Here is a 265,515-nt window from a genome sequence, read left to right as displayed (position 1 = left end):
AAATCCTCCACAGTAGCAGCAACCATTTTCTTTCAATCTTCCCACCCTAGTCTTGGTGGTGCCACAGAGAGGCAGAACCTGCTGATATGCCAGGATTAGTCAAGGCGAGGCAGAGACTGGGAAATGGGGGGGATCAGAGGGAAACAGATGGAGGGAGGAATTACAGAAGAGACAGATCATGAAAACGGGAATGGACTTAAGATAGAGGAGAAATTGGGATGCGGAGAGAATGCGATGGGCATGGTGATAACATTTTCTATAGAGCTGGGCAGAGCAGCAAAATGGTGAGCGGGAACCGGAAGAGGAGCAAGTGAAATTTGTGGCTGTACTTTGGGTAAAGATTGTTTCTATTCGTGGGAAAGTAGACTGAGGAATATAAAAGGACCGGGGGGGAGGGGGGGGGAAGTGGAGTTTCAGGAGAGGCACTGGGGGCTAAATGGTTTTCTGCTTTGTTGTAATTTCTATAAATTTACAAAAAATCTCCTTTTACTAAGTCTAGTTACAGGGAATGGCCTCGAATCTGGCTAGACTGTGCCCTTTGATTGGTGTCCCAACATTTGAGTCCTTTGTGCCATCTCTTGGCCCGTCTGTGACACTTTATTTTGACGAGTGAACTCTGACTACATTGTGACTTTGTGCACACACAAAATGAGCAGGAGCACAAACGGGTAGCTGTGCAGTGAAGAGGTTTCTGATTTTAGTTTCAGGATGAATGTCAATTGGTTACAGGATTATGACTATTTTGCATAGAATATGTGGCACAGAAACAATCCATTTGCCTCAACCAGTCAACTCTGGTTTACATTCCACCTAAACCTGGTCATCTAGAAATACGATCGTAAGAAGTCTTACAACACCAGGTTAAAGTCCAACAGGTTTGTTTCAAATCACTAGCATTCGAAGCACTGCTCCTTCCTCAGGTGAACTACACCTGAGGAAGGAGCAGTGCTCTGAAAGCTAGTGATTTGAAACAAACCTGTTGGACTTTAATCTGGTGTTGTAAGACTTCTTACTGTGCTCACCCCAGTCCAACGCCGGCATCTCTACATCATAAATATCATCTATTCCCTTCTCCCTCATGCATTTAAAGGCAAACTCTACAAACATCTACACTTTTCTTCAACCATTCCCTGTGGTAGCAAGTTTCACATTCTTACCATATTTGGGTGAATAAGTTTCTTCTGAATTCCCTATTTAATTTCTTAATAGCCTCTGCTTACGCTCTTCCTAGCGTATAATAACAGATAGGAGAAGTAGGCTATATGATCACTTGAACCTGTTCTACCATTCAATATAATCATGACAATCTGCTGCCTCAATAACCGCTTTCTTGCCTGTTCCCTATTTCCCTTGATTCCCCGGGAGATCAAAAAGCCATAGATCCCACAAAGGGAGCACCCATAAGCCCCGGCGTAGAGAATTCCAAAGATTCACATCCCTTTGGGTGAGAAAAATTCTCATCTCAGTCTTAAATGATCGACCCTTTGTCCTGTGGCTGTACCCTTGTGTTCTAGATTCCCTAACCAAGGGCAACATCCTCTCAGTGTCTACCCTGTCAAACCCCTTTATCTATTATATTTCAGTGAGATCACCTCTCATTCTTCTAAACTCCAGAGAGCCGTGATGTAAGTTACTCAACCTCTCATCACTCATCCAGAAACATCTCCAGTATTGGAATGTTGCATCTTAGAATTGTCATAAAACCTGTTGGCAACCAGGGGTATTTATATTGTCAATACTATTAGTTATTTTAGAGAATTACTGCTAATTACTGGTGGAATGAAAATATTCCCAAAAATATTCCCATCTTCAGTTTCCCCCCCTGCAAATCACTGTCCCATCATCAGTTCCCTCTGGTGACCTCGCCCTCGGTTACTCCTCTTCACCCACTCAGGTGAGCACTCCTGGTTAGTTTGACTTCACAGAAAACAGCTACTGGCCCAAAGCCACAATGATAGGGTTAGTACAGTGACATTTGCAGATGTCACATGATTGGACATTACCTGATCAAGTGATTCCAGATGGGAGCAGAAATCAGAGGGCAGGTGGCCATCAGCCAGCACCAAGGGAAGACTCATCATTGAGAAGGAGTGACAGGAGGAATGTGAAGGAGTCTGGGTCAGACCCAGGTTTAAACTCCTCTTGTGGGGTAAAGATGTGCTGTCATGTGCACCCTGGATCATAGAGGAAAGTTTTAAAACTGTCATGTTAAATAGCCACTTTCGGCCCCGATCCTCTTTTCAGCTTCTCCCCCTGGCAGAAAGGACAATAGCGTCTCAGGTCAGAATTACAATAGTAGAGGGCAGCACTGTGGCACAGTTGTTAGCACTGCTGCCTCACGGCACCGAGGACCCGGGTCCAATTCCGATTCTGGGTCACTGTCCGTGTGGAGTTTGCTCATTCTCGTGTCTGCGTGGGTCTCAACCCCACAACCCAGAATTGGGTACTCTAAATGTATTTTTAAATTTTAAAAAAGAATTACAATAGCCTGATGTCATATTGAAACTCTGATCTGCGTATTTAAATATACCTGTTGGTGTCAGATGTGCATCATTGCCACTGACTGAGTCATAAAAGCAGATGGGTAAATCACCTAGGGCATTTAAACTACCTACCTGCTCAATTTTCACCAGTCAGATTGGATTAAAATTACACCCTCCTCACTAGGAATTTTTAAATAAGTGTTCTGTTATTTTGGATAATCAAAATGTCAGGAAATAATGAATTTGACGAAGGTCCAGTGTGTTTTGATACAAACTGCAACTCCGAACCTACAGGTACTCTGAGGTATGATATGGAATATTTTAATCATTGGGTAATATTATTTAACAATCATACAAAAGCATCATGGGAACTCCGTATTCTCGATCTATCAGACAAACCAAGTGAAACCTGATTGATTTGGTAATCTAATTAAGAAAGAATCACCTTTGCTAAGGATCTGGTATTTGAACAAGTTGAATAAGAACTCTAATAATATATTCGTGCATACATTGGAATGTTTACTGAATTTGCATTGAATAGGTCAAAAAAATAGTTACTTTGAGATTTGAGGAGCGACATGATTTGGCTTGAAACTTGAGGAATTTTCATGTTTGTATGGAGAATGCATGTTATCAGAATGATACTGGTAGAGGTGAGAAATACAAAGCTGATCCCATTTAACACTTTCTAGTGTCAAACAATTTATGAAGCTGGGGTTGTCAAATGCCTTAATCATCATAGATTATACAGTGCAGAAGGAGGCCATTCGGCCCATCGAGTCTGCACCGGCTCTTGGAAAGAGCACCCTACCCAAGGTCAACACCTCCACCCTATCCCCATAACCCAGTAACCCCACCCAACACTAAGGGCAATTTTGGACACTAAGGGCAATTTATCATGGCCAATTCACCTAACCTGCACATCTTTGGACTGTGGGAGGAAACCGGAGCACCCGGAGGAAACCCATGCACACACGGGAAGGATGTGCAGACTCCGCACAGACAGTGACCCAATCCGGAATCAAACCTGGGACCCTGGAGCTGTGAAGCAATTGTGCTATCCACAATGCTACCGTGCTGCCTTGACTGTAATGTGAAATGACACTGAGCATCAAAATCTTTCCTTGGGGTTGGCTAGACAAGCAAACCGTTACCAGCTATACTCCACTTACTTTCCCTTGTGAACTCTCCATAGTGAGCACTTTATTATCCCAGAATTCTATTTGTTAAATTGCCATCTACTGTGACATGTTTTTGTGTTCCTGGCATTATTTGATTTGGTGAAGAAGTATTTTCACTGAAGGACAACATTCAGCTGTGCCTTTCCCTTAATAAAAATAGCAGCAATAGAGTGGATGTAAAACTAGTCATTTCAGCAGAACAGAAAATGGAAGCAACGTTTTTCAAGAGGAATTAGATCTCCAGTCCATTCAAAGTCAGCTTCAATTATTTTTTTTCTGTTCCTCTGTGGAAAACTGTTCATTCCCATCTTTAATAAGTAGCATCCAATGTTATGATTGAATGCAAGCTTAATTTTCCTCCAACTAGTACAATGGCACAGATGAATTTGCTTTTTGCATTTTAGTTGAATGGGTATTTTGAACCCATGGGCTTGGGAGGACCCCAAAGGCTGGGGGTGGGGAGGAGGGTTTGTAAAATAAAACAAGTGGCTTTTCCACTGCCCCTCACCTGTCTCCCATATTACAGTGGGCAGGGGAGGTGTTGGGCGGCCTTGGTCTTTGTGGCCTTTACGTGGCCAATGAACAGCCGCTTAAGGGCCTCATTCCACCTCTGCCACCAATCTACGTGCAGCAGGGCAAGATGGAGGCCACAAGGGCAGCTTTCACTACATGGGTTGCTGTTGGGCAGGAATAGGGGTACCTCTATTTGGGGTTCTTTGTGCTCTTTGGAGACAACTGCTTTCCTCCAGCCTCTAAAGCCCAACGCCCTCCACCCTCTCTGGAATCTCTCAGGCAGGCCCCTCCAAATTCCCAGACTTATGTGAAATCTGGACTCCATGACATTTCTTCCTTGGGGACTCCCTGCAGTGAGGGGTCATCTCACAATCCTGGGACGACAGTACTGCCAGCCAATCAGATATGCCAGCAACTTTCTTTGGCGCAACTTCCTTCCAGATGGGAACAGAAACACCACTCTGAATCTGAATCAATTAAGGTTGTTCCCATTCCAATATCATTGTAGGGCAACCAGATTCTGCATTGGAGAGCTCAATGTTGATTTTTCTGTGGTGGTGGGTGGGGACAGCTGGAAAGCATCACTGCGTAAAATCCAGTCCCACAACATTGGAAATCTTTAGTAGGAAATTGCAATTATGTTTTATTTTCATTTAATGACAAATGAACATTTGTCTGGGACCTGTGATGTTTTTGGATTGAATAAAGAGCTTCAATATTGAATCATAGAATCCCTACAGTGCAGGAGGTGGCCATTCGGCCCATCAAGTCTGCACCAACCCTCTGAAAGAGCAACCTACCAACAACCACTCCCCTGCCCTATCCCCGTCTAACCTGCACATCTTGGACACGAAGGGGCAATTTAGCATAGCCAATCCACCCAACTTGCACATGGGAGGAAACTGCAGCACCCAGAGGAAACCCTTGCAGACATGGGGAGAACATGTAAAATCCACCCAGTCACCCAAGGCCAGAATGAAACCTGGGTCCCTAGTGCTGTGATGCAGCAGTGCTAACCACTGTGCCACCCCTGTGCTATCCTGGTGACCAATTTCAGAAAGACCATTTGCTGTATAAGCAATTTCTTCTTGTAGCAATAGCTGTTCATGTATAAGAAATGAGAAAAAAAAATCTAACTAAAAGGTTTTCTCAGAATAGTTCTAACAATATAGAAAGAAAATTACAAGAGTCAAATATTTTGATGTAGGCTTCCCAATTCATTGTAGACCTTTAACCCAGTTCATAATTGTAAATTTCAGAAGTGTAAATTTTAATTGTATGTTCAAATCTATTTTTATTTGCTGCTTTCTTTGTACTGCTAATTAATACAGCTCTTTAAAATTACCATCAATATTCTGTTTGAAAGGCTAGAGGGAAAGAGCAGAGGAGTGAGCTTAATTGAGTAGCTCTTAGCAAAAGCCAGTATAAGTATTGGAGGCTGATTGGCCTCCTGCACTTTTTCTAAACTCAATACAAGCAAGTCCAGAAGCCAAATACAAATTGCTCGTTTGTTTCTGTTTCGTCCAGGAAACTACTTTAAATGATGTTTTAACTTCTGTGTTTCCTTACATACGGTTGTCAACTGTTGCACAGTGTAAAGATGTGAGATTGAGAAAGGGAGGCCTGGGCAGTTCCTGTCCTGGAGCCAAAGTGGCAATCAGCAAGAGTCTACATTGCCAAAATGAAACAGCAGGCACAATAAAACAGCAGTAAAAGCCCAGTGGGATGGAGGACCAGCAAAAAATCCACAGAAAGCAGGGAATGGCAGCATACTAAGAACAAAGAACAAAGAAATGTACAGCACAGGAACAGGCCCTTCGGCCCTCCAAGCCTGTGCCGACCATGCTGCCCGACTAAACTACAATCTTCTACACTTCCTGGGTCCGTATCCTTCTATTCCCATCCTATTCATATATTTGTCAAGATGCCCCTTAAATGTCCCTATCGTCCCTGCTTCCACTACCTCCTCCGGTAGCGAGTTCCAGGCACCCACTACCCTCTGCGTAAAAAACTTGCCTCGTACATCTACTCTAAACCTTGCCCCTCTCACCTTAAACCTATGCCCCCTAGTAATTGACCCCTCTACCCCGGGGAAAAGCCTCTGACTATCCACTCTGTCTATGCCCCTCATAATTTTGTATACCTCTATCAGGTCTCCCCTCAACCTCCTTCGTTCCAGTGAGAACAAACCGAGTTTATTCAATCGCTCCTCATAGCTAATGCCCTCCATACCAGGCAACATTTTGGTAAATCTCTTCTGCACCCTCTCTAAAGCCTCCACATCCTTCTGGTAGTGTGGCGACCAGAATTGAACACTATACTCCAAGTGTGGCCTAACTAAGGTTCTATACAGCTGCAACATGACTTGCCAATTCTTATACTCAATGCCCCGGCCAATGAAGGCAAGCATGCCGTATGCCTTCTTGACTACCTTCTCCACCTGTGTTGCCCCTTTCAATGACCTGTGGACCTGTACTCCTAGATCTCTTTGACTTTCAATACTCTTGAGGGTTCTACCATTCACTGTATATTCCCTACCTGCATTAGACCTTCCAAAATGCATTACCTCACATTTGTCCGGATTAAACTCCATCTGCCATCTCTCCGCCCAAGTCTCCAGACAATCTAAATCCTGCTGTATCCTCCGACAGTCCTCATCGCTATCCGCAATTCCACCAACCTTTGTGTCGTCTGCAAACTTACTAATCAGACCAGTTACATTTTCCTCCAAATCATTTATATATACTACAAAGAGCAAAGGTCCCAGCACTGATCCCTGTGGAACACCACTGGTCACAGCCCTCCAATTAGAAAAGCATCCTTCCATTGCTACTCTCTGCCTTCTATGGCCTAGCCAGTTCTGTATCCACCTTGCCAGCTCACCCCTGATCCCGTGTGACTTCACCTTTTGTACTAGTCTACCATGAGGGACCTTGTCAAAGGCCTTACTGAAGTCCATATAGACAACATCCACTGCCCTACCTGCATCAATCATCTTAGTGACCTCCTCGAAAAACTCTATCAAGTTAGTGAGACACGACCTCCCCTTCACAAAACAAAAAAGTATGACGCACATTGTCGGGATGGCCTCAGGACATTACCTCAGGCCCTCCCTGATGCTCCACCCCCGATGGGCCAAGTCCCGATGGCGTGGAACATTTATCCTATTTTGTTCAGGAACTGAGGGGGGGGGGTTTCTGTGGGCAGAGGGGGCTTTGGTGGGGGCTGGGGGTGCTGGGGGGGGGATGGAATGTGGGTAGTGCCCATGTGTGTTGGGGGGTGACATTGCCTGTGGGTGAGGGGGACCCTCAAGCTCATTTTGAGATCAGGGCACCCTTTCAAAATGGTGGCCCATTCTCAGTGGAGTCGGTCTGGCTAGCTAGTTCAGCTCCCCAATGATGAAAATAATTCGAAGTGTGGGCTACCCCGGAGAGAAACTCCCCAGGGCCCCCAAAAAATGACAAGTGTGGCAAGATGGCACACTTGATGGGAACCCATCGACAGCCGGGGAGAAACTCCCAGCCAAACACAACTGAAATGACACACACAACTTTTCCGATAAATCGCCCCATGGTCTTTCATAGGAGGCATTATGGCCACTGCTATTTCTTGATATATAATGTATTTCTAAGTCCTTGCACAACTTTACAAACATTGGATGTATACATGAAAGCAATCATATGAAAGTGTAATCCATTTTACTTTTAGTTCTGCTCGCGATACACACTTCACTTGAAAAGGCTGTTAAACACTGATTAAACACATGATGGCACAGTGGTTAGCACTGCTGCTTCACAGGGACCCAGGATCAATTATATATATTTTTTAATTGGAGTACCCAATTATTTTTTTTTCCAATTAAGGGGATATTTAGCATAGCCAATCCAGCTAACCATCTTTGTGTTGTGGGGGTGAAACCCACACAAACACAGGGAGAATGTGCAAACTCCACACGGACAGTGACCCAGAGCCGGGATCAAACCTGGGACCTCGGTGGCGTGCTAACCACTGCGCCACTGTGCTGCCCCTCTGGGTTCAATTCTGACCTTGGGTGACTGTGTTTTCACTTTCTCCCCATGTCTGAGTGGGTTTCGTCCAGGTGCTCCGGTTTCTTCCTAGCGTCCAAGGATGTGTTAGTTAGTTGGGGTCATGGGCCTCAGTAGAGCGCTCTTTCGAAGGGTTGGTGCAGACACTGGGCTGAATGGCCTCCTTCTCCACTGTCAGGATTCTGTGGATTCTTTAACAGGCCTCAGCTGGAGCAGTGCATCCCATTCTGGGCACTTCACTTTAGAAAAGAAGCCAAGGTCTTGCAGATGGAACAGGAGTGAGGGAGTAAAAGGGATTTACTAGAATGGTAGTAAGAATGAGGGACTTCAGTTTTGTGGAGAAGTTGGGGCTGTTTTACAGCAAAAAAGGTCAAGAGGAATATAAACTTTCAAAATCAGGAATGGTCTCAATGGATAGATTTTTTCCAGCAGCAGAAGGATCAGCAGCCAGAGAACACAGATTTAAGATTAACCAAAGAAACAATTTTATTTTTACATGGCCATTGGTGGAAGGGGATTCAATAGTAACATTCAGGAAAGAGAATTGGATAAATACCTGAAGAGAAAATACATTTGCAGGGCTAGGGAGAAAGCAGGGGACGTGGGATTGATTAGGTAGCTCGACCAAATATTCACGCTTAAGCACGGTGGGCTAGATGGCCCCCTGTGTACTGTTGTGTGTCTATGAATTCAGAAAAGGCTTCTCACAATTGAGGGGAGTGGATAACAACAAACAAACAAGCAAAATGGTGTCTCTCAAAAAGTCTTTATTTTTTTCTCCAATCAATTATTTTAAAAAAGGCTAATTTTATGTAATTTTATACATTTAGTTGAATTAAATTTGGTCACAATTCACATTTATAAATATAAGCAACAAATTCAAATTACATGGATATAAAATACCCAGTACAAAAATCCACATCATCATGAGCAGTGAAAACAGTATCAGCATAGTAATAGGTATATTAACCTAAAGTAATTGTTCAGATCAGATTTGCAAACACTTTCACATCCCTTGATTCACTGCATCAAATGAACAAGTGATCAGATGGGAATGACTGGCAAGAATATATAGAATATATATATTAATATAATAAATATATTTAGTATATATATTATATATATTTATCTACACAAACAATATGCACCAGATAAATATGTAAGGGCAATACAATACTGATACTTTCATATAATATAATGCACAAAACATACACACACATTTGTAACAGTATTAAGGCCACTTAGGCAGGTTTCCTGCTCAGAACAAAATATCTGGTTAAACTGACAGAACTATGATAAGAGTAAAATGGTATTCTTGAATTCAGATTTTATTGGCAACCGTATAAATTTTATTTATTTGAAAGTGTAAAGTTTATGCTGTAAATAGCTATAAGGATTGCTTGAATTCCACACATCTTATAGAATATGCTGCACCTGTGATGCAAATACTATGTGGTAATGCTGATGCACTGAAAGGAAGGATTGTCTCATCAAAGCCTTTATATAAAAAATTCAGTCAGTTGGTCAACCTCTTTGGTACCGTTGCTAGAAAGCTATTTTTTTAAAACATAAAAATATTTAAATTCTTTGACAAATGACAATATGAAATACCAAGTCCTTGCATACATACAATTATTACAAAAAGTGTATCTTCAGATTCTAAAAGTCAGGCAGATGAAACATTGGACATTATACAAATCCAATGTTGCTTCTTCAACTTCAGACACTGATCAGTTATACAGAAACTGCTGTAAAGAAACAAAAATAATTCACTTTAAATCTATCTTCATCAAGAGGCCTAGAAGCTGCACTATTCTTAAAGGAATAAACTTCAAGTTCTTCATTTTTGAGTATTCATAAATCAATACAGCCTAGTTAACTCACAGCCTATTTTTGGATCGTCATGAATGTTGCTCCTGAATGGGCTGCTTGGAGATGTACACATGGCCAATTGACTCTCCTTCCATTACGTTGGGGTGTCTTTTCTCATCATTCCCCCTGCACACCTACGACCCTGCAATCCCTCACCCCACAGAAAGTCAAATGGTTCTGTCTTTTCTAAAGTTCAGGTTGTTTCAAGTCTCCTCTGAAATAGCTGTAAATGAATGGACTTGAGAAAGGGAAGTATTGTTTGCCAAATCTGTTCATTTTCTGAGGTTGCAACCTCAGATTGGAGGGAGCCTGTGGGTGCACTTGGATTTTCAATAGAGATTACTGCACGGCATGTGGCATAGTGGTTAGCACTGTTGCCTCGCAGCACCAGAGACCCAGTTCATTTCAGACCATGGGTGACAGTGTGGAGTTTGCACTTTCTCCCAGTGTCTGCATGGTTTCCTCTGGGTGCTCCGGTTTCCTCCCACAGTCCAAAGTTGTGCAGGTTAGGTGGATGGCAGTGCTAAATTGCTCCTTAGTATCCAAAGGTTAGGTGGGGTTATAGGGATAGGGCGGGGCCTAGGTAGAGTGCTCTTTCGGAGGGTCGGTGTAGAATTGATGGGCCAAACAGCCTCTTTCAGCAATGTAGAGATTGTATGATCCTGTGAAAATTAGGGCTGATGGAAAAAGGATAGTATATTAACATGGATTGAGGATTGGTTAACAAACAAAAAACTGAGTAGGAATAAATGTACTGTTTTTGGGTTGGAGGCCTTAACCAGTTGGGTATCAGAAGGACCAGAGGTGGGCTTCAGCTATTTACAATTTATATCAATAACTTAGAACATAGAACATTACAGCGCAGTACAGGCCCTTCGGCCCTCAATGTTGCGCCGACCTGTGATAGATGATAAGACTTCCGGTGGTGACCATGGTCGCACACAGGGCAGCTCCGGCTTGAAGATGTTGTAGTTTGACATTTTTTATCCATTATCCTGGTAGTTTCCGCAGAAATGTGGAGTGGAAGATCCCCCCTGAATTGGCATGTCTACTGGCTATCAGACCAGGCAGAAGACAGTGAAAGACTTGGCCAAAGGAGTTGGAGATGAGCTGTGGCGCAGCACCAAATGTGAAATTGGCAGAGGATGAGGTGGAGAGGTGAGTTGTCATAGGTGGGGAAAGTCTCAGATGGAGCAATTAATGAGCTTCATCAAGGAGAAATTTCGACAGCAGAGGAAGGAGATGCACAGTAAATTGATCAACGGCGATTGAGGGAGCAGTGGCACCGCTTCACAGATCGCTGGACCGGATGGCAAAGTGCCTCAAAGCGCAAGGGGCGACAATCCAGGAGGTGGAAAGGGTGGTGTCTGACCAGAGTGGCCGGATTGGGACTTTGGAGGCAGAGGTCGGGTTCCTGGGGATCTGTGCAAAGTCACTGTGGTCAAAGATGGAGGAGCAGGGGAACAGATCCAGACAACAGAATTTGCAGGTTGTGGGTCTGCCGGAGGGTGTGGGGGGGAACGAGCACCACAAAGTACGTTTTGAGGATGTTGGCCAGGTTGGTGGTGCTGGATAAGGCCCCAGAGGTGGACCAAGTCCATTGGTCCTCGAGGCAGAAGCCGAGGGCAGGGGAGCCATTGTGTCGGTAATGGCACAGAAGCACATGTTTTTGGACGGGAAGATGCTGAGGTGGGCCAGAGCAAAGCGAGTCATGGGACGGTAATCAATCGGATTTAGCAGGACACTGGCGCGAAAATGGGGAAGCGGAGTGCATGTTTCAGTAAGGCCATGGTGTTGTACAGATTCGGTTAGGGCTGTTGAATCCAGCCAGACTTTGGGTAACGCATGATGGCCAGGACACTGGAGGAACTGTGTTACTTTACTTACAAGGGATCAAGAGTTGGGGGAGAACTGAGGGGTGTACGGGATGGAGGAGTTTTAAGTCCGCAAAAACTGGGAGTTACTGTTGTTTTGTGTTGCCGGGGTGGGGTGTGTCCAGTATCCGGGGGGGGTTATTTGTGAATTTTGGTGCTTTTTCATGTTGGGGTGAGTTTGATGGGGCCCTTTGGGTAGTGTAAATGGTTTGGTCATTATTCAAGGGTGTTGGGGACTGGTTCCACAGGCTATGATAGGGCTGGCTGGGGGAGGGGCAGGTGTGCAAGTGGGCCTTCGGGGAGGAGATGCCACGCTAGCAAGCAATGTTAGTGAACGGAAGTGTAGTGGAGGAGGATGTCCCAAGGGATGGCCAGGAGCGGGTCAGAGTGGGACGAGGCAGAATTGAAGGGGGACGATGGCAAATGGTAGAGGGGGGTGGAGGCACAAGCCACAAGAGTTGTAACATGGAATGTCCGTGGACCAAATGGACCGGTCAAGAGGTCCCGAGGTCAGATGAGTGTGAGTGGTGTGGGCAGGGGCCAGAGAATCACATGCACATGTTTTGGGGTTGTGAAAAATTGGGAAGATTCTAGGCGGGACTGTTTGCGGTCTTAGCCAAGATAGCGGAGTAGGAGGTGGACCCTTTGGTGGCGATATTTGGGGTTTCAAAGAAGCCGGAGCTCATGGGAGAGGAGGAAGGCCGAAGTCATGGCCTTTGCCTCTCTGATTGCACGGCGGCGAATTTTGCTGGAGTGGCGGCGGTCGGCATCACCATCGGGGGTAGCAGATTGGTTGGGTGACCTGTATGATTTTCGGCAGTTAGAGAAGATAAAGTATGAGTTAAGGGGCTCAGCAGGGAAGTTTGGGAAAAGGTGGGGGATGTTTGTGACCGTGTTTGAGGAGCTGCTCCACGCAGGTGTGTGTGTGTGTGTGTGGGGGGGCGGGGGGGTGAAAAAGCAGAAAATTTGTTGGGAAGTATGTTTCCCGGGGTGTTTATTTGCTGTAAACTACTTTGATACAAGCTTGTAATAAAATGCATTCAAAAAAAAAAGAGGTCCTGAGGTTTGGACACCTGAGGGGTTTCAGAGTGTAGGTGATTTTCTTGTAGGAGATGCATCTCGGGGTGAAGTATCAGGTGGGACAAGTATTTCCCTCAGAGTTTGATCCAAAGTCGAAGGGGGTGGCTATTTTGTTGAGCAAGAAACGGGATTTGTGGGGGCTAGAGAAGTGAGGGGGGGGGGCTTTGATTTTTTTGGGGGGGCAGACGTGTGACAGTCTCCATGTTGTAGCAACCTGCCAACACTTCAGAATGAGTGGGGGGAAATGAATGCAAGGACTATGACGTCAGGAGAGAAAAAGGGAAAGAATAGCTTTCAGTTTCCTAAATGCGAAAGTTCCTTACTTGCTGCTTCAGGGACACACCAAACTTTGTAGGACAGCCAGGCACCGATCCCATATAGAATTGTTGATGCAAAGCCGAAAAACTACAAAACAGAACAGTGAGGTTAGGGGATTTCTGCGGAAATAAAAAGTAGGCAATTATTCTATAATCATGCATCCTCCTTTCTCCCAGTTAATCAAGTGTGTGACGAGTTAACTGAACTCAAACAGCAGATTGCAAGAGATATGGGCCGGGATTCTCCAAAATCCCGGCCAAGTGTTGCATGCCGGCGTCAAGGGCCTCCTGGCCCAGCGATTCAGTGGGCCACACGGCGCCAGCAATGCGCCGGAGTGCTGCGTGCTACTGCCGCGCGAGTCCACGCATGCGCGTGGTGGCCATGTCCCCGCCGGCGCATGCGCAACATGGTGGAGCCACACAGCGGGCCTGCACGGAAGGAGGTAGGCCCCCTCCATATTACGCGCTCCCGCTGACCGGTAGCACCCGATCGCGGGCCCGGCCATCGTGCAGGGGCCCTCGCCCGGAGTCTGATCCCCCCCCTCCCACCCCTCCACCAGGACAGCCACCGCGGCGACAGGTCCGAGCTCCCGCCGGGTGATACCAGGTTGGAACCACGCTGACGGAACTCGGCGGGTCAACAGCGGAGAAATACCGCGGGGGCTGTCGACCGCGCGCACGCGAGACTGCCGCCGATTCTCCGGTCGCTGGAGAATCGCGTCCCGGCGTCGGAGCGGCGTGGCAGGAATTTCCGGCGACACCGCCGATTCTCCATCCCGGCGCGGGCTCGGAGAACCCCGGCCATGATAATTAGCCTCAACGGTCTTCGGTTTGTGGGGGAGGGTGGTGGAAAAAAGTAGCAGCTTCCTCCTCGTAATTACTATTCTTTTTTTTAAATAAACATTTTATTGAGGTATTTCTTTGGCATTGTAACAGCAGCAAAATCAACAATGTACATAACAAGGAAAATATTAACGTAGTGCAAATACCGCCTCCCTCTCCCACAGGTCCCACCATTACTTACCCCCCTAATGTACTCTAGCCAAACCCCCCCCCTTCTGACGATTAATTCTCTGCGAAGAAGTCGACGAATGGGTGCCACCTCCGGGCGAACCCTAGCAGAGACCCCCTCATGGTGAACTTAATTTTCTCCAGGCAGAGGAAGCCAGCCATGTCCGATAGCCAGGTCTCCGATTTTGGGGGCTTCGAGTCCCTCCATGCTAGTAATATCAGTCTCCGGGCTACCAGGGAAGCAATGGCCAGAACATCTGCCTCTTTCTCCTCCTGGATTCCCGGATCCTGCGACATCCCAAAAATCGCCACCTCTGGACTCATTGTCACCCTTGTATTTAATACCTTGGACATGGCGTTGGCAAACCCCTGGCAAAATCCCCTCAGTTTTGGGCATGCCCAGAACAAGTCGATATGATTCGCTGGCTCCCCCACATACTTCGCACACCTGTCCTCCATCCCAAAAAATCTGCTCATCTGGGCCACTGTCATGTGAGCCCGGTGAATGACCTTAAATTGGATCAGGCTGAGCCTGGCGCATGTTGCAGTCGTGTTGACCCTACCCAACACGTCCGCCCAGAGGCCAACTCTATCTCTCCCCCCAGCTCCTTGCCCACTTTTGCTTCAGCTCCTCGGTCTGCGTCTCCTCCGAACCCATAAGCTCTTTATATATGTCCGAGACTCTCCCCTCTCCTATCCATCCTCTAGAAACCACCCAATCCTGAATCCCCCTTAGCGCCAGGAGTGGGAAGGTTGGTACCTGCCTCCGCAGAAAGTCCCGTACCTGTAAATATCGGAATTCATTTTCCCCCGCCAATGCAAACCTCTCCAGTGCCCTCATACTCGGGAAGCTTCCTTCTATAAACAAGTCCCCCATCCTCTCAATCCCCGCTCTCCGCAAAATTCGGAACTCCCCGACCATCCTCCCCGGGGCAAACCGGTGATTATCGCAGATTGAGCACCATACCGATGCCGCCTCTACTCCCACGTCTCCTCCACTGCCCCCAGACTCTCAGGGCCGCTACCACCAGTGGACTGGTGGAGTATCGCTCCGGCGGGAACGGCAGAGGCGCTGTTACCAGCGTCCCCAGACTTGTGCCCTTACAAGAAGCCGCCTCGATGTGCACCCACGCCGGCTCCCCCCCCCCCCCCACCAGCCACCTCCTCACCATGGCTATATTAGCTGCCCAGTAATAATTGCTGAAATTCGGCAGCGCCAGCCCACCACACACCCCCACTCTGCTCGAGCATTGCCCTCTTCACTCGCAGGGACTTGCCCCCCACACAAAGTCCAAAATAATTTTATTGATCCGCTTAAAAAAGGAGCGCGGGATGAAGATGGGGAGGCATTGGAAAATGAATAGGAACCTCGGGAGAACTGTCATTTTTACCGATTGAACTCTGCCTGCCAGATACAACGGAGCGCGGAAATCCTTCGGCATCTGTTCCACCAGCCGGGCCAAGTTCAATTTATGTAACCTGTCACTTGGATACCCTGGTACCTAAAACTGTCCCCTACCACTCTGAACGGCAGTTCCCCCAGTCGCTTTCCTGTCCCGCTCACCTGGACCACAAACATCTCGCCCTTCCCCATATTGAGCTTATACCCCGAAAACCGGTCGAATTCCCATAATTTCATCCATCCCCTCCATTGGGTCTGAGACATACAACAGTAGGTCATCTGCATACAGCAAGACCCTGTGCTCTACCCCCGCCGATCAACCATCCCCTTGCTTGGGCCCACCTCGAGCCACTGCGCTGCACCTCCTCCGGCCCGCCCCACATCAGCCCCCACCCCCGACCTCCTCAGTGTCCCTCCACCAAAGTCCCTTCCCTGTCAGCAGAACCCATCCCCACCCCTAGCAACACTACTCTAAAACCTAACCCAACTAGCAAACTAAACGTATACCCCCCTCCCCCCTACTGTGCTTCCGTGAGCTAGCTCACCCAGGAGCTTGGTGGCCCCCGGCGCCAAGAAGTCTCCCACCTATTGTTCCCTTGCTCCCCTCCCCCGCTCATACAAACAAATGCCCTCATCTAACAATCCCCAAACAAACACCCAACAGCAACAAAACACAAAAACAAAAGCACCATCCACCGAAACTCAAACAGGCACGTCTCCACCTCACAAAAGTGCACATCCATAAAAACAAAAGGGACATTGCCAACATCTACCGAGAGAAAAAAAAAATTGTCTTTTATTCCCCCCCCCCCCACACACTTTTTCCCCTTAAACAGAGACCCACAAACAGACACGAAACACTAAGGGAAGGCATAACCAATTTTTTTTTTTAAATAGGAAAACAAAACCCAAAAAACCAAGGGGGGAAAAAAAGGAACAGAAAAAAGGGGCCCAATATAGGCCAACACTTTGTCTCAAAGTCCGAAAGTTCTCAGACCCCCACCAGTCCTTTTCTTTTAGCAAAGTCCAGCGCCTCACCTGGCGACTCAAAATAGTGGTGCTGGTCCTGGTGTGTGACCCAAAGACGCGCCGGATACAGCAGACCGAACTTCACCTACTTCTTAAAGAAAATAGACTTGACTTGGTTAAAGCCTGCCCTCTTCCTCGCCACCTGCACGCTCAGGTCCTGGTACACCCGCAGCATGCTGTTGTCCCACTTACAACTCCGCGTTCGCTTGGCCCACCGAAGAATGCATTCCTTGTCCAGGAACCTATGGAATCTCACCACCATTGCCCTCGGAGGGTCCTCCGCTCTCGGCTTCCTAGCAAGCGCTCGGTACGCCCTGTCCACCTCCAACGGTGGGGGGAATGCCCCCTCCCCCAGCAGCTTTTCGAACATACCCGCTACGTATGCCCCAGCGTCTGCTCCCTCAGCCCCCTCTGGGAGCCCAACAATTCTTAAGTTCTGCCAGCGGGACCTATTCTCAAGGTCCTCCACCTTCTCCTGGAGCCTTTTCTGCTGCTCTCAAAGCATCCCCACCTCTAGCTCCACCACTGTTTGATGCTCCTCCTGTTCAGACAGCGCCTTCTCAACCTTCTGAATCGCCCGATGCTGGGCATCCAATCTGCTCTCTAGCCGATCAATTGATTCTTTAATCGGGTCCGAACATTCCCGCTTCTGCTTGCCAAAACCATCCTGGATGGCCTGCATCACCGGGTCTGTTGGTCGCTGTGCTGCCAACCTAAGGGTCCGATCCTCGGCCATACTGTCTCCCGCTGTAGCTTCAACACAGCTTGTGGCTAACTTATTGTTTCTGCCCTTTCGTGCACTTCTGGTCCTTTTCTCCATACACCAATACGTGGAACCAGTGCCCAATTGCCTCAGCCTTCGAATTTGCCGTTTAAAACCAGAAAAAAGTCTGGGGGAAAGGTCCAAAAGCCCGACCAGAGCGAGAGCCACCAAATGTGCGACTTACTCCTTCATAGCTGCCACCGGAAGTCTTCATAATTACTATTCAACAACATCTCTGTAATGGAATCTGCACGGACAGTATCTGGTTTAGCTATGACGCCCCATTATCAAATCTCCTGCCAACACTCACTGTCAGGTTTCAAACAAGAACTATGGCTATTTGTGCAAGCTAGCAATAGTGCACAGTACCACTAAAGCAATGTCTCAGACAAGAAACAAAATTTCCCAGAGGGTGATGCCATTGCTAGTAGGAAATAATAAATACAACTGCAGTAAAATAAAACAATTTTGAAACTGAATAAAGTTGAAGTTCGCAAGGTATTTTGTATGAAATGTTGGACTTCAACCTGGTGACTATTCTTACAGTGCTAAGTGTGCAGATCAAGCTTCAGTGTAAAGAATTTACAGCACACCACTTCACAGCTTCTACTTCATTTGATAGAGCCCATCACAACCCCTAACTAACTCAACCAGGACATCCTCCAATAGTGACTCATAACGAAGTTTAGTCTGTGTAAATAAAACTTCAAATGTTTGCTAAACCTCTGCTAGCAGTCTTCTAATTTACACTACTTTCTGACAGAAGACAACATGTGCTTTACAAGTTCCAAGATACGGGGCTCGATTTAATATGCAAAGAAGAGTCCGCCTTGGACGCATATAGCAGGGTGTTTCTCGGCACCTGCATCGGGGGTGTCCAGGTACCCACCCTCCCCCAGCCCAACTATCCGGGGGCCTCCAATGGCCTGGGAGATTCTCTCTCCCTCCCCCCCCCCCCCCACCCCAAGGTGCCGTTACGTCTGTGGCATATTTATGTGGACCAGTGCTAAACAGGATCCTGATGAGGTCTCCCAGTCGAGGCCATTACTTCCCGGGCCTCGGGAGAATCAGGCGTAGACATATTTAAGTGAGCTGGACCTGCCCCGCAAGGGAGAGATCCAGATCGCGACATCGAGAAACTTCACGAGGTATTCCAAGCATTGCAAATCGCATACGGCCACTCGCGAGATTTAACGGCCTTGTCGCATCACCAAGTCAGACGCAATCAGGCCATTTGGTCGCGCCGAAGATCTAAAAGGAATTTTAAACAAAAGTAATTCTTACCACCCCGGCTGCCAATCCAGCATGACCATCAGTCTTAGTCGCTCCAACAATTGAAGCAATCAATAGCAGAATTGTAGCAACAACATAGTGAAGGAATTCCTGTATTAAAAGCACACAACATTGTGAATATAACATTAATCTAAACTGGTGACGTTACATTGAGTCTGCATTATTTTGTTATGTCAAACACTTTACACCAATGCAGTAATAATTGTTTATTAAATAAAAACACAACTTTAATGGAGGGGAGATTAAAATAATCCAAAAGTACTTCAGAATCCCAGTGCAGAAGAGGCCATTCGGCACAATCAAGTCTGCACTGACTCGTGAAAAAATGCAAAGTTACAATTCAACAATTTGGGTCTCAAGGATACTTTGTGAAGTAGGAAATGGCCCAAACTCTCCAATGCCAGAAATTTAAAATACGTACAGAATTACATAATTTTATCCTTACAGCACACTTTCAAAAAATTTGCAGGAGAGGCAAACTACCATTTCATTTTGATACCAATGATTTACAGCCAAATATTAAGTTGCAGTTTCGGAGTACTTCGCAAAAATCAGGGAGAATAGGGTTGGCCGACAGCGAGAAAATTATTGTAGCAAAATCTGACATATAATGGGTTATGTCACAAGACTTGTAATCCAGAGGCCTTTGCTAATGGCAAAGTTCAAATCCCTTCACAGTAACTGGGGAATTTAAATGTAGTTAATTAAATAAAAGTGGAATTAAAGAAGTTGATATCGGTGCCACTGACTATGAAACTTAGTAGATTGTCATGAAGATCCATGCGATTCACTAATTTACTGTATGGAAGGAAACCTGCTGTTCTTACCCAATTTCCAAATTGAGAGTGTCTAGCCACCTCCCCTTGGTTCACTGAACCCCCACCGTTAACATGGATTGGAAATGGAATTGGACCAGCCATACAAATACGACGACTGCAAAAGCAGGTCAAAGGCTGGGAATTCTGCAACAAGTAACTCACATCCTGACTATCCCAAACTACCCGCCATTTACAATGTACAATCAGAAATGTGATGGAATTTTAATCTATATATGTGGCACAGTAGCACAGTGGCTAGCACTGTTGCTTCACAGCGCCACGGTCCCAGGTTCGATTCCCGCTCAGGTCACTGTCTGTGTGTCCTCCCGGAGTCTGTGTGGGTTTCCTCCCACAAGTCCCGAAAGACGTGCTTGATAGGTGAATTGGACTTTACAAATTCTCTCTGTGCACCCGAACAGGCGCCGGAACTTCACAGTAACTTCTTTGCAGTGTTAATGTAAGCCTACTTGTGACAATAAGATTATTACTATTATTATGCTTTCTTTTCATTCAAGCATAGGAGTAGGATTTTAATTGTCAAACATGGGTGCAAATTTACTAAGAAATTAGTGCAATTTATGCACCAGGTTTTATGGATAGCTTCTCAGACATCATTTTCAAGCTGGGGTTTCCAGCGGTTACTGTAAATTGGTTGGATTGGCTGACGAATGACTGCTGAGACATTGGTATGTTTTTTTTTTTTAAATTTAGAGAGGGGGCTTAACGGGCCGATAAAGAGGGCACGAGTACTCGCACACCTTAAGAAACTTAAAGCAGATGTGGTCATGTTACAGGAAACGCACCTGAAACTGATAGATCAGGTTAGGTTGCGCAAAGGATGGGTAGGGCAGGTGTTCCATTCGGGGCTGGATGCGAAAAACAGGGGGGTGGCTATATTAGTGGGGAAGCGGGTAATGTTCGAGGCAAAGACTATAGTGGCGGATAACGGGGGCAGATACGTGATGGTGAGTGGCAAACTACAGGGGGAGACGGTGGTGTTGGTAAACGTGTATGCCCCGAATTGGGACGATGCCAATTTTATGAGGCGAATGCTAGGACGCATCCCAGACCTAGAGACCGGAAAGCTGATAATGGGGGGAGACTTTAACACGGTGTTGGAACCAAGGCTGGATAGGTCGAAGTCCAGGACTGGTAGGAGGCCGGCAGCAGCCAAGGTGCTTAAGGATTTTATGGAGCAGATGGGAGGGGTGGACCCGTGGAGATTCAGTAGACCTAGGAGTAAGGAGTTCTCGTTTTTCTCCTATGTCCATAAAGTCTATTCACGCATAGACTTTTTTGTGTTGGGTAGGGCATTGATCCCGAGGGTGAGGGGAACGGAATATACGGCTATAGCCATTTCGGATCATGCCCCACACTGGGTAGACTTGGAGATAGGGGAGGAAACAAGAGGGCGTCCACCCTGGAGAATGGATATGGGACTAATGGCGGATGAGGGGGTGTGCTTAAGGGTGAGGGGATGCATTGAAAAGTACTTGGAACTCAATGACAATGGGGAGGTTCAGGTGGGAGTGGTCTGGGAGGCGTTGAAGGCGGTGGTTAGGGGGGAGCTGATATCAATAAGGACACATAAAGGGAAGCAGGAGAGTAAGGAACGGGAGCGGTTGTTGCAAGAACTTTTGAGGGTGGACAGACAGTATGCGGAAGCACCGGAGGAGGGACTGTATAGGGAAAGGCAAAGGCTGCATGTGGAATTTGACTTGCTGACCACAGGCACTGCAGAGGCACAATGGAGGAAGGCGCAGGGTGTACAGTATGAATATGGAGAGAAGGCGAGCAGATTGCTGGCACACCAATTGAGGAAAAGGGGAGCAGCGAAGGAAATAGGGGGGGTGAGAGACGAAGATGGAGAGACGGAGCGGGGAGCGGAGAGAGTGAATGAAGTGTTTAAGACATTTTATAAAAAATTGTATGAAGCTCAACCCCCGGATGGGAGGGAGAGAATGATGGAGTTTTTGGATCGGCTGGAAATTCCCAAGGTGGAAGAGCAGGAAAGGATGGGATTGGGAGCACAGATCACGGTAGAAGAAGTGGTGAAAGGAATTAGGAACATGCAGACGGGAAAGGCCCCGGGACCGGACGGATTCCCAGTTGAATTTTACAGAAAATATTTGGACTTGCTCGCCCCGCTACTGACGAGGACCTTCAACGAGGCAAAGGAAAGGGGACAACTGCCCCCGACTATGTCAGAAGCAACGATATCGCTTCTTTTAAAGAAGGAAAAGGATCCGCTACAATGCGGGTCCTACAGACCAATCTCCCTCCTCAATGTAGATGCCAAGGTCTTGGCCAAGGTAATGGCAATGAGAATAGAGGAATGTGTCCCGGGGGTGGTTCATGAGGACCAAACTGGGTTTGTGAAGGGGAGACAGCTGAACACGAACATACGGAGGTTGTTAGGGGTAATGATGATGGCCCCACCAGAGGGTGAAACGGAGATAGTAGTGGCGATGGATGCCGAGAAAGCATTTGATAGAGTGGAGTGGGATTATCTGTGGGAGGTGTTGAGGAGATTTGGGTTCGGAGAGGGGTATGTTAGATGGGTGCAGCTGTTGTATAGGGCCCCAGTGGCGAGTGTGGTCACGAATGGACGGGGATCGGCATATTTTCGGCTCCATAGAGGGACAAGGCAGGGATGTCCTCTGTCCCCATTACTGTTTGCACTGGCGATTGAGCCCCTGGCGATAGCGCTGAGAGGTTCCAAGGGATGGAGGGGAATACTTAGGGGAGGAGAAGAACACCGGGTATCTTTATATGCAGATGATCTGTTACTATATGTGGCGGATCCAGCGGAGGGGATGCCAGAAATAATGCGGATACTTGGGGAGTTTGGGGATTTTTCAGGGTATAAATTGAACATGGGAAAGAGTGAGCTGTTTGTGGTGCATCCAGGGGAGCAGAGTAGAGAAATAGAAGACCTACCGTTGAGGAAGGTAACAAGAGACTTTCGTTACCTGGGGATCCAGATAGCTAAGAATTGGGGCACATTGCACAGGCTAAATTTGACGCGGTTGGTGGAACAGATGGAGGAAGATTTCAAGAGTTGGGACATGGTAGCATTGTCAATGGCAGGGAGGGTGCAGGCAGTTAAGATGGTGGTCCTCCCGAGATTCCTTTTTGTGTTTCAGTGTCTCCCGGTGGTGATCACGAAGGCTTTTTTCAAAAGGATAGAAAAGAGTATTATGGGTTTTGTTTGGGCCGGGAAGACTCCGAGAGTGAGGAAGGGATTCTTACAGCGTAGTAGGGATAGGGGGGGGCTGGCACTACCGAGCCTAAGTGAGTATTATTGGGCCGCTAATATTTCAATGGTGAGTAAGTGGATGGGAGAGGAGGAAGGAGCGGCGTGGAAGAGATTAGAGAGGGCGTCCTGTAGGGGGACCAAGCCTGCAGGCTATGGTGACAGCCCCATTGCCGTTCTCACCAAGGAACTATACCACGAGTCCGGTGGTGGTAGCTACACTGAAGATTTGGGGACAGTGGAGACGACATAGGGGAAAGACCGGAGCACTGGGGGGGTCCCCGATAAGAAACAACCATAGGTTTGCCCCGGGGGGAATGGATGGGGGATATGGAATGTGGCAAAGAGCAGGTATAACGCAATTGAAAGATCTATTTGTGGATGGGAAGTTTGCGAGTCTGGAGCGCTGACGAGAAATATGGGTTGCCCCAAGGGAATGCATTCAGGTACATGCAATTGAGGGCTTTTGCGAGGCAGCAGGTGAGGGAATTCCCGCAGCTCCCGACACAAGAGGTGCAGGACAGAGTCATCTCAAAGAAATGGGTGGGGGACGGTAAGGTGTCGGATATATATAGGGAAATGAGAGACGAAGGGGAGACTATGATGGACGAACTAAAAGGGAAATGGGAAGAAGAGCTAGGGGAGGAGATTGAGGAGAGGATGTGGGCAGATGCCCTAAACAGGGTAAACTCGTCGTCCTCGTGCGCCAGGCTAAGCCTGATTCAGTTTAAGGTATTACACAGGGCACATATGACTGGAACACGGCTCAGTAAATTTTTTGGGGTGGAGGATAGGTGTGCGAGGTGCTCGAGAAGCCCAGCGAATCATACCCATATGTTTTGGTCATGCCCGGCACTACAGGGGTTTTGGATGGGGGTGACAAAGGTGCTTTCGAAAGTAGTAGGAGTCCGGGTCGAACCAAGCTGGGGGGTTGGCTATATTTGGGGTTGCACAAGAGCGGGAGTGCAGGAGGCGAAAGAGGCCGATGTTTTGGCCTTTGCGTCCCTAGTAGCCCGGCACAGAATATTGCTAATGTGGAAAGAAGCCAAGCCCCCGGGGTGGAGACCTGGATAAATGATATGGCGGGGTTCATAAAGTTAGAGCGGATTAAGTTCGTCCTAAGGGGGTCGGCTCAAGGGTTTACTAGGCGGTGGCAACCGTTCGTCGAATATCTTGCGGAAAGATAGATAGGGGAGAACAAAGAAGGCAGCAGCAGCAGCCCAGGACTTGGGGGGTGGGGGGGGTGTGTGCCTGAGACAAGGCAGTTGCCAATTAGGGCTAGTTTTTATTTTTTTATTTTTTTTGTTATTTAATATTTATTTATTTGTTGTTGTTTCCTTTTGTTCTTGTTTAAATAAAAAAGGTCATTATTATCTGTATTGTTATAATGTTGTGTAAAGGATGCACAATGTACTGTGTTGGTTGACCAAAAATTTTCAATAAAATATTATTTAAAAAGAAAAAAAAAAATTTAGAGTACCCAATTATTTTTTCCAATTAAGGGGCAATTTAGCGTGGCCAATCCACCTACTCTGCACATCTTTTTTGGGTTGTGGGAGCAAAACCCACGCAGACACGGGGAGAATGTGCAAACTCCACAGCCGGGATTCGAACCCGGGTCCTCAGCGCCGTAAGCAACAATGCTGACCACTATGGCCCCCCCCCCCCCACACCCCCCCCCCCCCCCACCCCACCCCCCCCCCCCCCACCACCCCCCCCCCCCCCACCACCCCCCCCCACCCCCCCCACCCCCCCCCCCCCCCACCCCCACCCCCCACCCCACCCCCCCCACCCCACCCCCCCCCACCCCCCCCCCCCCACCACCCCCCCCCCCCCCCACCACCCCCCCCACCCCCCACCCACCCCCACCCCCCACCCCCCACCCAAATTGATATGTTTAATCAATATACACAGATATACATGACTAGGTGCAACTCTGCCTAAGCGAGAAGCATTCTCCTTCTTGACTTTTAAAAAAAATTTAGATTACACAATTATTATTTTTTTCCAATTAAGGGGCAATTTAGCATGGCCAATCCACCTAACCAGCACATCTTTGGGTTGTGGGGTGAAACCCACACAGACATGGGGAGACTGCAAACTCCACATGGACAGTGACCTAGAGCCGGGATTCGAACCCAGGTCTCGAAACTGGGTCCTCAGCGCCGCAGTCCCAGTGCTAACCACTGCGCCACATGCCACACTCCTTCTTGAATCTTATCCATGCATCTCTTACATCCTCATATAAGCAGTGCTGATCACAATCCCAGATTAATCCTTTCAACCAAACACGAGAGAAGTCCAGATCAACATTACTCAAAGTGTTATTGGGAACTCAATTGGAATGGGAAAACACATATAATTTGATTTTTTTTTACAAAGTTAAACACTTACAGTTAGTGGCCAGTGCAAGCAAGTGATTTTCAGATGAAGTCTTGTGAGGTAAATGATGTAAAATACCAATGCCATAACAAGAAACCAGATGGTGACAACTTCAAAGTAGCGGTAAGTTGAATAGTGCGTCCAGTTTGAACACCTTATGCACAAGAATGCTACAAACACCACAATCTGAAAGAGAGAAAACGTTCATGCATTAAATCTGAACACTCTTGATAACAAAGGCAGTGCATTTTGATATATTGTCGACTTCAGGAACTTAGTTCAGCACTTAGAACACCAGAATACTACTTTAGAAAAAAAGTGTATTCCTTAGTATAGAAATTAAAATGGTTACAATGCAGAAGACTTACTTTAATTAATAAAACACCTCACAGCACTTCTCAAAGCATTATATAGCAGGATTAGACATCAAGCCACACAAGGAAATATTAGGGCTAATTGGCCAAATATTTAGTCAGAGGGGTAAGGCTTTAAGGAGTATCTTAAATGTAGGAAAGAGAGATATCAAGGTGGACAGGTATAGGGTGGGAATTCCAGAGTTTGGGACCTAGACGATGAAGGCACAGACACCCATGGTGGAACAACTAAAACTGGGGATGCAGGTTAACAAAGTTAATAATCCAAATGGAATCTTGGGTTTTATAAATAGAACCATCGAATAAAAGGCCTTCTCTCCAATTCTGGACATCATTCTTTAGGAATAATCAGCTGAAGAAGGAGCTACGCTCCGAAAGCTAGGAGATTTGAAACAAACCTTTTGGACTTTAACCTGGTGTTGTAAGACTTCTTACTGTGCCCACCCCAGTCCAACGCTGGCAACTCACATTTAGGAATAATGTGCAGGCTTTGGAGAGTGTATGGTTGCAGGAGTTAGAGATTACAGTTACATGGATAGACTGAAGAAGCTGGTGTTATTCTGTTCAGAGCAGAGAAAGCCAAAAGGAGATATGTTTAGAGGCATTTAAAATCATGAAGTGTTTCGGTAGAGCAACTAAAGAGAAACTGTTGTTTCCAATGGCTGAAACATCAATAACCAGAAGAGACAGATTTAAGGTGATCGACAAAAGGACCAGGGACGACATTGGGGGGGGGGGGGGGGGGGGGGGGGGAATCTCAAGTGGTTAGGATTCGGAATACATAGGGCCTAAATCTTCCGATATGGGAAGAGGCCACCGCATGTTGCTGATATGGGCGGGACCCCGAAGAATTCCAAGGTATGCATCCTCTCCCAACTCGTCTTCCGGAATCCTTTGAATCCCCGACTCCTGTCCGGCAGATGCAAGTCAGGACTGGAATTTCACTCAACAGAAGGCTTCCTGACTGTTCATCGCTGTTGGAACCAGGACTGGAACATGCAACAGCTCCAGTTTACAATAATAAGTGGGCAGATAAATCACAGTCAGGTAGTCATGGGACGCATCCTTTCTGAAGCTGACCTGAAGATCTTGGCCATTATCATCGTCTTCAGAAGGGAATTGGATATTTTTTTCTTTGTTCTTTTGTGGATGTGGGCATCACTGGCAAGGCCAACATTTGTTGTCCATTCCTGATTGCCACAGAACCGAGAGCAGTTAAGAATCAACCACATTGCTGTGGATGGCAGATTTCCTTCCCCAGAAGGACATTGGTGAACCAGATGGGTTTTACTGCAATCGATAGTTACCATGGTCATCATTATGGAGACTAGCTTTTTTTAAATATAATTCCAGACTTCCAACAAAGTCTTCCAAAACCTTTGCAGCTTCGGGCAGGACCAAAACTTATGAACGTGGTTCACGGGGCCCCCTCTCACATCACTCAGACATCCTCCAACCCGTTGAATAGTGCACCTTCACCTGCATCACCCCAGCCTCGCACATGAAGTCAAGGCATTCACCCTCCACAGAACCTCACAACACAGTCCCTCTTCCAGCGCCACCCCCAACTCTTCTCCCCACTTCGCCTTAATCCCCTCCATGCATACCCTATACTCAAGAATCCTCCTGTAGACTGGCGAGACGGCCCCCCTCTCCAACACCCCCGCTGACAGCACCGCCTCCAGCAACGAGGAGACCGGCACTATCGGGAAAACTTTCCTCGCAAAGTCCCACACCTGCATATACTTAAACCCTTCCCCCTGCACCAACCATACTTCCCACCCAGCTCCTCTAAGCTCGTAAATCGCTCCCCATGGAACAAATCCTTCATTTCCTTAATCCCCCTCTCGTCCTATCCAGAAACCTCGCATCCTTCCTCCCTGGCTCAAATCCATGATTTCCCCCCAAATTGGCAACCCCCCTGACCAGGCCACCAGATTAAAGTTCTGTCTAAACAGCCTCCAAATCTTCAATAGGGCCACCACCACCGGACGTGCCGAGTACTTTCCTGGGGCCATTGAAACAGTGCTGTTGCCAGCAACCCCAACCTCCTACAAGAGTCTGCCTCCAATTTACCCCACCCAGAGCCCTCGCCTGCCTTGCATCAACCCGCACCTTCTCCACATTCGCTGGCCAATAGTAACACAGCAAGTTTGGGGGGCCTAGCCCCCCACCTGTCATGCTCTCTGCAGTACCACCCTTCTAATCTGGCCGCCTACCACATCCGCTCCCCCCACTCCCCCTGCAAAAAAAACAAAGAGATCAACCTGTCCACCCCACCGAAGGAATTCGGCAAAAAGACTGGAACAACAACAGGAATTGTGGCAAAACATTTGTTTTAACTGCCTGCACCCAGCCCACCAATGAGGGGGAGATTGCCCCACCTCAGCAAAAATCGGCCTTCACCCTTCCTACCAAACTAGTGAAATTAAACTTCCGAAGCCTTGCCCAATCCCGGGCCACCTGCACCCACAATACCGAAAGTGGGTTGCTGCCAAGCAGAATGGCAGCGGCACCTCCTCCTCCCCACATCGCGCGATGTCCGTTCAGTCAGGGAACAGAGTTTGCACGACAATCACCAGGCAGGAATGTTCCCTTCCATTCAGGGAACACTTAAGCAGTCAAGGGCATTCAGCCTCTGATCCTCGGGTAAGTGTTCTCCAAGGCGGCCTTGTTCGAGTTTTTTGAGTAGATAACAGAAGAGTTGATGAGGGTAATGCTGTTGATGGGGTGTGCATGGATGTTCGGAAGGCATTTGTTACAGTGCCACACAACAGACCTGTGAGAAAAGCTCATGGAATAAAGGGACAGTACCAACGTGGATACAAAATTAGCTTAATATGATGGAGCAGAGAGTAATATCAATGGCCATTTTTAGGACTGGAGGAATTTTTGTAGTGGTGTTCCTCAGGGATCGGTATTCGGATCCTTGCTTTTACTGATATATATTAATGACCTAGATCTTGGTATGCAGGAGACAATTACAAAGTTTGCGGATGACACAAAACTCAGAAGTATTGTAAACGATGAAGAGGACAGTATAGATTTCAGAAGCACGTGCACAAGTTGGTGGAATAGGCAGAAAGATGGCAGACGAAATTTAATGCCGAGAAGTGGGAGGTGATGCATTTTGGGTAGGAAGAACATGGAGAAACAATATAAAATAAGGGGCAAAATTCTAAAGGGGGTGAAGGAGCAGAGGGACCTGGGTATATATGTGCATAGATCATTGAAGGTGGAGAGAGCATATAATATTCTGGGCTTTATTAATAGGGGCACAGAGTACCAGAGCAAGGAGATTATGCTGAACTTATACAAGACACTAGTTAAACCTCAGATGTAATATGATGTACAGTTCTGGACGCCACACTATGAGAAGAATTTGAAAGCATTGGAGAGTGCAGAAGAGGTTTACAGGATTGGCGTATCGTATAGCCACCTAAACTCCCGATTTAAAATGGCGAATGGCAAAGGCTGATGGGAAAGTCAGCCAACAAGACAGAAACCAGCAGCTGCAGGTTTGCTGTGTATTTACCTCTGCAAAGGCCAGACAACATCGATACCAGCGACAATCAGCATAACAAAGTAGCAGCCATCTGCATACTGATGAGCAATCCCCGGGAACAATAAGTAACATTTTGGACACACAAAGCAAAGCCAGACTCCTCGGCGCCAGCAGGAGCCAACTCAAAGGAGGTGAACAAGCACCTCAAGACCGCCCATCGATCAGGGAACCGCTCCAGCATTGGAGAAATCAAACCAAGCGATTGGGACAAAGTCCAATCACTTGGACCAGGTACAGGATCCGCCCGAGAGGCGGGAAGCCCCTGGGGACTAAGAGTTAAGCCCAAAGTTCAAATCGCTCTCTATACCTCTGCGTCCTGCCCGGGTCACCCAGCAACTCGAACCAACATTGACCGTGACCAGTGCAGTGACCCCCGAACAGGTAAGTCTTAATTCAACGCTCACTACGAGACAGGCGCTCCGAGCTACAATCCGTACCAACTTCGAATCCCGCAGACTCAGAACCCAAACGAAAGGCCATTTGTTCCCCTGACCTGGTGAGCCAGTCCGAAGTTAAGTATAGGCCTGTTGGTCTTAGAAGTAGCTTAGACGTAGAATTTGTGCATGAGTAGCGATTACTGTGTATAATAAATGTGCTTTGATTTGAATCTTACGAATCGGTGTACTGGGTTATTGATCATTACTCGGACTTGTACCTCGTGGCGGTATCATAAAGATACCTGGCGACTCGAGCGCAAAGGTAATAAAACAGAGCAACTGAACCAAGGAGAAAGTTAGCAACATTATTTGGCGACATCTGACGGGACCCGATATAGAAGTGGCATAACCACTCCGGGAGAACTCAGAATTTGAATTAGAGATCCAATTGGAAACAGAAAACCACAAGCGTTCAAGCAGTTCTGATCAATACTCATAATTCGGAAGTGTGTGTATGCATGCAAAACGAACAGGGCGAAATGGTAAAACTGATAGATTTTTTGTTGCAACAAAACTGTTGGGAGTTTGTATATCGGAAAGTAGCGAAAGCCGTACCCGTATTTACAGCACCACCTTAATGCCCCTGTCCCAAATTTGAAGAGCAGCATTCGGATAGGAAAGGTGGCAATGCAACGCCTCATGAACCCAGAGGAATTTGCGATCGCAGCGACCAGCAGCAGTAGAGTGGGACAATGTCCCATTTGGGAGGAAGAGATCAGGAAATATCTCAAAGGGAAAGGATGGCCCCTTTGGAATGAATTCTGTGACAACGAGGAATCAGGCCCCGGGAGTATAGGACATACTTGGTGGGAGAACCCGAGCAAGATCCACAAAAAGAGCTTAGGGAAAGCTCGCAAGCCGATGGCAATTGTGTCCTGCTTGGCACAATTGCGAGGCACAGAGGAGGTCGTTAGGACGCTCCGGAAAGAAGTTGAGGGCATACATCGAATGAGCAAGGTCGATGTAAGCGAGGTAGAAAAGGAGAATTTGGAATTGAGAAGGAAGTTGGCAGCAAAAGACGTAGAGGTGGATGACGCCAAAAGGGCTCACCAGTCTTGTCTGGCGCACTTAAGCAGCTTCCAGTCTCAATATGAAAAGGCCTATCAGGACACGCAACGTGCAGTCCTGGTACGTGAAGAAACAGAAAAGCAGGTAGAAGCATTGCAGAGACAGTGCAGCGACCTTAGGGCAGCATTAAGAGCACTCCAGGCTGCCACCACAGAGCAAAGACAAAGCACATTAGATCACGCAAAGTGCCGGAAGCAGATTGTAGAGCTGCAATCGCTGCTTTCAATTCAGAAAGGATTCCAGGAAACCTTTGGAGCAAAGTTAGATGAGGAAGACGGCCCGGTTTTGGGAAGAATTGAATGAAACAGCGCAGAGATACGTTCAGGGAACATGTGTGCAGGGAAAGCCACAGAAGAGGAAAGCGCCCCAACCCCCCACAGACCAGATAGTTCAGGCTCCAATGAACCCAGTCACCACCCGCCGCACAGCCATAGTGGACGATACGGAATTTCTGTACTATACCCCTTAACAGTGACCCAATTACGGGACGCGTGCGATAAGATCACACCGTTCCGCCCCACCTCAGACCCCCACAATTTCTTGCCACAGTCGAGCATCAGGCGACCATATACGGCCTGGATGAGCGAGAGCATGTAAAGCTCACAGTTTTAAGTTTAGACCGTTCAGTAGCAGCAGCCCTTCCCGACCCACAGAATGTAGGAGGAAGCACCCTTGCAGAAATGCATACCGCGATCCTGGGTGCGATCGGGTATAACCGGGGTGAGCCCGTAGATGGCCTCAACAAATGCAGGCAAAAGAAATCCGAGCACCGCACAGCGTTTGCTGGACGCCTATGGATCCACTTTGCAGCAGTGTTTGGAGACTTAGACCGCGCCCATTTGTCCCCAGACAACATGGCCAAATGGACCCGCACCCTTATCTCGCATGCCACAGAAACAGGACAGATAGCCTGCGCGAGTTATGATCCCTCAGAGGAGGCCCATAACGAGAAGTGGGTAGTGAAAAGATTGTCCCGCGCTTGGGAGCAAACTATACAAAGCAAACCCGCAGTCAAGAATCCCGAGGAAAAGCAGGCCACCGCAGATATACAGACAGTTACAACACACCAGAACCCTACATGAGTGAATGAAGGAAAGAACAGCCCCCCACCCAAGTCACAGGAGTGTTACAGCTGTGGACAGTTGGGACACTTCGCAAGAAAGTGCAATGCCCCGAGAAAGCCACAGAGAGCCCAGCAGATGGGCACTCTGAGTAAGAAGAAGACAGAGCCCATTCATAGTGTTAGCGCCCATTCAGATCAGACGGGCCTGACCGGAACGGACTGACGGTGTTCGGGCTCTCTCCCAGTTGGCTCTGCGACACCCTTTGGGATAGGTCCGGATGACCGGGTAGTTGCAGCGAGGGTCCCGCACCACAATAAATTCCACCACCATGTTCCAAAAGGACACGTGGCCCACTACAGCCACTATCAGCGGCTTTACAGGCCACTCACAGCAGGGGACACATCACAGCCCCTGTACCCATTCAAATCGGCACCAACACCATCAAGCACCCCGTAGTTTTAGTTGACCTGCCCCACACAGCAGAAACACATTCTGGGAATCGATTTCATGAATTCCCACAATCTTTCATTTGATCTAGTCAACCAGTGTGTCTGGAAGATGGCAAAATCCGCAAGAGCCCCCGCAACGCTCAACATAGGTGAATACGCGAACAAAATTAGCGCCGTAGGCGACTTTTGGTTCAACACGACCACACTTAGTACAGACAAGCAGGTTAGGGCAGTTCTGCAAAAGAACAGGGCAGCATTCGCGACCCACAAACATGACTGTGGACGGCCCTAGACCCCAAAAACAATATGGATTTCCCCAAGAGGCAGAGGGCGAAATCTCAAATGGTAACAGAAAGCTTATTAGAGCAGGGCGTACTTAGATCAGTAGCCTCCACTAATAATGCCCCGGTTTGGCCAGTGAGAAAGCCCGATGGATCATGGCGACTGACCATCGATTACCGGGAACTCAACAAAATCACCCCCCGCAGCAGCCCCCACAGTAGCAACAAGTCCCGAGACCATGCTCAAGCAGGGACTCAATTCCCGATTCTTTACGGTTAAGGATGTCAGTTAAGTAATGGGATTCTGATCTATTCCATTGACAATGGCGTGCCAGTACAAATTTGCTTTCATTTTAAAAAATCAACAGTACACGTGGACATGCCTGCCCCAAGGGATTCCACAACTCCCCCTCCATTTTCACCGACAGCTGGCAAATGGTTTAGCCAAATTCTCTCGCCCCGAATGTCTGGTCCAGTACGTAGGCGACCTACTACTGCAGACAGACACCAAGGTAGAGCACATTGAGCTTCTGTCCGAACTCCTGGAACTCTTACACTCAATTGGTTGTAAAGTCAACCCCAAAAAGGCCCAGATTTTGGAAGAATAAGGGGATATATTTCAGAACAATTATCACACATGGTAAACGCAAGATCGAGCACAAAAGGATTGACTCGATTGCTAAATTGCCCCTTCCCCAGAAAGTTTCAGCCCTCCGGTCGTTTTTACGACTGGTTGGCTACTGCCGAAACCCACATTGACGGTTTCGCCAGCAAGGGCAGCACCCCTCTCAGACCACCTAAAGAAAGGAGCCCCCCTGGGAATGGCTTCCGCAGCATACGGATGCTGTGGATGTGTTGAAGCAATCATTCATAGCAGCCCCCGCACTACAAGTTCCAGACCCGCGTTCCCCTTACGCCATAGAGGGTAGCGACCACAGACCGCACCCTTTCGGCCGTGCTCCCCAGGAACAGCACGACCAGTTAAGGCCCGTAGCTAACGCCTCCAGAATTTTAGATGCTGTGGAGCAGGGATTCTCAGCCTGTGAGAGGCACCTGCTCGCAGTATTTTGGGGCAGTTCAGTAATTTTTCGTATATTACCGGACTGAACCCCATCACAATTCTCACCAAACACACCCCGACCCACCTTTTACTGGACTGACGACTCAAGGACGGTACAGTAAGCAGATTAGAGCAGCTAGATGGACCCTTCTCTTGCAGGGATGGGGCATCACTGTTAAAAGGACAAAGACGGACTTCCGGGTGCGGCGATGACCAGCTGAGTCGCACGTTTCGGCAGCTCCCGGTGGAACGGACTTTTGGGCTCTTAATAAGAGCCCCAACGGCAATTTTAACGGCTAAAAGTACTGTGCGGTGAACCAGAAGGGAATCCCCCCTGGATACGGATGAAAAAAGGAGAGGAAGGTGGCCGGATTGCGGTGGATCCTTTAGAGCAGCGGCAAGGAAGGCAAGCAAAAACCAAGATGGCGTCGGAAGGTGGCAGTTTAACATGGGGCCCTGAACAACACGAGTTTTTGAAACGCTGCGTGGAAGAACTCAAAAAGGAAATGAAGAAGGAGCTGTTGGCCCCGATATTACAGGCGATCGAAGGGCTAAAGGAGGAGCAAAAGACCCAGGAGCGAGAGCTTCGGGTCGTGAAGGCAAAGGCTGCCGAGAATGAGGATGACATACAGGGCCTGGTGGTGAAGACGGAGATGCACGAGGCACACCATAAGCGATGTGTGGAAATGCTGGAGGTGCTGGAGAACAACGCGAGGAGGAACAACCGAAGGATTCTTGGTCTTCCTGAAGGTGCGGAGGGAGCGGACGTCGGGGCATATGTGAGCACGATGCTGCCACTCATTAATGGGAGCGGAGGCCCCGGCGGGTCCGCTGGAGGTGGAGGGAGCATACCGAGTGATGGCGCGAGGACCGAGAGCAGGAGAAATTCCCCGAGCCATAGTGGTGAGATTCCTCCGTTTTAAGGACAAAGAGATGGTCCTTAGATGGGCAAAGAAAACTCGGAGCAGTAGGTGGGAGGACGCGGTGATCCGCGTATATCAAGATTGGAATGCGGAGGTGGCGAGAAGGAGGGCGAGCTTTAATCGGGCCAAGGCGGTGCTTCACAAAAGAAGATAAAATTCGGAATGCTGCAACCGGCAAGACTGTGGGTCACATATCAAGGGAGGCACCACTACTTTGAGACGGCGGATGAGGCGTGGACTTTTATCGTGGAAGAAAAATTGGAATGAGCGGGTTATTTTTTTTAAAAAAGAACGTTTGAAACAAAGTGGTGGGGCGAGTATGGGGGGCGAAGAGGGGGGTAAAAAGGGGGGAAAGAGGAGTTTTATGTTATTAATCCTGCGTGTGGTAACTTTTCTCTCTTCCACAGGAGGTGGTGGGGGGGAGGAAAGGAGGTGGAGGAGATGGTGCGTTGGCCATTGGGGGCGGGGCCAAGGGGGAAGCGCGGGCTCGGTTCCCGCGCTATGATAATCATGGCGGAATAGGGAAGGCAGGAAGGAGGGGGCGTCGCACGGTGCGACCCGAGGTCACGGAGGGAAGCCGAGGTCGGCCAGAGTTTGCTGACTTCTGGGAGCAACATGGGGGGTGTAACTACGCTAGTGGGGGATCTAGCGGGGGGGGGGGGGGGAACTATTGGGCTGCTGCTGCTGGGGAGAGGGGGGAGCTGGTTATGGGGGGTGGGATGGGCAGGGGGCACCGCCTGGGGGGGACACAGCTGGCGTGGGGGAACCGGGTGAGGAGCTGGAAAAAGGGGATGGCTAATCGACAGGGGGGGGGGGGGGGAGAAAGCCCCCCAACCCGGCTGATCACGTGGAACGTGAGAGGGCTGAACGGGCCGATAAACAGGTGAGACTACGCAAAGGTTGGGTGGGGCAGGATGCGAAAAACAGGGGGGTGGCTATATTAGGTGGGGAAGCGGGTAATGTTTGAGGCAAAGACTATAGTGGCGGATAGCGGGGGCAGATACGTGATGGTGAGTGGCAAACTACAGGGGGGAGATGGTGGTTTTGAGTAAACGTATATGCCCCGAACTGGGATGATGCCAGTTTTATGAGGCGTATGCTAGGACGCATCCCTAGAGGTGGGAAAGTTGGTAATGGGGGGGGGAGATTTCAATACGGTGTTGGAACCAGGGCTGGACAGGTCGAGGTCCAGGACTGGAAGGAGGCCGGCAGCAGCCAAGGTGCTTAAAGATTTTATGGAGCAGATGGGAGGAGTAGACCCGTGGAGATTTAGCAGACCTAGGAGTAAGGAGTTTTCGTTTTTCTCCTATGTCCACAAAGTCTATTCGCGAATAGACTTTTTTGTTTTGGGAGAGGGCGTTGATCCCGAAGGTGAGGGGAACGGAGTAATACGGCTATATCCATTTCGGATCACGCCTCCACATTGGGTGGACTTGGAGATAGGGGAGGAAACAGAAGGGCGCCCACCCTGGAGAATGGACATGGGACTAATGGCACATGAGGGGGGGGGTGTCTAAGGGTGAGGGGGAGCATTGAAAAGTACTTGGAACTCAATGATAATGGGGGAGGTCCAGGTGGGAGTGGTCTGGGAGGCGCTGAAGGCAGTGGTTAGAGGGGAGCTGATATCAATAAGGGCACATAAAGGAAAGCAGGAGAGTAGGGAACGGGAGCGGTTGCTGCAGAGAACTTCTGAGGGTGGACAGGCAATATGCGGAGGCACCGGGAGGAGGGACTGTACAGGGAAAGGCAAAGGGCTACACGTAAAATTTGACTTGCTGACAACGGGTACTGCAGAGGCACAGTGGAGGAAGGCACAGGGTGTACAGTACGAATATGGGGAGAAGGCGAGCAGGTTGCTGGCCCACCAATTGAGGAAAAGGGGAGCAGCGAGGGAAATAGGGGGAGTGAGGGATGAGGAAAGGAGAGATGGAGCGGAGAGAGTGAATGGAGTGTTCAAAGGCACTTATTAATAAAATTATACGAAGCTCAACCCCTGGATGGGAGGGAGAGAATGATGGGCTTTCTGGACCGGCTGGAATTTCCCAAGGTGGAGGAGCAAGAAAGGGTGGACTGGGAGCACAGATTGAAACAGAGGAAGTAGTGAAAGAATTAGGAACATGCAGGCGGGGAAGGCACCGGGACCGGATGGATTCCCAGTTGAATTTTACAGGAAATATGTGGACTTGCTCGCCCCGCTACTGATGAGGACCTTTAATGAGGCAAAGGAAAGGGGACAGCTGCCCCCGACTATGTCTGAGGCAACGATATCGCTTCTCCTGAAGAAGGAAAATGACCCGCTGCAATGCGGGTCCTATAGACCTATTTCCCTCCTAAATGTAGACGCTAAGATTCTGGCCAAGGTAATGGCAATGAGGATAGATGATTGTGTCCCGAGGGTGGTCCATGAGGACCAAACTGGGTTCGTGAAGGGGAGACAGCTGAATACGAATATACGGAGGCTGCTAGGGGTAATGATGATGCCCCACCAGAGGGGGAAGCGGAGATAGTGGTGGCGATGGATGCCGAGAAAGAATTTGATAGAGTGGAGTGGGACTATCTGTGGGAGGTGCTGAGGAGATTTGGTTTTGGAGATGAGTATGTTGGATGGGTGCAGCTGTTGTATAGGGCCCCAGTGGCGAGTGTGGTCACGAATGGACGGGGATCTGCATATTTTCGGCTCCATAGAGGGACAAGGCAGGGATGCCCTCTGTCCCCATTATTGTTTGCACTGGCGATTGAGCCCCTGGCAATAGCATTGAGGGGTTCCAAGAAGTGGGAGGGGGGTACTTAGAGGAGGAGAAGAACACCGGGTATCTCTGTATGCGGATGATTTGTTGTTATATGTAGCGGACCCGGCGGAGGGGATGCCAGAGATAATGCGGACACTCGGGAGTTTGGAGAATTCTCAGGATATAAACTGAACATGGGGAAAAGTGAGTTGTTTGTGGTGCATCCAGGGGAGCAGAGCAGAGAAATAGAGGACTTTCCGCTGAGGAAGGTAACAAGGAACTTTCGTTACTTGGGGATCCAGATAGCCAAGAATTGGGGTACATTGCATAGGTTAAATTTAATGCGATTGGTGGAACAAATGGAGGAGGACTTCAAGAGATGGGACATGGTATCCCTGTCACTGGCAGGGAGGGTGCAGGCGGTTAAAATGGTAGTCCTCCCGAGATTCCTCTTTGTGTTTCAGTGCCTCCCGGTGGTGATCACGAAGGCTTTTTTCAAAAGGATCGAAAAGAGCATCATGAGTTTTGTGTGGGCCGGGAAGACTCCGAGAGTGAGGAAGGGATTCTTACAGCGTAGTAAGGATAGGGGGGGGGCTGGCACTACCGAGCCTAAGTGAGTACTACTGGGCCGCCAATATCTCAATGGTGAGTAAGTGGATGGGAGAAGAGGAGGGAGCGGCGTGGAAGAGATTGGAGAGGGCGTCCTGTAGGGGGACTAGCCTACAAGCTATGGTGACGGCCCCATTGCCGTTCTCACCGAAGAAATACACCACAAGCCCGGTGGTGGTGGCGACTTTGAAAATTTGGGGACAGTGGAGACGGCATAGGGGAAAGACGGGAGCCTTGGTGGGGTCCCCGATAAGAAATAACCATAGGTTTGCCCCGGGAAGAATGGATGGGGGATTTGGAATATGGCAAAGAGCAGGAGTAATGCAACTGAAAGATCTGTTTGTGGATGGGAAGTTCGCAAGTCTGGGAGCGCTGACCGAGAAATATGGGTTGCCCCAAGGGAATGTATTCCGGTATATGCAACTGAGGGCTTTTGCGAGGCAACAGGTGAGGGAATTCCCGCAGCTCCCGACGCATGAGGTGCAGGACAGAGTGATCTCAAAGACATGGGTGGGGGACGGTAAGGTGTCAGATATATATAGGGAAATGAGGGACGAGGGGGAGATTATGGTAGATGAGCTGAAAGGGAAATGGGAAGAAGAGCTGGGGGAGGAGATTGAGGAGGGGCTGTGGGCGGATGCCCTAAGTAGGGTAAACTCATCGCACTCGTGTGCCAGGCTAAGCCTGATTCAATTTAAGGTGTTACACAGGGCGCATATGACTGGAGCACGGCTCAGTAAATTTTTTGGGGTAGAGGATAGGTGTGCGAGATGCTCGAGAAGCCCAGCGAATCACACCCACATGTTCTGGTCATGTCCGGCACTACAGGGGTTTTGGGTGGGGGTGACAAAGGTGCTTTCGAAAGTAGTGGGGGTCCAGGTCGAACCAAGCTGGGGGTTGGCTATATTTGGGGTTGCACAAGAGCCGGGAGTACAGGAGGCGAGAGAGGCCGATGTTTTGGCTTTTGCGTCCCTAGTAGCCCGGCGCAGGATACTGTTGATGTGGAAGGAAGCCAAGTCCCCGGGGGTGGAGACCTGGATAAATGACATGGCAGGGTTTATAAAGCTGGAACGGATTAAGTTCGTCCTAAGGGGATCGGCTCAAGGGTTCACCAGGCGGTGGCAACCGTTCATCGAATACCTCACAGAAAGATAGAGGGAATGGAAAAGAAGAAGGTAGCAGCAGCAGCCCGGGGGAGGGGGGGGGGGAACCAGAAGGACTCTCCGGGTTGTTAATATATATGTATAATATGTATAGGTCGTTGCTATAAATAATTGTATATTGGACTGTTCAATCATATTTTTGGAGAGTGTTTATCTGAGACAAGGCAGTTGCCATTTAGTTTTAGTTTTATATTATTTATTCTTTGTTTATAAAACAGGTCATTGTTATTTATACGGTTATATTATTGTGTAAAGGATACACAATATACTGTGATGGTTGACCAAAAATTTTCAATAAAATATTTTTTTTTAAAAAGGACAAAGACGCACACCTTTCTAGCCGACAACTTACAGTACCCTGGAATCCCCCCCATGAATGTGAAATTATCTCTCCACACCACAACACAGGCCCCTTTATTGCTAAAACACCCCCCAGAAAGATAGGTAGTTCAACCCAGAGCCCCCAGCACACAGACACGTGCGAGCCCATAAAGATATATGTGGATGGATCTTCCACAGTATTGGATGGGAAGCGCATAACAGGTTGCGGTATATATGTCGAGGATGGGCAGGGACACGCCCTCGAGGAAATATCAATAAAACTTCCAGGCCACTTAGGCGCGCAGGCAGCAGAGCTCGCGGCCATCGCATATATAGTGGAACACCCAGATTCCTTCCCCAGCCCAGCAGACATATACTCGGACAGCCTCTATGTCTGCAACAGCCTCACGGAATTCCTGCCCCCATGGAAAGTAAGAGGATTTGTTTCCGCAGACGGGAAACCCCTCCCCTCAGTCCCATTGCTCCGCCACATTTTAGAGAGAGCACAGAACAGGACTTTAGGGATAGTCAAAGTTCGAAGTCACCAACGTTCCTCCCCCCCCCTGGAAATGTGAAAGCCGATGCACTGGCTAAAGCAGGTTCCAGTCATGGATATTTTTGGACCCCCCCCCCCCCCCCCCCCCCCGCGAAAGTGCACCAGTGAATGCAGTTCAGGTCTCGCAGACAAAGATCGAGGATCTAGTGGAGGCCCAGAAGCAGGACAGCAATCTCAGGGAGATTGTAAAAGGAAACTATCCAGCACCCTATGAGAGGTTTAAAAATGCACTGACCACACATGACGGTGTGGTGTTAAAAGACACCCTCTATGTGGTTCCTGAACAGGACAGGAATCAACTGATTTGTTTATTCCATGATGGTCATGGACATCAGGGAATCGATCCCACTACAGCCCACCTCAAGCAGCTTTGTTGAATTTAAAGGACAATGTAAATCACTATATCGAGAATTGTCTTATCTGCACCCAGAATAATCCGGACAGATATGCCAAAAAGCCTGAGTTTAGCCACACCCGACCCGTTAATGGCTCCTGGACTAACCTCCAGATCGATTTTATAGGACCATTGCCCCCTTGCAGGAATGGTTATAAATATGTACTCGTGGTGATAGACACGTTTACGAAATGGGTAAACCACAGCCAAGATTTTGACCCACCACATCTTTACAAGATGGGGACTCCCCCGCAGCATTGAATCCAACCAAGGTTCCCATTTTACGGGACGTGTCATGCAGAACGTCCTCATGATATTTGGCATCACCCAAAAATTCCACATAGCATACCACCCACAGTCGAGTGGTATCGTGGAGCGCATGAATCGGACTCTAAAATCCACCCTCAGAAAAATGGTCCAGCAAAACAACAGCACTTGGGACTCAGTCCTCCCTCTTGCGCTGATGCTTTTGCGAAATACAATTTCAACTTCTACAGGTTACACCCCACATACCCTCATGACCGGACGCCCCATGAAAGGCACAAAATTTTTATTAGGTTTAGACTTGACCAGCCCCGAGGTGACGGCCCTCACACACGAGAAAGCAGTAGAGCAATTAGTGAATAATGTTAAAACGGCTCAGCTAGCAGCCGCAGTGAAATTGGGCACAAGAAAGAAACAGAGCAAGGCTTGTTTCGACAAGACAGTGCATGCGACTGAGTACAGTGTTGGACAGCAAGTCATGCTCTCCGTATACAACCTCAGCACATTCCTGTCACCAAAGTACTTGGGTCCGTACTCCATTGCGGACAAAGTAAGCCCTTCTGTATACAAGATAAAGTATCCCAACGGAAAGGCTGCGTCGTTCCATATCAACCAGCTGAAGGTATATGGAACACAGTCTAACCACTCACACCACATCATGCTCGACGCAGCACACCACACCCCGCCCACAGCCAACGTAACCCTACCATCCCCCCAACACGTCCAGCATAGCCACGGACTCAACCCCGACTCCACCCCCGAAATATACACTCCGCCGCGGCACTCCCACAGACTGCAGCAGCAGAGAAGGTGACTGTGACTCGGACGATAGCCACAGGACGCCTCCCTACTATCCCCATGCAACAGGACCCACACCCAGCGAATCCGACCACGATTCGAGTGATCCCTTCATGTTGGGGGCAGCATGGTAGCATTGTGGATAGCACAATTGCTTCACAGCTCCAGGGTCCCAGGTTCGATTCCGGCTTGGGTTACTGTCTGTGCGGAGTCTGCACATCCTCCCAGTGTGTGCGTGGATTTTCTCCGGGTGCTCCGGTTTCCTCCCACAGTCCAAAGATGTGCAGGTTAGGTGGATTGGCCATGATAAATTGCCCTTAGTGTTGGGTGGGGTTACTGGGTTATGGGGATAGGGTGGAGATGTGGACTTGGGTAGGGTGCTCTTTCCAAGGGCCGGTGCAGACTCGATGGGCCGAATGGCCTCCTTCTGCACTGTAAATTCTATGATATCTATGATCACTTTCCTTAACAAACCCCACCACCGACCAACCATGACGTCCCCGATTCAGTCCCCACACAACCATTGGCAGAGACAACTCATACAGACTCGTCCGAAACGACGAGAGCGACCCCAAATCACACCATGCAGCCCTATCTACCTTAATACATTCAAGATTTTGGCATCCGGGAAAAGATGACGACCTTGAGTCTGACTCCCAAAACGAGAACCCCTTTGCGACCCTGTTCGCAATCGATCACTGAGGTGTCCAGATGATGTTTTAAACGGAACCGCTTGGGAGAAAACGGTGTCCTTTCTGATGCAACCTGCAGCATGTTTTATGTTGTTTGTAAGTTTGTTAAATATTGTTTGTCAGACCGCAAAATTTTTTCACGGCCCCATGCCTTTTCGGCCAAAACCTCGGAGGACTTGCCCACAGAGACTTGCTATTGGCCAGACGCTAGTTCAGAGGAACTAGTTTGCCTGCAGAGACTTGTTAAGGTCCCAGACGCCAGTTCAGCGGAACTCGTCTGTCGACAGATACTACACGCCCGTTCATAACTGCCCTTCTGGTTCGAAGAAGGAACCAATACGGCAGCCCCCCACAATGACTACATTTCTTGCCCGTTCTTGTTGGTTGCTCAGGCAGTGGAGAAACGGTTTGGGACCCGCCCTGCCTGGGAACCCCCCCTCTGGTCAGCTACGCTCGGGTAGGAGAGACATGGCATTGGTCGCCGTTCTACCCGGGGACTCCATCCAACTCTTACCCGTCGCTCTGGTACACTCTGGTGCGGCCGGATTTGGAGTATTGCGTGCAATTCTGGTCGCCGCATTATAGGAAGGATGTGGAAGCATTGGAAAGGGTGCAGAGGAGATTTACCAGAATGTTGCCTGGTATGGAGGGAAGATCTTATGAGGAACGGCTGAGGGACTTGAGGCTGTTTTCGTTAGAGAGAAGAAGGTTAAGAGGTGACTTAATTGAGGCATACAAGATGATCACAGGATTGGATAGGGTGGACAGTGAGAGCCTTTTTCCTCAGATGGTGATGTCTAGCACGAGGGGACATACCTTTAAATTGAGGGGAGATAGATACAAGACAGAAGTCGGAGGTAGGTTCTTTACTCAGAGAGTAGTAAGGGCGTGGAATGCCCTGCCTGCAACAGTACTGGTTTAGCACAGGGCTAAATCGCTGGCTTTGAAAGCAGACCAAGGCGGGCCAGCAGCACGGTTCAATTCCCGTACCAGCCTCCCCGAACAGACGCCGGAATGTGGCGACTAGGGGCTTTTCACAGTAACTTCATTTGAGGCCTACTTGTGACAATAAGTGATTTTCATTTCATTTCATTTTTCATTTCATTTCATTATGCTCGTTTCCACAGAACTCCAGAAGCTCCAGGACCGGAGAAGAGAAGGGAAGAGACGTGAAAGAAGACGCACCATGAGGACATCCTCCGGATTGTGCATCATGATAATGGACATTTGGTTGCGAGTGAACGCAAACCCCATGACCTCAAGGCCCCTTGCCGTTAATGATTCACTTACCACAGTACCCAGAGCCCAGTCACCAGCAACACCACACCATCTTGGTGTGACAGGTTTATAACCTGGTACTCCCTGTCCTACGTAATAGAAACCTTATTGGTATTGGCGATACTCTGCTGCATCGTGCAGACTATGCATCTAAGAAAATTAAGGAGAGCCTACCGCGCTCGCACCCCGGTATATAGGATCAGATCCCCTATTTTCGGATACAACCAGACCCCCGCAATCTATAATAAAGAGCATTCATTTGCGGTTTTATTGTAAATAAAGATATGTTCATGAGCAATTGTACGATCCTGAGCTTGGCTGCCAAGCCAGGAAAAATGTTTATAAACTGCTATGATTTTGTTTGTATGGTTGAGGACGTTAGAGTGATGAAATGTTTAAGTGAGTGTAGTGTATTAAGAATAGTTCGAGGTTCCCATTTTCTTGTTTTGTAATGCATGTCCCTGTTTGACAGAGCGCCCCTTAGAATTGTCAGTTAAAAATGTTTTGCATAGGTATGGTCAGTGTAGAGGTCATGAAAGGAGTGCCCCCCAGGTCAGGGAATGGAAAACAACGTAGTTATGTGATCCTTCACGCTTCGTGTTAGGATCACAAGGAGGGAGTGTAGCCACCTAAATTGGCCAACTCCCGATTTAAAATGGCGAACGGCAAAGGCTGATGGGAAAGTCAGCCAACACAGACAGAAGCCAGCAGGTGCAGGTTTGCTGTGTATTTAACTCTGCAAAAGCCCAGACAGCATTGATACCAGCGACCATCAGCATAACAATGTAGCAGCCATCTACATACTGATGAGCAATCCCCGGGAACAATAAGTAACATTTGGGACACACAAAGCAAAGCCAGACTCCCCGGCGCCAACACAAAGGAGGTGAACGAACACCTCAAGACCGCCCATCGATCAGGGAACCGCTCCAGTATTGGATAAATCGAACCAAGCTATTGGAACGAAGTCCAATCACTTGGGACCAGGTACAGGATCTGCCCCGAAAGGCGGGAAGCCCCTGGGGACTATAAGAGTTAAGTCCCAAGTTCAAATCGCTCTCTTCGTCCTGCCCGGGCCACACAGCAACACAAACCAACCTTGACCGTGACCGGTGCACTGACCACCGAAAGAAGTAAGTCTTAATTCAATGTTCGCTACGAGATAGGCGCTCCTAGCTACCAATCCGTACCAACTTCGAATCTGGCAGACTCACAACCCGAACGAAAGGCCATTTGTTCCCCTGACCTGATGGGCCAGCCCGAAGTTAAGTATAGGCCTGTTAGTCGTAGAAGTAGCTTAGACGTAGAATTTGTGCATGAGTAGCGATTACTGTGTATAATAAATGTGCTTTGATTTGAATCTTACGAATCGGTGTATTGGGTTATTGATCATTACTAGGACTTGAACCTTGTGGCGGTATCATAAAGATACCTGGCGACTCGAGAGCAAAGGTAATAAAACAGAGCAATTGAACCAAGGAGAAAGTTAGCAACAGGCTGCAGAGGTGAAAAACCTCAGTTATGAGGATAGGGTGAAGGGGTTGGGACTGTTGTCCTCAGAGAGAAGAAGGCCAAGAGGAGATTTGATAGAGATGTCCAAAATCATGAGGGCTCAACAGAGTATCTAGCGAAACTGTTCCAGCTCATAAAAGGATCAAAAGCAAGAGGGCACAGATTTAAAGTGATTGGCAAAAGAAGCAAATGTGATGTGTGAAAAGGTTTCAAGTTGTTAAGAGTCTGGAATGCACTGCGTGGGGAAATGTGGAGGAGGCAGGTTCAATCGAGGCATTCAGGAGGGCATCAGATGCAATGTGCAGGGGCATGGGAAAAAGGGATGAAGCCACAATGCAAGTTTGGAGCGCTGGTGCAAATATGATGGGCCAAATAGCCTCCTGCACTGTAACTTCTCTACAGTACTTCACACTTGCCTACATTAAAGTTTAAGCAGACATTGTTCTACCTAAAATCACCTGTCCCATTTGATTGTGTAATCACAAAACAGTGACCTCATCTCATTCCACAGACCCAATTTGGCATCATCTGCAACTTTAACCAAAATCTACCTAGTTTTTAATCTCACCTGGAATCCCTTCAAGTCTCTACCACTGTAATTCCTTCAAGGTCCTCCATAGAACTTACCTCTGACCATGCCTTTGGTCACCTCTCCCACTGTGGCTCAACATCCTATTTTCCATCACAATTCGGAGAAGCATCTTGGAACATTTTTCTAAAGTAGCTGTACAATGCAACTTTTTGTTGCTGCTGAAATACCCTAGTCATGCAACCAACAGGAATAGATAAAGTAAATACAGTGAGTACTGCATAGATTGGTTTCTTGAATCGTTTGATAAGTCCCACACAAAAGACTCATTATCATAGATTATCATAGAATTTACAGTGCAGAAGGAGGCCATTCGGCCCATCGAGTCAGCACCGGCTCTTGGAAAGAGCACCCTACCCAAGGTCAACACCTCCACCCTATCCCCATAACCCAGTAACCCCACCCAACACTAAGGGCAATTTTGGACACTAAGGGCAATTTATCATGGCCAATCCACCTAACCTGCACATCTTTGGGCTGTGGGAGGAAACCGGAGCACCCGAAGGAAACCCACGCACACACGGGGAGGATGTGCAGACTCCGCACAGTCAGTGACCCAAGCCGGAATCGAACCTGGGACCCTGGAGCTGTGAAGCAATGGTGCTATCCACAATGCTACCGTGCTGCCCCATTATGAAAATTAAAGCATGCAGTATTAAAAAGGAACGTAGTCACGTGGATAGAGGAATAGCTTAGGGAGAGGAAGTAAAGAGTACGATGAATAAATATTTTTGGATTCACAAAACACATATGTTGAAACCCATTTACAGTTCTGAGCATCGCGCTATAAGGATAGTACTGCAATAATGATTCACTAAAAAGACCTGAATAAGAAGTTATTAAGGTCTGAAAAATATAATGTTGTCATTGGAATAGACATGTGAAATGAAAATCGCTTACTGTCACAAGTCGGCTTCAAATGAAGTTACTGCGAAAAGCCCCTAGTCGCCACATTCCGTCCGGCGCCTGTTCGGGGAGGCTGGTACGGTATGGGTACATGTGAAGAATGAACCTAATGTAGGTTTACAATATCATAAAAGGTTGGAAGGGTAGATAGTGAGGTTTTCTTTATATAATAGTTGTTGAGCGGTTAATAAAAGGGGAATAAGCCATAAGTTTTATGAATGGGGAAAAAATGTTTTTACTGCATGACAATGACATTAAAATTGAACTCGTTAGATTAGAGGGGAATATATGAAGAGGTGTGGAGGAAGAGTAGCAAAATGGGAGATGACAGTTGTTGAGTTAGCACCGGTGACACATGCCTCTTTCTACGCCCCAAGTACTCTGTAGGCCAGACTGCTTTGGCTTTACAGCGGATCATTCTCGCATCAGAGCTACCACACATGGGCAGTCGACAGCATTCACAGGAAGTAAAACTACCTTTGGACAGTTTTCAAAATATGCACTGGAACAGTTAGTGGATATGGGAACCCAGGCCTCATACACACTAAAAGTGAATCGTCATTTACACGTTTTTCCCCTCCCCGTGGATAAATTGTCGAACGCTTCACTCCTTTCGGAGTGGAAAGTTAGAACTTAGTTTCGAAAGTTATTGGGATCCGGTGTACACTAAACCGCGGATGGGGAATTTCGCAGATTGTGAAGCCTGCTATGGCTGAGTGAATTTTTACACATCACCAGCAACAGAGCAGAGACACACACACACACAGTGGGGACCAGATCCTGAGGAAGGAGCATTTTCCAGGCCGGTTCCGTTACTCACGACAAAGTTAAGGGAAGCAAAGCGGGAAAACTTCGAGCCCTTAAAAAAAGCTGGCATTTGAAATGAGGAGACAGCCCCGCTTTATCTCCCCGGAAAAGATCGCGATCCGGTTTAGTCAGAGCCCCCCATTTATTCCGGTAAGGGTCAATGCGACAAAGCAAAACTCGCTTGAGACGAGAAAATAACATTTGCCGAATGCGAAGAAAATACAATCCTGCTCCAATCAGAGAGCTTGACTGCAAACTCCTGCCACTGTAAAACACATTCTTCAAACCGTGTTTTCTGACTTCTCGTTTGATGAACTTGTCCCCCTGAAATGGTTTCTTTTTTGTTCTTTCAGGAACGAAACTTTACATAACAAGAGGAATAAATAACTTCAGGCTATTTCGCTCCATTCTGAATACTGGGAAGAGAAGGGAATCACTCACAAATAACATTTTTAAGCTTAAAAAAAAACATTGGAAGAGGACGCGGAGAGAGATAAGAACAGGCGGACCCTACCGCTTGTACAATCTTCAAATTGCCAGAAAAGGACTTGGCGTAATTTTGGTCTATGAAGCCGCTGCTCGTGGTGATGGCGGTCGTTCTTGTCTCCGCCATCCTCGTGCAATCAGGGCTACCCCTCGTCCCAGCACAGACTCACTCTGCCCGCTGAACAGCCAGCTCGGGCCCCCACGCTCAGCATGATTGGCAGCTGCGCCCAGCTACTGACTGGCTGCTAACAGACACACCCCTCCCCCCAACCGCCAAGAGGCTAAATATGCTCAGAATACGCTTCTTGTCCATGCTACATAAAACTTTTTAGTCATTGCCTCCGGCAGTGTCTCACTCTATTCACCGCCTGAACTCCCAGTAACTTTAAAAATATATATATTATTCAGCCTTAAAAAGTCACTTTCCATGGTCGAGTCAAATCTACTGTATGGGCACACAGACGGATGGTTGTGGCCCTGAGAGTAGACCGCGATGTCTTAACCCTTAACACACCTTGTGGCCGCAGGTTTAAACAACGCCCAAAAGGGAAGACTTGCATCAAAAAACGCTTTTCGCAAATACAGCAATGAAGTACTGTTCGATACACTGTTGTATTGCAGGGCACCCGGCCTTTTTGTTTTAAAGTACCCTTTTAACTGCGTGATCTTTGTCAATGATTGCCAAACTCTTTTTCTGGGAAAGTGCTGAGTCTCATTTCTTCAGGTTGTAAATTGTTGCTGGGAATATCATAAACGCCACATATTCAATATTTTATTGCTGGAGTGCTCGTGTAATTGTGTGAAAATGACTAAAAGCAGAGCACAGTCTGCACAAGTCCTTAAGTTCCACAAAACTACAATTCCAAATAAACCTAGACATTCTAGGGTTATCAGAAGGTTTCAATAAGAACAGTGCTTTGCTCAGTTGGGTCTAGATAATCCTTCTCTAAGTTATGAAATAGCGAAAGCAAAACAACATTTATATTGTTCCTTTTAATAACTGGTAACTGAATATTGAAGTTGCCCTGCTCCTCTGTTCCGCTTAAAATCTTGCCTTTTGCATCGTTAACATTACTGCCTTGCAGCGCTGAGGACCCGGGATCGATCCTGGACCCTGGTCACTGTCCGTGTGGAGTTTGTACATTCTCCCCACGTCTGTGTGGGTCTCACGCCCAACAACCCAAAATGATGTGCAGGCCAGGTGAATTTGCCATGCTAAATTGGAAAAAAAGAATTGGGTACTCTAAATTTAGGGAAAAAAAGTGTATTTCATATCCTTATTTCCCCACGATATATCACTTCACCTTTTTTACAATGATTTATTGCTGGCACCTGTTGTCCATCTGGATATCTTATCCATGTTCTCCTGCAGGCTTTCAAAATCTTTTGTCACAATTTGCCATCTCTAATAATTTAGTGTTAACAGAATTTTAATTGTTCCTTCAATTCCATAATTTATGTTCCTCTGGTATAAATCAATGCACAGAAGGCCACATCAGTCCATTACACATTTCCCAGTGCTAATTTTTCAACTGCGGTTAGCCACTATAATTTTAGTCTTTATTGAATCTATCCTGCTCTTTCACAATAAGGCTTGACTTGCTTCCGCTGGATTAATTTTTGCCAAGTTGTCAACTTGGCTCAGCCTTCCTTGCTTTTAGGTAAGAATGGGTTCTAGGCTTACTCAAAGATTTGAGTGAATAATCAAGGCTGACATTCCAGTACAGTGTCACAAACATTCCTCAACATCTACGGGATGATTGGCCAGTCAGTTTGTATTTATTGGACGAGAAAAACGTGTTGGCTGGGGCATTAGAAGGACTCTATGGGGGAAAAAGTATAATCCTCGAGGGACCAAGTGGCCTCCTGCTCGCATTTCTTAACATTCTTTTTAAAAATAAATTTAGAGTACCCAATTCATTTTTTCCAATTAAGGAACAATTTAGTGTGGTCAATCCACCTAGCTTGCACATATTTGGGTTGTGGGGGTGAAACCCATGCAAACACAGGGAGAATATGCAAACTCCACACGGACAGTGACCCAGGGCCAGGATCGAACATGGGACCTCGGCGTCCTGAGGCAGCAATGCTAACCACTGTGCCACCGTGCTGCCCCTTTCTTAACATTGTTATGGGCCAGGGTTTAGAAACTCCAAATTTAATTATGGCGTTCACCTGACCTCCAACCTTGAAGTTGAATTTGGCTAGGATGAGCACAAAAGCCTTCGCCTCAGGTGTGATTCATCAAGGTTTATTCTAAGAATATGGTTAACATATATATATATGAACACACAGCAAGACTTTTTATCAATTACAAACATAAAGACACCACAGAGTTACAGTAATCTATGTATAATTCTTAATGAATTCCCCCTTAACTGTTCCAATTCAATAACAAAATCCAATAAACCAAACCCCTATTCAAGGGTGTGCCCCAGCACACTGCAGTCTCACTTGAATGGAGCTGGTCCTTTCCCTAAGATTCTGAACCAGTCTCAACCAGCAGATTCAAACTCCTTCCAGAAAGTAAACTATATCTTTTAACTAACCAAGACAGGTAGCCACAACCTATGTTTTTCCTGGAACAGTTTTTAAAATGAAACTAGCGAGAAACAGGCAAAACACTTATTTTCTCTTTCTGAGTCCAAACTGAGACCAAAACACCTTACAGCCACAGCCCCGCTCCACCCACAAAATGACATCACGGAAGCCATGTGATAAGCCAAAACCCTTTCTTAAAGGGACACTCACATGACAACAAAAAGCTGGGAATGTATTGAATGACCCTCTATGGGGAAAACAAAGTATAAATTAGTTTTAAAAATAAAATAAAAAAGGAAAATACCTTAAAATAGAGCTATATTTATTTTTTTAAAGCCCAGGGATTTCCATATCTAAATTAGCTGTAAATGAAGCAGAAAATACTTTGGATGTATTTGTCCCACATTTGTGAAGGATGCTGGCGAATGGTTCCACAATAAGATCTGCTGAAGTGTGGGTTGTTAAAAGTGGAATTCCCATATATTTTGGGCCTGTTGAAATATGGCTGCTAACTAGTCATAGGCAGTCTGGGAGATCAGCAATGGTGACCAAGAAATTTGTCATTACTGACAATGACCTGATTATCATTAAATTCCATCAGGTTTGCTAATGAGGGCAGCATGGTGGCACAGTGGTTAGCACTGTTGCTTCACAGTGCCAGGTACCCTGGTTCGATTCCCGGCTTGGGTCACTGTCTGTGCGGAGTCGGCACGTTCTCCCCGTGTCTGTGTGGGTTTCCTCTGGGTGCTCCGGTTTCCTCCCACAAGTCCCGAAAGACACGCTTGTTAGGTGAATTGGACATTCTGAATTCTCCCTTTGTGTACCTGAATAGGCGCCAGAGTGTGGCAACAAGTGGATTTTCACAGTAAATTACAGTGTTAATGTAAGCCTACTTGTGACACTAATAAAGATTATTAATTATTATTATGTTCTAGTGTCACAGGACCTTTACTCTTCTCCTGAACCATGAAAGCAAGCAAATTAAAAATTCTTATGTTAAGGGGTAGAGTGTGTGTGTCTGTTCGAGATCCTCAGAAGGTTTGATTTTGGTCTTAAATTTATGGATCCGTCTTCAACACAGGGCCCCCACCGCGAGTGTTCATACGAATGCCCTGAGTTCGGGATATTTATTTCCAGTTGAATAGGGGTATCTTGCCGGAGCTGCAGACGGGGGTGAAGGAGGATGTTCTCACCTTTGCCTCATTGATAGCCCGGAAGTTCTGTTTGGGTGAAGGACACTGGTTCTGCCCAGCACTCTGTTCTGATTGAGTGACCTTGTGGAATTTTTGTACTTAGAGAAGGCCAAGTACATCATGAGGGGGTCGGCAAAAGGGTTCTACTCGAAATTACAGCCTTTCATTTCCTATTTCAGGGAGCTGGTTAGGGAGTTGCGGAGGGGCGGTTCTGGTTAGGTTTTATTTGTTTTTTGGGGAAGTGGGGTTGTGAGGGTGGTTAAGTTTGGAGTTGTATTTGTCAAGTGTTGCAGTTTTACTGTATTATAATGGAACATTTTCTCAATACAAATATTTTTAAAAACAGGATAACAATCAACAATGCAGAACTCTCAGTGCTGTATTCAAGTATCAACACGGTTTATCCACTTAAAATAGAACCTTCTGCCTCAGCGTCAAGAATGTTATGAACTGAACAGAGCGATCATACATTTGACTAAATACTTTGGAGCAATGTTGCTGTCAACCATTTGGAGTGGGCGGAAGAAGATAAGAGGCAGTAGCAGCTGCTAGCTGAAGAAATGCAAAGACACCATCTGTCAGCACTCAAACTGTTCTATTAAGATGGTAAACTGTATGAGATACCTTAACATGTTCAACTAGATGTGTTCATACTGCCAGCAGCTAATTAGGACCATTGCAATTGTTTCTGTCTCCTATTACCTGAAGGTCTACAGTCTTTGGCAGTCAAAATGTTATCCTTAATTTTTTTTACAAGTTCAGAGGTGGCATCAAATATAAAATAAGTATTAAGCAAGATTGTGACCTGAGTTTTATGTTCGGGGCACCTTTGAAGTCCAAGATGTGAAACCCGCTTCTGCCCAAGGTCACGTTGTCAGTGCAATATTAGGCTGGCTGGCCAATTAATGGCCATCCGGCATAATATCCGCTCTGTGAATGGCTGAGTGCTGCTGGGGAGTGTGGGAGAAGGAAGAGTGCGGGCTGGTGCTTCCAATGTGCCCCTCGCTGAACCTTAAAAAATATCAGAGGAAAAACTAAGCCACGAGTGTCTAGGCAGCACAATCATACGCAGACCTCAGTCCCAGACACATTTGTTAATTTTATTTGAGCCCTAACTTTCATCCAGCTCTGAATCGAGGTTGCTGCTAAAACATAAAGACCGCCTGGCCAATTGGCCTGCATGCCAATCATTAAAACAGTTGGGCAAAATAAAATCTAAGCCAATTACTGTTTAATTAATTAAAATTAGCTTCTTGATTGTTGGAGGGCGCACTTCCGACTTTCACGGGTGCCGTTTACCTGAAATATAGCGAGAGGGCATGCTGACATTGGGACGCATGCCAGATGTCACTTTGTGTAAGGCAGCATGGTGGTGCAGTGGTCAGCACTGCTGCCCCACAGCGCCAAGCTACCAGGTTCGATCCCGGCTCTGGGTCACTGTCCATGTGGAGTTTGCACATTCTCCCCGTGTTTGCATGGGTTTCGCCCCCACAACCCAAAGATGAGCAGGTTAGGTGGATTGGCCTAATTGCCCCTTAATTGGAAAAAATGAATTGGGTACTCAAAATTCTTTTTTAATGTTACCTTGTGCAATTGTACCTGCTTTCAGGTCAGGTGGCTGCCCACTTGAACGAAATTCTGGCCCTTATAATAATAATCTTTATTGTCACAAGTAGACTTACATTAACACTGCAATGAAGTTACTGTGAAAATCCCCGAGTCACAACATTCCAGAGCCTGTTCAGGTACACTGAGGAAGAATTCTTTACTGCCCACTGGTCTAACTAGCTACTCAGTTGGTCTCTCACCATTTCTCTGTGAAACTCAGGGTGGGATTTTCTGGCCCTTCCCATTGGTGGGGCCTATTTCCGGTCCCGACGATGTCAACCCCCACCACGGGACAGTTGAGCCATCCAAAACGCATAGACATCCTGCCGGCGGCCAATGGCGATGTTTTCATAAGTTGCTTTACATCAATACAGAAGTAGTGAAAGTGAGTATATTGCAGCAGTTAATTTAATAGCTGAAACTAAACAAAGAGAAAGGACAGCCAAGAGGTAAAGTACAAGTAGATGGAAATAGAGGGCAAAGAATAGTGATTACCAGGATTCACTGAAGACAACTCAACAAGTGAGGTCAGATGCAGAGAACACCACCAGCTTCAAATTTCCGTCTAAATCATCCACTATCCTGACTTGGAACTATATTGATATTCCTTCACTGTCACTGGATCAAAATCCTTGGAACTTCCTTCCTAACAGCACTGTGGCTGTACCCACAACATGTGAACTGCAGCGGTTCAAGGCAGATCACCGCTATCTTCTCGAGGGCAACTAGGGATGGGCAATAAATACTGGTCTAGCCAGCAAACAAATACATTTTCAAAAACCATCCAAATAGAAGTTAAAATTGCTAAATGACAGAGCTAACCTGTATTCCAAGGGAAGAAACGTGATGATTTTCTGCTCATGTCAGCCAAGGAGCAGCATTAACCCTGGAAGGCTACAGTGATTTGTCAAATATAGACGGTGCTTGCTTGTACATGGAACTTATTAGTTTAAACAAAACCCAGGTGTCTGAAATATTGTGATACAATTAAAATACTGTTGCACATGTGATGATTTACATTATGCTGATTGATATTAAGCATCAGTTAACTTTTTTTGAATACAAATTTAGAATACCCAATTATTTATTTATTTTCCAATTAAGGGGCAATTTAGCATGGCAAATCCACCTAACCTGCACATCTTTGGGCTGTGGTGGTGAAACCCACGCAGACATGAGGAGAATGTGCAAACTCCACACCGACAGTGACCCAGGGCCGGGATTCGAACCCAGATCCTCAACGCTGCAGTCCCAGTGCTAACCAATGCGCCACATGCCACCTCAGCATCAGTTAACTTTTACAGAACCAGCAACATTTAATCCTGTGATGATACTAAATGTTTTATCACAAATAATGTAACATTAGTGTATTAGCAATAGGCCATCTCACTCTCTTGCCATCGGCAAGTAAAACCTATGTGGTCCTGGTGTAAACATATCTGGTTTAGTGAAGAAAACAAGGACTTGCATTTATCCTGTTATCTCAGTCGCTAAGACATTCTAATACGCTTCGCTATAAATTAGTTACTTTTGATGTGCAATAACTGTTGTTACATTGGAATATTGTGACAGGCAATGTGTCCCTCAAAACCCCACAGATAACAAATGACATGTTTTTTTTTCTTTTTATAAATAAATTTAGAGTACACAATTTATTTTTTTCCAATTAATGGGCAATTTAGAGTGATCAATCCACCTACCCTGCACATCTTTAGGTTGTGGGGGAAAAACTCACGCAAACACGGTGAGAATGTGCAAACTCCACATAGACAGTGACCCAGAGCCGGGATCGAACCTTGGACCTCGGCGCCGTCAGGCAGCAGTGCTAACCACTGCGCCACTAATTAGAAGAATGGGGGATCTATTTATAGACGGGAGCTTTCCCAGCTTGAAAGCTTTGGAGGATAAATTTAAATTGCCAGCAGGGAATGGTTTTAGGTATTTGCTGGTGCGAGACTTCTTGAGAAAACAGGTGCCGGCCTTTCCGCTGCTGCCCCCATGGGGGATACAGGATAGAGTAGTTTCCAGTACCTGGGTGGGAGAGTGGAAAGTATCAGATATTTACCAGGAGCTTTCGGAGGCGGAGGAAACCTCGGTGGAAGAGTTTAAGGGCAAGTGGGAGGACGAGCTAGGAGGAAAGATAGAGGCGGGTCTATGGCGGATGCCCGAAGCAGGGTTAATACCTCCACATCATGTGCCAGGCTTAGCCTGATACAATTTAAGGTAGTCCACCGGACACACATGACAGGGGCTAGGATGAGCAAGTTCTTCGGAGTAGTGGATAGGTGTGCGAGGTGCGTGGGAAGCCCAGCAAATTATGTCCACATGTTTTGGGCAGGCCCGAAGCTTAGGAGGTATTGGCAGGATTTTGCTAAGGCAATGTTCAAGGTGCTAAAAACACGGGTGGTGCCAAGTCCAGAGGTAGCGATCTTTGGAGTGTCGGAAGATCCAGGAGTTCAGGGGGCGAAAGAGGCCGAGGTCTTGGCCTTTGCCTCCCTGGTAGCCCGGAGACCGCTCTTGTTAATGTGGAGGGACTCGAACCCCCCGAGTGTAGAGACCTGTGTTAGCGACATGTCTGGGTTTCTCAGTCTCGAGAAAATAAAATTTGCCTTAAAAGGATCAATGCTGGGGTTCACCCGGAGGTGGCAGCCGTTCGTCGACTTTCTCAGGGAAAATTAAAATGTCAGCAGATGCAGTATTCCAAGAGGGTGGGGGCGGATTGTTGTTGTATGGTTGAGGTGCGTGAAGATTGGGCTGGGGGGAAATGTTTATTTTACCATGTTGATGTCATTGTTTATGTTACTGTTAGAATTTATTTTTCAAATACCTCAATAAAATATTATTTTAAAAAAACACTGCGCCACTATGCTGCCCTGTAAATGACATGATTAACCAATTAATCACTTGTTGATACTTTTTGAGAATGGGATGTTATCCAGGACACTAGAAGAATTCCCTGCATCCAGCTAAATCATTAGAACAGGCTGTAGGTTCCAGGTATTATTTGAACTCACATTCTGATTGTGCTCTTTTGAGATTTTAACCATATAGGCAACAAGAGACAGTTTAGTGAAGTAATTCAGGAAGTTGACTGGGGAAGAAAAGAAAGGGGGGGAAGGGGACAGGAAGGGGGGAACCTCCCCCAAACTGACCAGGCGGGACACAAAGGGGTGGGGAGGGGCAGGCGGGGGGAGCGGTCAGGGAAGGGCAGGCTGGGTAGGGGCAGGGGGGACCACGCGCTGAGCCAGAAGTGGCAGAATGTAAATAGAGGAAATTAAGGGAAGGTGGCATAGGAATGTCCCTTTAAGAAATGTGTATTTATCAAATAGCTTCAGAGATGTCATTGTGTGGGTGGAGCTGGGCTGTTGTTCTGTCTTTTACTTTCGTCTTGAGCTGGGAGCTGTTTGTGTTTTACTTTTGGTTTTAGACAGTTGGGAGCTGCATTCAGCCAAAGAAGGTTTAATTTGGTCTCTCTCTCTATATGTTAAAAGGTGTCCAGATCACTTGATAATTTAAAAGGGATACCTGTTTTCTGTAAAGAATTCAAACCTACTGTTTTGTGGGGAAAAAAGGGTGTTTGTGGATGTTGTTACTAGAGTAAAAGCAGTAAAAGGAGGTTGTTGAGGGGTATATTCTTCTAGAGAACTGTAACTGTGTGGGGGAATGTATGTTTGTAGTTGATTAAAGTGCTTGTGTGTTTATAAAATGTTAACTGAATTTGTAGAATAAACTTTGTTTTTGATTTGAAGTGCTTAAGGCCTCTGTTGCATAACACCTGACGAGTAGGCTCTTATGCTCCTCATAACCAAAATCTATAAACAGTTGTAGGTCACGTGAACTCCATGATATACTTTGGTCTTCTCTAAACCCTGGCCCATAACCAAGGAAAAACAAACCTTTCTGTATAATGCAGCGAAAAAACACGGCCAGCAATGTACATAGCTGGGGCAGGATTCTGCGGGAATCGGCGGGGCGGGCATCTCCGGCACGAAAGAGTGGCGTGAACCACTCTGGCGACGGGCCGCCCCGAAGGTGCGGAATTCTCCGGAGTGGTTTGCTCCGCGCCAGCCAGCGCGGAAGGGGCTTGGCACCACGCCAACCGGCGGCGAAGGGCCTCCGCCAGCCGGCGCGAGTTGGCGCATGCGCGGGAGCGCCAGCGTGTGCTGGCGTCATCCCAGCACATGCGCAGGGGGAGGTTCATCTCCACGTGGGCCATCGCGGAGGCTGACAGCAGCCGACCCCCGGGGCCAGACCGCCCCCCCCCCCCCCCCCCCCCCGAGGACCCGGGAGGCTGCCTGCGAAGCCAGGTCCCACCAGTAAGTACCTACTCTCATTTCACCGGCAGGACTGGCCGAAAACGGGCGGCCACTACGCCCATCGCGGGCCGTAGAATCGCCAGGGGGGCCGCTGCCAGCGGCCGCCGACCAGCGCGGCGCAATACCTGCCTCTGCCAAATCCCCGGCGCCGGAGAATTCGGCAGCCAGCAGGGGCGGGATTCACACCGCCCCCCTGCGATTCTCTGACCCGGCGGGGGGTCGGAGAATCCCGCCCAAGGTTTGTAAATTTGAAAATGCCAATAAAAAAGATTTTTAAAAGAAGTGAAGTAACTCAGGAAATCTTTAATAAGTTGTACATTAATACTCAACGGTGTTAATTACCTGTGGGACAATCCTTCCTATTAAAGTTTGCTTTTTAGTGCAAGATAGGTGGATTGAACATGCTAAATTGCCCCTTAATTGGAAAAAAATGAATTGGGTATTCTAAATTTTTTTTTTTTTTTAAGTTTGCTTTTTATTCATATGACTGTTGCTAAGATGAAAGAATGTTTCATGATGGGGAACTTTCAGCTCACCGATGCCTGTCCTTCAAACTGGACTAATTAACTAGAATCTTTCAAATGGGCTAATTTAGACAGCAGTTGGTCAATTTAAAAAATATATTGCAACTTCAGGAAGGATAAAGACAGAAATTCAGATTTGAAGAGTATTAGTTGCGACTGATTTCCACTTAGAAATCATCTCGCTGGAATTCCGAGTCAGTGTTGGAGCTGGCAGCTAAGGTTTCTGTCAGAATTAGGCAAGAGTTTAAAGAAAGTTTGCAAAAGGAGACAGGGCCATCCTTCATATAATTTCCTGATGAGGTTGTCAAGTACAAATCGCATCCAGGAAACCACATATCCATAGTTGTTAAGGAATATGATGCAGATAGGAGTTAACTAATAGGGTAAAATGATGCACAATAAAGGTTTTGCTTTTGACTCGCTAGAATTTAAGACTCTCTTGAGACCATGAGACATTTTTAGGATTCCCTACCTCAGAAGGTTGGGGACGCTGTACCATGCAATTCTTTGCAACGGTCACTGAGAAACTTAAATATCTTTCTTAAAAATGATTAGTCTCTATGAGGATTGTAATAACAATGGAATAAAACATTCCAAAGCACTGGACAGGAGCATTAAAAAGAAAAGCATGGGTGTGGCATGGTGGCACAGTGGTTAGCACTCTTGCCTCATACCGCCGTGGACCCGGGTTCAATCCATGCCCTGGGTCATTGTCCGTGTGGAGTTTGCACACTCTCCCTTTGTTTGCATGGGTTTGTCCCCACAATCCAAAGATGTGCAGGGTAGGTGGATTGGCCACGCTAAATTGCCCCTTAAATTGGAATTTTTCAAAAAAAGCTAAGTATGAAACCAATCCACATAGGGGATATTAGGTCAGATGGACAAAGGCTTGGTCAAGGAGATAGGTTTTAAGAAGTATCTTAAGGGATGAAAATGAAATAGAGAGGCAGGGAGGGAGATCCAGAGCTTTGGAACTGGCAGCTGAATGCATGGCCACCATTGGTAAAGCAACTGTGATTTGGAATGCAGAAGAGGAGCTCAGATTTCTTAGATGGTTATGGGTTTGGAGGAGATTACAGAAATAGGGAGGAGCAAAGCCATGAAGGGATTTGAAAACAAGAATGAGAATTTTAAAACCAAGATGTTGCTCGACCGAGGCAGTGAAGTCAATAAATACCGGAGTGATAGGGAAAGGTATAGTTGAGAGTTAAAACACAGGCAGCACAATTTTGGATGACCTCCAGTTTATGGAGGGTAGAATATGGAGACCTTCCAGGGGTGTGTTAGAATAGTCAAGTCCAGAGCTAACAAAGACATAGATGAATGTCACCTCAGCAGGTGAGCTGGGATGGGGAAGTTGAGCGATGTTACAGAACATCCTGGGGGTTAACATTAGCCAGTAACTGAACTGGACTAGCTATATAAATACTGTGGCTACCAGAGCAGGTCAAATGACAGGAATCCTGCGGTGCGTAACTCACCTCCTGACCCCCTCAAAGCCTGTCCACTATCTACAAGGCACAAGTCAGGAGTGTAATGGAATACTCTCCACTTGCCTGGATGAGTGCAGCTCCAACAACCCTCAAGAAGCTCAACCCCATCCACGACAAAGCAGATTGCTCCCCCTCCCACAAACATTCAATCCCTCCACCAGCAATGAACAGTGGCAGCTGTGTTTACCATCAACAAGATGCACTGCAGTAACTCACCAAGGTTTCTTTGCTTAGGCAGCACCTTTCAAACTTGTGACCACTACCATCGAGAAAGACAGCAACAGCAGATACCTGGGAACCCCACCATCTGGATGTTCCCCTCCAAGTCACTCACCATTCTAACTTGAAAATATATCGCCGTTCCTTCACTGTTGCTGGGTCAAGATCCTGGAACTCCCGAACAGCACTGTGGATGTACCTACTCCTCAAGAACTGCAATGCTTCAAGAAGGCGGCTCACCACAACCTTCTGAAGGGCAGCTAAGGATGGGGAATAAATGCTGGCCTAGTCAGTGATGTCCACATTCTGTAAAAGTAAATGAATTTTTAAAAAGTGCTCCACAATGCCTCAGTGCTTTAAGTGCACAATGGGCTCCATTGAGAAAGTGCCAAACTTCATGCACAGCCATACGCGCATCACTCAGAAATAATGCAGGAACAGCACCAGACATGCATGTTATGCATGCCATAGTCTGTACATTGACCAATCAGTGACCCAAGGAAGCATTGAGTGGATGCCAGCCATGCCCCAGCAGGTGGCTCTCTCCCACAACCTAAGGTACAATTTGGGGGTGTTTAGCACAGGGCTAAATCGTTGGCTTTGAAAGCAGACCAAGGCAGGCCAGCAGCACGGTTCAATTCCCATACCAGGCGCCGGAATGTGGCAACTAGGAGCTTTTCACAGTAACTTCATTTGAAGCCTACTTGTGACAATAAGCGATTTTCATTCATTTTTTTTTCCAATGAAAAGTCTGAGAGGGCTCCAACATTGTTATCACAGATTCAAAAACAGCTGCTTTCCTTCTGTTACCAGGCTCCTAAACGACCCTCTTATGGACTGATCTGATCTCTTCACACATCTTCACTGAGTAGTGCTACACTCCTTATGCTTCACCTGATGCCTGGGTCTATGTATTTACATTGTGACTTTATGTATGTCTTATGATTTTTTTTCATGTATGGAACAATCTATATGGATTGTGCGCAGAACAATTCTTTTCACTGTACCTTGTTACACGTGACAATAAATCAAATCAATCAATCAATCTGATAATGGCAAGCAGTCTGCTTCCTGGGGAGGGTGTTTGAACATACAGGATGCTCTCTCCATCTCGTTAGGCCCTGGTGCTTTCTGCGTACACCTCCCTTTTCTGTAAGAGAGAGGGAAGTGTGTTGATGAGTACCATGTTTGGTGATGTGGCTGGTCACGGTCAAATAACCGGCAGTGTGTGTAAGTTGTGAGGTGTAGTTATGAGGCCTGCAGCAGTGCTGTGTACTTGAAGGTGAGGTGAAGCCTGTGCATGTTATGTATGACTCGTGAATGATAGGGTTGGCTGGTGCATTGGTCCCAATAAAGAAGGCTCTTGGAATGACGTTGACGGTGGTGCGGGAGCGAGGAGAGGTGTTGAAGGGGGTGGGGGAGGCACTGTCCCAGCACAATGACCAGCTGACCTCGATGGGAAAGGAGCTGCAGAGGGTGGAAGAGAGTAATGAAGGACTGAGAGCCAAAGTGGAGGACCTGGAGAACAGGTCACGGCAGTAGAATTTGCGGATTGTGGGACTGCCTGAGAGGCTGGAGGCAGATGGAATACTTTTCAGAGATGTTGGCCAAGTTGGGGGAGGAGGAGGATGCCTCCCTCTTTGAGCTGGATAGGGCACACCAGTCGCTCTGACCGAAGCTAAAGGTGAATGAACCACCAAGAACTGAGATAGTCTGCTTTCATAGCTACTAGATGAAGGAGAAGGTGCTGAGATGGCGAAGCAGCATCGAGAGGTGAGGTGGGAAGGCATTGGTATTCATATATACCAAGACCTCGCAGTGGATATGGCAGGACGACGGGCAGCCTTCAACAAGGCGAAGGCAGCTTTGTACAAGAGTAACGTGCAGTTTGAGGTGGTCTACCCAGTGAAGTTGAGAGTTACGCATAACTCTATTACCTTGAGTCGGCAGAGGAGGCGTCCATGAAGGCTGAAGCACTGGGACTGAACCGAGTTTGGGCTTTGTTTTTTCTCTCAGGTTGTGGGTGGGAGGGGATAGTTCTAGGATGTTGGGGTAATATGTTGTGGTTTGTCTCCATTTGTTTGGGGGTTTATTATGTTGAATTTGTGGGAAGCACTGGTTGTGGGAGAGCTTTTGTTTTGGTTTTTCGATATTGGGCATGTGGGGAGAGGGCTCTGGCAGGGGCCACCTTGCTAGCCAATGTAAGTTGGCTAGTGAACGGGAGAACTTTAGGTTAGGGGTACGGTCAAAGCTGATGCCGATCTGAGGGAACCATGGGTTTGAGCCGGTGAGGTTCAATGCTAAATTTTGGGGTTGGGAGGAGCTGGGGGATGATGGAAATGAAGGACTTATTTCTAGAAGGGCGGTTTGCGAACTTGGAGAAGTTGATGGAGAAGTTTGGAATTCTGTGGCGGGAGGCCTTTAGGTGTATGCAGGTGCGGGATTTTGCGAAGAAGGTTGTCCTGACTTTTCCGATGGAACAGCCCTTCTTGTTGTTGGAGGGGGTACTGTCGGTGATCGGGTTGGAGAGGGGGTCATCTTGGCAATAATGGGAGGAATTTGGAGGAGGATAGGGCATCGTTGGAGGGGGTTAAGGCTAAGTGGGAGGAGGAGCTGGCGATGGCACTGGAGGAGGAGCTGTGGTGTGAGGTGTTGTGGAGGGTGAATGCCTCAACCTCCAGCACAAGGCTGGGGTTAATACCGATAAAGGTGGTGCACAGAGCGCACCTGACGAAGTCGAGGATGAGCCGGTGGCTTGAGAGGGTGGAGAACATTTGTGAATATTGTGGGAGGGGCCCAGCCAATCATGTACTTATGTCCTGGTCCTGCCCGAAGTTAGAGAAATCCTGGAGTTCTTTTTTCAGCACCATGTCGGCGATCCTGCACATAGATTTGGGGCCCAGTCCCCTGGGGGCCATATTCGGGGTGTCAGAATTGCTGGAGCTGCAGACGGGAGCGGGAACAGATGTTCTAGCCTTCGCCTTGCTCGCAGGCGGATCCTGTTGGTCAGCCTCTCCGTCCTGTGCCTCAGTATGGCTGGGGGACTTCATGGAGTTCCTGTACTTGGGAGAAGGTCAGGTTGATTTTGAGGGGGGCGAGTGAGGGGTTCCATAAGAGATGGGGTTGTTTATATTACACTTTAAAGAGCTGGTTACCGTGAGCTGCTGGGAGCTTTTGGCGGGTGCGTTTCATCATAATCTTTCATAATCATCTTTATTGTCACCAGTAGGCTTACATTAACACTGCAATAAAGTTACTGTGAAAAGCCCCTTTGGTTTGGGTTATTGCGGTGGTGGAGGATGGGGCGGGCTCAGTTTTTTTTGTTGTTTTATTTTGTTGTGTTGTCTATTTAAAATGCTAAAATGTTAAAAATTCAATAAAATACTTCCAAAAATAAAATGACATGCAATGGACTGTAATCCTTCTTGACCTATCCGCAGCCATTGACATGGTTGACTTCACCTCCTCCCCCAGGCATTTGCCTTGTTCCATTTGTAGCCAGAGAATTACCTGCAATGTCTTCTCTTCTTGCTCCTGCACTGTTACCTCTGGTGCCCCAAGAAACTTAACTTGGACCCCAAAGTTCGACATCCAGTTCCACATGTATGCTGTTGACATCCAATTCTGCCTGACCAACCAACCCCTTTCTTGACGCCTCCATGTCTCAGAGTTGTTAGTTGGCTCATCTGCTATCCTGTACTAGTCCTCTGGCTAAATTGGGAAGCTGAAGGCATTGAGCAAGATTTTCCACAGCCCGCGCACCCCTCCCCCCCCACCCCCTCCCGCGCATGAGGGCGCCATGCCGTGCAATTCAAGGCAGCACAAGCGGCCATTGGCCAGCAGTGGGATCACCCAGTCCTGCAGCTGTCAATGGGGCTCCTGTTGTTCACACCCTCTGCCGCCTGGGAACCCGCAGCGAGGGTCGCCATCAGTGGAACCGGGAAGATCCCACCTACGGGAACAGCAAGAAAAGTCCGGTTGTTGTATTCAGAACCCCATCACAAACTCTGTTCTCTAATCACAGACTCCACCTCAGATAACTTATGTATGAACCAACATCCTGGTTAAAGTAAATACTGAAACATATACATTGAAAATATTTATTTAACCTGCACACAAAGGAAAACAGGACACACTGTACAGTAAACATGGCAGCAACATAACATTACAATTAATTTAAAAAGGTTGGAAGGACCAACTTCCTGTTTTATAAACTTGTAATATGCAAGATCAAAGTAAACATCAATGTACAATGTGACATTTATTGCTATTTCACAGCCATCAGGGAAATGTTTAGAGTGACATTTCTGATCATTAAAAAAATTGGAAGTTTTCTCTGTTGCTGTATAAATAAAGATGGGCACCTTATGCACATTATCAATTAATAATTGTGTGGTTATTTAAACGCATTTGAATAACCAGTTAATTAAAAGACAGCTGCCATTTACTGCACCATTATTACTGACAATCATTTTTCAGTAATTGGTAATATTACTACAGCTTGCAAAAAAATAACAATATGGAGCATTATTTTCTGCTGCATAATCTGTGTTCATTTTCACCTTAATTGGTAAAGACATTCTGCAGTGTGGAACTGGTCAGGGTGGACAGAAGTTCAATGCCCAGTCTTTGCTAAATTAGCCGATCCCAGATTGGACAGTGGCACCAATGTTACAATTCACCTCTCTCAGTATGTAAATGCACAATGTGTCACAACGTGTCATCGAGACCACGAGTGTCCTAGATTTTATCCTGCCTCTTGTATTTCTTTAAATTTAGAGTACCCAATTCATTGTTTCCAATTAAGGGGCAATTTAGCATGGCCAATCCACCTACCCTGAACATCTTTGGGTTGTGGGGGCGAAAGCCACGCAGACACGGGGAGAATGTGCAAACTCCACACGGACAGTAACCCAGAGCCGGGATCGAACCTGTGACCTCAGCGCCGTGAGGCAGCAGGGCTAACCCACTGCGCCACCGTGCTGCCGCCTCTTGTATTTCTTACGTTAAGGAAGAATCACCATTCAGTAAGGGTAGGATCTGCCATGGCTGTTTCTTATTCTATGATCAGATTGCCTGCCAACACTTAACTGTCTTAAGTTCACATGAAGAATAGACAAGGTACAGGATGGTAGCAAATAGACATGCATCTGTAACAGCAGGGTTAGCACCTTCAATAGAGGGTGAAAAAATATGGGAGTGGGTGGGAGAGAGTATGTGATATGAATCCATTGGTGACAATTTTAATTTAAAACTTGGGCAGATAGAAATGTTGCAAATAATTTTGCTAAAGCATTTGCCCTCTCGATATGCAAGGCAAAGCTTCCCTGTTGTTAATTTAGTAACAGATTAGAACAAAACACAATCAATTCCAATTTTAAGAAAGTTGTCAAATTCATGGAGTAAAATCTTTCCCACTTACAACTTTTAAAAGACACAAATAATCCCCACGATTCAGTGGTACATTCAGCGTCCATGATGGTGAAGGTCCCGGCTTAGACCCCAGTCTACGCCGAGCTTGCAGTTCTTGCTGGTACAGGAGTAGAGGGACCATAGCACCCCTTGGTTAAGAAAAGGAACAATCATTTATGATTCTCCTTGAAGACTGTCACTTGAAGACTCCTACAGGAAGTGTGCATGTTGACCATGGACTAGGTGACGCACAACTAAGATGCCCCCCAGAGTCAATGGACCAGTCGGATGAGTTATCATTGGGAAAATATCTCTGGGGAACTGTGTCCCAGTGAGGTCAATGTCCCGGAAGGAGATGAGGAAGTGACAGAAAATGAAGAGGAATAAGTCTCAAATGTCAATATTCACAATCTGGTACAAACGCTATAGCAATATCTTAAATATTCTACAGATTAAATTAAAATAAACACTGAGCCAAGTTAGCAGTCACGTTAATACAGAATATATATTAATGATAGGGATTATGCACAATTCCTTTGGTCACACCAATTGTTCCCCAGTTACCAAAGGTGCCTTTAGAATACTAGCTCATTATGGTCCTTGGTCCCTTGATCTCCAAGTCTGAAAGCTAAAATATGCATTGCCAGAGTAACAGAGGGTGACCATGAAAGCGAAAATCTATAAGACAAAAGAAAATACATACTTTAATTCACTTCATACTATTCAAATACATTGATTTTGGCATACATCAGAGGATTTCTGGGAATCCTGCAACAAGTAACACAGCTCCTGACTTCGCAAAACCTATTCACCATCTACAAGGCACAAGTTTAAAAAAAAATCTTTATTGTCACAAGTAAGCTTACATTAACACTGCAATGAAGTTACTGTGAAAAGCCCCTAGTCGCCACATTCCGGCACCTGTTCGGGTACACAGAGGGAGAATTTAGAATGTCCAAATTACCTAACAGCATGTCTTTTGGAACTTGTAGGAGGAAACCGGAGCATCCAGAGGAACCCCACGCAGACACAGAGAGAACGAGCAGACTCCACACAGACAGTGACCCAAGCCAGAATTGAACCTGGGACCCTGGAGCTGTGAAGCAACACTGCTAACCACTGTGCTACCATGCAACCCATTCCTATTGGGATGTTAGGAGTGGGATGGAATACTCTCCACTTGTCTGGATGAGTGCTGCTCCAACAACATTGAAAAAGTTCAACACCATTCAGGACAAAGCAGCCCACTTGATTGGCACCCCATCCACCACCTTAAACAGCCACTTCCTCTGCCACTGACGCACAGTGGCAGCAGTGTGCACCATCTACAAGATGCACTGCACAACTCACCCAGGTTCCTTCAACAGCACCTTCCAAACCCACAAATTCTACCACCTAGAAGTACAAGGTCAGCAGATGCATGGAGTCATCAGCACCTGCAAGTTCCCCTCCAAGTCACACACCATCCTGACGTGGAAATATATAATTGTTCCGCCCCCCCCCCCCCGTAAGTTAAAAAAATTTTTTTAACAGTACTCTATTCATTTTTTCCAATTAAGGGGCAATTTAACGTGGCCAATCCACCTAACTTGCACATTTTTGGGTTGTGGGGACAAAACCCACGCAAACACAGGGATAATGTGCAAACTCCACACGGACAGTGACCCAGAGCCGGGATCGAACCTGGGACCTCGGCGCCGTAAGTTGGCCAAAGTGCTAACCCACTGCGCCACCGTGCTGCCCCTCGCCCCCGTAAGTTGGCCAAAGTCCTGGAACTCCTTAATAGCACCTGTGAGTGCATTATGCTAGATGGGTTGATGTGGTTCAAGAAAGCAGCTCACCACTACCACCACCTTCCCAAGGGCAATTGTGTACGAACATACGAACAACAAAGGCTGACCTCGCTAGCTTCCCACAAAATAATAAAATACAAATAAAGCATGACAAATAGGAGATGGAAATACTACAAAAAATGAATCGAAATGCTAAAATGTGGCAAGTCTGGTTCAACAATGCCAATTATTATATGCATGTTTTCAGCATTCTGTCCCTCGACCCCATTACATTCCAGGCCTGACGATCTAATCTTTGGCTTCTGTTTCATTGAACTGGCCCACCAGGGGCAGCTTTATCAATTTAAATGTGTGCGTGTGAAGGCAGGATAGGTGAGAAGGCAAATCCTTTCTCTGAATGCTCCTAATTTTTCTTCTTTTCCTCACTAATTTTCTTCCATACTCTCTTAAAGACACTGAGTCAGGCTGGGATGTCACTCTGAGTGCTAACACCATTCTTTACAGTTTCACAATGGGTGGGATTTCCCCCTTTGGAGAAGGAACCGTCTTTCTATTGGGAATTTGGATGAGAACCTTACTGCTAGTTCACCTGACTGGACTCCACATCCACAAATAATCCAGGAGTCAAAAGCAACTCTTCAGATGGGCATTGCTGTCTGTGGTGAGAATGGCAAATAGGAGTAATTTTTAACTAGTTTGGCTCTTGTTTACCCAATAAAACGGGTATGTGCACACGTGGACAAAGTATGAGATCCAAAATTGACTTACTGTTGAAGCTATCCAGCAGTTGTAGTTGTGCGTGCCTTCTCCAGCTTTTTTAATTGAAATGGCATCCACAATTGAGGCTAAGAGGTATAACAAAGCCGCGCTGGCATTAAAACTCAAGCCCTGTAGTTAAAAGACACAGCATTATTACCCATATAAATACTAGATTAGCACTGATATACAAGTCTTATGGAGACATTTCTAATGCAGAATTAGGTCAAGGAAGAAATTTGCATTAATATAGGACATATTGAACATATCAAGGTATCTGAAAGCACCCAGCCAAAAGAATTGCTTTTTAATGTTGTCACTTATGCCGACACATGCAGCAATGAATATTCACAAAGCAAGGTCCCACAAACAAGTGAGATGAACAATCAGTTCATCTCTTTTTGGTGTTTCTGTTTGAGGAGACATTATTGGCTTACCAGCTAGGTATGAAATAACTAAGGTTTATTTACAACAAACTATCTTACAGAGTCTTGCAGCTTTGTGGCTGCCAGTCAGCGTTCAGAATCGACCAGAGGCAAAAGGCCCGCTTGGGTGAACTCCCACCGTGGTCCTGTGATTGTTTTATTTCTGGGTCATGTGTCCCTATCAGCTGATCGTCCCTTAAAGGGGTCAGACACCACATCATTCCCACTCAAGATCCCTTTATACAATGATGAAAGTTAAATTATACAATTCCCAATTAATTTATCATTCAACCCATTCAACCAGTCCATCATGGAATTTGTCTCTCTGGTGGTTTCTGCTTTCTGGCAGAGCGGCATAACTCCACTGAGTTGGGTGCTTCTGCGGGGGTACTTTCTGTAGAAACTACTGCACCTGGTATCTCCTCAGGTACTGGAAACTCAGCCTCATCCGTTTCTGTGGTGGCTGCAGGCTTTCCTGTCGCAGGTTGACTTGGTGCTTTGTTACTCAGAGAACCAACAACATTTCCTTTTTTTTTAATAAATATTTCATTGAAAATTTTTGGTCAACCAACACAGTACATTGTGCATCCTTTACACAACATTATAACAATACAGATAATAATGACCTTTTTTATATAAACAAAAAACAACAAATAAATAAATATTAAATAACAAAAATGAAAACTAGCCCTAATTGGCAACTGCCTTGTCACAAGCTATACCCCCCCACCCACCCACCCCCATCCCTCCCCCCCCCCCCCCCCCCCCCCCCCCCCCATGTCCTGGGCTGCTGCTGCTGCCTTCTTTTTTCCCCCATCTATCTTTCCGCAAGATATTCGACGAACGGTTGCCACCGCCTGGTGAAACCTTGAGCCGACCCCCTTAGGACGAACTTAATCCGCTCTAGCTTTATGAACCCCGCCATATCATTTATCCAGGTCTCCACCCCCGGGGGCTTGGCTTCTTTCCACATTAGCAATATCCTGCCTCTCTCGCCTCCTGCACTCCCGGCTCTTGTGCAACCCCAAATATAGCCAACCCCCAGCTTGGTTCGACCCGGACTCCTACTACTTTTGAAAGCGCCTTTGTCACCCCCACCCAAAACCTCTGTAGTGCCGGGCATGACCAAAACATATGGGTATGATTCGCTGGGCTTCTCGAGCATCTCGCACACCTATCCTCCACCCCAAAAAATTTACTGAGCCGTGTTCCAGTCATATGTGCCCTGTGTAATACCTTAAACTGAATCAGGCTTAGCCTGGCGCACGAGGACGACGAGTTTACCCTGTTTAGGGCATCTGCCCACAGCCCCTCCTCGATCTCCTCCCCTAGCTCTTCTTCCCATTTCCCTTTTAGTTCGTCCACCATAGTCTCCCCTTCGTCCCTCATTTCCCTATATATATCCGACACCTTACCATCCCCCACCCATTTCTTTGAGATGACTCTGTCCTGCACCTCTTGTGTCGGGAGCTGCGGGAATTCCCTCACCTGTTGCCTCGCAAAAGCCCTCAATTGCATGTACCTGAATGCATTCCCTTGGGGCAACCCATATTTCTCGGTCAGCGCTCCCAGACTTGCAAACTTCCCATCCACAAATAGATCTTTCAGTTGCGTTATTCCTGCTCTTTGCCACATTCCATATCCCCCATCCATTCCCCCCGGGGCAAACCTATGGTTGTTTCTTATCGGGGACCCCCCCAATGCTCCGGTCTTTCCCCTATGTCGTCTCCACTGTCCCCAAATCTTCAGTGTAGCTACCACCACCGGGCTCGTGGTGTAGTTCCTCGGTGAGAACGGTAATGGGGCTGTCACCATAGCCTGCAGGCTGGTCCCCCTACAGGACGCCCTCTCTAATCTCTTCCACGCCGCTCCCTCCTCCTCTCCCATCCACTTACTCACCATTGAAATATTAGCGGCCCAATAATACTCACTTAGGCTCGGTAGTGCCAGCCCCCCCCTATCCCTACTACGCTGTAAGAATCCCTTCCTCACTCTCGGAGTCTTCCCGGCCCAAACAAAACCCATGATGCTCTTTTCTATCCTTTTAAAAAAAGCCTTCGTGATCACCACCGGGAGGCACTGAAACACAAAGAGGAATCTCGGGAGGACCACCATCTTAACCGCCTGCACCCTCCCTGCCATTGACAGTGCTACCATATCCCATCTCTTGAAATCTTCCTCCATCTGTTCCACCAACCGCGTTAAATTTAGCCTGTGCAATGTGCCCCAATTCTTAGCTATCTGGATGCCCAGGTAACGAAAGTCTCTTGTTACCTTCCTCAACGGTAGGTCTTCTATTTCTCTACTCTGCTCCCCTGGATGCACCACAAACAGCTCACTCTTCCCCATGTTCAATTTGTACCCTGAAAAATCCCCAAACTCCCCAAGTATCCGCATTATTTCTGGCATCCCCTCAGCCGGATCCGCCACATATAGTAGCAGATCATCCGCATATAAAGATACCCGGTGTTCTTCTTCTCCCCTAAGTATTCCCCTCCATCTCTTGGAACCTCTCAGCGCTATCGCCAGGGGCTCAATCGCCAGTGCAAACAGTAATGGGGACAGAGGACATCCCTGCCTTGTCCCTCTATGGAGCCGAAAATATGCCGATCCCCGTCCATTCGTGACCACACTCGCCACTGGGGCCCTATACAACAGCTGCACCCATCTAACATACCCCTCTCCAAAACCAAATCTCCTCAACACCTCCCACAGATAATCCCATTCCACTCTATCAAATGCTTTCTCGGCATCCATCGCCACTACTATCTCCGTTTCACCCTCTGGTGGGGCCATCATCATTACCCCTAACAGCCTCCGTATATTCGTGTTCAGCTGTCTCCCCTTCACAAACCCAGTTTGGTCCTCGTGAACCACCCCCGGGACACATTCCTCTATTCTCATTGCCATTACCTTGGCCAGGACCTTGGCATCCACATTTAGGAGGGAAATTGGTCTGTAGGACCCGCATTGTAGCGGATCCTTTTCCTTCTTTAAGAGAAGCGATATCATTGCTTCAGACATAGTCGGGGGCAGTTGTCCCCTTTCCTTTGCCTCGTTAAAGGTCCTCGTCAGTACCGGGGCGAGCAAGTCCAAATATTTTCTGTAAAATTCAACTGGGAATCCGTCCGGTCCCGGGGCCTTTCCCGTCTGCATGTTCCTAATTCCTTTCACCACTTCTTCTACCGTGATCTGTGCTCCCAGTCCCACCCTTTCCTGCTCTTCCACCTTGGGAATTTCCAGCCGATCCAAAAAATCCATCATTCTCTCCCTCCCATCCGGGGGTTGAGCTTCATACAATTTTTTATAAAATGTCTTGAACACTTCATTCACTCTCTCCGCCCCCCGCTCCATCTCTCCTTCCTCATCCCTCACTCCCCCTATTTCCCTCGCTGCTCCCCTTTTCCTCAATTGGTGTGCCAGCAATCTGCTCGCCTTCTCCCCATATTCATACTGTACACCCTGCGCCTTCCTCCATTGTGCCTCTGCAGTGCCTGTAGTCAGCAAGTCAAATTCCACATGCAGCCTTTGCCTTTCCCTGTACAGTCCCTCCTCCGGTGCTTCCGCATATTGTCTGTCCACCCTCAAAAGTTCTTGCAGCAACCGCTCCCGTTCCTTACTCTCCTGCTTCCCTTTATGTGCCCTTATTGATATCAGCTCCCCCCTAACCACCGCCTTCAACGCCTCCCAGACCACTCCCACCTGAACCTCCCCATTGTCATTGAGTTCCAAGTACTTTTCAATACATCCCCTCACCCTTAGGCACACCCCCTCATCCGCCATTAGTCCCATGTCCATTCTCCAGGGTGGGCGCCCTCCTGTTTCCTCCCCTATCTCCAAGTCTACCCAGTGTGGGGCATGATCCGAAATGGCTATAGCCGTATATTCCGTTCCCCTCACCTTCGGGATCAATGCCCTACCCAACACAAAAAAGTCTATGCGCGAATAGACTTTATGGACATAGGAGAAAAACGAGAACTCCTTACTCCTAGGTCTACTGAATCTCCACGGGTCCACACCTCCCATCTGCCCCATAAAATCCTGAAGCACCTTGGCTGCTGCCGGCCTCCTACCAGTCCTGGACTTCGACCTATCCAGCCTTGGTTCCAACACCGTGTTAAAGTCTCCCCCCATTATCAGCTTTCCCGTCTCTAGGTCCGGGATGCGTCCTAGCATTCGCCTCATGAAGTTGGCATCATCCCAGTTCGGGGCATACACGTTTACCAAAACCACCATCTCTCCCTGTAATTTGCCACTCACCATCACGTATCTGCCCCCGTTATCCGCCACTATAGTCTTTGCCTCGAACATTACCCGCTTCCCCACTAATATAGCCACCCCCCTGTTTTTCGCATCCAGCCCCGAATGGAACACCTGCCCCACCCATCCTTTGCGCAGCCTAACCTGGTCTATCAGTTTCAGGTGCGTTTCCTGTAACATAACCACATCTGCTTTAAGTTTCTTAAGGTGTGCGAGTACTCGTGCCCTCTTTATCGGCCCGTTGAGCCCTCTCACGTTCCATTTGATCAGCCGAGTTGGGGGGCTTCCCACCCCCCCCCCCTTGCCGGTTAGCCATCATCTTTTTCCAGCTTCTCACCCAGTTCCCACGCAGCTGTATCTCCACCAGGCGGTGCCCCCCCGCCCATCCTCTCCCGTACCCACTCCCCCCTTTCCCCAGCAGCAGCAATCCAGTAATTCCCCCCTCCCACCCCCCCCCCCGCTAGACCCCCCGCTAGCGTAATTACTCCCCCCATGTTGCTCCCAGAAGTCAGCAAACTCTGGCTGACCTCGGCTTCCCCCCGTGACCTCGGCTCGCACCGTGCGCCGCCCCCTCCTTCCTGCTTCTCTATTCCCGCCATAATTATCATAGCGCGGGAACCAAGCCCGCGCCTCTCCCTCGGCCCCGCCTCCCATGGCCAACGCCCCATCTCCTCTACCTCCCCACCTCCCCCCAACACCACCTGTGGGAGAAAGAAAAGTTACCATACCGCAGGATTAGAACATAAAACCCCTCTTCGCCCCCCCCATTCGCCCCACCACTTTGTCCAAACGTTCTTTTTCATAATCCACTCATTCCAGTTTTTCTTCTACAATAAAAGTCCACGCTTCATCCGCCGTCTCAAAGTAGTGGTGCCTCCCTTGATATGTGACCCACAGTCTTGCCGGTTGCAGCATTCCAAATTTTATCTTCCTTTTGTGAAGTACCGCCTTGGCCCGATTAAAGCTCGCCCTCCTTCTCGCCACCTCCGCACTCCAGTCTTGATAAACGCGGATCACCGCGTTCTCCCATTTACTGCACCGAGTTTTCTTCGCCCATCTAAGGACCATTTCTCTATCCTTAAAACGGAGGAATCTCACCACTATGGCTCTGGGAGTTTCTCCTGCTCTCGATCCTCGCACCATAACTCGGTACGCTCCCTCCACCTCCAACGGACTCGTCGGGGCCTCCGCTCCCATTAACGAGTGCAGCATCGTGCTCACATATGCCCCGACGTCCGCCCCCTCCACACCTTCAGGAAGGCCAAGAATCCTCAGGTTGTTCCTCCTTGCGTTGTTTTCCAGTGCCTCCAACCTTTCCACACATCGTTTCTGGTGTGCCTCCTGTATCTCCGACTTCACCACCAGGCCCTGTATATCGTTCTCATTCTCGGCTGCTTTCGCCTTCACGACCCGAAGCTCCTGCTCCTGGGTCTTTTGTTCCTCTTTCAGCCCTTCGATCGCCTGTAGTATCGGGGCCAACAACTCTTTCTTCATTTCCTTTTTTATCTCCTCCACGCAGCATTTCAAGAACTCTTGTTGTTCAGGGCCCCATATTAAACTGCCACCTTCCGACGCCATCTTGGTTTTTGCTTGCCTTCCTTGCCGTTGTTCCAAAGGATCCGCTGCAATCCGGCCACTTTCCTCTCCTTTTTCCATCCGTGTCCAGGGGGAACACCCTCCTGGTTTACCGCACGGTGTTTTTAGCCGTTAAAATTGCCGTTGGGGCTCCTATCAAGAGCCCAAAAGTCCGTTTCACAGGGAGCTGCCGAAACGTGCGACTCAGCTGGTCATCGCCGCACCCGGAAGCCCAACAACATTTCCTGCTGGCAATGTGGTTTCAGAATGTAGAACTGGCTGCTGGGATATCTGTCTTCCACGTAAGTGATCCACATGTTTCCTGACAATTCTATCTTGTATATTCACTCTGTAAGACAGCAGTCCTGTCTTTGCTTCAACCCTTTGTTCCCGGCTTGGTCCGCTTCTGAAATTTCTGACTGCTTCATCTATTGCCAATGACCTTGCTGCTTTGCCTGAATTGAGGTTTTACTTCTGACTGCTCTGGCTGGCCTCTATCCTCCCTGGCAAATTCGGAAACACCAGACTTAGTCTGGTATGAAGAAGCCGATACATCAATAATTCCGCTGGCAGCACTCCTGTTGTTTAATGCTGCATTGTCCGGTGTCCTCAAAGAAATAGAGACATTCTGGTTTCCAGACTCGCACCTGGCTGCTCTTTAAGACCTATCTTGAAGATTTGAACTGCTCATTCAGCCTGCACGTTGGATGTTGGGTGGTATGGCATGGTCCGGATATGCTTTCTACCAATCATGGAGGTGAAATTGAGTACTCGTGAAGGAAGTTCCATTATCCAATACAATTACTGCAAGTATCCCACTGATGCAATTTCTCATCTGTGGCATGCAACGTGTCGACTTCATTTCAAACACTTCCATCCACTTTGAATGGATATCTATCAGAGGCAAAATCATCATGCCCAAAAAAGGCCCCACATAATCAATGTGGACATGCACACATGGCCGACCAGGCCATTCCCAAGGGTGCAAAGGGATCGTAGCTGGCAACTTCTGTTGCAACTGCCACTAATTGTAGTGCTTCATTAACCTCTCAATGTCGGCATTTATGCCAGGCCACAAAACATAACTCCTGGTGAACATCTTCATTTTGACACACCCAGATGGGCACTGTGTAATTCAGCCAAGTGCTGGTACAGGGGCGACTACCCTCGCTCCCTAAAGTATAATGCCAGATTCACAACTGAACTCATCTTTCCAAATGCAATATGGCTTCATCTCTTCAGACACTGGCTTGTTGGTCCATCTGTTAATATTCTGTGCTTCACTTTAGATATGATGTGGAGATGCCGGTGTTGGACTGGGGCGGGCACAGTAAGAAGTCTTACAACACCAGGTTAAAGTCCGCCAGGTTTGTTTCGAATCACTAGCTTTCGGAGCGCAGCTCCTTCCTCAGGTGAATTCACCTGAAAGCTAGTGATTCCTGTTGAACTTTAACCTGGTTTTGTAAGACTTCTTACTATGCTCACTTTGGATAATAGAGGGTCTCTGCTGGTCCAATATTTGATTTGCTGCGCCAAAACTGCAACATATCCAAGAGGTTTGCCACCATCACAATTTCCTGTAGTACAGGGTCTTAAAAAGAGCCAAGAGGGGTTTGTGGTCCATTACAATGGTAAAATGCCTTCCATACACATACTGGTGGAACTCCTTTACTCCATACTCGGATTTCCCATTGAAGCCACCCCATGCGCCAGGAAACCTGTGGCGGAAATGTTCTGCCAGCTGAAACAGAGAATTCCAATGGGCGTCGAATTCCGGCCCACATCTACCATCCCTGAGTCCTTAAGACTTCCCCTTTCCACAAACAACATCCAAATTATGCAAATCTATAAGTAAAATCCAGCTTTTAGTTACCACATAATACAGGGCTGATAGTCAAGCCGAGGAAATGTATTTTCCTGGTGGAGCGAAGATCTTTATGCTGCCTTTACAGAAGATTTCTGTACAACCTTGGCTCGAAGACTTAGATCCTTGCCTAGGCTCCTGGCTCTTATACTGGGGACTGGCCTCACAGGCGGTTATATGTAAAGCCGCCTCTCCGCTTCTGAGGGTGCTGGCAACTATATATCGTTTGTCTAGACACCTGCATCTCGTTACTTTTAAAATCGCATCTCACTATAACTTTTGAATGCTGGCTATTGCTATCGCTAAGCAAACCTACACATGTTGTTGGGGAGATCACATTCCATCAAGCCTGGTTTGCATTTGCATTACTGCTGTTACTAGGCAGATTTCTACCTATTGCTGGGCAGAACCTTGACAATGGCCTGTCCCATATAGGTCACCAGTTAACTGATGTGTTGCTGAAACCCAAAGGCAGTTCTCCTTCTTGCCAGTACCTGTACCTGTGTTCCCCTATGAGGGTAGCGGATGTTTCCGTGCCTACTTCCAACTCTATAGGTCTATTACAAACCAAAAGAACCACTGTGATGGGGGCTACCTTGCCCGCTTTCACTTTGTTCAGTGAATGAACACTCAATCATTTGTAGGAACATCTTCTACACTGTACTTGCGATGTCATGATGTGGAGATGCCGGCGGAGTCTCACACTCCTCAACCACCTCGTACACCAGCTCTACAGCAGACGCCGAAACCTGGAAACCAAGATAGAGTCCATATTCTCAACTTGCGCTCAGGATGCAGCAGACCAGCTACGGAACACCGCCAAACAGATGAGACAACGATACTACACCACCTATATGCACACCAAGAACAGGAACCTTGAGAAACTCGGCATCACCACCAGCAGCAACCAAGCCTCCCCCGGTTCCACAGCAGAAAACAATACAAGGAAATCTATTGTCAACCTGTCGGACTACACCCTTCAACCAGACAAAATCGAAGTCCTTAGCAGAGGGCTCAATTTCTGCACCACCACCAAAATGGACCCCATCAGTCTCGCTGCAGACACAGAGGAAGTCATCATGCGAACGAGGCTCCGGGAGTTCTTCTACAGACCCCAAGAGGCTGACAGCGAACCCAATGGGACAACCAATGAACCGGAACAGAAGACCGAGAGATCTGCGGTGCGGCAACCGAAGAGGAAAGAGTCAAATTGGACCCTTCCGGAAGGCCGCTGCCCCAGACTCGACATGTATGCTCAAGCCGTCCGGAGTCGTGTCAATGCCAGATTCATCAGTCACATTCACAAGACAGCTCCGAACATCACCCAAGCACAACACAACGCCATCCGCGCTCTCAAGACCAACCACAACATCGTCATCAAACCAGCAGACAAAGGAGGGGCCACCGTCATACTGAACAGAACAGACTACTGCAAAGAAGTGTACCACCAACTCAACAACCAGGAACACTGCAGACAGTTACTCGCAGATCCGACCAATGAACACACCTGCCAACTCAACAGACCGATCAAGACTTTGGATCCAGACCTTCAGAGCATCCTGCGTGCTCTCATCCCACGTACTCCCTGTGTTGGAGATCTCTACTGCCTCCCGAAAGTACACAAGGCCAACACACCAGGTCGTCTTATTGTATCAGGCAATGGGACCCTGTGTGAGAACCTCTCTGGCTACATCGAGAGCATCTTGAAATCCATCGTACAAGAAACGCCCAGCTTCTGTCGCGATACGACGGACTTCTTACAGAAACTCAGCACCCATGGACCAGTTGAACCAGGAACATTCCTCATCACAATGGATGTCTTGGCGCTCTACACCAGCATCCCCCATGATGATGGCATTGCTGTAACTGCCTCAGTACTCAACACCGACAACTGGCAATCTCCAGATGCAATTCTGCAAATCATCCGCTTCATTCTGGATCACAATGTCTTCACCTTTGACAACAAGTTCTTCATCCAGACACACGGAACAGCCATGGAGACCAAATTCGCACCTCAATATGCCAACATCTTCATGCACAAGTTTGAACAAGACTTCCTCACCGCACAGGACCTTCAACCGACTTTATACACCAGATACATCGATGACATTTTTTTCCTTCGGACCCACGGTGAAGAATCACTGAAACGACTACACAATGACATCAATGAGTTCCATCCCACCATCAGACTCACTATTGACTACTCTCCAGAATCGGTTGCATTCTTGGACACACTCATCTCCATCAAGGACGGTCACCTCAGCACTTCACTTTACCGCAAGCCCACGGATAACCTCACGATGCTCCACTTCTCCAGCTTCCACCCTAAATACATTAAAGAAGCCATCCCCTATGGACAAGCCCTCCGTATACACTGGATCTGCTCAGACGAGGAGGAGTGTAACAGACATCTACAGACGCTGAAAGATGCCCTTGTATGAACGGGATACGGCTGCTCGACTCATCGATCGACAGTTTCAACGCGCCACAGCAAACAACCACACCAACCTCCTCAGAAGACAAACACGGGGCACAACCAACACAGTACCCTTCGTCATCCAGTACTTCCCTGGAGCAGAGAAACTACGACATCTTCTTTGCAGCCTTCAACACGTCACCGATGAAGATGAAAATCTTGCCAAGGTCATCCCCACACCCCACTACTTGTCTTCAAACAACCACGCAACCTCAAACAAACCATTGTTTGCAGCAAACTACCCAGTCTTCAGAACAGCGACCACGACACCACACAACCCTGCCATGGCAATCTCTGCAAGGCGTGCCAGATTATCGACATGGGTACCACCATTACACGTGAGAACACCACCCACCAGGTACGTGTACATACTCGTGCGACTCAGCCAATATTGTCTACCTCATACACTGCAGGAAAGGATGTCCCGAAGCGTGGTACATTGGCGAGACCATGCAAACGCTGCGACAATGGATGAACGGACATCGCGCGACAATCGCCGGACAGGAATGTTCCCTTCCAGTTGGGGAACACTTAAGCAGTCAGGAACATTCAGCCTCTGATCTTCAGGTAAGAGTTCTCCAAGGTGGCTTTCAGGACGCGCGACAACGCAGAATCGCCGGACAGAAACTTATAGCCAAGTTCCACACACATGAGTACGGCCTCACCCGGGACCTTGGATTCATGTCGGATTACATTCACCCCCCACCATCTGGCCCGGGCTTGCAAAATCCTACCAGCTGTCCTGGCTTGAGACAATTCACATCTCTTTAACCCGTGTTTATTCCTCTCTCCAGTTGCTCCGTCTAGACCTGTAGACTTAATTACCTGCAAAGACTCGCATTCAAAGCATCGTCTTGCATCTTTGACTTTTGTCTATATAAACGTTTCTGGATCCCACCTCTCCATTCACCTGAGTAAGGAGCACTGCTCCGAAGCTAGTGATTCGAAACAAACCTGTTGGACTTTAACCTGGTGTTGTAAGACTTCTTACTGTACTTGCGATGTGTCACTGCCTTTAGCACTGAGCAGGCTTGGCTTGCTCTTATACTGGTGCCTCAAGTGCCCATTCCTGTGGCATGAATAGCATTCTGCTTCCTTAAATCTGCAAGGTCCTTGAGAGTGATTACCCAGCAGAAGTAACACCACGATTCGATACTTGGTATTGCATTCACTCTCCTAAATCTTCCGACTCTGCTGCAAAATTTGCTTCCCTTTTAAAACTAGTGCCTTCACTTTTGGTGCCCTTACTGACTGCAGCTTCCTGCCCTAACTGATGAGCCGTGTCGCCATTTTGTGCACTCTAAAGTTCCTGTGCACTCTTCTCAGTGCTCTCCATCTCCAGTGCTATTTCCAGCACCTTTTTTAAATTTACATCTGGCTCCGGTAACAGCTTTCTCTGGGTGGTCTCGTTATTGACTCCACAAATGAAGCGACCTCTCAGCATATCGTTCCGGGTGGCCCCGAAACCGCAGTGCTCTGCTATTTGTCTTAGATTCGTAATGTAGGTTGCAATGGTCTCTCATGGGGCGCTCCTCATGGAATTAAACTTAAAATGCTGCAGGATGACTGAGGGATTTGGATGATAGTGTGTCTTCACCAAATCCACTGGGTGTGTTTCAGCTGATTAATGTTAAAGTCCCCTTTTGGGTGCGTTTAGTAGCGTGTTTCTCGGTTGCTGCAGTGCAGACAAACAATCGCTATTCAAAGACACTTTGCTGTTTTTTTCAGCTTCGGGGAGCTTCTCCCCACTGAGGCCACACTTAGAGGGATTTCCTGCTGTGAGCTGATCGCAGATTGGGGCGCCATTTTGATCGGTGGCCCCGATCTCCCCCCCCCCCCCCCCCTCCCGTTATCAACCACCCCCTCACTCCCCCAACTTTGTTGAGGCCCATGGGAACACCCTCCCCTCACCCCATTCCAATTACCAAGGCCCACTCGCGCCCAACACTTGGCACTGCCATCATGGCACCCTGGCAGTGCCACCTGGACACCCTGGTAGTGGCATGATAATACTGCCAGAGTGACAGGCTGGTAGTACCAAGGTGCCGGGGGAGTGCTAGGGTACCTTCCTACCCTGTCTCCGACCATCTGGAGGTTCCCAACGGCCTGTCAGACTGTCCGAGGTGCCTTTATGCCTGCTTCATGTTTGTGTGAACCGGCACTAAACGGTGCACTGGCGAGGTGTTGCAGGTGCGGCTGTTGAGTCTCGGGGACTGGGTGAATCTAGCTTCCGGCTCCTTTAAAAATGCAGATCTGGATCTTGCCCAGTGAGGGTAAGACCCAGATTGCGCCGGGCTCCGCGTCGGGTGACTCACGATCGGCCCAAAGCAGAACCTGATTCACCCACTTATCCTGGATCCACGCCGAGCACAACAGGGCCGCTGAATCGTGCCCACTATTTCCATGAATGAACTAGCATTGGGGAACATATGGCTGTGGATTAGACTGTAGGCCTGGGTCGCACATACATGCTTAAAAGAATTGCCTTCTTCTTCCCCTCCTCCTCCTCTCTTCTGAGGCCATAAAATAATTATGTAGATGTTCTTGTATTGTTCTTTGGTGTTCAAAAGGCATCTCGACAAATACATGGATACAATGGGTATAGAGGGATATGGCACAAGGAAGTGAGGGTTTTGACCAAGAGTGGTATCATGACCGGTACAGGCTTGGAGGGCCGAAGGGCCTGTTCCTACGCTGTATTGTTCTTTGTTCTATATACTGTGTCCAATCCTCAATGGAGGCAACAAAGGGATCTAATTCATCGAATAGAGGCATTTTTCCTGAAACATTCTTCTGTTCTGCAACCTGACTTGGACCTAATCCTCTGCTTTATCCTCGTCACCAATGTGATAACGTTGGTTCACCAGCTAGGTGTGAAACAACTAGGGCTGATTCTCCGACCCCGAGACTAAGTGTTGACGCCGGGGCAGGATTCATGGACTTTAACGGCAGCAAAACTGGCGCCGAATCTGGACTGGTTCAGTGACTGTGGAGGGGTTAGCACCGGTGCCACATGGAACACAATCGATTGTAATGAAAAACGGTGCGGGATTCGCCGGGACCGTGATTGACATTCGGGACGCTGCAGCCGCATATACACATTACAATCCCCACACACACTCATCACAGCCAACAAGGTGGCACTGGTTGCACTGTAGGGAGCCTGTCCCACTGATGGGTCAGCTGGGGCGAGAGGGTATCTGGGGGAGTGTCCTGGGGGACACCCATATGACCTGTGGTCTCAGTGGGCAGTCAACGGCCTGCGTAGCTGCATGGCAGGCCAAAGCAATGGTGCTCCAGATCCATCCACCCCAACTCCACAGCCCACCTCCTGGCCACCCCCTGCTACTCCCCCTGGCCCTGGCAGAAGCCCCCGAAACCCCGGCCAGCAGCACAACTGTCAGAAAACTATGGCCATGTTGGACACGTTCAGTACACCCTCTCTCTCCCTCAGCAGCCACGACGGCGGTTTCATGATTTTTAAAAGCACAAGTAAACCTCGCCGTCGTGAATTCGGAGACTGAGAATACCAGGTTGGGCACGCAAATTTAAATGCAAACGTGCGGTTTGGAACGCATTGACTCCTCTGTTGAGGTGATGGAGAATTGCGATTTGACCTGAAATCGGAGTGTGCAGGGTCAGTGGATTGGCCACGATAAATTGCCCCTTAATTGGGAAAAATAATAATTGGCCACTCTAAATTTAAAAAAAAGAAAAAGAAGATTTATTATATTACAATGGGATACTCTACGTTTGCTAGAAGACAGGACAATCATATTTTGTGAACCTGAAAATGTTAAATGTTCACATTGCTCTGGGCAGCTTTCAAACTGTAAATCAGTTTACAATATAGGCGCATTCTCTACTTTGAATAGATTATAATTGAAGAATAACATGCAGGCAGTGGCCCATGCACTATCTGCCTCGAAGGAAATCAAGAGAAGTCTACATATTACATGAATGAATTTCTACTACCCATCCCCCAAACGGAATATAGAATTGTTCACTACTACAACCTCTTATTTTTGTGACCTGCATGTTTTTCAATCCCTCTGCACAGTCAATTGCTCCAAGGAGCTAAAATGCTATTCAAGGCCACTGTCATTTAAGTCACAGTCACTGTCCAGCACATACTTTAAGCACTATATGTATATAACAATTCCAGCAAATCAGGGGTTCTATACATGAGGGAGGACTGCTTTCCACTGCAAATGGCTGCACACCTCTCTACAGCAAGTCAGTGTCCTGAACTATCTGGCACAGCTGCAAGGGACCACAGTCCAAAGACTTCCCACCATTTCCATCTCTCTGATGTTGCAAAGCGAGACAAAGAAACCTGACAGGGGTGATCTCTCTGAGGTCTTTAAAAGAATAAATGGATTCAGTGATCAGGTGAGAGAAACAATTTCCTCTAATCGGAGCCATTTTAAAATTACAGTTAAGCCATTCAGTAACAAAATCACATGGTATCTTTTCAACCAAGGGGAAACTCCTATCACCACAAAAAGCTGCTGAGTCTCGCTCAACCGGAAATTTCAAAACCGCAACCCAGAGATTTGGCCAGGTAAATATGGATAAAAAGGCAAACAAATAGTGTTGAGTTAGAGATCAGCCCTGATCTAATAGGGTCACAGAAGGGCTGAATGGCCTACTCCTCTTATGTTCAAATGAGCTGCCTCTGGATATACTGAAGATTCATGCTTTTTAAAAAATAATTTTAAGTGCCCAATTCATTTTTTTTCCAATAAAAGGGCAATTTAGCGTGGCCAATTCACCTAACCTGCACAGCTTTGGGTTGTGGGGGTGAGACCCACGCAGGCAAGGGGAAAACATGTAAACTCCACATGGACAGTGACCTGGGGTCGGGATCGAAACCGGGTCCTCAGCGGCGTGAGGCAGTAGTGCTAACCACTGTGCCGCTGCTGAAGATTTATGCTGGCCCACGTTTTGCATTCCACGTACATCACAAGAATTCCCTGCATTACCATCCTCAGTGACTGACTTACGGTCATGGGCTGGATTCTCCGATTTAAAGAGTAAGTGCTGACGCTAGTGTGGGAACAGTGGCGTTTTACGCCCAAAAACACGGCGCAAAAGCTGCACCGATCCTCCATCTGGTTGGGGGGGGGGGGGCTGGCAGGCACACAGCGTAAAGCCCCCGGCTTTACCTGCACATATGACCACAGAATTGCCGGGTCCGTGGCCGCGCAGGTGTACAGCGGCGTTCTGCAGCGGCCGCGCCGTGCTACATGGTGGCAGCCGTGCGTGGATCTGGCCTGCCAAAAACTGTCCCCCTTTGACCATGCTCACAACCCCGGGACCACCCCACCCCCCCCCCCCCACCAGCACCCCCAGCCCCCGCCAAAGCCCCCTCTGCCCACGGAACGCCCCCCCCCCCCCTCAGTTCCCCCCAAAAATAGGATAAATGTTCCACGCCATCGGGACTTGGCCCATCGGGGGCGGAGCATCAGGGAGGGCCTGAGGTAATGTCCTGAGGCCATCCCGACAATGTGCGTCATACTTTTTTGTTTTGTGAAGGGGAGGTCGTGTCTCACTAACTTGATAGAGTTTTTCGAGGAGGTCACTAAGATGATTGATGCAGGTAGGGCAGTGGATGTTGTCTATATGGACTTCAGTAAGGCCTTTGACAAGGTCCCTCATGGTAGACTGGTACAAAAGGTGAAGTCACACGGGATCAGGGGTGAGCTGGCAAGGTGGATACAGAACTGGCTAGGTCATAGAAGGCAGAGAGTAGCAATGGAAGGATGCTTTTCTAATTGGAGGGCTGTGACCAGTGGTGTTCCAAAGGGATCAGTGCTGGGACCTTTGCTCTTTGTAGTATATATAAATGATTTGGAGGAAAATGTAACTGGTCTGATTAGTAAGTTTGCAGACGACACAAAGTTTGGTGGAATTGCAGATAGCGATGAGGACTGTCAGAGGATACAACAGGATTTAGATTGTTTGGAGACTTGGGCGGAGAGATGGCAGATGGAGTTTAATCCGGACAAATGTGAGGTAATGCATTTTGGAAGGTCTAATGCAGGTAGGGAATATACAGTGAATGGTAGAACCCTCAAGAGTATTGAAAGTCAAAGAGATCTAGGAGTACAGGTCCACAGGTCACTGAAAGGGGCAACACAGGTGGAGAAGGTAGTCAAGAAGGCATACGGCATGCTTGCCTTCATTGGCCGGGGCATTGAGTATAAGAATTGGCAAGTCATGTTGCAGCTGTATAGACCCTTAGTTAGGCCACACTTGGAGTATAGTGTTCAATTCTGGTCGCCACACTACCAGAAGGATGTGGAGGCTTTAGAGAGGGTGCAGAAGAGATTTACCAGAATGTTGCCTGGTATGGAGGGCATTAGCTATGAGGAGCAGTTGAATAAACTCGGTTTGTTCTCACTGGAACGAAGGAGGTTGAGGGGCGACCTGATAGAGGTCTACAAAATTATGAGGGGCATAGACAGAGTGGATAGTCAGAGGCTTTTCCCCGGGGTAGAGGGGTCAATTACTAGGGGGCATAGGTTTAAGGTGAGAGGGGCAAGGTTTAGAGTAGATGTACGAGGCAAGTTTTTTACACAAAGGATAGTGGGTGCCTGGAACTCACTACCGGAGGAGGTGGTGGAAGCAGCGACGATAGTGACATTTAAGGGGCATCTTGACAAATACATGAATAGGATGGGAATAGAGGGATAGGGACCCAGGAAGTGTGGAAGATTGTAGTTTAGTCGGGCAGCATGGTCGGCACGTTCCTGTGCTGTACATTTCTTTGTTCTTTGTACTCGTTTTGGAGATGCGGAGCATCACAAAAGCGGCGCCGCCCCCAATTTCAGCGCAAACGGGGATTCTCTGGCCGATCGCCGAGCACGATCTCAGCGTTGGAGACCGGAGAATCCCGCTCCATAGCTAGTGTTAGCCTAAATTGACAGTTACACCAAACACTTGGCAAGAATCACACTCTGTTAATTCACTATACAGAAGTATTAATTGAAGAAAATAAAACTCCTGTCCAACTGCCATACTCAATTATATCTAAGGTTAAAATTCCACTAAACTCTACACTCTCTGCCATTCACACTCCATTGGCCTTCCTCAACTCAATATTCATCAAGCTGCTTGGGGAACCCTGGTATGAATGAGCTGAACTGAGATCAACGGACAATTATTATTCCAGAGCTTTAGGATCCACCAGATTTTTATTTTTTTTAAATTTAGTGTATCCAATTAATTTTTTCCAATTAAGGGGCAATTTAGCGTGGCCAATCCACCTACCCAGCACATCTTTGGGTTGTGGGGGCGGACCCACACAAACACGGGGAGAATGTGCAAACTCCACACGGACAGTGACCCAGAACCGGGATCGAACCTGGGACCTCGGCGTCGTGAGCCAACTGTGCTAACCACTTGCGCCACCATGCTGCCCTTTAGATTGTAAGATCTAATGAGATCTCGTGAGGCATCGCGACCTGGATCCCACCCATTGTGGGTGGGATCCAGATTTGCATATTCAAGTGTGCAGTCAGGCTTACTTGAATATGTTCGCACCGGATTTACTCAAGGCGTCGGAATGTACGCCCGTGCCTCGGAGACCCTGAACAAGCACCATTTAGTGCTGGTCTTCATCAACGTGGACCAGGTGTGCCGGCACTCGGGGGGGAGGGGTCTCTCAGGCTATCAGGAGGGGCCCCTGTGTGGTCAGGCTCTGGACAGGTGGTACCCTGGCACCCTGATGCTACCCTGGTGCAGTGGGGCATGATGTCACTGCCAGGGTGCCCAGATGGCACTGCTGGGCTGACAGTGCCAAGGTGCCCGGGTGGCATTTTTACACAACGCGGATAGGGCCCAGAGGTGCCCTGCCCTTCTGAGGTGGGGTGCAGGGGACCTCGAGGACCTCCTCATTGGGGGGTTCAGAGATTTATAAATAGGCGTCATCCAAATTTGCATGTTCAAGTGTGCAGTCAGGCTTACTTGAATATGTTCGCGCCAAAGTTACCCAAGGTGTGGGATCTAATGCCCCCGCCTCTGAAACTCTAAGCAAGCAGCATTTAGCACTGGTCTCCACCAAAGTGGACCAGGTGCACCGGCACTTAGGGTGGTCTACTAGGCGATCGGGAGCCTCCGGATCGGCAGGCTCTGGGCCGGGTGACACCCTGGCACCCCTGATGCCATCCAGGCACTGTGGCAATACCAGCATGGCATCCTGGTGGCACTGCCAGGTTGGCAGGGGCACTGAGGCTGGCAGTGCCAAGATGCCCCGGTAGAATTTTGCCCACGCCAGGGATCAGTCCTGGGGGTGCCCTGCCCTTATGACGTGGGGAGTGGAGGGCTCAAAGACCTCCTCATTGGTAAGTTGGGTGGTTGGGATGGTCCGGAGGCCGTGGTGGGTTCAAGATCAGGATGCCATTTAAAAATGGCCCACCCATCTTTCCCTGCACTGGAGAGCGGGCTCATTCCTGTTAAATCACACCCTAAGTATTTTCACACCACGTGTTAACTTAACTGCTCTTGCCCTTCCCTGCTACCTCCTCCAGTTAGTTTATCTTCACCTCTAGCTTTATTCTCATACTGTTCTTAACTGAGCTTAGCCAAAGCAGAAATTGGGACTGAAAAATTGACCAGAGCTCCCGTTCTAGGGATGGGGGGGTCCTACTCTGGAGAGATGCATATGTGCATGTCAAGGCAGGATCAGCAGTAATGCTCCACAGAAAGTAGTCGAGGCCAAAACATTGTGGGTGGGATTCTCTGGTGCGGCGCACTCCCGCCAGCAGTGGGATTCTCTGTCGCGCCAGCCGGCCAATGGGGTTTCCCATTGTGGGCAGCCCCACGCCGTTAGGAAATCGCCGGGCGTGGGTGCGCTTCCTGCACAATGGAGAATCCAGCCCCATATATTTTCAAGAAGTTGTTCAATTATGGGAACAAAGGATTTGGGGGGGGGGGGGGGGGAAGGCTGGAATAGGTTGAATGATCAGTCAAGACCAGAATGAATTTTGGAGCAGGCTCGAGGGGCCAAATGGCCTCCTCCTGCTGCTATTATCTATGATTCTATGTTTCTGTAATAGCTCAGTTTCTAAGCTCATCTGGCAAGGCTAACATACAGAGGAGGAACCATTCTCCCAACATGAATTAGTAACTCCAGAACAGCAGGTCAGGTATTCAGGAGAATCAATTTGAAGGAATTAGAAAAAGCAAATGGCAAGCCAGAAGGCTACTCACCACTGTGGTCCACGGTACCTGAGGAATCTTAGTGTAGGCCATGGTGATGTAGAAGATCAAAAAGAAGACCGTGAGAACCCAGTAAAAGACTGCCACAAACATTACCCAGCCAAAGGCAGGGACGGAGAAATATTCTGTACTCGCTATCAATATCCACACCAACAGCCCAAGTATCTGAAAAAAGAAGTTTTCAGTGAAAGAGTTTCACAAGATACCAACCCTTCGTTCACTTTCCATACTACCAACGTACAGATTCAATGGGAAATGAGCTGGGCTCAATTCACTGCTTTGAGGATGCTTAAAAAAAATATGGACACAAAAATGTTGCATTTTTATTAAACAAGCACACAGTAGTGACGCAAATCACCAAAACATATTGGTTGCAGCCATGTCACATTATTGCTACATTCCTTCTCAAATCATCAACATCTTTGGTCACCTTTTACATGAAAATATTCCATTGCAAGTGTCAACTCAGCCTTGTTGCTAGATAAAGAAGAACACTGAAAAGGACATCAGGGAAAATGCATAGTTTGTAAAGTTAACTGAAATATTAATGTACAAGCTCCTGAATGTTATTTATTAGTCAAACGAGAGTTACATAAAAGGAATAGAAAGAAAACATACTGCAAATACCGGAAACCAAACTAAAAATAGGGAATGCATGTCTTTTATGACTGATGATGAGTTAATACCACAAATGTTAATCTGACTTTTTTCATGAAAGGCCAACAGAAATATTGAGTTTCCAGCGATTTCCTTTTATTTTAGATTTCCAGCATTTGGAGTTTGTTTCTTTATATTAAAAAGAGAATAAGTGCATTTAATATTAAGTATAGCCACAGCCAACTGAGAAATGTTACAAATGACATATTATCATCGGTTAAAGCAGTCCCTTATGCAAATGTGTGCTCTCAAAATATTATTGTTACTGGTGACTAAAGCTGCACTCTCAGTGCAGTCTGGGTCTCAGGGGAGCAAGGGAACTGAGCCACTCTTTCCCCATTGAGATTTGTAATGTGCAGCTGGCCTTCATGTCAACCAATTGCCTTGTCGGTGGTCAGCAGCATGTTCCCTTATGGTTACACGGGAAACCTATGAGACATGTGTTCACTAACCCCTGTAAGACTGTCGGCAGCTGACAAGGTCCAGTGAAAATCTACTATTCCTTGCCCTGTGCTGATCTATTAAAAAAAAATCTGGCAGGTTGATGTGGCCACCAGCTCTGAAAGATCTCCACAATGGGAGCCGATGGCTGAAGAACAGTGTAGAAGGATCTTTTCCACACCAAGAGGCCATATAAAGGCACCTCTATAAGAAGTTAAAGCTCTTGTCACTGTGAAGTGGAACACTCCTTCCTCCCCTTCCCTCACACCACACTCTCTTTAAAACATTCATCCATTTGTTCTAAAGTTCAAGGATCCCCCAATTGGTTGTTCTTTATGTGGCAGCGTAGGCAGCAAATTCCTATTTGAGATCATCAGTTAATCTGCAGATGGAATGGATTTAGGACAGCAAGGATATTTGCAGGGGTAAGTATTACTGAGACATTAAACATTTAAATAAACTGTACACGCAGGAATCATAAGTACAACTACTGGCCACTGGGTCATATTGCTGTGAGCCAAATATTAATGTTTGAATAGCTACTTGTCTTTGCCTGAGTTCTGATTTTAATATTTTAATTCAGTTTATCTTCCTTATACAGATATAGTACATACTCAGGAGCATTTTCTAAAACCTGACACCGAGCCACATAAAGAGATATTAGGTCAGATGATAAAATTCTTGGTCAAAAAAGTAGTTTTTTTTAATGTTAGCACAGTTGCTTCACAGCTCCAGGGTCCCAGGTTCGATTCCCGGCTGGGTCACTGTCTGTGCGGAGTCTGCACGTTCTCCCCGTGTCTGCGTGGGTTTCCTCCGGGTGCTCCTGTTTCCTCCCACAGTCCAAAGGTGTGCGGGTTAGGTGGATTGGCCATGATAAATTGCCCTCAGTGTCCAAAAAATGTTAAGTGGGGGTTACTGGGTTACGGGGATAGGGTAGATACGTGGGCTTCAGTAGGGTGCTGTTTGTAGGGGCCGGTGCAGACTCGATGGGCCGAATAGGCCTCCTTCTGCACTGTAAGTTCTATGATTCTAGTGTCTTACAGGAGAAAAGCAAGGTGGGGGGGGAGGAGAGAACTACTTTTTCTACAAGAATTTCACAAGCAAAAAATGCTCTAAATATGAACTGATAAACCTGTTGCATTCCTCCATGTGCTGTACTATTCTTCCTATATACATTGCTGGAGTTAAATGATTCCCCTCGCCACTGATAGGGTATTCCACTTACATTCTGAAGAGCACCACCCTGTGGCTGCAACTCTACATAACAATAATGTAAGAGCTCAAGAGCCTCACCCAGTGAAAATAATCTAGTATTACAATAATAGCATGAAATCTACCACCTTGCTTTAATTTCAGAATACTTCTCCCGAGTTTTGTGCACCAACTTTTCTCCTCTCCCCTTCAGGATCTGCGGGGAAGCTGACTCCCGATGTTTGATGGATGAGCTACTCAAACCATTCGATAAGCAGAGGTCCCTCAGCCTCCAAGAGAGTTACTTCAAAGTGAATAATTACAGAGGTAAACATGACGCCAAACGAGATACACCAAGGAAATGGTGCAAGAAGACATAGGTTTAATATTATGAAGTAGGACTTGAGGCCAGACATCAGAAAGTATCGCCTCATGCAGAGGTAACTAGTAGCTGAGATCTGCTAATTTGAGACAAATATTTCTTTAAAATTTCTAAATAAATCTTTTTTTATTAGTGTTACAAGTAGGCTTACATTAACACTGCAATGAGGTTCCTGTGGAAATCCCCTAGTCGCCACACTCCGGCGCCTGTTCGGGTACACAGAGGGAGAATTCAGAATGTCCAATTCACCTAACAAGGAGGTTTCGGGATGTGTGAGAGGAAACCGGAGCATCCAGAGGAAATCCATGCAGACACGGGAAGAACAGGCAGACTCCACACAGACAGTGACCCAAGCTGGGAATCAAACCCAGATCCCTGGCGCTGTGAAGCAACACTGCTAGCCACTGTGCTATTGTGCCGCCATTATGTATTTCTCCACTCAAGATTCAAGTTAGATAAGTGAGACCTGGGTTTCTGGGTTGATTTAATGGATAAATGAGGAACATTAAGGTGCAAGGTTTTACAGTAATACAGATGGATGTTGTCCTGTCTCTTTTGTTGTTTATTTCAAATACAATCTCTTCTACCAAATTACTGAACACTTTCTTTTGATGGTAATGTCTCATGGAGAAAAGCACAAAACAATAAGATTTATACTCTGTTGTTACAAGTAGCACAGCAGATATTAAATAATGGATAATGCCACTGAATGGAACAATGGGACCCATTCATATTTTTTGTTTCGTGACCAGCCAGTGATGATGTTATGGGCTCACAAACTATCTGTAGTGTGACCTCTGAACCAGGATGAAACTATCCTGCAGAGCCCAGCAAGCTGGAAAAACATAAGGGACATGGCCTAACGGCCACGTTGAGCCTGGCCCGGATCTGAGCGAGCTGATTATATTGTTCGAGAGGCCGAAATCGGGATATGTGCCGGGCGCCATCAGTTTCTGATCTAACTGGTTCATTCCAGTTGGTGAGATCCAGATCCCACCTTGAGGGGGAGGGAAACAATAATTACCAATTAAGGCCAATCTCCATATTGTTACCGGGATGGACCCCCTATCTATTTTTAAAAATAAATTTAAAGTTTTCCAATTAAGGGGCAATTTAGCGTGGCCAATTCACCTACCCAGCACATCTTTGGGTTGTGGGGATGAAACCTATGCAGACACGGGGAGAATGTACAAACTCCACACAGGCAGTGACCCAGGGCCGGGATCGAACCCAGGTCCTCAGCGCCGTAGACTAACCACTGCACCACCATGCTGCCCCTGAAAGACCCCATATCCAATGGCCTCCTATGACCTAACTGGGCCCCCAGCGAGTGGTCACGCAGACGCACTATAGCACACCTATTTAAAAACATGAAGCTAGCACAATGGCTGCTATGGGAGGAGGTGAGTAGCCATCTTCGAAACCGGGCAATCAGCCTGGGTGTCACAGGCAGGATCAGTGCCAGGGGGCCGCTGCCAACTCATCCATGCAGCCCGGTGGAGATTGTTGAGCTTCTTACGGCACTGGATGGTGGTCCTCCTGTTTACACTCCCCGAGCTGACGCCTGCTGCCCTTGCCTCCCATGCGGCACTAGCTGACCTTCCAAATCCCTCAGGGGAACAGGGTGCCCCCTCTGGATCCACCGCATCCAACTGTCTGGTCAAGTCAGCATCTTCGAATCATGGAGCTGCACGGTGGCATGGCTGCGTGCTGTCTGGGGTTTGCTTAGAGGGATCAGTTTAAGAGCTGCCTCCCCTTGTTAGCGAGGAAGCTGCCGGGCGCAGTCCAGGCGAATCAGCTTGCAGGACAGCCAGTTCCGACATGAAGCCCGTGGGGCATCATTACCGGCCCTAATTGGCAGTAGGTATCGGTCGCGGTCTCGCTGGGCCAGCCCTCGGAAGCACCCGGCAATTCTCGCTCGATACCGCGCTTAGTGCTTCTCCCGTTAGATGGCGCCCAAGGTAAAATTTCCCTTGCAGTATTACTAGCAGCAGAGCAACAAATGCATTGGAAAAAGTATTCCAAGTTCCGTCCAAAAATATTCTGCCCTCTTTTCTTTTTTGCTCCTAAACTCTCTTGCCCAGTGACCACGAGGACTTCAGATTAGTCCTGAAATTACTCAGGATGTGACTCCATGCCCATTTGAGATTGACCGGATTGATCTGATATTCATGGGTATGTGGTCACTGGCACCTCATTGGGGACATGATGTCCATGGAATCCTCTTACACTCCAACTTTACATCAAGCATGTGCAATGGCCTCAACCTCTTTACATTCCTGCTTCAAAAGAAAACAGCAAAAGTGTGCTCTTTAACCCCTTCTACCCTGCTTCTTGTCCATAAATATCATTCTGCCCCAGTGACAACCATGAGGATAAACCTGTGATTAGAGGTTAGAGAAGCCAATACAAATTATCACTCTACACTCACAAAAATCCTACTTCATACAATTTAAAAGAAAAAATTTTAGAGTACCCAATAATTAATACAATACAATTTACAGTGCAGAAGGAGGCCATTCGGCCCATCGAGTCTGCACCGGCTCTTGGAAAGAGCACCCTACCCAAGCCCACACCTCCACCCTATCCCCATAACCCAGTAACCCCACCCAACACTAAGGGCAATTTTGGACACTAAGGGCAATTTATCATGGCCAATCCACCTAACCTGCACATCTTTGGACTGTGGGAGGAAACCGGAGCACCCGGAGGAAACCCACGCACACACGGGGAGGACGTGCAGACTCCGCACAGACAGTGACCCAAGCCGGAATCGAACCTGGGACCCTGGAGCTGTGAAGCAATTGTGCTATCCACTATGCTACCGTGCTGCCCAATAATTTGTTTTCCAATTGAGGGGCAATTTAACGTGGCCAATCCACCTACCCTTCACATCTTTGGGTTGTGGGGGCGAAACCCACGCAAACACGGGGAGAATGTGCAAATCCACACGGACAGTGACCCGGGGCCGGGATTCGAACTCCAGTCCTCAGTGCTGTAGGCAGCGGTGTAAACCACTGCACTGTGTGCAACCCTTCTACTTCACACAATTAATTTTTTTTTAAATTTAGAGTGCCCAAATCATTTTTTTCCAATTAAGGGGCAATTTAACGTGGCCAATCCACCTATCCTGCACATCTTTGGGTTGTAGGGGCGAAACCCACGCAAACACAGGGAGGATGTGCAAACTCCACACGGACAGTGACCCAAAGCCGGGATCGAACCTGAGACCTCGGCGCCGTGAGGCAGCAGTGCTTACTTCACACAATTAATCCCTCCACATTACCCGTTAGAATATTCCAAAACAAATTCAGTAATTTGGCTCTTAAGATACTATTGCACAGCAAAGGGTGTACCCATTAACTAGGGGATTAGGGCATCCCCACTTTCTCGAGTCATACTCATAATAATATAGGGCGGGATTCTCCGACCACCACCGCGGTGGTCAGAGAATCCCCGGGGGGTGGCATGAATCCACCCCCCCCCCCCCCCACCCCCCGCGCCTGCCTAGCCCCCGGAAGTGCAGAGGATTCCGGGCGGCCCGACGCCGGAGTGGTTCACGCCCGTCTTGCCGCCGGTACGGGCCACCCGCCAATTGCGGGAGAATTCTGCCCATAATCTTTATTAGTGTTACAAGTAGGCTTACATTAACACTGCAATGAAGTTACTGTATAAATCCCCTAGTCGTCACACTCCGGCACCTGTTCGGATACACTGAGGGAGAATTCCGAATGTCTGATTCACTTAACAAGCATGTCTTTCCGAACTTGTGGGAGGAAACCAGAGCGTCCGGAGGAAACCTATGCAGACACGGGGAGAACATGCAGACTCCGCACAGACAGTGCTAACCATTGTGCTACCATGCCACCCTTTGTATGATCAAAAACTGGCCTCAAGTATCCCATGGGTTACTGTAATTACTAAGTTCAATTAAAAAACCTACGCACTTTCCCAAGTTGGCATGGTTGCTGATATGGACAGATGGAGCAATTTGCCTGTTTCAACTTTGAGCACATTAAAAAGGGCGGCATCCCCCCCCCCAAGGTCCTTTTACTCGGAACTAGCTTTTGAGAACCTATGAACGTGTCACATCACATCCAGATCCCAAACACAAAGCCAACCTCATTCTTCCTAATCCTTGGCACTGATTCTGAGTGATTCAAATGTGGACAGCTGTAATCAACAGCCATGCTCCTCATTTATGCTTCATCTCTTAATGCATGGAATTAAAAATCCACATTTTCATATTAATTCCATCATCTTGACCCACCATATCTTGGAATCTTCGCCAGATATTTATCCTCTCCCTCCAAACACTCAATTTTTCTGACTCTCGCACAAATTTCCTCACTAAGCTACATGCACCTCTTCCTTCTTCCTTAGGAAGGAGCAGCACTCCGAAAGCTAGTGTTTGAAACAAACCTGTTGGACTTTAACCTGGTGTTGTAAGACTTCTTACTGTGCCCACCCCAGTCCAACGGCGGCATCTCCACATCATTCTTCCCTAAAAATCTCCTCTAAACTTATCTATTTGACAAGGATTCCATCACTCCAACTAATCGTCCCTGAATTGGTAATTTTCCTGATGCTATTTCCGAAAAGTAGCTTCACACAAACAAGATAGAAAGAAAGAAGAAAGAAATGAAAGACCTTGGGCTGGATTCTCCCAAAAAGAGACTATGTCCCCACGCCGGCGTAAAAACGGTGGAGTTTTACTCCCGAAATTCCCAGAAAAAAGTTGAACGAATTCAATGCCCTGCAGGGGGCTAGCAGGGACCCAGAGTGAATCTCGCAGCTTTAGCTGAGGATACCGGTCCCCGCACTTCCGGTTCGGAGACCGCGCATGCACACGGCGGCGGCCTCCAGCCGCTGTGCAGTACTCCATGGCGGACTCGGACCGCAGAGCCACACCGATAAAAGAGACTCCCCGATCGGCCGGGTGCCGGAGCCTCAGTTACTTCCCGGCTGCCTATAAGGCCCCCCCCCCGGTAACCGATTCGCCCACCCCCAACCAGAGCGGCCGAGGACTGAGTCCGCAGCTGCCACGCCAGCATCCCGGCTGGCAATAGGTGGTTAGATCCACGCCCTCGGTAGCTCGGCCGGTCGGGAGCGGAGGATTGGTGGGCGGGCCTCTGGCAATGGCCCCCTCCGGTGGCGCGGCGTACTCCGTGGTCACACCAATGTCCGGGGCCCAGAGAATCGCCGAACCGGCGGCAGGCCCGATTACGGCGTGAAAGTGGATTCTCCACCCCCGCGCCGGCCGCGATTACGGCGCGAGACTGCGGAGAATTCAGCCCCTTTCGTCTATATATTGTTTTTCATGCTTCTGCCCTGTTTAAGCCAAAACATTTGTCAGATTTTGCTGACAAATTAATGGAGTATGAATGACACACTTCCCTGTGATTAACCTCCCTGTGATTTTCATGACCATGTTGCATTCATGATTTAGTTGCCCGTTAAACTGCCAGAGAATGTTAATTCTATCTGTAACATCCTGACAGATGGATAACCACCAGGTAGATTATCAAAGGAAGGTTTATTAAAGTTGAAAGTTATATACAGAGAGCAAGATAAAAGCGACAAGCGACCATGTTCCAAGACTCCAAGCTCCTAACTAACTGGGAAACCCACACTCTGCCCGAGAGTTCTTGCACTCCGGCCCCATTGGCCGATTGGGTAACATGATATTCCAGGAACCCGTCTCACATGTACCACATTCTTCCCCCTTTATGTTCCTGATTACAATCTTCAAATCTTGGTATTGGGTAACAGTCCAATCTGGCTGCTTGATTCACAGTTTGTAGTCTCTGCATATCCTAATGGTCCCATCTACCTTCACCACTGGCACGACTGGAGCTGCCCACGCTGAAAACTGTACAGGTTTGATGATACCTAATTCTTCGAGTCATTTGAGTTCAGACTCAACCTTCTCATTTAAGGCATAGCAGACGGATCAAGCTCCGAAAAACTTGGGCTTAGCCTTCGGATCCAGGTAAATCTTTGCTATAAGACCCTTTGTCTTGCCTACCTCCTCTTGGATAACCTGATATTTTCAAAGACGTCATGAAGGCTTCCTTTGTTAATTTGGAACATTTCTAGCCAATTTATTTAAATTGGCTCATCCCATTCCATCAGACTTCATCCCCCACTACTTTTTGGGGTTGTTGAGTTGCCTGGTTCTGGTAGTTTACGTGCATTGCGGGCATTCCTAGGATTCTTAAAGCTTCCCTCGTATGCATGGCCAGGCTAGCTGTCATGCTTCTCAACTTCAGGGGCTGGACCCCCGCCTTGCAGGTCACGATATGTCTGTTCACCTACAACTGTAGCAGAGGTCTCCATGTCCACCTCCATTCTAAGTGGCTGACCATTTCCTATCAACACAATTGTAATTAGGGGCATCTTGCCAACTTTGATGTTTAAACTGTACACTTCAGATTTGTTCTCAGGGTTATTCTCAACTCTGTGTACTGGAGTCTGAATTTATTTTTTGTTGGTCCCCTGTGGGCTCTGTCTCGATTTTCCTCCTAAATTGCCCCCTCCTATTGCAAGCATAACATGTAGCTTCCCTACCTTTACATCTCTCCTGGGGGTGATTTTCCCCACACCGGTAGCATTCTTCATAGTTTCAGGTCTGTGGACCATATTCCCTATATGTCTGCACTCTCTTTTGATCTGAGCCTCTTTCCTCATTGGCTTCAACACCACCATTTCTGGCACCACCACTGCCAGTGGCTTCCTGCCAAACCTCGTGGACCTCGCCTGCTTTCATGCTCTGCAACTCCATCGCCCTCCTTTCGCCGCTTTCCATCGCCTTGACAACCTCTTTTGCCTTTATAAAGTAATCTCTGCCTCTGCTCCAACTCTTTTTTGTATGGCCATGTCGTTAACGCCACAGACCAGCCTATCTATCAACACGTCGTTGAGTGCAGACCCAAATTCGCAGTGTTCAGCCATTTGTTTTAGGCACACCACCAACACGACGATTGTCTCCCCGGTCATCAAAATTAATTTGTAATGCTACATTTTTGTTGAGGGCTTCAGGTGGTAATGTCCCTTGACGAACTCCACCAGCTCCTCGAATGTTTTGGAGTTGGGGACATCTGGAGAAGTCAGATTCCTAGTCAGGTTGTAAATTGGAACCCCGCAGGCTGTTGCTAGGATTAACCGCTGCTTTTCCTTTCCCTCCCCCCCCCCCCCACAATTACATTGACCTTGAAAAGAGAGGCATTCGACATATAGCCCCTTTTGCTGCATATTAGGGTTGAATGGTTCTAGTTTGCCAAAAAGGGCCATTCTGTTACTCATAGACTGCTGAACAGAGTTGCTTTGAAGGACAGGCTTTCACACGAGGTCTGCTCCCCTGATTTCTGTAGCAGCAGGAAGGCACTCCGTTGATCCTCATCGCCAATGTACTATCCTGACAGATTGGCGATTGCCAGGTGGATTAACAAAGAGAGCTTTATTAAAGTAAGAAACTATGTGCAGACAGTGATATAAGCACTACCATGTTCCAAGACTCTAAGCTCCTAACTAATTGGGAAGCCTACATTCCGCCGGGGGCGGGGTTCATGCTCTCCAGCTCCATTGGCCGATCGGGTTACGTGAGATTCCAGGAACTCGCACCCTTAAAGGGGCATGGTACCACACTATTAATTAACAATATAAGTACCCTTTAAACAATGTCGATAACTGTTCATGACTGCTGTTCAGCTGTTCTTGCCCAGAACCTCACTGCCCAACTCTACATTCCACTACCTCTCTCGACTCCTGCACATTTGCTAAATTATCAGACTGCTTGTCTGAGATTTGGTACAGGATGAGCAAAGACTTTCTCCAATTAAATATTGGAGAGAGTGAAGCCACTGTTTCCATCTCCATTCAAACTCCATTCGCTAGCAAGTCCATCACTCTCTGGCAAGTCTTCTGAGAAGAAACCAGTCTGTTCTCAACATTGCTGTCATATATCTGATCTCATGATGAGTTTCTGACCTCGTATCTGTGGCATCATTAAGACCACCTGTTTCTCACCTCTCTAACATCACCCGACTATGCCCCGTCTCAGTTTATCTGTTGCTGAAAGCCTTAACTTGACCAGGCACAGAATTCTCCATCTGTTCATGGCAGTGGGATTCTCTGGTCCCTCTGCAGTGAGTGCGAGATTTGGCTGAGTGCCAATACCTTTCACTGTACCTCGGTACACGGGACAATAAACCCAAATCCAAATTCTGCATCCACTCTAGCAGCAGTGCAGGTGTGGAATCGCAATGGAGAATCCCGGCCCAAGTTTTTTTCGCATGTTACCCCCTGCGCTCATGACCTAGTTCGGGACCCGGTCAAGCAATGTGTTAACTTTATCATTCTCACCCTTGTTTTCAAATCCCCCCCTGGCCCCTCCCTATCCCTATCACTTCCCCCAGGCCCACAACCTTCTGAGATATCTGTACTCATGTAATTCCAGGTCCTTGAACATTGCCAAGTTTAATTGCTCCGTCTTTGGTGGTCGCACCTTCAGCATCCTTAGCCCTAAGCTTTGGAATTCGCTCCCTACACTTCTCTACCTTTCCACCTCACTTTCTTCCTTTAACATTACTTCTTCGACCAAGCTTTTGATCTTCTGACCAAATATCCCCTTACGTGACTCGGTGTCATGTTTTGTTTTGGAATACTTCTGTAAAGGGCCATGGGATGTTCCATTCTACTAAAGGTGCATAGAAATAGAATTTATTGTTGTTTCAATATTCAATTGTAAGTTTTATCTGGTTGGGGAATATTTTATAGAATCACAGAATAATAGTGCAGAAGAGGCCCTTCAGCCTATCGAGTCTGTACCAATGCATGAAAGACATCTGACCTGCCCACCTAATCCCATTTGCCAGCACTTGGCCCATAAATCAGCCTTGAATATTATGACGTGCTAAGTGCTCATCCAGGTACTTTTTAGGGGATGTGAGCCAACCTGCCTCTACCACCCTCCCAGGCAGTGCGTTCCAGACCTTCACCACCCTCTGGGTAAAAAGGTTTTTCCTCAAATCCTCCCTAAACTTCCTGCTCCTCACCTTGAACTTGTGTCCCGTCGTGATTTATCCTTCAACTAAGGGGAACAGCTGCTCCCTATCCACGCCCCTCATAATCTTGTACACCTCAATCAAGTCGCCCCTCAATCTTCTCTGCTCCAGCGGAAACAATCCCAGCCAGCCAACCTCTCTTCAAAACTTAAATGGTCCATCCCAGGCAACATCATGGTGAATTGCCTCTGCACCCCCTCCAGTGCAATCACATCCTTCCTATAATGCGGCAACCAGAATTGCACACAGGACTCCAGCTGTGGCCTCACCAAAGTTCGATACAGCTCCATCATGACCTCCCTGCTTTTGTAATCTATGCCTCAATTGATAAAGGCAAGTGTCCCTTATGCCTTTTTTGCCACCCTATTAACCTGCCCTTCTGCCTTCAGAGATCTATGGAGCTTAAAAATGTCAAATGTTTTTTTTAAACTTCTCCTTTTTTTCCCTCTCTCTTAAATCCAATCTTTCTTTCCCTTCTCAGTCTCTTCCTGATTTGACATCAAATTCACTCCCTTTAATACAGCCTCTTTCTCAGTCTTCCTCTATTTAGTTCCCAATCCTTGAATCTCATAAGGTGATACACCCTCCCATTGTTCATCAGCTTGCAGTTGTAACAATTTTGCGTGCAAAAGTTTTAAAACCTAAATGTGGGTGAACAAGTCTATCTAATAGGGCACACCAAAATCTGGTTATTGTTGTTTCCCAATAGCGAGTAAAATGCTGGCGCACCAACTTCGTAGGAGGGAGGCGGCCAGGGAAATTGGGGAAGTTAGGGATAAGGAAGGTAACACGGTCTTGGACCCAGAGGGGGTGAACAAAGTCTTTGGGGTGTTTTATGGTAAACTGTACGAGTCAGAACCCCCGGCGGGAGGGGAAGGGATGAAGCAATTCATGGACCAATTGAGGTTTCCAAAGGTGGAAGAGGATCTGGTGGAGGGACTGGGGGCCCCGATAGAGTTGGAGGAGATTGTTAAGGGCCTAGGGATTATGCAGTCGGGCAAGGCCCTGGGGCTGGACGGCTATCCTGTAGAATTCTACAAGAAATTTTCGGAACTGTTGAGTCCACTCCTGCTAAGGACCTTTAACGAGGCTAAAGAAAGAGGGACCCTACCCCCAACAATGTCACAGGCTTCGATTTCACTCATTCTCAAACGGGAGAAAGATCCGCTATAATGTGGGTCCTACAGATCGATATCGCTCTTGAACGTAGATGCCAAATTGCTGGCCAAGATTTTGGCCGCTAGAATTGAGGACTGTGTCCCAGGGGTGTTAGGGGAGGATCAGGCAGGCTTCGTTAAGGGCAGGCAACTGAACTCAAATGTACGGAGGCTCCTAAACATTGTTATGATGCCCTCAGAAGGAGGGGAGGCAGAAGTAGTGGCTGCGATGGATGCAGAGAAAGCCTTTGACTGGGTGGAATGGGAGTACCTGTGGGAAACGTTAAGAAGGTTTGGATTCGGTGAGGTATTTATAGGGTGGGTCAAACTACTTTATCAGGCCCCCGTAGCAAGTGTATGCACGAACAGGGTGAGGTCGGAATACTTTAGGCTTCACCGAGGAAGCAGGAGTGCCGCCTCTCCCTGTTACTATTCGCCCTTCCAATAAAGCCATTGGCCATAGCGCTGCGGGCTTCAAAGAACTGGCAGGGGTTGATTCGGTTGGGGAGGAGCATCAGGTCTCACTCTATGCGGATGATCTGCTCCTGTATATTTCGGACCCACTAGAGGGGATGGGGGAGATCATGCAGATTTTGAGGGACTTCGGCAATTTTTCGGGGTACAAATTAAACGAGAAGAAAAGCGAGATGTTCGTGATCCAAGCTAAACGACAGGATAAGAGACTGGGAGAGCTTCCGCTTAAGATGATGGAGAAGAGTTTTCGGTACCTAGGTATACAGGTGGCTCGGAACTGGGATGCCCTCCACAAGCTTAACTTATCCCAGCTGGTCGAGCAGATGGAGGGGGACTTTAAAAGGTGGTACATGCTCCCGCTTTCTCTAGCGGGGAGGGTGCAGACCGTTAAGATGATGGTCCTCCCCAGATTTCTGTTTGTCTTCCAGTGCCTTCCCATCTTCATCCCAAAGTCCTTCTTTAAGTGGGTGAACAAGATCATTTCGGGATTTGTATGGGCAAATAAGACCCCGCGAGTAAAGAGATTGTATCTCGAGCGCAGTCGGGGGAGGGGGGGGGGGGGATGCTGGCGCTGCTAATATAGCAATGATTAGGAAATGCGCATTGGGGGAGGGGTCGATGTGGGAGCGGTTAGAGGCGGCCTCATGCAAAGGCACCAGCTTGGGGGCACTCGTAACGGCACCTCTGTCGTTCTCGCCGGCGCGCTACTCCTCAAGTCCGATGGTGGCGGCGGCATTAAGGATCTGGGGTGAGTGGTGAAGACACAAGGAGGTGGAGGGAATCTCAGTTTGGACCCCGATATGCAACAATCACAGATTTGTCCCGGGTAAGATAGACGGAGGGTTTCAAAGCTGGCATAGGGCAGGTATTAAAAGGATGGGGGACCTGTTCATAGACAGGACTTTTCCCAGTTTGAAAGTGCTGGAGGGGAAATTTAATTTGTCCCCTGGAAATGCCTTCAGATACCTTCAGGTACGCGCCTTTCTTAAAAAAACAGGTGGTGACATTTCCATTGCTACCCTCACGTAGGATACAAGATAGGGTGGTCTGCGGCAACTGGGTAGGGGAGGGGAAGGTGTCGGACATCTACGAAGACCTACAGGAGGCGGAGGAAGCCCCGGTGGTGGAACTTAAGGGCAAGTGGGAGGAGGAGCAAGGCGGGGAGCTGGATGCGGACCTATTGGTGGATGCCCTAAACAGGGTTAATTCCTCTTCATCATGTGCCAGGCTTAGCTTAATCCAGTTTAAGGTGGTCCACCGGGCACACATGACGGCAGCGAGAATGAGCAAGTTCTTTGGGGTTGAGGATAGATGTGCGAGGTGTGCGGGAAGCCCAGCGAACCATGTCCATATGTTCCGGGCATGTCCGGCTCTTAAAGGATTCTGGCAGGGATTCGCTAAGACAATGTCCAAGATCCTAAACACGCGGATGATGCCGAGTCCAGAGATAGCGATCTTTGGTATGTCAGATGATCCGGGAGTTCAGGAAGTGAAAGAGGCCGAGGTCTTGGCCTTTGCCTCCCTGGTAGCCCGGAGACGGATCCTTTTAATGTGGAGAGACTCGAAACCCCCGAGTGTAGAGACTTGGATTGGTGACATGGCTGGGTTTCTCAGTCTCGATAAAATAAAGTTTGTCTTGAGAGGGTCCATGACGGGGTTCGCTTGGAGGTGACAGCCGTTCCTCAACTTTCTAGGAGAGCACTAAAATGTCAGCAGCAGCAGAAATCCGGGGTGGGGGGGGGGGATGTTGCATATTCTTGTTCTTTTTTCTTTATATAATGTTATCGTTCACCTTGTTTTGTTAAATGTTGTTAATGGTTATGCAAAAATTATGTTTTGATAAAAATCTGAATAAAAATAATTTTTTTTAAATTAAAAAAATTGTTGTTTCCCATTGCTCATGTGAATGGATCAGGGCTAATTCTAGTTTCACTCTGGATTTGCCAACCCCATTCTGGGGAAAGTCAGTATGTCGGAACGCCAGAATCTTAAACCTGATTACACCAAAATTCTGGTTTGTAAAGGACAGCATATACTTTAAAAAAATACAAAAAAGTGAACAGAGATTCAGCAACAAACACAAGGGCAGGAGCAACAGTTGGTGAGATAAAGGTTGCCATGGTGAAAGGTTAATGCGATGTTTATTATTTAGGGACATACTCAACATGAATTAGAGAACTGCCTGCAGGAGCAACTTCTCCATTCAACATTTGCAATCAATCACTCCTTTTTAAGCATTTCTAATGTAGTTAAAATTAAAATATTGTCAAATTGACAGGACTGGGAAAAAGCTGTGGAAACATTGTCTGGACTAACTAAGTAATTCAAATACATTTTACAGATCACTAACCCTGAAGAATCACTTTTACAATAACATACAGCATAAAGGACATTGTGTTCAAAAGGGCTGTTTGCAAACTCGGAGGCTTAACGACAGTCACCAGCCTGATTGTAAAACACTTTGGTCAGTTGCCCACTGGTAGTCTTGGGTAATCAATAAATGTTTCATAGAATCATCATAGAATTTGCAGTGCAGAAGGAGGCCGTTCGGCCCATCGAGTCTGCACTGGCCCTTGGAAAGAGCACCCTACTTAAGCCCACGCCTCCACCCTATCCCCACAACCCAGTAACCCCACCTAAACCTTTGGACACAAAGGGGCAATTTAGCGTAGCCAATCCACCTGACTTGCACATCTTTGGACTGTGATTCTGTGCAGGTTTACCGCTCTTTAAATAAATTGGAAGTAACACGAGACCTATGAATAATCAAGCCTCATTATGGGCCTTCATTTTGTGCAAGTTTGAAATTTGTAGGATTCCCAGACACCAAAGTCAGTGAAAATTACTCTATAATTAATCAAAATAATTTTACTTCTGCTTGTTTGAAGCAGAAAACAAGTTCCCTCAAAATTAGTTCCTTCATGCAAGGGAACTGATCCCGGGAGCAGCCTGTCAATTACTTGTCAAGATCAGTATATAAATCATCAGTGCATTCTCCAATTGTACCGATAGAGTGCAGTGCCTCTGTGAACTGATAGCAAGCATGGTGATGATCAGCTCTAATGCACATTGAGGTAATTTTATTATAATTAACAAGTCAGCTTGGCTCAGTGTATGAGTCCGCAGGTTGTGGGTTCAAGCCCCAATAAACGTGATCACACCAGATGCCGTTCACAGTCCCATTTTCCAAGATTAAAGAGATGAAATTACTTATTGTAGCAACAACTGCAAACCACTGGCACTGTAGCACAGTGGTTAGCACTGTTGCATCACAGCACCAGGGTCCCAGGTTCGATTCCGGCTTGAGTCACTATCTGTATGGAGTCTGCACGTTCTCCCGTGTCTGCGTGGGTTTCCTCCGGGCGCTCCGGTTTCCTCCCACAAGTCCCGAAAGACGTGCTGTTAGGTGAATTGGACATTCTGAATTCTCCCTCAGTGTACCTGAACAGGCGCCGGAATGTGGCGACTAGGGGCTTTTCAGAGTAACTTCATTGCAGTGTAAATGTAAGCCGACTTCTAACACTAATAAAGATTATTAAAAAACGTGTGTGCCAGCACACAAAGTGAGTTTTCAATCTCCTCATCAGAAAGGCACTGGTTCAAAGCTCACTCCAGTGACCTGAGCCTAGAATCTAGATATAAATAATGGGAACTCGAATCATCAGCATCCAGTGACAGCAGAATTGGAAGAGTCACTTTGACCTCTCTTAATCATGCACTGCAAGATTGATGACAAGTATAACTTCTCAGTTTTATCCAATAGGTCATCAGTGCAATGTTACCAACTTCTCTTGAGGTCTTGGTTTGATAAACTATTTTTCTTTATTTGTTAAACACCACAATGTAATGACAGAAATTTCTCATGGCTCTGCTTGAGCACCTGTTCATTGGTACTCACTCCTTCTATTTGGCAAGAATACTGTTAATACTTCATATGTGTGAATGGAAGCAACACCAATCTTTTTCTTCATGTTCTTTCACAGGATGTGTGTGTCGCTGACTAGGCCAGAATTTGTATTGCCCATCCCTAATGGTTGTTAAGGAGGTGGTGGTGACCTGCCTTCTTGAACCGCTGTAGCCAATCTGGTGTAGCTACACCCACAGTGTTGTTAGGGAGGGCGTTCCAGGATTTTGACGCAGGGACAATGCAGGAAAGCTGACATATTTCCAAGTCAGGATGGTTAGTGGTTTAGAAAGAATGTTGCAGGTGGTGGTTTTCCCATATGTCTACTGCCTTTGTCTCTCGAAGTGGTAAAGGTGGTGAGCTGGAAGTTGCTATCAAAGAAGCCTTGGTGAATTGCTGCAATGTATATGGCAACGCAATGCTGCCACTGTGCATCAGTAGTGGAGGCAATGAATGCTGGAGGTGGTCGATGGGGTGCCAATCAAGAAAGCTGCTTTGTCCTGGATTGTGTTGGGCTTCTTGAGTGTCAGTGCAGCTGCACTCATCCATACAAGAGGACGGGTTTTCATCCAGGCATGAGGGGGGGGGGTCATCACACCCATGAATTATGCCTTATAGATAGTAGCCAGGCCATGGGGAGTCAGAAAGTTAGTTACTAACAGCATAATTTCCAGCTTCTGACCTGCTCTTATAGCCACAGTATTTACATGGCTTCCAGTTAAGTTTTTGGTCAATGGTAGCTACCCAGGATGGTGACAGAAGGGATTTCAGCAATGGTAATGTCACTGAATGTGAAGGTGTGATGGTTGGATTCTCCCTTGTTGGAGATATTCGTTGCCTGGCTCTTGTGTGGTATGACTGTTACTTGCCACTTGAGGCATCACAAAGCGCCCTGCAATTTCCATGGCCAACTTCAATGTATTGTGGTTCACAGCCCCTCAGAGAAGTTGTGAATCAAAGTCTGGATTCAGAAATCTTATGAAAGGATTTGCACAGTAACGTCATTCCAGTGTTAATGGAAGCCTACTTGTGACACTAAGAGTATTATTGTTATTATTATTATTATTATTATTAACAACGCCATGCTCTCCATTCCACCCATGCCCCTTTCATGCCCACTCATCCAGTATGCACTATGGACAGAACCAATGAGTCTGAGAATAACAAATAGCAAGTCTTGAAATTCCCATGATAAAGAACATCCATTTAGAAATTTGCTTTGAGTTAAATTGCTGCTCTCACATTTAATTGTTTAATTGGACAAGATTAAAAGTTGTGAAGAAGTGGAATAAAATTAGTACTATTGGAACTATGAATGGCAGTGTCTGACACTTTTATAAGGTTGCAAGAACAGTTTTTTCAAAGCAGATTTCTGAATAGATGTTTTCTTTTCATGAGCATTTCAAGACTTTGCCATTTATATTACATGGCTCATTGGTACTGTACATATTGGGTCGGTGAGCATGGAGAATGTAAGGGGTCATGGAAAACGCATGGGGATGTAAGGGTGTGTGCAGTACATGTGGGCAGCATCGGGACTGGGTGGAGATGAGGAGGTGTGCACGGTGAGGGTTGGTCTAACAGCCTTTCCAGAGAACTGAAGTGGGCCTTCGACCGGCCTGCCCCGGCACTCGCCCAACGTCACGGCGTCATCCAAACTGTTTCCGGACTCAACGAATTCCAGTGCATAACACCCGGCTCCCCAGATCAAAAATAGTGCACGCAGAGGACATTTACATGGCAATGGGTCTGCCAAGTTGGGAAATTTCACGACACGAGATAGTGTCTTGGAGGGAACATCAAATGAGGCTTACTTGGGTAGAGCTCAGGAATAAAAAAGGGACAGCTACATTGCTAGGTGTTTATTATAGACCCCCAGATAGTCAGCGGGAAATTGAGGAGCAAATATGTGTACAATACGCGAAGGGGTGTAAAAATAATAAGAGGGTAATTATATTAGGTGATTTCAACTTTCCCAAAATTAATTGGGATAGCCATCATGTTAAGGGCTTAGATCGAGTAGAGTTCTTGAAATGTATACAGGGAAAAGTTATAAATGCCTCAATAAAATATTTTCTAAAAAGAAATGTACACAGGGGAACCTTTTAGATCAATATGTAGAGGATCCAACAAGGGATGGTGCAGTGCTGGACCAAATCTGGGGAATGAAGCCGGACAGGTGGTTGATGTGTTGTGGGGGGGGGGGGGGGGGAGCATTTTTGTGACAGTGACCACAACATGGTTCAATTTCAATTTGTCATGGACAAAAATATAGACAAATTGCAAAAAAACGTTTTGGATTGGGGGAGAGCAGATTTTAACAAAATATGGCAGAATCTGCTCAAGGTAGACTGGAAAGAGTTACTTGTGGGGGAGCCTACAGAAGAGCAGTGGGCGGCATTCAATGATGAAATGGGGTGGGTACAGGCCCAATGTATTCCCTCTAGAGTAATAGGAAGGTGTAACAAACCCAGAGAACCATGGATGACCAGAGACATTCAGGATACGATAAGAAGGAAAAGAGAGGCTTTTAACAAGTATAAGGGGAGGAAGTCTGCAGAGGCATTAGTGGAGTACAGAAAGTGCAGGATGGAGCTTAAGAAATCAATTAGGAGAGCAAAGAGGGCATGTGAGAAAGCTCTGACTGCTAGGGAAAATCACAAGATATTCTCTAAGTATATCAATGGGAAGAGCATAACCAGGGAAAGGGTAGGGCCCATTCAGGACCAAGGAGGAAATCTGTGGGTGTAGCCAGAGCACATTGGTAGGGTGTTGAACAAATATTTCACATCTGTTCATCCAAGAGAATGAGGAGGTAGTTCTGAAACTCGGGGAGAGAGATTGTGAGATTCTGGAGAAAATTGTCATAGGGAATGACAAGGTATTGGAGGTATTGTCGGGCTTAAAAGTGGACAAATCTCCAGGTCCAGATGAATTGTGTCCTGGTCTGCTGTGGGAGGTGAGGGAGGAGATTGCCAGAGCTCCGATCCAAATTTTTAATTCCTCACTGGCCACGGGAGAGGTGCCAAAGGACTGGAGAACAGCTAAAGTGGTCCCACTATTTAAGAAAGGTTGCAGAGACAAGCCAAGGAACTACAGACCAGTGAATCTCACGTCAGTGGTAGGAAACCTATTGGAGAAGGTTCTGAAGGAGAGAATCTATCTCCACTTGGAGAGGCAAGATTTGATCCGGAATAGTCAGCATGGCTTTGTCAGAAGGAGGTCATGCCTAACAAATTTGATTGAATTTTTGGAGCATGTAACCAAGTATGTAGATGAGGGTAGCGCAGTTGATGTAGTTAACATGGATTTTAGCAAAGCCTTTGACAAGGTCCCACATGGGAGACTTATTAAGAAGGCAAATGCACATGGGATACATGATGATTTGATAAGATGGATTCATAATTGGCTTAGCGGTAAGAGACAGAGGGTGATGATAGACAGCTGCTTTAATGTCTGGAAACTAGTGACCAGTGGTGTACCACAGGGATCTGTGCAGGGTCCCCTACTGTTTGTTAGTTACATAAAGGACACAGAGGGCAGCACGGTGGCGCAATGGGTTAGCACTGCTGCTTCACGGCGCTGAGGTCCCAGGTTTGATCCTGGTTCTGGGTCACTGTCCGTGTGGAGTTTACACATTCTCCCCGTGTTTGCGTGGGTTTCGCCCGCACAACCCAAAGATGTGCAGGGTAGGTGGATTGAACACGCTAAATTGCCGCTTAATTGGAAAAAAATGAATTGGGTACTCTAAATTTAAAAAAAATATATATATATATAAAGAACATAGATGACTATGTAGGCGGTAGGATCAGTAAGTTTGCGTACAACACAAAGATTGGCCAGATGGTTAACAATGAGGTGAAGTGTCTTGGGTTACAGAAAGGTAGAGACGGGATGGTCAAATGGGTGGATAAGTGGCAGATGGAATTTTTTTTTCGAAAATATTTTACTGAGGCATTTATAATTTTAACAATTTTAAACATCAAATTTCAACAAAAACAAAAACACAATAATATAACCAACAAACTCCCTGGACACAAACCCCAGCCAACATAGCTTACACAAACAGTGCCACTTTCCCTAACCATCCCTCCATTGGTTCTCCTATCCTTACTCGTCTCTCTCTCATGCCTCCCCTTTGCCCCCACAAGGCAAATTTTATTTTTTTCGAGTCTTAGAAACCCCACCATGTCGCTAACCCACATCCCCGACTTGGGGGACTCCGAGTCCCTCCACCCTAGTAAGATCCGTCTCTGGGCCACCAGGGAGGCAAAGGCCAAGACATCGGCCTCACTCACCCCCTGGGCTCCCGGGTCTTCCGACACACCAAAGAGCACCACCTTTGGACTCGGAACCACCCTAACTTAGAAGACCTCTGACATGACGTCAGCAAACCCCTGCGCCTCGGACACACAAAAACATATGGACATGGTTCGCACGACCCCCCCCCCCCGCATAGCGTCCCACCTAGCCTCCACCTCCTCAAAGAACCTACTCATCTGGGCCACAGTCACGTGTGCCCTATGGACCACCTTAAACTGTATCAGGCTGAGCCTGGCGCACAACGAGGATGCATTAACTCTCCTCAGGGCCTCCTTCCATAACCCGGCCTCCAACTCCCCATCCAGCTCTTCTTCCCACCTTCTCTTCACCTCCCCTATCGGGGCTCCCACCCACACCATCAGCTCCTTATAGATCTCTGAGATCTTCCCCTCTCCTACTCCTGTTCTCGACACCACTTTAACCTGTAGCCCCTGGGGCGGCAAGTACGGGAAGATCGAAACCTGCCTTCACCCAAAATCCTTCACCTGCAAATACCGGAAACCATTCCCCCTAGCAACTCAAACACCTCCTCCTGGCTCAGGAAACCCTCATCAATAAAGAGATCCCCAAATCTCTCAAACTCTGCCCGCAGCTGCCTCCGAAACCCCCCATTCAGCCTCCCTAGACAGAAGCTGTGGTTATCACATATTGGCACCCATACCCCTCTAACCCGATGTGCTGCCTCTACTGTCCCCACACCCTTAGGGCTGCCATTGCTACCGGGCTTATGGAGTACCGAGACAGCGAGAACAGCAGAGGTGCCATTAACAATGCCCCCAAACCTGTGTCGTTACATGAGACCGCCTCTACCCGCTCCGAAACTGACCCCTCCCCCACTACCCACTTCCTGACCATTGCAATGTTCGCCGCCTAGTATAGTTAATAAAATTCGCTCCAGCAGCACCTTTTTCACCCGCAGGGTTTTACCCACCCAAACAAATCCCGAGCATTCACTTTTTTGAAGAACGCCTTAGGAGTAAAAATTGGGAAACTCTGGAAAACAAATGAAAACCTCGGAAGGACTGTCATTTTAACTGTCTGTATCTGCCCCGCCAATGACAACGGAAGCAAATCCCACCTCTGAAAGTCCCCCCCTCATCTGTTCTACCAGCCGCCCCAAATTCAGCTTGTGCAGCTGCTCCCACACTCGCACCACCTGGAAACTCAAATACTGAAAGCACCCTCCCACCACCTTGAACGGCATCTCACCCAGTCTCTTCTCCTGCCCCCTCGCCTGGATCGCAACGACTTCACTCTTACCCTATTCAATTTGAATCCCGAAACCCGGCCGAATTCCTCTAATATCCCCTTAATCCCTCCAATTCCCCCCAGCGGGTCCAATATGTGCAGCAGCAGATCGTCCGCGTAGAGAGAGACCCTGTGTTCCACTCCCCCTCCCCCATACTATCTCCTGCCAGATCCTCAACACCCTCACTGCCAGTGCCAATGGCTCTATAGCCAAGGCAAACAACAGTGGGGAAAGTGGACAACCCTGCCTCGTCCCCAGGTACAACCTGAAGTAGTCCGATCTCACCCGATTCATCCGCACATTCGCCACCGGTGCCTGGTATAGCAACCAAATCCAATCCACAAATCCCTGCCCAAACGCAAACCACCCCAGGACCTCCCAGAAGTATTCCCACTCCACCCGATCAAAGACCTTCTCTGCGCCCATGGCCACCAACACCTCAACCTGGCACCCCTCTGGAGCCATCATGATTACATTCAGCAACCTCCCAACGTTGGTCGGTAAGTGCCGCCCCTTAACGAACCCCGTCTGGTCCTCACCAATTACCCCTGGGACACAATCCTTGATCCTTGTGGCCAGGATCTTCGCCAACAATTTAACAGGGAGATCGGCCAATACGACACACAATTTTCTGGATCCTTATCCCGTTTTAAAATTAGGGATATTGACGCCTGTGACAACTTCAGTGGGAGCACTCCCAACTCCTTTGCTTCATTGAAGGCCCTTACCAATTGTCGTCCCAACACCCCTTAGAACCTCTGAGAAAATTCCACCGGGTAGCCAGAGGGTGGTGAATCTGTGGAACTCTTTGCCGCAGAAGGCTGTGGAGGCCAATTCACTGAGTGTCTTTAAGACCGAGATAGATACGTTCATGATTAATAAGGGGATCAGGGTTATGGGGAGAAGGCAGGAGAATGGGGATGAGAAAATATCAGCCATGATTGAATGGTGGAGCAGACTCGATGGGCCGAGTGGCCTAATTCTGCTCCTATGTCTTATGGTCTTATGGTACCCGTCCGGGCCCGGGGCCTTTACCCGCTTGCATCGCCTCCAACTCCTCTACAACTTCTACAAGCCCAATTGGGGTTCCCAAGCCCTCCACCAGCTCCTCATCAACCTTCGGGAACTCCAATCCTCCCAGAAACCTCCTCATCCTCTCCTCCCCGGCTGGGGGTTCCGACTTACACAACTTACTATAAAACTCCCGAAAAACCCCATTCACCCCTGCCGGGTCCAATACCGTGTTCCCTCCTGTGTCCTTCACTTTCCCAATTCCTCTTGCTTCCTGGTGCACTAACATCCTGCTCGCTTTCTCCCCATACTCATATATCACCCCTTTCACCCTTCGCAACTGTCCTACCGCCTTACCCGTGGTTAACAACCCAAATTCCATTTGCAGCCTCTGGTGTTCCTTTAACAGCCCTTCCTCCTGCGTCTCTGCATATCTCCACCTGCAGGATTTCCTCCACTAGCCTTTCTATCTCCACCCACTCCGCCTTTTCCCTGTGTGCCTGAAACAAAATGAACTCCCCCCTGACCACTGTTTTCAGTGTCTCCCAAATCGTACCTGCTGAAACCTCCCCGTGTCATTAATCTCAACATGTCCCCGGATGGCCTTCCTCACCCACTCACACACCTATTTCTCTGCTAACAGTCCCACGTCCAGCCTCCATTGCGCGCGCAGGCAGCCTCCCCCAGCTCACTCGTAAATCCACCCAGTGTGTGTCCGACACCACTATTGCCAAATCCCCATCCCTGCCAACAATGTCATATCCACCACGAAACAATCTATTCGGGAGTACACCTTGTGCACATGGGAGTAAAACGAAAATGATTTTGCCCTCGGCCTCCCAAATTTCCACGGATCCACCCACCCCCACCATGTGCTCCATGAACCCCTGAAGCTCCTTAGCTGTAGCCGACACCCTCCTGACCTCGAGCTCGACCTGTCCAGTCTTGGATCCAGGATTAAAGTCCCCCCCATAATCAGCCGATGAGAAATCCAGATCAGGAATCTTCCCCGGCACCCGCCTCATAAATTCCACATCGTCCCAGTTCAGGGCATAGATGTTGACTAACACCACTGGCATTCCCTCCAATTTCCTGCTTACCATAACAGGAAACCATAACACAAATCTCCCCCCAGGGTCCGCCACTATATTTCCCGCCTCAAACACCACCCGCTTATTGATCAAAATCGCCACCTCCCTTGTTTTAGAATCCAGCCCAGAATGAAACATTTGCTCAACCCTTCCCTTCCTCTGCCTAATTTAGTCCCCCAAATTCAGGTGCGTCTCTTGTAGCATGGCCACATCCGCCTTCAATCACTTTACGTGTGTGAACACACGGGCCCTCTTGACTGGCCCATTTAATCCTCGCATGTTCCACGTGACCAGCCCCGCCAATCAACCATAGCCCCTCTTGGACCAGCCTCCGGCCCGTGTCTGCACCTCCCAGGCCCGCCCTCGGGCGCCCACCGTCATCGATCCTCCTCCCCATACATTTTAAAAGCCCTACCCCTGTCAGCAGCACTCCCCCTTCCCACCGCCCTGGGACTCCAGCAACAGCCCCTGCCCCCATCTCCCCACTGACCTTCCACTCATCCCCATTGCGCTTCCATGAGCTAGCATGCCCAGCTAGCCTGGCAGCCCCCACCCATGGCGCCTAGCATCCTATCCCCCCCTGCTGATTCCCCTCCCCCACGCTCAAACATTAGTCCACACAAACCAAAAACAACCCTTCCCCAAACCCAAACAAAGAGACCAACCCCCATCCCTTAACAAAGGACATTAAAAAAACCTGAAGCCGAAATAGAAAGAAATGGCCCCAAACATAAGTTAACAGCAGCATCGTAAACAACATCTCCACAAAAGTTCAAAGTCCACCTTATCCTGCCAGTCCATTGTCTCGGACAAATTCTACCACCTCCTCCGCCGATCGAAAGTACAATTCCCAGCCTTCATCGTCTCCTTCACTCCCCTCCGGCAGGCCAACGATCCTTATATTCTGCCTGCGTGACCGGTTCTCTAGGTCCTCGACCTGCTCCTGAAGCCTCTTCTGCTGATCGCGCATCAACCACATCTCCACTGCCATCGAGGCAGCCTGCTTCTCGTGTTCCTCTACTATCTACTCCAACTTCTGGATCGCCTGACCCTGGGCCGCCAGCTTCTTTTCCACGCGGTCGACCACGGCCTTGATCGAATCCACCGCCCGGGCCAGGTCCTCCAGACTCTCCTTCCATTGCTGGGTGAACTTCTCGTTCAGGAAGCTCACTAGCTGGTCAGTCGACCACTGACCGCTTCTGGCCCTCAGCTCCACACACCAGAGGGTATATATTTTCCCCTCACTCTCCTGCACCTATATTCCGCCTCACATCCACCTGTTAGTCGGGGAAAAGGTCCGAAAAAACCGCCATGAGCGAAGCTACCAAATGTGCGACCACTCACCCCATGGTCCCCACCAGAAGGCGTGTCAGGTGGAATTTAACCCTGAAAAGTGTGAGGTGATATATTTTGGAAGGAATAAATTAACAAGGAAGTGGCAAGTGGGATTACGTGGCAGGTCAGGGCCTTTCATTTGTCGGTGCAGACTTGATGGGCCGAAGGGCCTTTTCTACACAGTAGTATTCTGTGATTCTGTGAGATTAGCGAAAATCTGGCCCCTATAATTAGTTTTTTAAAATAAATTTAAAGTGCTCAATTATTTTTTCCAATTAGGGGGCAATTTAGCATGGCCAATCCACCTACCCTGCACATCTTTGGGTTGTGGGGGTGAGACCCACGTGGACACGGGGGGGCCCCTGTAATTAGTTGTTTATGAAATTCTTTTTTGAAAAAATATTTTTATTGAAAACTTTTTCATTTGAGAATAACATAATAAAATATACAGCAGATGCTTCAAGTTTCAATATACAAAAAACACAATCAACAAATAAGAACACATCCAATCCTAAGCCCCCAACAATAAAAACTAAAAAAACCCTGAACAGCTGACAGTAATTAACTATTTAAAAAAGAAACAAATGGCTGCCATCTTAGGTAGAACCCCTCTACCGACCCCTAATGGTCTATTTCTCCAAAGAGAGAAACTCCATGAGATTACCCAACCAGGCCAAGGCACTGGGCGGAGTAGGGGATCTCCACCCAAGCAGAACTCGCCTCCGGGCTATATTTTTAAAATAATTTAAAGTGCCCAATTTGTCTTCCAAAAAAGGGTAATTTAGCGTGGCCAATTCACCTACACTGCACATCTTTGGGTTGTGGTGTGAGACCCATGCAGACATGGGGAGAATGTGCAAACTCCACACAGACAATGACCCAGAGCTGGGACCGAACCCGGGTCCTCGATGCTGTGAGGCAGTAGTGCTAACTATTGAGCCACCGTGCTGCTCCCTCGCCTCCGGGCTATTACCCAGGCAAAGGCGATGACATCCACCTTCACCCCTGTCTGCAGCAACGTCGAATCCGATACCCCGAAAATGGCCACCGACAGACAAGTCTCCAGCTCAACATTAAGAATTTATTTATTTTTATCTTTTTTAAATGTTTTTTTAATATAAATTTAGAGTACCCAATTCATTTTTACCAATTAAGGGGCAATTTAACGTGGCCAATCCACCTAGCTTGTATATCTTTGGGTTGTGGGGGTGAAACCCATGCAAACACGAGAATCTGCAAACTCCACACGGACAGTGACCCAGAGCTGGGATTGAACCTGGGACCTTGGTGCCGTGATGCAACAGTGCTAACCACTACGCCAACATGCTGTCCTAACATTAAGAATTTCTGACATGGTGTTGATGGAGACCCAAAAACTCAAACAACTTGGGACACAACCAGAACATATGAGTATGGTTCGCTTTTCCCAAGAACACCGCTCACACCTTTGTCCAACCCTGGGAAAAAAACACTAATTTTGCTGTGGTCAGATGAGCCCTGTGCACCATCTTGAACTGGATCAAACCAAGCTGGGCACAGGAGGATGTAAATTTCACCCTGCAAAGAGCCTCATTCCACACCACCTTGTTAAATGCCACCTATTTCCTCGCCAGTTCTGCACCAACGTCTTGATATATCCTGAGGGCAAATGAAATTCTTTTGCTATATAACATGCTGGGATGGATTCTTCTGCTGTGCCCTCCGCAAGATCGACACGGGCAGGACGTGGACAATGGAAAAGTCCATTGACCTCGGGCGGGATTCTCTGGTCCCCAGGCAGGCGCGGACGGAGAATCCCGCCCGTTGTCTCATTGTCTTGCAACAAGTAAGTGGCACTCCCAATTAATGTCAGAAATGAGACAATTAATGATACATTTTTATTTAACTGAAACTTCCGTCAGGCACAAGTGGCAGAGATAGTACATAAACGGTCAGAGTTTGGCTTCATAACAATAATCATTCGATTGGAATCCTGCTCATCTTTCCTATTAATTTGGGTTAATGATTAAATAGACAGGAAAGGGTACACAGCTGTGATGGAAAAATATTGCTTAGCAACTGGACATTATGAGCCCGCTTGAGCTTAATAGTCCAGTTCAGCATTCGTTTCAGGTCCAAGCAACTATTAAGATTGCTAAAGAGCAGGAATTTTAGCTCACTGTGCACTCAATCCTTCTTCATTATTAGATCCCCATGCCATTTGCTGGGAACTGTTTGTATTGTCTCCATGCTCTACACGTTAGTGCTGACAATAAACATTTACAAAATCCAACATTTTCAACAGGATGAAAATGTACATGAAGAATTTATAGGAGCCGTCAGGTAGTTCAGTGAATTTATCACTGAATAGCTAACTCATACCAACCACCCTGGCACAATGTCAGATTCTCAGTATGTGCAGAGTTAACTGATCTGAGTAAGGACTCCATAATTTTCCTCACCTCCCCTGTGTTAGGGAGCAGAGAAATCAATAAGGCTCAACGGAAATGTGCAAGGTAGTCAAACAGCATGTCACAATTAGTGCTGGTGCTCACGTACGAATAATGGGTAGCTGGGTGAAGTACTGGATGGAACACCATTTATCACCATGAGATCTTCCTTAACGGACTCTGAGATGGTCATTAGTTTTGTCAAGCTATGATCAGGCAGGAATATGAGAGTGAGGTGTTCATTCCTATTGAGCTCTCGCGCTCAGTACTTTAATGAACAAACTGGTGCAGAAGGGGAAAACCTGAAGCATCATTCCCTGGTTTGCAGGAGCTCGGAATGAGTAGCAAAAGAAAGTTTAGGCTTAAACCCATTCATCTCCAAAATACTGCTCTTTTCGGCATACTGAAATTTTAAAATGCCTGAACCAAGGATGTTGTCTCTCTTTTTACAACTGCTTGCCCAGCGAGTAACCAAACCATAGAAAAATCAGCTCAAGTTAGACCTCAGCCAGGGTGATAGTATGAGATTGGCCCCAGGAGCCCTGCAGTAGGGGTGGGGTTCTGGCTAAAATTGGCACTGTTAAAATTGGCACTGTTAACTATTATTCTTGAGGTTGACTTGAGCAGGAAAGTGGGCATCAGATACACACAGTCACAATAGCCTACCCACACTTCAGCCAAGAGCATCATGTGAACAATGGTTACTTCACTCTCCAGAGGGATGCTCCATCACTGAAGGCTGTGCTTGACTTTGGTCCCTCAGGAACAAAGGGGTATGGGGAGGAGGTGGGAAAATGGAGTTAAAGCACAAGATCAGCCATAATTGTATTGAATGGCGGAACAAGCTTGACAGGCCATAAGGTCTACTCATGCTCCTATTTCTGTTCTTCTTGTGTTTAGGACATAGTGATGATAGTCCACGTTACCCCAGCAGGGATTTCATGCCTTCGGAAGAAAAGGAAATGGAACACAAAGAAATTATAATCGAGTCCTGGAAGAATTAATATTTTCATTTATCATTAATTTTATTTGCAAAATTAGACTGTAGAGTAAGCGCTAATGATAGACTATTAATTACAGCAAATAATATCAACTGTAAAACAGCTTTATAAATAATGGGTTGCAGGAATTTCAAAACAACTTAGATCAAACGAGAAATGTAATCCACTGGGCAACTAGAAAATGTAAGCATCGAGTGAGGACAGGAGCAGGTTCAGTGTTGCCTTGCATGGCCCAATTACCTATTGACACTCATTGTCCAGACTGGGTGACCGAATGAGTTACCAAACAAATGCCAGCTTTAAAAAAAAAATACCCTTGTGTAATTTAGTCCCTTCAGATGATGAGAGGACAGAAGACATAAAACAATATGACTAGTTTTCAATTTGTATCAACTGTAAAACTGCCCAAGTGTCCAATTTTTAGATAAATGTAAGTTGATTTTGATTGCAATCCAGTAGATGGGCCATAGCAGTAGCAGCAGAATTGTATACAATCACAATCTGTACCCAAAATGGCCCAGCATATCCCCACTCCATCATTACCATCAAGCTGAGGGATCAACCCTAGTTCAATAAAGAGTACAGGAGGGCACGTCAAGAGCAGTACCAGGCATACCTAAAAATGAGTTGCCTTCCTGATAAAAACTAAAGCACAGGGCTACTTGCATGCCGAACAGCAAAAGCAGCATGTAATAGACATAGCTAAGCAATCCCACAACCAATGGATCAGATCTAAGCTCTGCAGTCCTGCCACATCCAGCTGTGAACGGTGGTGGACAACTAAACTAACAGAAGGAGCAGGCCCCACAAATATCTCCATCCCTAATGATTGGGGAGCCCAGTACATCAGTGTAGATGCCAAGCCGCATTCAAACAGCCTCGTCGCACCCTATTCGGTGACACGGCAAGGCTGATAAATCTTGCGAGAGGCCTCCCACGAGATAGGCGACGTTCACAACACTTCGCGAGATCTAACATGATCTTGCGAGACATTGCGATCTGGATCTCTTCCTCACTGACAGGATCCAGATTACATAATTAAGTGAGCCATCAAGCTCATTTAAACATATCAGTGCCCCATTCTCCCAAGGCTCTGGAATGACATGAGAGTCCAAGCCATAGCGCCGTTTAGCACTGGTCCACGCAAACGTACTGAACTGAAAAGATGAGATGAGAGTGACTGCCCTTGGTGTCGAGGCGCATTTTACTCAGTGTAGCATCAAGGAGCCCAAGCAAAATTGGAGTCAATGGGAATCAGGGGAAACATTCGCCACTGTTTGGAGCCATACCTGGCACAGAGGAAGATGGATGATGGTAGATGGAGGTCAATAATCTCAGTCCAAGCACATCACTGCAGGCGTTCCTCAGGGTAGTTTCCTAGGCTGAACCATCTTCACCTGCTCCATCAATGACATTCATAAGGGCAGATGTGGGGATGTTTGTTGATGATTGCACAATGTTCAGCACCATTTGCAACTCCTCAGATACAGAGGCAGTCCTTGCCAATATGGTGGACAACATTCGGGTTTGGGCTGATAACTGGCAAGTAACATTCGGGCCACACAAGTGCCAGGCAATGACCACCTCCCCTTGAATTTCACCTTCTGACTGCCCAAAGCCATCTACAAGGCACAAGTCAGGAGTGTGATGGAATAGTCTCCACTTGCTTGGATGAATGCAGCTCCAACAATGTTCAAGAAGTTCAACACCATCCAGGATAAAGCAGCTCACTTGACTTGTACTTCATCCACCACCTTTAACATATCCATTCACTCCACCACCGACGCACAGTGGCAGCAATGTGTAACATGTACAAGATGCACTGCAGCAACTCACCAAGGCCCCTTTGGCCGCAGCTTCCAAACCCACATCCACTACCACCTAGAAAGACAAAGGCAGCAGATGAATGGGAACCCCATCACCTTCACATTCCCCTACAGGCCACTCATTGTCCTGATTTGAAACGGTATCACCGTTCCTTCACTGTTGCTCGGTCAAAATCCTGGAACTCCCTTTCTCACTGCACTGTGGGTGAACGTGTGCCACAGGGACTACAGCGATTCAAGGAGGCAGCTCACCACCACCTTTTCAAGAGCAATTAGGAATGGCCAATAAATGTTGCCCTGCCAGCGATGCCCTCATCCCATAAAATAATTCTTAAAAAATCACTTCTCCAAGGTCTCTGCACAACTTCTGCTAAAGTTATGGGCTGGGATTCTCCAAAATCCCGACTACGTGTTGACGCCGGCGTAAACACCAGAGTGTTTCACGCCGGAGTCAACGGGCCTCTTGGCCCAGCGATTCAGTGGGCCAGAGGGGGCCAGCACGGCGCTGGAGTGCAGAATGCTGCTCCGGCGCCGATACGTGGCCCTGCACTGCTGGCATGGGTCCGTGCAAGCGCGCGGCGGCCATTTCCGCCCTGGCCCTTTCCGCACTGGCACCGCGCAACATGGCGTACACAGCGGGCACGCGCGGAAGGAGATAAGTTCCCTCCAGATCGCGCCCGCCCTCCGATCAGTAGCCCCCTGATCGCGGGCCTGGCCGTCGTGCAGGCCCCCCCGAAGTCTGATCCCCCCACGACCCCCCACAAGGACAGCCACCGCGGGCGCAGGTCCAGGCTCGCACCAGGTGGTTCCAGGTTGGAACTGTCATAATATCCACACATGTATATAAAGAAATGCAGACAGGCAGTGATTGACACATAGGATGACCAGTAAGCACACAGCACAGTGCAGCCAATCACCAGACAGGACACTACCACTATAAAGCCAGAGGACACTAGGTTTCCCGTTCTCTCTGGACCCAGCCACTGAGACAGTCAGAGTCCACGAGCTAGCAAGTGCAAACACCATGCGGTAGCTAGTAAGTCTGGTCAGGCTACTACAAGGTCTCCAGTCAGTTCAGTATAGTGTCGACCCACAGTTGAATATGTATATTAGTTCTATCGTTCAATAAAACCATGTTGGATCTTCTATAGTGTTGGAGGTCTGTTTCTCGCATCACTGCATCAAGTGCAGTCCACACCGAACCAACCTGCCTAACACATCAGGAACCACACCGGCGGAACTCGGCGGGTCGACCGCAGAGAATCGGCGCGGGGACCCTGCGCGCGTCGACCGCATGCGCACAACTGGCACCCGGAGAATCACGTCCCGGCGTTGGAGTGGCGTGGCGGGAATCTCCGGCATCACCGGCAAGTCTCCGACCCGGTGCAGGCTTGGAGAATCCCGGCCATAACCTTTATGTCTCTCATCTGCAGACTATTAAATCAGAACATGTTTTGTTAATTTTGTTTCCCACCAGTTAAAATGACAAGCTTCAATACCAGCAACCGACTTATGTACATAGATCATTGAGCTGACAAAAACCATGAAAACAGAAAGAAAATATTCGTAGTTTACAATATCACACTAGACAGTGTACAGGGAGGTGTGACGACAGGGGAATAAGACAATGGCCAAGGCTCCTTTTTGATAATGTACTATCCTGGATTATCAGCTTTGACCCACATACATATTTGTAATCACCCTGAACCTTTGGCAGACTCTTCATGCATAAATCTGTATTTCTTTCCATATAATTTTCTATTTAGCTTGGATGCATTTCCATTTGTGTGGTATTACGCCTTGCCTTCCTCAACATTGTTTTGGCAAGCAACATAGTAAATGTTGAACATAGTCCACTTTCAGACATGTTTGGATCTTTCTTGATCCTACTTTTCCCAATGCAACTAACAGATCTCCTGCACTGGTTCCTCCTCCCTTCTACGGTTACGTCAGCTTTACCTGAGGGTGACATACTTGGTGACAGCCTGATCCTGCCCTGGAGTATAATGCATAGGTGAGGGGTCTGCTGCCCAACTGCAACACAATTCTGTAACCATGACAACACATTCTGAAAGCTTGACCAACATCAAACTGAGGGATGCCCAAGAATTTCTCCAATTTAACTACCGCTTGCAAACCCATGACCTTCTACCAGCTAGAAGGACAAGCGCTGCAGATGCATGGGAACATCACAACCTGCAGGCTCCCCTCTAAGCAACACACCATCCTAACTTGAAACTATATCGCTGTTCCCTCAATGTTGGTGGGGCATCATCGTGGAACTCCCTTCCTAACAGCACTGAGGGTGCACCATATAGACGGCAGTGGTTCAAGGTCGTTTGGGCAGCACGGTAGCACAAGTGGATAGCACTGTGGTTTCACAGCGCCAGGGTCCCAGGTTCGATTCCCCGCTAGGTCACTGTCTGTGCGGAGTCTGCACGTTCTCCCCGTGTCTGCGTGGGTTTCCTCCGGGTGCTCCGGTTTCCTCCCACAGTCCAAAGACGTGCAGGTTAGGTGGACTGGCCATGATAAATTGCCCTTAGTATCCAAAAAAGGTTGGGAGGGGTTATTGGGTTACGGGGATAGGGTGGAAGTGAGGGCTTAAGTGGATCGGTGCAGACTCGATGGGCCGAATGGCCTCCTTCTGTACTGTATATTCTATGTCGCTCACCACCACATTCTCAAGTGTAATTAGGGATGGACAATAAATACTGACCTAGCTAGTATGCCCACATCTTCTGAAAGAATTTTTTTAATGGGCAATATTGCGACAAGATATTCCAATTCCCAGTACTGAAAGACCTCAGGATGGAGGTTTCCTTTCCAGAGTTACAAAAGTATTAAAATGCTACTAAATTTGATACTGGCAAGTTGTAAAAATTAAATCTTACTAGAGGCCAAAATAACAGAATACTTCAAGATAGGAGGAGAGAAATGTCAGAAAATTGAAACAAATCATATAACTACTTCAAACATTCAAAAGCCAAGCTACAGTCTGACCAGATAAAGTGCAGTGTGATCACAAATCTTTCTGCTTTGTGTTCCAATGTCTTGGTAATTTGAGTTCAATGGATCTTTGGCTTTATTGTTTGCTACTTGTTTGGACAGATCGAGCCTCACAGAGATCAGCTTTATCCTTACTTGGTGCAGCCCAAGTAAGCAAATGCTCTCAGCAGGGACTGAAATTGGTCTATGGAGTTCAGGTGCTCGTGACCTGTATTACCTGAGCTGTCAGTGGAAGATTTTGTTTGTTTCAATACCGATATAAGAATCTTGTCATATGAATAGACTAAGAACTTGGCACTGAGTAAATAAGGTCATTATACATTCCCTGACACTGAGTTTCTTTTTTTAAAAACATTTTTATTCTCCTCCTTTCTCACATTTTCTCCCACATTTACACCCATCAACAATAAACAATAATCAGCAAGATATGTCAGTCCCCATAATAACAACGATCCCATCTGCCCACCAACCCCCAAACCTCAACCCGCATGTTTACATAAACAAATGACAAAAACGAATCAGGGATTACCCGTAGTCACCCTTAATCTACACAGCTCCCCATCCCCCCACCCCCTCGCCCACCCCCCCCCAACCCACGCCATCCAGCCTCTGAAAGAGTACCGTACATGATACCCCAGAGTTGTACCCCCCCCCCCCCCCCCCAAGTCTCCAGCTCCTCCCATCCACTGCCTCTTGTAAAACTCCTCCTCCCAACCTCGGTTCCTTCCCCCCAACTTTCCACCCCGGCTAGACCACTCGGACCCTGTTCTGCCAGGCTCCGATGGCCGCAGCCCCTCCCCCCACCTCACTCCCGTTCACTGGCTGGCTAAAACCGGCCAGCGTGGAGGCCCCCGCCCGGGTCCCTTTCCCACTTGCCCGGCCCTAGGAAAGCCCAAAGATCCCCTTTTAGCACACAAACCCCGCATATCCACCTACACCCCAAAGAGCCCTCATTTCGAGTGAAAGTCCCGTCCCTTCCCTTGTCCAAATGTATACAACATAGGCTCCTTTAGCCTCTACACCCACGCGCAGTGATACAAAAAAGAAGAAAATACAGTCATGAGGTTACATCGGCACATGGCCATTACTCAATTTGTCAGTTCTGCCACAGTCCTTCTGCTTTCGCAAACTCCTCCGCTGCTTCCGCCGTTCCAAAATAAAAGTCCCTGAGCTTGTAAGTCACCCTCAGCTTCGCTGGATATACAATGCCGCACTGCACCTTGCTAATGTACAGTGCCCTCTTCACCCGGTTGAAGGCAGCCCGCCTCCTTGCCAGCTCCACCGTAAAGTCCTGGTATACACGTATACCGGCTCCAGCCCACTGCACCACCCGCTTCTGCTTGGCCCAGCTCAGGACCTTCTCCTTCACCCTGTACCTACGGAAGCACAGAGTCACTGCCCTTGGCGGCTCACTCGCCTTTGGTACAGGCCTCCACGACCGATGAGCCCGATCCAGTTCATATCGGGAGGGATCCTCCCCCTACCCCAATAGTTTTGCCAGCATCGCGGCAAAATACTCAGTCGGCTTCGGTCCTTCAACTCCTTCGGGCAACCCCACAATCCTCAAATTCTGTCGCCTGGATCTGTTTTCCAGGTTTTCCATTTTTCCTTGCAGATCGTTGTTAGTGTCCATCACCTTCCGCATCTCCTTCCCCATCGAGGCAAGTTGATCACCGTGCTGCAATAACGTCTCCTCCACTTCCTTCAGCGCCTCCCCTTGCTCTCGCACCTCCGCCACTGTGCTCGCCACCGCCGTCCTCCCCGGGGAAACCGCTTCCTCCACCAGCGCACTCAAAACCTCCCTCATCTCCTTCCTCACCGTCTCCATGCATTTCGCAATCTGTGCCAACTGCTTTTCGAATTCCGCAGCCATCACCTTAGTTATTTCTTCAGCCGTAAGCAGTGCGGCCTTCCCGGTGCTCCAGCTTCCATTTTCCTTGGTGACCCCGTGGTGACATTTCCACCCCCCGACGGACCTTCAGCTGGTTTTTTTACGGCCGTTTTTTTGCTCACCCTCGACATTTTTCTTTTCTTACTGTGCCTTCACTGTGCCTCCTCTGTGTCTTCTCCCTGCTTTTGCCGCCTCCGTGGACCCTGGGACCGGGCTTAAAGCCCCGAAAATGCCGTTCCCGAACGGAAGCCCCCCATTGTGCGGCCGCCTCCCGCCCGCCGTCACCGGAAGTCACTGAGTTTCTTTTTAATGGCCTCGAGCAGCCAAGGATCAAAAAAACTACAAGTCATATAGCAAAATTAGAAGACATTGCAAAACTAGGAGTCATAAACCAAAATCATAAATATAAGGTAGTCATTAATAAATGCCAGGTTAAAGTCCAACAGGTTTGTTTCGATGTCACTAGCTTTCAGAGCGCTGCTCCTTCCTCAGGTGAAGGAGCAGCGCTCCGAAAGCTAGTGACATCGAAACAAACCTGTTGGACTTTAACCTGGTGTTGTAAGACTTTGTACTGTGCTCACCCCAGTCCAACGCCGGCATCTCCACATCATTAATAAATGCAATAGGGAATTCAGTAAAGAAGTCTTCACCTAGAGAGTTGTTAAAATGTGGAACTTGCTAACATAAGGAGTCACTGAGAATAGATGCATTTAAAGGAAAGTTAGATAAGTACATGAAGGCGAACGGAATAGGAGGAAATGTTGATCGAGTTTGGTAAATGTTGAGTCCAGACAGAGTGACCACAAAGAAGCAATGATGGAGGCAAAACAAAATTGTTTAGTTACACAGAACTATTATCTACAACTCCACTCCCCAAAGGGTCTCCCACCTCGACCCACGTCCAGGTCCAGATTTTTATGTCCGCTGGGCTCCCCTTGTTAAGGAGAAGCCCTGCACCCCCCCCATTGGGAAAAGGTCATGGTGTACCTCACCGTCCACACCCCGTGACTCTCAGTAAAAGGAGAATGGGAGGGAGGTTCAAGTGGAACATGAGTGCTGGTATAGATCAGGTGGACTGTTTCTGTATTACAACATTCTAAATAATTATTAAAATTTCAAATTTTAATGATGTCAAATTTTAAAATCTTACTTTTCCTTACCGTCTCTATTTCTCTCTCTTTCTTTATATCTCTTTTGTATTTGATTTGTCATTGAACTCACCGAATCTAATTCACTCTCTTTCTCAGTCCTTAAAGTTTATTTCTCTGTATTGCACTGTCCCGTTATTCAACAAGCTCCCAGATATCCTCTTGTCCTCGATGTATCGTTATCAGCTCCCACTTCCAGCAACTTTGTGGGCAAAATTGTTTTTGGCGCTGATGGGTGTCGGAATAAGTCTGACTAACAGGCACGCTGTGAGATGACCCGCTCCTGCAAATGCTGGGCTATTATTTATTAGGGATAAACAGTGCATGACTCAGTGCTCCAACCAGGTTAAAGAGCTCTTGAACAGTGCACCTGTATTTATAATGAGTCCCTTCTCATGCCGCAATAGAAGAAATTAAGTATACTCATGAAGGTCTGTTTTAATAGCAGTGTCAGTTAAAAGGTCAAGTACAATCTGCCAAGATCTATGGAAGCATATGAAAGAGAACAGGAATTAACTGACTATGACAGTTTGGAGCTTGGAAATAGTGCCAATAGAACAAGCTTTTGATGAAAATGTTAATTTTTGCAAGTAAACATCCCCTCCATAACAGTACCATGTAGATGTAGTGTAAATGCTCTATATCCTACTCTGAAAATGCCACTAATTAGCTCTTTTGCCAACTGCCAGAAACATTGGGTACTAGAATGACCCTTCCCCTTTTGTTATTCCTCCTCCCTGCAAGGCAACATCGGACCGTCCACTCAGCATGTCTCAGATCAGGGACTGGGGGGAATGAGGAACAATTTGGTTTCTAAATTCTGCAAATTAAACACACTGGGGGCTGCGTCCTTGGGCCCATAACTTTCTGGGTCCCCGGCATCGCATTTAAGGGACACCCCAATGATCCACTGGGAAATTACTTCAGGATGTTCCCACGTAATTGCCCAGAAGTGCTAACTTCCTCTGGATAATTATGGTGCGCTGGAATCAATTCGACAGAAGCAACTTAAATCGCTAACATTGGATGGTTCTACCAGTTGTACCCTGATAGTTACTCTGAAAGAGTCAGAAGGAGAAAAATATCACTTCTAACCAGAGTAACTATTGTAAAAACCCAGCCTCGCATGGGACACCCCGCACAAACACGACATCCCAGGGGCCCAACCACATCACCCCCCCACCCCAGACCCAAACCCCCCGTACTCCTGATCTGACCACCGTCTCCCAGTCCGACCCCACTGACAACTCCCTCCCCCAACCTGCATCCCCCTCCGTCACTCCCCTCCCTTCCTGTCCCGAATCCCCCCTCTGCCCCCAGTCACCCCAGCTCAATCCGTCACCCGCTGCCCAACACCCCCAGCCCAACCCGACCTACCCTCCTGTGACCCGATCAGAGTCAAACCCCTTCCCCTCCCACTCCTGAACTGACCCTCCACCTCACGTTTGTCTGAATCATTTATTTTTGGATTGTCCCCTTAAACACCTTCTTTGTGGCAGTTAGTGCCGTAAAAATGGAGATGTTCTTACCTCTCTGTGCTCTTGTTACTCCAGGCCGATACAGCCGGGGGCCTGTCTCACCCAGCCTGAATGAGGATGGTTTGGTGAGCCAGGGGCTTTGGAATCCCAGTGTGGGTAAGTCCGTCCTCAGTGACAATCCAACAGAGATTGCCGCTCTGAAGAGGTTACGGGCCAGGTACTGGAACCACCCTTCCCCTTTCATTATTGCTCCTCCCTGCAAGGCAACAGCAGACCGTACACTCAACATGTCTCAGATAAGGAGCTGAGGAGAGTGAAGAACAATTTGGTTTCTAAAATTCTCAAATTAAACACACTGGGAGCTGCATCCTTGGTAAAGCATCTGTCATATCCCAAGTCAAAACATTCAAAGCGTGTGAGCTGACTACCTCATCTGTTACCATCCGTGCGGCCTACAATCTGTTAGTTCAAGAAAAAACAACAGATTTTGAACACCGTACAAAAATAAATTACAGAAAAGAAAGGACTCATTGGTTCCCCCTCTAGCCTCTTTCACATTTGTTGGAAACATTTTTCTTTAATTCATTTTACGGGCTTCGCCGGATAGGCTAGCATTTAATGCCCATTCTTAGCTGCCCTTCAGAAGATGGTGGTGAGTTGCCTACTTGAACTGCTGCAGTCCCTGAGGTGTAGGCACACCCACTGTGCTGTTAGGGAGGGGGTTCCAGGATGTTGCCCCAGCGACGGTGCATATATTTCCAAGTCAGGGTGGTGAGTGACTTGGAGGGGAACCTCCAGGTGGTGGGGTTCCCAGGTATCTGCTGTTCTTGTCCTTCGAGATGGTAGTGGTTGTGGCTTTGTATTTTGCTGCCTAAGAAACCTTGGTGAGTTACTGCAGTGCATCTTGGATTTGGATTTGTTTATTGTCACGTGTACCGAGGTACAGTGAAAAGTATTGTTCTGCGTGCAGATCTGAGATCATTTCATACATGAAAAGAAAATACATAGGGCAACCATAAAATACATAATGTACATACATAGACACAGGCATCGGGTGAAGCATACAGGAGTGTAGTACTACTCAGTAGAGAATATGTCGTTTTGGGCGTTCAGCATCACCAATGGGGGTTGTGGCTTGGTTGGGTGACCTGTACGACTTCCTGTGATCAAAGAAGATAAAGTATGAGTTAAGGGGCTCAGGAGGTTTGAGGAAAGGTGGGGGATGTTTGGGACCGTGTTTGAGGGGCTGTTCATCACGGGGGAGGGGGGTGAAAAAGGGAAAAATCTGTACAGACTGTACAGTTGATTGTTGGAAAGCATGTTTCCGGGGTTATTGTTTGCTGTAACCTGTTTTGACACATGTTTGTAATAAAATACATTTATTTAAAAGTCGTTCAGGAGTCTGGCTACCAGCGGGGTAGAAGCTGTTTTTGAATCGGTTAGTGCGTGTTTTCAGACTTTTGTATCTTTTGCCCAATGGAAGAAATTGGAAGAGAGAATACCCCGGGTGAGAAGGGTCTTTGATTATGATGCCCATTTTCTCAAGGCAGCGGGAGTCAATGGATGGGAGGTGGGTTTGTGTGATGGACTGGGCTGTGTTCATGACTCTCTGTAGTTTCCTACGGTCTTGGGCCGAGCAGTTGCCATACCAGGCTGTGATGCAGCCAGATAGGATGCTTTCTGTGGTGCATCTGTAAAAGTTGGTAAGAGTCAATATGGACATGCTGAATTTCCTTAGTTTCCTGAAAACGTATAGGCACTGTTGTGCTTTATTGGTCGTAGCGTCGACGTGGGTGGACCAGGACAGATTGTTGGTGATGCGCACACCTAGGAACTTGAACCTATCAACTATCTCCACCTCGGCCCCATTGATGCAGACAGGGGTGTGTACAGTACTCTGCTTCCTAAAGTCAATGACCAGCTCTTTAGTTCTGCTGACATTGAGGGAGAGCTTATTGTTGTTACACCACTCCATTAGTTCGAGATCCGACCCACTATGGTGTGTCATCAGCAAACATGTAGATGGTACATACAGATGCTACTGTTTGTCAGTGGTGGAGGAATTGAATGTTTGTGGCAGGAGGAGCAATCAAGCGGACTGTTTTGTCCTGGATGGTGTCGAGTTTCTTGAATATTGTTGGAGCTGCACTCATCCAGACAAGTGGAGAGTATTCCATTACACTCCTGATTTGTGCGTGTAGATGGTGGACAGACATTTAGGGATCAGGAGGTGAGTTACTTGCCATAGGATTCCTAGCCTTTGACCTGCTCTGGTAGCCATGGTATTAATATTGCTAGCCAGTTCAGTTTCTGATCAATGGTAACCCCCAGAATGTTGATTGTGGGGATTCAGCAATGGTAATGCCATTGAATGTCATGGGGCCATGGTTAGATCCTCTCTTGTAGGAGATGGTTATTGCCTGGCACATGTGTGGCATGAATGTAAATTGCCACTTGTCAGCCCAAGCCTGTATAATAGACTACAAGACCATAGGACATAGGAGCAGAATTAGGCCACTCGGCCCATCGAGTCTGCTCCGCCACTCAATCATGGCTGATATTTTTCTCATCCCCACTCTCCTGCCTTCTCCCCATAACCCTTGATCCCCTTATTGATCAAAAACCTATCTATCTCTGTCTTAAAGACACTCAGTGATTTGGCCTCAACAGACTTCTGCGGCAAAGAGTTCCACAGATTTACCACCCTCTGGCTGAAGAAATTCCTCCTCATCTCTGTTTTAAAGGATCGTCCCTTTAGTCTGAGATTGTGTCCTCTGGTTCTAGTTTTTCCTACATCCTCTCCACATCCACTCTATCCAGGCCTTGCAGTATCCTGTAAGTTTCAATAAGTCCCTCCTCATCCTTCTAAACTCCAAGGAGTACTCAACCGTTCCTCATACGACAAGCTCTTCATTCAAGGGATCATTTTGGTGAACCTCCTCTGGACGCTTTCCAAGGCCAGCACATCCTTCCTTAGCTACGGGGCCCAAAACTGCTCACAATACTCCAAATGGCGTCTGACCAGAGCTTTTTATAGCCTCAGAAATACATCCCTGGTCTTGTATTCTTACCCTCTTGACATGAATGCTAACATTGCACTTGCCTTCCTAACTGCCGACTGAACCTGCACGTTAATCTAAAGAGAATCATGAACAAGGACTCCCAAGTCCCGTTGTGCTTCTGATTTCCTAAGCATCTTCCCATTTAGAAAAACGTCTATGCCTCCATTTCTCCTTCCAAAGTTCATAATCTCACAGTTTTCCACATTGCAGTCCATCTGACACTTCTTTGCCCACTCTCCCAGCCTTTCCAAATCCTTCTGCAGCCCGCCTGCTTCCTCAATACTACCTGTCCCTCTATAGATCTTTATATCATCTGCAAACTTAACAACAGTGCCTTCAGTTCCTTCTTTCAGATCATTAATGTATATTGTGAAAAGTTGTGATCCCAGCACAGACCCCTGAGGCACACCACTAGTCACTGGCTGCCATCCTGAGAAAGACCCCTTTCCCCCACTCTCTGCCTTCTGCCAGTCAGCCAATCTTCTATCCATCCCAGGATCTTACCCTTAACACCATGGGCTCTTAACTTATTTAACAGTCTCCTATGCGGCACCTTGACAAAGGCCTTCTGGAAATTTAAATAAGTCACACCCACTGGTTCTCCTTTGTCTACCTTCCTTGTTACTTCCTCAAAGAACAGATTTGTCTGACATGACCTCCCCCTGACTCAGACCTATTTCATCATGCACTTCCAAGTACTTTGCGATCGCATCTTTAATAATGGAGTCTAAAATCTTACCAATGACCGAAGTCAGGCTAACTGGCCTATAATTTCTCGTCTTCTGCCTCCCTCCCTTCTTAAACAGCGGTGTTACATTTGCCACTTTCCAGTCCTCTGGGACCCTCCCTGCCTCCAGTGATTCCTGAAAGATCACCACCAATGCCTCCACAATCTCCTGAACTATTTTTGTTTCCTATTATTAGTTCTCCAGCCACATTTTCCAGTGGTCCAATATCTATTTTTGCCTCTCTCTTATCTTTTATATATTGATAACAATTCTTGTTGTCTTCCTTTATAGCACTAGCTAGCTTGCACTCATACTTCATCTTCTCCCCCCTTATTGCTTTTTTAGATGTCCTCTGCTCATTTTTAAAGGCTTCCCAATTCTTTGACTTCCTGCTAATGCTCGCCACTTTGTATGCTTTTTCTTTAGCTTTTTGCTGTCCTTGACTTCCTTCGTCAGCCATGGATGCCTTGTCCGCCCCTTAGCATGTTTCCTCCTCCTTGGGATGAATTTCTGCTGTGCCTCCCGAATAACCCCCAAAAACTCCTGCCATTGCTGTTTCACTGTCTTCCCTGCTAGGCTCCTTCTCCAATCAACTCTGGCCAGCTTCTCACTCGTGTCTTTGTAGTTACCCTTATTTAAATGTAATACCGTTACATCTGATTGCAGCTTCTCCCTCTCAAGCTGTAGGGTAAATTCTATCATATGTGGTCACTGCTCCCTAAGGGTTCCTTCACCTTAAGTTCCCGAATCAAGTCTGCCTCAATACACATCACCAAATCCAGAATTGCCTGTTCCCTAGTAGGCTCTGTCCAAGCTGCTCCAAAAAACCAACTCTTAGATATTCCACAAATTCCATTTCTTGGGATCCACTACCAACCTGATTTTCCCAGTCCACCTGCATATTGATGTTCCCCATGATTATTGTAATATTGCCTTTTTTACATGCCTCTTCCATCTCCTGATTTATTTCCTGCCCCACATCCTGACTACTGCTAGGGGGCCTGTACACAACTCCCATTAGGGTCTTTTTACTTTTGTGATTCCTCAACTCTACCCACAGCGATTCTATGCCTTATGATCCTATATCTGCTCCTTGTTATCGATTTAACTTCATTCCTTACTAACAATGCAACCCCGCCCCCTTTGCCCATCTGCCTGTCTTTTCGATAGGACATATATCCTTGGATATTTTGATCCCAGCCCTGATCCCCTTGCAGCCGTCATGTGATGCCCACAACATCGTACTGGCCAATTTCAATGTGCTCAACAAGCGCATTAACCTTCCGTATATTGTGAGTATTTAGGTACAACACCCTCAGTCCTGCATTGACCACCTCCCTTCTCACACTTGTCACCTTTTTTGCTCTGCCTGAGGGTGATGATGTTCTCTTATTTTTGTTCTCTATTTTCCCTTCAGTTATTACACCTTCTAAGCTAACGCTCAGGTTCCCACCCCCCGCTATACTAATTTAAATCCTCCTGAGTGACTCTAGCAAACCTCCGAGCCAGGATATTGGTGCCCCTCCAGTTTAGATGTAACCCATCCTTCTTGTACAGATCCCACCTGACCCAGAAGAGATCCCAATGGTCCAAAAATCACAAATCCTCTCTCCTACACCACCAGTTTAGCCACGTGTTTAGCTGCACTATCCTCCTATTTCTAGCCTTTCTGGCACGTGAGAGATATTGTCCAGGTCTTGCTGCATTTGGACATGAGGAGTCGTGAATGGTTCTGAACATTGAGCTGTCATCTGTGAACACCCCCACTTCTGACTTTATGATGGAAAGGGGTCATTGATGATGCAGCTGAAGATGGTTGGGCCTAGGACACCAGCCTGAGGAATTCCTGCATGATGTCCTGGATCTGAGATGATTGACCTCCAACCACTACAACCATCTTCCTTTGTGCCAGATATGACTCCAACCAGCGGAGAGTTTCCCCCCTGATTCCCATTGACTCCCGTTTTGCTAGGGCCTCCTGAGGAGGGCAGTCATTCTCACCTCACCTCTGGCATTCATCTCTTTTGTTCATGTTTGAACTAAGGCTGTCATGAAGCCAGGAGCTGAGTGACCCTGGAGAAACCCAAACTGAGCATTCGTGAGCAGGTTGTTGCTGAGCAAGTGCTGCTTGATAGCACAGTTGATAGATCCTTCCATCACTTTTCTGATGATGGAGAGTAGACTGAAAGGGCGGCAATAGGCTACTTAATCTTTTCCAACCGTAGAAAGTCATACAAATACCCCAGCCAAGCTGCCACCCCTGGTGGCGTTGCTGACCACCACTCCAGCAGAATTCTTCGCCGGGCAATCAGAGGCGAAGGCCACAACATCGGCCTTCCTCCCCTCCTATCAGTTCCGGCTTCTCCGATAGCCCAAATATCGCCATCAATGGGTCCGGCTCAACCACTTCCCCCACTATCCTTGCTAGCACCGCAAACAGTTCTACCCAACTTTTCGCAGCCCCAGAACGTATCAATGGTTTGCTGGTCCTCGCCCACACTTCTCACACTCGTCTGTCACTCCCTGGAAGAACCCACTTATTCTTGCCCGAGTCATAGGTACCTTGTGTACCACCTTGAACTCTATCAGGCTCATCCTTGCGCACGAGGAGGTCGCATTTACCCTTCATAGCATCTCACTCCATAGTCCTCAATTTATCTCCCAACTTTCCCTCCCACTTCTCTTTAATCTTCACCACCTGCTCACCTCCCTGCTCTCCCAGCTACCCATACATGACCCTGATCCTACCCTCCCCTTCCCCCGGCAACCTGGGGAACTCTTTCCAAACCTTCCGCACGAAGTCCCTTACCAGCACGTACCAAACCCACTTCCTCTCGGGAGCTCTACCCTGTCCTTCAGTTCCTCTATACTGGCAACCCTTCTTCCAGGTACAAATCCCTCACCTTAACCATCCCACTTCTCTCCACTTCCTATACATGCCATCTATCCCCTCCGGCTCAAAACCGTGGTTTTTGCACAACGGTGTTCAAACCAACAGCCCCTCTATCCTAAAGTGCCTCCTCAGCTGGTTCCAGATCTTCACCGTGGACTGCACTACAAGGCTCTCCGAGTGTTTCCATGGCGCCATTGGCAATGCCGCCGTCATGATAGCCCTCAGGCTGGACCCCCTATAGGATTCTTCCTCCATCCTAACCCATTTACCCCTTCTCCTTCCCACCACCACCTCACCTTCTCCACGTTCGCTGCCCAGTAATAATGTAGCAGGTTCAGCAATGCCAACCCTCCCTTTTTCCTGGCTCTGTAACAGGGTTCTCTTAACCCTTGGCACCTTCCCTGCCCAAACAAAGTCAGAGATAATCATATCCAGTTTTCGAAAGAAGGCCTTTGGTATAAAGATCGGGTGTGTCTGGAATATGAACAGGAACCTCGGCAGAATGTTCATCTTCACCACTTGGACCCTCCCTGCTAGAGTCAAGTGCAACATGTCCCACCTCTGTTGACCTCTAGCTCCACCCTGAAGGCGGAGTATAAGAACCAGGAGTTCTCCCCCGCAGGCCAGTCTGCTACTGAACTGCGGGGAACAAGTCACGCTTAATAAAGCCTCATCGACTTCATCTCTAGTCGTCTCTCGTGAGTCTTTGTGCGCTACAATTTATTAAGCGTGCTTAAAAGAACTATGGAGCTCAGGATCGTCCCGGAATGCCTGAGGATCAGCCCCAACGCAGTGAGTTCAGCAGCAGTTTTCAAACACTGGCAGACTTGTTTCGAGGCCTACCTCAGAACGGCCCCCGGCTGGGTCACAGAAGACCAGAAACTACAGGTCCTGCACTCGAGGGTAAGCCCGGAAATTTTCCCTCTCATCGAAGACGCAGAGGATTTCCAGACGGCGTTCGCAGCACTAAAAAGCATCTATGTTCGCCCAGTGAACCAGATCTACGCACGCTACCAACTCGCAACGAGACGGCAAAGTCCCGGAGAATCGATAGATGATTTCTACGCCGCGCTACTAATTTTGGGACGGGCCTGCAGCTGCCCGCCGGTATACGCGATGGAACACACGGACATGTTGATGCGTGATGCTTTTGTGGCTGGTATGAACTCTTCCCAAATCCGCCAAAGACTTTTAGAAAAAGAGTCGCTAGGACTCTGAGGCACGGGCCCTTGCAGCCTCACTAGATGTGGCCGCGCGAAACGCCCGCGCCTACGGCCCCGACTGCGCGGCAGCCCCTTGGGCTCCGTGGACCCCCGTCGCGACGAACACCCCCCCTCCCCCCACCCCACAGGCTTGCGCGGTTCAGACGCCAAGTCGTCCCGGGGGAGCCCGCTGCTATTTCTGCGGCCAGGCGAAACACCCCCGGCAGCGCTGCCCGGCCCGCGCAGCGATTTGTAAGAGCTGCGGGAAAAAGGGCCATTTCGCGGCTGTGTGCCGGTCCCGGGAGGTCGCCGCTGTCCCCGGCGAACAAGGATTCCTGCGCGCTTCTAACGCTCCCCAACCCCCCAAGCGCCCCATGTACGACCCGCAGGCGCAACCAGTTTGGGTCCCGGCCACCGCTGTCCAGCACCCCATGTACGACCCGCAGGCGCAACCAGTTTGGGTCCCGGCCACCGCTGTCCCCGGAGAACAAGGCGATCTGCGCGTTTCTGACGCTCCCCAACCCCCCCAGCGCCCCATGTGCGGCCCGCAGGCGCCGCCATTTTGGGTCCCGGCCACCACGAGGGGAGGAGGAGCGCCGCCATCTTGGGACCCCCCAGAACTGTGCGACGCATGGGGACGACCATTTTGTCCACCCCGCCGCCATCTTGTGACCCCCCAGCCATGTGCGATGCATGGGGGCGGCCATTTTGTTCACCCCCGCCGCCATCTTGGACGGCAACAACGGACCCCAGTGTCGACGGCTCCACGGGGTTCGAGGAAGACGCTCAAGCACTACGATCACGTCTGGCCTCAATGACGCTGGACCAAGCACGGCCCCGGACGCTCCAGACGACGACAACAACGGTGCTGATAAACGGGCATGAGACACCATGCCTGGTCGACTCCGGGAGCACAGAAAGCTTCATCCACCCCGACACGGTAAGACGCTGTTTTTTGACCATCCGTCCCAGTGCGCAAAAGATTTCCCTAGCTGCAGGATCCCACTCCGTACAGATTAAAGGCTTCTGCATAGTGACCCTAACGGTGCAAGGGAGGGAGTTTAAAAACTACAGGCTCTACGTCCTTCCCCAACTATGCGCGCCCACATTACTGGGATTAGATTTCCAGTGCAACCTGCAGAGCATAACGTTTCAATTCGGCGGCCCAATACCCCCACTCATTATCTGCGGCCTCGCAACCCTCAAGGTTGAGCCCCCATCCTTGTTTGCAAACCTCACCCCGGATTGCAAACCCGTCGCCACTAGGAGCAGACGGTACAGCGCCCAGGACAGGACATTCATTCGGTCTGAAGTCCAGCGGCTACTGAAGGAAGGCATAATCCAGGCCAGCAACAGTCCCTGGAGAGCACAGGTGGTAGTAGTAAAGACAGGGGAGAAGCAAAGGATGGTCATAGACTATAGCCAGACCATCAGGTACACACAACTAGATGCGTACCCTCTCCCCCGCATATCCGACATGGTCAATCGGATTGCCCAATATAAGGTCTTCTCCACCGTGGACCTCAAGTCCGCCTACCGTCAGCTCCCCATCCGCCCAAGTGACCGCAAGTACACAGCCTTCGAGGCAGACGGGCGACTATACCACTTCCTAAGGGTCCCATTTGGCGTCACAAACGGGGTCTCGGTCTTCCAACGAGAGATGGACCGAATGGTTGATCAACACGGGTTGCAGGCCACGTTCCCGTACCTTGACAACGTAACCATCAGCGGCCACGATCAGCAGGACCACGACGCCAACCTCCAAAAATTCCTCCAGACCGCTAAAGCCTTGAACCTCACATACAACGAGGACAAGTGCGTGTTTAGCACAAACCGGCTAGCCATCTTGGGATATGTAGTGCGCAATGGGATAATAGGCCCCGACCCCGAACGCATGCGTCCCCTCATGGAATTTCCCCTCCCGGACTGCTCAAAAGCCCTAAAACGCTGCCTGGGGTTCTTTTCATATTACGCCCAGTGGGTCCCCCAGTACACAGACAAGGCCCGCCCCCTAATACAGACCACGACCTTCCCTCTGTCGACAGAGGCTTGCCAGGCCTTCAGCCGCATCAAAGCGGATATCGCAAAGGCCACGATGCGCGCCATCGACGAGTCCCTCCCCTTCCAGGTCGAGAGCGACGCCTCCGATGTAGCTCTAGCGGCCACCCTTAACCAAGCGGACAGGCCCGTGGCCTTTTTCTCCCGAACCCTCCACGCTTCAGAAATCCGCCACTCCTCAGTGGAAAAGGAAGCCCAAGCCATAGTGGAAGCTGTGCGACATTGGAGGCACTACCTGGCCGGCAGGAGATTCACTCTCCTCACGGACCAACGGTCGGTAGCCTTCATGTTCGATAATGCACAGCGGGGCAAAATTAAGAACGACAAAATCTTAAGGTGGAGGATCGAGCTCTCCACCTTCAACTATGAGATCATGTACCGTCCCGGAAAGCTGAACGAGCCGTCCGATGCCCTATCCCGCGGCACATGTGCCAACGCACAAATTAACCGCCTCCAAATCCTCCACGAGGACCTCTGCCACCCGGGGGTCACTCGGTTCTACCACTTTATAAAGTCCCGCAACCTCCCCTACTCTGTGGAGGAGGTCCGTACAGTCACAAGGAACTGCCACATCTGCGCAGAGTGCAAACCGCACTTTTTCAGGCCGGATGGTGCGCACCTGATCAAGGCTTCCCGTCCCTTTGAACGCCTTAGTCTGGATTTCAAAGGGCCCCTCCGCCCCACCGACCGCAACATATACTTCCTGAACATGGTGGACGAGTACTCCCGTTTCCCCTTCGCCATCCCCTGCCCTGACATGACAGCGGCCACAGTCATTAAAGCCCTTAACACCATATTCACACTGTTCGGTTGCCCCGCATACGTCCACAGCGACAGGGGGTCCTCCTTTATGAGTGATGAGCTGCGCCAGTTCCTGCTCAGCAACGGTATAGCCTCGAGCAGGACGACCAGCTACAACCCCCGGGGGAACGGGCAAGTAGAGAGGGAGAACGGCATGGTCTGGAAGAACGTCCTACTGGCCCTACGGTCCAGGGACCTCCCAGTTTCACGGTGGCAGGAGGTCCTCCCAGATGCTCTCCACTCCATCCGGTCGCTACTGTGTACTAGCACTAACCAAACGCCTCATGAGCGCCTCCTCGTCTTCCCCAGGAAGTTCTCCTCTGGAACGTCGCTGCCGACCTGGCTGGCGGTCCCAGGACCCATCTTGCTCCGAAAACATGTGTGGGCGCACAAGTCGGACCCGTTGGTCGAGAGGGTTCGCCTCCTCCACGCGAACCCGCAGTACGCTTACGTGGAGTACCCCGACGGCCGACAGGACACGGTCTCCCTGCGAGATCTGGCGCCCGCCGGCAACACGCACACCCCCCCCGACACCAATCACCCCCTCCCTGCCACCGGCGCACCCCGCTAGCACCCCCTTCCCGGGAGGATCGGTCCTCCTCCCAGGTCCGACCAGAAGTGAAGCTGAAGCAGAAACCGTAAGGCTCCCGGAGACGACAACACGGGAACAAGCACCACCACCGGGGCCGAGGCGATCGACGAGGACGACCAGACCGTCCGACCGACTCGTGGCATCGATGTAACACTACAATGTTGTGGACTTTAACGAGAACTCTTTCCTTTTCCCCCTTTTACTGTAAATAGTTCAAAACAAAAAAGAACCTCTGTACATACTGTGATGACATGCAAAAGTTTTCCTCCCAGGACCAGCCTTGTAAACCCTTACCACCATACGAAGCACCACCCCGCCGGGTTCATTTTTAACAAGGGGTGAATGAGGTAGTATGCATTAGGGGTCATGTGGGACTGTGAAGCCGTGTTGTCATTGGCTGACAGATCCCGGGTCCTGGTTGGCTGTTGACCTCTAGCTCCGCCCTGAAGGCGGAGTATAAGAACCAGGAGTTCTCCCCCGCAGGCCAGTCTGCTACTGAACTGCGGGGAACAAGTCACGCTTAATAAAGCCTCATCGACTTCATCTCTATTCGTCTCTCGTGAGTCTTTGTGCGCTACACGTAGCATTGCCCATTCTCTCGCTATCTAAATCCCCAGGTATCTAAACCTCGCCGACCCAACTCATTCACCGGGAACACTTCACTTTTCCCTACATTTAACTTATATCGCGAGAATGCCCCAAACTTCCACAACGGGCCCATGATCCTCTCCATGCTCTCCAGCGGGTATGAAACATACAATGGTAGGTCGTCCGCGTATAGCGACACCCAATGCTCCCTTCGTCCCCTCGTAATCCCTCGCCACTCTGCCGACCCCGAAGAATCATTGCCAATGGCTCTACAACCAGCGCAAACATCAGTGCAGCTCAATGTTCCGTGAACGCATGTCATTGCTCCGCATACTCGCGACTGGTGCCACGTATAATAGGTGGACCCATGCCACAAACTTTGGCCCAAACCTGAACCTTCCCAGGACCTCAAACAGGTACCGCCCTGTCCATGTGGAGTTTGCACATTCTCCCCGTGTCTGCGTCGGTTTCACCCCCACAACCCAAAGATGCGCAGGTTAGGTGGATTGGATACGTTAAATTGCCCCTTAATGAGAAAAAAAATAATTGGGTGCTCTAAATTTATTTTAAAAAAGGAAAATAAAACAGGAACCGCCACTCCACCCGGTCGAATTACTTCTCCGTGTCCATGGACACCACACTCTCCGGCACCTGGGCTCTCAGCAGGGTGATGATCACATTTAACAGCCTCCTTATATTGCTAGAAAGCTGCCTGCCCTTTACGAAGCCTGTTTAGTCCTCCGCAACCACTCCCGGAGCACAACCTTCCTTCCTTCTCGCCATCAACTTAGCCAGCACTTTCACATCTCTATTTGACAGCGATATGGGCCAATACTATTCAAATTCCAACTGGTCCTTCCCCTTTCTGGTCTTAATGCGATTGTTCCGGCAGCTCCCCCTTCTCCAACGTCTCTTGGAGGGCCGAAGGGCCTGTTTCTGCGCTGCCTCATTAAACGCCCCCAAGAGATGTGGCGCCAGGTCCGCCGCAAACTCCTTATAGAATTGCGCCGGGTAATCTTCGGGCCCCAGGGCCTTCTCCGACTTCACTGGTGGTACGTAGCACAGTGGTTAGCACAGTTGCTTCACAGCTCCAGGGTTCCAGGAAGTGAACTGGGGGAGAAGTGTCCCAGGTTCGATTCCCGGTTTGGGTCACTGTCTTTGCAGAGTCTGCACGTTCTCCCCGTGTCTGCGTGGGTTTCCTTTGGTGCTCCAGTTTCCCCCATAGTCCAAAGATGTGCATATTTGGTGGATTGGCCATGCTGAATTGCCCTTAGTGTCCAAAGAAAATGGTTAGGAGGGGTTTCAGGGTTACGGGCATAGGGTTGACCTGTGGGCTTGAGTAGGGTGCTCTTTCCAAGGGCCAGTGCAGACTCAATGGGCCGTATGGCCTCCTTCAGCACTGTAAACTCTCTGATACCCCAGGGGGTCCTCTAGCGTTCGCTTCTTCTCTTCCTCCAACTGTGGAAACTCCAGTTCATCTAAGAACCATCCCATGTCCCTCTCTTCACCGCCCCCCCACCCCCCTCCCCGGGTCTGCTCTGCACAGATCCTTATAGTAATCCCTAAACAACTCGTTTGTCTTCCCCAGCTCCGGCACCACATTCCCTGCCCCAGTCCCTATCTTCAATACTTCCCTGGACGCAGCCTTCCTCCGTAGCTTATGATTAATTATTGTTATTATCTTCCCTGGCTCCGGCACTACATCCCCTGCCCCAGTCCATATCTTCAATATTTCCCTGCCTCCGTAGCTGATGCGCTAACATTCGACTCGCCTTCTCCCCGTACTTATATTGCACGCCCTTTACCCTACGCAGCTGTCCTACCGCCCTCCCCATCATCAGCCTATCAACTTGCCCCTGAACTTTTTTCCTCCTCACCAATCCCTTGTGGTGACCGCCCTCGAATACTCCCTATCTACCACCACTATCTCATTCATTAGCCGTTCATATTCCTCCCTCCTTTCCCTCTCCGCATGGGACTTGAACGAGATAATCTCCCCTCGGACCCAACGCTTTTAGCGCTTCCAAAATGTGGCCGCTGACACCTCCCCATTTTGGTTCAATTCTACATAATCTTTAATCACAGCCCGCACTTTATCACAAAACTCTCTATCTGCCAACAACCCCAAATCAAGCCTCCACCCCGGCCTCTGCTCCCGTCCCGATCCAAGCCGAATCTTCAACCAGTGGGGCACATGGTCAGAGATTACTATCCTCATGTACTCTGCTCCCTCCACCCCACCTGAACCTTCCGGCTCACCACAAAAATGTTGATTCTTGAATACACCCTATTCACAAGTGAGAAAAAGGAATTACTCCCTTCCCCCTGGGTTCTTGAAGCACCACGGGTCCATCATACCCATCTTTTCCATAAACCCGCCCAGCTCCTTTGCCATTCGTATTCTATTCATTGACCTGGGGCTCAAACTATCTCCCCTCGGCTCCAGGACACAATTAAAATCTCCTCCCAAAATCAACTGGTGCGTGGTGTAGCCACCTGGGTTGGCCACTTCCCGACTTAAAATGGAGAACCGCAAAGACTGAAGGGAAATTCAGCCAACACAGGCAAAATTGAGCAAGTGCAGAAATCATGTGTATTGAAACTTGCAAAAACCAGACAGCAGCCATCTGCAAAGTAATGAGCGATTCCAAAGCACAATTGCAACTCTTAAGGTGAATAAAGCCAAGCCAGACTCCTCGGCGCCAGCAGGAGCCAAGACAAAGGAAGGCCAACTGACATTTAGGGACCGCCCAGTGATCAGGGAACAACTCCAGTATTGGAGAAATTGATCCAAATGATCGGAACGCAGTCCAAACATTTGGAACCAGGTATGGGGTTCGCCCCGAAGGGCGGGAAGCCCTGGGGATTATAAAGTAAAGGCCCCAAGTTCAAATCGGTCTTCTTGGCAGGGTCACTCAGCAACTTGAATCAACCCGTGAGAGTGATCTGTCTAAGCTGCCACATCAACCAAGTAAGTCTCCAGTCAACGCTCGCTACGAGATAGGCGCTCCTAGCTACCAGTCCATATCAGCTTTTGAACCCTGCAGACTCAGGACCTGAACGAAAGGCCATTTGTTCCCCTGACCTGGTGGGCCAATTCCGAAGCTAAGTATAGGCCTTTTAGTGATAGGAATAGTCTAGAAAGTAGAGTTTATGCATGAGTAGTGATTTACTGTGTATAATAAATGTGTTTTGATTTGAATCTTACTAATTGGTGTGTTGAGTTGTTGATCATTACTTGAACTTGAACCTCGTGGCGGTATCATAGAGATACCTGGCGACACTAGAGCAAAGGTTAAACAAACAGAGCAAATTGCGAGTTAAGAGCCAACCAAAAGTTAGCAACAGTGGCCAAGTCCGGGATTGCTGCCAGCAACCCCCTCGTAAAACTGCATCATCCCAATTCGGTGCATACATATTCATTAATACCACCGGCGTTTCTTCTATTATCCCACCCACCATCACATATCTCCCACCAGGGTCCCTCACTTTCTTCACACTCACAAACCCCATTGCTTACTCATCAGAATTGCCACCCCCGTGACTTTGAATCAAACCCTGAGTGGAAAACCTGACCCAGCCATCTCTTCCTCAGCCTGGTCATTCACGCAGAGGTGCCTCTCCTGCAGAAAGTCCACCTCCACTTTTAAACTCTTTCAGTGCGCAAAGAACAGAGATCTTTTCACCGGTCCATTGAGTCCTCACACGTTCCATGTTATCAACCAAACTGGGGGCGTACGCCTCCATTCCCCTCTACTGTCCACCATCCTCCCCTTTCAGCTCTACCCCCGTTAATTTCACCTGTAACTGGCCCATCCAAGATGGCCCCTTTCTCCACCCCGACCATGTTTCTTCTCCAACCTTGCCTCGTAGCATCACACTCCCTCTCCCCTTCGCTCTCCCTCCTCCCCCCCCCACTTCGGCCATCTGTCGGCCTTCTCCCCCACTTCACTTCCGTTCACCAGCATTACCTGCCAGCATGGCAACTCCTGCCCAAAGGTTCCTCATGCTGAGGACCCCCCACCTTCACCTCTCTGTTCTGTGAAGTAGGCACCCCACTGACATCCCCCTCCCCACCCAACAAAGACTCATCTCCAACAACCAATCACCTCCCCCAAAGACAAACAAAAAGAAAAAACACAGCCCCAGGCAGCAGGGGGGTGGGTGGGGGACAGCCATCCCCTTACAAACTTTTCAACCCCTACCCTTTGTCGACCTGACAGTGAAAAGAAGAAAAAACCTTCCACATCAGAGTAAAAGGTAAAACACCACCTCCCTCCAACACCCACTCTACCCTGTGTTTTCAATTACTTCAAAATGCCAGCACTTCCATCTTCAGTTCAGTTCTCTCCCAGTTTGTGTTCCTTGATAAAGTCTCTGGCTGCTTCTGGGGTCTCAAAATTGTATTCCCGGCCGTCAAAGGTCACCCATAATTTTGCCAGGGAGGACACTCCAAACCTGATCCGCTGTCAACACAGCACCGCGTGGCTCTGTTTTTTAATATAAATTTAGAGTACCCAATTCATTGTTTCCAATTAAGGGGCAATTTAGCATGGTAATCCACCTACCCTGCACATCTTTGGGTTGTGGGGACAAAATCCACGCAAACACGGGGAGAATGTGCAAACTCAGAGCCAGAGCCAGGATCGAACCTGGGACCTCGGCACTGAGAAACTGCAGTGCTACCACTGCGCCACCATGCTGCCCACCGTGGCTCTGTTGAACCACACACACTATTTTGCCAGCACAGCTCCAAAGGCCTGGTATATTCGGACCTTGTTCCCCTCCCATTCGCAGTTGCACTTCTCTCTGGCCCACTGCAGAATCTTCTCCTTCTCCACGAACCTGCGGAGTCTCACGATCACCACCCGTGGCTGCTCACCTGCTCTAGACTTCTGCCTCAGAGACCTTAGCATTCTGACAACTTCAGGGGACTTATCCAGCAACCCCTCCACTACCAGCCCCGCCAGCATCCTTGAAATGTACCTCGTGGCATTCGCACCTTCCACTCCTTCAGGCAGGCCCAATACCCGCAGATTCTGCCTTATCGACCTATTTCCCTGCCCCTCCACCTTTGCTCTCAACGTCTTGCAAAGGTTTCATAAGAACCCCTCCTCCACCTTCAATGCCACCACCCGATCACTCTGGTCCGACATCACCCTCTCAATCTCTCGGATCTGCGACTCCTGTGTCTCCAAGCATTTCTCCACCCTCTCCATCGAGCCCTTCAGGGGTGCCACAGCCCCTTTGATGGCCTTCGAGCGATCCTCCTGCATCGCCTTCCTCTGCTGGCGGAACTCTTCCTCGATGAAAGCCACCAACTGTTCCACCAATGACTTTGCTACTTGCACTGACCCTTCTCCCTCCGCCATCCTTCCACTGGCTTCTGCACCACAGGTCCCTTCCAACTCCTTGGCCAGGTCCTTCACCTTCTTCTGCCAGGTTTGATAACCAGCAGACATTCCACATAGATCTCCAGGGGCACTCGGACTGGAAGACCACCATGAACCTTGGAGGCAAACCCAGGTATTGTTCAGATGAGTCCTGCACGGCACAGTGTTCCAAACATGTTTCAAGCTGGCGTATCGGCATATTTTCCTGCCGGCACACAGAGATTCTATCATGTCGGGGGAGTTGGGGGGGGGAGAGGTCAGGTCTTTATCTGTATCCCATTAATGGATGGAAATGAGGTTCACGCCGGCCTCTGGCAGGTTTTCTGACCCATCATTAGTAGCACCAGCAGAAGATCTGACTGTAAATTCACAACGGCGTGAAACACATTTCTAGGCCTCCTGCCATATTCTCTCCCTACGGGCACCATCAAACCCGTCAGCAGGGGGCTTGGGAGAATTCTGCCCAATGTCTCGGATCAAGATTACCTTTCATCAGAACCGAGCTGCTGAACATTTCCAGCATTTTTTGTTTTTATTGCAGATTTCCAGCACCTGGAGTATTTTGCTGGTCAGAGTTGAAGATGTTTCATACCGCAGTGCCTGTGTATCAGTGTTTGCCACAATCTCCACACGGTGTGGATCAGAAACACCACAGACACTCTGCAGAGCTGCAGCTGAAGGATGATAACTGGCAGCGGGGCCATTGCATTGGCAGGTGGGAATGGAGAAAAATATTTTAAAACACAAGCAAAGTTCCTGTCCTCATTGCGATTCTTTATCTGAGGCTGGAAAGTGAATAAGTGGATGTCACTTTTAGCTGCCATGTCCTACATGCAACGCACAGAAATAGGTCAATTGGCCCAATGTTCTATGCTGGTGTTTTTGCTTCACACAAGCTGTATCTGACTCACCTTTATCTCATTCTATCAGCATAACCATTTGTGATAAAATCATTTGTCACTGCTCAAATATACAGAATACTCACATGCACAAGGTGTTGGGAGACATATAGGATTCTCAGGGATTTGACAGACTAAATGCTGAGAGGTTGTTCCTCCTTGTGGGAGAGGCTTGGACCAGGGGGAATAATCACAGAGTAAGAGGTCACCCATTTAAAACAGAAATGAGGAGGAATTTCATCCTGCAGAGGTTAGTGAATCTGTGGCATTCTTTACCGCAGAGTGTGGTAGAGGCTGGGTCGTTAAGTATGTTCAATGTTGAGATAGATTTTTAATCAGGAAGGAAATCAAGGGTTATGACATAAGGCGGGAAAGTGGAGTTGAGGACTATCATTTCAGATTAGTTATGATCTCATTGAATGGTGGAGCAGACTCGATGGGCCGAATGGACTGATTCTGCACCTACATCTTATGGGGAGCTACTGGTTTCCATACGTGTATTCTCCTGCTGCTATTAGCACCTCCAGGAAAGAGAAAGAGGTTACGTGGCAAAATAGGTCATGTTGAAGAAACGGGTACATGGGAACAAAAGTGAGCACAATGACAAAGTCAGTGAAACAACTGGAAAATGCTACAGCTGCATAAAATATTAACCTTTAGAAAAGTTTTTGTTTTAGAGTACCCAATTATTTATTTTGTCAATTAAGGGACAATTTAGCAAAGCCAATTCACCTACAAGGCACATCTTTTGTGTTGTGTGGGTGAGATACGGGGAGAATGTCCGTGTGGCGTTTGCACAATGACCCCGGGGCCAAGATCAAACCCGGGTCCTCGGTGCCGTGAGGCAGCAGTGCTGACCACTGCGCCACCATGCCACCCCAACCTTTAGAAAAGTAATATGTATTTCATATATGTGATAATCTGAGTACAAGGGGTGAGAGATTGGGCTCTATAGCGCATATTCTTTGAGTGTTAAAAGTACCCTTAGAGCACCAAAAATGGTGTTTACAGCTCACGTCAACATGTGTGGGACGAATCATGTCAGACACCATGGGCGCGATTCTCCACTCCCACGATGGTTGGGAGAATCGCCTGGGCCGCCAAAATTTCCGGGGACGCCGGTCCGACACCCTCCCGCGATTCTCCCAAGCGGCGGGAACGGCCCGGTCGAGTTTCGCGGGCCGCAGGCCGGAGAATCGCCGGAGACACCCAAAATGGCAATTCTCCGGCATCCCCGCTATTCTGAGGCCCGGATGGGCCGAGCGGCCAGGCCAAAACGGCGGGTTCCCCCCGGCGCCGTCCACACCTGGTCGCTGCAGTCGTGGGCGGTGCGTGAACGCCTGTGGGGGGGCGAGGGGGGATCCTGCACCGGGCTTCACCTGGAATGTGGGGTGGCCCGCGATCGGTGCCCACCGACCGTCGGGCCGTCCTCTCTGAAGGAGGACCTCCTTCCTTCCGCGGCCCCACAAGATCCGTCCCCCATCTTCTTGCGGGGCGGACTTAGAGAGGACGGCAACCACGCATGTGCGGATCACGTCCGTTATGCGCCGCCGGCCGCGTCATCTATGCGCCGCCACTTTTACGCGGGCGACAAGGCCTGGCGCGTGTAGATGACGCGGCCCCGATACTGGCCCATTGTCAGGGCCTGAATCGGTCGGCACCGGGGCCGTTCCGCGCCGTCGTGAACCTCGACGGCGTTCACGACGGCGCGGCCACTTCGGCGTGGGAGTGGAGAATCCTGCCCCATGTTTGTACATATGTTACTTTATATTAGTTTATATGGATTTCAGCAAAGCCTTTGACAAGGTCCCACATAGGAGACTAATAAAGAAGGTAAATGCACATGGGATACAGGGTCATTTGATAAGGGCGGATTCAAAATTGGCTTAGTTGTAGGAGACAGAAGGTTGCTTTAGTGTCTGGAAGCCAGTGTACAGTGGCGTACCACAGGGATCTGTGCTGGATCCACTATTATTTGTCATTATATAAATGAAATAGACGACTGTGTGCGGGGTAGGATCAGTAAGTTTGAGGATGACACAAAGTTGAGCCGGGTGGTTACCAGTGAGGTTGAATATCTTGGGTTACTGAAAGATATAGACGGGATGGTCAAATGGGCAGATAAGTAACCTTGGGCAACTATCTGTGTGGAATTTGCACGTTCTCCCTGTGTCTGTGTGGGTTTACTCCGGGTGCTCCTGTTTCCTCCCACTGTCCAAAATGTGCGGGTTTGGTGGATTGGTCATGCTAAATTGCCACTTTGGTAGGGATTGCAGGAATAGTACGGGGGACTGGGCCTAGATGGGGTGTTCTTTCGAAGGGTCAGTGCAGTCTCAATGGGCCGAATGGCCTCCTTCTGCACTGTAGGGATTCTATGGAAAAAAAGTGTGCGAGGCTGAGGTGAAGTATATGAATATTCACTGTGAAGCCTCATTGATAAAGATTATTGGTAAATGAGTGAAGGGCTGATTTGGGCAGTGACTCCAGGTTAGTGATGCACTTGTTGAATGTGGCATTTCATGATACATTCACAGACCCTGAGCACTCAAGTGAGGTCATTGAACTTCTCTAGGTACTGCATCCAGGTTATCAGGGCTTGACAATCAGCATTGGCCTCCATATCTACATACGCTTATCGGCTTTGGGGTGGGCATTTGGAGGGCTTCCTTCTCCCCTGTGGATACAGGAGGACATTTCTCCTCATTTCCACAAAGGCCTCCAGTGCATAATCTGAAAATCTTGGAACACTATCTTTCCCATGTTGTACCATTCCTCACTCTTTTTCAGGTCAGATTCTCTTCAAACACAACTGCCAGCACCTGTTGCAGACACAATGCACCTTTCCTTAAGTTGCGGCAGGCTAATTTTATGTGATGCAGAATAGCTTTAAGTGGTTCTGATTAAAAAAGCAATTTACTGGTACTTTCTTCAATTTCTACTCCATGGAAACCAAATGCTGATTGGGTGATCGTTGACAGATCCCTCCATTGACAGATCTTGAAGGTGGTAGGATGTGTTGAAAGAATAGTGACCAAAACATATGGAATCTTGGGCTTCATAAAGAGGTATTGAGAACAAAAGCAGAGACGTTATGCTGAACCTTAATAAAGCTCTGGTCAGGTCTTAACCAGATTACTGCATCCAGTTCTGGTCACCACACTTTAAGAAAGATGTGAAGGGTCTTCAGAGGATGCAAGGGAGATCTCCCAGAATGGTTGCAGGGATGAGGGATTTTAGCCACGAGGTTAAGTTGGAGATGCTAGATTTGTTGTCCTTTGAGTTAAGTAAAGTGAGGGGAGGATTGATAGAGGTGTACAAGATAGTGTCTGGTTTGGATAAAGTGGACAAAGCTTGTTAGCAGTGGTATAAGGACATAGATTTAAGGCTTTGGGCAAGAGATACAGGTGGGATGTGAAGCAGAACATTTTTATGCAATAAGTGTTAATGACCTGGAACTCGCTGCGTGTGAAGGTGTTGGAAGTCGATACGGGGGATAAAACGTGCAGGGCTACGGATATAGAATGGGGAATGGGCCTGACTAGATTACTCCACAGAGCGCTGGCATGGTCCCGATGGGCTGAATTGGCTCTTTCTGTGTCATGATGACTCAATGACTTGTCCAAGCATTCAGCAGCCACCTGGGCTGTTTAGCACAGGGCTAAATCGCTGGCTTAGAAAGCAGACCAAGGTAGGCCAGCAGCACGGTTCGATTCCTGTAACAGCCTTCCCGAACAGGCGCCGGAATGTGGCGACTAGGGGCTTTTCACAATAACTTCATTTGAAGCCTACTTGTGACAATAAGCGATTTTCATTTTCATTTTCATTTCAATGATGGTTGAGCGAGGGACACTGCCCCCTGAGGATCTTCCGCAATAATCTCCTGGGGCTCCCACAACCATATACATCTTTTTTGTCAAGTGTTACAAGCCAAGTATAGACTGATAACTTTGAAAAAGATATCTGAATTCCCAGTGACCAACTTAAAGCAATAGCATGCCAAAATTTCAAGTGTGGAGACTTTTACTATAATGGACAAATTGTTAAATCTCTGTGGGTTCTGTGTCCTTAAATCTCTGTGGGTTCCTTCTCTTTGACCATTCTGTCGGGTAGACAACAGAGAAAAAAACGTCTCCCTCTGTCTCTGTCCCAACAAGTCTGCAATAACAAGAACATTTACCGCTGCCTTTGCTTTCAGGTGTTAAGCCTAATATGTGCACTTCCCAGGGAACCAGGGCAGCCCCTGATATCCATGATAAGCAAGCCACACAGGCTTGTTGTCGAGCAGAACTCATTGCAAATCACAAGACTCTATTCACTACTCCATACTATTTTAAATTAAAGAGACAGTCCAAAACATAATCATCTAATAAAACCTCACAATCATAACATAAGTTTGATTCCAGCTACTGGAAGATTTTTCTTTTAACTCCCATTTACTCAATTTTGCTGGGGCTCTTTTTGTGTTCTACGTGGGCAAATGCTGCCTTCATTTCTCATATCCTGACTGACATACAGCTCATGTCCACTCCCGGATCAAGGCTGTGACAAGGACTGAAGTCAAATGATCCTGGTAAAACCGGAACTGAACACTTTGACTCTATATTGGGATTGTGCCATCAACAGTGGAAGGTGTCACATTAATTTGCATTTCTTTGTATACTCAGCCAGTTGGAAAATAAACAAAACATAAAAGTGAGGAACACAAAAAAATGCAAACCATGATTCTCAGGACTCCAAACAAAGCAGGACTGCTGTGCTGTAGAAGTTGGGAACTATTACCCTGTGTCCTACTTGTTATACAAGGATATAAATTGTGGCTGGCATTTATACAATGAGCTGATGATCAACTTCATGCATTTGGTCAAATTTTTATATATAGAACTGGATTTTACCAGTCCTCTCGAGAAGGGTTGGAAGGCAGGAGGCCTCATGAAACTGCAGCAAAAGGTGTTGGGAAGGCATCCAACTCCTTCCTGCTACATGGGCTATGACCAATAGTGGAACTTCAATGGGGCGCCCCTCCCCTCTGTCCCACCATCCAGATACAGGCATCCATCTAATACAATTAAGTGGCCCTTCCCAGTCCTGCCAGCATTTTATTGACATCAGCAGGGATGGCCTCCATGTGGAGAGCCCACTAGGTAAACTATGGCAGCCTCCAATCTGGTCACCAGGGGTGGGGTGAGGTAACACCTCCTTTAGGACTGCTCCATGCCTCACAGAGTAGCCCCAGGGCAGCAATGGCCAACCCGTACCTTTGACACTGCTCCTGGAGGGCAGCACAGTGGCGCAGTGGGTTAGCCCTGCTGCCTCACGGCGCCGAGGTCCCAGGTTCGATCCCAGCTCTGGGTCGCTGCCCGTGTGGAGTTTGCACATTCTCCCCGTGTTTGCGTGGGTTTCGCCCCCACAACCCAAAAGATGTGCAGGCTAGGTGGATTGGCCACGCTAAATTGCCCTTTAATGGGAAAAAATTAATTGGGTACTCTAAATTTATTAAATTTTTTAAAAAATTAAAATAAAAAAGACACTGCTCCTGGAGTACAACAACTCCCCCACCCCCCACCCCCCCCCCCCCCCCCACAGATCACCAGCGGCTGTCCCTGGCACAGTAAATAAAGCAACATACCTTTCCTTTGAGGATGCTTCAGCATGGGGGTATCCCCGCTTCTTCTTTCTGCAACCTCAGTAGTAACTGCCTCTATTGGTGACCTTGGGCTGCCAAACCACCAGCCTTCAGATTGGGTTGGCAAGGTTGGGAGGTGGACTACTATTCTGGCAGGCCCACAGACCACCTCTTTACTGGCCGCTGCCAGTACAAATGCCACACAGGTTCTTGTATCCTGCCGCATGAGGTAATTGTGATATTTGTTTAGCCTACCAATGGGACTGCCGGCCCTTTGATAAAATTCTGTCCATAGTGCCGCTAAGTACAGCACCCCCTGATTGAAGACTGCTCCAATTGCTTTTACAAACATCTCCCATCCAAGACATTCCCAATTCATCCATACTGTATGACGGTTGCTTACATATCATCAATGCTGCACAGCTACAGTCTTATGCTTGATGAGTGATTCATTCTTTATGATTAATTCTAAACATTATAGTTAACCCTTACCTTTTCTGAATAAACAAACTCACCAGAAAAATCTTTTTTCATAATCAGTTGAAGTGAGTATTAGGCGAGAAAGTCGACTGCATACCTTGTGTACCCGTCTGTAATTACTGCACAACCCAAAACTATACAATACCCATAGAACAACGATGCTTTAAAGAGTTAATTTTCAACAAAGAGGATATTTAATAATAGTTTGGAAATTTGAACATCATTTTACTTGGAAAATAAAATTTCCTGATGTGTGTGGAAGAGAGGAAACAGAGGTACTCTTAAAAGAACCTCAAAATTGCTGAAAAGGGAGACATGTCGCTGAAGCTTTTCGTCTTGCACTCATCAGGACAAATACAAAAATACCAAATTTCAAACAATCACAACATTCTTGCATTGGCCCTGATGAGTGAGTACGAGACGAAAAGCTTCAGTACCATATATATATATATATATCTCCTTTCAGCCATATTTTAAAAGTAGTGGGCCCTCTTTTCAGAATCTATGCTCCTTCTCTCACATTTCTGAGCTCTTGCTAAAGTTTCCACTTCCTTTAAGCTGAGCTGTAAATTTGTGAAAACAGTCATCATATTTAGTATACTTCAGCTTCTTTTATTTCGCCTTCCCTATATTTCTTCTTTATCCCTCCTTTTTATGACACCAGGAATTCAAGTGAAATCTGCTCCACTGTTATCAGCAACTCTCCAATCCATCACCTATGGCCATTCTACATTTGTAAAGTTGGTAAATGAGTGTTGATAGCATATTCCCCTCCAGGAACCATCTCAAGATGTATCGACAATAATCATTCAATGTTCACAGACATATGTTTCCTTTTGATTATGGATAGTGATCAGGGGCAGGAACTTTGTTTAAGTTTTTTCCAACACTAGGCCAAGGTACTGATGCCAAAATTAGTGCTCTAATCCTGTCCTGATTGCAATCAGTATAATGGGATGTAGGGGTGAAACCAGAGAGCCAGGTTTACATGACACAGTCTCACATAATACAGGGGATTCAATTTCTAAACTGGGGTACAATAGCATAGTGGTTGTATTACTGAGCAAGGGGCAACACGGTGGTGTAGTGGTTAGCACTGCTGCCTCACAGCCCCAAGAACCCGGATCTGTGTGGAGTTTGCACATTCTCCCCCACAACCCAAAGATGTGCAGAGTAGATGGATTGGCAATGCTAAATCGCCCCTTAATTGGAAAAAAAATGAATTGGGTCGTTTACATTTTTTTTTAAATTACTGAGCAAATAATCCAGAGCCCTTGACAGGAGTTCAAACCCCACTACAACAGCTGAGCAATTTATATTTAGTTAATTCAATAAATCTGGAATAAAAAGCTAGCAACAGTAATGGTGGCCATCAATTTATCGGATTGTCATGAAAACCCATCCGGTTCATTAATGTCCTTCAGGGAAAGAAACCTGCCACTCTTACTGATCTGGCCTCTCTCTGACTCCAGACCACAGAAGTATGGTTGACTTTTCACAACCCTATGAAATGGCACAACAAGCCACTCATTTGTATAGGGATGGCCAATAAATACTGGCCTCAACAGCCCACAAATAAAACCCCACTGAACAGCTGTGGAGTTTCTTTTGCAGTGTTGTTCAAGCTTATGGAAATGTCCTGTCCAAATGAGTGTAATGAATTAATCCAGTGTAGCTCTTCATAACTTTCCGACTATCAAAAGGCCATTAATTTGTGAAAACTGCAGCCTTTAATAATTTGCGATTTGCAAACACTGCATAATAACTTAACAAGCCAGGATGCAAATTAAAACATTATTTTTTTCAATAGGGGGTCAATTTTCAATGGTTCGTTCTCCTTCTCCCATGGCACAAGTGCAGCTTTCTTGGTTCCATGGCAAAAAGAGCTGAAAATACAATCCAATAACACATACACACATTTACAATGGAAGATCAAAATCAGAGCCCCAATAATTGTTGCAAAGTATCCCCAAGATCCTTGGACATTAGAGTGAGTGAAAAAATATTGCTATACCTCAATTATGCCAACCTGCTTTTTGCACAATAAAATGGAGAGACAAATAGAAAAAGCAATACAAAGACATTAGACAGATAAAAGAGTGACTTTATTCTTCAACTATTGTGGTAGATCAACTATCTATCTATCAACTGGTAATTATTTTTTTAAAGTCGTAGATCTGTGTGCCACTTTTCCTGGCAACCGTTTCCATTTAAAACTTATGTGAAATTTAGTGCAAATTGGCTATAGATACTTGTCACATTGTAATTCACCCCTCCCACCAGTGTGTTATGGCAGAAACCATCTCACTGTTCAAGGTTAGACTGGAAAAGGTGAGTGAAGGAAAGGGGGATAAAGGGCTGGGAACAGGTCAGGTCAGTGTGATGTGAACTATGTGCTCCCTCAGCTGAAAAACCATTCTATGAACGTATTTTCAAAATGTCATTCCTTTCTCGCAGTTACAAAGCCAATGTGCAGAGTGGACAGGGCACGTCCCTTAATCCATCTCCTTGCTTGCTCCAAAAATCAATTCAAACTGAATCCAATTCATGGTGGCCACAAAAGGGACATACAAGATCCAAGCCGACAAGAACAGGCATTACACCTGATCTCAAATGATCCTACGCTTGCTCTTAGGCAAAAGGCCGAGATCCATTCAATGAACGCCAACATGGAGTAGCTTCTGTGCTGGAACACCAATGTATTTCTGGATGTGGGTGATGTGTCACAATGTCAGGAGGCTGTAGCTACAAGTTTTTACCACTAATCTTCATTAGGAATATAGACACAGGAATTGATAATAAAAATATGTAAAATAAGGCAGGTATGGTTTAAAATGGGGGGTTTGTTTATGCCTGCAAGGCTCTGGTCCAATTATTCCAAATCTAGTCCATCTTTAAGATGTTCGGTCTCCATAAGCAAAGCAGAGGGACATCAATGACTATTAATAGATCCGCCTGGACAAAATAAAGCTTTTTTTCCCCATTTAAGACCAGTCTGAACAACTCAGGAAAACAGGAGCTAAGTTTTGCCCACGCTCCCGTTACGAAGCAATTTCTTACACGGGGAGCACAAAAGTAAACGATTTTCAAACCGTTCCCCTCACAATCACTTACAATCTCGGCGATCATGAGGAGTCCCGGGAAGGTCTTAAGGAAAGCCCTGTCGTAACCCCGCACTGTCGAGCTGAAGGACGCGGTGTAAGTGCTGCTCGTCGTACTGATGGTCCGCGGGCGATCTTCCATCTTTGATCCCTGAACGAGAACTTTTTGGAAACTTTGCCTGTGGGGGAATGGGAAGGAGCGGGATCGCGGGCGGTGAAGTCAGAGCTGCGATGTGTCCATGCTGCTGAGCTGCAGGGGCTGAGTGCCAGGGACAATGCAGCAGAGGCTGAGAGCGAGAGAGAGCAGGCAGCACACTGCACTCCCTCAGGTGACTATGACTAAGACAGGTAACTTTAGCAAAGCTCCCTCTCTGCCCAATAAATGTCAGCCCACATCCTTCTTAAAGCTACAAAATGGAAACATCGCGGATTAACTCTTAAAGGGGCAGTCCACTGAAACTCTGTTCTGGCTTTTTGGACGCTATGTGCATTTCTATAATGTATCCATAACCCCAAAATCTAGCAGTGGCCCTTGAACTGTGTTTTGATTTCTGCATGATTTACATTACCTTAGAACATGGCCTCTCTGTTTCTCAGAGAAAATCCCCATTTTGATGTCGCTAAGGGAAGATTGGAATTGGCACTTGAATTTTATGAAGTCAAACTTTGCAGTTTATGTCATTCCTTGAGAGTTTTTAAAAATCAGTTGTGTGTTTGACACAGACACAACCCCATCCCCAGCATGCATAAGAATAACCAAATTACAGAGAAGTCCGGATGATCCTTTTTTTCCCTGTAAGGACTACACAAACCCCTGGAATTCCCTCCCTAACAGCACTGTGGGTGTACCTACACCACTTGACTGCAGCGATTCAAGAGCCAGCACACCGTCGCATTCTCAATAGCAATCAGGGATGGACACGGAATGCTGGCCTAGCCAGCAACATCCACATCCCTTTAATGAACAAAAAAAAATCTTCTCCTAGGAATGCAGCCTACAAGATTCAATCTGGTAAAAGTTAAGGCTTTAGCTGTTTTAGGAGTACTACAGCAACAATAACTGTTCAATTCCTGTACCAGCTGAGGTTATTCAACCTTGCCCCTCTCCTGAGGTGTGGTGATCCTCAGGTTAAATCATCGCCAGTCAGCTCTCCCCGTCAAAGGGGAAAGCAGCCTATGGTCAGCTGGGATTAAGGTGACTTTAATTTAGTGAACGATAAATTTATGGTTCCTGATGATCCACAGATTCTAGAGACATAAAGCAAACTCTCAAAAAATTCTTCTGATCAGAGGTTGGCTTTCTGGGTGAAATAAACTATTTATGGCAGGTCACTTTTAGTCAAAATAATCAGCTTTAATTCCATTCTATGACTTATCATAGTTAATGTTTAACCACCTATTTGAATACTGAAATCTGACTGAAAGATGTCAAATAACTAATTTTGAGGGACAAGAACTCAGTTGAGGATAGCTGCTGGTTTCCAAGATTCATTGTGTAAGTGCAAGTTGTCATTGTCTTTACCTGGTGTCCATTCATATATATGTAGGCAGGACTTACTGGGCTGTGTTCAGGCACAAGAGATATGGCTGAATTTTTACCTTGCTAGGCTAGTGACCCCTTGAAACTCGAGAAACCCCAGTTGCTTTCGCCATTCACAAATAATTTGACACAGACCCGCAATGAAAACTGACTTTACTGCTGGGTTTGGTTCTGTACCACAGCACATGGTGCATTAATCCACACAGCCACCAGGGAAGAATAATAACTAAATTACACAAGACCCCAGGTTTGATCCTACAATTGGACCTCGTGTAGCCACCTGAGTTGGCCAAGTCCCGATTTAAAATGGCGAACGGCAAAGGCTGAAGGGAAATTCAGCCAACACAGGCAGAAACCAGCAGGTGCAGTTTGCTGTGTATTTAACTCTGCAAAAGCCCAGACAGCATCGAAACCAGTGACCATCAGCATAATAATGTAGCAGCCATCTACATACTAATGAGCAATCCCCGGGAACAATAGCAACATTTGGGACAAACAAAACTAAGCCAGACTCCCCGGCGCCAGCAGGAGCCAACACAAAAGAGGTTAACGGACACCTCAAGACCGCCCATCGATCAGGGAACCGCTCCAGTATTGGAGAAATCGAACCAAGCGATTGGAATGAAGTCCAATCACCTAGAATCAGGTACAGGGTCCGCCCCGAAAGGCGGGAAGCCCCTGGGGACTATAAAGTTAAGCCCCAAGTTCAAATCGCCCCTCTTCTTCTTGACTGGGTCACCAAGCAACGTGAACCAACATTGACCGTGACCGGTTCAACTGCCGCCGAGAGATCGTAAGTCTTAAGTCAATGCTCGCTACGAGATAGGTGCTCCTAGCTATCAATCCGTACCAACTTCGAATCCTGCTGACTCAGAACCCGAACAAAAGGCCATTTGTTCCCCTGACCTGGTCGGCCAGTCTGAAGTTAAGTACAGGCCTGTTAGTCGTAGAAGTAGATTAGACGTAGAATTTGTGCATGAGTAGCGATTACTGTGTATAATAAATGTGCTTTGATTTAAATCTTACTAATCGGTGTATTGAGTTATTGGTCATTACTCGAACTTGAACCTCGTGGCGGTATCATAAAGATACCTGGCGACACAAGAGCAAAGGTTATAAAACAGAGCCAGGTGAACCAACCAAAAGTTAGCAACATATTACTTTTGCCGTTCGCCATTTTAAATCGGGACTTGGCCAACTCAGGTGGCTACACTCGTACCCGTGGAGTGAGGAGACATAAAAATTAACAGGGTTCCCATTCCTCATTATTATTCGCTGACCGCTGCTAGAAGTGCCTGTGTGTAGATATTGGGAGAGGATAGAGTCAAGGTCATCTGCCGTGGTCCCCAAATTCAAAAAGCTTGCTGCCACTGTCAAAATTCATATGAGTAATAGCCAATATGGTGACATACTGGGGAGTGCCTGTCCCTGATGGAACAATAACTTAGCAACCTTCGAGAGGGTTTTTCCCTGGAATTTTCCTTTAAAGAAGCAAGTTCTAACATTGGAAATCAGGCCACTCTCCTCCCATCCTCAATGGACTTTCTAATCTATTAATAGTATCTCTGCAGTACCTGCTTGATGTGTTCATTTTTCTGATATTGAACTGAAGTCTTTTAAATTCTGAACAAGGTTTAATAACATCTCTCTTGTAGGTTATTGGAACAAACTGCAATTACTATTCAATGCCTGTGATGCTTTTGTATCAGCTTCTTAAGTTCACGCACTTTGTCAATCATCCTGATTCATTAATAATCTTTATAATTAGAGGTCACGAAGGGAGGGCAGAGGTCAATTTAAAACAATGGGTTCCATTAATACCAGCTTATTGAAACCTGAATTTAAAGAATCTGTCATTCTTCGACAGATCAGTATCGGCTGTAACTCAAAACCATCAGAAATCAAATACATGTTGGCTGCCCACGCCTTAGTGAGTTTATCAACCTAAGGCATAGAGCTCATTAAGGTCCCAGGTTTTATCATCAGTTTGTGCTTAATTCACTGATTTTAACTAGAGCAGATTTCGGATTTCCACAATTGCTCGTGTTGCCCTTGGGCTAAGAAGGGAAAAAGCAATCTGGATTCTCATTCCTGATCATTAACTAGTGGTTCTGACTGGAATTGATCCTGTGGACATCTGAGAAGAGCTAGCTCAACAGTCATGATCTTCCTGTGGCCTAATATTCTGTCATCATTCACAGTTAACGTTCACCCATCGGTAAAGGCAGCTTGTCGATCAATTTGCAGTTGTGGAACTGGATCTGGGCAAGCACTCAGTGAGGAGAGGAGAGGAGAGGAGGATGTGGTGGGGGCAATGACATGGAAGGTTGAAAAAATTCTAAACATGATTCAACTTTGTCAGGGCGGCACGGTGGGGCAGTGGTTAGCACTGCTGCCTCACGGTGCCGAGGTCCCAGGTTCGACCCCGGCTCTGGGCCACTATCCATGTGGAGTTTGCACATTCTCCCCGTGTTTCTGTGGGTTTCGCCACCACAACCCAAAGATGTGCAGGTTAGGTGGATTGGCCATGCTAAATTGCCCCTTAATTGGAAAAATGAATTGAGCACTCTAAAATTTAAAAAAAATGATTCAAATTTGTCTACATTTCATTTGAGATCAAGGGATAAAACAAACTTCAGTCTCCTCGAGTCAAAACTGGAAAACTGTGGGCTGCACGTTGGCATAGTGGTCAGCACTGCAGCCTCACGGTGCCAATGACCCAGGTATGATCCCGGATCTGAGTCACTGTCCATGTGGAGTTTGCACATTCTCCCTGTGTCTTTGTGGGTCTCACCCCCACAACCCAAAGATGGATTGGCCACGCTAAATTACCCCTTAATTGGAAGAAAAAAGAATTGGGCACTTTAAATTTTTTTTAAATTTGGAAACCTACTACTCAGATTTACACATTTGCAGCAACTTCAAATGTCAGGCATGATCAAGAAAAGCCTCTTTTTGTAAAGGATTACAAATGATTGAATAATGATTTTAAAAGTTGCAGCAAGATTCAGATTCTTCAGTGGAATTACTGCTGGCCTAACTAAAGATGAGCAGGCCACGCATTTCAGACAGAGAGGAGATCAGAGGTTGGCTTTCGAGATGAAATAAACTATTTATGGCAGGTCACTTTTAGTCAAAATAATCAGCCTGAATTCCATTCTACGACTTATCATAGTTAATGTTTAACCACCTTATTTGAATACTAAAATCTGACTGAAAGATGTCACATAACTAATTTTGAGGGACAGGAACTCAGTTGAGGATAGCTGCTGGTTTCCAAAATTCATTGTGTAAGTGCAAGTTGTCATTGTCTTTACCTAGTGGCCATTCATATCTATGTAGGGAGGATTTACTGGGAGATGTGGCTCAACATTTACCTTGCTAGACTAGGGACCCCTTGAAACTCGAGAAACCCCCGTTGCATTCACCATTTGCAAATAATTTGACACAGACCCACAATGAAAACTGACTTTACTGCTGGGTTTGGTTCTGTACCACAGCACATGGTGCATTACTCCACACAGCCGCCAGGGAAGAATAATAGTTAAACTACTCAAGACCCCAGATTTGGAAGTGATTCCAAACTAAGTGGTTGGGTACACTGTGAGGAGCTTCCCATTAATATCCAAAAGTTACCAAAGGTCTCTTTGCTCCCCTCACCTTCACTTAACTCACAGTCAGTCATAGCTTGACGTGCACAGACCCCACTAAAATCTATCACTAGCCCCATAAAGCGCATGCCTAAATGTGACTGAATTGCAAGGACAGCAGAAGATTTTGTCATTGTTTTCTGAATGACAATTCTGAAGACTGATAACCAAACTCCGCAATCTTGGACTTGACCCCTCCCTGTGCAGCTGGATCCCCGACTTCCTCAACAACAGACCGCAATCTGTCAGGATAGGCAACAGCACCTCCTCCACAATAGTCCTCAACACCGGAGCCCCGCAAGGATGTGTGCTGAGTCCTCTACTGTACTCCCAATACACACATGACTGTCTGACAAGATTTAACTCCAACTCAATCTATAGGTTTGCGGATGATACGACTGTGGTGGGCCGTATCTCAAACAACGACGAATCAGACTACTGGAGGGAGATAAATCACTTGGTTGCATGGTGTACCGAAAATAACCTCTCTCTAAATGTTGGAAAGACCAAGGAACTGATCATCGACTTCAGGAAGCGCAGCACGGCACACACTCCCGTCTGCACCATCTCCAGAAGTGGAGATGGTCGATAGTTTTACGTTCCTGGTCCACTCACGTTGATGCAACAGTCAAGAAAGCCTGACAATGTCTCTACTTCCTTCGGAAACTAACAAAATTGGAATGTCTGCATCGACTCTCACAAACTTCTACAGATGTGCGATAGAGAGCATCCTATCTGGCTGCATCACAGCCTGGTATGGCAACTGCTCGGTCCAAGATCGCAAGAAACTGCAGAGTGTGGTGAACTCAGCCCAACGCATCACACAAGCTTGCCACCCCCACATTGATTCTATATACACCTCCCGCTGCCTCAGGAAGGCAGACAGCATTATCAGAGACCCCTCCCACCATGGCATTGCCTTCTTCCAGACCCATCAGGCAGAAGGTACAGAGGTCTGAAGACCCGCACATCCAGTCTTAGGAACAGCTTCTTCCCACAGCTACAAGACTCTTCAACGACTCCCCCTCGGACTGATCTGTTCCCTGTAAGAACACTATACACGACGCCCTATGCTGCACTTGCTCATGTATTTGCTCTGTTTGGCCCCTGTTTTTGAAAACTCACCACTATTCTTAGAAGTCCCCCTATACCAAAAAGCGACATTCAAAATGGTGATCAGGGATTCTCACTCCCCGACTCCGATGCAAGCTTCAGTGGGTGCTATTCAGGTCAAACTATATTTTCAAGTTATCCCCCGGTATAACCCATACCTTCACCGAAGATTTCATCTACTTACCACTTAGTAGCATCGATCCTGGGTCCCGCATTGCTAAGTAAGTAAAGTAGACTTTGGAATAACCACTGTTTCAGGTTAAAACTTTTAAGTTATTTTATTTATTTATTTATTTTTCTCTTTAAAAGATGCAATCACTGTCTTTACAGAAAAGTAAAAAGATCTTGCTTCTGGATCCTTCTGGTTGGTTGAAGGGACTTTCAGGCCCAACTTGACAATCAATCTTCTTTAAAGTCTGGTCTTCTTTAGATGTATCAGCTATTTTAGCTCGGCTGCTCTGCCCTGTCCATTTCCCATATCCGAGCTGTTTGTAATCTGAGTCTAGCTGCTTGTTCCTTCTCTGCTTCTCTCTCTCTCCCTCTGAGCTCTGGTTCTGGATCTGGATCTCAATGTTCCTGCCCTGGTTTCGAGGTTTATATTTGCTTTCTAACAATTACGTTTTTTGATGTTATTGTAAAGTAACTCTTATTTTCTTTGATTGTAAAAAGGAGCTTTTGATCTAACCCTTTTAATCCAACTAAGTATACATTTTGACATGACTTCATCTCATAGATCTGATTACATTGTTTCCTTTGTGATGTTCAAAATGCTTTGGTTTCAATAGGTGTTACTTTTAATTCCTGTAATTTCTATAGTTTTATTTTCCAATTGTGTCCTCAGCTCAATTTTGACTTTGATTTTGGCTTTGAATTATGTTTCTCGTAGACTGATAAACCTGGTATTAGCAAATTTTCACATCTAGAACCTCGTCCATTCTTTTCCAGATCCTTACTAAGTTAGTTACTTTCAATGAAGGTGTGAGCCATTGTTTTTGGCTTCATTCAAAATCCTGTTTGTCTTGTTTGCTAAGCCTGCTTGACCAAGGATATCTGCATTTTACAATCCTTCCCTGGCAGCTGCTGTTAACCCTTTGTGGGATCTTTCCCTGTATCCTATCATGTTTCTCTCAGACCAGATATTGCCAGACGTCCATGTTTCAAATTACATATTTTTCCATATTATCAATTACACCCTTGTTCCGCACTGTAACTAATTACCGTTTGTCGATGTACCATTTGTCAATGTTCTCTGTTGATTATTCTTTTGTCTACTATGTACGTACTGTGTACATTCCCTCGGCTGCAGAAAAATACTTTTCACTGTACTTCGGTACATGTGACAATAAATCAAATCAAATCAAATCAAAATCAATGCATATTCAGGAGAGATATTGACTGCCAAGAGGCAGGCCCAAAACTTACAGCCGCTGTATGCCCTATCCGCAGGAGCTATAGATCCGGTGGGAAACCAACCAGGAGTCTGAAACACGGGGAAGGTTGGGTGCCAACCAAAGGTTCATCATTACATTCTGCTTCTCTACCTTCTCATTGGACTACACAACCTATCAGCAGCCTAGATGATGCGAACATATAAAGTAGGAGCAGAAGTAGACCATTTGTGGCTGCTCTGCCATTCAATATGATCTTGGCTGTGTTTGGAATTCCACATTCCCACCTATCCCTGATAACTTTTGTACCCTTGCCTCACAAGAATCTATCTACCTCTGCCTTAAAAATATTCAATGGCCCCGCCTACACCACCTTCTTATGACTCATGCACTATCACACCTAGATCCCTCTGCATCTTGACATTCTGCAGTCGTTCTCTGTTTAAGTGATACTCTGCTTTTTTATTCTTCCTGCGAAAGTGAACAACTTCACATTTTCCCACATTATCCCCCAATCTGCTAGATTTTTGCTACTCACTGAACCTATCTATATCCATCAACAACCTCCCTCTGTTCTCTTCACAACATATTTTCCCACCTAGGTAGGCTGAGGTCAGGAGCTCTTTCAGGGGCCAATGTAGAATCAGTGAGCCGAATGGCCCCCTTCTGCACTGTAAATTCAATGAAATCTATCTTTTTGTCATGTGAAAATTTAGCTACCATGCCTTCACTCCCCCAACTAAATCATTGATATAAACTGTAAAATGTTGAGGCCCCAGCACATACCGCTAAGGGACACTGCTCACCATGTGCTGCCAATCAGAAAGAGACCTATTTATGAACAAAGAACAATACAGCACAGGAACAGGCCCTTCGGCCCTCCAAGCCTGTACCGATCATGGTACCACCCTTGGCCAAAACCCTCAGCACTTCCTTGTGCCGTATCCCTCTATACCCATCCTGTCCATGTATTTGTCAAGATGCCTTTTGAATGCCAGTAATGTATCTGCTTCCACAACCTCCCCTGGCAACGCGTTCCAGGCCCTCGCCACTCTCTTTCTTTTAAATAAATGTTTTATTAAAGTTTTTCCAATCAGCGTTTTTACATAACAAAAATAGAAATACAGATAGTAATAAAAAATAACAATAAGCATAGCCCAAAGCTTACAATAAAACTACTTACAAAACAGAATTTTTTTTTTTTAACAGAACAAGGTGGGTTTTGTCTCCATACCCAACTCACATTATATCAACAGTACCCCCCCCCCCACCTGAACCCCCCTCCCCCCCCAGGATGCGGCTGCTGCTGACACTTACTGCTCCCCTAGAAAGTCAAGGAAAGGTTGCCACCGCCGGGACAACCCTATCAAGGACCCTCTCAAGGCTAACTTTATTCGCTCCAGGCTGAGGACCCCCGCCATGTCGCTAACCCAGGTCTCCACACTCGGGGGTTTCGAGTCCCTCCACATGAACAAAATCCGTCTCCGGGCTACCAGGGAGGCAAAGGCCAGTACCTCGGCCTCTTTCGCTTCCTGCCCTCCCGAATCCTCCACCACCCCAAATATCGCTACCGCTGGACTTGCCTTCACCCGAGCGTCCAAAACCCTAGACATCACCCTTGCAAACCACTGCCAGAATCCTTTAAGCGCCGGTCATGCCCATATGTTTCGCCGAACTCCCTGCACACCTCGGGCACCTGTCCTCCACCCCAAAAAACGTACTCATTCTTGCCGCCGTTATCTGCGCCCGATGTACCACCTTAAACTGGATTAATCCGAGCCTGGCACATGATGAGGAGGAGTTCACCCTGCCCAGGGCATCGGCCCACTGGCCCTCATCCAGCTCCTCGCCCAGCTCCTCCTCCCACTCATCCTTCAACTCCCCCACTGAGGCTTCCTCTACCTCCTGCAGCTCCTGATATATGTCCGACACCTTCCCCTCCCCTACCCAGACGCCAGACACCATCCTATCCTGGATCCTACGTGGGGGCAGCTGTGGGAATGTCCCCACCTGTTTTCTAAGGAAGCCCCGAACCTGAAGGTACCTGAATGCATTCCCCGGGGGCAGGCCGAACCTCTCCTCCAGCGCCTGCATGCTGTGGAAAACCCCGTCTATAAACAGGTCCCCCGTCCTCCTAATACCTGCCCTATACCAGCCTTGGTACCCCCCATCCATCCTACCCTGAGCAAATCTGTGGTTATTCCGTATCGGGGTCCACACCGAGGCCCCCTCCTCTCCCCTGTGTCTCCTCCACTCCCCTCACCACTCTCTGTGTAAAAAACCTACCTCGCACATCTCCGCTAAACCTTGCCCAATGGGCCTTAAACCACTGCCCCCTGATGCCTGATCCCTCCGCCCACCCTGGAAAAAAGTGCCTGCCCATCCACTCTATCCATGCCCCTCATAATCTTGTAGACGTCTATCAGGTCACCCCTCAACCTCCGTCATTCTAATGAAAACAGTCCGAGTCTATTCAGTGTCTCCGCATAGCTAACACCCTCCAGACCAGGAAACATCTTGGTAAACCTCCTCTGCACTCTCTTCAAAGCCTCCACAGCCTTCTGGTAGTGTGGCGACCAGAATTGTACGCAGTATTCCAAGTGCGGTCTTACCAAGGTTCTATGCAACTGTAGTATGATTTGCCAGCTTTTTGGGTATTTTTAGAAAATATTTTATTGAGGCAGTTATAATTTTAACAATTTTACACATCAAATTTCAATAAAACGAAAAACACAACAATATACACAAACAGTGCCACCTTCACCAACCACCACTCTGTTGGTTCTCCTGCCCTTATTTGTCTTTCGCATGCCACCCCCCTCCCACTGACAGCTTAATTCTTCTCGAAGAAGTCGATGAACGGCTGCCACCCCCGAGCAAACCCCTACAATGAACCTCTCAAGGCAAATTTAATCTTCTCCAGTCTGAGAAATGACTTGCCAGTTTTTATACTCGATGCTCCGTCCAATGAAGCCAAGCATTCCTTATGCTTTCTTGACTACCTTGTCCACTTGTGTTGCCACTTTCAAGGATCTGTGGACCTGCATGCCCAGATCTCTCTGACTTTCTATATTCCTAAGAGTTTTGCCATTGAGGTATATTTCCCCTCTATGTTAGACCTACCAAAATGCATTACCTCACACTTGTCTGGATTAAACTCCATTTGCCATTTATCTGCCCAAGTGTCCAACCTATCTATGTCCTGCTGTACCCTCTTACAATCTTCAACACTATCTGCCACTCCACCAACTTTGGTGTCATCCTCGAACTTACTAATCAGACCAGCTACAGTTTCCTCCAAGTCGCTTCTGTATACTACAAACAACAGACGCCCCAGCACAGATCTCTGTGGAACACCACTGGTCACAACCTTCCATTCAGAAAAACACTCTTCTACTGCTACCCTTTGCCTTCTGTAACTGAGCCATTCTGTATCCATCTTACCACTTCACCTCTGATCCGGCGTGACTTCACCTTTTGCACCAGTCTGCCATGAGGCACCTTATCAAAGGCTTTACTGAAGTCCATGTAAACAACATCCACCACCCTCCCCTCATCAATCATCTTTGTCGCCTCCTCAAAACACTCAATCAAAGGGCGGCACGTGGCACAGTGGTTAGCATTGCTGCCTACGGCGCTGAGGACCCGGTTTCGAATCCCGGCCCTGGGTCACTGTCCGTGTGGAGTTTGCACATTCTCCCCGTGTCTGCGTGGGTTTCACCCCCACAACCCAAAGATGTGCAGGTTAGGTGGATTGGCTACGCTAAATTGCCCCTTAATTGGAAAAGAAATAAATGGGAACTCTAAATTTAAAAAAAAATTGTATGAGCCCTCCAAGGGGTCCTCAGCAGCACAACTATAAGATTCTCCTTAACCAGTGATGCTTTAAAAAAAATTTAGAGTGCCCAATTCATTTTTTCCAATTAAGGGGCAATTTAGCGTGGCATTCCACCTACTCTGCACATCTATGGGTTGTGGGGGCTAAACCCATGCAAACACAGGGAGAATGTGAAAACTCCACAAGGACAGTGACCCAGAGCTGGGATCGAACCTGGGACCTCGGCGACGTGAGGCAGCAGTGCTAACCACTGTGCCACCGTGCTGCCATCTCCCCCACTCCTTTTACATCCTCCTCTATCTCTCCTGAAGCACCTATATCCTCCAATGATCAGCTGCCAATCATGCCCTTTCTTTAACCACATTTCTGTGATAGCCACACATCATAATTCCAAGTACGAATAAGTGCTCTAAGTTCATCTGCCTTACCTGCTATACTTCTGGCATTGAAACAAATACACTGCAAACTACTGCATTTGAGCAGACAGGGTGATGATGTTGTCTTATTTTTTTTCTCTATTTACCCTTCAGTTATTACACCTTCTAAGCTAACGCTCTGGTTTCCACCCCCCTGCCATACTAGTTTAAATCTTCCCGAGTGACTCTAGCAAACCTCCCAGCTAGGATATTGGTGTCCCGCCAGTTTTGATGCAACCCGTCCTTCTTGTACAGGTCACACCTGCCCTGGAAGAGATCCCAGTGGTCCAGAAATCTGAAACCCTCTTTCCTACACCGCCAGTTTAGCCACGTATTTAGCTGCGCTGTCCTCCTATTTCGAGCCTCACTGGCATGTGGCACAGGGAGTAATCCTGAAATTATAACCCTAGAGGTCCTGCTTTTTAGCTTACTGCCTATCTCCCTGAAATCCTTCTGCAGGACCTCATCACTCTTCCTGCCTATGTCGTTCGTACCTATGTGTGGTACGACCTCTGGCTGTCCACTCTCCCCCTTCAGGATGTCCTGTGTTCGTTCAGACACATCGTTGATCCTGGCACCAGGGAGGCAACATACCATTCTGGAGTCACGTCCCCAGAAGTACCTATTTGTACCTCTTACTATAGAATCCCCTATAACTATCGCTCTCCTCCACTGTTGAGCAACAGAGCCAGTTGTGGTGCCACTGGTCCGTCTGCTGTTGTTTTCCCTTGATAGGCTATCGCCCCAACAGTATCCAAAATGGTATACTTGTTAGAGAGGGGTCAGCCACAGCGGATTCCTGCACTGACTGCCTGTTCTTTCTAGCGGTCATCCATCTGTCTGCCTTTACCTTGGGTGTGACCACATCTCTATAACTCCTATTATGACGCTTTCCCCCATCTGCATGCTCCTCAGTGCATCCAACTGCTGTTCCAAGTGAACCATGCGGTCTGTGAGGAGCTGCCATTGGTTACACTTCCTGCAGCCATAGTCGACCGGAATGCTGGAAGCGTCACGGATCTCTCACATCTCACAGTTAGAGCACTGCACCCCGCTGGGTGACATTTAAGCAGCAGTTAATTAATTAAAAATAAATACTTAAACCGTTATTGGATTAAGTTACAATTAACTATATTGGCCCTGGTGCTAGATTCTTACTGTAAAATTAAATGCTTGATACTAATCTCTGCCCTCAGATTTAGTTACGCCTCGACCTAGTTAAGTAATTAGTTTTAAATAAGTTTTCCAATGTTTTTTTTCAAATTTCACACAGATTCCCTACCAGCCAATCAGGTCACAGCTTTATTGTGACGTCACTTCTCAGTCCCCCCCCCCCCCCCAACTATTTGAAAACACAGAGAGACACAGACATAAATACCACTTACCTTCCCAGACTGCACTCCAGATTCCTCCTGTTCAGCTCAGCTCCGCTCCCGATATGAAGGACTTACCTGTCTTACCTGCTACTCACCATTTTGCTCTCTCTCCCTTGTAGTGACCTGCAGCTGGGCAAGGTCACTCACTGGAAATTTGAGTGTAACAAATCAAAGGATAATAAGCACCTCCTCCCACCCAGCCTTGCATGCAATCTGTTTTCTGCCAGTTAACTAATCGTAAGCTTTGATGTGGCATCTCATCAACTGCTTGCTGTAGATCCAAGTACAGTACGTCTACAGGCTCCACTTTATCTACTGCTCTTGTTATTCCTTCAAAGAACTCCAATAAATTGGTTAAACATGATTTCCCTGGCAGCCTGGTGGTGCAGTGGTTGGCACTGCAGTCTCACGGCGCCGAGGTCCCAGGTTCGATCCCGGCTCTGGGTCACTGTCGTGTGGAGTTTGCACATTCTCCCCGTGTTTGCGTGGGTTTCGCCCCCACAACCCAAAAGATCTGCAGGGTAGGTGGATTGGCCACGCTAAATTGCCCCTTAATTGGAAAAAATGAATTGGGCACTCTAAATTTATGAAAAAAACATGATTTCCCTTTCACAAAACCATACTGACTTATCCTGATTACTTTGAATTTTTCCAAGTGCCCATCTATCCTTCTGAATGATTGATTCTAACAACCTCCACGTGACAGATGTCAAGCTAACTGGCCTATAGTTTCCTGCCCCACCTCCCTTCTTGAATAGAGGGGTTATATTTGCTACTTTCCAGGACGATGGAATCCTTCCAGAATCTAGGGAATTTTGGAAAGCATGTGAGGCAGTCTGGAGGTCTACACTACAGAAGTAAAGAATAACCTAAACGTCTGACATGAATGCTCAAACCCCCGCTCTGGGGCCAGGCACTGAATCTCCACGGTGGATCTCAAGTCTGCCTACCACCAGCTACCCCTCCGTAATGGTGACCGCCAGTACACTGCCTTCGAAGCAGATGGGCGGCTCTATCACTTTTTAAGGGTTCCCTTCGGTGACACAAACGGGGTCTCGATCTTCCAATGTGAGATGGACCGAATGGTTGACCGGTACGGCTAACGCGCAACGTTCCCGTATCTTGATAACGTCACCATCTGCGGCCATGACCAGCAGGACCACGACACCAACCTCCGAAAATTTCTCCAGACCACGAATATCCTTAATCTGACTTACAATAAGGATAAATGCGTGTTTAGCACCGACAGTCTAGCCATTCTAGGCTACGTAGTGCGAAGTGGAGTCATAGGCCCCGACCCTGAGCGCATGTGCCCCCTCATGGAATTCCCCCTCCCTCACTGCCCCAAGGTCCTAAAGCGCTGCCTCGGCTTCTTCAGCTATTATGCACAGTGGGTCCCCAATTACGCAGACAAGGCTCGACCCCTGATCCAGTCCACAACCTTCCCCCTGTTGACGGAGGCCCGCCAGGCCTTCGGCCGCATCAAAGCAGACATTGCAAAAGCCACGATACGCGCCATCGACGAGTCCTTCCCCTTCCAGGTCGAGAGCGATGCGTCCGACGTAGCTCTGGCGGCCACCCTCAACCAAGCGGGCAGGCCCGTGGCCTTCTTCTCCCGTACCCTCCATGCTTCCGAAATTCGCCACTCCTCGTTCAAAAAGGAGGCCCAGGCCATAGTAGAAGCTGTGTGACACTGTAGGCATTACCTGGCCGGCAGGAGATTCACTCTCCTCACGGACCAACGGTCGGTTGCCTTCATGTTCGATAATGCACAGCGGGGCAAGATTAAGAACGACAAGATCTTGCGGTGGAGGATAGAACTCTCCACCTACAATTACAAGATCTTGTACCGTCCCGGGAAGCTGAACGAGCCTCCTGATGCCCTATCTCGCGGCACTTGTGCCACCGCACAAGTAGACCACCTCCGATCCCTCCACGAGGACCTCTGCCACCCGGGGGCCACTTGTTTCTTTCATTTTATCAAAACCCGCAACCTGCCCTACTCCATCGAGGAGGTCAGGACAGTCACCAGGGACTGCCAAATCTGTGCGAAGTGCAAACCGCACCTCTACCGGCCAGAGAGAGCGCATCTGATAAAGGCTCCCCGTCCCTTTGAACGCCTCAGCATGGATTTCAAAGGCCCCGTCCCCTCCACCGACCGCAACACGTACTTCCTGAACGTGATTGACGAGTACTCCCGGTTCCCATTCGCCATCCCCTGCCCAGACATGACCACAACCACCGTCAGCAAGGCCCTCCAGGGTATCTTTACACTGTTCGGTTTCCCCGCATACATTCACAGTGATAGGGGGTCCTCCTTTATGAGTGACGAACTGCGTCAATTCCTGCTCAGCAAAGGCATCGCCTCGAGCAGGACGACCAGTTACAACCCCGGGGGAAACGGGCAGGTTGAGAGGGAGAACGGCACGGTCTGGAAGACCGTCCTGCTGGCCCTACGGTCTAGGAATCTCCCAGTCTCCCGCTGGCAGGACGTCCTCCCGGTGGCCCTTCACTCCATCCGGTCGCTGCTCTGTACTACCACAAATCAGACACGTCATGAACGTCTCCTTGTTTTCCCCAGGAAGTCCTCCTCCGGGACCTCGCTCCCAACCTGGCTAGCGACACCCGGACCCATCCTGCTTTGGAGACATGTGAGGGCGCACAAGTCGGACCCATTGGTCGAGAGGGTCCACCTGCTGCACGCCAACCCCCAGTACGCCTATGTAGCATTCCCTGACGGCCGCCAAGACACGGTCTCCCTTCGGGACCTGCCTCCCGCCGGAGCCCCACGCACACCCGCACCGGTGCCCCCACCCCCCCCCCCCCCACCCACACAGCACCTGACCGGAGGGTCAGTACTCCAGCCGCCCTTACCTAGGCCCGAACAAGCACCGACGCCCCCAACAGGCACGCCCACTTTTCACCCCAACAGCGCCACCTAGGGGTGACGAAGCTGCCTGGGAGGGCGACACCACGTTCCCGTTCGCCGGGGCTCCCATCAGGATCACCGCCAAAGCCCAGATGCTCCAGAAGGATGACCAGGCCACCCGATCGACTGATTGCTGCACCATGAACACTTTGCTATTACCCTCGACATCACAGCACCTCCATACCTGGTCCTACCATGCGAAAGGCGACATTAACGCTGGCCATCACCGGGTTCTTTTTAACAGGGGGTGAATGTGGCAATACCAGGTATTGCGGTACCTGAGAGGTGGATGACCATTGGCTAGACCCAGGAGCCTACCATTGGCTGATGTACATAGCTCCGCCCTGAGAGGCGGAGTATAAGAACCAATGCCGTCCCAGCAGCCTTCACTTTCTGTATCGAAGCTGCTGGGGAACAGTTCTAGCAGATTAAAGCCTATTAGTTATGACTCACCTTGGCTCGAGAGTAATTGTTTGCGCATCAAGTGTGAAGCCCCTTTAATTGTTTCTCTGAGGCTTAAAGGGACCAACTTGTGTGGGGTTATTTGGGGATTAGTTGCTGTGCAGCTTTCAGATAATTTTGCCTCATTCTTGAGATGTCCGGTACTTTGAGGAAAGCCGATCAGAGAATATGCAATGCCATTATATTGTGTCTAGTTGTTCAGGGAGATGCTGATGAACTAGGTCATTAGCAAAGAATGCATTTCTAACATATTTGTTTTGGTTTAATCGTTTGTTTTGCTCAAAGAGTATAATTTATTTGAGGTAAATGTTCAGCTGCTTATCTATTGTTCCTGATGTCCTCAGTAGAAGCCTGTTCCCGTAACAGCCTCCCCGAACAGGCGGTGGAATGTGGCGACTAGGGGCTTTTCACAGTAACTTCATTGAAGCCTACTTGTGACAATAAACGATTTTCATTTTCATTTCATTTATGGCCTCATAATTCAAAGCAAAATCTGGGTTGTGGTGATTTTTAAAGTCAATTGCAGGGTATTAGGATAGGTATTGAAGCTTTAGAGAGTATCTAATGCAGAACCAGTGGAAACTGCAGGCTTTTTTTCACTCTTTCATGGGCCGTGGGTGTCACTGGCTAGATCAGCATTAATATTGCCCATCCCTAACTGCCTTTCACAAGGTGGTGAGCAACATTGTTGAACTGCTGCAGTCCGTGTGCTGCAGGTACGCCCACAGAGCTGTTAGGGATGGAGTTCTAGGCTTTTGACCCAGTGACAGTGAAAGAATGGCAATATATTTCCAAGTCAGTATAGAGGTGGCTTGGAGGGGAACTTGCAGGTAGTGATGTTCCCATGTATCTGCTGCCTTTGTCCTTCTGCATGGTAGAGGTCGCAGGTTTGGAAGGTGATGCTGAATGAGCTTTGGTGTGTTGCTGCAGTGCACTTTGCAGATGGTACACATGGTGGAGGGAGTGCCAATCAAGTTGACTTAATTGTCCTGGATGAAAAGCTTCTTCATGTTGTTGGAGCTGCACTCATCCAGGCAAGTGGAGTGTATGCCATCACACTCCTGGCTTGTGCCTTGTAGATAGGGGACAGGCTTTGGGGAAGCAGGAGACAGGTTACTTTCTGCATAATTTCCAGCCCCAGACCTGCTCTTGTAGCCACATTACGTGTATGGCTAGTCGAGTTCAGTTTCTGGTCAATGGTGATCTCCAGGATGTTAACAGTAGGGGAATCAGTGGTGGCAATGCCATTGAATGTTAAAGGCAGATGATTGAATTCTCTCTTGTTGGAGATGATCATTTCCTGGTACCTGTGTGGCATGAATGTTACTTGCCACTTATCAGTCATAGAATTTTTTACAGTGCAGAAGGAGGCCATTTGGCCCATCGAGTCTGCACCGGCTCTTGGAAAGAGCACCCTACTTAAGCCCACACCTCCACCCTATCCCGTAATCTAGCAAACCCACCTAACCCAAGGGCAATTTAGCATAGCCAATCTACCTAACCTGAACATCTTTGGACTGTAGGAGAAAAACGGAGCACCCGGAGAAAACCCACTCAGACACGGGGAGAACGTGCAGACTCTGCACAGACAGTGACCCAAGCAGCAATCGAACCTGGGACCCTGGAATTATGAAGCAACTGTGCTAACCACTGTGTTACCGTGCCGCCCCTAGTCCATGCCTGAATGTTGTCCTGGTCTTGTTGCATATCAGAATGGAATTCTTCAGTATCTGAGGAGTAGCGAATGGTGCTGAACATTGTGCTATTATCAGCAAACATCCCCACTTCTGATCAGATGATAGAGGGAAGGTCACTGATGAAGCAGTTGCAGATAGTCGGGCCTAGGGCGCTACCCTGCAGTGATTTCCTGGGACTGAGATGGTTGACCTCCAACAACCACAACCATCTTCCTTTGTGCTAGGTATGACTTCAACCAGTGGAGAGCGCCCATGATTCCCACACTTGCTTTGCTTAGCTCCTTGATTTCACACTCAGTCACATGCTGGCTTGCTGTCAAGGGCAGTCACTCTCACTTCACCTCACCTCTTGGTTCAGGTCTTTGGTCCCTGTTTAGACTGAGGCAGTAGTGAGATCAGGAGCTGAGTGAACCTGGTGGAACCCAAACTGAGCGACAGTTAGCAGGTGATTGCTGAGTAAGTGCCACTTATTAAACTGTCAACGACGCAGTCTATCAATTTACTGATGGCTAAGTTGGAGTTGTCCTGCTTTTTGTGGACAGGATATACCTGGGCAATTTTCCATATTGCCGTGTAGATGCCAGTGTTGTAGCTGTTCTTGAATACCTCGGTTAAGGGCGCAGTTCTGGAGCACATCTTCAGTATTATTGCTGGAATGTTGTCAGAGCCCATAGATTTGCAGTATCCAGTGCCTTCAATATCATATGGAATGAATTGAATTGGTTGAAGACTGGCATCTGTGATGCTGGGGATCCCAGGAGGAGACAGAGATGGATCATCCACTTGGCACTTCTGGCTGAAGATTGTTTCAAATGCCTCAGCCTTGACTTTTGCGCTGATGTGCTGGGCTCCACCATCATTGAGGATGGGGATATTTGTGGAGCCTCCTCCTCCAGTGAGTTGTTTAATTGTCCACCACCATTCACGGTTGGATGTAGCAGGATTGCAGAGCTCTGATTCGTTGGTTGTGGGATCACTTAGCTCTGTATCACTTATGTTGTTTGGCATGTAAGTAGTTCTGTGTTGTAAGGGCAGCACGGTGGCGCAGTGGTTAACATTACTGCCTCATGGCGCCGAGGTCCCAGATTCGATCCCGGCTCTGGGTCACTGTCTGTGTGGAGTTTGCACATTCTCCCCGTGTTTGCGTGGGTTTCGCCCCCACAACCCAAAGATGTGCAGGGTAGGTAGATTGGCCACACTAAATTGCCCCTTAATTGGAAAAGATGAATTGGGTACACTAAATTTATAATTTACAAAAAGTTCTGTGTTGTAGCTTTACCAGGTTGGCACCTCATTTTCAGGTATGCGTGGTGCTGCTCCTGGCATGCTCTCCCATACTCCTCATTGAACCAGCGTTCATCCCCTGGCTTGATGGTAATGATAAAGTGAGGATATGCCAGGCCATGAGGTTATAGATTGCAGTTAAGTACAATTATGCTGATGGCCACTAGAGCCTAACACCCAGTTTTGAGTTGCTCGATCAGTTTGATATCTATCCCATTTAGCATGGTGATATGAGGAAACAGAAATAAAGACTTGAAAAAGACTGAAAAATTGAGGTTTGCATCTTTGAATGGAAATTACAGCGACCCTTGCCACATAGTTTTTAAAAAATGTTTTTATTGGCTTTCCGTTATTTTGCATCAGTGTGCACAGAACACATTGTGAAGAGCACGGTCATATGGTAACAGAAATAGCACGTAACAATTATCCAACCCTATTCTACTGATTTTACAAGTTTCTATCTGGGAGGGGGGGACTATGAGTATGGTAAGTAAATATACCCTGGAACCTTTTGACCCTGCTTTTGGATCCTTCCTTTGCGGCTGTGTTTTCGACCTCCCACTGTCTGCATTGTTGGTTTCTGCCCCTCTCTCCTCCCCGTCCCTTTGTCACTGTCCCCTCCCATACCTTCCTCCCCCCCCCTCCCCCCCACCTCTTCCTCTTCCTCCCCCTCCTCCCTTTCCTTTGTGCTTTGTGGCTCATCTGTGGGACCCCCCTCCCACCCGCACTATTGGCTGTTGGCTACAAGCAGGTCCTGGAACAAGTTGGTGAATGGCTTCCACGTCTTGTGGAAGTCCTCTTTCGACCCTCGGATGGTGAATTTGATTTTCTCCAGGTGGAGAAATTCCGACAGGTCGGACAGCCAGTCTGCAGCTTTGGCTGGTGCGTCCGATCACCAGCCGAGCAGGATTCTTCAACGGGCGATTAGGGAGGCAAAGGATAGGGCGTCGACCCCCTTCCCCATAAAGAGTTCTGGCTTATCCGATACCCTGAAGACTGCCACTTTGGGACTTGGCTCTACCCTCACCCCACAACCTTGGACGTGTCCAGAATGCGACAAGTCTGGGGTGTGCCCAAAACATGTGGGTGTGGTTCGCTGAGCCTTTCTAGTGTAGCGATCTGGGATGGCCACTTCCCGATTACAAAATGGGCACTTTGCAAAGATTGCAGGGAAAATGGAAAATGTTGAGAAAACAAGCAGGTTCAGAGCTTGTCTGTATATTGGAGCCGCAGCTCCCAGACAAGACCAAAACTGTAGGCCCATTAGCATACTAATGGCCCATCTCCGGGAACAAAAGAGTAACATTTGAGTAACCGATACTAAGGCAGACACCCCGGCGCCAGAGGAGATCGAAACAAAGTAGGCCAACGGCCACCTAGGACACGCCCAGCCATCAGGGCACCCACCCCTTTATTGGATGAAATCAATAGGAATGATCAAGAAATGGCCCAATTGATTGGGGCCAAGTTCAAGGCCCTCCCAAAAGAGCGCGAAGCTCCTTTGGGTATAAGAAGGAGCCCCCAAGAGAGAATCGTTCTCTTGGACCCGGCTCTCACCGAGGAGAGACCCGTCCACCAGCTGCACCAGAAGCAAGTAAGTCCAAGGTCAACGCTCGCCACCAGACGGACAATCCTAGCTGTTCCCCTTCACCATTTCGACCCTAGCAGCCTCAGATCCGAACAACGGCCATTGTTGCTCTGACTGAGTGGGCCACGTGTCTCGTTGAAACATCGTGGAGGAATTGAGTGTGGTGCGGGACCCTCCTGTGTCCCAAAGAAATTCTACGGGGTGTCCCCGGACTTTGCCTGCTACTACCGATCTACCGGACTTGTCCCAAAGGGTGTCGCAGACCCAAGTTGGGGAGCCCGAACACTGTCAGTCAGTGCCGTTCATGTCTGCGTTCTCTGAACGGGCGCTAACACTATGGATTGGCTTTGCTCTATTCTTATTTAGGGTGCCTGTCTGTTGGTTTCTCTGCTGCTTTTGGGGCGCGTTGCAGTCTCGTGCATAGTGTCTTAATTGTCCACAATTGTAGCATTCCTGGGATTTAGGCTGCGGTAGGCCGTTCCTGCCCTCATTTACCCATGTGGGGTTCTGGTGCATCCTAACTGGATGCATGTCTGCCTGCTCTTCCTCTGGTTTTGCAAATGCGGTTTTGCCTTGGACGGATTGTTCCCAATTGCGGGACAATATTTTCAAAACCCGTTTCTCGCTGTGGGCCTCGTCTGAGGGGTTGTAATTTGCGCAAGCTCTCAGTCCTGCCTCTGTCGCATGAGAGACTAGGACTCGAGTCCATTTGGCCATATTATCCGCGGACAAATGGGCGCGGGCTAACTCTCCAAATACTGCTGTGAAATGTATACACAAGCGTCCAGCACCCGCTGTGGGGTACCTTGCCTACACTTGTTTAGGCCTTCTACGGGGTCTCCTCTGTTATAGCCGATCGCATCCAGGATCGCTGTGTGCATTTCTTGGAGTGTGCCTCCTCCTACATTCTGTGTGTCGGGAAGGGCTGCCATGACTGAAGGGTCGAGGCTTAAAACTGTGAGCTTCACTTGCTCCTTTTCGTCCAGGCCGTATATGGTAGCCTGCTGTTTAACTCCAGCGAAAAACTGGTGGGGTTCTGATGTGGGAAGGAACAGTGTAATTTTTCCACACGCGTCCCGTAATCGGGTTACGGTTAACGGGGTTGTATATAGGAAATCTGCGTTTCCTTCTGCTGCGGCCCTGCGGTGTGTGGTTACAGGGTTCATGGGGGGGTGTTCTGCCTGTTCCGTCGGGGGTTGGGGTGCTTTCCTTTTCTGGGGGTTTTCTTGCGTACATGTCCCATGTACGTATCTGTGGGCAGTTTCATTTAACTCCTGCCAATCGGGGCCGTTTTCCTGGTCTAACTGGGGTCCAAACGTACTTTCAAACCCATTCTGGACAGAAAGCAGAGATTGCAATTCTGCAATTTGCTTCCGGCACTTTGCGTGATTTACGGAGCTCTGCCTTTGTTCCGTCGTGGAAGTGTGGAGTGCTCGTCGGGCTGCTTTTAAATCATTGCACAGTTTCTGCAATTGCTCTACCTGTTGCTCAGTTTCTTGTCTTACCAAGACCGCATGTTGCGTGTCCTGGTAGGCCTTATTGTACTGGGTCTGAAAACTACTCAAATGGGCGAGACAAGACTGGTGTGCCCTCTTGACACCATCCACCTCTCTGTCCCTCGCTGCTGACTGTTCTCTTAACTCCTTATTCTCCTTCTCAAATTCGCTCACATCTCCCTCACTATTTCTGTCTCTCTCCTCAAACTCTCTACGGAGCGTCCTAACGACCTGCTCTGTGCCTCGCAATTGTGCCAAGCAGGACACGATTGCCATCGGCTTGCGAGCTTTCCCTGAGCTCTTCTTGTGGATCTCTGACAGGTTCTCCCACCAAGTATGTCCTATACTCCCGGGACCTGTTTCGTCATTGGCGCAGAATTCACTGCAAAGGGGCCATCCTTTCCCTTTGAGATATTTTCTGATCTCTTCTGCCCATACGGGACACTGCCCTACTCTACTGGTCGCTGCGACCTCGAATTCTTGGGGGTTCATAAGGTGTTCCATTGCCTTCATTGCCATTTTCTCTCTATCTCTGGGTTCTCTACTGAATTTGGAACTGGGGGTGAAAAAGTGGTGATGTAAATGCGGGCACGGCTTACGCTAATTTCCAGCCTACAAAACTCCCGACAGTTTGACGCAACAAAATCTCTCAGGTTTACCTTATATCCCTGTTAGTACGCATGCATTATCACACTTCTGAATCTCGGAAGTTTGATCAGTATCGTTCTCACACTTGTGGTTTTTCTGTTTCCAATTGGATTCCAATTCAAATTTGGGTTCTCTCAGGGTGACTAGGCCACTTCTAGGTTGAGTCCCGTCAGAGGTCGCCAGTAAATGTTGCTCTCTTTGGTTGGCTCTGAATATGGCGGTCAATATGGTCACCTTCCTTAATCCTAATTATGTTTGCTCGAGAGTCGACAGATATCTTTTGATCCCGCCACAAGGTTCAAAACCGAATACTGATCAAAGACTCGGTACACCAGTTAGTTCAAAGTCAATGCTTATTTATTTACACACACAGTTAATATCTACTCATGCACGAAATGCTACAGACTAAACTATCACTACTGCTAAAACCTATACTTAGAAGAACGTCCTCACAATTTTCGGAATTAGGCAGAGGTTTCACATAGCCTACCACCCCCAGTCAAGCGGCAGTGTAGAGAGGATGAACAAAACTCTAAAAGTCACTCTCAGGAAAATGGTGCAACAGAACACCAGCACCTGGGATTCAGTTCTCCCATTTGCTTTAATGTTCTTACGAAACACGGTATCCACGTCCACAGGATACACCCCACACACCCTCATGACCGGCCGCTCCATGAAAGGGACAGAGTATTTATTAGGACTGGATTTGGCCAGCCCCACAGTCACCGCCCTCACGCATGAAAATGCTGTACAACAGCTTATTGAGAATATAAAGGCAGCCCAGCTCGCAGCAGCTGTGAGACTTGGGACCAGGAGGAAACAAAGCAAAACTTGTTTCGATAAAAAGGTACACACCACCGAGTTTGTAGTAGGGCAGCGAGTGATGCTTTCCCTATACTCCCCCAGTTCATTCCTTTCCCCCAAATTTTCCGGACCGTACTGCATTTCAGGCAAAGTCAGCCCCTCGGTATACAAGATCACATATCCCAATGGCAAGTCTGCGTGGTTTCACATAAACCAGCTTAAGGCTTATGGCTCACAGAACTTCCATGCACACCACATCTCGCTCGCAGCAGCAGACGAGCATGCCCCGCCCACAGATGACGCATTCCTACCCTCCCCCAACCAGTCCAGCCCGTCCTCAGACACTTCTTCAACTCCACCTCCAGAGGCACAACTCCGCCTCTCCCTTCCTTCAACCAGCAGCGACAGCGACAATGATAGCGATAGCAATGGCGACAGCCACAGCACATCACGTTATGATTACACCCCTGCACCAGGCCCCACTCCCAGCGAATCCGAGCATGATTCCAGCGACCCCTTCTAAATCACGTACATCAAAGTCCCTGACCCAGACCCACCGCCCGACGATTACGGATTAAAACCTAGCAGCTCCAACCTCGACACACGATTCTGGCACAGAGACAATTCATTCAGGCTCATCTGGAATGGCGAGATGGATCCCAATTCGCCCAAAGCAGCTTTACCCAAACTACTCCAGTCAAGAGTATGGCAGCCGGGAGAAGATGATGACATAGAGTCTGACTCCCATCAAACAAATCCCTTTGCGACCCTGTTCGCTACTGATCAATGAGGTGTCCAGATGATGGTAAAAAGGAACCGATGGAGAGATACGGTGTCCTTTCTGATGGAACCTGCACCATGTTTGTCGTATGTTTGTTCCTTTAATGTACATCGTAAATGTTGTCTGTGAATTTAAAAGTTTTCATGGCCCCACGCCCACTGGCAGTTAATGGTAATAGTTTGTCGGCAGACACCACTCATAGCTACACTTCTGATTCTTTTAAAAATATATACTTTTATTCAAATTTTTACATATTTTCAACAAACCCCTTACAGAAATAAGAAAAAACAAAGAACACATAAATAAACATCTTATAGCTATGTCAGGTATTCCCCCAATATACAAGCCCCCCATTAAACAATACTAAACACAGTAGTAAACACAAAGTGCCCCCCCCCCCGGGTTGCTGCTGCTGCTGACCACCTCCTAACGCTCCGCTAGAAAGTCTAGGAACGGTTGCCACTGCCTGAAGAACCCTTGCACAGATCCTCTCAAGGCAAATTTACCCTCTCCAATTTAATAAACCCTGCCATGTCGCTGATCCAGGCTTCCACGCTTGGGGGCCTCGTTGTATTGTAGCAGAATCCTCCGCCGGGCTACCAGGGACGCAAAGGCCAGAATACCAGCCTCTTTCGCCTCCTGCACTCCCGGCTCGTCCGATACACCAAATAATGCGAGCCCCTAACTCGGCTTAACCCGGGTGTTTACCACCTTAGACACCGTCCTCGCAACGCCCCTCCAGAACCCCTCCAGCGCTGGGCACGCCCAAAACATGTGAGCATGATTTGCAGGGCTCCCCGAACACCTCACACGCCTGTCCTCCACTCCAAAAAACCAACTCAGCCTTGCCCCAGTCATATGCGCCCTGTGCAGAACGTTAAATTGTATCAGGCTAAGCCTGGCGCAAGAGGAGGAAGAATTTACCCTACCCAGGGCGTCCGCCACGTACCCTCGTCTATCTCCTCCCATTTACCTTTCAGCTCCTCCACCGAGGCCTCCTCCTCCTCCTGCACCTCCTGGTAGATCGTCGAGACCTTCCCTTCTCCAACCCACATTCCCGAGAGCACCCTATCCTGGATCCTACGTGCTGGCAGCAGCGGAAATTCCCTCACCTGCCGTCTTACAAACGCCCTTACCTGCATGTACCTGAAGGCATTTCCAGGGGGGAGCCGAATCTTTTCCTCCAACGCCCCAAGGCTCGCAAACGTCCCATCTATAAACAGGCGTCTCCACTGCCCTCAAATTTTGAGGGTCACCGCCACCACTGGACTCGTGGTGTACCTTGTCGGCGGGAGCGGCAGCGGTGCCGTTACCAACGCTCCCAGGCTCGTGCCCACACAGGACGCCATCTCCAGCCTCTTCCACGCCGCCTCCACCCCCTCCATTACCCACTTGCGTATCATCGCCACATTGGCAGTCCAGTAGTACCCACACAGATTAGGCAACGCTAGCCCTCCTCTGTCCATGCTCCGTTCCAGAAACACCCTTCTCACCCTCGGGGTCTTTTTCGCCCATACAAACCCCATGATGCTCCTGCTGACCCGCTTAAAAAAGGCCTTAGGGATCAGGATGGGGAGGCACTGGAATATAAAAAGGAACCTCGGGAGCACCGTCATCTTCACCAACTGTACCCTTCCCACCAGGGAGAGTGGCAGCATATCCCACCTTTTAAACTCCTCCTCCACCTGCTCCGCCAGCCTCGTCAAGTTGAGCTTGTGTAGGGCCCCCCAGCTCCTGGCCACCTGGATCCCGAGGTACCGAAAACACCTTTCCGCCCTCTCAGTGGAAGCTCGTCTATCCCCCTTCCCTGGTCCCCTGGGTGTATCACGAATAGCTCACTGTTCCCCATGTTGAGCTTTTACCCAGAAAAGTCTCCAAACTCCCTGAGGATCCGCATCACCTCCGGCATCCCCCCACTGGGTCTGCCACATACAGTAACAGGTCATCGGTATACAGCGATACCCGGTGTTCCACACCTCCCACACCCCTCCCGCACCAGCCCCCTCCAGTTCCTGAGCTCCCACAAAGCCATCGCCAAAGGTTCAATTGCCAACGCAGATAGCAGGGGGGCTAGGGGGCACCCCTGCCTCGTCCCCTGGTACAGCCGAAAGTATTCCGACCTCCTCCGATTTGTGGCCACACTCACCACCGGGGATTCGTACAGTAACCTAACCCAACTAACGAACCTCTTCCTGAACCTGAACCTCCTCAACACTTCCCACAGGTACCCCCACTCCACCCTTTCAAAGGCCTTCTCCGCACCCATAGCCGCCACTACCTCCGCTTCCCCCTCCACTGCAGGCATCATGATTACATTTTGGAGCCTCCGCACATTGGTGTTTAGCTGCCTTCCCTTTACGAAACCCGTCTGGTCCTCGTGGATCACCCCCGGAACACAGTCCTCAATTCTGGTAGCCAACACCTTCGCTAACAGTTTTGCATCCACTTTGAGGAGCGAGATTGGCCTATAAGACCCACACTTTAAAGGGTCCTTGTCCCGCTTCAAGATCAGCGAGATCAGCGCCCTGGACATCGTCGGGGGTAGGACCCCCCCCCCCTCGCCTCATTGAAAGTCCTCACTAGTAATGGGCCCAACAGGTCCATGTACTTCCTGTAAAATTCCACCAGGAACCCATCTGGCCCCGGTGCCTTCCCCAGCCCCTTAGTCAGCTCCTCCAGCCCTACCGGTGCCCCACCACCTGCCCCTCCTCTACCCTCGGGAACCTCAGCTGGTCCCTCTCCTCCCCTAGTTCGAGCGCCACCCAGTGCGGGGCATAGTCTGAGATGGCGATGGCCGAATACTCCGTGTCCTCCACCCTCGGGATCAGCGCCCTGCTCAAAACGAAGAAGTCAATCCGGGAGTAGGCTTTATGGACGTGGGAAAAGAAAGAGAATTCCCTGGCCCCCGGCCTAACAAACCTCCATGGGTCCACTCCTCCCATCTGGTCCATAAACCCCCTCAACACCTTGGCCGCCGCCGGCCTCTTACCCGTCCTGGACCTAGAGCGGTCCAATGCTGGATCCAGTACCGTATTAAAGTCCCCCCCCCCCCCCATTATCAAGCTCCCTGCCTCCAGGTCCGGAATCCGGCCCAACATGCGCCGCATAAATCCGGCATCGACCCAATTCGGGGCATACGCATTCACCAAGACCCCCCCCTCCCAGCTAGGTCCCCCCCCCCCCAGCTGAGTTGCTCCCCCCATAGCACTCACATAAGTCAGCTGACTCCTGCTGACCCCGGCCGCTCCCGCCACTCCATCGACCCCCCCAATGTGAGAATCTCCCCCCACCCTCTGTCCAACAACAGGTGCTCCTCTCCAGCACCACCCCTCCCCCTGACCCCACCTCCTTCCTTCCCTAGCGCGGGAAAAGAACCCCGCGCTTTCCACCAAATCGGCCCCACCCCCTCAGGCGCAGCTCCCTTTTGCAGCGTGATCCCAGCTCCCCCACCTCGGGCCTCCCCTCTCCCCTCCCCCCCAATGGGGCCTCCTCTTCCAACCACCGACGCCCACATTCTCACCAAACCCCCACTACGAACCATTTCACCCTACCCCACCCAGCAACCAAAAAAATAACAGTACCAAACAGAGCAGAACATCCCCCCAAAACACAACAATCACATCAATCCCCTCTCGACATCCCCTCGCAACTGACCCTCAATCCGAGTCCAACTTTTCGGCCTGGATAAAGGTCCACGCCTCCTCCGGCATCTCGAAGTAGTGGTGGCGGTCCTTGAAAGTGACCCACAGTTGCGCCGGCTGCAACATCCCGAATTTCACCCCCTTCCGATGCAGAGCCGCCTAAGCCTGATTGTACCCGGCCCTCTTCTTGACCACCTCCGCGCTCCAGTTCTGGTATATCCGGACCTCTGCATTCTCCCACCTGCTGCTCCGCTCCTTCTTTGCCCACCTCAGGACACACGCCCTGTCCACGAAGCGGTGGAACCGCACCAGCACCGCCTGCGGCGGCTCGTTGGGCTTGGGCCTCCTCGCCAGGACTCGGTGGGCCCCCTCCAGCTCCAGGGGCCCCGGGAAGGCCCCCGCACCCATCAACGTGTTCAGCATCATGACCACATATGCTCCAACATCCGACCCCTCCACTCCCTCCGGGAGACCCAGAATCCGCAGGTTCTTCCTCCTCGACCGGTTCTCCATGTCCTCGACCTTCTCCTGCCATTTCATATGCATCGCCTCGTGCACCTCTACCTTCACCGCCAGGCCCAAGATCTCGTCCTCGTTCTCCGAGGCATTTTGCCGTGCCTCCCGGATCGCCGCCCCTTGGGCCTTCTGGGTCTCGAGCAGCTTGTCTGTCGAAGCCTTCAACGGCTCCCAACAGCTCTGCTTTCAATTCCGTGAAGCAGCGCTGGAGAAACTCCTGCTGTTCCTGCGACCACTGCACCCACGCTGCCTGGTCTCCACCTGCCGCCATCTTGATTTTCCTCCCTCGCACTTTCGCTGCTCCAAGACTACTTTTTTCACCGCTCCACTCCTGGTCCAATCCATACTGTGCCGGGAAATGTTACTATCACCTTCCCACACTGGGAACCGTCGAACAAATGCCGCTGGGGGCCCTAAAAAGAGCGCAAAAGGCCATTTCTGGCGGTAGCTGCCGAACGTGCGACTTAGCTCCACATAGCCGCAACCGGAAGCCTCGCTTATCTTCTGATTCGATCACGAGAGGCAGCCCCCACGACGACCACATTGTTACCCGTTCCTGCCGGTCGCTCAGGCAGTGGAGAAACGACACTTGTCCTCGCCCTGCCTCAGGATCCCCATCTGGTCAGCTACTCTCGGGTAGAGCACAAACGGCACTGATCACTGTCCTACCTGGGGATTCCACCCATTTCTTACCCGCCGCACCCCATTTTGGCATTTTTGCTTCCGTACGCTATTTACATCCTCAAACACTAGGATAGTAGATCGCACAGGCTGCGAGACGGCTCGCACTGTATCAGTATTCTTCTTGGATGTCTTGTCCAAATATTCGGTTTATTTTTTTTTTTAAATGAGGGAGTCACAGACGGTGACCAATTATAATGGGTAATTAGCAACAGAGGACAGACAGACATACGGGCAGCATGGTAGCATTGTGGATAGCACAATTGCTTCACAGCTCCAGGGTCCCAGGTTTGATTCCGGCTTGGGTCACTGTCTGTGCGGAGTCTGCACATCCTCCCCGTGTGTGCGTGGGTTTCCTCCGGGTGCTCCGGTTTCCTCCCACAGTCCAAAGATGTGCAGGTTAGGTGGATTGGCCATGATAAATTGCCCTTAGTGCCCAAAATTGCTCTTGGTGTTGGGTGGGGTTGCTGGGTTATGGGGATAGGGTGGAAGCGTGGACCATGGGTAGGTTGCTCTTTCCAAGAGCCAGTGCAGACTCGATGGGCCAAATGGCCTCCTTCTGCACTGTAAATTCTATGATACGAGATCTTAAGCAAGAGGTTGATCGAGAGGTTGATCATGAAGCGCATCACCTCCATACTCCCAGAACGCCTTGATCCACTGCAATTCGCATACCGCTGCAACCGGTCCACATCAGACACCATTTCCCTGGCCCTACACTCATCCCTAGAGCATCTCGAAAACAAGGACTCCTACATTAGACTCCTATTTATTGACTACAGCTCCGCCTTCAACACCATAATCCCAGCCAAGCTCATATCAAAGCTCCAAAACCTAGGACTTGGCTCCCCACTCTGCAACTGGATCCTCGATTTTCTGACCAACAGACCACAATCAGTAAGAATGAACAACAACACCTCCTCCACAATAGTCCTCAACACCGGCGCCCCGCAAGGCTGCGTACTTAACCCCCTACTCTAGTCCCTGTACACACACGACTGCGTGGCAAAACTTGGTTCCAACTCCATCTACAAGTTTGCTGATGATACGACCGTAGTGGGCCGGATCTCGAATAACGATGAGTCCGAATACAGGAGGGCGATAGAGAACCTAGTGGAGTGGTGTAGCGACAACAATCTCTCCCTCAATGCCAGCAAAACTAAAGAGCTGGTAATTGACTTCAGGAAGCAAAGTACTGTACACACCCCTGTCAGCATCAACGGGGCCGAGGTGGAGATGGTTAGCAGTTTCAAATTCCTAGGGGTGCACATCTCCAAAAATCTGTCCTGGTCCACCCACGTCGACGCTACCACCAAGAAAGCACAACAGCGCCTATACTTCCTCAGGAAACTAAGGAAATTTGGCATGTCCACATTGACTCTTACCAACTTTTACAGATGCACCATAGAAAGCATCACAGCCTGGTATGGCAACTGCTCGGCCCAGGACCGCAAGAAACTTCAGAGAGTCGTGAACACCGCCCAGTCCATCACACAAACCTGCCTCCCATCCATTGACTCCATCTACACCTCCCGCTGCCTGGGGAAAGCGGGCAGTATAATCAAAGATCCCTCCCACCCGGCTTATTCACTCTTCCAACTTCTTCCATCGGGCAGGAGATACAGAAATCTGAGAACACGCACGAACAGACTCAAAAACAGCTTCTTCCCCACTGTCACCAGACTCCTAAATGACCCACTTATGGAATGCTTCATCCGATGCCAGTGCCTTTCTAGTTACATTGTATATGTTGTGTTGCCCTATTATGTATTTTCTTTTATTCCCTTTTCTTCTCATGTACTTAATGATCTGTTGAGCTGCTCGCAGAAAAATACTTTTCACTGTACCTCGGTACACGTGACAATAAACAAATCCAATTATAACAGATATTATGCTTGTGCCCATAGAACTCCGGAACCTCAGGAACCCCAGAGGAAGAAAAAGAAGAAGACCAACAAAAGGAAAGATGAAGACAACCTTCATGTTTTTCACCTGAATCTTAGTGGGATCCCTTCAGTTGCATGCGAACGCTACCCCCCTGACTCCTACCACACAGGCCGTGAATGATTCCCACCCCTGCCATACACTGTACCCCAAGATAGTTAACCCCGAGATAGTTACCCCCGAGACAGTTACTGATACCCTGACCTGGTGTGACAAGTTTATCACCTGGTATTCACTATCTTACATCGTAGAAGCACTCTTAGTACTGGCAATACTCTGCAGTGTCGTGCAGACACTTAAACTCAGAAATTGGCAGACGATAGCCTCCCGCAACTGCACTCCAGTATACACATTTAGATCCCCTATCTTCGGACTCCAACAAACCCCCCAACCCCTTTAAGCGAATTAAAGTGCATCCGTTTTTTTGTGTGTTTAATAAAGAAATGTAAAACTCTGTGCTTGACTGCCAAGCCAGAGAGACTTGTGTTGCTGCTATTTGTACAGTTTAATATGTTGTAGATTATTTTTGATTGTTTAAGTGAGGATAGTTTATTGAGGATAGTTAGAGGTTCCAGTTTTTTTATTTTGTAATGCATGCCTGAATGTCATAGCGCCCCGTAGAGTTTTATAATGATGTATTTATATGAAATAACTTAGGTAAAGTTGCAATTCATAGGACAGAGCAGTGTAGAGCCTATGAAGTGCTTATGGGTGCCTAGCTTGGTCAGAGAACGAAGACGACGCGGTAATGTGATCCTTCACGCTTCTCGTTGAGGATCACAAGGAGGGGGTGTAGCCATCTGGGATGGCCACTTCCTGATTACAAAATGGACACTTTGCAAAGATTGCAGGGAAAATAGACAATGCTGAGAAAACAAGCAGGTTCAGACCTTGTCTGCATAGTGGAGCCACAGCTCCCAGACAAGGCCAAAACTGTAGGCCCATTAGCATACTAATGGCCCATCTCCGGGAACAAAAGAGTAACATTTGAGTAGCCGATAATAAGGCATACACACCGGCGCCAGAGGAGACCGAAACAAAGCAGGCCAACGGCCACCTAGGACACGCCCAGCCATCAGGGCACCCACCCCTTTATTGGATGAAATCAATAGGAATGATCAAGAAATGGCCCAATTGATTGGGGCCAAGTTCAAGGCCCTCCCAAAAGAGCGCGAAGCTCCTTTGGGTATAAGAAGGAGCCCCTAAGAGAGAATCGTTCCGTTGGACCCGGCTCTCACCGAGGAGAGACCCGTCCACCAGCTGCACCAGAAGCAAGTAAGTCCAAGGTCAACGCTCGCCACCAGACGGACGACCCTAGTTGTTCCCCTTCACCACTTTGACCCCAGCAGCCTCAGATCCGAACAACGGCCGTTGTTCCTCTGACTGAGTGGGCGCCCAAAGCTAAGTATAGGCTTTAGCAGTAGGGATAGTTTAGTCTGTAGAATTTCGTCCATGAGTATATTTAACTATGTGTGTAAATAAATAAGCATTGACTTTGAACTAACTAACTGGTGTACCGAGTCTTTGATCAATATTCGGTTTTGAACCTTGTGGCGGTATCGAAAGATACCTGGCGACTCTACAGCAAACATAATTAGGATTGAGGAAGGCGACCATATTGACCGCCATATTCAGAGCAAACCAAAGAGAGCAACACTGGCACCATTCACTTTTGGCCTCCACCTCCAAGAAGAACCTGTTCATTCGGATTCTGGTTAGGTGCGCTCTGTGCACCATTTTTAGCTGCATTAGGCTGAGCCTTGCACATGTGGAAGTGGAGTTGACGCTGTTCAGTGCTTCACTCCAGAGTCCCCACCCCATTTCTATTCCTAATTTTTCCCCCCATTTTTCCCTTGTCTCGTTGAGCAGGGAGCGTTTCTCCTTCAACACTCATACAGGTCACCACAGTTCCCCCTCCCTAGGTCTCCCACTTCCAACAGCTCATCTACCAGTGAATGTCCTGGCAACCGTGGGTACATGTTTGTTTCTCTACGGAGGAAATTTCTGATCTGTATGTGCAGATTCTCTTTGGCAGTTGGAACCATCAGTTATTCCAGCGCAGCTAGTCACTAACTGTCAATGTCCCCCTGTCTTATCTTTACCATTTACGGGTGGCATCCATTGTGGCTGGCACGAACATGTGATTGTTGCAAATGGGTGCCATGGTGGATATTGCGACATTTCGGTCAGTTCGAAGTGTTGCCTTAGCTGGTTCCATGGACTGCAGCATGATAGCATTGTGGATAGCACAATTGCTTCACAGCTCCAGGGTCCCAGGTTCGATTCCCGGCTTGGGTCACTGTCTGTACGGAGTCTGCACATCCTCCCTGTGTGTGCGTGGGTTTCCTCCGGGTGCTCCGGTTTCCTCCCACAGTCCAAAGATGTGCGGGTTAGGTGGATTGGCCATGCTAAATTGCCCTTAGTGTCCAAAATTGCCCTTAGTGTTGGATGGGGTTACTGGGTTATAGGGATAGGGTGGAGGTGTGGACCTTGGGTAGGGTGCTCTTTCCAAGAGCCGGTGCAGCTCTCCCATGCTTATTTTTCTTTGCAGTTTTGGGGGATCCTTGGATATTTCTCCACCGAGAAGGCTCCAAACTCTTTCAAGAGCCTCATGATCCCCTCCATACTTCTGTGGGGGTCCGAGACATGGGGGTACTGGAGCAGGTCACCCGCCTAGAGTGAGACTCTGTGCTCTCTGCCCCCTTTCTGGATTCCCTTCTAATTTTTTGCCTTTGTGAGGGTGATCACCAGTGGCTCGATTGCCAGGGCGAATAGGAGCAAGGACAGTGGGCACCCCTGCCATGTGCCCCTGTGCAGCTGGAAGTATTTGCAGCTAGTAGTGTTAGTCCATACACTCACCATTGGAACGCTCTACAGAAGTTTCACCCATGCAATGAACACTGCTCGAAACCCAAACTGCTCCAGTACCTCTATGGGGACTTCCAGGATGGCACAGTGGTGCACTGGTTAGCACTGCTGCTTCATGGCGCCAATGTCCCGAGTTTGATCCCGGTTCTGGGTCACTGTCCATGTGGAGTTTGCACATAGCTAGCTTGCACTTACGTTTCATTTCTCCCCCCCACCTTATTAATTTTTTTAGTTGTCCCCTGTTTGCCTTAAAGGCTACCCAATCCTCTTGTTTCCCACTAATCCTCGCATCAAGGCTATGAACATCCAACATCAACTCTGCTAGGCCAGCCATGTGCTTAAGATGTCAGAGTCCCGACTGCCAAAGCAAATCTTCTTCGCTCAGTTCAAGGAAGGCTCCCAACAAGAGGAGGACAAAGGAAGCACTTCAGAGATACCCTGAAGGCTTACCTCTTACCTCAAGAAATATACATGAATGTCCACGTTTGGGAGACCTTACTCAAAAGAGAACTACTTGGAGTAATCTCCTGATTGAAGGGACAAAATTCTTTGAGGACACCCGATGGCAAGAGGAGGCCCAGAAAAAGCACCTGAGAAAGGAATATCAGCAATCTAGAGTCCAAGGACTGATGCCATCTCCCAGAAAAGCCTGGCTAGTGTGTGGTCAAAGATGCAGCTCCAGGATCGAGCTCATCAGCCACGCAAAGACCCTATGATCGATAACACGGAGTTTCTTAGGTGGACAATCATACTCATTCGCGAGTGTTCGCCATGTGCCCTCAGGCGTATGTAAAAGAACTCACGGCACTATTTCAGAAAAGAGCTGGAGAACTCCACCTCATGTCCTGGCAATATTTGTCCCTGGAGCCACAGCACTATTTATTCTTCTCTTCTTAATTTAAGGGGTGTGGCTGTTGCTGACAGGGCTGCATCTATTTTCCAACCTTAATTGCCATTGAGGAGGTGGCAGTGAGCTGGCAGACCAGGCAGACTATGTCCTTCGGAATTCTGTTACTATCCTTACTGTTTTGGTCAGTTCCAAGTTTCATGACATCTGCAAACTTTTAAAGGGCAGCACGGTAGCACAGTGGTTAGTACTGTGGCTTCTCAGCGCCAGGGTCCCAGGTTCGATTCCCTGCTGGGTCACTGTCTGTGCGGATTCTGCACGTTCTCCCCGTGTCTGCGTGGGTTTCCTCCGGGTGCTCCGGTTTCCTCCCACAGTCCAAAGACATTGCAGGTTAGGTGGATTGGCCATGCTAAATTGCCCTTAGTTTCCAAAGGTTAGAAGGGGTTATTGGGTTAGGGGGATAGGATGGAAGTGAGGGCTTAATAATAAGGTGGGGGGGGGGAAATGAAACATAAGTGCAAGCTAGAAACATAAACGCAAAAGAAGATAGCAAGAGATTTTTTCAATATATAAAAGGTAAGAGAGAGGCAAGCATAGACATTGGACCTCTGGAAAATAAGGCTGGAGAAGTAGTAATAGGAAACAAAGAAATGGCAGAGGAATTGAAAAGTTACTTTGCATCAGTCTTCACGGTGGAAGACACCAGTGGGATGCCAGAACTTCATGGAATCAGGGGCAGGGGTGAGTGCCGTGACCATTACTAAGGAGAAGGTTCTGGGGAAACTGAAAGGTTCGACGGTGGATAAATCACCTGGACCAGATGGACTACACCCCAGGGTTCAGCAGCACTGGAGGTAGTGAGGGTCTCAGAGCACTGGAAAATGGCTAATGTAACACCGATGTTTTAAGATGGGGGGGAGGCAGAAGATGGGAAATTATAGGCCAGTTAGTCTGACTTCGGTCATTGATAAGATTTTAGAGTCCATTATTAAAGATGAGATCGCCGAGTACTTGGGAGTGCAGGATAAAATAGGACTGAGTCAGAGCGGCTTCATCAAGGGGAAGTCATGTCTGACAAATCTGATAGAGTTCTTTGAGGAGGTAACAAGGAAGTTAGACAAAGGAGAATCAGTGGACGTGATTTATTTAGATTTCCAGAAGGCCTTTGACAAGGTGCCGTATAGGCGGCTGTTAAGTAAGTCAAGAGCCCATTGTGTTAAGGGTAATATACTGGCATGGATAGAGGATTGGCTGACTGGAAAACAACAGAAAATGGGGATAAAGAGGTCTTTTTCAGGATGGCAGCTGATAACGGGTGTGCCTCAGGGGTCAATGTTGGGACCACAACTTTTCACAATACACATTAACAATCTGGAACAAAGAACTGAGGGCACTGTTGCTTAGTTTGCAGATGATACAAAGATATGCAGAGGGACCGGTAGTATTGAGGCGGAAGGACTTGGATAGGCTAGGAGAGTGGGCAAAGAAGTGGCAGATGGAATACAATGTGGAAAAGTGTGAGGTTATGCACTTTGGTAGGAAGAATGGAGGTACAGACTATTTTCTAAATGGGAAAAGGCTTAGGAAATCAGAAGCACAAAGGGACTTAGGAGTCCTAGTTCACGATTCTCTTAAGATTAACGTGCAGGTTCAGTCGGCAGTTAGGAAGGCAAATGCAATATTAGCATTCATTTTGGGAGGACTACAATACAAGAGCAGGGATGCATTTCTGAGGCTATATAAAGCTCTGGTCAGAGCCCATTTAGAGTATTGTGAGCAGTTTTGGGCCCCGTATCCAAGGAAGAATGCGCTGGCCTTGGAAAGGGTCCAGAGGAGGTTCACAAGAATGGTTCCTGGAATGAAGAGCTTGTCATATGAGGAGCGGTTGGGGACTCTGGATCTGTACTCATTGGAGTTTAGAAGGATGAGGGGGGATCTTATTGAAACTTACTTATCCCGGCGGAATTGTATAAGGAGTTCGCAACAGAACTGGCACTGCTTCCTTTGGGAGCGTTTAGCAAGGTGCTGGACAAGGAGAAGATGCCGGAGATGATGATTCTTGCGACGATCATGTTGATACCAATGAAGGGGAAGGACCGTTTAGAATGTGGGTAGTATAGTGCTGGCTAGGTTGGTAGCGGGGAGGATGGAAGGCTGTGTCCTTGGTGGCTGCAGAGGGCTACACAGGCATTGTAAAGAGCAGGCAGCTCTCCAGTAATATTAGGCGGCTGTTAAATGTGATTATGATCCCGAGGAGATGACGGGTAATGGAGGTAGTGGTGTCTATGGATGCAGAGAAGGCATTTAACTGGGTGGAGAGGTGGTACCTGTTCGAGGTCCTGGGAAGGTTCGGGTTTGGGCCGACGTTTGTGGCGTGGGTGCGCCTGCTATATGTGACACCGGTGATGAGTATACCGACCAACAAAAGGAGCTCACAAAACTTCGGATTACACAGGGGAACAAGGCAGGGGTGCCCGCTGTCGCCGCTGCTGTTTGCGCTAGCAATATAGCTTCTGGCAATGGCCCTCAGGGGGTTGTCAGGCTGGCATGCGATTATGAGGGGGAGTAGGGAGCACCGGGTGTCACTATATGCGGATGACCTGTTACCATATGTATCTGACCCGCTGGAAAGCATGGGGAGGATTATGGGCCTATTAGAGAGGTTTGGGGCTTCTCAAGATACATGAACGTAGGGAAAGGCGAAATGTTCCTGGTAAACGAACTGAGTCGGAGAACCAACCTAGGGGGGCTACCATTCAAAATAGCCAGTGACAGGTTCAGCTACCTGGGGATCCAGGTAACGAGAGAGTGGGTGATGTTGCACAAGTGGAATTTTAGAAAAATAAATTTAGATAAATTTGGTGGGCTGTATCTCAAACAACGACGAATCAGACTACTGGAGGGAGATAAATCACTTGGTTGCATGGTGTACCGAAAATAACCTCTCTCTAAATGTTGGAAAGACCAAGGAACTGATCATCGACTTCAGGAAGCGCAGCACGACACACACTCCCGTCTGCATCAATGGCTCTGTAGTGGAGATGGTCGACAGCTTTAAGTTCCTGGGGGTCACCATCACCAACAGTCTGTCCTGGTCCACTCACGTTGATGCAACAGTCAAGAAAGCCCAACAACGTCTCTACTTTCTTTGGAATCTAACAAAATTTGGCATGTCTGCATCGACACTCACAAACTTCTACAGATGTGCCATAGAGAGCATCCTATGCGGCTGCGTCACAGCCTGGTATGGCAACTGTTCGGTCCAAGATCGCAAGAAATTGCAGAGTGTTGTGAACTCAGCCCAACGCATCACACAAGCTTGTCACCCTCACATTGATTCTGTATACACCTCTCGCTGCCTCAGGAAGGCAAACAGCATTATCAGAGACCCCTCCCACCCAGGCATTGCCTTCTTCCAGACCCTTCCATCAGGCAGAAGGTACAGAAGTCTGAAGACTCGCACATCCAGACATAGGAACAGCTACTTCCCCACAGCTACAAGACTCCTCAACAACTCCCCCTCGGACTGATCTGTTCCCTGTAAGAACACTATTCCCGACACCCTATGCTGCTCTTGCTCATGTATTTACTTTGTTTGCTTTGTTTGGCCCCTTGTTTCGCACTGTATCCTATCACTGTTTTGTCGATGTACCATTTGTCAATGGTCCCTGTTGATTATTCTTGTCTACTATGTGCATACTGTGTACGTTCCTTGGCCGCAGAAAAATACTTTTCATTGTACTTTGGTATATGTGACAATAAAACAAATCCCCAAAAAATCAAAACAAATCAGCAGCGTGAGGCAGCAGTGCTAACCACTGCACCACCGTGCCCACACTCACAAGTGAAATTTAACTAAATTCATGGAGGAGGTTAGGGAGGATCTGAAGAGCGGGATATGCTGCATATGACTCTGGCAGGGAGTGTCCAAGAGGTGAAAATGAATGTCTTGCCAAGGTTCCCATTCTATTCCAGGCGCTTCCCAGCTAAAGGCCTTTTATCGGAAGCTAGATATGATAATTTCAGAGTTTGTGTGGCCGGGGAAGGTGCCAAGAGTAAAGAGGGCCGTGCCACAGAGGCCGAAGAGGGAGTTGGCATTGCCAAACTTGCTGCATTATTATTGCGCAGCAAACGTGGAGAAGATGAGGCAGTGGTGGGAAGGAGAGGGGGCAGAATGGGTTAGGATGGAGGAAGAATCCTACAGGGGGTCCAGTCTGAGGGCTATGGTGATGGTGGCATTGCCACTGGCGCCAAGGAGATACACGGACAGCCCAGTGGTGCAATCCATAAGGAAGGTGTGGAACTAGTTGTGGAGGCACTTTCGGGGATGTCGATGTTATCACCGTTGTGCGAAAACCATGGATTTGAGCCGGGGAGGGGGGGGTGGGGGGGGGGGGGGGGTGGTTGCAGGTGGGGAGATGGGATATATAGGAAGTGGAGCGAAGTGGGCTGGTCAGGGTGAGGGATCTGTGCAACTGGAAGAGTAGTTTGCTCACATAGAGGAACTGAAGGAGGGTAGAGCTCCAGAGAGGGAGTGAGTTTCGATACCTGCAAGTAAGGGACTTTGTGCAGAAGGTCTGGAAAGTGTTCCCCAATTTCCCAAGGTGTGCCTTGCCGGAGCGACAACCCCAGAACATATATGCGTGGTTTTCTGGTCCCCACTCACACTTCTCGCACTCGTCTGCTACTCCTTGGAAGAACCCACTCATTTTCATCTGAGCGTATCAGGCTCATCCTCGCGCATGAGGAGGTCACGTTTACCCTACGTAGCACCTCGCTCCACACTCACCAATTTATCTCCCCTCTCACCTCTCCTTATTCTTCACCAACTGCTCACCTTCCTGTTCTCCCAGCCATCCATATATGACTCCAATCCTGCCCTCCCCTCATGTAGCCAACATCTTGTCATGGCGGAGTCGGAGGAGCTTGATGAATTTCTCTGGACAGCCGGCCTTTGACAGTGTCTTTCATAGCACTTCCCAATTCACTGAGTCAAAAGCCTTGGTCAGTTCACTGAAGGCCATGTAGATTGGCTGATGTTACTCCTGGCATTTCCCATGAATTTGCTGAGCAGTGAATATCCTGGCCGCTATTCCACGGATTGGTTGGAAGCCACACTGGCTTTCCGAAAGGATTTCTTAAGACTGGGAGAAGGCGGCTAATGAGGATTCAGATGATGGGAATTAGGGCGATTCCTTGGTAGTTCCCACAGTCTGTTCTGCCTTTTTTCTTGAAGATGGTGGTGATGATGGCATCCCTGAAGTTGGCAGGAATTTCTTCTCTGTTCCAGATTTTCAGGAACAGCTGATGGTGATGACGGGTGATCTCTTCTCCTCCAGGTTTGAAAATCTTTGCTGTGTTTACTTCATGTGTTTAAAGGCAGCTTGGACTTCGTCCACGCTTGATGGGAGTCCAAAATTGTCTTTGATGGGGAGTTGGGGGATTTCCTCAAACATGTCCTCATCTATGATTGTATCACGGTTTAGGTGTTCTTTGAAATATTCTGTCCATTGAAGGCTGATGTTCCCTCTCTCTCTCTCAAGGGAGATCCATTCTTACTCTGCACCAGTTTGAGGCCTAGGGTGATGGGTCCATATATTGCCTTGGTGGCACTAAAGAAGCCCCAGGTGTCATGCATGTCGGTGAGGAGTTGCAGCTCCTTCGCTTATCCACTATTGGTTCTTAATTTCTCTAGTTCTTCGTTGTATCTCCACCTTGGTGATTGATGAGCCCTCCTCTTTGCCTTGCTGGTCATGTCATTGAGGCAGTAACGGAGAGCTTTCCTCTTCTTGTTGATGAGGTCTTGGATGTGCAATCGCTCTTGCAGAACCAGTCTTAGTGTTTTCTCATCTTGTAGCCGATGGTTTCTTCACAGCTTGAGATGATGACTGTCTTCAGCTCTTTCCAGTTTCCCCCCATTCCATTAGAATGAAAACTTTGGAGATTTTTGGGAAGACATTGGTGGAAGTTCATTAGCATGCTTGCCTCTTGAAGCCGCTAAATGTTGATATTTTTTCTGAACGGTTTCTTCATCTTCCGCTGCCTGTGGTGGCATTTGATGAAGAAGTCTATGAACCTGTGATCTATCCAGCATTCTGCACTGTTCATCACTTTGATGATGAGGGCATCCCTTTGGTCTCGGGATCAGACAATGATGAAGTTGGTCAAGTGCCAATGCTTTGATCGTGGATGTCTCCAAGATGTCTTGAACTTGTCTTTGGTGGAAGTGTGTTAGTGATGACATGCTGGTGTTCTGCGCATTTGGTGAGCAGGAGAACCCCATTGCAGTTGAAATACCCAACTCCTTCCTTTCCAATGGTTCCTTGATGGCGTTGGGAGTCCTTTCCAATCCTGGCATTAAAGTCCTCATGGAGAATGATCTTATCTTCCTCAGGAATAACGTACAGTATGGTGCCCAGGGTGGGGTAGAAGCCCTTCTTTGGACTCAGCATTGGCATCAAGGTTGGAGTGTCGGCACTCACGACCATTGTCTGCTTGTTCTTGGCAAGTTGTAGACGGAAGGTCATGAGGCGCTCGTTGAGAGTCAGTTGACAAGTATGGCTTTTTTTTTTTTAAATCTTTTTATTGGCTTTTCTCATATTTATAAACAGGTGTTACTTATATACATTACATTTTTCTTGCCCTCGCTAATTTGCTTTATTTTACAGAGAGTCTTGTTTTGTCCTTCATTTGACTAACTAAGCACATTTTGCTGCCCTCTGGATCGGTCTATGATATCCCCCCCCTTCCTCCTCCCTCCTCCCCCTCTCCCCCCCCCTCCTCCTCCCTCCTCCCCCTCTCCCCCCCCTCCTCCTCCCTCCTCCGCCCCCCCTCCGCCCCTTCCTCCTCCCCCTCCCTCCCCCCTCCCCCCCCTCCTCCCCCCCTCCTCCCCCCCCTCCTCCCCCCTCCTCCCCCCCCTCCCCCCCCTCCTCCCCCATCCCCCCTCCTCCCCCCCCTCCCCCCTCCTCCCCCCTCCTCCTCCCTCCTCCGCTCCCTTCCTCCTCACTCCCCTCCCCCCTCCCCCCTCCTCCTCCCTCCTCCGCTCCCCCCCTCCCTCCTCCCCTCCTCCCCCCTCCTCCTCCCTCCTCCGCTCCCCCCTCCCCCCCTTCCTCCTCCCTCCCCTCCCCCCCTCCCCCTCTCCCCCCCGCCATTGGTTTCAGCACCCTTCCTCTTCTCTTGTGGTTTCCCCATTTTTCTCACCCCTCCCGGGTTGCGCAGTCCTTTGGTTCTTCATCATTTTTTTTTTCCCTGGCTTACTCCTCGTCGCTGGCCTCGAACAGGTTTTGGAACAGGCCGACAAACTGCCCCCAAGTATCCAGGAAGCCTTCCTCTGACCCTCGGGTGGCGTAGAAATTCAGAGAGGTCAGCGAGCCAGTCTGCAGCTGTGGGTGGTGCTGCCGATCGCCAGCCGAGCAGGATTCTCCGGCGTGCGATTAGGGAGCGAAAGCAAGGGCGTTGGCCCCTTTCCCCATGTGTAACTCTGGCTGCTCCGATACCCCGGAGATTGCTACTATTGGGCATGGCTTCACCCTCACCCCCACAACCTTGGACATTGCCTCGGAGAAGACTGTCCAGAACCCAGCAAGCTTGGGGCAAGCACAAAACATGTGGGTGTGGTTGGCCGGGCCCCTCTGGCACCGCTCACATTTGTCTTCCACCTCTGGGAAGAACCTGCTCATTGGGGTCTGGGCAGGTACACTCTGTGGAGTGCACAGGAGGAGGTGGAGCTCACCCTGCTCAGTGCTTCGCTCCAGAGTCCCCATCCTACCTCTGTCCCCAGTTCGTCCTCCCATTTTTGTCTGGTCCTGTCCAGTGGTGTTCGGTCTCTGTCCAGTAGCTGACCGTACATTTTCCCACATAGCCCCCCCTTCTCGCTGCTTGTGCCTATCAGGCTCTCTAGTAGTGTGCGTTCTGGGGCCCCGGGGTACCCCACTGTCTCTTTGCGGAGGAAGTGCTTTATTTGGAGGTGTCCTCTTGATAGTTTCCACTTCCTTGTCAGTTCGCCCAGGTCGTCAGTCTGCGCCCCACGTAGAAGTCCCCGACCGTCAGTGTGCCCCCGTCCCTCCACCATCTTTTGAAGGTGGTATCTAGCATGGCTGGGGGGAATCTTTGGTTGCCGCAGATGGGGCCATAAGGGACATTTTGGTTATCCCAAAGTGCTGTCTCAACTGGGTCCACGTTCTCAGCGTGGCCGCTACCCCTGGGCTTGTTGTGTATCTTGTTGAGGAGGATGGGAGTGCTGCTGTGGCCAGGGCCTGCAGGGTTGTTCCTTTACAGGATGCCTCCTCCATTTGTACCCAATCTGTGTCGGGTTCTTGTACCCATCCCCTCACTTTTCCTGCTGTTGCTGCCCAGTGGTAGTATTGTAGGTTCGGTAGAGCCAGGCCCCCTCTGACTTTCCCCCTTTGCAGTGTCGGTTTGGGAATTCTCGGGTTCTTGCCCCCCCCCCCCACATAAACGCCATGATTAGCCTGTCTATGTTTTGGAAAAAGGCCATGGGGATGAAGATCGGGATGGATCTAAAACAAGACGAGGAACCTTGGCAGTACGTTCATCTTGATCGTCTGCACTCTTCCCGCCAGGGAGAGTGGGAGTGAGCCCCACTGTTGAAGGTCTTTTCTTACTTCCTCCACCAGGCTGGTCAGGTTCCACTTGTGGATCTGTGTCCAGTCTCTAGCTATTTGGATCCCCAGGTAACAGAATCTGTTCTGGGCCGTTTTGAACGGGAGCCCCTTCTGCTCTGTCCCTCCCCCTTTTGGGTTCACTGGGAATGTCTCGCTTTTGCCCAGGTTAAGTTTGTAGCCCGAGAAGGTTCCAAACTCTTTCAGTCTTTGCAGTATCACCTTCAGTCCCTCCTGTGGCGACAAGTTTGTTTTTGGTGGCAAATCCAATTCCATGTGTCCTGGGTTGATCCTTCTGTTTTCCTCTCCAGAAGGTGTAACAACCGCCATTTTCCCTCAGCTGATCTTCGCTTGCTCTTCGGGTCTCTTGCAGGGCAGCGACATCGACGTTGAAGTGCTCGAGTTCACAGGCAACCAGGGCAGTTTTCCATTCCGGTCGATTGTTTTGCTCATTGTCTATGAGGATTTGGACATTCCAGGTTCCAAAATTGAGTTTATCTTTGATTTTCTGCCCACAGGTAGATGAGCCTGCTGGATATAGTTTTACTGCCAGGTTGGGAATGGAACTCACTATTTTGAGGGCATCTTTTCCAGCCCTTTCCCTGTGTCGAGTGAGAAGAGTGGATTCTAAAGTGGGCTGCTCAAGTCATAAACAAAGCTGCCAATACTTTCACCTGGTCCTATTCCAAGTGCAAAATGACTGAATGAAACTCCACTGCCTAGATGCCGGTCTGAAGGTAGGGACTTCCAGATCTGATGGCCTTGTCCCCGTCACCTCTCATCGATCATCGCAGGGCTCGACTGTGTGTGTGTATGTGGGGGTGGGGGGGGTGTTGGTTTCCTCCAGGTAGATGTCTGGTACAGGATACCTGTTAATGTGGGTAAGCCATTGCACATCAGCACACATGGTCCTTGACAGAGGGGAAGTCCAGTTCCAGGGCCAAGGGTACCTCGACGACTGGGGATCGCCCAATTGTTACAGCCTTCATTCCCCATTACAGCTGTTGATACCATATGAGTATCTTCTGCCTGATCTGCTATTGAGAACTTGTTTTGGATTTTACTTTGTCTTGTTCCTCCCCTCCAAACTTACCGCCATGGGTGACCCTGCCAGGATTTCAAGACTCCCAACAGCATTGCTCTTGGGATCGAGCCTCTCCACCACAGCAAGGTGGCAATCCATTGAAAGGTAACCTGAAACAGAGTATGAAAGAAGGAAGATTTGCTATACCTTCATAAAACCTTAGTTAGTCCTCAGCTAGGGTGACCAGACATTTGATTTTGTACCGGAGAGTCCTTTTATTTTATCCGGTTTACCATTGTCTGATACAGAATGGCTTCACATTTTATATTTTGACAGTAATCTATTTATTTTAATGAAGCCCCGTCAGGCAGCTGTTCTCTGGATTTAGGGGCTGGTTTAGCACAGTGGGCTCAACAGCTGGCTTGTAATGCAGAACAAGACCAGCAGCACGTGTTCAATTCCTGTACTGGCTCCACAAACAGGCTCTGGAATGTGGCGACTAGGGGCTTTTCACAGTAACTTCATTGAAGCCTACTTGTGACAATAAGCGATTATTATTACAAAAGGTGACATGAGAAAACAGTTTTTCTGTTGTTGTAATCTGGATTGCATTGCCTGGAAGGTTGATGGAATCAGATTCAATAATATTCAAAAGAGAATTTGATACTCAAAGGTAAAATTTTTTTTTTTTAAGAAATATTTTTATTGAAGGCATTTTTCATATATACAGAAATACACAAGCCAAAACCTCAGCGACAGGCAACAATACTAATAATCCACCCTCCCATCTCTTTCCCCCCCCCCCCCACCCACCCTCCAATCTTCCTCCCCTGTCACCCCAAGCCCACCTTCTTCTGTTCTCCCTTCCCCTCATACCCGTACCCCCCACCCCCCTGGTGCCTCAACTCACTTTAAAGAAGTCGGCAAACTGCTTCCACCTCAGGGCAAACCTCTTTTCCACTCCACGTGTGGCGAATTTAACTTTTTCCAAGTGCAAACATTCTGCCAGGTCACTCACCCACACGTCGCCTTTGGCGGCTCAGAGTCCTGCCAGCTCAACAAAATCCATCTCCGGGCTATCAGGAGGCAAAAGCCAAGGTATCGACCCCGCTCCTCACCTGAACTCCCAGACCTTCCGACACTCTGAATATTGGCACCCCTGGACTCTGAGCCACCCCAGGATTTCGGATATTAAACCCAAAAACTCCTTCCAAAATCTCAACCTCGGACATGGCCCAGCACATATGCACATGGTTCGCACCCCCACCCCCACCTATCCTCCACCTCCAAAAAGAACCATCTCATCCTCGAGACTGTCATGTGGGCTCTGTCACCACCTTAAACTGGATTAGACTTACAACACCAGGTTAAAGCCCAACAGGTTTGTTTCAAACACTAGCTTTCGGAGCACTGCTCCTTCCTCAGGTGAAGGAAGGAGCAGTGCTCCGAAAGCTAGTGTTTGAAACAAACCTGTTGGACTTTAACCTGGTGTTGTAAGACTTCTTACTGTGCCCGTCCCAGTCCAATGCCGGCATCACCACATCATTAGACTTAACCCGGCACATGACAAGAAAGCATTCACCCTCTGCAGGGCCTCCCTCCACACCCCGGCCCCCAACTCCACCCCAACTCTTCCTCCCACTTGCGTCTGACCTCCTCCACAGGGGCGGCGTCCCTATCCACCAGCTCTCTATATATCTGCCACTCTCCCCTCCCCAATGTCATCGTTGGACAACAACTTGTCTTGCAGCACTGGTGGTGGCAGCTTGGATAGGACGGCACCTCTTTTCTAACAAAGTTCCTCACCTGCAGGTGCCTGAACTTGTTTCCCTTAGGCAACTCGTACGTCACCTCAAGCTTCTCCAGGCCTGCAAACCTTTTTCCCACAAACAAATCTATGAAGTATTCTATCCCCACCTGCTGCTACCCCCAGAACCTTGCATCCAGTCCTGCCGGCACAAACCTGTGATCGTCACTCAAATGTAAAATTCTTCATAGGGCTGTGGGGGAATCTGGATATCCAACAGCTCGCACAGGCACATTGGGTGGAATGGCCTCCTCCAATGTTGTATCACTTTATGATTCTATTCAGATAGAAGTAGGTGATTTCCATAGCTGGACAAAGGGCCAAGGAGGCAACATTTAGAAGAGAGGAAGTGAAAAGGTTGGAAATTTGATGCAGAATCTAATTTTACATTCAAGTTCAAAGATGAGGTTGGTAGGATTTCAGGGCAGAGTGGATTAATAGAACATTTTTTTCACATGGAAGGTATTCACTAACATGAACTAGTTGGTCCAAATGATCCATTTCCCAGTGGGCTGCACGGTCGCACAGTGGTTAGCACTGTTGCTTCACAGTGCCAGGGTCCCAGGTTCGATTCCAGGCTTGGGTCACTGTCTGCACTGTGCAGAGACTGTACGTTCTCCCTGTTTCTGCATGGGTTTCCTCCGGTTTCCTCCCACAAGTCCCGAAAGACGTGCTGTTAGGTAATTTGGACATTCTGAATTCTCTCTCTGTGTACCTGAACAGGCGCCAGAATGTGGCAACTAGGGGATTTTCACAGTAACTTAATTGCAGTGTTAATGTAAGCCTACTTGTGACAATAAAGATTATTATTATAGGAACTATGTATTTCCGTATCAAAAGGAAAATAGATATCTGATTGCATTGTCATTACTGCCTTATTTCAATATTCTTATTTGGGCAGCATCAGCACAATGTCTGGCAGGCATAAAATGGGCAGGGATTTGGCATAATGGGTTATAAAATAATTTCCCATTTGAAATTCAGAGAGTATAGACAGAAAACCTCAGCCTCAAGTATTGACAAGCTATTGGACTGTAGGTGGCATTACTGCTAATTATAATATTGCTAATTAGAATCCTGCCCACAACTAACACGTATCACCTTCAGCAGGAAACACTTAATAGCAATCAACAAGTTGACATTACCAAACTAGAGAGTGACACTGTTTCATTGCTACAAGATCTGAATCCATTTTCTCTTAGAAACATAGAAGACTCTACTTTATTTCTTTCACTCCTTCATTATTTTCAGCCTTTTGAAGTTTACGGAAACACTGCAAATATATTGAAAATCACATCTTATTAAAATGGGGAATATGCAATGGTGATCAACAGTGACTCTCAAGTACCTGATTACAGTAAAGGGTTATTAGTTATATTTTGAGAGATTTTGAAAAAAAAATTCTGTCACCATTCATTGGAATAAATTTTGAAACATGCTGACACATTTTGTATCTTTATTTTTAAATGTTAGGATACAAGTTTGATATTCCACTGGTCATATTTGGTGAAATGGTACACAATTACATCATAATCCACTTGCAGTGTTAAAAAGTTCATAAATTACATTTGCAAAATTTTGCATTCAATAATTTATTTTTTTCATAATTTCACACCTATATATTTATATTATCAAGAATTCATTGCACACCTTATTTATTTGGCAGTGTTTCATTTTCTCCCACGAGAGCATTTGGTCTCACTTTATCTATACATATGTCATTTTTTTTAGAGCATTGTTTTACATATGGAAGTGTATCAACATTCTGATTATAACAGTTCTCAAATACACTGTTGCAGCAACCTTGTGTCGCTTAGCAAATTAAAGGGTGTTTAAAACATAATAAAACGGTTTTAAACGTGTAACACGAGCTTTATGCAAAAGGAAGTTTCAGTTCGGATAAAAGATTATTAAACGTAAAATGCTAACCGTTTCTCTCGGCACAGATGCTGCCTGTTAACCACCATCTTCATTGCCTTTCATCATTTCCTCTACTGTCTATCCTTGAATGTCAACAGAATAGCAACTAACCCTACTGAGTGTTTCCAGCATTTTGTTTCCATTTCAAATTTCCAGTATCTGAAGAATTTTGCTCTTTGCAAATGGGTTGTGATTTTTCCCCATTAAAACGATCAAGTCCTTTCCCCTCCCCCAAACTTTTGTTCTTCCGGGGGCTGAAGGACAATTCAGCATTAACTCAACCAAGTGAGTTTGTGCAGGGGGTCGGGATTGAAAGCACTAGCAACAGCGGCACTCCCAATAGCCCCGGGGAAATACTCAGGGAGTCCGGTAATAATAGCTTCATTGAGAATTTGGAGGCAGTTTCGGGCAGGGTCAAGGGAAATGCCGATTCGGGGGAACCACTGATTTGAGCCAGGGAGGTGGGATGGAAATTTTCAGAAATGGGAGGAGAAGGGGATTAAGACGCTAAAAGATTTGTTTCTTAGAGGTCGGTTTGCAGGTCTGAAGGAGCTGGAAGCAAAGTATGGGCTGGAGCAGGGGGAAATGTTTAGATACATACAGGTTCGAGATTTTGCCAGAAAGGAGATACAGAGCTTCCCAGAGGAACCGGCCTCCACATTGCTGGAGGAGGTGCTGATGACAGGGAGACTGGAGAAGGGGGTAGTGTCAGCGGTTTACGGAGCTATTGTGGAAGAGGACAAGGCAGGCACCAAAGCAAAGTGGGAGGAAGAATTGGGAGAGGATATGGAGGAGGGGTTCTGGTGTGAGGTGCTCCGGAGAGTGAATGCCTCCACCTCGTGCGTGAGGTTGGGGCTGATACAGCTGAAAGTGGTATACAGAGCACACCTCACGAGGGCGAGGATGAGCCGATTCTTTGAAGGAATAGAAGATGTGTGTGAGCGGTGCGGGGGGGGGGGGGGGGGGGCAAACACGTTCATATGTTTTGGTCCTGTCCAAAGCTAGAGGATTACTGGAAGGAGGTTTTTAGGGTCATTTCTAAAGTGGTGCACGTGAAACTGGACCCAGGCCCCCGGGAGGCCATATTCGGGGTGTCGGACCAGCCACGATTGGAAACGGGTGCGGAGGCAGATGTTGTAGCCTTCGCCTCGTTGATCGTCCAAAAGCGGATCCTGATGGGTTGGAGAGCAACCTCCCCACCCAAGCCTGTCCTTACTTATTATCCCCACACAGACCTTTTACCAAGGATTAAATGGAAACAAATTGGGAGCAGGAGCCCTGGTTAATTTTATTTCCCTCCCTACCATTATTTTTATTTGTTTAAGGGGTGCATGCATCACTGGCTAAGTCAGCATTTATTATGCATTCCTAATTGCCCTCAAGAAGATGAAGCACCTTCTTGACCTGGTGCAGTCCATGTGGTGTAGTTACTCCACACTACTGTTAGGGAGGAAGTTCGAGGATTTTGATCCAGGTACTGTGAAGGATATATTGCTAGCCCCAAGTCAGGTTGGTGTGTGACTTGGATGGGAACTTGCAGGTGATGGTCTTGCTGCCTTGTCCTTCTAGATGGTAGAGATTATAAAGTGCTATCCAAGTATCCTTGCGAAACTGCAGTGCATGTTTGTACTGTCATAGTATGCCAGTGATGGGGCAAGTGAATGTTTATGGTGATTTATAGAGTGCTGATCAAGCACCCTGCTGGATTAGTGTCAAGCTTCTTGAGTATTGTTGAAGCTACACTCATCCTGACAAGTGGAAAGAATTCCATCACGCTCCTAAACTGTGCCTTGTTAATGGTGGACAGGTACTTGGGGAGTCAGAAGATGAACTATTCTGACCTTGTCCTCTGACCTGCTCTTGTAACCTCAGTATTTATATGAATGGTTCAGTTAAGTTCCTGGTTAATGGATGTTGATGGCAAGAAATTCAGTGATGGCAATGCCACAGACTATCATGGGGTGACGATTAGAATGCTTCTTGGAGATGGTCATTGCCTGATATTTGATTGGCGTAAATGTTTCTTGCCCTTTAGCAGCTCAAGCCGAAACATCCAGGCCTTGCTGCATGGGGACACAGACTACTTCAGTGTCTGAGGAGTTGTGACTGATACGGAATACTCTGAAATAATCAGCATTCACCCTCATTTAGTGAGAAGGTCCGGGCGGCACGGTGGTGCAGTGGTTAGCACTGCTGCCTCATGGCACCAAGTTCCCAGGCTCAATCCCAGCCCTGGGTCGCTGTCCCAGGTGGAGTCTGCACATTCTCCTTGTACCTGCGTGGGTCTCACCCCCACAACCCAAAAAAATGTGCAGGGTAGGTGGATTGGCCACGCTCGCTAAATTGCCCCTGAATTGGAAAAAAAGAATTGGGTACTTTAAAAACTCAACAATGAACATCCTAAGATCTTTCTGATCCAAATGATTTAGTGGCACATTATCACTTAATTTACCCACTATGTTATTAAGTAAACCCGCAGTCAATTCTGGGCAATATGGTATTGTTTTTAAGAAACTGAATTTTAAAAGTAGAATTGTTCCGCCTCCCTTTTATTGAACTATTTTTTTAAAAAAATTTAGAATACCCAATTCATTTTTTTTCCAATTAAGGGGCAATTTAGCATGGCCAACCCACCTACCCTGCACATCTTTTTGGGTTGTGGGGGCGAAACCCACGCAAACACGGGGAAAATGTGCAAACTCCACACCGACAGTGACCCAGAGCCGGGATCGAACCAGGGACCTCAGCGCCGTGAGGCAGCAATGCTAACCACTGCGCCACCGTGCTGCCCTGAACTATTTATTTTGGGTTAAATCTTAGCATTATGAGAATGTTTATGTTTAGAACTTATACCCACGAGGGACTGGACTCGTTAAACTAATTTCAGTTAGACTGGAGACTTGAAATGACGATAATCCTATTAGTCTGGGTTTTGATCTATGGTTATACAAACAAAAACTGTTGATTTACTCAGTCCTCCTGAAGAAAGTATATTCAAATCTAGCTGAAGCTTACCCTATCAGCTTTGGAGTCTCCACCTTCTTCAGCTTTTTATCATCTGTTAAGTTTATCTAGTGAGCAACTGACCATACAAAACATATAAAAAGTCCCGAAGAAGTTCCGAAGAGTTACATTGGACTCAAAATGTTAACTCTCTCCACAGATGCTACAAAGCGTGCTGAGTATTTTCCAGCATTTTCTGTACATATGCAAGTTCCAAGTTTGATCCCCAGTTTGTGTTGTCATGTGCTAGGCTGGTCAAACCGTATAGTTGCGTGTTGGGGAGTTTGTTCCCCGAATTGTTTATGTTTTGTAACCTTTTATAGACGCTTGGAATAAAATACATTTTAAAATGTGTCAGGCTGCCAATGTTGGCCTACAAATTAGACTAAGACCCCTTGGGTCAGTGCGGCAGAAAAATGGCACCACTAGTGCTGGAACTGGAGTTGTACACATATTGTGTAGAGACAATAGTAGATTCAATGACCGTGTCTCTCTAGTCACATCTATTGACACTCATCTTGAATAATGGCCACATGGGCAAGCTATCAATAGATATCTGGGCTTCATCAAAGCCATGATCCAGAAGACTGAACTCCTTACAGGAGAAGTAGTTGAAAATAAATTTTTAAAAATTAAGCAGTGCAATATTTCCATCTTTTCTACCATTTATTCAATTATGTTTCTCGCTCAAATCATACAATTCATTTCCTGAGAAGAGATTTGGATGTCTTTCCAACCTGGTACAATTGCTAATTTTCCTGCGGCCTCACTTACATAAAGGGCTGCTCCCCTTCTCAACATAGTCCATTCTGAGGCAAGTGTCGAAAGATGTTGAAATCTGCATCTTTCCTGGTGCAGCAAGTCAATAACAATGCAGTATATTTGTCTTCAAGAAAATGAGGCCCTTTTCCCCTTCAGATAATTTAGTTTGAAAACATTAAATAATACATTAGTCTCAGCAGCAAAGATTTTCACATCAGATCAAAAAGAAAGGGCCAATGGTAAAGATGTGATCCGGTGAGGATTGCTGCAGCATCTCTAGAGCTGTACAGGCCACCGGGGGAAATCATGTAGCCAGAAATCACAATTTTCAAATAACTAAATATATAAACCATTTTTTACCTCTGTCCAGATTCAAATTTTGTCTCCAAGCTACTAAGCTTCCTCACGGTGAAGGTATGTAGCATATCGCTACTCTTTTCATTCTCTCTCTTCCCCTAATACCAGCCTACTATCAGTTCAACAAAACATTCCCTCCATTTGTTTGCGTTTCCTTTAAATGCTGTGGTGTTAGCTGTACATTTACAGCATTTTTATTTTCCATGAACTCTGGACCTGTTGTGTACTGTGGAACCTGAGCCGCACTGTAAATCTTGCAAATTCCACAGCACCAGCAGACTGTTGCAGACATGCTTCGATTCAAAGCTGCTCGTGTTTTGTGATCTGATGTCCCTGTTCAAACAAGACGCATGCGGTTATAATCTGTAGTGGCAATGCAGACGTCTCAAGTCAGTCTATCAAATTGTTGAGGGACAGATTTTATCTGTGGAGCGGTTTTGGGTAGCTGAGTAATGGTGTGAGCTTGGTGGTGGGGGGTTTGGGTGAGAATAAACCCACCTCAGGATATCCTGTGGTGTCTGGAGGTACACTTCTGCGAGGCAAGTTTAAAAAACTCTCTTTGGGTCCCTTGTGACCCTGGGGCTTCTTAGCCCCTGTCTTGACCTGTGGCTTCCTGCTCAAGGCACCATGTTAATTGATAGTCAGGACCCGAAGGTGCCCTTAGAACCAAACATTCATATTAAAAGAGGAGCCTGACTGTTTGGGGCAGGTCTCTATGCTACTTATTCAGTGCAGGAGGGTAAATCTGGGAAGCCAGTTCATGGCAGTTCCAGGAAGCTAAGTAACCTGAGCAATTTTATCTTTCCAAGCACCTGGGCGAAATTCTCTGGAAACGGCGCGATGTCCGCCGACTGGCGCCCAAAACGGCGCCAATCAGACGGGCATCGCGCCGCCCCAAAGGTGCGGAATGCTCCACATCTTTGGGGGCCGAGCCCCAGCATTGAGGGGCTAGGCCGACGCCGGAGGAATTTCCGCCCCGCCAGCTGGCGGAAACGGCCTTTGTTGCCCCGCCAGCTGGCGCGGAAATGACATCTCCGGGCGGCGCATGCGCGGGAGCGTCAGCGGCCGCTGACAGTTTCCCACGCATGCGCAGTGGAGGGAGTCTCTTCCACCTCCGCCATGGTGGAGATCGTGGCGGAGGCGGAAGGGAAAGAGTGCCCCCACGGCACAGGCCTGCCCGCGGATCGGTGGGCCCCGATCGCGGGGCAGGCCACCGTGGGGGCACCCCCCGGGGTCAGATCGCCCCGCGCCCCCCCCCAGGACCCCGGAGCCCGCCCACGCCGCCTTGTCCCGCCGGTAAGGTAGGTGATTTCATTTACGCCGGCGGGACAGGCAATTTATCGGTGGGACTTCGGCCCATCCGGACCGGAGAATCGAGCGGGGGGGGGGGGGTGGGTGGGGGGGGGGCGCCAACCGGCGCGGCGCGATTCCCGCCCCCGCCGAATATCCGGTGCCGGAGACTTTGGCAACCGGCAGGGGTGGGATTCACGCCAGCCCCCGGCGATTCTCCGACCCGGCGGGGGGGGTCGGAGAATGTCGCCCCTGGTTTCTGTTGGGTAACCTGGGTTAAAATAGCCTTCAGACACCATAATCCTGATTTTGGATTCCAATTCAAACACACTGGCTTGACATTAACTTGAAGATGGGAGGAAGCAACCTTTTGCAGGAAACCCGGAAGAATGGGTTTTCCTCAGGCCCACAGTTTTGTCTCCATTTTCCAGCTGCAGCCAGTCAGATTATGAAGCAGGAAGGCTGGCTGGCTGGCTCTCAGACACAAAGACCTGTAATACTGGTCTGCAACCTGGGGACAAGAGGAGGGGGACGAGAGATCAATCAGACAGTCAATGAAATGTTGGGTTTGACTGAGGAAGGGATTGGAAAGAAAATTGAAAGGCACTGGTTGGTGGGACATGCTGGGCGGGATTCTCCCGTCCCCCAGCCGGGTGTTTCTTTGCTGCGTGCCGTTCGCTGGCAGCTGGATTCTCTACTCCCGCCGCTTGTCAATGGGATTTATCATTAAATCCACCGCTGGGAAACCTGCAGGCGGAGTTGCGCTGCCGGCAGGAACAGAGAATCCCAACGGCCGGAGAATTCCGGCCCATGACTTATTATGGGGGCATTGTTTGATCACGCGTATGGGGGTGTGGATGGAGGATTTGGTGCAGGTAAGCGAGACCACGAGTTAAGTGGAAAGATAATTGAGAAGGCACTTACAATACCAGCTGCATTCAGCCCAAGTCACAGTTTCCCCATCACCTATCCCAAGGCCATCTGTTGAAAGAATTGGAACCTACACAGCACTTCCAGACCGATTGCCAAATCCAGGTGCTAACATGGTTATGCACCTTGTGGGATCAATAGTCCTTTCAGAATGCACAACAGTAGCTCAGAACCCTTCTTCACTACAACAATGATTGCTAGAGATCCACCTTGCAACTAGGTTCTGGATTTTCCAAATAGGCAGGAGTCATGCTTCTGTCACATTCCTAGGAGCTCCGAATTGTAAAGGGGATCGGTTAGAACATTTCTCATATGCTCCAAATTTAACCCCATATTTGGACTTCGCTGTTGTTGAATAAAGCTGAGAAAGTGAAAAGTGCCCTTTGTTTCTTTCCTGTACAGTCCAAAAAGAGCTCATCAAGTCTTAAGTTAGCAGAAGCCATGACCTGCAGCACTGACCTAAAATCAAATGACCAAACGGTTGCATTTTACAAAGAATACCCCTCAACAAGACCATAATTCTGACTTGTGGCAGCCACAATCATATCCCAATGAATACACATTGATTCAAAGTAATAGAGCGTACTAGGTCAGCAAGGCAAGTCTGCCAATGGTACAAATTGCAAAAAAAAGAAAGGGCGGCAATGCTCTCAGAAATACAAAGAGGAAAACAAGCAAATTAGTTGCATTTATATAACGCCCTTCATGATTTTGGAACTGTGCTTTATGGTCAACTAAATACTTTTTTTTTTAAATGTAGTTTCATCAGTAAACATTTTCCCAGTGCTGCGATGAAGTGTCAGTCCAGATAATACACTCCAATCTCTAGACTGGAGCTTGAAGCCATGTCTTTCTGATTCAGAAATGCGAGTCCTATCATTAAGAACAGGCACTCCATTACCACTTAACAAATGAAGAGCATAAAGTAACAAAACTGCTCTCATTGGAGAAAATCTATTCTGATTCTCACCTGAAGAAATGTTTTATTTCTCTGCTAAATTGTTGAATAAGCAAGGTGTGCAATTAATTACAGTAAACATCAACATGCTTGTAATAATAGATTACTATGTCTAAAATTATGGCTTTTCACAAACCGTATTAAAAATAATGCAATTGACATATTTGGAAAGAAATTGAAACGGATTGGGCTGTACTCAAGCAATACAATTAGTGGTATTAGACTTTCCATGAGCATCTAGATCAGCAACACTTAAAAACTAAATTAGTGTATGCATATATATTTGCCCAAACTGCATGCCAATATGCATGCAAATCATCTTCTATAAGTATTTCCATCATGAATAGGCACTCATTAAGTACTTTAAGCCCTTTGCTCACTAAGGCATTTTTTAAACTGTAAATTCATTCCAGTCCATCTCAATATTGCAAACATTTACTGACAATACAATGGAACCTCCATTGAAGATCAGGCTCACTTATTCAAATGACCGATTGATGTCACACAATCTACTTCATAGCTAGACAAGCATGATCTCTTCTAGTTGGTGATCCACACGTGGTTATTCAATATTAGCCCCATGCAAGAGGAACACTGCATATAATCCATCACTTTACATGTGTTCTGGGTGACTCTGTAGGCAGACTATCAATTCTTTCACTGGTTTGCCTTCGTAGCAAATCTGATACACTGCAGTGAACAAAGGGAACCTAGAACAAGAAAGTACCAGGTCAAGGGAGTTCTGAATACATCTCTTGCTTTAGTAGGAGCACATGCAATAAAATGCATAATTTACAGATTAACATATTCTGCATGAGCCAAGACACAATACTCCTACATTTTTCCAAGTTAAGTCCAGTCCAGCATAAATAACTCGGCAAATTAAAACCTTAGGAAATAAATTTGAGGTGATAGCCATTATACAGATGTGGCTGCAGGACGAGAACAACTGGGTCCTGAATATTTTTTTTTTTATTCGTTCACGGAGCATGGGTGTCGCAGGCTGGGCCAGCATTTATTGAATGGGCAGTTAAGAAACAGCCACGTTACCGTGGATCTGGAGTCACATGTAGGCCAGACCGGGTTACGATGGCAGGTTTACTTCCCTAAAGGACATTAGTGAATCAGATGGGTTTTACAACAATCGAGGGTTTCATGGTCATCATTAGACTGTTAAATCCAGACTTTTACTGAATTCAAATGTCACCACAAGCAGTGGTGGGATTTGACCTTGGGTCTCCAGAGCATTACTCTGGGTCTCTGGATTCCTAGTCCAGTGACAATACCACTATTCCACCACCTCGCTTTAAATATGGTGTATGATATAAGAACATAAGAACTAGGAGCAGGAGTAGGCCATCTGGCCCCTCGAGCCTGCTCCACCATTCAGTGAGATCATGGCTGATCCTTTGTGGACTCAGCTCCACTTTCCGGCCCGAACACCATAACTCTTAATCCCTTTATTCTTCAAAAAATTATCTATCTTTATCTTAAAAACATTTAATGAAGGAGCCTCTACTGCTTCACTGGGCAAGGAATTCCATAGATTCACAACCCTTTGGGTGAAGAAGTTCCTCCTAAACTCAGTCCTAAATCTACTTCCCCTTATTTTGAGGCTATGCCCCCTAGTTCTGCTTTCACCCGCCAGTGGAAATAACCTGCCCGCATCTATCCTATCTATTCCCTTCATAACCTTATATGATTCTATAAGATCCCCCCTCATCCTTCTAAATTCCGACGAGTACAGTCCCAGTCTACTCAACCTCTCCTCGTAATCCAACCCCTTCAGCTCTGGGATTAACCTAGTGAATCTCCTCTGCACACCCTCCAGTGCCAGTACGTCCTTTCTCAAGTAAGGAGACCAAAACTGAACACAATACTCCAGGTGTGGCCTCACTAACACCTTATACAATTGCAGCAGAACCTCCCTAGTCTTAAACTCCATCCCTCTAGCAATGAAGGACAAAATTCCATTTGCCTTCTTAATCACCTGTTGCATCTGAAAACCAACTTTTTGCGACTCATGCACTAGCTCACCCAGGTCTCTCTGCACAGCAGCATGTTTTAATATTTTATCATTTAAATAATAATCCCTTTTGCTGTTATTCCTACCAAAATGGATAGCCTCACATTTGTCAACATTGTATTCCATCTGCCAGACCCTAGCCCATTCACTTAGCCTATCCAAATCCCTCTGCAGACTTCCAGTATCCTCTGCACTTTTTGCTTTACCACTTATCTTAGTATCGTCTGCAAACTTGGACACATTGCCCTTGGTCCCCAACTCCAAATCATCTATGTAAATTGTGAACAGTTGTGGGCCCAACACTGGTCCCTGAGGGACACCACTAGCTACTGATTGCCAACCAGAGAAACACCCATTAATCCCCACTCTTTGCTTTCTATTAATTAACCAATCCTCTATCCATGCTACTACTTTCCCCTTAATGCCATGCATCTTTATCTTATGCAACAACATTTTGTGTGGCACCTTGTCAAAGGCTTTCTGGAAATCCAGATATACCACATCCATTGGCTCCCCGTTATCTACCGCACTGTTAATGTCCTCAAAAAATTCCACTAAATTAGTTAGGCACGACCTGCCCTTTATGAACCCATGCTGCGTCTGTCCAATGGGACAATTTCCATCCAGATGCCTCGCTATTTCTTCCTTGATGATAGATTCCAGCATCTTCCCTACTACCGAAGTTAAGCTCACTGGCCTATAATTACCCGCTTTCTGCCTACCTCCTTTTTTAAACAGTGATGTCACGTTTGCTAATTTCCAATCTGCCGGGACCACCCCAGAGTCTAGTGAATTTTGGTAAATTATCACTAGTGCATTTGCAATTTCCATTAGCTTGCCCATCACTACCTCCTTGGTGATAACAATCCTGTCAAGGTCCTCACCTGTCATAGCCTCATTTCCATCAGTCACTGGCATGTTATTTGTGTCTTCCACTGTGAAGACCGACCCAAAAAACCTGTTCAGTTCCTCAGCCATTTCCTCATCTCCCATTATTAAATCTCCCTTCTCATCCTCTAAAGGACCAATATTTACCTTAGCCACTCTTTTTTGTTTTATGTATTTGTAGAAACTTTTACTATCTGTTTTTATATTTTGAGCAAGTTTACTCTCATAATCTATCTTACTCTTCTTTATAGCTTTTTTAGTAGCTTTCTGTTGCCCCCTAAAGATTTCCCAGTCCTCTAGTCTCCCACTGATCTTTGCTACTTTGTATGTTTTTTCCTTCAATTTGATACTCTCCCTTATTTCCTTAGATATCCACGGTCAATTTTCCCTCTTTCTACCGTCCTTCCTTTTTGTTGGTATAAACCTTTGCTGAGCACTGTGAAAAATCACTTGGAAGGTTCTCCACTGTTCCTCAACTGTTTCACTATAAAGTCTTTGCTCCCAGTCTATCTTAGCTAGTTCTTCTCTCATCCCATTGTAATCTCCTTTGTTTAAGCACAAAACACTAGTGCTTGATTTTACCTTCTCACCCTCCATCTGTATTTTAAATTCCACCATATTGTGATCGCTCCTTCCGAGATGATCCCTAACTATGAGATCCTGAACCAATCCTGTCTCATTACACAGGACCAGATCTAGGACCGCTTGTTCCCTCGTAGGTTCCATTACATACTGTTCTAGGAAACTATCGCGGATACATTCTATAAACTTCTCCTCAAGGCTGCCTTGACCGACCTGGTTAAACCAATCGACATGTAGATTAAAATCCCCCATGATAACTGCTGTACCATTTCTACATGCATCTGTTATTTCTTTGTTTATTGCCTGCCCCACCATAATGTTACTATTTGGTGGCCTATAGATTACTCCTGTCAGTGACTTTTTCACCTTACTATTCCTGATTTCCACCCAAATGGATTCAACCTTATCCTCCATAGCACCGATGTCATCCCTTACTGTTGCCCGGATGTCATCCTTAAATAACAGAGCTACACCACCTCCCTTACCATCCACTCTGTCCTTCCGAAAAGTTTGATACCCTCGGATATTTAACTCTCAGTCGTGACCATCCTTTAACCATGTTTCAGTAATGGCCACTAAATCATAGTCATTCACGATGATTTGCGCCATCAACTAATTTACCTTATTCCGAATACTACGAGCATTCAGGTAAAGTACACTTATGTTGGCTTTTTTACCTCTGTTCTGAATCTTAACATCTCGATCAGTAACCTCTCCTAAGTTATATTTCCTCTTAACCTTTCTCCTAATTTTCCTTGTTGTTGAACCCATATCTTCATGCAACAACCTGCCGCGCGTCGCTTACCATTAATGTTTTCACTTCCCGTTTTATTTCTTTTAGTATTCCTGGTCCTATTCACTGAGCTCCCCTCAGTCACTGTACCTTGTACTGTCGCCCTTTTTGATTTTTGACTATGGCTTCTCTGCCTTACACTTTCCCCCTTACTGCCTTTTACTTCTGTCCCTGTTTTACTACCTTCCAACTTCCTGCATCGGTTCCCATCCCCCTGCCACATTAATTAAAGAACACGAGGAAGGTGGGTAAAAGTGGAGGGGTAGTACTGTTGATCAATGGTGGCATTGGTGCAATTACAGTAAGAAGTCTTACAACACCAGGTTAAAGTCCAACAGGTTTGTTTCAAACACTAGCTTTCGGAGTACTGCTCCTTCCTCAGGTGAATGAGGAAGAAGCCTGAGGAAGGAGCAGCGCTCCGAAAACTAGTGACATCGAAACAAACCTGTTCGACTTTAACCTGGTGTTGTAAGACTTCTTACTGTGCTCATCCCAGTCCAACGGCGGCATCTCCACATCATTGGTGCAATTGTTAGAGAAGAACTTAGGGGCAGCACGGTGGCGCAGTGGGTTAGCCCTGCTGCCTCACGGCGCCGAGGTCCCAGATTCGATCCCGGCTCTGGGTCACTGTCTGTGTGGAGTTTGTACATTCTCCCCGTGTTTGCGTGGGTTTCGCCCCCACAACCCAAAAATGTGCAGGCTAGGTGGATTGGCCATGCTAAATTGCCCCTTAATTGGAAAAAAATTAATTGGGTACTCTAAATTTATTTTTAAAAAAAGAGATGGCCTTGGTTCAGGAGATCGTGGCCGGGATTCTCCCCTACCCAGCGGGGTGGGGGGTCCTGGCGGGATGGAGTGGCTGGAACCACTCCGGCGTTGGGCCGCCCCAAAGGTGCAGATTTCCCCGCACCTTTAGGGGCCAAGCCCTCACCTTGAGGGGCTAGGTCCGCGCCGGAGTGGTTGGCGTGCCACCGGCCAGCGGGAAAGGCCTTTGGCGCCACGCCAGCCGGGGTCAAAGGGACGCCGCCAGAGGTCTACGCATGCGCGGGAGCGTCAGCGGCTGCTGACGTCATCCCCCGCATGTGCAGAGGGGGGGGTCACTTCCGCCGAGGCCATCGCGGAGGCCATGGCCGAGACGGAAGGAAAAGAGTGCCCCCACGGCACAGGCCTGCCCGCAGATCGGTGGGGCCCGATCGCAGGCCAGGCCACCGTGGGGGCACCCCCCGGGGCCAGATCGCCCCGCGCCCCCCCACAGGACCCCGGAGCCTGCCCACGCTGCCAGTCCCGCCGGTAAGGTAGGTGGTTTGATTCTTGCCGGCGGGACTGGTATGACAGCAGCGGGACTTCAGCCCGTCGCGGGCCTGAAAATTGCCGGGGGGTGGGGGGGCCCGCCGACCGACAAGGCGCGATTCCTCCCCTCGTCGTATTTTCGGTGCCGGAGAATTCAGCGGCCAGCGGGAGCGGGATTCAAGCCGCCCCCAGGCGATTCTCGGACCCGGCGGGGGGTCGGAGAATCCTGCCCTAGGATTTAGAATCAGTGCACATGGAGATGATGAATGGTCGTGGAAAGAAGTCGCTAGTGTGAGTAGTCTAGAGGTCCCTAAACTGTAACCACAATGTGGAACAAAGTATTGGGTGCTTATGATAAACGGACAGCAATAATCATGGGGCTTTTAATCTACATTTCAACTGGAAAAAACAGATTGCCAGCAATAGTCTGAATGAGGTGTTCATACAATGCTTTCGGGACGGTTTCTCAGAGTACCACACTCTGGAACTAACCGGAGAGGAGGTTATGTTAGACTTAGTGTTACATAATATTAAAGGATTAATTAATGACCTCAAGGGTGAAGGCACCCCTAGGTAACAGCGACCACAATGTGTCTAAATTTAACGTCCCAATTGAAAGAGAAAAGAGTGAGTCTAAGGCTAGTATTTTAAACTTAAAATAAGGGCAACTATGTGGGCATGAAAGCTGAGCTAGCTGTAGTGAACTGGGACACTAGGCTAGGGGATACATCAATAGAGAAGCAATGGCAAACATTAAAGGGGATATTTCAGAATACTCAGAAAGTATATTCCTACTATAAAGAACAATTCTAAAGGGAGAAGCCACCATCTGTGATTAATTAAAGAATTTAAGGCAAGCATCAAATTTCTTTTTAAAATTTAGAATACCCGATTGGGGGAGTGGGGGGGTCTCCGATTTGTTGGGGGGGGGGGGAGAAGAGTTCTCCGATTTGGAGGGGAGGGGGGGGCGAGGGCTCCGTTTTGGGGGGGGGCACCGATTTTGGGGGGGGGGGGGGGGAGGGTGGAGGGCATCGATTGGAGGGGGGAGGAGCTCCGATTGGGGGGGGGGGGGGGAGAGAGGAGGAGGGTTCCGATTGTGTGGGGGGCGGGGGGGGGGGGCGAGGGTTCCAATTGTGTGTGTGTGGGGGGGGGGGGGGGAAAGAGAGAGAGAAAGTGTTCCGATTGTGGGGGGAGGGCTCTGGTTTGGGAGGAGGGTTCAGGTTGTGGGGGAGGGTTCCGAATGTGTGGGGAGGGGGGGGGGGTTCCGATTGTGGGGGGAGGGTTCCAATTGTGGGGTGAGGGTTCAGATTGTTGGGGGGGGGTTCTGATTGTGGGGGGGGGGGGAGGGTTCCGATTGTGTTGGGGGGGGGCTCCGATTGTGGGGGCAGGGTTCCGATTGTGGGGGCAGGGTTCCGATTGTGGGGCAGGGTTCCGATTGTGGGGGCAGGGTTCCGATTGTGGGGGCAGGGTTCCGATTGTGGGGGCAGGGTTCCGATTGTGGGGCAGGGTTCCGATTGTGGGGGCAGGGTTCCGATTGTGGGGGCAGGGTTCCGATTGTGGGGGCAGGGTTCCGATTGTGGGGGCAGGGTTCCGATTGTGGGGGCAGGGTTCCGATTGTGGGGGCAGGGTTCCGATTGTGGGGGCAGGGTTCCGATTGTGGGGGCAGGGTTCCGATTGTGGGGGCAGGGTTCCGATTGTGGGGGCAGGGTTCCGATTGTGGGGGCAGGGTTCCGATTGTGGGGGGAGGGAGACCCTCCAATGGACTTTAGGAGCACCTACATTAATTACTTAACCCTTGGCCCCCTCTGAGGTCAACCACGTCAGGGACACCCTGGCAAAAACTTGTATCAATCCACACCTGTGTGGATTCCTGCCCCGAGGCCTGGAGAGTCCAATGTCCAGCTCTTTACTAGAATGTTAAAATAAATTTTGAGTATTCAATTCTTTTTTCAAATTAAGGGGCAATTTTAGCCAATTCACCTGCCCTGCACATCTTTTGTTGTGGGAGTGAGACCCACGCAGATACGGGGAGGATGTGCAAACTCCACACGGACAGTGACCCGCAGCCGGAATCGAACATCAGCCAGTTTCAAGGGTAGAAGCATAGGAGCTGAAGGAGACCCCAGAAAAGGTGCAGTTAAAGGCAAACACGAGCTCAGTGCTGCAGGGCTGTTATAATTATGATGAGCTTTGTCACAAGTAGGCTTACATTGACACAGCAATGAAGTTACTGTGAAAATCCCCTAGTCGCCACATTCCAGCGCCTGTTCGGATACACAGAAGGAGAATTCAGAATGTCCAAATTACCAAACAGCACGTCTTTTGGGACTTGTGGGAGGAAACCAGAGAACCGGGTGTTCTCCTTAAGGAAGAAACAATCAAGAGGTGATTTAAGAAAGGTTTTCAAAATAATGAGGGGTCTGGACAGAGATAAACTGTTCTCAATGGTGGGAGGATCGAGAACCAGAGGATGCTAATTTAAGGTGATTAGGAAAAGAAGCACCAATGATCTGTAGTGAAACATTTTTAAAAACGCAATGGGTGTTTAGGATCTAGAATGCACTGTGCGAGAGTGTGGTGGAGGTGGATTGAGTTGCGACTACTAAAAGGAAATTATCTGAAGAGAAAATCTTGCAGCAATACGGGGAAAAGGTGGGGGAGTGGGACTAGTTGAATGCCGTGAACAAATTGGGCAGATAGGACTCCTTCTGTGCTGTAACTATTTTATGATTCTCTTCAATGGTCTCTGCACAGTAATATTTTATTAGGGCCCATGAGCACTGACTACATCAGAAGGCGGAGTACTGAGCAGCAGATGGAGAAAACAAACTGGCACAGTCAATGTGTTTCGAGAACACCAAAAATGTCAATCAAAGCATCGCTGATATAGTAGCAAATGTGGCCAGTAGCAGCACTGGCATATCCAACGGGGGAAGGGGGGAGATAAGTAAGAGGCACAAATCTAATACAGAGGTAAGGAACAACCAAGTTCAACTTACTTATCCACAATTTTCTTCTGTTTGAGAATCTGGTGCACTTCTACTGAAGTTTGAGGTCCCTGGAGCTTCTGGCCATTCAGCATCTCCTGTTCCAGCTGTTCAATAGTCTGCAGAAAAAATAAACCTGCACATTGCTGTCACATCGCTGTCACATCATTCTTCATGCAACAGCTTAACATTATCGTGGGTTGATGTCTCTTCATCTACACACCATGTTTTCATTAAAAATATATACTTCATAAGTATATATATGGAATACAAATTATTGTACCATGACCTTTTCTACTGTGCAGAACCAAGTTCCACTCCTGAGCTGGAGAACAAAAATCAAGGTTGTCAATCCAGTGCAGGACTGGGGGAATGTTGCACTGTCAGAGGTACTGGCCGACATTCTCCGCCAGCAGGATTCTCTGTTATGCCAGCGCCTGGGAGTTTTCCGACGGCATGGGGTTGCCCCACAATGGGGTTTCCCATTGACCGGCCGGTGTAACGGAGAATCCTGCCGGCCAGTCGGGACAGAAATGTGGTGCGGCGGGACGGAGAATCCCGCCCACTATATTTCGGATGAAACCAGCCAATGCCTTCTCAGATCCAATGGCACTATTCCACGTTATGCCCAGTGTCCAGGTGCATATTGTTTCCTTAACCAAAATTACAAAAACAGATCTGATCATTATCACACTGCTATTTGTGGGAGTTTTCTGTACATAAATTGGATGCCGCTTTCTATGTTATATTAATGGCTACACTTCAAGAGCACTTTATTGGCTGTAAGTTCTCATGATTGTGGAATACACTATATAAATATATATATAGTGTATTAATAATAATAATCTTTATTAGTGTCACAAGTAGGCTTATGTTAACATTGCAGTGAAGTTACTGTGAAAATCCGGTAGGTGAATTGGACATTTGGAATTCTCCCTTGTTCGGGTACACTGAGGGAGAATTCCAAATGTCCAATTCACCTAACAAGAATGTCTCTTGGAACTTGTGGGAGAAAACCGGAGCACCCGGAGGAAACCCACACAGACACAGGGAGAACGTGCAGACTCTGCACAGACAGTGACCCGAGCCAGGAATCAAACCTGGGTCCCTGATGCTGTGAAGCAACAGTGCTAACCACTGTGCTACCTTCTGTAGAAGCGTCATAAGGACTCAAACAACATTAACTCTATTTTTCTCTCTCTACAGATTCTGCTAGACCTGCTGAGTTTACCCAGAGTGTTCTGTTTTTATTTATTTATTTGGATTTGATTTATTGTCATGTGTACCGAGGTACAGTGTAAAGACTGTGTACAGTCCAAACAGATCATTCTGTACATGATAAAACATATGACATACATAAATACACAATGTAAATACATAGGCATAGGGTGAGAATACGGAGTGTAGTACTAATGGGCAGCACGGTAGCATTGTGGATAGCACAATTGCTTCACAGCTCCAGGGTCCCAGGTTCGATTCCGGCTTGGGTCACTGTCTGTGCGGAGTCTGCACATCCTCCCCGTGTGCGTTTCCTCCGGGTGCTCCGGTTTCCTCCCACAGTCCAAAGATGTGCAGGTTTGGTGGATTGGCCATGATAAATTGCCCTTAAGTGCCCAAAATTGCCCTTAGTGTGGGTAGGGTTACTGGGTTATGGGGATAGGGTGGAGGTGTTGACCTTGGGTAGGGTGCTCTTTCCAAGAGCCAGTGCAGACTCGATGGGCCGAATGGCCTCCTTCTGCACTGTAAATTCTATGATCTATGATACTACTCAGGAGAGATGAAGTGTGAAGAGATTTGTTTTTTTAAATGTTTACTTTTCCAATTGGTTAATAAATTGATTTTTGATTTTTCCAATTAAGGGACAATTTAGCTTGGCCAATCCACCTACCCTGCACACCTTTGGGTTGTGAGGGTGAGACCCACAAAGAAACAGGAAGAATGTGCAAACTCCACACGGACAGTGACCCAGGGCCGGGATTGAACCCGGGTCCTGAAGCCTCAATGCTAACCGTGCCACCATTCTGTTTTTATTTTATGTAATAGCATATTTAAGCAGTAGTTCTGCATGAAAGAGCTGCAAATGTTTATATCAGTTTCACAATTTTTTTTCCACAAACCTCTCCTTCTGAAGGTGTCAATTTTAATTGGCTTACCACTCTACTGTCACCAGTGTCTTGCTCAATTAACCATTCTTTACATTGGCCTAGATGGTCAAACACTGGCAGGCTACTTGACTGTGGGAATAAACTCTAATGGCAAACCCAAATCTATCCACATGCAAATACTTCACACAGGGGTCAGTGCATAACAATTGGCAGAAGGAATCCTGTTCAAATGTAATTCCCCACCTTACCCCAAGGGAAAACACCACAGCCTTACTGCCACTCCAACAGAGAGCAGCTAGCTCAAAGATCTGGAATCTGCTTTAAGTTTTAATACAACACACAATTAATAAATGCCCTCTGTACCTTTCCGGTTTTTACAAAAGCTTCTGCAATCTTGCGATTTCGTCCACCGTAGCAAGTTGTAATAACGTCTGCAACGCCACAGCTTTCCAGGAAGGTTGTCTCAGACACCGTTCCTTTGCAAAAGAGTTTGGCAAACGCAATCATCTCCATCAACCCCAGGCGAATCACTGCAGCTTTAGTGTTATCTCCACAGCGCAGACCATCACAAAACCCGGCACCAACAGCAACAATGTTCTGTGAAAGAGTGTCAGTGCCATTCGATGAAGATGATTCAGCTTCCACATTCAAGATAACAATCATGCTACATAAATTTTATTGACACATTTTCCTTCAAAGAGCAACTGCAACCTCAAAAAAAAAACTACTCTTACCAGGGGTCGGTTGCAGAAGGTTACAAAGATAGGGAGGAAGAAGGCCATTGAGAAGTTCTGAGAATTTTGTGTGAGGTTTTGGAACATCAGCCAATGTTGATCAGCAAGGGCATGGGAGGTGGATTAACCCAATTTGGTATAGGCCAGCAACAGGTGACACCTTGTGGAGGTTTAGGACTGGAGCTAAAGTTGGGCAGTTAAAAGTTGGGATTGATAAAAACTGGCCAAGATCAAATAAGTGAGGAACGGAAAGAAATTCTGTGCAGCAGGAAGGTGGAAAACCAGGATTGAATATTCATGGCAGGCGAAGGCAACTGTGCAGATTAGGTCTTGAAATACACAAAGGTGACAGACAAATTTGCCCTCAGAAATTCGAAAATAGCCCACGAAAAATCCAAGACGGGCAAAAACTTCAAAACACTGCCTCCATTTTCACTTTGGTAAAGTCCTTGCAGCCGTTCCAGGAACCACGCTGTAACTGGGCATGCTCAATATTCAGTATATTCTTTTAATAGACTTCCGGTCATTTTGCTCATCAGCACTATCTCAGCCCCCTTTGCTAGTTTCCACTAATTGGTCGTTCTATATACCTCCTGCCAGCCAGCCAGCCATGCCACAACCCGTCAGCCCTCGCCAGTCTTCCCATACCCTGCCCTTCCACCCCCTTCTGCCCCAGGGGCCTCCCACAGCCACTTGCTTGATGGCCCTCCCTCCCCTTCCTTCTCGCCGCCATCCCAACCCCTTCCCATTCAGGCTTCCTCAGTTATCACCCTTCTGGCTCCCTCCATTATCTGCCTCTCTAGTGAGGCAACTTGGGTGGTGAGTAGGCAGCAATGGGAGTAGGGGGTGTCGGTGAACAGGAGGGCTTAGGGTGGGCTGAGAAGTGTTAGGGGGTTGAGCGGATTGGTGCAAGGGAAGCAGCAAGAAGCCAGCGAATGGGAGGGAGGTATAAACAGTGGAGATCTGGAAGGATACTTTTTTGTTAATAAATTTAGAGTACCCAATTCATATTTTCCAATTAAGGGGCAATTTACCCTGGTCGATCCACTCTGCACATTTTTGGGTTGCGGGGGCGAAATGCACGCTAACAAGGGTAGAATGTGCAAACTCCTCAAGGACAGTGATCCAGATCGAACCTGGGACCTCGGCGCCGTGAGTGAGCAGTGCTATCCACTGTGCCACCGTGCTGTTCTGATCTGAAAGGATATTGATCAGTTATTACCTCTGCATTAGTGTGTAATACTTTTAATATTTTAGCCCATATATGTTTTTGTCTAGTATCTTGCGAACAGTTTACACAATTTTTAAAAATAAATTATTTTATTTTTCCAATTAGGGGCAATTTACCTTGGCCAATCCACCTAGCCTGCACATCTTTGGGTTGTGGTGGTGAGACCCACACAGGTATGGGGAGAATGTGCAAACTCTACACGGAAAGTGACCTGGGGCCAGGATCGACCCCGGGTCCTTGGTGCCATGAGGCAGCAGTACTAACCACTGAGCCACCATACTGCCACTAGTTTACACAACTACTGTGAAAACCTAAATTTTTTCATGAGGAATAAAAAATATATGGCGCGATTTTTCCACCGTGCTGAACCCATCGCCGATCCCACTATTCCTGGTGAATAGCAGGAAGCGCCAAAAAATGGGTTTTGCGTCGGGTGCCAAGCCAAGCGGGATGCACCTGACCCACTGTGCCTGACGCGATCCGGTTCACGCCATCATTTAAATATGCGTGACCCGTTTGAAGCCAGAGTCTCCCGGCCGGGATTCATTGGTCCCACCGGGTGACAAGGGACAATGCCCTGGTGCCAAGTGGCATTGCTAAGTGACAGGGCCTGAGGAGGACAATCCCCATGAAAGAGGTTTGAAGTGAGAACATAAAGGAGGTGTATGAAGGGCTTGGGTGAGAACGGTGGGTATGAAGGATGGGTGGGGAAGGGCGGGTATGAATGGTGGGGGCAGGGTGAAGGGTGAGGGACTGAAGCGGGCGCATGGGGGGGGGGGGCCTGAAAGGGGGAGGGGACTGAAAATGAGGGGTGGCCTCAAGAATGGGGTCCCCCTCAGTGACCCCATAACGGGTATGTTCACTGGGGTGGGTTTATTGCCCCAATGCCAACGAGGATAGATTGGGATAGTGGTCACGTGGATATTTAATGATGGGGGAGGTTGCCCATGTCAGCTGGGGGTTTGTGATGTCCATGGGTGTAGGAGGTGCGGGACCCTCAACCTAATTTTGAGATCTGGGCAATCTTTAAAAAATAGCACCCTGATCTCAATGACCTCCTTCTAGGTGAGTTGGGGCATTGGGAGCGCCTGGAGGCGGTGGTGGGGGAGGTCTCGAGATTGAGACGCCATTTAAAAATGTTGCCCCGATCTCTTCCTGCACTGTCGAGCAGAATTTGTTTCTACAGGAAACGGGACCGAGTGCAGCCTTGGTGGGGCATTCCTCGCCGAGACCCTGAAATGAAGCAGAGTCCCGTTCGATAGCGGGGTCATTCAGCGCCAGGAAACAGTCAACTAAACGCACCCAACACGGTTTAATTTCCTTAAATTGCACCCACAGTATGCAGCAATATTACTACATGACTGCATCACCTCATAAAGGAGTTAGTGAAAATGGCGCCCCTAAAAATCAAAAGTAGCCATTGAAAAAATTAAGAGAGCAGCTTTCTTCCCCTTAAAAAAAGGAGCCCTTGAAATTTTTTTAAATTTTGAGCCCTGGTGTAGACGCTTGAATATGTTGCACATTCTCCCCATGTGTTTCACCCCCACAACCCAAAGATGTGCAGGGTAGGTGGATTGGCCACGCTAAAGTACCCCTTAATTGGGAAAAAAAGAATTGGGTACTCTTAAATTTTAAAATAAGTTGCTACAAACCACCAAGTACATTTGCCAAACAAATCCTGCTCGCCCCTGCATTTTCAGTGTTCTGAAGTGAGTACTCCCTCCACATCACCGTGGGTCCACTGCTCAATCACCTAAACATCCCCTCCCCACAATACCTGCCCACGAAGCACAGGAGATGCAACACCTACCTTTTTACTTACTCTCTTATCAGCCAAGGTTCCAAGCACTCTTTCCAGATGAAATAGAAATTTATATGATCTTCTTTCAATTTAGAACTGTATTTCCTCTCTCAATGCTGTTTCCTCTACACTAGGGAGACCAAACACTGATTGGGTTATCACTTTGTGGAACAATTCTATTCAGTCCGCAAGTGCGACCCTGTGCTTCCAGTTGTTTGTTATTTTATTTATTCACCTTTGCTCCCATTGTTACCTGTATCCGCAACCTCCTGCAGTAATCCATTAAAAATCAATGTATGAAAAATAGCACTGCACCTTTCAATTAGCCTTCCAAATCAACAGAGTTCAAACACTTTGGATTGTGCCCAGCCCACATTTTGTTCATTTTCCTTTGATGATTTTGGTTTATTTGCTCTAGCTTCTCGCTCTTTTTTCTTTTCTTTTTTAGAGAGCTGTTCATGATTTTACCCTTCACGCCTCCTCAAAACACATCTTTACTCGCCCCATTACCACTCTCTTTTGCCTTGCACCATTATTATTTTTGTCATTTAACCTCTCTGGACTTCCACTCTACAACAGACCTTTGCTTTCGTTCTTTATTCCACCCTTTCACTGACTCTGTGCTTGGTTAAAACCGGTTACATTTCTAGCTGTTCCTTATTCTGAATAGTCATCACCCTGAAACGTTAACTCTTCTTTCACTCTCCACAGCTGGTGTCAGACCTACTGAATATTTACTGCATTTTTTGTTTTTATATCAAAAAAACACCAGGGAAGCAGAACATGGTCAAAATCCCCATATCTAAGGAAGGAAGTGTTGGCCTTGGAAAGGGTCCAGAGGAGGTTTACAAGAATGATCCCTGGAATATGTCGTATGAGGAACGTTTGAGGACTCTGGGTCTGTACTCGTTGGAGTTTAGAAGGATGAGAGGGGATCGTATTGAAACGTACAAGATACTGCGAGGCCTGGATAGAGTGGACGTGGAGAGCATGTTTCCACTTGTAGGAAAAACTAGAACCAGAGGACAATATCTCAGATTAAAGGGACGATCCTTTGAAACAGAGATGAGGAGGAATCTCTTCAGCCAGAGGGTGGTGAATCTGTGAAACTCTTTGCCGCAGAAGGCTGTGGAGGCCAATTCACTGAGTGTCTTTAAGACAGAGATAGATAGGTTCTTGATTAAAGGGGATCAGGGGTTATGGGGAGAAGGCAGGAGAATGGGGATGAGAAAATATCAGCCATGATTGAGTGGCGGAGCAGACTCGGTGGGCCAAGTGGCCTAATTCTGCTCCTATGTCTTATGGTCTAAAATAATCAGCAGCCCTGATGCCTTCTGAAAAGAGAAAAGACAGATAATGGGCGGGATTCTCCGGTCACCCAGCACAGTGTTTCTCGACGTCGTGCCGTTCGCTGGCGACAGGATTCTCTCTTCCCGCCGCTGGTCAACGTGATTTCCCATTGAAGCCACGTCACTCTGCTGGGAAACCCACGGGCGAGGGTGTGCTGCCAGCGGTAAAAGAGGATCCCAAAAGCCGGAGAACTCCAGCCTATATTTCACAAGTACACCAAGTTCCAGAAAGTATTTAACCACAACTTCCATTTATCTTCTAAGATGCTGTTAGAATTTCATAGAATTTACAATGCAGAAGGAGGCCATTCAGCCCTTCGAGTCTGCACCGGCTCTTGGAAAGAGCACCCCACCCAAAGTCAACACCTCCACCCTATCCCCATAACCCAGTGACCCCACCCAACACTAAGGGCAATTTTGGACGCTAAGGGCAATTTATCATGGCCAATCCACCTAACCTGCACATCTTTGGACTGCGGGAGGAAACCGGAGCACCCGGAGGATACTCACGCAGGCACGAGGAGACATGCAGACTCCGCACAGACAGTGGCACAAGCCAGAATCGAACCTGGGACCTTGGAGCTGTGAAGCAACTGTGCTAACTTGCTGCGCCACGGCAGCAAGCAAGCTTGTTTGTTTAAATATATATCTGTACTTTTTTAGAAATTTAAAGTAACCAATTATTTTTTTCCGATTAAGGGGCAATTTTGCGTGGCCAATCCACCTATCCTGGTGAGACCCACGCAGACATGGGGGAGAATGTGCAAACTCCACATGGAAAATATATATCTGTACTGACATCAAAATTCAGATTTTGGATCAAATATCAAAAAACAAAATGATAGTGAAGACTACTACTGTAAAGTATTGCAATTTACATTGTAGTGTAATTTATTTTTCAATAAAGTCATTTAATTTTTAAAAACCTGATTTACCCATTGCACGGTTAAGGGTCTCAAAACCAAGCCGCAGGAGATGATTAAAGAAAGGGTGTCATTTACATGAACTTCCAGAAGGCATTTGATAAAGTCTCTCACAACAGACTGTGAGCTAAAGTTGAAACAGAACTATGAAATTAGCTGAGCAGCAGGAATCAGTATGTAGGGATAATACGCTAGTAATCTAATTGGCAGGATGTGATGAGTGATGTCCTACACCGATCTGTGTCAGGGCCCCAAGAATGCACCATTTTTATTCACAGCGTAAGATTTTTTTTTTTTAATTTAGAGTACCCAATTTTTTTTTACATGGCCTGCACGTCTTTTGGGTTGTGGGGGTGAGACCCACACAGACATGGGGAGAATGTGCAAACTCCACACGGACAGTGACCCAGGGCTGGGATCGAACCTGGGACCTCGGCGCCGTCAAGCAGCAGTGCTAACCACTGCGCCACCGTGCAATGGTAGCAACTCTCCCAGCTGCCCCTTTCCAACCAGCGGCAATCGCACATTCAAATACATTATTGCCGCGCTCTCATGAGCCATTTCTGCAATCGGGATGATTGATAATTGCAACTTTGCTGAGAATTATCATAAGCAACATCTGCTTCCCTCTGTAATCTGCATTCCCCGCCTTCAGCTCTCCTGTACAATAAATAGCGGTATGCGCCTCACTCCTGGTCTACTCTCATTTCTTGCCTAAACTTCAAATGACATTCTCTGTTCTTTTTCTGCCCTAATTCATTCTGGTGCTTGCCGTTCACATTTTTTGTGACCCTGAACTCCACGACCCATCTGACACCAGCTCACGACCCACCCGCGGGTCTCGCTCCCCACTTTGAAAAACCCTAGCTTAGATGATGGGAAAGAATATCCAAATTTGCTGATAGCACAAAAATTGGCAGTGTTGTGGGGAGAAGAGTGTAATGTGACAAAGAGATATTGATAGATTAAGTGAATGGGCAAAACTGTGGCAAATTGTGAGTAACGGGAGGTCATGCTCTTTGTACATTAAAAAAAAGGATAGACCAGGGTTATTTCTATATGGTAAAAAACTACAGACGGGGAGGCCAAAGAGACTTGGGAGGCCCAGGTACCTAGATCACTAAAAAGCCATGAACAGTTACAAAAATTTAAAAAGGGTTAATGGAATGCTACCCTTTAAACATCGAGGAATAGTATGAGGGGGTACAAGTCAAATTTCAACTATACAAAGCCCTGGTTAGACCATACCTGGAATACTGTGTGCAATTGTAGACAATGACTTCAGAAAGGATATACTGGCCTTGGAGGGAGCACAGCATAGATTTAGCAGAATAAAACCTGGACTCTGGGGCAGCACAGTGGTTAGCACTGCTGCCTCACAGTGCCAGGGATGCGGGTTCAACTGGATGACTGTGTTGAGTTTGCACATTCCCCCCATGTCTGCATAGGTTTCCCCCGTTTTCCTCCCACAGTCCAAAGATATGCAGGTTAGGTGGATTGACCATGCTAAATTGCCCCTTAGCCTCCAAAGGCTAGGTGGGTTACGAGGATAAGGCAGGGGATTAGGTCTAGGTGGAGTACTCTTTTGCAGGGTCGGTGCAGGCTTTATGGGATGAAAGGCCTCCTTTTGTACTGTTGGGTTTCTATGATTCTCTGAGGGATAGGGTTGTATATCCTGGAATTTAGAAGACTATGGGGTGATTTGATCTAAGATTAAGATAGTAAGTGGAGGAGGCGGCATGATGATGCAGTGGTTAGCACTGCTGCCTCACGGAACCGAGGACCCTGGTTCGATCCCGGTCCCGTATCACTGTCCGTGTGGAGTTGACACATGCTCCCCGTGTCTGTGTAGGTCTCACCCCCACAACCCAAAGATGTGCAGGGTAGGTGGATTGGCAACGCTAAATTGGAAAAAGAAATTGGGCACTTTAAAAAATTTTTTAAATAGTAAGAGAAATGGACAGTTTCTCTCTGGCCTCGATCTACCGGCTTTGTTGCGCCTGACTCAGGATGCGAAAAGGTCATTAAATCTCGCAAGAGGACTTTCTTGGTCTTGTTACACCTCGCAAGATCTAATCTCGAGGTTTCGTGATCTGGATCCTGTCCACAATAGTGGAAACCAGATTTGCATATTGAAGTGTGCAGTCAGGTTCACTTAATATGCTCGCGTTGGAGTTACCCAAGACGTGGGATTGAACCTGCGCCTTGGAGACCCTGAGCGAGCGCCATTTAGCACTGGTCTCCACCAACGTGGATCAGGTGTACTGGCACTTGGGAGGCATCTCCCAGGCAATTGGGAGCCCCTGGGTGGTCGGGCTCTGGGCAGGGTGGGATCCAAGCACCTGATGCCACCTGGGCACCGCAGTACTGCCTGTCTAGCACACGTGTAGTGTCACCTGGACACACTGGCAGGGGCATTGCCAGGCTGGCAGTGCCAAGGTGCCCGGGTTTTGGGATGACCCAGAGTCCGGAGGTGGCGATATTCGGTGTGTCGGAAGATCCGGGAGTCCAAGTGGGGAGAGAAGCCGATGTATTGGCCTTTGCCTCCCTGATAATCCAGAGACGGATTTTGTTGTGTTGACAGGACTCGGAGCCGCCGCGGCCGGGTATGGGTGAGTGACCTGGCAGAATTCCTGCGGTTGAAGAAGGTCAAGTTTGCTTTGCGGGGGCCGGTAGAAGGGTTCATCTGGACGTAGAACCCGTTCATTGATTTCTTCAAGGAGGATTGAGGGGCTAGCAGGGATTGAGGGGGTTGGGGGGAGGAGGCAAGGGGGTAAAAATTGGGACGGCAGGATGCGGTGGGGTGTTGGTATCGAGGGAGGTTGGGGATTTGTGACTGTTGGTTCAGGTTGATTGGTCTTCTGATATTTTTGTGCATATCTTTAAAAAGCCTCGAATAAAAATATTTTTGGGAAAAAAAGTGCACTTAAGCTTCCTACACTTGCATAAATTGGATTCAAGTGCAAAACATAGTTAACTTCCCATTGTCCATCCAGTTAACACCACTTGGTAAAATAGGGCATTGTTTTGCAGGATTATCTGCAGCAAAGTGGGGAAAACTCTTCCCCCAGGTTCCATTAATGCCATTTAATCGTCAGCAATGCCCTGTGGTATTGTGGACTTGCCTGGTTTAGATGTTAGATGATTGAGTGCACCACTGAGGGTGGACTATTAGTTCCAAACATCCATCACCAAGTGTGTATATTGGAAGTCAGTTCAAATGCAATGTGCAAACTCCACAAGGACAGTGACCCAGAGCTGGGATTGGTCAATGTTAGGAGGAGAAAGATTTAAACTCTTACAAAAAATTCCAAACTTCGATATTTTCTTACCTTTAGTGCTCCACATAGTTCCACAGTATCCGCATCTTCCACCACACTTATCCGAAAATTGGATGTCTGCAACAGTTCTTTGAAAAGGTTTCCATTTTGCACATTTTTGCTGCCTGATCAAAAAATGACTGACTTAGTTATTCTCATAGAATTTAAAATCTACTGCCAACTCAAAATTCACACAACTGGGCATGAGCAGCTAAAACACCACCTGTAAATACTGAACATTTAATCAGTTCACAAAGTTCTCTTGCAATACACAAGTTCAGTGCTCCTTTTAGTTTTTCACAACAATGCATGACCGAGTGCTGCTGGAAACATTGCTGAGAAGCAGGATACTGTCATTTGGATAATTGGTAACAGAAAATTTATAGTCAATGCTTCTATCAAAATCACCAATCTTAGCAAAATATGATCCACGTATTATTCTCCCATCACCACAGAAACCATAGGGTTGTGACACCAAAACCAGGGCTAAAGAGAATTTATTACATTATTTCTTGTGTGAAAATCCCATACATCACGAGAGAACTCATACTTTAGATTTTTCACCTTAAAACCAGGATCCAACTGTGTCTGTGTGGGTCTCACCCCCACAACCAAAAAAGATGTGCAGGGTAGGTGAATTGGCCATGCTAAATTTTTTTTAAATTTAAATTTAGAGTACCCAATTCATTTTCTTTCCAATTACGGGGCAATTTAGTGTGGCCCTGCACATCTTTGGGTTGTTGGCCACGCTAAATTGCCCCTTAATTGGGAAAAGAAGAATTGGGTACTCTAAATTTTTATTTTTTTTAAATTTTGAAACAAGATCCAAGAAAATGTCAATTACTTTTCAAAAATCCCAGTCTTTTTTCCCTTCTTAAAATGTTTGTTGCTGCTATTGAAAATTTAAAAACTGAGATTGATATCTTCCACTTACCAACCTACATCAATCTATCCACTCACCCACCTACCCCTTCACCAACTCAAAATGCAAACAATGAATTAGGAGCAGCAGTAGATCACTCAGCAGCCTGCTCACCATTAATTATGCTCATGGCTGATCTAATTATAACCTCAACTCCACATTCCCGGCTATCCCAATAACCTTTCAGCCCCTTGCTCATCAAGAATCTGTGGTAGCCTGACAGGACCTAGTTTTGAGCCCAATTAAAATTGGATATCCTAAACGAAAGAATTGGACACTTTTAAACTGCAGTCAGCTCCAGCGAATGGCCTGCAGGGAATTCGGACTTGGCCAAGCTCGAATATACAGAACTCAAAGTCATGCAGCCTGGACATGTCTGGACTTGCCCAGTCAACTCGCCCATCAAGAGATCATCACACACTATTGATATCCACCGGCCTATTATCCGTAACCCAGATTGAGCCAGACTCGCGGGCACCCAGAGTTCCCACCATTACCTTATTTGGTAAGGGGGTAAATGCAGACCACACCATCGGAGATGGACACCAGGAGCGGGCTCAGGTGTCCTCAACCGATCGTCAACCAGACCATTGGGTGCCGAGACCCCTCCTGAGGCCTCAGTGGCAGGAAGCCAGAGGAAGTGGCAAAAGGACGCAATGGGAGGCAGGATACAAATAGGCTTCCGGGGGACATCAGCAGCGAAGACTGGACATTTTGTTTATTCCTTCATGGGAAGTGGGTGTCGCAGGCTGTGCCAGCATTTATTGCCCATCCATAATTGCCCTTGAGGGGGCAGTTAAGAATCAACCACATTGCTGTGGGTCTGGAGTCACATGTCAGCCAGTCCAGGTAAGGATGACAGATTTCCTTCCCTAAAGAACATTAGTGAACCAGATGGTTTTAAAAAAAAATAATTTTATTCTCCTCATTTTCAACATTATCAATAAACAACCAAAGAAAAAAACAAACAAAAACAAATATAATAACAATCCCCCACACACAAACCCCCCCCCCCCCCCCGCTTAATATACAGACCAAAATATCCACCCGTACATTCCAGGTAAAAAAAAACCCACAAATTAACAATCCGTAAACATTGTAACCAAAGACAACAATACTGCCAACCCCCCCTCTCCCCCCCTCCCTAATGTTCAACGTCAACCAATTCTCGGAAATGCATAATAAACAGTCCTCATGAATTGTGAAACCCTTCCTTCACCCCCTTCGGCTGAGACTTCACTTTCCCGAGAGTCAAAGAAACTCAAGTGGGTCCCCTACCCCCGCCAAGCCGTGTCACAGGATGGAGAAGCTGACCTCCACCCCAACAGAACCCACCTCTAGGCAAAGAGCGAGGCAAAGGTTAACAACTTCTGCCCCGCACCCGTCTGCCGCCTGAGCCGGTCTGACCCCCAAAAATGGCTTCTAGTGTCCCTGGCTCCAAGTTCACGAGCACTACCACCGAGATGGCCCTGAAAAACCTCCCTCCAACAAACCCCTCACATTTCACGTAACTATCCTAACCGGGGGTCTCTCACCAGGCCCCACTTCCCTCCAATTCCCTCCCCCCACCCAGTCCCAGGAAAACAAAGAAATCCCCTTCAACACACAAGCCCAGTGTAAACACACAAACCACAAAGAACCATCATTGCAAAAGAAAATCCCAACTCTTACCTTGTCCAAATAGGCAACGTAAACTCATTTAGCACATATAGCAACATGCAGTGAAAAATAGAGCTACATACACATCCCCTACCCTCAGTCCAAGACCAATCTGCAGTCCCATTTCTCACTTCTGCCCCAGTCCTTCTGCCTTTACAAACGCCTCTGCCTCTTCCACCGTCTCAAAATAAAAATCTTTGGAGTTGTAGGTCACCCTCAACTTAGCTGGGTACACTATGCTGAACCGCACCTTGCTGTTATACAGTGCTGTCTTCACTCGGCCGAAGGCCGCCCACCTCCTCGCCAACTCCACAGTAAAGTCCTGGTATATACGTATACCAGCTCCAGCCCACTGCACCTCCCGCTTCTGTTTTGCCCAACACAGGACCTTCTCCATCACGCTGTACCTACGGAAACAAGTAATCACTGTTCGTGGCGGTTTATTCGCCTTTGGTTTATGCCTCCAAGCCCTATGAGCCCGATCCAGTTCGTACTGAGAGGGATCTTCTCCCTTCCCCAGCAGCTTCGCCAACATCTTGGCAAAATACTCAGTCTGCCTCGGGCCCTCCGCCCCTTCGGGCAGGCCCACAATCCTCAGGTTTTGCTGCCTAGATCTGTTTTTCAGGTCCTCCACTTTGGCTCGCAGACCCTTGTTGGCCTCCACCACCCCCTGCAGCTCCTCACCCATCGAGGGGAGTTGATCAGTGTTGCGACAAGGCCTCTTCCACTTCCTTCAGTTTCTCACCCTGCTCCCGCACCTCGGCCGATGCGCTCGACACCGCCGCCTTCACCGGGGCAATCACCTCCTCCACCAGCACCTTCAATACCGCCACCATCTCCTTCCTCATCACCTCCATGTGCTTTGCAAACTGTTTTTCAAGTTCCACAACCATCATCTCGGTCATTCTTTCTGCCGTGAACAGTGTGGCCTCACCCAGCTACCCAACCTCCGCCATCCTTCTAGTTGCTGAGCCGACCCTACCACTCGATCACGAACCTTCATTAGCCCCCTTCTTCACGGGTGTATTCCTTTGGGTTTTGGACATCTTTCTTCCTTATGTCTTCCTGCACTTATTCAACCAAATAGTGCCCCTGGGACCGGGCATTAAATTCTAAAGAAATCAAGCCTCGAGCAGGAGCTATCCAATGTGCGACCTCCTCCAACATCCTCCGGATGTTTCAACCAGATAGGTTTTTATGACAATCGACAATGGTTTCATGGTCATCATTAGACTTTTAATTCCAGATTTTTATTGAATACAAATTTCACTATCTGCAGTGGTGGGACTTGAACCGGGGTCGCCAGAGCATTACCCTGGGTCTCTGGATTACTAGTCTAGTGACAATACCACTAAGCCACCATCTCCATCTTGACCAACCAGGAAGGAAGGTAGGAAGAAGCTACCAGTGAGATCCACCTTCGTGATAACAGACCAGAGACACTCAAGAATCGGTCCCACAGTTCAATTAAGCCATCTTTGCAGGTCGTATAACCGAATCTTGGGTGTTTCTAGTATCATATATTTTGGGTTAATTGTGTGTTTAATAAAGATTGTTGAACTTATACTAGTGTATTCTGGGTGTGGAAGTGGTTCCGAGTCCAGAGGTCGCAGTATTTGAAGTGTTGGAAGATCCGGCAGTTCACGTGGGGAGGGAGGCCAATGTCTTGGCTTTTGCCACCCTGATAACCTGCTCTGTTAAGACCCCTCAGGATCTTTAACATTTTAATCAAGTTGCCTCTCACATTTCTAAACTGCAGCAGATATGAGCCTCGCCAATTCTTTTCCTCATAAGACACTCCGCCCATTCCAGGTAATAGTCTGATAAACCCTCTCTGAACTACTTCCAACACATTTACATGCTTCCTTAAATAAGGAGACTAATAATGTACATAGTACTTCAGAAGGGTCTCACGAATGCCCTGTATAACTGAAGCATAATCGCCCCTCTTTTGTAATCAATTCCCCTCACAATAAACAATAACAGAACATAGAATGCAGCCATTCAGCCCATCAAGCCTGCACCAACCCGGAGCACCCTACCTAAACCCACTCCCCCGCCTTATCCCCGTAACCCCACCTAACCCGCACATTTTTGGACACCAAGGGGTGAAACCCACGCAAACACGGGGAGAATGTGCAAACTCCACACAGCAGCAAGTTATCCCTTTCTTGTACTCGAATCTTGTAGCTATGAAAGCCACCATACCATTTGCCTTCTTTACCGCCTGCTGCACCATCATGCTTACTTTCAGCAAGTGGTATACAAGGACACCCAAGTCTCATTGTAAACATCCCTCTCTCAATCTACAGCCTTCAGATAATAATCTGCCTTCCTATTTTTGCTATCCACATCATACAGTATCTGCCATGCATTTGCCCACTCACTCAGCTTGCCCAAATTATGCTGAAGCATCTCTGCATCCACCTCACAGCTCATCCTCCCACCCAGCTTTATGTCATTTACAAATTTGGAGATATTGGGCAAGATTCTCCGGCCACATCCACCCGGCGACCGGAGAATCCCACCCGAGGTCAATGGACTTCTCCATTGTCCGCGTCTCGCCTGCGTCTCGCCTGTTCTTGTGGTGGACAGGGCGGAAGAATCCAGCCCATTACATTTAATTTCCTCATCTAAATCATTAACATATATATATATATATATATATATATATATTGTGAATAGTTTGGGTCCTAGCACTATCTCACTAGTCACTGCCTGCTAATTAGAAAAGTACCCGTTTATTCCTACTCGTTGGCTGGGATTCTCCGTTCTGGAGCCTAAGTCCATCCGCTTGCAGAGAATAGGGACTGGTCTCTGCTGGTGCTCGGAGCAGGATGCACGTCTTTCCCCTTTACCATGAAAATATATGCTTTGGGGGGAGGTGGGGAGGGAGCTCACCAGATTCTGTGGGTTCACAACTGAAACCACTTAGCTGCTTTTACGAATGCAAATCTTTCTTTCTTAATAAATGAGAGCTGTTTCCCACCTGCTCGCGATATTTACACCTATTATGTTAGAATGGCTTCTATTCACTGAGCACCTCTGAGCACCTCAGAAGTCCAAGGATCACAGGCAACCTAAGTAACCCGGTTATAAAGAGGAACAGGTAGAGGAATAAAAAACAACATTTTAACAGACCACTCTTCAGGCAGAACACTGGGGAAAGGACAAGTTAAACTTTTGGTTTTCCCTTTTGTTTGCAGTTAATCTGAGTTTGGAACAGCAGAGAGAGACAGGACGATCTCACTTCCTTTGCAGCCAGAGGAAGACTGTGAAACATTTTCGGTGGGGCTTGAATACATGCAAATTGCATTAGCAAAATGCAATGATAGTCACTTGAGACAAACTTGCAAAGTAAGCTGCACAGTTATCAAGGACAATATTTCTGCAATTTGATGCATGACCAGTTTCAATAACAGTTTGTCAAAAAAACTCAATTGTGCATATGTTATTCTGAACATTCAGGTTTACAATTGACTTTGGTGTGTAAAGTTTGTTTTAAATATAAATTTAGAGTATCCAATTCATTTTTTCCAATTAAGGGGCAATTTAGCATGGCCAATCCACCTATCTTGCACATCTTTGGGTTGTGGGGGCAAAACCCACGCAATCACGGGGAGAATATGCAAACTCCACATGGACAGTGACCCAGAGCCAGGATCGAACCTGCGACCTCGGCGCCATGAGGCAGCAGTGCTAACCACTGTGCCACCGTGCTGCCCCGGTGATTTTAGTGTGTAAAATTAAAGTGCATGGGATTGTGGATACTTTGAGACAAAGAGTAAGAATAAACCGTTTTTTTTCCAAATGGCAGGCAGTGACTAACGGGGAACCGCAGCGGTCAGCGCTGGGACCCCAACTATTCACAATATATATTAATGAATTAAACGAGGGAACTAAATGTAATATCTCCAAATTTACAGATGACATAAAGTAGGGTGTGAGGGTGAGCTGTGTGGAGGATGCAGCGATGCTTCATGCTGAGTGAGTGGGCAAATGCATGGCAGATACAGTATAATGTGGATAGATGAGAGGTAATCCATTTTGTAGAATCTTAACAGTGCAGTGCAGAATCAATGCCCAACAAGTTTGCACCGACCCTTGAAAGAGCACCCTACTTAGGCCTATTGCCTCGCTCTATCCCCATAACCCCACCTAAACTGTACATCCTTGGATACTATGGGGCAATTTTATCATGGCCAATCCACCCAACCTGCACATCTTTGGACAGTTGGAGGAAACACACACAGACACGGGGAGGCGGTGGCATCGTGGTACTGTCGCTGTAATCTAGAGATGCAGGATAATGATCTGGGTACACAGGTTCAAATCCCACCACCGCAGGTGATGGAATTTAAAAAAAAAAAATTTAGAGTAACCAATTATTTTTTCTCCAATTAAGGGGCAATTTAGCGCGGCCAATCCACCTAACCTGCACATCTTTGGGTTCTGGGAGTGAAACCCATGCAGACACGGGGAGAATGTGCAAACTCCACACAGACAGTGACCCAGGGCCGGGATTTGAACCCGGGTCCTCAGCGCCGCAGTCCCAGTGCTAACCACTGCGCCATATGCCACCTCAGGTGATGGAATTTAAACTCAATAAAGTATCTGGAAATTTAAAAAGTCTAATGATGAACCTGAAACCATTGTCGACTGTCGTAAAAACCCATCTGATTCACTGATGTCATTTAGGGAAAGAAATTTACCATCTTTTCCTGGTCTGGTCTACATGTGACTCCAGACCCACTGCACATGCGCGGGAGCGTCAGCGGCCGCTGACGCTCCCGCGCATGCGCCGAATTCCCGCGCCAGCTGACGGGGCAACAAACGCCATTTCCGCCAGCTGGCGGGGCGGAAATCCCTCCTGCGTCGGCCTAGCCCCTCAATGTTGGGGCTCGGCCCCCAAAGATGCGGAGCATTCCGCACCTTTGGGCCGGCGCTATGCCCGTCTGATTGGCGCCGTTTTTGGCGCCAGTCGGCGGACATCGCGCCGTTGGGGGAGAATTTCGCCCCTGTTGTTGCAATGGTATAGGGCGTTGGTGAGACCACATCTGGAGCAGTGTCCAGTTGTGGTCACCATATTTGAGGAAGGATGTGGCGGCATTGGAGGCAGTTCAGAGGAGGTTCACCAGATTGATTCTGGGACTGGAAGGGTTGGCGTAAGAGGAGAGATTGAACAGTTTGGGCTTATACGTCTGGAGATTAGAAGAATGAGAGGGGATCTGTTCGAGGTATATAAAATACTAAGAGGGATTGATAAAGTAAATGTAGACCAAATGTTCCCCCTTGTGGGGCAATCTCGAACGAGAGATGACAGATATAGGGCGAGAGGTGGTAGATTTAAAACTGAGATGCAGCGGAGTCTGAATCATTAAATGGTTTCAAGAAGGAGATAGATATATTTCTGATTTTAAAAATGGGTTAAAGGGGAATAGGCAGAGAGGTGGATTTGAGATCAGGAAGAGATCAGCCAAGTGAATGGTGGAACAGGCTTGAGGGGTTGAATTGCTTACTACTCTTTTTTAATATAAATTTAGAGTACCCAATTCATTTTTTTCAATTAAGGGGCAATTTAGCGTGGCCAATCCACCTAGCCTGCACATCTTTTGGGTCGTGGGGGCAAAACCCACACAAACACTGGGAGAATGTGCAAACTCCACATGGACAGTAACCCAGAGCCAGGATCAAACCTGGGACCTCGGCACCATGTGGCCGCAGTGCTAACTCACTGTGCCACCTTGCTGCCCTGAATTGCCTACTTATGCTCCGAATACTATGTGCTTATGTGCTCACAATAATGCACAGAATAACATTTCCTTGTAATTTTAGAAAATTGATGCTCCGTTATATGCTACTTTATATTTCCACTCTTTGCCTCATTTCCACTCATATTGCCTCATTAAGCAACATTTACAGTTCTGTTTCTTGTTTACTCATGTGCTTTTTCTTTCAAATAATGCCCCATCTCTTACAAAGTCAATGACTACTGATGAGGTAAGGTTCAATAGGCCCTAGTAATCTCTTGTGTCTGAGCTTTGACTGAAAGTATTAGCTGGCTATTTTGATTCAACAGCTCTCCTGCAGGGGGTCAGTCAATGAATAACACTCATGAGTGGAAAGCCTGATTATTCTTTCCCCTCTCTAGTTCGGAGGGATAAAGCTAATTAAAGCATGACTGCAATCACACCAATTCAGATCAGCTAACTCAGTACAAACCATTAACCTTCTAATTTGCATGATTTCTGCCATGCATACAATTCATTTTTTACAAAAAGATTCTGCCAGTCCCTTCCTAAAACAGCTTTTCTAATATAAAAGTTTTTTTTTAAATTTAGAGTACACAATTCTTTATGAGGCTCTCTGCAGTGTGGTGCAGGGCTCACTCGTGCCTGACACTATGTCGTCCCTCACCCGCTCTGGGGATTCACAGAATCTGACACATCTTAATTGAAGGATCTTTTGTTTTTCTGCCTCCGTGGATGTTTCAGGCAGTGTCCTTTTGGGCCCCCCGCCCACTCCGTCAACACCCGGACTCTCTCCTTCCCCACCATCCTCCTTTCCCCTCTCTCCCCAACACCACCCCTTCCTTTTCCTTGCGTTGGTACAGAGGCGAGGGTATCTGGTCTCTCCAACGCAAAGTTTAGTGCGTGTACCGTTTGTTTTTTAGTACATCTGTGTTGTGAACTGTTTTAATAATCAGAATATCCTACCCCCCTCCCCATACATTGATACTGAGGGGAGGGTACCTGTTTCTCCAACACAAAATTAGTGTTTGTACCATTTGGCCTGGTATATATTTTTTACTGTTTTAATAAAAAGATATGGCCAATCCACCTACCCTGCACATCTTTGGGTTGTGGGGGTGAGACCCACGCAGACACAGGGAGAATGTGCAAACTCCACACAGTGTCCCGGGGCTGGGATCAAACCCGCGTCCTCGGCGCATGAGGCAGCAGTGCTAACCACTGTGCTTCCCTTTTCTAATATGAATGTTAAGGGCAATTACAACCCCTCTACATCATTTCACCCCTTAACTGCCAGGAGGGGAATACAGGTCATGAAGAGAATAGGACACTGCTACATGTAAAACATGTAACTTTCAAGTAACATCCTTAAGTGGAGATTTAATACATTACAACTCATAGCATATCCTCAACTGGAGGTCTAACCCACTGCATCACAATTCAGAGCACACAAAATTGGGATCTAATTTGTTTAAAGTTTAGCAATGAAAAATACAGTTGTTGAAAAGCAAACAGATTTACCTATTGTCGTTTCACAGAATTTCTCCGCTGCAACCTCATTGGCTATATTGGCCCCCATTAATACACTAACGTCAATTTTCATTTTCTCCCTGATTATATCAGAAATCAATTTTAGCCCCTCAGGCCCTTCATCAATTCCCTGAATCAGGCATAAATGAAGAAAATAGAGAAATTAAGAGGGGGAAAACGCAGTGATTGAAACATTTTACAACAGAGTTTGCAATTTCTATGAAGTTATCTGTTAATGACAATTTCATGTTTTCAATATAATCCCTTAGCGCGTCATTATTCTTTGTAAAGTCAAGCAGTTAATTAAAAAATGGGGCTGGATTTTAATATTCATTATTCAGTTTTGCCCTCATGACATACAATGCACAATGTAATAGAAATAATGCTTAGTTTGATAAATGTTGAAATGTTGAAAGATTTGAAACATAATTTCTTATGTACTAACTTGCTGACTTCTTGGTCATGAATCGGAGATAACAGCAAGATCCAATCTCGGGACATGAATTTTACAAAAGGTAATTATGGTACATCAATGAATTATTCCAAACACTCAGCCACACAGGGGGCACCCACTTATTCATCTTTAATAATTCATTTGCCAAATCACTCCCCACCCAATTACGCAGTTTCTGTAGCTTATAAAACACCACCTCCCCCTTGCATCAACCTATTACATAATCAACATATAGGTTTAGCCCATGAAGATTAAAGTTCAAGGAAGAAAGATAACAGTAGTTTTGCAGTCTAGGATTTGAATGGTATAATAAACAGTACCCAATCACAAAACCGACTAAACAAAAACAGAAATGTTGGATGCATTCACTGTGCTTGTCGCTGATGCTGACTGGTTTGCTGCACATCAGCATTGTCTGCTTTTTTTTCAACCATTGTTAAATGAGCTGTGGAGAGGCAAAATCAAAACTGAAAGGAAAGCTGCAGTTGGGCGAGGACAGGCAGTTTAATTGATATATCGTTGTATAGGGTCAGTGTGGTTATGCCTGCATTGGCTTTAGCATCAGGAAAGATTACTGCAGGGAAAGAAGCTAGTCAGTTTATCATTCATGTCTATGTCAACTCTTTATTTGTGTAATCCAAAAGTAATTCTACTGAGGCCTGCTTTCCCTTTGTAGTCTTATATCTTCCTCTGCTTCACATTTTTCTCTTAAAAGATTTAACAAATCTATACTGGTCGTCCTTGATTCATCCACACATTTTTAAATACTCACTAATTTTATCTCAAATTTTAGATTATAGATTCTAAGAGATAGCACACATGGTAACTTGGAGGAAAATTAGTCAGTAAGGAACTTTATCAACAATGGAAGTCATGAGTTGAAGTTGTATAAACACTGTAGGCTGACAGAATCTCATCCAGGATTCTAACATAGTAAAGTTCTTACTTGTTCCTCCCCACCGTTGTGGCAATCAGAAATGAGGGAAAATATACAAGTACCTTTATAAGACTAATGCCAAGAGCTTTCGGTGGCACTTGATCAACTATCTCATCACACAATTTGCGGATAAATTGATGTGGTACAACAAACACTAACAGATCTGCACCACGTACAGCATCCTTGACATCTGGAATTGCAACCTGCAATAAATCACAAGAGACTTAAAAAGTAATCGTACAGGAAGCAGATGGTGTTCATTTGCAAATAGGACTTTCACATTCAACCTTTTGAAGATTAGCTCGTCACATCTTAACTGCATCTGCCCATCAGTAGCACATACTTGCTTTCTGCAGTTCACCACACAGAGACCTGTCACTCCACTGTCTGAAAGAACTGTTACAGGTCAGGTAGTAGGGTAAAAATAATGGTGCCCCTGAGATGTCAATAAACAAAAAGAAAGGCTTGCGTTTATGTAGCACCTTTTATGACCTCAGGTTGCCCCAAAGTGTTTTACAGCAAATGAACAGACATGTTTACTTAAATGTATGTAAATATTATATATTATTCTAAGCTTATATATATACACGTCTATGTCTCATATTCCAATTGGTTATGTATAATAACAATGGAATCATAAGCCAATGTCATTCTTTCCTCCTCCCAAGGTTTGGCTCCTTGAGATACAGTAGATCACATGGAGGCAAAGACAAATAAATTATACTATTATGGGCCAGGGTTTAGAAAACACCAAAGTATATCATGGAGTTCACCTGACCCATAACTTTTAATAGATTTGTTATGGGGAGCACAAGGGCCCACTTTACAGGTGTGATGCAACAGAGATCTAAAGTATTTTTCAAACAAAAGCAATGTTTATTCTATGAATCCAGTTAACATTTTACAAACACACAGTAAACATCTTATTAACTACCAACACTGATAATCCCCACAGATACAATACTCTATAGGTAACCCGTAATAACTTTCAGAGCAACATCCATAAGTCAAATACCCTTTTTAACAAAGACAGCAGGTTTGAATTCTCTACAGAAAGCAGGCATCACTTTTAAATTATCAAGTGAGCTGAAGTCATTCTTTAGATTGCAGAGAGAGATCAATACACCTTCTTGCTTGAATGCAGCTCCCAACTACCTAAAATGAAAGTGAAACACAAAGCAGCTTCCAGCTCAAAACAAAAGTAAAAGACAGAATGACATTCCAGCTCCACCCACACAATGACATCACTGCAGCTATATGATAAGCAGACTTTTCTTAAAGGGACCCTCACATGACAATACCTTAAATGAAATGAAGGGAAAACTAAGGCCTCAAGCACCAAAACAACCTAATATTTTATTTATTTTAAATAATAAAAATATTGTAACCTTAGTCAGTAAAGAATATATAGTAATTTCTACTTTAAAAGAAAATGAGTTTGTCAACATTTTTTGACTACTACCTTACCACATTTTCAGGCAGTTTGTATCCAGGCAGATATTTAACATTCTCATGATCTTGGTTCAGAATTTCAGTTAGCTTCCTGCCATTAACTAGTTCTTCAAAGACCCACATATTGACCGTGGTGGCAAATTTCTGAATCGTCTGTACATTGTTTCCAATGATTTTCGCAATTGCAGAGCCCCTGAGGAAACATTTTAAAAGCGTGTAAAGGGACTTACTCATGAGCCATTTTTCAGCTTGATGGGGTAGTGCACATTTTTATACTATCAATGCAAGTAGCTGGAGACATCTGAAAAATGTTACAGATTATGCAAACATATATGAAAACTAGTGCAAAAAAATTAGGTCAACTACAATAAACGCATAATCAATTCTGGATTAATTTATTTTTGTCATGTACAAAGGTTCTCCACCATCCACCCACCCCCCTGCCACCTGAATACCCACCTAGCTCAATATAGTAATGTATCATGATGCAGTACGGAGCAACAAACTAGAAAAATTCTAATTTACTGTGGCACTGATAGGTCGGGTTGACGGTGAGAAGTTACAATTGGCTTTTGTGTCCAAAAATGCTGGGAGAGGGGTAAACACAAGAGAAAACAGAACTAGCTCAGGTTCTTACTCCTGACTGCTACTAGTGGACACTTGGCGAGAAGGAGCTTGACTGCAATGATCCTCACAGTCAAATGGTCCAGCAATACTCACTGTCCAGTCTCGCACGATGAATGGCCACTTGGGCAAGGTACTGAAGAGCTGCTGCCACATGTGGAACTGTACTGCAGAATGATTCATTGCCTTCAAGAGAAATGGGGTAAAGGGAGAAAAGCCAACAGGAAAAGTGGGGAAGGGGAGAAAGAAAGTCATGGAACAGTTAAGCTCATAGAATTTTTTAATTAAATCTAGTAGGAACATAGTAACCAATGTTTATTCCGTATATTTCCATAGCACACACATTGCAAACTCTTTTCATTATGCTTCAATTATCTTCATTTGTATATGCACTTTTGAGACTGAGGGACTGAAGATATCTGCAGAAGAGAGGATATTAAACATGACATCATGCCTTCTACCATGTACAAGCTAATCATGTGTCATTATATTTACTGTCAATTAGAAACCTGTCAGAAAAATTGGGGGCAGCACGGTGGCGCAGTGGTTAGCACTGCTGCCTCACGGCGTTGAGGTCTCAGGTTCGATACCGGCTCTGGGTCACTGTCCATGTGGAAGTTGCACATTCTCCCAGTGTCTGTGTGAGTCTCACCCCCACAACCCAAAGATGTGCAGGGTAGATGGATTGGCCACGCTAAATTGCCCCTTAATTGGAAAAAATGAACTGGGTACTCTTAAATTTTTAAAAAATAAATAAAACTGTCAAAATCCAAAATCAGAAGTCACCTGCGATATATTTCTAGAATAGATTGAGGTGCACAATCTCCTTCACCCGCTGGGAGTCAAGGAGTCAATGTGCCCCAACGGCACAGGTAAATCTGTGCACCAAATGCAATGGGGCAGGGGGATTCCTGGGACTAGAGGATCATGGAAGTGAGTGGAATGGTTGGGGTTGTCCGATAATAGCAAGTTGGCAAGGATCAGGTAGGTTGATTGGCAATTTGCCCCTAATCAGCAGGCTCGGCCTTGGCTTAATTGATGGATTTCCCAAGATTTAAGTCAGGGTCAAATTTCAAATAGCGAACAAAGATAGTTATAAAGCTGCATTACAATATTTAAAGTACCAACTCGCCTCCTTGGAGCAGATTGGTCATCTGTCGCCAATCCAGTCTTCCTTAAAACTCAAAGTAAGAAACTTGAAGGCAGGTTGTTATCGGGATTTAGACTTTTAAGCATTCTAACTCCCACCCCATCAGCCAAACCAAATCCCTATAACACAGCTCATTACTGTGCTGCTTTGACACAAGGGTCTTTGACACCGCATGCTCCCTCTACTGGGACAACCGGCCGCGAATGGAGCCATGCAAGAGGTGCAGTTGGGTCGGATAACCCCCTCGGTTACCTACTGCCTGGACATGTTGATGGCAAGTTTGGCTTGGCCTAGGAGCAGGTTCGCGAGAGCATCCTGCTCTATCCCCGTCCCTCTCTACACCGGGTGCCCATAGATCAGGAGCGTGGGGCTCAAGTGTAAACTAAAAAACAATTGAATCGATCGCATGAATTGGAGGGCACAACTGAAGATTATTAGAACCAAGTTATTTTTCCATAATTCTTTCTGCAGGAAAACTTGTAATGGTATCAAGGATTTAGTTACAAGAGTTTTGATTTAGTGTTGGTAATCAAGGAAGTTGTATAGCACATGGAGCATAAACAACAACATAGAGCTGTCATGCCTAACGGCCTGTTTCTGTATAAAATTCTATGTAGCAAATTGACTACTAAGATGTAAATTTATAAACGTTTTTCATTTTCCTCAAAAGGAACTTTCTGGATCGTGCAATTGGAGCTGTTGGTTTTGACAAATTTTTAAGTTTCTGCAAGATTACAAGTAGCTCCACGGTGAAATTGTTAACAGTTTTAGTGCGCAATTTTGAGCATTTGTAGAACTGAAAATCAAGAGTGCAGTAGAAATGGTGGTAATTTTTGTAAATGAAGTAAAACATATGCGGAGATATTCATTTGCAGTGTACAGCAAACTATTAACTCATTTGTGAGTGTGTCAGTGCCCAATTATGTTCGGCAACTGATCAGTTTTCAGTTGCTTATACACGAGTAACCTTTTCTTACTGTGTAAGGTTCAGACTGTCTGTACTGTAACAGCCAACAGCTATTAGGGAACATGAGGAGTGACACCAATAAGTTAATGAGTCGCAAATGCCAGCCAGGCAAGAGATGGATCAGGGCCAGCTGGGAGCACAAAGTTCAGCTCTTGCTATCAGCTTCCTGCAAACTACATATTTGTTATGCAATTAACATTTTTTTAAAAAACAGCAATTACTGATTTTGCAACATATTTACATTTCCTTTTTCAATAGTAAACATCTTTCAGCAGCATCAAGAGCAAAAGGTGCTGAAAATTATTTCAGTGATAATATACAAATATTTAACATATTAATTACCATTCTTCCAATTGTTATTTTAACTCAAGATGTTAACCGATTCATATTTTACCCTATAAAATTAGATTACAGTTCCTACAACGACTTTATTTTCATATCTTAAAATACCTAGAACTCTTCCAGGAGCAGCTATTTTTGGTTGAAAGGAAAAATTCCAAATTAATTGAAAATGCAGCAAATTAAGTTACTAAATTGATGGTCAATTTATACTTTTATTCTTCGGGTGACATTCAGGCAATAAATAACAAGTGGGTCTGTCGACATCTGAACCAGAGCGGACTAACATTCTTGTCGGCGGGTTTGTTAATGCTGTTGGGAGGAGTTTAAACTAATTTATCAGGGGGGAGTGGACAGAGACTGTTAGCAGAATAGGGGCACAGCATAATACAATAAAGCTATCAAGTCATAGGGAATACAGCTGTATTAAGTTTCAAGGGAGTATGGCAAGGCCGGATGGCTTCTTCTTTAATGCAGGTATTTACAGGTAAAAAGGATGAGTTAAGGAAGAGGATGGACACGTGGAATTGTGATATAGTAGCCATCACGGAGACATGGTTGAGGGAGGGGCAGGGCTGGTAGCTCAACATCCCAGGATATTGAATCTTCAGATGAGACAGAGGAGGAGGCATTGCATTATTAGTTAAGGAGTCAGTTACTGCAATAAAGAAAGATGATATCTTGGAGGCGGCATCAAATTAAGATTTGTGGGTAGAGTTTAGGAATAAAAAAGCGACAGCCACATTGCTAGGTATTTATTATACTCTCCCAGATAGTCAGCGGGAAATTGAGGAGCAAATATGTATGCAATTTGTGGTGGTAAAAATAACAACAGGGTAATTATATTAGGGGATTTCAACTTTTCCAACATTAATTGGGATAGTCAGTGTTAAGGGCTAAGATGGAGTGGAGTTCTTAAAATGTATCCAAGAGAACCTTTTAGGTCACTATGTAGAGGGTCTAACAAGGGATGGCGCAGTGCTGTACCTAATTCTAGGGAATGAAGCCGGACTGGTGGTTGAGGTGGTGATGGGGGAGCATTTTAGTAATAGCGACCACAACATGGTACAATTTAAGCTTCTTATGGACAAGGAAATAGATGAGTTTCAAAAAAAGGCTTTGGATTGGGGGAAGAGCAGATTTTAGTAAAATAAGGCAAGATCTGGCCACTGTAGACTGGGATGAGCTACTTGTGGGGAAATCTACAGAAAAGCAGGGGGGGGGGGGGGGGGGGGGGGAAGGGGTGTTCAAAAAGGAAATTGGGCTGGTACAGCCCCAACATGCTCCCTCCAGAGTGATAGGAAGGAGTAACAAGCCCAGAGGACCATCAAAGGCTGCACGGTAACACAGTGGTTAGCACTGTTGCTTCACAGTGCTAGGTACCCAAGTTCGATTCCCGGCGTGGGTCACTGTCTGTCCAAAGTCTGCACCTTCTCCCCGTGTCTGCATCGGTTTCCTCCGGGTGCTCCGGTTTCCTCCCACACGTCCCGAAAGACGTGCAGTTAGGTGAATTGGATATTCTGAATTCTCCCTCAGTGTACCCAAACAGGCGCCGGAATGTGGCGACTAGGGGATTTTCACAGTAACTTCATTGCAGTGTTAATGTAAGTCTACTTGTGACACTAATAAAGATTATTATTATGGCCAGATATAATCAGGATTCAATGAGAAGAAAAAGTGAGGCTTTTAGCAAGTACAAGGGGAGCAAATCAGCGGAGGCATTAGTGGAGTACAGAAAGTGCAGGTAGGAGCTTATGAAAGTAATTAAGAGAGTAAAGATTATGAGAAAACTCTAGCTGGTAAAAGTAGGGAAAATCCCATCAATGAGATGAGGATAACCAGGTTTTTCCCTCGGGGCCAATCTGTGGGTGGAGCCAGAGGACACTGTGAGGGTGTTGAACAAATACTTCACATCTGTCTTCATTCAAGAGAATGAGGATGTAGGTATGGCACTCAGGAAGAGAGACTCGTGAGGTTCTTGAGTAAATTGACATAAGGAGTGACAAGACATTAGATGTGTTGGCAGGTTTAAAAGTGGACAATTCTCCAGATCTGGATGAATTGTGTCCCAGGCTGCTGTGGAAGGCGAGGGAGGAGATTGCAGAGGCTCTGACCCAAATTTTTAATTCATCTCTGGCCACAGGGGAGTGGCCAGGGGCCTGGAGAGCAGCTAATGTGGTTCCGCTATGTAATAAAGATTGTAGAGATAAGCCAGGGAACTACAGACCAGCACGTCTCGGGTCAGTGGTAGGGAAACTATTGGATAAAATTCTGAAGGAGAGAATCTATCTCCACTTGGAGAGTCAAGGTTTGATCAGGGATAATCACATGGCTTTGTCAGAGGGAGGTCGTGTCTAATAAATTTGATTGAATGTTTTGAAGAGGTGACCAGGTGTGATGTAATTCATTTGGATTTCAGCAAAGCCTTTAACAAGGGAGACTTAAAGAGAAGGCAAATGCACATGGGATACAGGGGGCGTGATTCTCCACTCCCACGCCGGTTGGGAGAATCGCCTGGGCCGCCGAAATTTCCGGGGACGCCGGTCTGACGCCCTCCCGCGATTCTCCCAAGCGGCGGGAACGGGCCGGTCGGGTTTCGCGGGCCGCAGGCCGGAGAATCGCCGGAGATACCCAAAATGGCGATTCTCCGGCACCCCCGCTATTCTGAGGCCCGGATGGGCCGAGCGGCCAGGCCAAAACGGCGGGTTCCCCCTGGCGCCGTCCACACCTGGTCGCTACAGTCGTGGGCGGTGCGTGAACGCCTGTGGGGGGGCGAGGGGGGATCCTGCACCGGGCTTCACCTTGAATGTGGGGTGGCCCGCGATCGGTGCCCACCGATCGTCGGGCTGTCCTCTCTGAAGGAGGACCTCCTTCCTTCCGCGGCCCCGCAAGATCCGTCCCCCATCTTCTTGCGGGGTGGATTTGGACAGGACGGCAACCACGCATGCGCGGGTTGGCGCCGGCCAACCCACGCATGCGCGGATGACGTCCGTTATGCGGCGCCGGCCGTGTCATCTATTCGGCGCCACTTTTACGCGGGCGACAAGGCCTGGCGCGGGTAGATGACGCGGCCCCGATACTGGCCCATTGTCAGGGCCTGAATCGGTCGGGATCGGGGCCATTCCGCGCCAGATGGCGCGGCCACTTCGGCGTGGGGGTGGAGAATCCCGCCTAGGGTAATTTGATAAGGTGGATTCAAAATCGGCTTAGTTGAAGGAGACAGAGGGTGATGACAGACAGCTGTTTTAGTGACTAGAAGACAGTGTCCAACCACAGGGATCTGGGCGGAGCCCCCTATTATTCATCATCTATGTTGCCTGTGGTGGTGGGGGGGGGGGGGTGCGCAGGGAGTTAGGATCAGGAAGTTTGCGATGACACAAAGATTGGCCGGGTGGTTAACAGTGAGGTCGAGTGTCTTTGGTTACAGGAAGTTATAGACATTATGGTCATCATATAGACATCAAGAAGGGAACAAGAAAAAAGATGGAAAATTGTAGGTATGAGATTTCTAAATTCTTGGAAGTGCAGGGTCGGATTAGGACAAATCAGCATGGATTTAGTAAGGGGAGGTCGTGCCTGACAAACCTGTTAGAGTTCTTTGAAGAGATAACAAGTAGGTTAGACCAAGGAGAGCCAATGGATGTTATCTATCTTGACTTCCAAAAGGCCTTTGATAAGGTGCCTCACGGGATACTGCTGAGTAAAATAAGGGCCCATGGTATTCGAGGCAAGGTACTAACATGGATTGACGATTGGCTGTCAGGCAGGAGGCAGAGAGTTGGGATAAAAGGTTCTTTTTCGGAATGGCAATCAGGGACGAGTCGTATCCCGCAGGGTTCAGTGTTGGGGCCACAGCTGTTCTCTTTATATATTAACGATCTAGATGACGGGACTGGGGGCATTCTGGCTAAGTTTGCCGATGATACAAAGATAGGTGGAGGGGCAGGTAGTATGGAGGAGGTGGGGAGGCTGCAGAAAGATTTAGACAGTTTCGGAGAGTGGTCCAAGAAATGGCTGATGAAATTCAACGTGGGCAAGTGCGAGGTCTTGCACTCTGGAAAAAAGAATAGAGGCATGGACTATTTTCTAAACGGTGACAAAATTCATAATGCTGAAGTACAAAGGGACTTGGGAGTCCTAGTCCAGGATTCTCTAAAGGTAAACTTGCAGGTTGAGTCCATAATTAAGAAAGCAAATGCAATGTTGTCATGTATCTCAAGAGGCTTGGAATATAAAAGCAGGGATGGACTTCTGAAGCTTTATAAAGCACTAGTTAGGTCCCATTTAGAATACTGTGAGCAATTTTGGGCCCCACACCTTAGGAAGGACATACTGGCACTGGAACGGGTCCAGCGGAGATTCACATGGATGATCCCAGGAATGGTAGGCCTAACATACGATGAACGTCTGAGGATCCTGGGATTATATTCATTGGAGTTTAGGAGGTGGAGGGGAGATCTAATAGAAACTTACAAGATAATGAATGGCTTAGATAGGGTAGACGTAGGGAAGTTGTTTCCATTAGCAGGGGAGACTAGGACCCAGGGGCACAGCCTTAGAATAAAAGGGAGTCACTTTAGAACAGAGATGAGGAGAAATGTCTTCAGCCAGAGAGTGGTGGGTCTGTGGAATTCATTGCCACAGAGGGCGGTGGAGGCCGGGACGTTGAGTGTCTTTCAGACAGAAGTTGATAAATTCTTGATTTCTCAAGGAATTAAGGGCTATGGAGAGAGAGCGGGTAAATGGAGTTGAAATCAGCCATGATTGAATGGTGGAGTGGACTCAATAGGCCGAATGGCCTTACTTCCGCTCCTATGTCTTATGGTCAAATGGGCAGAGAAGTGGCAGATGGAATTTAACCCATCTAAGTGGTACACTTTGGAAGGAGAAATTTGACAAGGAAGCATTCAATGAATGACATGACTCTAGAAAGTTCTGAGGAACAAAGAGACCTTAGCGTGTTTGTCCATAGATCTTTGAAGGTGGGAGGGCAGGTTAATAGGGTGGTGAAAAAGGCATAGGGACACTTGCTTTATCAATAACAGATTGCAAAAGCAGGGAGGTCATGTTGGAGTTGTACAGAACTTTGGTGAGGCCACAGCTGAAGTACTGGTGTGCAATTCTGGTTGCCACATTATAGAAAGGATGTAATTGCACTGGAGGGGGTGCAGAGGCGATTCACCAGGATATTGCCTGGGGTGGAACATTTACGTTCTGAAGGCAGGTTGGATAGGCTTGGGTTGTTTTCACTGTAGCAGAGAAGACAAAGGGGCAACTTGATCGAGACGTACAAGGTTATGAGGGGCACGGACAGGATAGATAGGGAGCAGCTGTTCCCCTTAGTTGAAATTTCAGTCACGAGGGGACACAAGTTCAAAGTGAGGGGCAATGGGAGGAAAAACAATTTTACCCAGAGGGTGGTGATGATCTGGAGCGCACTGCCTGAGAGGGTGGTAGATGTGGGTTGCATCACATCCTTTAAAAAGTACTTGGATGAGAACTTGACATGTCATAACATTCAAGGCTGTGGGCCAACTGCTGGCAAATGGGATTACGTAGGCAGGTCAGTGCAGACTTGAATGGCCAAAGGGCCTCTTTTGCACTGTATTTTCTGTGATTCAATAGGGGGCCAGGTTTTGTTTCAGGCATGCAAACAATCAGTCCCATTTGGTCGAGCATGACCAGTCCTCGATATTTGCGATATTGGCCTGGGAGAGGACGCTCACATTGGTATGCCTATCCTGCTAGTGATTTTGTGGAGGCAACGGTGGTGATATCGCTCCAGGGACTCGAGGTGTCTGCTATACATTGTCCATGTTTCTGATGCATAGAGGGCAGGGACCATGGCTGCTCTGTAGACCATGAGCTTATTACTGGATTTAAAGTCTCACTCTTCGAACACTGTTCCTCAGGCATCCGAAGACTGCATTGGTGCATTGGAGTCGATGCTGGATTTCATCATCAATACCTTCTTGCACCGAGAGGAGGCTCCCGAGGTCTGGAAAATGATCCACATTGTCCAAGGTTTCACAGTGGATCTTGATGGTCGGGGGTGACAGTTGTGTGGCAGGAGCCAACGACTTACCAAGTGACTCCCCTTTCTAAGGCAGCACAATGCAGTATACAGTAGGATATATGATTTTTACTCACAACTAATGGGGGTCAGTCAGCTGAACTGCTAGCCCGTGATGCGGAGCGAAGCCAACAGCATGGGTTCAATTCCCATACCGGCTGAGATTATTCATGATCCTCAATCTTGCCCCTCGCCTGAGGTGTGGTGACCCTCAGGTTAAATCACCACCAGTCAGCTCTCTCTCAAAGGGGAAAGCAGACTATGGTCCTTTGGGACTGTGGCGATAGTTACTCACAACTGTCTATTTTGCCACATCTGAATCAGAATGTAAACGCTAACTTTCTACTGAGGTTATGGAAAAGAACATAACTAAGGATTTCTGGAATCGGACAGGATAACATCCAAATTCTTATCTGGAGAACCTAAAAATATAAACCATTTCTTTGGCTTTGACACAATGATGTTTTGCTTTTGAAGGAATACCTAGATAAAATCAGTACGAAGTCTTACAACACCAGGTTAAAGTCCAACAGGTTTGATTCGATGTCACTAGCTTTCGGAGCGCTGAAAGCTAGTGACATTGAAACAAACCTGTTGGGCTTTAACCTGGTGTTGTAAGACTTCGTACTGTGCTCACCCCAGTCCAACGCCGGCATCTCCACATCATATATAAAATCAAGACAGTCAAATGCAAAACTTAATTCACACAAACAAAGCATGGTAGCATAGTGGTTAGCACAGTTGCTTCACAGCTCCAGGGTCCTAGGTTTGATTCCCGGCTTGGGTCACTGTATGTGCGGAGTCTGCACGTTCTCCCCATGTCTGTGTGGGTTTCCTCCGGGTGCTCCGGTTTCCTCCCACAGTCCAAAGACGTGCACGTGAGGTGGATTTGCAGTGCTAAATTGCCCTTAGTGTTCAAAAAGGTGTCCAAAAAGGTTAAGTAGGGTTACTCAGTTACAGGGATAGGGTTGAGATGTGGGCTTAGGTAGGGTGCTCTTTCCAAGGGCTGGTGCAGACTCAATGGGCCGAATGGCCTCCTTCAGCACTGCAAATTCTATGATTCTATGATTGTCCACGGTTGATTTGACAGCAGGCTTGAGATATTTGGCAGAATGCTTTATAATTGTCAGAGCTGGTTTATCCAAATTGTCAGCATGGGCCAAAGTGCCAATTCATTGCAACACAACAGAAATAAATTGAAGATTTATTAAATTCTCAGTTCTCAAATACATCCCCATTTGCTTGAGGGAACTATTAAAAGGCAATAACACAGTTATTCCAGTATTGTGCCTAACATGCAGGTTGGATGGATTACATTATGGACAGGTTGGCATTATTTTTTGAAAACTTGTACTTTGCCCACCACACTATTGACATACAATATTCTAATGAACAATCTGATGGTCTCCTGATCTCTGTTAACTTTATGTTGAACACTGAAACAGAATCCACTGAACTGGTTTAACATACCAGTCAGCATAGCATAATGTAGCACATATTACTGTAGCCATCAAATATTTTCATTGATCTGACAACAGACATCTATGTAGTTTGTTTATTCCATGAAATTTCACATAGTAAATTACATTGTTGCATTACCTTCACAGCTGAATATTACATAGAAAGTACAGTACCAAACGGGTGAATTGGCCCAACTGGTGTGTGTTGGGTGTTTTTCCTCTTCTTTAGCGATGTTGCCAACACTTCAGTTTTCAATGATTTATTGATCAAAGTTATTTCATCCCAATGAATTACACAAAAGCAATATGGGGGGAAAGTCAACAAATTATTAAGTCTGAATGTGAATTGGTGGAAAACTGTTTTAGGAATGGCTGGAAATAAAGGGGCTTTTAAAATCCCCATTTACTATAATTCAGTTTCTGAGAGTTCAGCAATTCTGACCAGTTCCCAATCTTTACATTGTACTGCTAAATCTGTCTGGCTCTCTTGCTCCAATAGATTTATAGGTATTGTACCAGCCTGATGAGCTGTAAAATACATACCCACTGGGACAAAGTTTGCAAAATATGGAGAAATGCAGATTTGACGATCGAGGATCTGGTAGTTTGGTATCTAATACCATACTATCAAGTACATTCTATGTATTTTTTTAATGAATTCCCAGGCATTTAGGATAAGCAGTCTCAGGCAAACCAGGTGATTGTATTTGTGGCTAGCAGATTTCTGGAAATTAATACAAATACTTCATTGTCGGGTTGCTTTTATATTGGCACAATTTTAGCTCAAATTCAAGGCAGCTAGTAGTAGCTATGAGTATTTAAAGTGCTAAATCCAGCTCTTCTACCAACATATCCCAGATCACACAAAGAGAAATGTAGATTTTAACCATCAATACATTTCAATTTGGATAAATCAGTCTGCAAAATGTATGCAAATTATTTATTTACCTGCTAGATTATAGAGAACAGCATGGTTTAGCATGGTTTTGAGAGTCCAAAGTGCAGGTTAGGTTGGTTGGCCATGCTAAATTGCCCCTTCGTATCCAAAGATGTTTAGGTTAGGTGGGATATGCGGATAAGGAAGGGGAGTTGGCCTTGGTAGGATGCTCTTCCCGAGGATCGGTGCAGATTCAATGGGCCGACTGGCCTCCTTCTGCACTGTAGAGATTCTATGGTTCGAGGAACAGAGTTATGTGCGGATTCACACTCATAATTCCTCATGTGGCGAATCCAATCACGACAAGACTAGCCCACCACCACCAAACGGGGAAATTCAACCCAGACTCTCCTCTGCCACCTTCCAAGCCACAGAACATTAAACATTGGGAGAGCTGAGGGAGATAACAATAGAATGCATAAATGTAAAGAGGCTTAGAGAAAATAAATCCACTCTTACATCGCGTAAATTAAATGTTACATACTGAATGAGAAGATCTTCTCAGATAACCCTGACGTGGTGAATTAGGGCTTCATTTAAATATCAACCTCTGCTAATGTTACCCCGAGTGAAAGGGTGATCCTGCACTTGAAATGTCAAAATGTCAATTCAAAGCTGGCAAGTACGTTCAAATATCTTCTCCCTTTATGGCATGCAACAGGGAAACTCGTAAAAATAGGACATAATGCAGTTAAGAGACACTACTAGGACCACAGATTATTCCACATAAGTGTTTCAAAATAATGCAGCCGTCTACACTGGGAAACGTCAATACAATCCCAAATAAACTGAATTCAAACGATGCAACAATTGTAATCTTCGCCCTGGGTTACCGGTCAGTGTTACCGCCTGCTGACAGTCCCCGACACCATGTCACAAGCAAACAGCAGCACACACCAACTCCCTCACTCCACTCACCAGTTTCCAGAGCCAATAATGCATACTTTCAAGGGTGCGGCCATTTGCGAACAGCACGGGATTTGCTCTTGACTTGGTCTAGCAGCAGCTGTCGGGAAACTCGGCAGAGCGTCAATCTGAGGGCACCGGCAACCGGCACTGGGCATGCGCTAATCCCTCATGTCACGTGGACATGCTCCTCCTCTGCAGCGTGAAGCTTGGAGCTGGGCTTGGAGCTGTGAAGGGGGATAGGGGTGGAGCTGCTATTAAACTGGGAATGGAGATGGAGTTAGGATTGGGATGGGACTGGAGCTATGTCTCGGTATGGGGATGAAGTATCAGGGACAGAGGTATTGATACAATGTTAAAATGCAAGCATTGTATCCACCTCAAGGATGAAGGTGCAAACACCATCTGCACCATGCCCTGTTATATTGGTGAACCAGCCCATCAGTAACCTCAGCATCTCTTCTGACCTTGACCCCATATCTTTCCCACGATCTAATTCCATCTCCCATCATTTACCTAGCCCAACTGCTGCCTGATGCCTCATTCATGTCTTTGTTAGCCCCCAGCATCAGCTATACCAATGGTCTCCTGGACATCAGCCCCCTTGGAAATTGACTCATCAAAACTTCTGTTCCCCATGTTCTATCTCATGCCCTTCCACTCACCCATCATCCTTGTTCCCGGAGATCTACATTGGCTCAAAAGCTTCATGGTCACACTTCCTACCACATCCAATGTCTTTCACGGGTCTTGTGGCACAGTGCGTAACGCCACTGCCTCTAAGCCTATGACTCACATCCATTTTTAAAATATGATTCTGCAAAGTGCTTTGGAACTTTACATTAGTTGTTGCTGCTGCCACGATGGTTGTTGTACTGAAAATAAAGAGGACCACAGTCTGGAGAGAAACCAAATCTCTGACTCTTAATGTACAGAATGTGATATTTCATCAGTTTCGCATTTTCAATGCTGACCTTTTACCCCCAAAAAGTAAATTTGGTACAATACTATTTTGTACAACAACACAAACATATTGAAAGTTTCATGGAGGATCAAATTAATATTCTAAAAGCAAAAATTTCTGCATTCAGTGGGAGTACATGGATAAGAGCCTTGTAGGATCAGAATATTATTACTGTATTTCTGTTGCTTTCCCTTACTCCGAAATAGCTATGAATGAATTCAAAGGAGACCAGTAAGTTTTAGTAGATTCAACACTCAACCTTCCAATCAATACAGAACAGCAACTAATACAGCAAACAAAATGTTAACCAGAGCAGCAAAGTGTAGCTCAGAGGAACAAAAGTGGATGCTGGAAATCTGAACTAAAAACAGAAAATTCTGGAAGCATTCATCAGATCAGGCAGAAACTGTGGAGAGAAACAGAGTTAATGGTGAAACCAGCAAAACTGGGGGTGTTTACAGATGTAACGGTTTTTTTGCAAGGCTTGGGAAGGAAAGGAAAGAACAAATGAAAAAGCCTGTGATGGAGTGGAAGTCAGGAAAGATTAAATTACAAAAGGGATGTGGGTGTAAGGCAAATAGAGATCATAATGGGACAAAAGAAACTTAAAGTTAGTTCTGTAGACCACAAACGAGTCTGGACCGAGTAGATTTCAGAAAAGTTGGTTTATTAACACACATGGCAGCATGATAGCACACGTGGCTAGCACTGTGGCTTCACAGCACCAGAGCCCCAGGTTCGATTCCCTGCTGGGTCACTGTCTGTGCAGAGTCTGCACGTTCTCCCTGTGTCTGCGTGGGTTTCCTCTGGATGCTCCGGTTTCCTCCCACAGTCCAAAGACTTGCAGGTTAGGTGGATTGGCCATGCTAAATTGCCCTTAATGTCCAAAAAGGTTAGGAGGGGTTATTGGGTTATGGGGATAGGGTGGAAGTGAGGGCTTAAGTGGGTCGGTGCAGACTCGATGGGCTGAATGGCCTCCTTCCGCACTGTATGTTCTATGTTCTACTCGTATTTACAATATACACTAGATTCCAACCTGGTCAGTACTGTCGGTACCATACCTGGCCGACTTTATACAGAACTTAACTATGGACGATTTAGGATTCCCTGCCCCTTTAGTGCTCATTTTCGGCGAGACTCACGTGGAAGTTGATTGCTCCAACACTGTAGGTCTCGTGCGGGTTATATCCCTCCTCTCCAAAGTCCGAAGATTCCTTCAGCAACTGCGGAGTAGGAGGGCGGTGGACCTTCTTCATATCCACGGTGCTCTTTGACTCGCGGTGCTGGACCGGGCGGTGTGTACCTGAACGGCGAATGCCGCTTCCGACGTGAATGCCATGGTGGATGCACTGTTGGAGTCTGCTGCACTGTCTGCTTCCTATCGGAGACCTCCGATGCCTGCATTTCTACGCCCGTATTGTCGACCTCTCTCCTGTCGGCGTCAGGAGCCCCCTTGGGGCAATACTCTGGCCTCTTCAGGCATCAGATTTGGCTTGAGATAATGTTCCTCCTATGTTTCTAACAGAGACTACATCACCCGGTACAAAGAACATGGGCAGCTGCCGATGAATGGGGCAACGCCCTTATAGCTCCTGGCTGCGGCCCGCTTTCCTGCCTATATCAGGGAAAACCATACTGAGACGGGTCTGAAGATTCCGGCCCAGTCACGACATGTAGGAAGAAGTTGCACACAAGGATTTTAGTCCCGTTTTGCCCAGATTTTGGGAATATTTTATATAAAATTCCATCTGATCGATGGTATAAGGTGCCACATAAGGGAAATGCCAAGAAAGACCGGGGTTCATTTCCCGTTACACTTACACGGGCTTCTACTTCTCTGATCCTGAAGAAGGGAAAGGCCCCTCCGAAATGTGGGTCATATTGACCCATTCCCCAATATAGCTTCAGAACATAGATGCCAAGGGCAGCACGGTGGCACAGTGGTTAGCACTGCTGCCTATGGCGCTGAGGACCCGGGATCGAATCCCGGGCCAGGGTCACTGTCCGTGTGGAGTTTGCACATTCTCCCCGTGTCTGCACGGGTTTCACCCCCACAACCCAAAGATATGCAACTTAGGTGGACTGGCCACGCTAAATTGTCCCTTAATTGGAAAACATTATTGGGTACTTTAAATTTATTTTTAAAAATAGAAAAAAAAACATAGATGCTAAATTATTCACTAAGGTGTTGGCGCTGCGATTGGAGCCCTGCCTCACAGAGGTGATTGCGGAAGACCAGACAGGCTTAGTTAAGAGTCAGCAATATACGCCGACTGTCAAATATTGTTCTTTCTTCTCCCCTGTGCCCAAACCAGAGGTAATTGTATCCATGGATGTCTAAAAGACATTTGATAGGGTGAAGTGGGGATATCTTTTCGAGATCCTTGGGAGGTGTGGTTTGGGGTAAAGGTTCATATCTTACCATGCTAGCGGGGGGGGGCGGGGGGGGGGGGGCAACTGGGTTGCTGCTGCGGAGATCGAAAGGGAGCTGGTAAGAGAAAAGGTGGTCGAGGCGGGAATGCGCCTCCTGGGGGCGGGTGGGTGCGCAGAACCGGGACGTGGGACTGGCCCAGAGAGGGTGATGGCTAGACGACAGGGGAGGGGGGCGGGCAGCCCCCCAGTCCGGCTGATCTCGTGGAACGTGAGAGGCCTAAATGGGCCGATTATGAGGGCCCGAGTGTTCGCGCACTTAAAGGGACTGAAGGCAGACGTGGCCATGCTTCAAGAGAAGCATCTGAAGATGGCGGACCAGGTTAGGTTAAGGAAAGGATGGGTGGGACAGGTGTTCCACTCAGGGCTGGACGCAAAGAATAGAGGGGTGGCCATATTGGTGGGGAAACGGGTGTCGTTCGAGGCTAGGAACATTGTAGCAGACAGCGGGGGCAGATATCTGATGGTGAGTGGCAGACTGCAGGGAATGGAAGTCGTGCTGGTCAACGTATATGCCCCGAACTGGGATGATGCGGGATTTATGAAGCGGATGCTGGGACGCATCCCGGACCTGGAGGTAGGAAACCTGGTAATGGGGGGGCGACTTCAACACCGTGCTAGACACAGGGTTAGATACATCTAGATCCAGGTCCGGAAGAAGGCCGGCAGCGGCCAAGGTGCTTAGGGGGTTTATGGACCAAATGGGGGGAGTGGATCCGTGGAGATTTGCTAGGCCGCTGGCCAAAGAGTTCTCCTTTTTCTCCCATGTCCATAAGGTATACTCCCGGATAGATTTCTTCGTTTTGGGAAGGTCACTGATTTCGAGGGTGGAAGGAACGGAGTACTCGGCCATAGCTGTTTCAGACTATGCCCCACATTGGGTGGATCTGGAACTAGGAGAGGAGCGGGAACAGCGTCCACTCTGGCGACTGGATGTGGGATTATTGGTGGATGAGGGAGTCTGCGGAAGAGTGCGGGGATGTATCGAAAGGTACCTGGAGGCCAACGATGATGGGGAGGTCCAAGTGGGGGTAGTATGGGAAGCGCTGAAGGTGGTGGTCAGGGGAGAGTTGATCTCCATCAGGGCTCACAAGGGGAAAACAGAGGCCAAAGAAAGGGAAAGATTACTGCGGGAGATTTTGAGTGTGGATAAAAAATATGCGGAGGCCCCGGACGAAGGACTATACAGGGTGAGGCGACGACTCCAGACGGAGTTCGACCTGCTGACCACAGGGAGGGCAGAGGCACAGTGGAGGAAGGCACAGGGGATGAGATATGAATATGGGGAAAAGGCGAGTCGCCTGTTGACCCACCAGCTTCGAAAGAGGATAGCGGCGAGGGAAATAGGGGGAGTTAGGGATGAAACGGGAACCACGGTACGGAGAGCAGGGAAGGTAAATGAGGTGTTCAAGACCTTTTATGAGAGGTTATATAGGTCCCAACCCCCGGAGGGAAAAGAGGGGATGCAGCAGTTTCTGGACCAACTAAGGTTCCCGAGGGTGGAGGAGCAGGAGGTGGCAGGCCTGGGGGCGCCAATTGGGGTGGACGAGGTGACTAAAGGGCTGGGGAACATGCAGGCAGGGAAGGCCCCGGGACCTGACGGGTTCCCGGTGGAATTTTATAGGAAATATGTGGACTTGTTGGCCCCGCTGCTGGTAAGAACCTTTAATGAGGCCAGAGAAGGGGGGACCCTACCCCCGACAATGTCGGAGGCGACGATATCACTAATCCTGAAGCGAGATAAAGACCCGCTGCAATGCGGGTCTTATAGGCCTATCTCACTCCTAAATGTGGACGCCAAGTTGCTGGCAAAAGTGCTGACAATGAGGATAGAGGATTGTGTCCCGGGGTGGTGCACGAAGATCAGACAGGGTTCATAAAGGGGAGACAATTGAATGTCAACGTGCAACGGCTATTGGGGGTGATAATGGTGCCCCCAGCAGAGGGGGAGGCAGAGATAGTGGCGGCAATGGATGCAGAGAAGGCATTTGATAGGGTAGAGTGGGAGTATCTATGGGAGGTGCTGAGGAGGTTTGGGTTCGGGGAGGGGTTTGTCAGTTGGGTTAAACTCCTCTATGGGGCCCCAATGGCAAGTGTAGTCACAAATCGGCAAAGGTTGGAGTTTTTTCGACTACATAGGGGAACAAGACAGGAATGCCCGCTGTCCCCATTACTTTTCGGGCTGGCAATTGAACCATAGCGCTGAGAGACTCCAGGAAATGGAGAGGGTGGTTAGAGGGGGAGAGGAAAACCGAGTGTCACTCTACGCGGATGACCTACTGCTAAATGTGGCGGATCCAGTGGGGGGGATGATAGAGGTTATGCAGATATTGAGGGAGTTTGGAGATTTTTCGGGATATAGGCTTAACATGGGGAAGAGTGAGCTTTTCGTAATACACCCTGGGGACCAGAGTAGAGGGATAGATGGCCTGCCGCTAAGGAGAGTGGAAAGAAACTTCCGATACCTGGGGATTCAGATAGCCAGGAGCTGGGGAACCTTACACAGACTCAATCTGACACGGCTGGTGGAGCAAATGGAAGAGGATTTCAAAAGGTGGGATATGCAGCCGCTGTCACTGGCGGGCAGAGTGCAGGCGATTAAGATGATGGCCCTCCCGAGGTTCCTATTTATGTTTCAATGTCTCCCTATATTGATCACTAAGGCCTTTTTCAAAAAAATAGATAGGAGCATCATGAGCTTCGTGTGGGCAGGGAAGGCCCCGAGGGTAAGGAGGGGGTTCCTGCAACGTAGCAGGGTCAGAGGGGGACTGGCGTTGCCGAATTTGGGCGACTCTTACTGGGCCGCCAACGTGGCGATGATCCGTAAGTGGATGATAGAGGGAGAGGGGGCAGCGTGGAAAAGGTTGGAGATGGCGTCCTGTAAAGGAACAAGCTTAAAAGCGCTGGTGACGGCGCCACTACCGCTCGCCCCGAAAACGTTTACGACAAACCCAGTGGTGGCGGCAACATTAAGTATCTGGGGGCAATGGAGGTGACAGAGGGGTGTGTTGGGAGCCTCGGTGTGGTCCCCGATCAGGAACAACCATAGGTTTGCCCCAGGGAGGTTGGACGGAGGGTTCCAGAGCTGGCACCGGGCAGGAATTAGGAGAGTGGGAGACTTATTTATAGATGGGACATTTGCAAGCTTGGGAGCGCGAGAGGAAAAGTATGAGCTGCCCCCGGGGAATATCTTTAGGTATATGCAGGTGAGGGTGTTCACGAGACAACAGATGAGGGAATTTCCGCTGCTCCCGACACAAAGGATCCAGGATAGAGTGCTTTCAGGGGGGTGGGTTGGGGAGGGCAAAGTGTCCGAAATATACCGGGAGATGAGAGAAGAGGGGGAGGAGCTGGTAGAAGAACTGAAGGGAAAATGGGAAGAAGAGCTCGGGGAGGAGATTGAGGAGGGTTTGTGAGCTGATGCCCTAAGTAGGGTAAATTCCTCTTCATCGTGTGCCAGGCTTAGCCTGGTCCAATTTAAGGTGCTACATAGAGCACACATAACGGGAGCTAGGTTGAGCAGGTTCTTTGGAGTGGAGGACAAGTGCGGGAGGTGCGGGGGAAACCCGGCGAACCACACACATATGTTTTGGTCGTGTCCGGCACTGGAGGGGTATTGGAGGGGAGTGGCAGGAGTGATCTCGAAGGTGGTGAAGGTCTGGATCAAGCCAAGCTGGGGGTTAGCTATATTTGGGGTAGCGGATGAGCCGGGAGTGCAGGAGGCGAAAGAGGCCGATATTGTGGCGTTTGCGTCCCTAGTAGCTCGGCGTAGAATTTTACTCATGTGGAAGGAAGCAAAACCCCCCGGCGTGGAGGCCTGGATAAACGATATGGCAGGGTTCATAAAACTGGAACGGATGAAGTTCAGAGAGGCTCGGCTCAGGGGTTCACCATGGAAAATAGATAGCCAGCAGCAGCAACCCAGGGGGGGGAGGGGAGGGGGGGGGGGAGGGGGGGAGTAAATTGTTTGTGTTCTAGCTGGGGTGAGGGGGCGGGGGGGGAGCACTATATCGTGTTATTTTGTTAGTTCACTATTTTATTTAAACAACGTTATCTATCAGTTATCATGTTACCGTTTTTGTTGATTTGTAAGGGGGAAAAATTGTGTTTGAAAACTTTACTAAAATATATTTAAAAAAAGAAAAGTTCATATCTTGGGTTTGCTTACTGTATAGGGTCCCCACAGCTAATGTCTGCACTAATGTCTTGAGCTGGGAATATTTTTTGTTGTGCAGGGCTACGAGGCAGGCATGTCCACTGATGTGTTGGGTGTTCTGGATCACATACAGGTCACCAACACTTGAAATAGTGCAACACTATTTTATTGAATCATCAACTGTTTAAACATACTCAGACTGTGGGTGAATACGATACTGGCTTTAACTAAAGACCTTTGCCTTGTCCTAACCAGTCGATGCACTCAGCACATAATGAATGTCTGTATTGCAGGCTGTGAGCTCTGTCCTCCTAGCTAGCTGCAACTCGAATGAGAGGGAACTCTGATGCCCCCTGTCTTTATAGTGCGTGTGCTCTCACTGGTGATTGGCTGCGGTGTTATGTGTGTTGATTGGTCCCACTGTGTGTCCATCAGTGTGTGTCTGCACCATGATATACTGGTGTTTATTATGACATCCCCTTTTATAAAAAATGTACCTGCGTGGCAATAAATAGTGTATGGTGAATGCTCCTGACTATGTGTGTGCGAAATATTTACAGGACTATGTACATGAAAACTAAGCTATTTACATGGGAAGGTGCCTGGTGCAGAAAAACAGTGTGTCACAAGAATAACGAGATGAACACTATATACAAACCACTTGAACGATTAAATGGAAGAACAAAACAAATCAGAAAGTCCATAAGTCCACAAAGTTCACAAATGAAGTCTCTGAGGTGGGCGACGAATTCTGGTTGACCGTCAGGGTGGCACACCACTCATCGTCTGCATCGATGCTGAATACCGACAATGGCTGGTGTCTTTGCTTCGGGGACAGCCTGTTTTTCGTTACGACACCGACTTAAAAAGGCGCCTTCGGGTCCTCGGTGTCACTGCTGTGTGGGAGATCGGAATCGGACTCGGTGACCGTGGGTTAAATTGCCCGGATATTCCTGCGAGGCTGGCTGAAGCAATATGAATTGGCAGGCTGAGCTGTTCGGCAGAAGGGAGCAGAGTGGCCAAGTCTGCCACATCGTCGGCATTGTCGAGATTTTGCGGGGCATTGCCGCTTTAAATAGGTGGAGCCACAGTTGCTGCACATCGTGACGTCAGCACGTTCGCTGCGCCACCGCGCATGCGCGGTGCGGTCGTGCGTGGTGCGCGCCTGCGCATTACGTTCCTCCACATCGCCGTCCCCTCGTTTGGTGCGCACAAGCGCGGGAGTCCACGAAAAGCGCACAAAATGGCCGCTCTCATCCAGGCTGAGGCACTGGAGGTGCTCAGTCACTTGGACCGATTCCACCTCGTGGGGACCTTGCCGCGCTGTTTCAGCCACTTGTATATGGGAATACCGACTCGTGGCGTTTTCATGTAAGACACAGGTCTCGATGGCGGTCGCTAGGGTGAGCTGCTTTACTTTGCGGAGCTGCTGTCGTAGGGGGTCCGACTGAACACCAAAAACGATCTGGTTTCGTATCATGGAGTCGGAGGTGGGCCCGTAGCTGCAAGACTGCGCAAGGATGCGGAGGCGCGTGAGAAAGGATTGGAAAGGTTCATCCTTTCCCTGCAAACCCTGCTGGAACACATAGCGCTCAAAACTTTCATTCACCTCTACGCTGCAGTGAGTGTCAAACCTGAGGAAGACCGTCTTCAACTTTGTTTCATCTTCATCAGACATTTCATCTTCTAAAGACATTTGCCTTGTCCTAACCAGTCTATGCACTCAGCATGTGGTGAATGTCTGTGTTACAGGCTGTGAGCTCTGTCCTCCTAGCTAGCTGCAACTCGAATGAGCGGGAACTCTGATGCCCCCTGTCTTTATAGTGCGTGTGCTCTCACTGGTGATTGGCTGCGGTGTTGTGTGTGTTGATTGTTCCCACTGTGTGTCCATCAGTGTGTGTCTGCACCATGATATACTGGTGTATATTATGACATCCACTGCCTCCGCTTCTATTTGCTTTAGCGATTAAACCATTGGGCATAGTGTTGAGATCTTCCAATATGTGGAAGGGTGTAAGAAGGAGAGGGAGGGAACATAGGATGTCCTTGTATGCAAATGATCTGTTTCTTTATACTACGGACCCAGTCTCCACTATGGATGAGATAATGAAGCTACTGAGGAGTTTTGGCTCCTTTTCCGGGTATAAGTTGAATCTGGATAAGACCAAATACTTCCCGTTAAACCCCCCAGGGAGGGGAGCCAATCTGGGGATGTTACCTTTTCGCTTTGCCAGATCAAGCTTTCAGTATCTGGGAATCTGGGTGGCCCATTAATGTGCCTTGCTGAGACTTCCAGTTGCGGCTATGCTGAGCTAAGTCGCACATTCGGCGGCTCCCGCAAAAATGGACTTTAGGGCTCTTTTCAGGGCCCCCAACGGTACTTTTTTGATGTTTCCCGGTGTGGGAAGGAGATTACAACAATTCCCCGATAGTATATGGCTTCTACTAGGGAGCGGGGCGACTCAAAAGGTGGTGGTGGACCCGAAGAAGGTGCGAGCGAAGAAGAACAAAATGGTAGCGGGCGGAGACCAGGCAGCGTGGATGCAGTGGGCGGAGGAGCAGCAGGAGGGTATCCAGCACTGCTTCAGAGAGATTAAAGCGGACCTGCTAGATCCGATGAAGGATTCTATTGATAAGCTGCTGGAGACACAGACGGCCCAGGGGGTGGCAATCCGCGAGGCTCGACAAAAGATCTCCGACAACGAGGACGAGATCTTAGGCCTGGCGGTAAAGGTGGAGGCGCACGAGGCGCTCCACAAGAAATGGCAGGAGCGGTTCGAGGAGATGGAGAAT

At 47.7% G+C, this 265,515-nt stretch overlaps 3 protein-coding genes across 6 annotated transcripts; all 3 read right to left on the bottom strand.

The window, feature by feature from the left end:
* Positions 1 to 8,973: 8,973 nt before the first annotated feature.
* On the bottom strand, positions 8,974 to 47,858 carry cmtm7 (CKLF-like MARVEL transmembrane domain containing 7). Its single transcript, XM_072508709.1, has 5 exons — positions 47,674 to 47,858; positions 25,333 to 25,506; positions 18,856 to 18,954; positions 13,373 to 13,454; positions 8,974 to 9,971 (listed from the first exon to the last, which is right to left on the bottom strand). The coding sequence occupies exons 1-5, from the start codon at positions 47,770 to 47,772 to the stop codon at positions 9,958 to 9,960; spliced, it is 468 nt and encodes a 155-aa protein (XP_072364810.1). The 5' UTR covers positions 47,773 to 47,858; the 3' UTR covers positions 8,974 to 9,957.
* Positions 47,859 to 63,625: 15,767 nt separating this feature from the next.
* Positions 63,626 to 208,194, bottom strand: cmtm8b (CKLF-like MARVEL transmembrane domain containing 8b). 2 transcript variants are annotated; one of them, XM_072508708.1, is made up of 5 exons: positions 206,809 to 208,194; positions 199,026 to 199,126; positions 87,317 to 87,490; positions 67,513 to 67,632; positions 63,626 to 65,629 (listed from the first exon to the last, which is right to left on the bottom strand). In XM_072508708.1, the coding sequence occupies exons 2-5, from the start codon at positions 199,113 to 199,115 to the stop codon at positions 65,543 to 65,545; spliced, it is 471 nt and encodes a 156-aa protein (XP_072364809.1). In that variant the 5' UTR covers positions 199,116 to 199,126; positions 206,809 to 208,194; the 3' UTR covers positions 63,626 to 65,542. The 2 variants fall into 2 exon arrangements, with proteins under 2 accessions (XP_072364809.1, XP_072364808.1); XM_072508707.1 differs by lacking the exons at positions 199,026 to 199,126; positions 206,809 to 208,194 and adding an exon at positions 153,818 to 154,186.
* A 1,757-nt stretch (positions 208,195 to 209,951) lies between these two features.
* On the bottom strand, positions 209,952 to 257,417 carry gpd1c (glycerol-3-phosphate dehydrogenase 1c). Of its 3 annotated transcripts, XM_072508705.1 has the most exons (9): positions 255,185 to 255,314; positions 243,437 to 243,526; positions 242,732 to 242,909; positions 241,327 to 241,467; positions 239,865 to 240,003; positions 230,025 to 230,137; positions 221,018 to 221,251; positions 218,562 to 218,668; positions 209,952 to 210,693 (listed from the first exon to the last, which is right to left on the bottom strand). In XM_072508705.1, the coding sequence occupies exons 3-9, from the start codon at positions 242,837 to 242,839 to the stop codon at positions 210,597 to 210,599; spliced, it is 939 nt and encodes a 312-aa protein (XP_072364806.1). In that variant the 5' UTR covers positions 242,840 to 242,909; positions 243,437 to 243,526; positions 255,185 to 255,314; the 3' UTR covers positions 209,952 to 210,596. The 3 variants fall into 3 exon arrangements, with proteins under 3 accessions (XP_072364806.1, XP_072364807.1, XP_072364805.1); XM_072508706.1 differs by lacking the exons at positions 243,437 to 243,526; positions 255,185 to 255,314 and adding an exon at positions 257,279 to 257,417; XM_072508704.1 differs by lacking the exon at positions 243,437 to 243,526 and having other exon boundaries at positions 255,185 to 255,329.
* Between the last annotated feature and the right edge of the window lie 8,098 nt (positions 257,418 to 265,515).

The sequence above is a fragment of the Scyliorhinus torazame genome, chromosome 6, assembly GCF_047496885.1.
Source record: "Scyliorhinus torazame isolate Kashiwa2021f chromosome 6, sScyTor2.1, whole genome shotgun sequence".
Lineage (NCBI taxonomy): Eukaryota > Metazoa > Chordata > Chondrichthyes > Carcharhiniformes > Scyliorhinidae > Scyliorhinus > Scyliorhinus torazame.
The sequence above is the reverse complement of the archived record's forward strand: the minus strand, read 5'-3'. Positions and strand labels throughout refer to the sequence as shown.

Excerpts from the sequence above, each read along its gene's own strand:
- cmtm7 (XM_072508709.1), bottom strand. The coding sequence starts at position 47,772 with ATGGCGGAGACAAGAACGACCGCCATCACCACGAGCAGCGGCTTCATA. Across the intron at positions 18,955-25,332 it reads GCTTGCACTGGCCACTAACT|GAATTCCTTCACTATGTTGT; the intron begins GTAAGTGTTTAA and ends CTTTTAATACAG. Across the intron at positions 13,455-18,855 it reads CTGGATTGGCAGCCGGGGTG|TTTTTCGGCTTTGCATCAAC; the intron begins GTAAGAATTACT and ends TCTGTTTTGTAG.
- cmtm8b (XM_072508707.1), bottom strand. The coding sequence starts at position 153,946 with ATGGAAGATCGCCCGCGGACCATCAGTACGACGAGCAGCACTTACACC. Across the intron at positions 67,633-87,316 it reads AGGTACCGTGGACCACAGTG|GGCTTGAGTTTTAATGCCAG; the intron begins GTGAGTAGCCTT and ends TTTTAACTACAG. Across the intron at positions 65,630-67,512 it reads ACTGCTGGATAGCTTCAACA|ATTTTCGCTTTCATGGTCAC; the intron begins GTAAGTCAATTT and ends TTTGTCTTATAG.
- gpd1c (XM_072508704.1), bottom strand. The coding sequence starts at position 255,228 with ATGGCCGCACCCTTGAAAGTATGCATTATTGGCTCTGGAAACTG. Across the intron at positions 242,910-255,184 it reads ATTATTGGCTCTGGAAACTG|GGGCTCTGCAATTGCGAAAA; the intron begins GTGAGTGGAGTG and ends ATGTTTCCTCAG. Across the intron at positions 218,669-221,017 it reads CTTTTGTAAAAACCGGAAAG|ACTATTGAACAGCTGGAACA; the intron begins GTACAGAGGGCA and ends TTTTTTCTGCAG.